The sequence below is a fragment of the Aspergillus sclerotioniger genome (assembly GCF_003184525.1).
Source record: "Aspergillus sclerotioniger CBS 115572 chromosome Unknown BO94scaffold_14, whole genome shotgun sequence".
Taxonomy (NCBI): Eukaryota; Fungi; Ascomycota; class Eurotiomycetes; order Eurotiales; family Aspergillaceae; genus Aspergillus; species Aspergillus sclerotioniger.
In genome coordinates this window covers 1-209,046 of record NW_020291004.1, presented here as the reverse complement: position 1 = coordinate 209,046, position 209,046 = coordinate 1, and the positions used below count along the sequence as shown (strand labels likewise).

The 209,046-nt window shown below is 51.5% G+C and overlaps 78 protein-coding genes and 3 non-coding genes across 81 annotated transcripts; 43 read left to right on the top strand and 38 right to left on the bottom strand.

Moving 5' to 3' along the window:
* Positions 1–2,189: 2,189 nt before the first annotated feature.
* On the top strand, positions 2,190–3,578 carry BO94DRAFT_624305 (uncharacterized protein; the record flags this gene model as incomplete). Its single annotated transcript, XM_025617207.1, has 1 exon — positions 2,190–3,578. One exon carries the CDS (start codon positions 2,190–2,192, stop codon positions 3,474–3,476), a length of 1,287 nt encoding a protein of 428 aa, XP_025467303.1. The 3' UTR covers positions 3,477–3,578.
* A 271-nt stretch (positions 3,579–3,849) lies between these two features.
* Positions 3,850–4,799, bottom strand: BO94DRAFT_546336 (uncharacterized protein; the record flags this gene model as incomplete). The annotated part of the gene is made up of 2 exons (XM_025613287.1): positions 3,850–4,359; positions 4,428–4,799. 2 exons carry the CDS (start codon positions 4,797–4,799, stop codon positions 3,850–3,852), a joined length of 882 nt encoding a protein of 293 aa, XP_025467302.1.
* Positions 4,800–6,616: 1,817 nt separating this feature from the next.
* Positions 6,617–10,085, top strand: BO94DRAFT_596188 (glycoside hydrolase family 55 protein; the record flags this gene model as incomplete). The annotated part of the gene is made up of 10 exons (XM_025616245.1): positions 6,617–6,662; positions 6,718–6,869; positions 6,932–7,105; positions 7,164–7,782; positions 7,836–7,973; positions 8,030–8,578; positions 8,624–8,896; positions 8,946–9,393; positions 9,461–9,752; positions 10,014–10,085. The coding sequence occupies 10 exons, from the start codon at positions 6,617–6,619 to the stop codon at positions 10,083–10,085; spliced, it is 2,763 nt and encodes a 920-aa protein (XP_025467301.1).
* Positions 10,086–12,219: 2,134 nt separating this feature from the next.
* BO94DRAFT_575218 (uncharacterized protein) lies at positions 12,220–14,001 on the top strand (the record flags this gene model as incomplete). The annotated part of the gene is made up of 2 exons (XM_025615066.1): positions 12,220–12,719; positions 12,786–14,001. Exons 1-2 carry the CDS (start codon positions 12,262–12,264, stop codon positions 13,999–14,001), a joined length of 1,674 nt encoding a protein of 557 aa, XP_025467300.1. The 5' UTR covers positions 12,220–12,261.
* An 866-nt stretch (positions 14,002–14,867) lies between these two features.
* On the bottom strand, positions 14,868–16,511 carry BO94DRAFT_492389 (uncharacterized protein). The gene is made up of 3 exons (XM_025609180.1): positions 16,392–16,511; positions 15,960–16,338; positions 14,868–15,897 (listed from the first exon to the last, which is right to left on the bottom strand). Exons 1-3 carry the CDS (start codon positions 16,485–16,487, stop codon positions 14,999–15,001), a joined length of 1,374 nt encoding a protein of 457 aa, XP_025467299.1. The 5' UTR covers positions 16,488–16,511; the 3' UTR covers positions 14,868–14,998.
* A 1,246-nt stretch (positions 16,512–17,757) lies between these two features.
* BO94DRAFT_67044 (lytic polysaccharide monooxygenase auxiliary activity family 9 protein) lies at positions 17,758–19,532 on the top strand. The gene has a single exon (XM_025617595.1). The coding sequence runs from the start codon at positions 17,980–17,982 to the stop codon at positions 19,234–19,236; it is 1,257 nt and encodes a 418-aa protein (XP_025467298.1). The 5' UTR covers positions 17,758–17,979; the 3' UTR covers positions 19,237–19,532.
* On the bottom strand, positions 19,468–20,497 carry BO94DRAFT_422063 (Di-copper centre-containing protein; the record flags this gene model as incomplete). The annotated part of the gene is made up of 4 exons (XM_025607410.1): positions 19,468–19,658; positions 19,753–20,126; positions 20,186–20,282; positions 20,380–20,497. Coding segments are annotated over 4 exons (780 nt in total), but the record flags the coding sequence as incomplete, so codon positions are not given.
* Positions 20,498–21,429: 932 nt separating this feature from the next.
* BO94DRAFT_466059 (uncharacterized protein) lies at positions 21,430–22,122 on the top strand (the record flags this gene model as incomplete). Its single annotated transcript, XM_025608145.1, has 3 exons — positions 21,430–21,693; positions 21,748–21,846; positions 21,907–22,122. 3 exons carry the CDS (start codon positions 21,430–21,432, stop codon positions 22,120–22,122), a joined length of 579 nt encoding a protein of 192 aa, XP_025467296.1.
* A 17-nt stretch (positions 22,123–22,139) lies between these two features.
* BO94DRAFT_624300 (uncharacterized protein) lies at positions 22,140–23,256 on the bottom strand (the record flags this gene model as incomplete). The annotated part of the gene is made up of 3 exons (XM_025617206.1): positions 22,140–22,538; positions 22,842–22,927; positions 22,995–23,256. The coding sequence occupies 3 exons, from the start codon at positions 23,254–23,256 to the stop codon at positions 22,221–22,223; spliced, it is 666 nt and encodes a 221-aa protein (XP_025467295.1). The 3' UTR covers positions 22,140–22,220.
* A 116-nt stretch (positions 23,257–23,372) lies between these two features.
* BO94DRAFT_67034 (uncharacterized protein) lies at positions 23,373–23,820 on the bottom strand. Its single transcript, XM_025617594.1, has one exon. The coding sequence runs from the start codon at positions 23,730–23,732 to the stop codon at positions 23,499–23,501; it is 234 nt and encodes a 77-aa protein (XP_025467294.1). The 5' UTR covers positions 23,733–23,820; the 3' UTR covers positions 23,373–23,498.
* Positions 23,378–24,365, bottom strand: BO94DRAFT_624299 (uncharacterized protein). The gene is made up of 4 exons (XM_025617205.1): positions 24,239–24,365; positions 23,803–24,156; positions 23,630–23,742; positions 23,378–23,566 (listed from the first exon to the last, which is right to left on the bottom strand). The coding sequence occupies exons 1-2, from the start codon at positions 24,336–24,338 to the stop codon at positions 23,807–23,809; spliced, it is 450 nt and encodes a 149-aa protein (XP_025467293.1). The 5' UTR covers positions 24,339–24,365; the 3' UTR covers positions 23,378–23,566; positions 23,630–23,742; positions 23,803–23,806.
* Positions 24,366–24,520: 155 nt separating this feature from the next.
* Positions 24,521–25,336, bottom strand: BO94DRAFT_67024 (uncharacterized protein). Its single transcript, XM_025617593.1, has one exon. It carries the CDS (start codon positions 25,221–25,223, stop codon positions 24,768–24,770), a length of 456 nt encoding a protein of 151 aa, XP_025467292.1. The 5' UTR covers positions 25,224–25,336; the 3' UTR covers positions 24,521–24,767.
* A 413-nt stretch (positions 25,337–25,749) lies between these two features.
* Positions 25,750–27,519, top strand: BO94DRAFT_565987 (O-methyltransferase-like protein; the record flags this gene model as incomplete). Its single annotated transcript, XM_025614528.1, has 6 exons — positions 25,750–26,273; positions 26,340–26,621; positions 26,672–26,719; positions 26,774–27,300; positions 27,358–27,478; positions 27,502–27,519. Exons 1-6 carry the CDS (start codon positions 26,046–26,048, stop codon positions 27,517–27,519), a joined length of 1,224 nt encoding a protein of 407 aa, XP_025467291.1. The 5' UTR covers positions 25,750–26,045.
* Positions 27,520–28,317: 798 nt separating this feature from the next.
* On the top strand, positions 28,318–30,124 carry BO94DRAFT_575212 (uncharacterized protein). The gene is made up of 6 exons (XM_025615065.1): positions 28,318–28,478; positions 28,566–28,666; positions 28,747–29,155; positions 29,216–29,283; positions 29,331–29,506; positions 29,562–30,124. The coding sequence occupies exons 1-6, from the start codon at positions 28,335–28,337 to the stop codon at positions 30,086–30,088; spliced, it is 1,425 nt and encodes a 474-aa protein (XP_025467290.1). The 5' UTR covers positions 28,318–28,334; the 3' UTR covers positions 30,089–30,124.
* Positions 30,125–32,357: 2,233 nt separating this feature from the next.
* Positions 32,358–34,529, bottom strand: BO94DRAFT_535198 (FMN-dependent alpha-hydroxy acid dehydrogenase). Its single transcript, XM_025611726.1, has 4 exons — positions 34,081–34,529; positions 33,523–34,028; positions 32,791–33,460; positions 32,358–32,728 (listed from the first exon to the last, which is right to left on the bottom strand). Exons 1-4 carry the CDS (start codon positions 34,211–34,213, stop codon positions 32,553–32,555), a joined length of 1,485 nt encoding a protein of 494 aa, XP_025467289.1. The 5' UTR covers positions 34,214–34,529; the 3' UTR covers positions 32,358–32,552.
* A 3,290-nt stretch (positions 34,530–37,819) lies between these two features.
* On the top strand, positions 37,820–40,868 carry BO94DRAFT_624296 (uncharacterized protein; the record flags this gene model as incomplete). The annotated part of the gene is made up of 16 exons (XM_025617204.1): positions 37,820–37,934; positions 37,985–38,153; positions 38,200–38,287; positions 38,338–38,352; positions 38,401–38,517; positions 38,570–38,676; positions 38,735–38,862; positions 38,918–38,997; positions 39,057–39,184; positions 39,236–39,353; positions 39,409–39,526; positions 39,587–39,851; positions 39,914–39,968; positions 40,026–40,233; positions 40,296–40,477; positions 40,530–40,868. The coding sequence occupies 16 exons, from the start codon at positions 37,820–37,822 to the stop codon at positions 40,866–40,868; spliced, it is 2,232 nt and encodes a 743-aa protein (XP_025467288.1).
* A 759-nt stretch (positions 40,869–41,627) lies between these two features.
* Positions 41,628–44,666, bottom strand: BO94DRAFT_66598 (putative protein kinase). Its single transcript, XM_025617590.1, has one exon. It carries the CDS (start codon positions 44,197–44,199, stop codon positions 41,866–41,868), a length of 2,334 nt encoding a protein of 777 aa, XP_025467287.1. The 5' UTR covers positions 44,200–44,666; the 3' UTR covers positions 41,628–41,865.
* Positions 44,655–46,394, top strand: BO94DRAFT_535197 (NAD(P)/FAD-dependent oxidoreductase). Its single transcript, XM_025611725.1, has one exon. It carries the CDS (start codon positions 45,134–45,136, stop codon positions 46,316–46,318), a length of 1,185 nt encoding a protein of 394 aa, XP_025467286.1. The 5' UTR covers positions 44,655–45,133; the 3' UTR covers positions 46,319–46,394.
* Positions 46,395–46,818: 424 nt separating this feature from the next.
* Positions 46,819–48,631, top strand: BO94DRAFT_466490 (deoxyribodipyrimidine photo-lyase PHR1; the record flags this gene model as incomplete). Its single annotated transcript, XM_025608163.1, has 2 exons — positions 46,819–48,029; positions 48,088–48,631. 2 exons carry the CDS (start codon positions 46,819–46,821, stop codon positions 48,629–48,631), a joined length of 1,755 nt encoding a protein of 584 aa, XP_025467285.1.
* A 1,272-nt stretch (positions 48,632–49,903) lies between these two features.
* BO94DRAFT_585648 (Zn(II)2Cys6 transcription factor) lies at positions 49,904–52,452 on the top strand (the record flags this gene model as incomplete). Its single annotated transcript, XM_025615704.1, has 2 exons — positions 49,904–51,135; positions 51,186–52,452. The coding sequence occupies 2 exons, from the start codon at positions 49,904–49,906 to the stop codon at positions 52,450–52,452; spliced, it is 2,499 nt and encodes an 832-aa protein (XP_025467284.1).
* Positions 52,453–53,591: 1,139 nt separating this feature from the next.
* Positions 53,592–54,897, top strand: BO94DRAFT_66640 (uncharacterized protein). Its single transcript, XM_025617591.1, has 2 exons — positions 53,592–53,975; positions 54,065–54,897. Exons 1-2 carry the CDS (start codon positions 53,686–53,688, stop codon positions 54,753–54,755), a joined length of 981 nt encoding a protein of 326 aa, XP_025467283.1. The 5' UTR covers positions 53,592–53,685; the 3' UTR covers positions 54,756–54,897.
* An 859-nt stretch (positions 54,898–55,756) lies between these two features.
* Positions 55,757–58,318, bottom strand: BO94DRAFT_66678 (Zn(II)2Cys6 transcription factor domain-containing protein). Its single transcript, XM_025617592.1, has 5 exons — positions 58,079–58,318; positions 57,562–57,952; positions 57,137–57,501; positions 56,955–57,089; positions 55,757–56,902 (listed from the first exon to the last, which is right to left on the bottom strand). The coding sequence occupies exons 1-5, from the start codon at positions 58,199–58,201 to the stop codon at positions 56,153–56,155; spliced, it is 1,764 nt and encodes a 587-aa protein (XP_025467282.1). The 5' UTR covers positions 58,202–58,318; the 3' UTR covers positions 55,757–56,152.
* Positions 58,319–62,220: 3,902 nt separating this feature from the next.
* On the bottom strand, positions 62,221–63,343 carry BO94DRAFT_535189 (aminotransferase class IV). The gene has a single exon (XM_025611724.1). The coding sequence runs from the start codon at positions 63,286–63,288 to the stop codon at positions 62,305–62,307; it is 984 nt and encodes a 327-aa protein (XP_025467281.1). The 5' UTR covers positions 63,289–63,343; the 3' UTR covers positions 62,221–62,304.
* Positions 63,344–63,700: 357 nt separating this feature from the next.
* BO94DRAFT_66561 (uncharacterized protein) lies at positions 63,701–64,449 on the top strand. The gene has a single exon (XM_025617589.1). It carries the CDS (start codon positions 63,713–63,715, stop codon positions 64,175–64,177), a length of 465 nt encoding a protein of 154 aa, XP_025467280.1. The 5' UTR covers positions 63,701–63,712; the 3' UTR covers positions 64,178–64,449.
* Positions 64,450–64,731: 282 nt separating this feature from the next.
* On the top strand, positions 64,732–65,952 carry BO94DRAFT_565980 (carbon-nitrogen hydrolase family protein). Its single transcript, XM_025614527.1, has 4 exons — positions 64,732–64,932; positions 65,005–65,458; positions 65,499–65,588; positions 65,647–65,952. Exons 1-4 carry the CDS (start codon positions 64,778–64,780, stop codon positions 65,863–65,865), a joined length of 918 nt encoding a protein of 305 aa, XP_025467279.1. The 5' UTR covers positions 64,732–64,777; the 3' UTR covers positions 65,866–65,952.
* Positions 65,953–66,406: 454 nt separating this feature from the next.
* On the top strand, positions 66,407–68,566 carry BO94DRAFT_596146 (uncharacterized protein; the record flags this gene model as incomplete). Its single annotated transcript, XM_025616244.1, has 4 exons — positions 66,407–66,695; positions 66,754–67,134; positions 67,191–67,983; positions 68,338–68,566. The coding sequence occupies 4 exons, from the start codon at positions 66,407–66,409 to the stop codon at positions 68,564–68,566; spliced, it is 1,692 nt and encodes a 563-aa protein (XP_025467278.1).
* Positions 68,567–69,278: 712 nt separating this feature from the next.
* BO94DRAFT_565978 (uncharacterized protein) lies at positions 69,279–70,254 on the top strand (the record flags this gene model as incomplete). Its single annotated transcript, XM_025614526.1, has 1 exon — positions 69,279–70,254. Exon 1 carries the CDS (start codon positions 69,328–69,330, stop codon positions 70,252–70,254), a length of 927 nt encoding a protein of 308 aa, XP_025467277.1. The 5' UTR covers positions 69,279–69,327.
* A 433-nt stretch (positions 70,255–70,687) lies between these two features.
* Positions 70,688–71,531, bottom strand: BO94DRAFT_585641 (DUF3716 domain-containing protein; the record flags this gene model as incomplete). The annotated part of the gene is made up of 3 exons (XM_025615703.1): positions 70,688–70,998; positions 71,049–71,381; positions 71,447–71,531. 3 exons carry the CDS (start codon positions 71,529–71,531, stop codon positions 70,688–70,690), a joined length of 729 nt encoding a protein of 242 aa, XP_025467276.1.
* Positions 71,532–72,119: 588 nt separating this feature from the next.
* Positions 72,120–75,400, top strand: BO94DRAFT_535185 (phosphatidylinositol-3,5-bisphosphate 5-phosphatase). Its single transcript, XM_025611723.1, has one exon. It carries the CDS (start codon positions 72,228–72,230, stop codon positions 75,309–75,311), a length of 3,084 nt encoding a protein of 1,027 aa, XP_025467275.1. The 5' UTR covers positions 72,120–72,227; the 3' UTR covers positions 75,312–75,400.
* Positions 75,401–75,548: 148 nt separating this feature from the next.
* BO94DRAFT_466164 (ATP :tRNA-specific tRNA nucleotidyltransferase) lies at positions 75,549–79,429 on the bottom strand (the record flags this gene model as incomplete). Its single annotated transcript, XM_025608150.1, has 7 exons — positions 75,549–76,529; positions 76,588–77,042; positions 77,153–77,258; positions 77,310–77,472; positions 77,758–77,968; positions 78,027–78,581; positions 78,631–79,429. The coding sequence occupies 7 exons, from the start codon at positions 79,427–79,429 to the stop codon at positions 75,549–75,551; spliced, it is 3,270 nt and encodes a 1,089-aa protein (XP_025467274.1).
* A 511-nt stretch (positions 79,430–79,940) lies between these two features.
* BO94DRAFT_624283 (TRAPP III-specific subunit 85 family protein) lies at positions 79,941–82,686 on the top strand. The gene is made up of 2 exons (XM_025617203.1): positions 79,941–81,400; positions 81,452–82,686. The coding sequence occupies exons 1-2, from the start codon at positions 80,329–80,331 to the stop codon at positions 82,597–82,599; spliced, it is 2,220 nt and encodes a 739-aa protein (XP_025467273.1). The 5' UTR covers positions 79,941–80,328; the 3' UTR covers positions 82,600–82,686.
* A 342-nt stretch (positions 82,687–83,028) lies between these two features.
* BO94DRAFT_585636 (putative vacuolar sorting protein SNF7 family protein) lies at positions 83,029–84,662 on the top strand (the record flags this gene model as incomplete). The annotated part of the gene is made up of 5 exons (XM_025615702.1): positions 83,029–83,075; positions 83,141–83,396; positions 83,454–83,672; positions 83,730–83,924; positions 83,976–84,662. 5 exons carry the CDS (start codon positions 83,029–83,031, stop codon positions 84,660–84,662), a joined length of 1,404 nt encoding a protein of 467 aa, XP_025467272.1.
* Positions 84,663–84,742: 80 nt separating this feature from the next.
* rad18 (E3 ubiquitin-protein ligase RAD18) lies at positions 84,743–86,083 on the bottom strand (the record flags this gene model as incomplete). Its single annotated transcript, XM_025613286.1, has 3 exons — positions 84,743–85,355; positions 85,410–85,524; positions 85,573–86,083. The coding sequence occupies 3 exons, from the start codon at positions 86,081–86,083 to the stop codon at positions 84,743–84,745; spliced, it is 1,239 nt and encodes a 412-aa protein (XP_025467271.1).
* Positions 86,084–86,288: 205 nt separating this feature from the next.
* BO94DRAFT_516760 (uncharacterized protein) lies at positions 86,289–88,336 on the top strand. Its single transcript, XM_025609971.1, has 9 exons — positions 86,289–86,408; positions 86,481–86,536; positions 86,599–86,852; positions 86,913–87,091; positions 87,150–87,446; positions 87,499–87,523; positions 87,573–87,710; positions 87,760–87,942; positions 87,997–88,336. The coding sequence occupies exons 1-9, from the start codon at positions 86,349–86,351 to the stop codon at positions 88,143–88,145; spliced, it is 1,341 nt and encodes a 446-aa protein (XP_025467270.1). The 5' UTR covers positions 86,289–86,348; the 3' UTR covers positions 88,146–88,336.
* A 72-nt stretch (positions 88,337–88,408) lies between these two features.
* BO94DRAFT_t165 lies at positions 88,409–88,495 on the top strand. The gene has a single exon. It is a non-coding gene; the product is annotated as a tRNA-Ile (tRNA).
* Positions 88,496–89,101: 606 nt separating this feature from the next.
* On the top strand, positions 89,102–89,187 carry BO94DRAFT_t166. The gene has a single exon. It is a non-coding gene; the product is annotated as a tRNA-OTHER (tRNA).
* A 493-nt stretch (positions 89,188–89,680) lies between these two features.
* On the bottom strand, positions 89,681–91,993 carry BO94DRAFT_535177 (uncharacterized protein; the record flags this gene model as incomplete). The annotated part of the gene is made up of 5 exons (XM_025611722.1): positions 89,681–89,924; positions 89,977–90,543; positions 90,591–90,995; positions 91,050–91,846; positions 91,894–91,993. The coding sequence occupies 5 exons, from the start codon at positions 91,988–91,990 to the stop codon at positions 89,871–89,873; spliced, it is 1,920 nt and encodes a 639-aa protein (XP_025467269.1). The 3' UTR covers positions 89,681–89,870.
* Positions 91,994–92,225: 232 nt separating this feature from the next.
* On the bottom strand, positions 92,226–93,514 carry BO94DRAFT_535176 (uncharacterized protein). Its single transcript, XM_025611721.1, has one exon. The coding sequence runs from the start codon at positions 93,243–93,245 to the stop codon at positions 92,325–92,327; it is 921 nt and encodes a 306-aa protein (XP_025467268.1). The 5' UTR covers positions 93,246–93,514; the 3' UTR covers positions 92,226–92,324.
* Positions 93,515–95,064: 1,550 nt separating this feature from the next.
* On the top strand, positions 95,065–97,605 carry BO94DRAFT_565971 (dipeptidyl peptidase III; the record flags this gene model as incomplete). The annotated part of the gene is made up of 7 exons (XM_025614525.1): positions 95,065–95,379; positions 95,448–95,854; positions 95,972–96,276; positions 96,332–96,381; positions 96,435–96,873; positions 96,925–97,022; positions 97,079–97,605. 7 exons carry the CDS (start codon positions 95,065–95,067, stop codon positions 97,460–97,462), a joined length of 1,998 nt encoding a protein of 665 aa, XP_025467267.1. The 3' UTR covers positions 97,463–97,605.
* A 107-nt stretch (positions 97,606–97,712) lies between these two features.
* Positions 97,713–99,778, top strand: BO94DRAFT_535175 (glycoside hydrolase family 125 protein). The gene is made up of 3 exons (XM_025611720.1): positions 97,713–97,982; positions 98,047–99,257; positions 99,324–99,778. The coding sequence occupies exons 1-3, from the start codon at positions 97,855–97,857 to the stop codon at positions 99,593–99,595; spliced, it is 1,611 nt and encodes a 536-aa protein (XP_025467266.1). The 5' UTR covers positions 97,713–97,854; the 3' UTR covers positions 99,596–99,778.
* pex12 (ubiquitin-protein ligase peroxin 12) lies at positions 99,609–101,456 on the bottom strand. Its single transcript, XM_025609179.1, has 2 exons — positions 101,316–101,456; positions 99,609–101,257 (listed from the first exon to the last, which is right to left on the bottom strand). Exons 1-2 carry the CDS (start codon positions 101,371–101,373, stop codon positions 99,834–99,836), a joined length of 1,482 nt encoding a protein of 493 aa, XP_025467265.1. The 5' UTR covers positions 101,374–101,456; the 3' UTR covers positions 99,609–99,833.
* A 121-nt stretch (positions 101,457–101,577) lies between these two features.
* On the bottom strand, positions 101,578–102,767 carry BO94DRAFT_535173 (uncharacterized protein). Its single transcript, XM_025611719.1, has one exon. The coding sequence runs from the start codon at positions 102,747–102,749 to the stop codon at positions 101,631–101,633; it is 1,119 nt and encodes a 372-aa protein (XP_025467264.1). The 5' UTR covers positions 102,750–102,767; the 3' UTR covers positions 101,578–101,630.
* Positions 102,768–102,915: 148 nt separating this feature from the next.
* On the top strand, positions 102,916–104,879 carry BO94DRAFT_535172 (ribosome-binding protein NMD3). Its single transcript, XM_025611718.1, has 2 exons — positions 102,916–103,072; positions 103,169–104,879. The coding sequence occupies exons 1-2, from the start codon at positions 103,008–103,010 to the stop codon at positions 104,682–104,684; spliced, it is 1,581 nt and encodes a 526-aa protein (XP_025467263.1). The 5' UTR covers positions 102,916–103,007; the 3' UTR covers positions 104,685–104,879.
* Positions 104,880–109,157: 4,278 nt separating this feature from the next.
* BO94DRAFT_535171 (RNA-binding ATPase activator ESF2) lies at positions 109,158–110,463 on the bottom strand. The gene is made up of 3 exons (XM_025611717.1): positions 110,021–110,463; positions 109,719–109,982; positions 109,158–109,645 (listed from the first exon to the last, which is right to left on the bottom strand). Exons 1-3 carry the CDS (start codon positions 110,426–110,428, stop codon positions 109,349–109,351), a joined length of 969 nt encoding a protein of 322 aa, XP_025467262.1. The 5' UTR covers positions 110,429–110,463; the 3' UTR covers positions 109,158–109,348.
* A 211-nt stretch (positions 110,464–110,674) lies between these two features.
* Positions 110,675–112,554, bottom strand: BO94DRAFT_535170 (coenzyme A transporter). The gene is made up of 2 exons (XM_025611716.1): positions 111,998–112,554; positions 110,675–111,923 (listed from the first exon to the last, which is right to left on the bottom strand). Exons 1-2 carry the CDS (start codon positions 112,325–112,327, stop codon positions 110,943–110,945), a joined length of 1,311 nt encoding a protein of 436 aa, XP_025467261.1. The 5' UTR covers positions 112,328–112,554; the 3' UTR covers positions 110,675–110,942.
* A 492-nt stretch (positions 112,555–113,046) lies between these two features.
* Positions 113,047–116,917, bottom strand: BO94DRAFT_66321 (DDT domain protein). The gene is made up of 8 exons (XM_025617585.1): positions 116,899–116,917; positions 116,555–116,630; positions 116,397–116,462; positions 116,197–116,340; positions 116,045–116,147; positions 115,968–115,984; positions 114,317–115,911; positions 113,047–114,254 (listed from the first exon to the last, which is right to left on the bottom strand). The coding sequence occupies exons 2-8, from the start codon at positions 116,555–116,557 to the stop codon at positions 113,186–113,188; spliced, it is 2,997 nt and encodes a 998-aa protein (XP_025467260.1). The 5' UTR covers positions 116,558–116,630; positions 116,899–116,917; the 3' UTR covers positions 113,047–113,185.
* A 2,350-nt stretch (positions 116,918–119,267) lies between these two features.
* Positions 119,268–121,230, bottom strand: BO94DRAFT_492321 (dolichyl-P-Glc:Glc1Man(9)GlcNAc(2)-PP-dolichol alpha-1,3-glucosyltransferase ALG8). Its single transcript, XM_025609178.1, has 6 exons — positions 121,069–121,230; positions 120,916–120,994; positions 120,663–120,856; positions 120,094–120,587; positions 119,902–120,041; positions 119,268–119,845 (listed from the first exon to the last, which is right to left on the bottom strand). The coding sequence occupies exons 1-6, from the start codon at positions 121,143–121,145 to the stop codon at positions 119,321–119,323; spliced, it is 1,509 nt and encodes a 502-aa protein (XP_025467259.1). The 5' UTR covers positions 121,146–121,230; the 3' UTR covers positions 119,268–119,320.
* A 144-nt stretch (positions 121,231–121,374) lies between these two features.
* Positions 121,375–123,845, top strand: BO94DRAFT_535167 (putative lectin family integral membrane protein). The gene is made up of 7 exons (XM_025611715.1): positions 121,375–121,880; positions 121,944–122,010; positions 122,069–122,139; positions 122,198–122,378; positions 122,427–122,621; positions 122,677–123,211; positions 123,272–123,845. The coding sequence occupies exons 1-7, from the start codon at positions 121,789–121,791 to the stop codon at positions 123,397–123,399; spliced, it is 1,269 nt and encodes a 422-aa protein (XP_025467258.1). The 5' UTR covers positions 121,375–121,788; the 3' UTR covers positions 123,400–123,845.
* Positions 123,846–124,814: 969 nt separating this feature from the next.
* Positions 124,815–127,908, bottom strand: BO94DRAFT_66250 (putative PHD finger domain protein). Its single transcript, XM_025617584.1, has 4 exons — positions 127,806–127,908; positions 126,338–127,737; positions 125,495–126,280; positions 124,815–125,434 (listed from the first exon to the last, which is right to left on the bottom strand). Exons 2-4 carry the CDS (start codon positions 127,702–127,704, stop codon positions 124,963–124,965), a joined length of 2,625 nt encoding a protein of 874 aa, XP_025467257.1. The 5' UTR covers positions 127,705–127,737; positions 127,806–127,908; the 3' UTR covers positions 124,815–124,962.
* Positions 127,909–130,107: 2,199 nt separating this feature from the next.
* Positions 130,108–132,168, bottom strand: BO94DRAFT_624268 (curved DNA-binding protein (42 kDa protein); the record flags this gene model as incomplete). The annotated part of the gene is made up of 5 exons (XM_025617202.1): positions 130,108–130,627; positions 130,714–131,526; positions 131,596–131,700; positions 131,766–131,849; positions 132,141–132,168. The coding sequence occupies 5 exons, from the start codon at positions 132,166–132,168 to the stop codon at positions 130,440–130,442; spliced, it is 1,218 nt and encodes a 405-aa protein (XP_025467256.1). The 3' UTR covers positions 130,108–130,439.
* A 2,013-nt stretch (positions 132,169–134,181) lies between these two features.
* On the top strand, positions 134,182–135,789 carry BO94DRAFT_65839 (uncharacterized protein). The gene is made up of 3 exons (XM_025617583.1): positions 134,182–134,849; positions 134,910–135,533; positions 135,640–135,789. The coding sequence occupies exons 1-2, from the start codon at positions 134,461–134,463 to the stop codon at positions 135,397–135,399; spliced, it is 879 nt and encodes a 292-aa protein (XP_025467255.1). The 5' UTR covers positions 134,182–134,460; the 3' UTR covers positions 135,400–135,533; positions 135,640–135,789.
* Positions 135,790–136,013: 224 nt separating this feature from the next.
* Positions 136,014–137,833, top strand: BO94DRAFT_466512 (GMC family oxidoreductase; the record flags this gene model as incomplete). Its single annotated transcript, XM_025608166.1, has 3 exons — positions 136,014–136,302; positions 136,402–137,578; positions 137,632–137,833. The coding sequence occupies 3 exons, from the start codon at positions 136,014–136,016 to the stop codon at positions 137,831–137,833; spliced, it is 1,668 nt and encodes a 555-aa protein (XP_025467254.1).
* Positions 137,834–138,139: 306 nt separating this feature from the next.
* BO94DRAFT_575181 (endonuclease/exonuclease/phosphatase family protein) lies at positions 138,140–139,427 on the top strand. The gene has a single exon (XM_025615064.1). The coding sequence runs from the start codon at positions 138,255–138,257 to the stop codon at positions 139,152–139,154; it is 900 nt and encodes a 299-aa protein (XP_025467253.1). The 5' UTR covers positions 138,140–138,254; the 3' UTR covers positions 139,155–139,427.
* Positions 139,428–140,688: 1,261 nt separating this feature from the next.
* BO94DRAFT_575180 (SWI/SNF chromatin-remodeling complex subunit SNF5) lies at positions 140,689–143,698 on the top strand (the record flags this gene model as incomplete). The annotated part of the gene is made up of 2 exons (XM_025615063.1): positions 140,689–142,761; positions 142,873–143,698. The coding sequence occupies 2 exons, from the start codon at positions 140,689–140,691 to the stop codon at positions 143,206–143,208; spliced, it is 2,409 nt and encodes an 802-aa protein (XP_025467252.1). The 3' UTR covers positions 143,209–143,698.
* A 674-nt stretch (positions 143,699–144,372) lies between these two features.
* BO94DRAFT_466075 (sister chromatid cohesion factor PDS5) lies at positions 144,373–149,031 on the bottom strand (the record flags this gene model as incomplete). Its single annotated transcript, XM_025608146.1, has 3 exons — positions 144,373–146,838; positions 146,892–148,565; positions 148,675–149,031. 3 exons carry the CDS (start codon positions 149,029–149,031, stop codon positions 144,373–144,375), a joined length of 4,497 nt encoding a protein of 1,498 aa, XP_025467251.1.
* A 674-nt stretch (positions 149,032–149,705) lies between these two features.
* On the bottom strand, positions 149,706–151,975 carry BO94DRAFT_535155 (MFS transporter). Its single transcript, XM_025611714.1, has 2 exons — positions 150,910–151,975; positions 149,706–150,839 (listed from the first exon to the last, which is right to left on the bottom strand). Exons 1-2 carry the CDS (start codon positions 151,655–151,657, stop codon positions 149,932–149,934), a joined length of 1,656 nt encoding a protein of 551 aa, XP_025467250.1. The 5' UTR covers positions 151,658–151,975; the 3' UTR covers positions 149,706–149,931.
* Positions 151,976–153,680: 1,705 nt separating this feature from the next.
* BO94DRAFT_t167 lies at positions 153,681–153,789 on the top strand. Its single transcript has one exon. It is a non-coding gene; the product is annotated as a tRNA-Ser (tRNA).
* Positions 153,790–154,344: 555 nt separating this feature from the next.
* On the bottom strand, positions 154,345–156,950 carry BO94DRAFT_65716 (putative PHD and RING finger domain protein). Its single transcript, XM_025617582.1, has 2 exons — positions 156,290–156,950; positions 154,345–156,191 (listed from the first exon to the last, which is right to left on the bottom strand). The coding sequence occupies exons 1-2, from the start codon at positions 156,582–156,584 to the stop codon at positions 154,615–154,617; spliced, it is 1,872 nt and encodes a 623-aa protein (XP_025467249.1). The 5' UTR covers positions 156,585–156,950; the 3' UTR covers positions 154,345–154,614.
* A 664-nt stretch (positions 156,951–157,614) lies between these two features.
* BO94DRAFT_556575 (60S ribosomal protein eL43) lies at positions 157,615–158,233 on the bottom strand (the record flags this gene model as incomplete). The annotated part of the gene is made up of 4 exons (XM_025613873.1): positions 157,615–157,678; positions 157,789–157,953; positions 158,098–158,128; positions 158,215–158,233. 4 exons carry the CDS (start codon positions 158,231–158,233, stop codon positions 157,615–157,617), a joined length of 279 nt encoding a protein of 92 aa, XP_025467248.1.
* Positions 158,234–158,754: 521 nt separating this feature from the next.
* BO94DRAFT_492288 (uncharacterized protein) lies at positions 158,755–160,574 on the top strand. Its single transcript, XM_025609177.1, is given in 5 exon segments — positions 158,755–159,219; positions 159,238–159,424; positions 159,480–159,552; positions 159,608–159,732; positions 159,782–160,574. The coding sequence occupies 5 exon segments, from the start codon at positions 159,033–159,035 to the stop codon at positions 160,488–160,490; spliced, it is 1,281 nt and encodes a 426-aa protein (XP_025467247.1). The 5' UTR covers positions 158,755–159,032; the 3' UTR covers positions 160,491–160,574.
* Positions 160,575–160,635: 61 nt separating this feature from the next.
* On the bottom strand, positions 160,636–162,002 carry BO94DRAFT_565952 (putative serine/threonine protein kinase; the record flags this gene model as incomplete). The annotated part of the gene is made up of 4 exons (XM_025614524.1): positions 160,636–161,223; positions 161,277–161,503; positions 161,567–161,856; positions 161,950–162,002. 4 exons carry the CDS (start codon positions 162,000–162,002, stop codon positions 160,867–160,869), a joined length of 927 nt encoding a protein of 308 aa, XP_025467246.1. The 3' UTR covers positions 160,636–160,866.
* A 270-nt stretch (positions 162,003–162,272) lies between these two features.
* Positions 162,273–164,213, bottom strand: BO94DRAFT_535148 (alpha/beta fold hydrolase). Its single transcript, XM_025611713.1, has 7 exons — positions 164,045–164,213; positions 163,832–163,884; positions 163,620–163,727; positions 163,456–163,565; positions 163,068–163,398; positions 162,953–163,004; positions 162,273–162,900 (listed from the first exon to the last, which is right to left on the bottom strand). Exons 1-7 carry the CDS (start codon positions 164,121–164,123, stop codon positions 162,623–162,625), a joined length of 1,011 nt encoding a protein of 336 aa, XP_025467245.1. The 5' UTR covers positions 164,124–164,213; the 3' UTR covers positions 162,273–162,622.
* Positions 164,214–164,225: 12 nt separating this feature from the next.
* BO94DRAFT_65569 (pinin family protein) lies at positions 164,226–165,930 on the bottom strand. The gene is made up of 4 exons (XM_025617580.1): positions 165,774–165,930; positions 165,255–165,690; positions 165,097–165,165; positions 164,226–165,037 (listed from the first exon to the last, which is right to left on the bottom strand). Exons 1-4 carry the CDS (start codon positions 165,782–165,784, stop codon positions 164,630–164,632), a joined length of 924 nt encoding a protein of 307 aa, XP_025467244.1. The 5' UTR covers positions 165,785–165,930; the 3' UTR covers positions 164,226–164,629.
* A 184-nt stretch (positions 165,931–166,114) lies between these two features.
* BO94DRAFT_65602 (PHF5 family protein) lies at positions 166,115–166,899 on the top strand. Its single transcript, XM_025617581.1, has one exon. It carries the CDS (start codon positions 166,335–166,337, stop codon positions 166,659–166,661), a length of 327 nt encoding a protein of 108 aa, XP_025467243.1. The 5' UTR covers positions 166,115–166,334; the 3' UTR covers positions 166,662–166,899.
* On the bottom strand, positions 166,426–168,222 carry BO94DRAFT_596090 (twinfilin; the record flags this gene model as incomplete). Its single annotated transcript, XM_025616243.1, has 4 exons — positions 166,426–167,035; positions 167,094–167,345; positions 167,431–168,068; positions 168,204–168,222. 4 exons carry the CDS (start codon positions 168,220–168,222, stop codon positions 166,919–166,921), a joined length of 1,026 nt encoding a protein of 341 aa, XP_025467242.1. The 3' UTR covers positions 166,426–166,918.
* A 463-nt stretch (positions 168,223–168,685) lies between these two features.
* BO94DRAFT_466017 (putative succinate:fumarate antiporter (Acr1)) lies at positions 168,686–169,894 on the bottom strand (the record flags this gene model as incomplete). The annotated part of the gene is made up of 5 exons (XM_025608144.1): positions 168,686–169,299; positions 169,367–169,565; positions 169,616–169,665; positions 169,725–169,772; positions 169,828–169,894. 5 exons carry the CDS (start codon positions 169,892–169,894, stop codon positions 168,686–168,688), a joined length of 978 nt encoding a protein of 325 aa, XP_025467241.1.
* A 1,994-nt stretch (positions 169,895–171,888) lies between these two features.
* On the top strand, positions 171,889–173,759 carry BO94DRAFT_556571 (uncharacterized protein; the record flags this gene model as incomplete). The annotated part of the gene is made up of 5 exons (XM_025613872.1): positions 171,889–171,892; positions 172,568–173,123; positions 173,183–173,336; positions 173,382–173,610; positions 173,632–173,759. 5 exons carry the CDS (start codon positions 171,889–171,891, stop codon positions 173,757–173,759), a joined length of 1,071 nt encoding a protein of 356 aa, XP_025467240.1.
* A 1-nt stretch (position 173,760) lies between these two features.
* pex26 lies at positions 173,761–175,503 on the bottom strand. Its single transcript, XM_025609176.1, has 2 exons — positions 174,855–175,503; positions 173,761–174,795 (listed from the first exon to the last, which is right to left on the bottom strand). Exons 1-2 carry the CDS (start codon positions 175,304–175,306, stop codon positions 173,925–173,927), a joined length of 1,323 nt encoding a protein of 440 aa, XP_025467239.1. The 5' UTR covers positions 175,307–175,503; the 3' UTR covers positions 173,761–173,924.
* A 481-nt stretch (positions 175,504–175,984) lies between these two features.
* BO94DRAFT_565949 (mitochondrial 54S ribosomal mL46 domain-containing protein) lies at positions 175,985–179,632 on the top strand. The gene is made up of 8 exons (XM_025614523.1): positions 175,985–176,106; positions 176,158–176,250; positions 176,303–176,529; positions 176,578–177,084; positions 177,278–177,700; positions 178,221–178,266; positions 178,323–178,990; positions 179,056–179,632. The coding sequence occupies exons 3-8, from the start codon at positions 176,335–176,337 to the stop codon at positions 179,353–179,355; spliced, it is 2,139 nt and encodes a 712-aa protein (XP_025467238.1). The 5' UTR covers positions 175,985–176,106; positions 176,158–176,250; positions 176,303–176,334; the 3' UTR covers positions 179,356–179,632.
* BO94DRAFT_535139 (cysteine-rich PDZ-binding protein) lies at positions 179,445–180,285 on the bottom strand. Its single transcript, XM_025611712.1, has 3 exons — positions 180,008–180,285; positions 179,788–179,911; positions 179,445–179,704 (listed from the first exon to the last, which is right to left on the bottom strand). Exons 1-3 carry the CDS (start codon positions 180,149–180,151, stop codon positions 179,619–179,621), a joined length of 354 nt encoding a protein of 117 aa, XP_025467237.1. The 5' UTR covers positions 180,152–180,285; the 3' UTR covers positions 179,445–179,618.
* Positions 180,286–182,984: 2,699 nt separating this feature from the next.
* Positions 182,985–183,767, top strand: BO94DRAFT_546280 (uncharacterized protein; the record flags this gene model as incomplete). Its single annotated transcript, XM_025613285.1, has 1 exon — positions 182,985–183,767. The coding sequence occupies one exon, from the start codon at positions 182,985–182,987 to the stop codon at positions 183,765–183,767; it is 783 nt and encodes a 260-aa protein (XP_025467236.1).
* A 2,854-nt stretch (positions 183,768–186,621) lies between these two features.
* Positions 186,622–192,006, top strand: BO94DRAFT_535137 (PT repeat family protein). Its single transcript, XM_025611711.1, has 3 exons — positions 186,622–187,145; positions 187,225–191,223; positions 191,293–192,006. Exons 1-3 carry the CDS (start codon positions 186,878–186,880, stop codon positions 191,580–191,582), a joined length of 4,557 nt encoding a protein of 1,518 aa, XP_025467235.1. The 5' UTR covers positions 186,622–186,877; the 3' UTR covers positions 191,583–192,006.
* Positions 192,007–193,114: 1,108 nt separating this feature from the next.
* Positions 193,115–196,365, top strand: BO94DRAFT_535136 (uncharacterized protein). The gene is made up of 3 exons (XM_025611710.1): positions 193,115–195,035; positions 195,201–196,118; positions 196,322–196,365. Exons 1-2 carry the CDS (start codon positions 193,533–193,535, stop codon positions 196,083–196,085), a joined length of 2,388 nt encoding a protein of 795 aa, XP_025467234.1. The 5' UTR covers positions 193,115–193,532; the 3' UTR covers positions 196,086–196,118; positions 196,322–196,365.
* Positions 196,366–196,505: 140 nt separating this feature from the next.
* On the bottom strand, positions 196,506–198,566 carry BO94DRAFT_516677 (nuclear export protein Noc3; the record flags this gene model as incomplete). Its single annotated transcript, XM_025609970.1, has 1 exon — positions 196,506–198,566. One exon carries the CDS (start codon positions 198,564–198,566, stop codon positions 196,506–196,508), a length of 2,061 nt encoding a protein of 686 aa, XP_025467233.1.
* Positions 198,567–198,701: 135 nt separating this feature from the next.
* BO94DRAFT_535133 (ribosome biosynthesis protein NIP7) lies at positions 198,702–199,778 on the top strand. The gene is made up of 5 exons (XM_025611709.1): positions 198,702–198,812; positions 198,875–199,043; positions 199,106–199,349; positions 199,412–199,513; positions 199,566–199,778. Exons 2-5 carry the CDS (start codon positions 199,024–199,026, stop codon positions 199,587–199,589), a joined length of 390 nt encoding a protein of 129 aa, XP_025467232.1. The 5' UTR covers positions 198,702–198,812; positions 198,875–199,023; the 3' UTR covers positions 199,590–199,778.
* A 182-nt stretch (positions 199,779–199,960) lies between these two features.
* Positions 199,961–200,729, top strand: BO94DRAFT_65158 (uncharacterized protein). Its single transcript, XM_025617577.1, has 2 exons — positions 199,961–200,354; positions 200,460–200,729. Exons 1-2 carry the CDS (start codon positions 200,025–200,027, stop codon positions 200,505–200,507), a joined length of 378 nt encoding a protein of 125 aa, XP_025467231.1. The 5' UTR covers positions 199,961–200,024; the 3' UTR covers positions 200,508–200,729.
* Positions 200,730–201,277: 548 nt separating this feature from the next.
* On the top strand, positions 201,278–202,497 carry BO94DRAFT_65122 (DCN1-like protein). Its single transcript, XM_025617576.1, has 2 exons — positions 201,278–201,420; positions 201,471–202,497. The coding sequence occupies exon 2, from the start codon at positions 201,515–201,517 to the stop codon at positions 202,133–202,135; it is 621 nt and encodes a 206-aa protein (XP_025467230.1). The 5' UTR covers positions 201,278–201,420; positions 201,471–201,514; the 3' UTR covers positions 202,136–202,497.
* BO94DRAFT_65220 (Mpv17/PMP22 family protein) lies at positions 202,466–203,655 on the bottom strand. The gene is made up of 4 exons (XM_025617578.1): positions 203,390–203,655; positions 203,040–203,315; positions 202,720–202,986; positions 202,466–202,658 (listed from the first exon to the last, which is right to left on the bottom strand). The coding sequence occupies exons 1-4, from the start codon at positions 203,537–203,539 to the stop codon at positions 202,602–202,604; spliced, it is 750 nt and encodes a 249-aa protein (XP_025467229.1). The 5' UTR covers positions 203,540–203,655; the 3' UTR covers positions 202,466–202,601.
* Positions 203,656–204,656: 1,001 nt separating this feature from the next.
* On the top strand, positions 204,657–206,944 carry BO94DRAFT_575160 (uncharacterized protein). The gene has a single exon (XM_025615062.1). The coding sequence runs from the start codon at positions 205,065–205,067 to the stop codon at positions 206,637–206,639; it is 1,575 nt and encodes a 524-aa protein (XP_025467228.1). The 5' UTR covers positions 204,657–205,064; the 3' UTR covers positions 206,640–206,944.
* Positions 206,945–207,154: 210 nt separating this feature from the next.
* BO94DRAFT_535128 (uncharacterized protein) lies at positions 207,155–208,321 on the top strand. Its single transcript, XM_025611708.1, has 2 exons — positions 207,155–207,402; positions 207,499–208,321. The coding sequence occupies exons 1-2, from the start codon at positions 207,215–207,217 to the stop codon at positions 208,247–208,249; spliced, it is 939 nt and encodes a 312-aa protein (XP_025467227.1). The 5' UTR covers positions 207,155–207,214; the 3' UTR covers positions 208,250–208,321.
* Positions 208,322–208,368: 47 nt separating this feature from the next.
* BO94DRAFT_65091 (uncharacterized protein) lies at positions 208,369–209,046 on the bottom strand. The gene has a single exon (XM_025617575.1). The coding sequence runs from the start codon at positions 209,012–209,014 to the stop codon at positions 208,577–208,579; it is 438 nt and encodes a 145-aa protein (XP_025467226.1). The 5' UTR covers positions 209,015–209,046; the 3' UTR covers positions 208,369–208,576.

Here is a 209,046-nt window from a genome sequence, read left to right as displayed (position 1 = left end):
TTAGGGATTGCTAGGGACAGATTATTATAGACTTAGAGATTTCATACCAGTATATCATAGCCCATTAATATTATTTAATTCTCAGAGTCTGATGTTGACAATATCCATGGCGTCATGAACTAAGACAGTAGAAGATCGAAAGACATGGTAGTAGATGTGAAGCTGACTTCAACCATACCTCAGGACATATGGTTACTCACTATTTCTTTATCAGAAGATTGTGAATAGTATACTCAGAAACACGAACTGACTGCTACAATGACCCAAGAAAACATGACCAACAACTATTCAACAAATTATTGAGATTATAATACTAGCGTATAGTGATATTCATACCGATCTAGACATTCTAAATAGCCAGAATAAGAGCGATAACTGTACAAATGATTATTGATTACCATACGAGTTCTACCACATGCTGTAACGTTCAATGATGGTTCAAATACTGCAGTACCATCAATCAAGTATATTATTTCTATACCGATCGTACCTGAAATCCAAATCCGCTTCTTTAATGGGAAGGAGAGACAGTATTGAGAGTAACTACAGATATCCACTAGTTCGTAAAGTCATTTGGTAACCGTAGAACACCGTCAAAGATGGCAGGATAGTCAGAATAATATAGTCTACATCGTATCAAACACTGTGAGGGCAATCATGATGCGGCATGAATCAATGAAAGTTGGCATGACATCAAGCAATTGTTGATATTGATCATAAACCTAGTGCTACATCCCAGTAGAAGCGCAATGACAACGGTGCAATACAATAATGTACTCTTGCCGCTGGTTCCAACATTGGACATGGATCCGAGAGCATATACGTATTGCCTCGCATCTTCTCACATAAAGTATATCATAACAGATTGAGATTTGTGACTTGTCATAAAGCAGCAGCCAACACTTACACTAATAAAGTCTTGACTTAGGGGATAGTAATCCAACAAGTCTACAGCGCTGAGATTTACAACCAGGTATTGTTGACATGATGTGTACGACTTCACAAACGAACATAATTAGCCACAAAGTGACTCGGGGTGTGCATTCACCCTGCATTTACCCCTGAAAATAGCCCACAATTAGGACCAGAGAGTAGTAGTCTCCAATCTACACCTCCCTGCGTTTACCACTAGCTAAGTATGTGCCAGTCCCCACTTGAGAGATGCAGGGTGTTATTCTCTCCAGCGTTCTTTGAATGATTACGAAGTCAGGTGCTTAACAAGCCATGCTTATCAGACATTTGGACCCCGGTCCTGAGACTGACGCATTCGCTAACTCTTGAATCAGAGATTGGCAGTATAATGGGATCCACAAAACCCGTTCCTGTGAACAATCGGACAAGAGTGATGATGGTCAGCCTTGAATATAGCCATTGCACCACGATTTGGATTCAAGGCCCACACATTAGCGAAGCGAAGGGCCGATTTTCAAAACAGTCTAATGTTGCCAGTCCCCTCTCTCATATTCAGGCACTGAGTTCCGTAAGCAAGATAGATCCTGGAACCATACGGAATTTTACTTTCTTATCCAGGCCATTTTCACTATAGATACTATTTTGATCGTGTCAGGTGTTTCAGTTACAAAAGGTAGAATTTAAAACATCAAAGTCATGGCCTAGTACTCTGGAATGGATGGCTTACTCAAGACTGACTAAGCGACTTCAGGATGTCTGTCGAAAGGGGTTCGTAAAGTGCCATCCATTCTGCGGAAGAACCGGCTATTCTCAAGCTGCCCGCGACGTCGGCTATCTTACACTCGTATAGTGGGTATCTCGGATCTGAAAGGCTTAAAGCTCATAAGCGAAGGGATCAGGATGTCCGAACTTCCGACAATTCCCTGGACCCACGGACCCATCAGGCAACAGCGCTAGCACCACGCTTGGATCCTTCGGCCCTGGACCATGCCTTGATCCCGGCCGTCAATCCCTGATTTGGCATCAGGGGTTCGAACCGATCTCGTGTGGGCCTGGCTTAGATCCAGACACTAGCTGGACTGGGTAATCTCGACGCTGCAGACCCCAAGGCTTAAACGTATATCCATGCACCAATTTCCAGCCGACTAATATCTTTCCAAGAGGAAATCAGTCTCTCGGCTGAGATCTGACCCCAATAGCCTCGTCTAGTTTGAATTTCTACTGGGTCAATTCAACCTTTCACCTGGTGCTCGTCTCCCGAGAAAATGGAGCAAACCATGTCGCAATACCATGGTCATCCTGAGATCCTGGCCATCTTACCATCTCCGGTGCTCGTGATGGTCCTGGAGCAACTGGAGGATCTGGCCTCTCTCCACAGTGCGTATCGCGCATCACCGGCGGTGTTTTCCGTGTTGCACGAAGAAGGCACTGCCCGTCGAGTCATCGAGGCAATCATGGACCTCAGCCTGCCAGATATGACTCAGGTCTTGATTCGGAAGTTTGCCCATCTGCGATGGAACTTCCGTCCGCTGGAGGGAGTGGACACCTTCATTAAACAGTATATCACCGACGACACGGAATATACCCAGCTGCCACGTGAAATTCCTCTCCCCGTCCTGTGCGATGTTTTAGCCGCATCATCAACCGTCCGCTATTTGGCCCATGTGGGTATGCATGAAATGATCGATCGGTGCATGGCTTCTGAGATGTATCGTTTGGAAAACCCCAAACTGAAATACATCCGCAACGTACATCGGACGCCGTCGCTGTGGGTCTCCGAATATTTCCCCGTCCCGAAGCCTCCGCGAGAACGATACCAGCAAGCCGATGCCGGACCGCCGTCGGCTATCGAAGAGCAGATGGCGATCCGTGCTCTGTGGCAGCTCATACTTATTTGGGAATTGCGCAGCGCCGTGAGTGGACCGAACCCTCGGTGGAACTGGCCCGCTAGCGAAGTGTCCAAGCTGCAGGGGCTGTATTTGGATGAGATCTGGCAGCATTCGTTGACTAACCAGCTCATCGAGCAAACTCGGACAATGGCTGATTGCAGCTGCATGTTTCCTGGCTTATCGTCTCCGGTCGAAAGATATCGCGCCGCCAAATCCCTCGCACGCCGTGCAGACTGGCAGTTTCCTTGTCACTGCTCTCCTCCTTCGGCCTTTCGGATCAAAAGCATCGATCCCAATGACATGAATTACAACATGCCAGGCTACTCATTCGTCCTCACAACCTTGTCACCATGGTACACCTCACCCTGTCGATATGTGGAGTTTCGCTCCTTCCGCCGTTTTGGCTTCGCAATTTGGGATCGCACACGAATGGCAGCACTAGGTCTCTTGTACCCGGACAAAGGCTCCCCTAAACTGCCTCAGAGTCCGAGATCAGAGTCCGATCAGTACGTTCGGTGGGAGAGCATCTTGAGTGCAGAGGATCTGGAGGATATCGAACGCAAAAGAAAGCACTTCTGGCCGGGAATGGAAATGGTTCATTTGGAATCCGCCCATTCCATCAGTAGCATGACTTCGCCTTTTTCTTCCAGATCGGATCATTTGTATTTGTACTGAGCGTATCTGCATACCTTGGCATTTAATAGGTCCTGGCCGTCCACATGCTAAGGCGTTGCGAAGCGCGTTAGTAAGCATCAAATGAATTATTTTTTTTGACACATAATTGAAAACATCATAGATAGATAAGCAATACCAGCAAGTACTTCTCAAAAGCTCATTCAAGAACTCCCAAAGAGCTTAACCAAGCAATGAACCAAGCATCTAGAAACACAGTATCTGATTAAGGTATACATTCTGGAGAGGTCCAGTCAACTACATCCCTACATCCCCATCCCCTAAGAGGGCACATCGCCCACTCCCTTTTCCCACGACGATCTCGCACCAATCCCGTATCCAGTCTCTCATAGATACGAGTATCTTGTCTCATACCCTAAGACGACGTCGTCGAGGACGTATCCTCCCAATCCACTATCTCAAACGCCATGTTCGTAACCGGATCACCCCCCAAGGGCTCCTTGGACCGGAACAAGGAAATAGACTTGATCGTCTTGATTCCAAGTTGCGCCTTGTGATTGATCAGAAGCCAGGCCACACCCGACCCGTTCGGAGTTCCAAGCAGAGCATTGTAGTTAGCGGACCCAGACTCAAACTTCATAGGGCTCTTATAGCCCCCAATGACTGCACCCCCAGTCACCGTGTTCATGACTGCTTGGGCACCGAGGTTGGAAATGCTGAACCGAATGACAGCCTTCAACTCGGAAACATCGCTTCCTGCCTGGTTTTCCCAGTTCAGGTAGACAACATCGGACCACTGCTGCAACTTGACATAGGGCTGGCCGTCTTCCGCAATCTTCTTGTTGTTCCTCGGACCATAGTTCTCATCTGCAATGATCAGGCCTTCCTCCGGATAATAGACGTTTGCATATCTTCCTCCACTAGGCTGGACGATATCAGTATTTAAGCGCCCACCACGGCCATAAAGTCCAGTCAAGAACAGAGGCATCTTACCGGATAGGTAATACCCTCAACCACGAGAGGTGACTTTGTCTGGGTTTGTTCGATCGGCACCCCACCTTCATTCTCCATATCCAGTTGTGTGGTGAGATAATTGTCCAAGACACCTTCATAATTACCCTCGGGATAATTATCCGAATCTTGCCATCCCCATTTAGTCAGATCACTATAAGCAGTGTAAGGACTTGCCACAGCCGTCCCGGGCTTGTAGGTCTCCATGTAGGCCTCTGCACCCGCCTGCGTGTTCTCCATCAGGCAGGATAGAGCATTACCCTTGTCCTTGGCTTCCTCGTAGGTCAGCTCTGCGCTGACAAATGCGGAGAAAGACCCGAGGTAGAGCAAGGTGAGACTGCCGAGCAATCTCATGTTTGCCCCGGAGGTCTGGGTTCGCATGGAGGCGATCATGATGACGAAAGGGAGGGAAGTTAATTAGGAAATATGCCGAAGCAAGTAAAAGAATGACAATGAGCAAATGAGTGACAGTAGGTAAATGAGCGACAATATTTTTTTGCACGATGGGATTGGTGTCAGTAAGACAATTTATAAATCCCCTGGTTACTGAGCATCCTCCCCTAGGCTGAATACCATGGGAGATAAGCCACTGAAGGTAATTGAGAAAGAACCATTACAGGTGCAAGAGCCTTTAGCCTAGGGCACGGAGTAGCTGCCTGATCAATAATTCTGCTCCTGTCGGCTCACGTGGGGCTCCTCAAGGGTCAGAAATTAGTGTAATTTGCGAAGCGCACTAGTGGTGAGCAATACTAGGTCAGGTTCTGCTCGGGGGTTTCTCAAGTACTAAATTTTTAGATGCTTGACAGAGCCCTTTTTGGGGTGCCTGATAGAGCCATTAGTTGAGCCCCTTGGGAGTGCTTGATCGATGTACTTTGGAAATTGACAAAGCCTCTAAGAACGCTTAGCAGGAGCCCTTAAAACCAGTTGATAGGATTCTTTAGCCATTCAGGATGTCCTTAACTACCTCTTTTTAGGATCGCGTCGTGTGATGCTTACTAAGGCATCTCATGTTGGAAACTATTTACCTTGGAATTGTTCCACTAACCTGAGAGGTATCTCTTTTGGTCTAGTTGGGGAATTCTGTCATTTCAGGCCCTAGGATGGACAAATGACCCCTTTCAGGAGGTCGAACCCACCCTAACCTTCGGCCATAAGATCGGATATTAACGCAGAAATACAAAGTCCGAGATTTTTTGGAGCTCTATGGTTACGATGGTGAGCAAAAAAAAAGGAAAAAAGAATATCCTTTGATCCTTTTTTTTTTTTTTTCAATCAGGAGAGCATACTGGGACAGGAGTATCTAAGGCCTGCTTTTGTTTGGACGAGAGCATAATGATCGGATGGTATAACCCTCGTCTCGAGCCAAGATTCCTATTTTGAGGCTAGCTGTAATCACCGAGGCCGAGTCTAGGAACTAATTTTTGACCCTCCCCGAACTCTATGCCCCACGGGGCTTTGAAGGATGAGTCGGATGGAGTCTTTCGGGAAGAAGTCATAGCCGAAATGATCTCTGCAGAATAGTTCGCAAAGGATCGGATAGTCTATCCGGCGCTGCCAACCACATCGTTCATGCAGAGGCACGGCGCGACTGGTGCATTAGCGGGAGGCTGAAGGGATCCGCAGATAAGCACTAACCCTAAGCTAGTGAATGGACCCTCATCTCTTCGTGTCTTCAACATTTATCCATAGTATGCAGCCGAGTCCGAGATAGTTTGATGAGTGATCCATCCAGTCATGCAGGATCTCTCCGTGACTCCTTGATACGATACTTCAGTCAGCCTTCACATTTCACCGTGGAAATGCTTTATAAGTACCTATGACCAGGCCAGTCCAAATGTCTATCATCATGTCCCCTCAGGTCTAAGGCCTGGATTACACTCTTTTTTCCTACTCCTACTCCCTCGCGGAGGTCATTCTTTTGCCTTTTCTTTTTCCACTATGGCAGCCCCCTCTCGTGGAGGTTGGGGCATCGCCCTCATTCTTTGTTTTCTTTCCTTCTATGTTTCTACAATCGTTGCTTTCCTTACACCTATCGTTGAGCTCGAACTGCCCGAGCTGCCCTCTGGATATGATACCTCTAAGCTTCCTCTGGGGAAGCCTAAGGTATGTCATTACTCATTGTGCTTGTGACTCACATGACTAAGAGAACTTGACAGACTCCCCCGTCGTACATGGTCAACAACCAACCCAATGTTTTTGGCGCTGCTCCCGATAAAGGTACAAACTACTAGACTACTGGACGAAGGAAGAATCCCCATTAACCGTCATGCAGGCAGTATGAATGGACCCATCACTTCGGATGCTCAGCTTCTTCACTATGATGAGTCTGCATATCATACAAATCGCACCGGGACCAACTCTACTGCCCGATCACTTCATCGTAGATCTTCCGACTTTTGGATGGATGACATCACGCATGGAGAGGTAAGTCCCTTTTGAATACCCCCTTTGTTGGAATCAGAGCGTTCCGTTAATGTCGACTCCAGATGCCTTTCGCACCTAGCGGGTATGAGTTTTATCGTAACGTTATGGATTATGGCGCCACCGGTGATGGAACTACCGATGACACTGCAGCTATCAACCGGGCAGTCTCTGACGGCAACCGCTGTGGTGAGAACTGTGGCTCAACCTCGGTGCTGGGGGCCCTGGTTTACTTCCCAGTAAGTGCCTTTTGAAGAGATGAATAAACGCAAGATGAGCCTAATGGATGACTTCTAGCCTGGTACCTACTTGATCAGTACTCCCATCGTCCAGTACTACTACACGCAATTCGTTGGTGACCCCAATGACCGACCAATTATCAAAGGATCCGCCAACTTCACTGGTATCGCGCTCATTGACACAGACCCCTACATCCCCGGTGGTAGCGGCAGTGAGTGGTACATCAACCAAAACCAATTTTATCGACAGATCCGTAACTTTGAGCTTGACATGACTGAGATGAACTTTACCAACTATGACGCGGGCCAGGCCTACGTTCCCACTGGTATTCACTGGCAGGTGGCACAGGCAACGTCCATGCAAAACATCTATTTTAACATGCCTGAGTCAACCTCGGAGGAAACCACCACGGCGGTTGGTATCTTCATGGAGAATGGCTCCGGAGGATTTCTCAGTGACCTTGAATTCTACGGTGGTAATATTGGCTTCCGTGCTGGTACTCAGCAGTATACTGCACGCAACCTCAAATTCACTTCCTGTCTCACCGGTGTTTCCATGATCTGGGACTGGGGCTTTACTTGGAAGAATGTTGAGTTTGACGGTGTTTGGGTTGCGTTTGACTGCACCAGCGTTGGAAGTGAAGATAGTCAGGGCACGGGTTCTATTGCGGTGGTTGGTAAGTGTTTGGCAGAAGCCCAGGCTCTTGCAGTCAGCGCTGACTGCTTGTAGATTCCACCTTTTACTCAGTGCCATACCCGATCACTCTGCGCGATGGTGGTCCGTATCCTGATATTATTCTGGATAACTTGCTAGTTCAGGATTCGGCCAGTATTGTGTTGATCTCGGGTGGTGATACTCTCTTCGAAGGTGAGTTTGCCCTAACTGCATACCCTGTTGTGGTGGTGAAGACTGACGGTTGGCAGGTTCTTCTGGATCCATTTACATCGAGTCCTGGGCGTATGGGAGACGCTACACATCCATTGATGGCACTGGTACTGAGACCTATGGCTTACTGGATGTCTCTCCTGATAAGCCCGAGAGTCTTTTGGATGGGGATGGAGATTACTTCACTAAGTCTCGGCCCCAGTATGACACCTACTCCGCGAGCGACTTTATCGTGGCAACGGCACACAATATCAGTAATGATGCGACTGGAGACCAAACGGATGCTATCAACACCTTGCTTAGTGATAACGTGGGTTCCCCGATCTTCTTCCCTGCCGGTATCTACCTGGTTAAGAGTACCGTTTTTGTTCCTGTCGGCTCTATTATTGTCGGGGAGGGATGGTCTCAAATTATGGGCACAGGCGAGTATTTTGAGGATGAACTCAGCCCTCAGGTCATGGTGCAAGTAGGGTATGAGGGAGACTCAGGTACCCTGGAGATCAGTGATATGCTGTTCACTGTGAAAGGTCCCACTGCCGGTGCCATTCTCATGGAGTGGAATGTCCGTGAATCCACTCAAGGCTCAGGTAAGACTTCATTACTCATCGCATGGCCTGGCTAACCGACTGCAGCCGGAATGTGGGATTCGCACTTCCGAGTGGGTGGTGCCAATGGAACGGACCTCCAGATGAGCGACTGTCCCAAGTCGGATACTGTCAACAAGGACTGTATGGCTGCCAGCATGCTGCTGCACCTGACACCTACTTCTTCAGGATATTTTGAGAACGTATGGGCTTGGGTAGCAGACCATGATCTGGATGTTCAAATCAGTAGCAACGACACCGACACCTCAGCGACGCAGCTTAACATTTACGCTGCCCGAGGAGTGTTGATAGAATCTCAAGGTACGTGGAATGCCTCTAGTTCTGAGATATGCTTACATTCTTTGTACAGGCCCGACATGGTTCTATGGATGTGCCTCGGAGCACAGCATTCTGTATCAATATCAGCTGTATAATGCCAAGGACATCTACCTTGGTCATATCCAAACCGAGAGCCCCTACTTCCAGGACACGCCTGCTGCAGACAAGCCATACACCATTGGTACTTTTGAATCAGATCCGACCTTTGAGGACTGTACATCGGGCTCGAATTGCGAGAAGGCTTGGGCTTTGCAGGTGCTGAGCTCGGAGAACGTCTTCATCTACAGCGCCGGCTTGTACAGCTTCTTTGAATCCTACAGCGAGGATTGCCTCGATGATGAAAGCTGCCAAGAGCGTCTCATGGAGACTAGTTACACCCAGGGTCTGTGGATGTACAATCTTTTCACCATCGGTGCAACCGAAATGGTCTACCCTGATGGAGGCGTCATTCCCCCTACCTATCAGGCCGACAATAAGAAGTGAGGCCCTTTCTCGTGATTTTCCCATCACGAATCAGTATCACTCACTAACATGTGTCTTCTGCAGTGGCTACTCAACTGATATCAGTGCCTGGCTGGTTTTGTCCGAGCAAGGCGCAGATATTGGCAGCTCAGGGAATGAAGAAGAGGATGGATCTGGAGTGGTTTATATCGATCCTATCGTCTTCGGAGAGCCCAGTCCGATCTTCCAATGTTACCCCCCTTGCACGATGGTGATGCCCACGTCGACCTCTAACACCTCCTCCACTGTGACCTATGCTCCCTGGAGCACCCATGTCGTCGTGGGTGGAAGTACTGTTTCGGCCGGTGCCACTTCTGCTCACACCACCACCGTCGTCGTGGGTGGCAGTACGGTCTCAACTACCATCACCACGACGTACACCACGTCCACGGTTGTGGATGGCAGCACCGTCACATCTACCGTGACGACTCCTTACACCACCGCGGTGGCTGTGGGTGGCAGTACTGTCACCACCACCATTACCGCTGCTTCCAGCGCTGTGGTTGAGGGCGGCACTACTATCTCGACCACCATCACCCCCACTCCAGGTATGTCCACTTCCTCCTATTGTATCCCCAACTAATGCAGATGCCTATAGTGGTCACCAATCACTTCAGCTTCTGGCCCCTTTACGTCCCAGACGGTGAAACCAGATTCACCTTCAACATGACCACCAGCTTCCAACCCCCAGCTGCGACTATCAGTGTTGATAATGGCACCTACGTGATCACTCCCCCGGCACAATCCACGCATTACGGATCCTGGGATTCCACTGAGCCTTACAATACGGTGTTGCCCACGACAGTCGTCTCTGCTAACGGGACGGTCCAGACCTTTTCCGAAGATCAGATCACAAGCTTAGCGAAGATGACCACTACAACATACATCACCACCGTCTGGGGTGAAAGCGAGACAAGTTCGACAACCGGAACAGATTCTTCCTCGTCCTCAACCACCGTAGTCCCTGTGGTTATTCCAGTGACCAAAGGAGGATTCTACTGGTCTGCATTGCCCAACGTCAAAGGACCCAAGTTCCCCGACATTGACCCCCCGGGATTCCCATCAATCCCTACACCTTCTTGCTTCAAATTCCTGGACATCTTCTCCATCGACTGTCCCCCAAACGACAACAAGGCAGCCCCAACAAGTACCTACAGCCGCGGACCAAACTCCCCAAGCTGCAGCAGCGACTGTGGAAAACTACCCAAAAAGACAGACGACTCCTCGTCAACATCCACATCCTCTTGCACCACCCAGACCGTGACCTCCTGTCGAACCCTAACCACCGCGACACCTTACTCTACCATCTGTGCCGAGTACGAAGGCTGCGAGTGTTCCACCAAGACAGTCACCGACTACGCCGTATCCTGCGACCTCACCACATGTACCACCACCAGCTCGAGTGTCAAGACCGGCTGCTACGTCACGGAAGAGTCTTCCACCACAGGAGAATACTGTGTCAGTGGGGTCACCGTCCTGCCGTGGGATGATCAAGGTAACAATGGTCTCTCCCAACTACTCACCCTCGACACGGCCACCGCTACCACATCTTACCCCGAGTCGGTCGTCATCTCAGGGACCGCATATACCCCGACCTCGGGTGAAATCGTCGTAGGCGGTAGCACCATCAGCGTCCCGTCCGTGACTTCCCCGACCACCGTGACTGTCAGCGGAACTCCAGTCGTTATCATCCCCGGTGGTATCGGGCCAGCTGTATCCAGCACTCTCACCACGACTGCCACCAGTGGTGCAGAACCAGGGAACTCGGCTTCTGCAACTACTGCTGCACCTACTACGACGTCGGATAGCACTACCTCCAAGTCTACCTCCAAAACCACTTCAACCAAATCCACCTCAACCAAATCTACCTCAACCAAAACAACCTCAACAAAAACAACCTCCACCAAAACCAGCACCACGACATCAAAAACCGCATCCCCAACTGCGGAATTGATCATCGCGCTGGACATCGACCCCAGCTCTCTCAACGCATTCGAATGGGAATTCGTCACCCCTAAAATCGGAGGCTCCTTTACTGCCTGTGACGGAGTGGGCTCCGAACCCGCTCCCAACGACGAGGACAGCGAGGGATATCCGTATCCCGATGGGGACTGGACCCTGCCGTTCAAGATCCACGATATGAAGGACTGCGTGTATAAGGGCACCAGCGACGGTCCGGGGACATTTACTTGTCCCGATATGTCGGAGACAGTGCAGTGCACGAAGTGGGATGGATCCACGAAGCCGATTTATTGTTATGAGTTTAATGTGATTGAGATGAAGCCGATGGTTGTTTGTGAGTGGTGAGAATATATATAGTGGGGATGTGTGTGGCAGATGGGAGTGGTGATAATTTAGACTTTAGCCTGGATCGATTAAACTTATCTTTCTGCTACTTTCTGGTTCTATAAGTTTGTCCATTGTAGTGTATTTGAAGGAACATGTCAAGAAGGATGATTCAACCATTTGTATTTCCTCCATATCACGTGATGTCGTAGTTCACCATCCTCTGGCCGTTGTTATGTAACGATAGACAAGGCTCCATGGTTTCTATATATGTTTGCACATCTGCTAAATTAAACTAGCTCTGTATCCAACCAATCCAATCCATCCAATGGCCTGTGCCCTTGTCAACCACAATGCTATCTGCTGAGCACAGACCACCCTTAAAACAAGTGGCCCGAGCGGTGCTGCCTAGTCGTTGCCTAACAGTTATCCACATTGAGAACATGTCCAGCATTGCAAGATCTATAAAACCACCACTTCCCTGCATTTATTCAACACAATCGAAACACAATCCCAAACCTCCATCCACATCTTCATCAATCCCCGCTTCCCCAGTTAAAATGCCCCTCACCCACCTCCCCAAAGAAACCCTCCTCCAAATCATCTCCCTCCTCCCTTCGCCCAAGGACATCGCATCTCTATCCATCCAAAACCACCACCTATACTCCCTCTGCGACATGAACACCCGTAAACAGTTCCGCCGCATCCGCATCACCAACAACGCCACGGACCTCTCCCGCGCATTCACATTTCTCATCCGCATCCTCAAACAACCATCTCTCGGTCACTACGTCCGGCATATCGAGTTCTACGACCCGTGGATTCACCACGGTATATCAGGCTACGAGCCCAATGTATCAGCAACACTGAACGAAGAATACAAAGACCTAATCCGAGCTGCGATCCAAACCGCGGGATTTCCTGTAGAGGAAATAGATCGGTTGGTGAGGATTGTTGCGCAGGTATCGTTACTTCGCAGAAGAAATCCGGAAGAGAGAGATTGGTTTAGGGTTACAGGGTTAGTACATACCTACCTACCACATACCAGTAGGATATTTTCAAACTAAATAGAAGTATCTATTAGACCCCACGCCCCCCGGGAACTCCTCCTCGCCCAAACCCTCACAGCCCTCATCATCTCCACCGCCCCAAACCTCCACTCCCTATCTCTGACCCAACCCTACGGAACAGAGAACGGGATGTACTGGACCGAAACCCCACTCCAGGACAATCACAACCCAATCCAATACCCGTTGGAATGGCTCCTCTACCAAATCAACAACAATTATCACTTTCCCCCCAAACCACTCTCAAACCTCAAACACATCTACCTAACCACCTCCGCATCCCCTACACTCTGGGACGAGAACCGCTTCTACTTCAATCTAGACCTCTTCGGCCTAATGACCCACTTCCACCACCTCCCCGCCATCGAATTCCTCACCACAGATCTCTACCGCACAGACATATACGGAAAACGCGGATTCCCAATCTCCACATCCAACATCTCCACCATCAAAATCAACCACTCCTCAATCGCTGACCCAGATCTCATCCGAATCATCTGCTCCTGTAAACACCTCCGCGAATTCCAATACTCCATCGGCGGAAGAGCACCGGATCGGGATCCAACCTACACGTTATCCGATTATCGAAGGATCCTACAAGCACTCTTAATTCATAGAAATACACTAGAGATGTTGGATATAGACGCGGGGATTCCGCCGGAATGGTCCCGCGGGGAATTTCTTCATGTTAGCGTTAGCGAGGAAGAAGAACAGAATAGGGCACTCGATGATTGGGAAGATGAACACGAGTACTTGGAGAATGAACCGTCGTGTATTTTGCCAGCCTGGGTGTGGGGAATCAATGGATCGTTGGCGGATTTCTCGGCGTTGAGGAAGGTGGCTCTCGATGTGGATTTTCTGTTGTATATGGCTAGGGGAGTTGGAAGGGATAGAGATGATGGGTTTAGGCTTGGGGAGAGGGTGCCACTGGGATTGGAGACGTTGGTGGTTAGGGGGTATGAGGTGGGGATGGGTGGGGTTTATGATTTTCATGTGCATGGGTTGAAGGGGGGGATGAGGGAGGAGAGGGAGGAGAGGGAGGAGGGAGGTGCTGGGTTGGGATTGGGGTTGAGGGAGGTGAGGGGGATTGAGATGGGGGAGATGATAGTGCCGGCGTGTCATGTGGAGGATCCGGATCGGGATGGGGATTTGATTTGGGAGAGGGAGGTGGAGGTGTGGTCGGAGGAGGAAGAGGAGGAGGGGGATGGAGAAGGGGGGTTGCTGGGTTGGTAGATTGATTAGGGTGTATTGTTTCGGGGGAGGTTCTGGCTTGTCTACGTCTAAGAGTCACATATATTAAAGAACGATAGACGGCAGATATATATACACTACACATAGCTCACTGTTTTCATCTCAGTTGCCCAACTTTGGGTATAAAGATAAATGACGCTGGCCAGAGGTGGAATCTCGAACGGAGTGGCCATTTGGTTAAAATGGAAAGCAAAATGGAGTATAAAATATATCTCATAATGAAACAGCAACTAGAATGATTCAGGTCCCTGATACATCAAAATGGAATCCAAGTAGTAAGTGTATGTCAGTGGGTAAAATTTCGCTTGTAGATACCGTAGATGGAAGGTTGTCTTCATCCAGAATGAAGCAGACTGAGGATTCAAAGATAGCTCTCAGAGATCTATAGTGAATTGGCGCTACTCCGGTCTATACCGGGCTTTTGCCATTGTTGTTCGGACTTAGTATGTCAAGGCCGATGATTTTAGAAGTTCAGTTTTAAGACCAAAGTCAGGTGTATAGAGAGAATAACTGGTAGAGCACAACTGATTCTTGTGGCTCGGGTGGACCTTTCTCTTCAGTCGGGGATGGCGTATTCTACAACATATAAGCATGACATGAACTGATTGCCTCTATTGATTCGGAGTGTTTGTTCTTAACAACGTTTACTCAACATGTACAGGGCCAATGCATTTACTCCGGGTCTACGTAGGTCCGATGTAGGTAAGTTGAGTTAGGCAAGGAAATCATTGTTTCGGGCAGTTGGTCTGAACACTGGGGAATTTATTGGCCTATGTAGATGTAGGCTAAGTTTAGTACGGAGTAGGGTGGATAAAGGTCAGAGTTCCCGAATTATAGAAAGGTAGCATGTAATGTTGGCTTAGTTGTTGTGGTTGTAGTGTCATTTAGGCACGCTAGGTCAGAAAGTTGGTATCCACTTTTTTTTGTCAGAGCAACCCATTTCACCAGTGGCGTCCTTGTGGCGAGTGGTTTGTTGCCTTCAATATGGCCATAAATTTGTGTATAACCTCCTCTCAGCTTCCGTCTTGGCCAGGCCAATGAAGATGTCCTTGAATCTGCGATTGTTTGCACGGGCCGTTTCATAATCATCCGGATTGACCATCCCGTCAACTGGAAGAACCCCTTGGTCACGAAACAAGGCAAGCATGTGTCCAATGCCGTCCATATTTTCTTCCTCCTTGGAGTGAGATTCGAGATCACTCTCCGTGAAATGAATAGGACAAGGTGGCTGGTTTCCAGGAGAAATTTCTTGCCAATGTTGAGCGACAGATATCAGCGATTGACGGAGGAAGAAAAGATCCCGATTCTTCCACACCCCCGTGACCAGCCAGGCCGGCTTCTGGAGGATGGGAACGGTTTGTTGATGGAGGACGGCCCAATGCCGAGGGGCACGTTTACAGACCTGCGCTTCGTAGTACTTGTGAATGGTCTCACTCTCCAAGTCATCGTCGATCATTTGTTTATCGCTGTCGCTGAGGGTATCGTAATTGGCAGGTCGTTCGGGGACGACCCAACCTTGTTGCACAGGCCGACGATGTCGGAACATCCGGGGCACAGTAGACTGATAGAACAGCAGGGCCACACATGCAGATTGCCAGTCCACAATGCAGGTGATTTCCCGGGTATCGGGGTTAACGAACACATTATCGAGATGCAGATCTGGGTGCCAGAGAACCTTGCAATTGGAGGCTTCATCGGTCGATGGGGGAACTAAATAAGGGGCTGCATTCATGTACTGAGTGAGAAGCAAAATGCCATCCTCGGGGCGCTCAGGATCTTCAGCAGACTTGTAGTAGTTCATGCGAGGGTGGGCAGATGATTTGATCCATGCAATTTCATTACGCCCTAATGCTTGTGTATATTCATGTGGATTGAGCCCTGTGTGGAAGTGTTAACAACAGTTTGATACCCAACGATACATCCATGACGAGCTCACTCACAAGGACCACGATCCAAGGTCATTTCACTCCTACCATGGTCCCAAAGCTCTGCAGAGGTAAGAAGCCCGATCGAATAACGAGCGAGGCATTCTGAGTCGCCATCAATGTCTTCAGCTTTCCCTGTTAATGAGCGCAAGTCGTCTTTGAAGTAGATACAACCGTGCCTGGGAAACGACACAGTGGTCAGGGTATTCTCCATGTCGACAATCTGGGTGATTAATTTCAGCTTGGCTTCGCGCGGCCATTGACCCCATACCGAACCGAGCCTGACCCCCGGTGCCTTCTCAGCAATGATATACTCTGCCTCAACAGGGGTATTTTCTGCATCGCAGGACCAGGCTAGCACGCGAGGGGCAGGGATTTTGAAAACATCACGGAGCTGGTCTCCACTATCAGTAGGGGTTCTGAAAGAGGCAACACTGCCGATCTCACCAGCGCGTGCGTCGCCACCTCCGAGGCAGTGGTGTACTGGCGAGGCCCGGCATTCGGATTGGGGAGCTTAACAAAGACCTCGACGCCATTGTTCATGGTTAGGATAAATGCCTTGTTGTGTAGACCCTCAGCGCATTTGACGACCTGGGTGCCTGCTGATGGTTAGCTGTATGCGGTCGAGCATGCACCAGGGTAGAACATACAATACTGAGCCCCTTCACAGGCATAAACAGCAGAATCAAGCAGTCCCTGGAGGTTGAAGCGCACATAGCGTTTGGATAACTCCTCCTGCTCGTTGGATCTGGGCGGATCTGGTGAGCCAAGGGGGTGATGCGAAGGGACTGGTTCGCTTACAACCATCGATGTCTGGTGTACCTGTACAGGTATTCCTCGGGAATTTTCTCATCTTCAGAAGAGTTAGCCTTCGCATATAGTGGGACAGAATAGGACGCGCTGACAGGTTCCCCCTGGCTTTTCCGTGTATAGTTCTGGTGGGTGGGATGCCCCTACTCTCCCGCCCGGACGCGATGAGAGGAACCGCGTGTATTGGGATGGACGATGCGAGTGGACTTTTTGGTGGAGACTGGCCAGGGTGCTCTTCCAGGGGGGTTGTGGGGTTCGGCGCATGGTTAAGAGGATGATAGGAGGCACTGCGTACAGTACCACTGCGGTTGACGGATGAGTGTTACTCGGGGATTACCGTGGTAACCCGCCGCCCGGCCAATCAGAATCCTCTGCTCCGATTGTATAGGTACATCGGAGTGCTCATACATTAAACTAATATGCAAATCCATAAAATCACTTGCCATCGATCCGGACAACACGAAAAATCTGAAAATCATCTCCCTGGATGTATTTCACCCCACAATCTGAGTGGTTGGGACCGAGAGCACAGTTTGGCCGACTGACTCAGGAAGCGAAAGTAAGAACCGCTTCTTTGTCCGATCCGAGAATTAGTGGGGCCGTTCCTGTCATCTCGCTTAGGCGCTGGCGTGTTTCTTCCCTTCGGTTGAACCCCCGATCAACCGACCCTAATTTATCTCCAACACTCGGGTGGAGTCCCCGCATACTGCCACCGATGGACCCGAAGATGAATGGTTGATTCATCCCTCGAAGGTAAACGATGCAATGACTGAATCATAGTTGCAGATAGAGTTCCCACTCCAGCGAGACTTCTGACTATCACGGATATTGACTGGGTGATAAATCTAGGGATGGACGCGTCATTCCCCGGGGTTCCATCAACCTCCACAAGACAGCTGAAACAACCAGCGTAGGGCAGAGCTCAACAGAGAGAAATGCCACTCGGCTTTATCGGATGGATGCGATCGAACTCCCTTCATTAAAGCTACTGGATCTGGAGCCACTGGAGCCTTCGCTTAGATCGAAGCAGGCCCTTGCTTGTTAAGGGCCCATCCACTAACAACATGTTAAATAGCCCAATCATCCCCATTGACAGGGTTCTCTTCAGCAAGTTCATCTTCTGTTCTGACTCTAGTCATTCATTCCTTTCTTTAACTTCAATGACTGAAGTTCTTCCATTCTTTACCCCCTTGTCTTTCTTCCGCTGTGTGTGAAGCCATACAATATGTCTCTTTCCAAACTTGTCAGCGTCCTGCTGGCCTCTGTTTCTCTAGTGACAGGCCATGGCTATGTCTCCAGCATCGAGGTAGATGGTACCACGTACGGTGGTTACCTCGTCGACACCTACTACTACGAGTCCGACCCCCCGGAACTGATTGCCTGGTCTACCAATGCCACGGATGATGGGTACGTCTCGCCCACGAACTACGACAGCTCCAACATCATCTGTCACCGTGGTTCCTCTCCAGCTGCCCTCTCTGCCCCAATTGCGCCCGGTGGAGCCGTCAAAATGACCTGGAACACCTGGCCCGATGACCATCACGGCCCGGTGATCACCTACCTGGCCAACTGCAACGGTTCTTGCTCGGACGTCGATAAGACAGCCCTGCAGTTCTTCAAGATCGACGCTGGTGGCTTGATCGACGACACCGAGATCCCTGGTACATGGGCCACGGACCAACTCATCAATGCCAACTACAGCCGCACCATCACCATTCCCACTGATATCGAGGCTGGGAACTACGTCCTCCGTCACGAAATCATTGCTCTTCACGGCGCCGAGGACTTGGATGGTGCCCAGAACTACCCCCAGTGCATCAACCTCAATGTGACTGGCAGTGGTACCGCGACTCCCAGCGGAACCCTGGGCACGGCACTATACAAGGACACCGACCCGGGCATCTACGTCGACATCTGGCAATCCATCACCAGCTACATAATTCCCGGTCCGACTCTCTACACTGCTGGCAGTACTGCCACTCCCACTGCCACCGCTGCTGCTGAAACCACCCCTGCGGCCATCACCAGCGCCGCGACCACAGATCCTGCTGTCATGACCTCCCCTGCCGTGTCCTCTACCAATCCCCAAACAACAATGATCACTTCATCCCGCCCTCAGCCTACCAGCTCCGCCAATACCGATACCACCGACACCACTGCCACCCAGCCCAGCAGTGGCCTGACCATCGGCAGCCAAACTCAGCCGGGCTCTAGCGATAACACCAGCTCGACCCCCAGCACTACCTCGATCTCCGTAGTTTCAGCAATAACCTCCGGTGTCTTGACCGGCTCCTGCACCCAAGAAAACTACTGGTACTGCAACAACGGCACGGCGTTCCAGCGCTGTGTCAACGGCGCATGGGATGCGTCGCAGAGCATGGCCGCCGGCACCAAATGCACAGCTGGTATTTCAGAGACGCTGACCATCTCTACTGCCTCGAAGCGTCGGAATATTGTCCGGGTGCGTCGTCGCCGTGTGTAGAAATCTTTCTCCAAAGGAACTGGGGATGAAACATGTGACTTGTGTTGTTTCCTTGTCTTCATTCTCACCTGTGTGAGTCCGTGTAATTATATAGTCATTGGCATTGACGATGAAGATGAAAGTGAATTGTGCTGAGGGGAGAAACTATCATTACTAATCGTTGGTGTGGATTGGATTATTGTCCACTGGAAATCAGAGTGAAGATCAAATATTCCCCGTCACTGCATCCACATCATACCGATAACACAGCACTCCACCCTCCGTATCCATCACGTCCTCCACCCGGGGCGATTCCATCACAATCCCCCCGAACTCCAATCGATCCGTCAACCTCGCTTCCTCTGTCGACTCGCTCCGAGCAATGCCATTATACTGCTTTCTCCGGTCCGTTCCCACCAACTGCCAACTCCACCATAGGCGATCTACCTGGGCGTGATGGAGAAAGAATACCGGATCTATTCACCATCAACAATAAGTCTTGAGAACAGAGGAATTGAGGGAGAGGGGGTATCATACCGTTCGGCGCCGTAACCTTTGAGAAATCCCCCTGGACTATGTACGGAATGGTCAAGTGCGACATTTGCTCCACGCTCAGAAGGAAATCGAAGTATGTGGAATTCTGGGTGATGATTTCCTGCAGGATAGAGGGTTTGACAGTGAGATTACCAACCCGTTTGATAGTCTCTTCGTTGAGGAACCCCCGAGAGAGACAATGGGGGTGGTAAGTGCCTTCAAAATACGCCGCTGTGAAACCGGCGAAGGGACCGTCCTGGACACAGTGACCGGCGGCGACGCTGTCAGGACCGGACCCGTTGGATCCGAATCCATCGATGGGGTGCCAGATGGGGGAGCGAATGAGGTTGGCGTGGTCGAGGGTCCAGTCCCAGTATCTGTTACGGTGAGATGAGAATGGGAAGGGAACATGGTGATTTAAGGGGGGGGGGCATACGGGAGTGTGTCGGTGTAGTTGCAGTGGGTGTGTAGGGCCTGCTCATAGGCCTGAATGAAGTAGCGATGCCATGGCAGGAAAGGGGCGGCATTGTGAGCTGGTTTATCTATTAGTCCATTGGTTTTATAGTTATGAGACATATCATGGCCGAGGGGGGGGCTGCCTGGGCCTTGGGTAAAATAGTCACCACCTACAGTAATTTCCCGTACGACTATGAAGCAGCGAGAACTCATCATGAATAGCCACACTCGGGCCCCGGGGAGACAAAGTTCGGGTAAGGCATCGAGCAGCAGCAAGGTACGCTTTCTTCTCGGATGGACCCAGGGTCCTCCATTCTCGTCGCAGACGAGGGTGGACACAGGCCGTCGGCCGGGTGGGAAAGAACAGCAACGACGCTATTACATATAGCACGCCTATCAGTGTCACCACGAGGGCAATGGGAAGCCGACTAGGTCTATGAAGACGTTTCGGCCACTCCTCCGCTTCTTCGTGTACTACTCCCTCGGGGGAATCGACGTGGTGGAGGAGAGAATATTCAGTGGGTTTGCCCTTGGCCGCGAATAAAGGCATGGTTGGAGTGAGAGATGGATTGGGGGGGAGGTAGGAAGACAATGAGAGGCGCTAGATAGACAGGAATGCGCTCGCAGCCAGCCGTAACTGCGCTGGAGGGAATCCATCACCCCCGAGAGAGAGCTTCCAGGGGGTACCTAGTAGTACTTATGGCCCTTTTCTGCGTCACCGGCATTAGCGTGGGCCTGGCTGCATGAGTACCAGGTGGGGAGTCACAGGCTCCAATGTAGCCTTTGAGGGCCCGGCCATTGCCTATCCTCCGAAGCAATCTCGCCGTACTTATGGATTTACACCGCCAGGCGGCGCTGTCCCCTCCGCCGCCATGGATGTGTGCTCGTGATTCCTCCATACTCTTGACTTCATATCCACCCCCCTACGCTTTAATTGTTATGCTTCCCCGTCATCGACCGCATGGCAGCCCATAGTTATCAGCCTGTGGCCGCACAGGAGGGAGGTTCTATGCCCGATGATCCGTCCTTGGAAGAATTCTCCACATCACGCCCACGCAAACAGTTTCTTCCTCAGGGGATCCTCTTCGTCGTGATCTTGCTCCTCTCTACTGCCATTTCTAGTTTCTGTGGATATCACTGGGGATCTTCAAGTCAATCAATCCTAAAACCAACCATACCTCCATCATCTGGTACGTTATTCCCCCCCCGGAGCATGGAGCACAAATGCCAACGATAGTAGATCAAGCCCCCCAACGCTACACTCTCGACACCACCTGGAAGCAATTCTGGTGGAATACTCCCTACAGTATGAATAGCAATCGAACTGAGGAGGACGGGCTATGGGAGGCTATCCAGCCCGCCCACGGGTTCGTGGCCATCGACCGCACCTGGGCGCAAGATCACGGCTGGCCCGACAGCATGTATCTCCCCTCGGATGGGAGTAAAGGGGTGTATTTGCTGGAGGCGTATCATTACCTGCATTGCCTGGTGAGTGATCCCTCTCCCTCTGTGGTGTCCATGGGCTAGAGTTAAACCTCTCAGCGCATCCTCCGCAAGACCTTCTTGGAAGCCATTGAGGGAAATCCCTTTACCCATCCCCCGGGCGCACATATGAAGCATTGCTTTGATGCACTGCGACAGGTGAGCTTCAACCCTTTCCCCCATCTCCTGAATCGCAGATTCCATGCTAAACGTGTTCAGTACATCATCTGCAATGCCGACAGCACGCCCCTCTACAGCTTCGGTGACTTCACCGCAGGCGATGGTCAAGTCCACGAGTGCAAGGACTGGGGACAGCTACGCGACTATGCCACCCGCCACACGGCCTGCTACCGCGACAGTGACGAGCCAATTCCCCTTTGGGAGCATTTTGGGTTTTGCGATGATGGAAATGACGGGGTGAATGAATTGCCCTGATTTGTTTATTTTTTTCACCGTTATGAATATCCATCCCAACTATCCCCACTTGCCCTACCAAAATAAAAAATAAAAAAAAAAACCAATTCTCAATCTGCTTAGAAATGATGATCCTCCACAGAAAACGGCACAAAGCTCCCACTAATATCATACGCCTTCCACTTCCCCGCCCAGTTTTTCACCTCCTCGAAATCCCAACACACTCTCTCAAACCCCCAGGTGGGATTTCCGTTGGCCTTCTGCGTAGCAGGTTCAAGTCGCGAATCGGCGGTACAGATCAAACTCTGTCGGAGGTAATCAAAACAGTGACCAACATGCGGAGGCCGGTCAACCCCCGTGTCGAAGGAGGCTTTCTCTTCACTTGATGGGTTTGAGTGAGGGTTGTGTGGAGCGTAGTAGGCCCGACGGATGAGATACTTTGCATGTTTAATACTCGGTGGAATGAGAGGGAAGAAATGAAAAAAAGGGGGGAGGGAGGGGATAACCAACCAGGCAGTGTAATTGATGAAACACCCCAACGACGGATATGTTAGGGCTGAGGGTTGGGTGGAGGACATAACCCAAACCATCTGTGGATTTGAGAATCCTAGTTATTATTGTGCTCGTGCAATCGCTCATGAAAAAAAATGGAAAAGGAATGCAGCAAGGATAGGGAAAGGTATCGATGAGAACAGTGCGTAGGTATTTATGTATGTACCTGGTATCAAGGAATCCCACACCGGCTCGGCCCCTCCACCCGTGGGCGGAGGGGCTTCAAATGCCGGATTATGTTGGACTTTCTGCGTTGTGTGCGTGGTGATTATCACTGATCCGGACAGTGTGAGGTTTGGTCCTGCTTTGGGTGTGGTGGTATGAATTGGAGGGATGCATACTCTGAGGGATTGTGCTGGTGGGTGCTGTTTCGGCCTGATTGGGGCGGAGAGCATTGGTCTGCGCGAGGAGAATGCCCATGACTATGCCGCTGAGCCAGACGACCATTGCGGCGAGAATGAGGAGGAAGCATGTTCCCGTTCTTTTGCGAGGAGTATAGGTCTGATTGTTGGATGTGATAGCGAAAGAGTCGTCGGTAGTGGTGGTGGTCAATAGTTGGGAGGATTGGGGTTGGGACACGAGGTCCTTGATCCAGTGTTTCATGATAAGAAGAGAAAGGGAAGAGGCAAATGCAGGGGACGGGAGAGGGGGTTCGGTCGGCGGGTTGGAGATACTTTATACTCCTTGTCAAGGTGTGTCTGGGCGGCATTGAATTCTGGGTTGTCACAGGGGACTCAAATTGTTTGTAGACTAGACATCTAACAGAACGAACATCAAGGTTTCCTTCCATACACAAAATTCATCACCTCCTTCTCCACCACTCCAACAATGAACCCGTCCACAATTTACATCTTGTAGACATCACCGATTGCCTTAAGATCGACATCGTCGGCGGACGGCACGCGACGTATTGCTTTTGTAAACCCCGTTAGCTTGTCATCTCGTGAAATTCCAAGTGGCCCTGTTGTGAACTCACCGTTTATTGGCTCAGCACTGGCATCAGCGACTGGGGCAGCCGTGGTCAGGCCGGCGAGGGGAACGATGATGAGGAGCATGCTGACGAGCTTGGGATACTGCATTTCGCGGGGGCTTAGGGGAGATTAGAAGGCGTGGAGGAATTGATGTAAGAAGGTTGGCAATTCGGCTTACCATTCTACGTGCTCTCATAAACAGCGGGCTCAAATACCCGGGCCCGAATTATAGGAAACGGTAGACGAACTGCACCTGGGAAACGCATTCTGTAGGCAAACAGGATCAAACAAGCACATACAGTAGGTGGCGTTTTTGGAGGACTGGGGCAAGTCTTATTATTGGTCCTGGTTTCTCGCCCCGGTAAGAACCCCTGGCGGTGTGACAAAACCTGTGACCAGACGCTGGAAAATCCCTCACGGCCAGAATACGCGCGCGTTCCCTCGATAGTATCATTACCATGCCGACTGGCATCGTGAACCCACGAGGAGCCCGCGTGGCTGGAATGTTCCTGCGGTAGACGGGTCGTTTTGCCTGTTACAGTGGGCATTAGCAATGGGGCTGCAGGGATTGACCCCTGCATTTCTATTGCTCAGTCACAGGGTAATGGACGCACATCGATGTCGATCGCAAACATGGGGGCGGGCCATCCCATCAATTCGACACCGACTGCGCGCAGAGGTTGATTGGAAGAAATTAGTCAACACTGTATCCATCAGGAAAGCTTCCGGACTTACCACAGGAATTTATTGCCCGCAATGTAAGGTTTCACAGGAGGCGGTGCTTGACCCACTGTGTAACTATAGGAATCCTGTCTAGCACCAGGGCGCACTAGAGTCGACCTGACAAGAAGAAAGGCAGTGGGCACTCGGTAGAGCGGGTTGCATGATACCATTGGCCAATGGCTACACAGATGCTGGTTTCCGTCAGCTGCGATTCCAAGTGGTTTGGCATTGCTTAGCCTCCCTGCACGACATTATCCATGGCCCCTGTGGCAGCAAATGAGCGTCGCAAACCGAGCCAGGCATGCTGGCCTGGTGTGGATAATAACGCCACCTTACACAGCACTCCAAGTCGTTTTGTAATTTGGGGGCACAGCCTGTCAGCAAGGAATTCAGGCTGGTCGACGCTTGCTTGCTTGCTTGCTATGGGCGTTGAGTCGAACCATGGAGAGCCCGCCGATCTGCACAGTTCCGCAAAAGCAAACAAGTTAACATGGCACTCTTGTGTGTCGTTCCTGTTGGCTTCCTCCTGCATGTTTGACTTTCAATGTAGAGTATGTATGTGTTGTTAGATACCGGTTTATTTCCTAGTGGTCGTCTGATTGGAAATCGGCCTGTTCTTGCATGATATGGCAGGTCTGCCAATCGGTCAACGGTGCCAAGGTCTGCCGCGCTTGCCGATTCCCATACATATGATGTATGTACAAAGTGTGTGTACCTGGTCGGCCCAGCTCGGTGATTAAGCATTGAATGTATCTCACCTGGCGCTGGGCTGTCGGAAGGCTTTCCCCGGAGCTCTGCATCCAACCACCTACCCCCACCTGAACCCGTTAACTTGGGCAATTCGGCCGGAGTGATCTGCATCTGCACCCCTGTCATTCAAAAATGGCCTTCGTATTTTATTTTCCATGGTGACTTCCTGAGCGCTGTACTGCAGCTTGTGGTAGCAGAGACTCACCATGGCCGAAAAGTCACACGGCAGGTGGCCTACGTCACCATGGAAACTTGCACCGCTGTATGGAGGACGATATGGCTCCACGGTTCCGATTGGAACCAATCAAGAGTTTTGTAACGTGCAAGACGTTGCTCGGTAGATGGCGATCCGATGAATTCTTCAGGACAAAATTCGGGGCGAGGGATCTTGATCCGTGCGAGGTTGCTTTCCTTCCTAGCAGTGCACCTCAAATCGTCATTTGAAGTAGATATAGAAAAGGGTGAGGGCCATCAGGGCTGCCCACAAGTGAGGCCGTATCTCTGGCCAACTGATCCGAGGAGGGGAGGTTTGACCCCGGGATGCATCAAGTAGTGGTCATCCGACTGGTTGGCCTTGGCGCACGTATGAAGAAAAACACGGAGAAGGCGGCGATGCAGGCTATGAGCCTATCTATCCAAACAATTCGTCTGTCTCTTCCAGTTTGGCACGACACCACACCAAGCCCTCCGCAAACCAGTCATGGTGACGCATGAGCTTTCCGTTAGGTCTTTGCCTCCTTCATGTCCTCCCAGTAAAGATGCATTATCTGAATCAATCAAGCCTGGTGAGTCAGTGAAAGTGAGTTGAGTACGACGCAGGTAAATATTTTCAGTGATCCTATAATAGGCTGTCCACCCCGAGGGTCCATTACTCCGTGTTTATTCTTTCCCAATGCTATCGCTTTGTTTCCTCCTGTCCACTGGCATCTTACCCCTCTGCTCAGCATCATGAATGCCACTCGGATCATTCAGCTCGCCTCGCGCATTCAACAGCGCACGGCGGACATAGATGATTATCTACAGCGCAATGGCCTTCCCACCCCGAGCTTTGACGAAGACGGTCCCGTGGACCTAGGTCTGTCAGGAGACCTTGTCACGGCTCGCGAAGAGGCTCTAGCATCCATTCTCGAACTTCAGAATCTTCTCTTGGGGCCGACCCTCTGCCTTCTTCCAGTAGTAGGTCATCATGGGAGCCTCCTCGCCGCAACGCCCGTACGTACTGACAGCCTTTGTCGCAATTAGTACAATGGCGTGGGCCTTCAGGTCATCTACCGATACGACGTTGCGCGGCATGTTCCCATACATGGAGAAATTGCCTTCAGCGAGCTGGCTGCGATCTGTCGGCTCGATGAGGTCAACCTCCGTCGCAGTCTGCGATTTGCGATGGCATATCACCACATATTCCGGGAACCGCGTAAGGGTTATGTTGCTCACACCGCGGCCTCACGCAAACTAGTCGACGATCCGCACGCCAGTGCTGGGCTGGGGTACGTGTTCGAAGAGGTTTGGCAGGCGTTTGCACATGTAGGTTCGCCTAACTTCTGACAGAAGTGGAACATTCTCACCTGTGGCAGACACTCCCTGCGTTGGATCAACACCAGAGTGACGCACCAGGTAGATCGGTAGGTTGGCCATTTCCCTGGCCCTCGAGCCCACTGACCAAATCCGGAATATAGGGCTGGTCTCACTACCACAACACCGACATGCCCCCATGGGAGTACTACGCAGCTCACCCGGAGATGGCTCGCCGCTTTGCCGGGGCAATGTCATTCCTTGCTGCCGGCCATGGAAACTCGCCCTCACACCTGGTGCAAGGATACCCATGGGATACGCTCGGCAGTGGCACCATCGTGGATGTCGGAGGCTCCAAAGGCAACATCAGCACTCTGCTAGCCCAGAAGTACCGTCGTCTCAAGTTCATCGTTCAGGATCTACCCAGCATGATCCAGGGTGTCGCCGAGACTCTGCCCGACGACGTGCGCGACCGCGTGGAGTTTCAAGCTTATGACTTCTTCACCACGCAACCCGTTCAGGCCGACGTGTACTTGTTCCGGAATATATTCCACAATTGGTCCGACTCTCATGCAACCCGGATCCTCCAGGCCCTTGTGCCGGCTTTGCGCCCGGGGGCCCGAATTGTGGTGAATGACTATCTGCTGCCTGAACCTGGGACCATGTCTTTGATCAAAGAACGTGCAGTTCGGTGTGTACCCCTCGGTTGCCGACTATGATGACAAGCGCTGACTGAATGGCTGCCTAGGGAAATGGACATGACCATGTTCAGCTTATTTAATGCCCGGGAAAGGGAGGAGGCCGACTGGATTGAGCTGCTTTCGAAAGCCGATCCTCGCTTCGCTGATGTACGAGTCTGGACCCAGATGGTGCTGCAATGGCTATAATTGAGGCTGTGTGGAAGCCTTGAGTGCAATGGCGATACTTAGAATACCATAATGAAGCTACGTGATTCGTTCAAGACGATGAGCATCTTATTTACCCTGTGCGCGTCGGAACTATAGCCTCCAACCACCAAGTCCTCTCTATCGTGTATCGCGTATTCTATTGTTAGAGGGCTCGACTTCACGGGCATGTTCGATGCCTCATCTGCCGTCTATATTGCACCACGTGTCAGTCAGCTACACAGAGAAGATCCGACAGAACATGTAGAAAGATGATGAAGTTACCCTTGTTTTTGATTGGGAGGAACAGCCACATCTGACCTGAGCCTGTCACCAGTCGATTGGATAACGCAGGTATCGGCGATTGTGTTGGGGGGGGGATCCATGACTTTCAGCGCTGGTCAGCGCTTATCCCCGCCGGAGCAGATCAATAGGGACTCCGGATACGTATCGATGTCCGCTGCTCCGGCTCGTGCATCCCCTGTGTCACATTGCAGTCCAACGATGCGGGGATATACCAAGACGGGACAGACAGGTTACAATCCCTGAAGCTTCTGCAGCGATAGCTTATGGCCCCCGCCGCACACAGCCCCCCTCCCTTGGCAGATATGCAGATGCAAAACGCAAATCAGGTATTCGCAGCCGTTTGTCAAACAATGTCTTCCGTAGTCACCATAAGTTGGGAGTACTGCGGGGCTGAGCATTATTTGCCCCTGGGTGGAGGTGTCGTTGCTTCCTCAACACTGTCACCACCAGAGGCTACTAATACGTGAGGCTTGGGACTACTTCGTGATATTCACACTGGCTCTAATCACAGCCCAAACCCCTATCCTGCGACAGAATGACCTACGTAAATGAAGACAGCGTGCTTGGCGTGGGCATACTATTTACGCTTCTGGGAACCTTGGCCATATCTGGTCGATTTTATGTGCAATATCGGAGGAAGCAGGTGGGAGTAGATGATTGGGTTGCACTCGCAGCATGGGTGTGCTTTCCCCCCTCAAGACATAGCCTTGTGCCCCTCGATGAGAAACTCAATGGACATGTTGGCTGACACTTCGATGTGCAATAGGCTCTGGTGACAGCTGCCGCGGCCCTTATGATCACCGGTACCAAGCCCTTTCACCCTCGGCGGTCTGGCAATGCACCCAAGCTGATGGACGAGGTGGACAGGTGCCGCCACACATACAGTCGGAAGCCATTCACCTGAAGACATCGGATTGGGTATTCTCAGCTACGATGGATGGGATCAGATCTTGCTGGAACGGGTGGGCTCAATCTCCCGTAGTTGGTGTTTTCAAAGCAGCCGTCTATCAAAAAATAGTGCTAATACATTCCGACGCACAGTTAGAGTTCCCGTTTGACATCCTCCAAATCGCAGCTCTCACGGCTCTCAAACTTTCAGTGCTGTTTTTCTATCGAAGAATCTTTGTTGGACGTCTCTTCAACATCGCCAGCTGGACGCTGATTGGTATTGTGATCGCTTGGGGAGCGACGTTTATCATTGCACTGATGTCGTCGTGTGGCACTCATTTCATGGCCAATTTCTCGACACTGGGCGAGGTTGTGGAGCATTGTATCAATACCTTTGGTCTCCTGATCGCATTTGCGGTTTCTGATGTGTTGGTGGATCTAATCATTCTGGCCATTCCGCTACCTTTGGTAGGTGCTGACATTACCACATAGCTCTCATCGATTGGAGATCATTGCTAACTTGAATAGGTGATGTCTCTTCATCTTCCGTTGAGGAAGCGTATCGGAATCCTTGGGATCTTCTTCGTCGGATCCATGTGAGTGTAGTATTCCTGATTGATGGGCATCCACGTTGACCTTTCAGTGCGACGGCTTGTGGTATAGCTCGCATGGCACTCTTCGCCAGCATCCTCGGACCCAAATGTATGCCTCTTATTTTGAATATCCCAAACGCAACACCTGCATTACAGTACACTAACACCATGATCTTAGTATTCTCTCACACTACTGTCGGCGGAGTGTCGTCGAACGATGACATCGGTTCGTTCTCCCATCCAGACATTCCTCCATCTAAAATCCTCAACCATTATCACAGGAATTGTCAGCATCCTGATGTTCTGGGGTATGCTTGAAATCGGCGTCGCGATCGTCGCGATCTGTCTTCCTATCATCTACCGTCTTGCCCGCGACGCATCGCCCGGCACCTTTCTCGGCAGTCTTCTCAGTCTTGGGTCATTGCGAGGATCGAAAACCAGCAAGAATTCCTCCCTCACTCGCTTGGAATCCCAACAGGCGCAAGGTAGTCGCTCTATCCGTCGCCCGGGATACCTTAGAAGGGTTTTTCTCTTTGGCCCTAGAGGATGGTCAGATCGCAGCCTCGTGAATACTGACAACACTGGGCCGGCGAAGAAGGCTGATGATAGCAGTGCCGATCTGAGGGCACCCCTAAGACCTGCAAAGGCTGGAGGTCGATGGCCATCAATGTGGGATGAAGATTCACCCGCTGTGCCTCAGAGTCCGGTACATACTGTGGCTACCGCCGAAGGGAGACGCAGTCTGAAGCCTGCGAGGGGTCAGATCTGGGAGTTGCGAGAGATAAGACAAACTGTTGAGGTGGTATGAATCCGCCCTTTTGGGGCACTCTGGACGATACCTGCCAATGATATGGTTACACGCAGCCTTGGAGAACAATTATAACTTCAGGAGAACTCTACGTCTGCAATCTTTGTACTTGGACTTAGTCAGTTCCTTTGTAGCACACTACCCGATATTTCTGCAATGCACTCTTGGTCTGCCATACCAATCAGGTTACCATAGCCTGTCGCACTGAAATGAGCGATATCTGTCGGTGTCTGTTGTGCGGTGCACAATCCTAATTATACATGTAGTGTTAAATCCCTTTCGCGTCCATCTTCCTTTTCACGTACCACAGGCGAGTCATCTCTCCTCTTTCCACGCCATCTTTTCACTTTCTCGACACTATCTCCAATGCCAAGATAGTTCGACTGACCAGGTCGAGTAAAACCCTCAGCTAGGTGGTGCTTGTAGGTCGTTGTATGTCAACAGAAACAAATCTATGTACTAACTATTAGGTTTCGTCTTTGTGTTCATTATAACAATCATACTAGTCCTAAGGAGTCCATGATGCTCGTGTTATTTACTGGGAACTATCGAATTTGAAGATAGAAGGAAACGTGTGCAGAGGAGAGAGAGCATCCCTGGATATATATAAAAGGGGTTGTGTACTTATCTTGAAAAATTTCTTCCTCATTGATCATAATACCCCCCCTGGCTCATCAGCCTCAATGCTTCAAAGAAGACTCCTTCCCTCCATCAATATATATTCCCCGTGCACCTCTAAACCTCCCCAAGAGATCGTAATCTCTCACTGTGCCGTAACAAATCTAGTCATATGTTCCATAAAAAGACACGACAGACCACGCTCCCCCACACTTCCAGTCCCCAATCCCAGCCATATAGCACAACACCGTACCTTCTCCCATCCTTCCAGTTCCAGTTCTAGTTCCAGTTATATAACACTCCGTATCCCCGACCCATCCCCCATAGTGTTTCCCCAATCGATCACGAACCCCATCAAACCCTCCCTCCACAATATCTTCCTCTATCCTGAGATAAACCACACATATAATCGCACTCATAAAATCCTCCTCTCCGCTTGAGGACCCACCCATCTCGACCTAAGAATCCCAGCGCACCGTCAGAGATTCAAGTACACCCAACAAATCGTAATCCCTACCCCTGAGAACGTCCAAAGGATCATCCCAACGGCAACGACCCATAAATACTGCTGGTTAGATATCAAGCAGGCCGGTGTTACTTACTGAGTTCCCGCCTCAAACTCAGTCCGACATTTCCCCCACCCAGACAACCAACCGCACTATCCACACCACCATGGTCACACTACCGGAGATGTTGCGAATAAACCCTGTCCGCGTTAGCAACATCGCATTCCTTCCAAATAGAAGTATCCCACAAACATACTAAATACGACTCATACCCAACCACTGAAGAGGGGCAGGGACTTGGTAAAGGCACACACACACGACGGGTTGGTGTGCATGTCATTGGTTTGATCTTTTTTTTTTTTTTTGTGTTGATCCTCGAGCCACGCAGCCCAGGGTCTTGTTGAGAGATTTTAGGGTCGTATATATATTTGTCCTTATTGGGATTTATGACTCAGGTGAGTGCAAGAAGGTGAAGATGATGGGTCGGGGTCTAAACTCAATCCCTCGGCTTTTGGTGGTGGATTGATTGAACACATGACTCTGTCCTTTCAATGTCCCGGTCCCCGTTCCCGGCCTCGGCTGCTGAGATGAGTTTGTCTTATGGAGGTATTTACTTGTATATAGATATTAACGGGAGTAGTTTTTGTTCTGCTAGGCATATTCCGGCTTCGTGCAGGTATTCTCTGCGGAGATTCTGCTGACTGGAGGATCTTTTTGGGGCTTTGTGTTGATATACGGGGGAGAAAATAGCGGGGTTCTCTAGGTAGACGCCGGTACTTATTATGGATGTTTGGGCATTGTAATTGACATGTATTATGTAATGTTGAATTATCTTAGGAATAGAGGGTGATATTGTTCTGTGGGTCTGTGGTACGGTCGTATGCATTCAACTAGTCTGTTCAATCTAGCAGATGTGGATTCCGTTGGTGATTTTGATACACAGGACCTACCTAGAGATCCGGTGGAAAAGAAAATGATCTGGAGATTATTGTGATGGGTAACTGGAAACGTGGGTCGAAGATTTATGTAGACTTAGGAGGGGCTTACGTGTTGTATCGTGCTCAAGTGCCTTTACATGCGGGTTGGAGGATCATTAGACAATAGGGGAATCGCGATGTTCTACGGACTGGGCCTGTGCATATTAATCTCGTCTGGATTGGACATACAGAAAGTTAATACGTTATTTAGGTTGGATGTAGTTGGTAGATATGAATCACCACACGTTAATGGCGCCCTTTGATGACAATATGTCGGACACCCTGTGATGACTAGCAGACCGACATGTATCTAATCTCGGCACATGTCGCTGTTCGATACTTTGACCCGAATTTCAGCACCGATCAAAGTTTGGGTCTAGGTAAACCCCGTCCCTTAGCGATCATCCGTGCGTACGGATGTCTAGCAGATTTAGGAACAAGATGGTCGATATCCCCCGTATTGACGAGATGAGGACCCGCTTGGTCAAGGCTGGTGATTCCTGTATTACGCATTGCCGTTTCCAGTTCGTCTCTCATGACTACAAAGCTTTCCGTTAGCAAACAAACTAACTGAAACAAAGGACTGGGATGGACGGCGTACTGTCGATCAAATGCTCCACACCCTCCTGGCCATAGTTCGTTGCAAAAAGCATACTGCGTCCCATCCCCACCGCCGTGGCCCCCAGACAGACAGCTTTCAGGATGTCCGTGCCCCGACGGATACCACTATCGACATAAATTTCCATTCGATCGAAGACCTCTGGGCACCGCTTGTGAAGCTCCAAAAGCGTGACAATGGACGGCGGACTGGTGTCTAGGTTGCGCCCACCGTGATTGCTAAGCATGATACCATCCAGTCCGGCTTCCATTGCGAGGATAGCATCATCCGCGGACATTACGCCTTTTAGGCATACGGGCAAGTGGGTGTGCTGTCGCACCCACACTAGATCCTCCCACGTCAATCCGGGGTCGATGAATCCGGCCATGACGCGACCGAGACCACCGCCCTTCTTGTCATTCTTCGCTTTAGATGGAGCCATCGGGACCGATAAGGTTTCGTCTGCTTTGACACGCTCATCTGCCTCCCGTTTCCCAGGCCAAGCGGCATCAACCGTGACGAAGATGGCTTTGATGTTGGGGTTTGCGGAGCATTGGCGGAGAAGGGCCGCAGATTTCTCGCGATCCCGGTTCACATACAGTTGAAAGAAGAAATTTGCTGCAGGGGCAGCATTACGGAGTTCCTCTAGAGGATAGGATGAATTGTTGGAGACCTGTGGATGTAGTTAGATTGTAATCACAATCAGAGGGTCTCGATTGGAAAGGAGATGCATACCCCCTGGAAGATACCTTTGTTCTCGCACGCCCTGGCAATGGCGAGTTCACCATCCGGATGAATGAGCTTGGCCATTGCCGCCGGGCTGACGAACAGCGGGAGGCACGTGTCGACGCCAAGCAGCTGCGTTGTTGTGTCCACTGACCGCACATTCCGCAACACCCTTGGCCGCAGCCATATGCGGTCAAAGCATGACTTGTTTGCATTCCTCGTAAGCAGATCCGTTGAAGCACTGGAATAGAACGCCCATGTTTTCTTGCTAGCCGTTTTCGATGCCACCACTTCAAAATCATGGGAATTGATGAGGGTGTGAAGCGGCGGCTTCTCGTTTTCCAGAAGTACCTGGGGGTTCTCGGTCGGCGGCAGCTTCACCCAGTCGTCGGCGATCGTCGATTCATCCAAGGTTCCCATATATCTCTCCAGGGGTAGGTGTGTTTGGATGACACTCGGGGCATGGACTTCCGAGTATGCTGTGGTGGCGTCCTTTCCGGCGTACTTTAAGATAACTAGGGTTTACATGTCAGTCCCCATGCTTTCTCGAAGCCGCCTTGGTCTCACTTGTGGACCCTCCCGGGTGCTCCTCCAAGAAGTCTGTCACATCCCACACGTGGTTGTCGACCACAATCCAACAGTCTTCGGGTGACTTGTGTTCGGAAATCTGCCGTGCAGATAGGCGTGCCTTTTTTGTCATCTTGCCAATGGTGAGTGCTGATCCGTTGCACCAGCACCTCAATTGGATAGATGCCGACTGTGACCATCAAGGCAGGAGCAAGGCTGGCGGAAAGCCGGGCCTGCGGAGGATGATATAGGCATTCCCCAGCGGTCGGGAAACAGATCGCCCGCGTGCTTCGGTACATCTCAATGCGGGGTGACGCTAGCCGCATGCGGTGCAAGTGGCGCCAATAGTCTCGGGGATCGGAGTATCCAGGTTGTCTGGTTTCTGCTGGTATTCTTCAGTGCACCAGTTATGCTGAAAGTCTAGTACCCGTCAGAGAATAGAAGTGCTTTGCACAGTTTATCTGCCATATCCTGGGTATATCTACCGGTTGCCAACGGGAAGACAAGAATGAAGATGGGCGGTGGCGGGAATGGACGTGTCGGAGCATCGCCGAGCCTTTGCGGTCGGGCATCTCTCCGCCATGGCTCGTCTCCCCGACAAGCGGTAAACCTCCCCAGATGTTATTCCACAGCGCCTATGTATTCGGGATGCCAAGACGTCATCATCGTTGAATGGTAGAAGATGGAAGGTACTGTTTGTTTGCTCAATTCTAAACAGTGTAAGTTCCCTAAATGGGGAACACACATGTTCCGAGCACCAGGATCACTTGTTTGCAACAAACACAATCCCGACATCGACTTTAAACCGGCATATAGAGACAGCATCTGCATGAATGTAATTGTGCAATGCATTTCCCCGAGGTTTCCATCAACAACAGCGATTTGGATGTGCTAGAAAAAAAGGCCACTCGTGAAGTACTGCGAAGCCACAGTACCGATACTAGGGGCAGTATATGTTTATGCGCCTTGATGTGTTTGTTGTGGGCATAGTACATTCTCTACAAGGCGAGATTGTAGGTACGCGGCGACATCAAGGAATTTCCTGGCAACAAAGGTAAGAGGGTGGGTGTCCGACATGCCTAATTTAATGTACGCGCTGATATTAGCTTGAGTATACCAAGCAAAGAATATCTTAACCGGCGAACTTACCATGGCTTCAGTGGAGAAAGAACGAGGTTCTACAGAGTCTCCGCGACATTCTTTCATGTCCTGTTCATGATTAGAGGACTCCTGCTGCGCCTGGCCATTGAGCGATATTCATAATCACCGGGTTTGGGCCCTCATGGTGGGTGGCCGCATCTCATGCTGCTAACCCACCGTATTTTCTTCGTATCACGCAAACTGAATAGATATTTGTTTCTGCCACGGTGTAGATTGGTCTGGTCTGAGACAACGTATATCTTCGAGTTGAAGTGGACAATGTGGACATCAGTGCCCACTCAAACACGCGATGAATCCATGTAGCTATCAATATGGCGTGAATTGTCTATGTCATAATCGTTGCGCTCGTCGCCTTGATAGTTAGCACAGCTTGTTCTTTCGCCTTGTCGGGCAAAATCATGACATATGGAGGTCGGGGATGTTCAGGTCGATTCCCCAGAAAGAGACCAGTGAGTCGAGATGTTGTCGAGAATCTCCCGGTGGATGCTTGCAAGACATACAATGCAAACCCCCTCCTCATGGAGAGCCTCTCCCTCTCCCTCTCTCTCGCTCCCTCAACATCCCCCTCTGTTCATCATCCCAATGCCGCTTCTTCCCTCTAAAGGATGAACAACCCGACGCCACTTCACAATCCCTCACTTGCCAACCCCCTCCCGTTTCGTCAACTTCCATACCCCGATACTACTCCATCACAGAACCCAGGCAGATAGCTATCCACCGCTGTCGGCCTCACGCTCTGGAGGGGCAAATCCCAGTCTAACCCAAACCTCGCACATGAGTGTGTATTCGATTTCAATTTCAGCCAGCCACCGTGTCCGGGTATACTCGGATGAATAACCAGCGACAAACATGCAGACGTGGTGCGACCAGCTGGAAAGAGGCCCAGGTTCGGGATTTGAAATTGCTGCGGAGATCAACTAAAAGATGCGCTTGTCAGCCCCGCCCCACGTTGGTCTTCACCTAAAACGAGGATCGCCAATCATCGCGATTCACCATCGCCAGATCCTAGCTTAGCGTCCGCAGGCGTGGGCCTGTTATACAAAGCGTCAGGGGACCTTCTTGTTCCACTCCCACCACATTGGTCACCGATCAGACCAAGCCCCATGTCTAGACCCTAGGTGCTCTCGACTTTGATACTAGGTAACTGGGCATCCCGGACGGAGTCATATTTCCGACACTAAGCCCATATGCAGCTGGCAGCTGGACCCCGCAGCCCTGGCCTGTCAAGACTCAAATCGGACCAGAATCAAATTCCCATCCGTACCCGGCCCTAAATGACTCGGGAATCCCCCGACTGTGGCGATGGTGTTGAACGAGGCCCGGACAACGGTTTCGGCCATACAGTCAGCTCAACCCACAAGTATCTACCACAGAAAACCGGCAGAAGGTGCCCCTCACCCGGCCCATAGTGCTCACTGACTGACGGGGTAGGGACAGCCAGCGGCCTCCTATGAAGTGTTCAGGAAAGTATTGTTGCCCTCATCCTTAGTTATCGGTAGAATCCTCGCAGGAATAGTGCTTACTATATGCACAGGGCGCCAATAACTGGGAGATGCAAGGATTCTTCCCCCGCTTGGGAACCTCGTGACGAACTTTCCAAGTAACAGTAAACGAGTTCCAACAGCATTATCATTTCCTTCGATAGGTCAGATTAGACAGTTATGGAGAATATGTCGCAGGTTAGTGGCTAAACCCTGCTAAGATCTAAGAGGTGGAACCCAGAGAACGGAAAGAGGGGCCGGGCCATCGATCGAGAAATTCCTGCAGACTTTCACGGAGCTGATACCTGTCCAGGATCGTCTTGCATCCTGTACTCAGGTCTCATACGGAGCGGGCCGCCCTGGAGTGGATTCTAGGATTTCCAATATCCGCATCGTCGCCACTCGGATAAAACATCCGCAAGGGTTCAAGGGCCTGTGGAATTTTTGATAATCTCGCCAAAGCATTCTCCCAGTACCAACAAGACCTCGGGTCACAGCAAATTTGCTTCGAGCTTGAATGCTAAACCCTGTATAAGGAGAGAATTGCTGATATCGCACACGAGACGATCATCGGAACTAATTGCTGATCCTTCGGGATATGAAAATATCATCTAGCCAGAAAGGTGAGACTAAGAAGTACAACCGGGATTTGAACGAAGCATAGCATGTCACATCCTGCCATCCCTGAAGACACAACGTCCAATAACCACCATGTGTTCCATTTGCCACCGCACACTACTATAGATTGTGTGATCAGGACTAGAAGCATGCAGGTGTTACCTTGTCGATACGTTGAACAGCGCCAATGAAATGTCAAGATAATGTTCGTTACCCCTCAGCTGAGGTGGAGAGAGAGAGCACCCGCCAGCAACGAAGCTGCATTCGGATGCGTAACCAGGATGCGTAACCAGGATGCGATGTCAGGTCACATCGTAGGAAGTTCTCAGTACACGACTACAGACTGCTGATACTGTGCTGTATGCATGCTATAAAGTCTTGTTCTTCCCCCAGCATGCTCAAAGTATTCTATTCAATCCCAGCATTATTGCAACCCTTGATCCTCTTTCACAACTCGCAATTCAAGTTTCTCTGTCAAGATGAGCTCTCTTCTCAAAGGCGCCGCTACGGCTGCAACCACAGCTACTACTGCTGCCGATGCCACTACTACGACGGCTGAGACCTTGAGCGAAGATCTTGCGAAGCTCCTAGCCAGTTTGTGTCCCATCACGGTTTGATGAAATGGCCATCGCTTATCCTTACAGATTTGAAAGGCGAGTCGCAGCAGGTGCTCCACGTCTACTCCTACAACAGTCAGACCAGGGTCATCAAGGAAAAGGCGTGTATCCCCTTTAAGAATGGGGACACCACCAAGATGAGGCTCTCTGATGTTCGCGAGCTGTTGGTTAGTGAGAAAATCTTGGAACCCAGACTGTATGTCACACCGAAGGAAGCATAAGGCATGTACTAAGTGACATAGGCTCTGGAGTACATTCTGCAACCAACGCGGTGCAAAGGTCCTGGACACCACCAGCTTCCAGTCATACCTTGATATCCTGAATGAAAAGGTATGTATCTATTATCTTTCCCATATGAACCTGTTGCTAACCCTGTACAGTCTAGCGAAGCTGGCGTAAGTTGGACTATCCTGTCTGTGACCCAATGTACTTACACACTGTAGGAGATCGAAGTGGATAACGCCGACATCTACCGAGTTTATCTCAAATCCGAAAAGGTTGTGGATCAGGATTTCTTGCGGGATGTCCTCCAACGAGGTGGTGGCAAAGCCACAGTGGACGTAAGCCACGAGACAAGCAGCACCTCCCACATTATGCTCACAACATACATAGAACAAGATTGCAGGTGTTCCTACTGCAGAACAGCCTAAGCCTGCTGAGTTGCCTACCAGTTTCAGCCACAACATTTTTATCAATCCCACCACTACCTTCAGTATTGTGTAAGTAACATTGTGGCAAAGGTGGATCGGACTACATGCTGATATTTCTGCCATCTAGCCACGCCGCAGACATGTCGGAAAAGCACTGGAGCGTTGTCCTGCGTAACAACTCTCTTCTTAACGCTTACCAGGTTGTTGAGGTTGATGAAAAGGTGGGAAAGGTGGTGGAGCGCTCGATGCATACCGGTCAGTCATCATACTCTAAGCCCATCCATGTTCTTCAGCTCATATCTCATCCCAGCCTTTGTGCTTAAACCACGCCTCTTCCTGAATTACCAGATCTCTGTCAGTGCTGCCTCCGACTATGTTGCTAAGCAGAAGGTAACCCAGCCTACTACACTTTGGGTCGCTCATTTTTCGACTGACTACCCCACTACTAGCAAATGCTGAGAGTCCCTCGGTTCCGTATCGAGGACGACTCGTACATCGAGCAGTTCGAAAAGACAAAGGCCGTCTCGCGTGCGATTGCACAGAGCTCTTTGTCCCAGGTTGCAGCAGAGATGGCTGTGTAAGGTCTTCCATTGACGATACAGAATTTTGGCTGACCACAGTACCATAGTGGAGGGGGCGCGTTTGGCTTCAGCGCTAGCGCGTCTGCGAGCTATGCTGAGGATAATTCATCTTCATCGGCTTCAAGCTCAAGCGAGGATACTCGGGTGATGACGATCACGTACAACGTATGTAAGCTTCTTCCAGGCATTATTGAGGACTATATTCACAATTGCTTGCCAGTTTCCCCGGGTAGTTATTGATCTCGACCACCACAGCCTTGACCTTACCGAGGAGTGCAAGGCTGATCTGCTGTCTGTGAAATCTTCCGCCGACATTTCTAGCTTCAAAGACAAATATGGTGCGGGATTCCTATGTTTACAGTCACATAGTATGTCATGGTCTCTAACATAAGACGCAGGTCGTTTCTTCCCTACCCGAGTTCAGTTGGGTGGAAGGCTTCATGCTTCCGAAGACTCTACTGCGACCACTAGCACTGCCAAAGCCGACCAGGCCAAAGCTATGAGATCGGCGGCAGCCCTTTCGTTCTCGTCCCCCTATGTGCAGGCTTCTGCAAAAATGAGCGCCGACAAGTCCTCCACTTCGAGCTCGGACGAGTCAAGCAGCGCAGCGACCAAGTCTATCTGCTGGGAAGCTAAAGGCGGTGATACCCTGCTGTGCAATGAGTACGATTATCCTTCTGCACAATCCTTTCCGGTACCTGTTTGTCTAATGTATTCTGATCTAGCCCAACCGCATGGGCCTACACCGTGGGCTCGTTTTACAACTGGCGTGCTGTCAAGGTAAGCCTCACCTCCCTGGCGCTTTGATCGTCCTTCTTGTCTGACAATCGCGTACAGCAATCGAGGGTCCTTGCGGTGGAAGACGTAATCTCCACTATCCCAGGCTACCAGTATATCAAGCAGAAGTTCGCGGATATCCTCAAAAGCGAGCAGCCGGTCCTGACCACGGTCTCAGTCGGATTCCAGATCGGATACGCAGCGAACAGCAAGCTTCTGACGGTAAATCCCTCCGTTGCGGAGGCCGAGGACTTCAGTCTCAGCTACGGTAAGAGCGAAAAGTCCCCCAAAGCTACTATAGATCGAATGATCCAGCTAATATGACCACAGAAACTAGTATTGTGGCCGGAGCCGGAGCGGTGGCCATGACTGCCGAACGCTACGACTACCTTCAAAAGCTCAACAGTGTCACCTCATATGCCCTACCTACGGGTCTGATCGCGAGCGACAAGTCTGACAGCCAGAAGTTCTACGTCAACGTGGAAACTGTCCAAGGCAACGAAGTCAAGCAGGTATGTCCGCCATATGCTAGAACTTGAAATCAAGCGCTCACTCCATTCTCAGCTTAAATACAACCACCCCTACCACATCTACAACAATTCCGATGATAAGACCACATCCTGGCTTATCTCCACCCCTAGTCTCCAGGGATATATCTCCACGTCCCTCATTTATGTCGGCAAATCGCACCTTGCAACCTCCTTCCAATTCAGAAGCACCACCGTCGGTGACAAATCCGAGTACATCAAGAGCGGATCTACCGTGTATATCACCATGTTGGATCATTACGGCGCTGAAATTGGCAGTGCTTCCTATCAGCCATCCATGGGTGATCGCGTTGGTGTGGACTATAACAACTATGGTCACACCCAGGCCCACATCTTCACTGTGACTTATATCTGAGGCTGCAACTTGATCGACGATGGATTGCCTTCGTAACTGATTAGTTTATATCGTCCTTCTCTTCATCATAGTCAATGCCAGTTCCTCTATTTTCTCTTGAGACACAGACCATTGGTATGCCGTCACCGATCCTTAAAGCATTTTCTCATTTCCTCCATCATGGTCTAACACCATGTCCCATGCCTATACTGCCCCTTTTCCTCCCCTCCCCTTTTCCCCCCTCCCCTTTTCCCCTTTTCTTTCTTCATTCGCTTATTATCTTCCCTCCCCCCACCTATCAGCCCATCCACACTAACCCCTAGCCAAATGTTGACATTCTGTCCCTAACACATTCACTCCATAACTCATTCACTCCATAACACTACCCTCCACTCGATCCGAATGAGTATATGCCAAACAAGCACACTATAAGATACTATCTATATCATCCATGCGATATTGTTTAAATGGATGGTATAAAGTACGCCCTGGAGATCTAGAAGACCCTTCTTGCGTCTATGGATCTTAATAAGAATGCTAGAACTGCGTATAGGAAGGGGGTGAAATATGTGGATTAATTCCTTGATGCTCTTTAGATGAAATTTAGTGCATATAAGGGTTTATGGAGATGATAGTATGAAATATTGAAGAGAGATTGGCCATGGTTGATGTTGGTGAGGATTATTGGTGTTGTATGACTGACTAAGAACAAGTCAAGGAAGATAGCAGTTATGGGGCGGATTCGGTAATGAGAAATAAGCAGTATCTGTTATATGTGGTATTGTGATTAAGTGAGGACGGGATATAATTTATCTATGTGATGGGGTTCTCTTGCTGTGAGCTAATGTGTATTTCTGAATCAATGTTCTGTGTGGGGGATTCCCCAGCTGGTTGGACTATAATCTAGAGGTATAGGTATATGTTTATGTATGTAGGTATGTGGATATGTTTGTGTATGTGTGAGGTGAAAATGACCATGGTGATGAAGAATATTATGTGGGAAAAGAAGAAGGCTATGCTATGTTTTCTGCACACATGCGAGGAGTTCTTCGAGGTATTTCTTAATTTTGCCGGAGCGCCACCGGTGATGAGGATTCGGCTCTAACATGCCCCGGAGGCAGGTCGTAATAGTCTCGGCTATGGATATTCCGGTGGGCAGTTTCGTAGAGCCCATGTCGAGCTTCTTTTGGAAGTCGTCGGGGAAGCACGGACCGGTTAAGGGGTTGCCGTGTGGACCTCGGGTAAGTCCGTTGAGGACTAGCTGGCGCTCCATTTTGGTGTTCAGTGGGTAGAGAAGCTCGAAGAGGATCACTCCGAGGGCATAGACGTCTAGTGTCTCGTCGATGACGTATGGAGATGGTTGCTTGGTGGGGTGGCGGGGGCTTGAGGTCATTGCGGATCTGTCTGTGGGGTGAGGCGGGCGGTAGAATTCCGTCCCAACGACTGGATTGATGTTTGTTTCGGGGTTGGTTGTGGATTGGGTGTCGGGAGAGCAGTCACTGATGTGTGAGATATCTGCAACGAGGCCAAAGTCGCCGATGCGAGGGTGGCAGTAACGATGGATCGCTCCATGCGTGTTCCCGCACGGAGGGCATCCGTCCATGTGCTTTTTGTCGGGAGAAGAGAGGAATATGTTGGCTGGTTTGAGGTCTCGGTGGACAATGCCTTTGGAATGGAGATAATCAACCCCAGATAGTATATCTAACATGAGTCTCAGTGAAGGGACTAGGTGGTAACAGTGGCGCCGACGGAGTGTCGTGTCGGGTTTTGTGCTCGTGCTTGATTGTGGATTCAAGTAGGAGCCCAGTGAGATAGGATGTAGCGACATCTGGATGTGCAAAATAACGGCGGGGAGCTGGGCTCCCCTTCGGTGTCTCCGTTGTACTTGTAATTTGGAAGGATCCTCACTGAAGCCATCCGTAAAGATGTCATCATCTGTCCCACCGAACGTTGACAGTGGATCTTGAGATCGAGGACTGAAATTCCGCGGAATGGACTCTACTTCGTCGTCGTCGTCGTCATCCTCCGCACTAAGTGCAGAGCTTGTCTTGGATATGTGAGAGCCCACTGTGGCATGACTGGGCCTGCGATGGTGTCGGCCAGACATTTCTGAATCCTGTCCCAATGATAAAGATGCTGCTTGAGATATATGTGAGGATTCCGAGTGTTCGAAGACAATTCCAAAGCTCTGATTATCGTCCATTCCATGACTGGAAATATGCGACTCTGTCTGCTCAAATGTCAGATCAACTGACTCTTCTTGTACAGACTCGGCATAACCTGAAGGATGCGCCTGTTCGATCCAAGCCCCATAGTATCGGACGACATTTGTATGCTCGAGTCGAGCAAGTGTTCGAATCTCCTTCATGATGGTTTCGAGCTGATTCTGACTTCCACACTCCAGCTGTTGAAGCCGTCGTTGACTGAGGGGAATCTTTTTGATTGCATAACTTTGGCCGTCGATATGATTCCTCACATGATATACTTCGCCAAACGACCCACGACCAAGCACCTTGACCTCGGAAAACTCCATGGCATACCGAGACATGTGACTGCTTGGAGGGGGTGGGTTAGGCTGAAACAGAGGGAAGCTCACGGGCGAGCTCCCAGTAAGAGGCAATGGACGATTTAGCAGAGCTCCAAAGTCAAGCTGGATGCTTTCCAGCGGATTAGCATTCTCGTTGCCGGTCAATCGTTTTTGAACGTCCGCCATTCCGAACCCATGGCGCCTTGACTGCAGCATATCCATGTTCGCATTACTCGACCGCAGTTGTAGAGCCGTGGATTGCTCTGCACCCGATGCTACATCAGCAGCACCTGCAATTCCTGCCTTTTGTCCATTGCCATCCTTGATGTTAAGATTTTCCAAAACCGACACACCCAACACGTCAAGGTTATCGCGATAATACTGTCTTGTTGACCCCCATTCCTCCCCCTCAATGCCTCCCGCCAACGCGCCAAGCGAAGATAAGAATTCGGACTTGTGCGTGTACAACTTGTTCCCAAGATATCGGACCTCGGGAGAGTCCCGCGTGAAACGTTTGTGGGACCCATGCTGGGCATTGAGGATATCTGCAGCCCGACTCAGACAATAGAATTCAAGGAGAGCTGCGGTCATCATGTTCGCGTGGCCCTTGGTATCACTTCCTAGCAAAGAATTGGATTCCACATCGGCATCCTTATGAGTATCCTCCGGCAAAAGAGCAGGGCTCTTCCCTCCATTTTTATTTTTGTGGTGTTTAGTTGTCACAGGACGGTCCTGTTCCGTAGCAAAAACATGTTGCTCACTCTCATCGGAGCTAGATTGGGAGTCGGAAGACGATTCCTCACCCGGGGACCTGAACAATGACATCTCGGCTATAATAATCTCGACAAAAACCAACGGAAATAACGATCGGAGTTAAGAGCAAGCAGAACGGGAATAGCCCGACCGTCTACGAGCCCATCACTAGCAATGCAATCGGCGCGGGGTATATACTGCTGGTTTGTTTGGGAACATTCGACAGATCTGCCAGACTATACAATCGATATCACTGCCGCCAGTGCTGGAATCGATGGGCAGGACAAAAACAATGGACGCGTGCCCCTGAATTTGAGGGCGCCTTTTCAAAATGCCACGGTTTCTATTTGGTTTTCGATCTGCTTCGGTTCGGGAATAGCTCAGGGACCTTCAGCCTTCCATTAGATTCCACACCTTCATGCCATTGACAGGGCGTGCATCGGCGGTGGGACGGCCGGCGCGGTCGCTGCCTGTGTGAAGAGTTCCGGTGAGAGGATTGCGGCAATTGTAGGAAGGCCTGGAGATATCACGGTTGGTACTTGGGAAACTACAAGTGAATTCCAGCAGTTTTGGTGAGATGCTTTCTGCCGCGTGGGCGGGATACACCGCTTTTCCCGTGAGTCACAACACCTGACTATGCCTCAGGCAGCAAGGGTCCTTGCACCCCTCTCTCCTCTCTCTCTCCTCTCCCTCTCCTCTCCCTCTTCTCTCTCCATCTTCACAACTCCCCTGAGTCGCGAGGTTCTTCAAATATACCTCAACTATGACATCACTCCATTCTTCCTAACATCCCGCCGGATCTCTCCGACGGATGCGGGTGGGTTTTGTCTCAAACTGAGCTTAACTAACGCTATATATAGTTCCAGAGTCATGCTATACGAGGCGACTATCCAGCATGAACCCGCAAAGCATACGCGGCGGTCTTGGCTTCCATGGGTATCGAGTCATCATATATACCACCCATGGCCCCAATACCTAACCGACTCACACTCAGAACATTGATACCATGGAGTCTTCATATACCGCTGACATCGCCATTGTTGGGGCTGGCATCGTTGGATCGGCCCTGGCGTACTTCCTCTCCCTCTCCGGCGATGACAGGAAAATCATCCTCATCGACCGTTCCTTGACCCCACTCAAAGGGTCCACAGGCCATGCACCCGGTTTCGTTGGTCAATACAATGACTCCGAGGTCCTCACCCACCTGGCCAAAGACACCGTCCGCGAGTATACAAAGATCCCTGGTGGCTTCGACACCGTTGGTGGGCTGGAAGTTGCGACAAGCCTCACGGGGGCCGAGCGTCTGAAACGCCGACATGATTCAGCCAGAAAAGCCGGCCTCCCTACTGAACTGATCTCCCCCGAGAAAGCAACGTGTCTGGCGCCTGCCCTTATTAAGGGAGACGTCACGGCTGCGCTACACTTCGCGAGCGATGGCGCTGCCAATGCTACCAGAATCACCACGTTCTATCAGGACGAGGCACGCACCCGAGGAGTCAAACTTCTTGAGGCAGATGTCACGAAGGTCCACCATGCCAATGGTCGCGTGACCGGGGTGACCACTTCGTCGGGTCTCGTTAGCGCCCAAACCGTCATCATCGCCACCGGAATCTGGGCCCCAGACCTCTGCGACTTTGGCATTCCCATCCCAATCGTGCCAGTCGCACACCCATACATGTATGGCGAATACCACGAGCCAAAGTCGCTTAAGGCGCCCTGGGTCAGATGGCCCGAGCATCATGTCTATGCTCGGGACCATGGCACGTTCTATGGACTGGGATCGTACGACCATCAACCGATTGCTCAGCAGCCCCAAGAAATCGCCATTGGAGAATGGATTCAGCACTTTGATGCGACGTTGGATTATGCATTGCGCTTTATCCCAGAGGAGACCAAGTTAATTCCTAGGGAAACGTTCAATGGTATTTTCTCCATGACGCCAGATAATATGCCACTGGTGGGTGCGATCCCAGGTACCGATGGTTTGTATCTCGCTGCTGCGGTCTGGGTTACGCATGCGGCTGGGGCTGCTAAATTCTTGGCTGGGATGATGAAGGGCGAGGATGTTGATGACGGCCTGAGGAAGGCGTTGGATCCGAGCAGATTCCAGGGACGGGATATTGAGGAGCTGACGCGGGAGTCGCTGGACGGATACAACCAGATCTATAAGGCTGCGACGGCTTCTCAATAGGTGTATTGAGATGGTATTAGAAACAAGACAGTTGGCGAAAGTAACCATTACTGTTCAAGAGCTTCTCCACAGTTGTATAGAATCGTCTAGCTGTAATGGGTCAATTATGTCATCTCAAGAACGCACACCAAGGTTCGAACGCACCTGGCAAATGTCATGGAAAACCATTCTTCCCGAGCTCGAAACCCTAATGATAGAGCAAATAACATCTAATCGGCAAAAGGATTGAGATGCCAACACGAGAGGGGAATGCGTTGACTTTTTGTTTTGTCTCCGCCATCATCCCTTCCGGATATTGACGTCACAGTCCCTGACGCGGTCCAGATCCCCGATCGATCTGGACCCCCAAGCTCAATGAATCCCAACCATCGCCAATTTCTTTGAATTCCTCTTGCGGCATGTTTTCCCGGGGTCTGCGCGTCCGGTCACTCTCCAATTTCTGCCAATTCCTCTTCCACAAGCCAAGCTCCCTTCGCGCGTCCACATTAGCAATTCGCATCATGCCTCCCCAAAAGCGCAAGACATCAAGCAGCGCGACCTCGAATGGGACCTCGTCTCACACCAATAAACGCGGGAAGCCCGACCTGACGCGTCCGCATCCTCATGCGAAAGATACCGAGGACTTTGACATTGTCCTGCGCGACTTCTATCCCCCCGAGATGTGCAATGAGCGATGTGGGGCCTATAACGATGGAACGTTAAAACGGCCGATTGAAGCTCTGCAGAAGGCATATGAGGATACGATGGATGAACGGAAGGAAATTCGTCCGAATGCTGCCGTGGTACACTGGTTCAAATCTGATCTGCGATTACATGATAATCGGGGACTACAGATGGCGTACCAGATCGCGCGCGAACACAACATTCCGCTGATCGGCCTGTACATCCTCTCTCCGGAGGACTTGACGGCTCATCTGGCCAGCGCGCCGCGCGTAGACCTGACGCTGCGAACACTGAAGCTGTTGAGACGTGATCTGAGCGAGCTGGATATTCCGTTGTATATGGAGACACAGGACAAACGGAGGGCAATCCCACAACGGATTGTGGACCTGTGTCAGGAATGGGGTGCAAAACATCTCTTCACAAATCTGGAGTACGAAGTTGATGAACTTCGGCGTGAGGCGAAGATGGTGCGTCTGTGTGCAGAGAATGGGATTAGATTCGAAGCAGCGCATGATACCTGTGTTGTTACTCCGGGGAAACTCACTAGTCAACAGGGGAAACAATATGCGGTTTATAGCCCGTGGTTTCGTTCTTGGTGTGCGTTTCTCAAAGAAAATCCGGAGTACTTAGAGGTGGCGGATGAGCCGGGGTCAAACCCGGGGAATGCGCGCAAACATTTCAAGGAGCTTTTCGATTGTGAGGTGCCTGATGCACCGGACAACAAGCGGCTCTCTGAGGCAGAGAAGAAACGGTTCCATCAGATGTACCCTGAGGGGGAGCATGAGGCGCTCCGGAGGCTGGAGACATTCCTTGAGGAAAAAGCGAGAGACTATGATGATCTGCGAAATATGCTGGCAGGGCGGAATACATCCGTGCTCAGTCCCTATTTTGCGTCGGGGGCACTCAGTGCACGGACGGCAGTTGTGCAGGCTCAGAAGGCGAACAGGGGTCAGCTAGATCGAAACCAATCCGGCTACATGTCCTGGATCAGTGAGGTTGCCTGGCGAGATTTCTATAAGCATGTTCTCGTCCATTGGCCATTCATCTGGTTTGTCCGCCCCAAGATCTTCCTCGGTTCAGTAGCCCGACTAACAATGCCCATCCAGCATGAACAAGTGCTTCAAGCCCGAATTCACCGACCTCGAATGGTCATACAATCAAGAGCACTTCGAGGCCTGGAGTGAGGGCAAGACCGGTTTCCCGATCGTCGACGCCGCCATGCGCCAACTTAACCATGCTGCCTGGATGCACAACCGCGCGCGCATGGTCGTCTCATCATTTCTCTCCAAGGATCTTCTAGTTGACTGGCGTCGAGGAGAGCGGTATTTCATGGAACATTTGATCGATGGGGACTTTGCCTCCAACCACGGCGGATGGGGATTCGGTTCCAGCACGGGGGTGGACCCCCAGCCGTACTTTCGGATCTTTAACCCGCTGCGTCAAAGTGAGCGGTTCGACCCCGATGGGGAGTATATTCGGCACTGGGTGCCGGAGCTGCGCGATGTGGAGGGCGCAGCGATCCATGATCCGTACGGCCGAGGAGCTGAGGATGTTGCGGAGAAGAATGGATATCCGAGACCGATTGTCGATCATTCGGAGAGTCGGGAGCGTGCGTTGGAGAGTTATAAGAAGGTCGCACAACGTCACTAAGGTTTGTGTCATGGTGCATCGACTGGAACAAGTCTTCGGACTTGGTAAGTCGTCGCAAATAGTCGAGGAGAAGGGATCTGGGGCTGCATATCAAATAGCTGTAATAGTGTTCCATCATTCATAATGAGAGAACGTGAACACGCCAGTCATGTGATCGAGCCACATTCAGTCTGGTTCTTCCGCTTCTTCGCTATCCTGGTGTGTTTTCCCTGGATGTCATCAAAATTCGATCGTCAGATCATCCCTCTTCTCCACTCTCCGGGAGATCCCTCTGCTAGCAGTCGACCAGTGGTATGCTATTCAAATTCTCCCCAGCAACTTCCCAGCACGTCCACCAGTCAGATGAAGAAGGCTGAATACGAACTGACAGTCGAGATTTGCAAGTAATGTGGCTGTGGAATGGATAGAGTTCGCTGCTGACGACGAGTTTCCATCGCAGGTCCTACAATGTCTCACTTTTCACCTACCGAACCGGGAGTGGGCCAGGATGATCCCGGAGGAAGATTTGGGGCTTCCGGAGCCAGAGTTGGGATGCAGATGTGATGCATATGCCTCGAATCACACCAAGGACATGGGTGTGCTGCAGGAACCTACTAGTCTTTCACGTTACTGCCCAGTCTTGCGAGGTTTGTTCCAGGCCGGAGCGGAGACTCATAATGTTTGTGGGAAATATATATTCATCGGCAAGCCGAGTTTAACCGGGCGACAAAATGCGAATCCTAACAACTTCATACACCTCATACAAATTTTTGGTACAAGCATCAGGGATCAAAGGTCATCTGCGGCACAGGATGTCTCGTGAAAAAGCAGAGTTTGCCACCTGGGGCGTGAACCTTTGCGAGCTCCAATCTGTGGCCCGCTTCAGGATCAGGGCCCTTTTTTAGCGCGTGCGGAGGCGCCTTCCAGCCCCGACGGTTTCCCCGCGATGGATCGCTTCTGCTCTGCCCGGCCGGTTTTTCTCTGTCACTCGGCCCTGCTTCTTCACCCTCACAAACCCCCCTTCTTCTCGACGGGTTTCCGTCTCCTCTGCATCACCCTATCCACTCCAGAAACCGAAATAGGGACGCAGTCATCGTGAATGTGTATCTGGCGTCACCCATCAGCACCCATCGCCGTCCTTCTTCCCCGCTTGTACCCGCCTGGTAAGGGCTTAGTACCGGACCCTTCGCTTCTTTCGTCTTGGCCGATTGCTGACTTTTTATCTCCATTTCTCAGACTGCGACCCCTCAACCTTCTACCTAATACCGCCAAATCCGCCAATGTCGGGCTAAAATGGATTCTGCCCAGTCGGGGGACGCCCAGGCATCCAGCGTTCCAGCAGCCACCGAAGAGGCAAATAACGGAGCGAACCCCAAACGTCGCTGGAGACGGAACCGGATAGCTTGCGACTCCTGTCACTCGCGTCGCGTGCGGTGCGACCGAGCATTCCCATGCTCGCGCTGCCTTCGCAGTGAAATTCGGTGCGAGTTTACTCGTGAACGGCGCAAAAGAGGGCGCATCGCGCGATCCCGACTGGCGGAGGCGAATGCTGTAACCGATAAGCCGACCAAGGCTCCAGAGACCCAAGGCTCAGTGCCGGCACTCGCGGAAGCAGGGTCTGGCCCGATCCCAAATGCCTCCCCTTCTTCAACATTTCACCACCGATCACCGGCGACAAATGATGTTACAGTGTCGGCCCCAAGCATCGATGAGCGACGTTCCCACGCAGAAGTGTCGCTCCCTCCTCGCAGGTCAGGACACCCCGGTAATGCGACAGAGGAATGGCTAGCAGGAACGCATGTTTCTCCGGGCTCCTACGAGCCCTTGCCAGGCATAGGTCCCGGAGAGGGTCCCTTCACGCGAATGTTCGATATTTGGAATGGAGTCGACCTGGCTGGTTACAGCGATCCCACCTCGCAAGGATCAAAGATTACGGGCATTGGTCAGACACCAACACCGTCGGCAACAATGTTGAAATATCCAGTGCTTCAGCCACTCATGCCGTACCTGGAATCGACTTTGCCTCGCAAGCTAGTGTTCGATCTTCTCGACCTGTACTTTACGAGCGCTTTTTCGACGCATATGCATCCCGTGTGTCACCATATTCATTGTTATGTTCTACGAAAGGCGTCGTTCCTGAGTCGGGACGCCCCCCGTCCTAGCAGCCCAGCCCTTCTGGCCAGCATGCTCTGGGTGGCAGCCTTGGATGATCGTGCATTCGCCTTGCCGATATCCCCACCGCAGAGGAAGAAGATCTGTCAGTTTCTCTGTGCGCTAACGCTACGCCTGTTGCGACCGTTGATTCATGTGTCCTTTAAGGAGCAAGAAGGCGCTACGGCGAGCGACTCATTGAACGCTGCAGTTGGCCAGGATTGCCCACCTACGACGGTGCATCATCCATTTGAGGCCGGTGGAGATGATCGAGGTCTGGTTGGTCCGGCAGGGTCATTAGACGATGTAATCACGTACATTCATGTGGCATCTATTATCTCATCAAGCGAGCAGAAGGCCGCTAGCATGCGATGGTTGGTACTCAACGACAGAGCCCAAAGACACCCACGCTAACCACTTTTAGGTGGCATGCCGCCTTTACCCTCGCGCGAGAACTGAAGCTGAATCAGGAGATCGAGGTGATGCCAAGTGAGGAGGGTCACCCGGAGGGCTCGAGCCCGGCATTCGATTATTCGCTTGCGGGATGGAGTGGCGTTGACACGGGCCCCTTTTTCGACTACGCGAACCCTGCACGGCCAAGCCTGAATTGCGTATGCGACCGTGGCCATGAAGTACGCGGTGCTATTACCGAGGAGCATCGTGAAGAGCGCCGCCGGACGTGGTGGCTCCTGTACATAATGGATCGTCACCTCGCGCTCTGTTACAACCGACCCCTGGCTCTGCTGGATGCTGAAAGCGAGGATCTTCTACTGCCGCTGGACGAAGGCTCGTGGCAGACCGGGAACATCCATAGCAATAGCCCGAAAGTGGATGGGCCACAGTGTCTGCTCTCAGGCGACAAGAACAAACGGCGCGTGTTTCCCAATTTTATCTGTCACGACCATTCCATCTTCGGTTTTTTCCTCCCGCTGATGACCATTACGGGGGAGCTGATTGACCTGAACCAAGCACGTAACCACCCAATGCTTGGAGCGCGTCTGAATGGGAAGGACGCATGGGATGTGCACGTCAGTGAAGTGTTGCGCCAGCTTGAAGTCTATAAAACCAGTCTCACTCCGTTTGCGGCCACCGCGTCGGATCCCGATGCGCCCTTGTCCAGCGCCTTCCCTCCCAAAACTGAATCACAGCCCGTCGAAGCTTCCCTTGCCCAGGCTTATTCATGGCATACACAAACAGTCATTTCGTACGCGTCCTACTTGGTGCACGTGTTACATATCCTACTTGTCGGCAAGTGGGACCCCGTATCCCTCATTGAAGACAAGGATTTCTGGACCTCGTCGCCTGCGTTCGCCTCGACCATCTCTCATGCTCTGGACGCGGCCGACTCGGTCGATCATATCCTACGGTATGACCCTGACATTAGTTTCATGCCGTATTTCTTCGGCATTCAGTTGCTGCAGGGGAGTTTCCTTCTCCTGTTGATCGTGGAGCGCTTGCAGAAAGAAGCGGGGGAGGGGATATTGAATGCGTGCGAGGTGATGATCCGAGCAACCGAATCATGCGTGGTGACGTTGAACACAGAATATCAACGTAATTTTCGACAGGTCATGCGGAGCGCCGTTGCTCAGGCGCGGGGGCGCCCTGTCAACTACAGCGAGATCCGGCATCGCCGCAAGGCCGTCCTCGCCCTCTACCGGTGGACGCGGAAGGGAACTGGGTTGGCTCTCTAGCTTTAGAGTCCGTCACAGCGCCCGTGCCATTGGAGAGCACGGTTGCGTCGGCTCCGCACCCGCAGGCCATCGCCTGGAGAGAGCTTAAATCATCTCCCGCCGGGCCATTCTCAGTTCTAGGCCAGTCATCGACAGCGGGATATGCAGGCACACATTCCTCCTCGCTTTCGGCTGAATATCCCGCGTGAGATGGACTTTCTCTAGCCTGCCTTGATGGCTTAGCGTTCTGTGCCCGCATCTCCTGAACCCATCAGGCTTTGGGCCCTTACGGCAACAATCCTCTAGTGTTTTACCCTTATAAGGGGTCTGCAGAACTTCGTAGTATATACTTTCTGTCTGTCTATTTTGGATATACTCTTCATTACGCCCTGTACATATGTCGGCATCTCTGATGCTGGATTTGGTGCCTCTTGACCTGTTGGTTTTGGACAGTAATTTTTAGGCCATCAGACCAAGTCTGATTATTATTAACCGGATCTCTCACAGACATATCCCCCTTTTTTTGGGGAGACATCCAGCAGACTATAAGGCCTTGTTACTGTGGCGGGGGCATCGCATGATTCTGCACACGCTGCAAGGACAGGGGGGGAACGTTACCCCAGATTAACGGGCCGTGCTCAGTCGGACCGAGCGTTTGCCTCTCGGTTAAATTGCAAAAAGGCCGAGGCCGTTGCGGGGAAAAGGGCGAAAAACCATTGGATTGGTGCCTGGAGGTGCCTGACCGGCAGCCCCGGCCAAGTCTGGGGATGGCGCTCGGTTAATTTCTCGCCCGGATTATGGGGTATGCAAGGTTCAGCGTCACCACATGGGCCCGTGAAGATCAGATGCTCCTCATCCTCCTCTGGTTCGTCGAATCACCGAGCTTCTGGATCAACCCAAGAGCTCCATTCATGTCCGAGTGCTCCAAATTGTATTTTACCGACGCCAATGCGGCCGCCGTCGGCCACGTCCTGGAGCTACAGCGACAATGACGAACTTGATCATGTCTCAAATATCCCTCGGCTGCATTGGCTGTGTGAAGTAAGTACTCCGTATGTCTTATAAGGCTCCATCTCCGTCATGCGCGATTTTCATTCACGGCCTTGTCCTCGACATCTGCTACAGCTCACTGACACCTGATTGTGCCGTACCGTGATCTCTGCCATGGTTTTTATATACTAATTGAGCCACAACAACATCCCAATACCGTCGCTCTCGCCTGCTCGAACCAATACGCGAATACTACTCTACACGATGCTCCATATCAACCACCCCCAGGAACTCCCGAATTGGGCATCCATGGGCCCGTCAGATACACAGGGGCTCGGATTGGAGTCTGATCTCATGGAGGAGGAACTGTACGGAAGCCACCTGGGACTCCATGACTTTGACTTGTCTTCGTCGCAATTGCTGAGCCCAGAGCTTTGCCCAGAATTCGACTTGGCCATGGGCGAGGCGGCCTCGGAGCTGTACCACACGTCGCAACCGATGGGCGTCGCTAACGCGTTGAATGCACCACGATTGGCGGATAAAATCACTTCAATGTGCGTGTTTATGGAGTCGATTGCCCCCCACGCCCCCATGGCGTGACTTGAGGGATCAGGAGGGACGGGCTGACAAGTGCGATTCCTAGATTCGGAGAATCCACGTTCAACATCGCGCCTGTATCCAAGCCCATTGCCGCTGACTTCTCCTTGGACGACCTGCTTCGCTCGGCTTCTCAATTAGCCACCGAACGTGCGCTCTACATGAACATTCCGGCGGGCACTCCCTCTCCCCGAGCATCACACGATAGCCCCAGCTCTCGAGTTCGCTTTGTCCAGTCGCCCGTCCTAGACGACCCTTGCAGCTCACCAACGAGTTATCAATCATACAGTGGCAGCGAGGGTGATTGGGATCGGGAATACAACCACGGCGAACCGGTGCAGTTCTACGGACTGCCCGAAATTGGGTTTTCTGAGGCTGTCCCGCTGCATCACGCCCTCGACGAGGCGATGGTCCAACCTCCTTTTGGCGACCCACTGCCCACCCCGAACCCGGGACCGCGCCGCAAAAGCCAGACCATGGAAATTAGCCTCAGTATGGACTCGAATGAGAGTGGACTTACCCCGCTGGAGATGCCCGATGGGAGTACCCGCTTCACGGCCAACTGGCTCCCCGTGGATCCCGAGGGTGGGTTCACCATCCGAGCACCACCACCACCCCCAGCGAGCAGGATTGATCCCAACAGCAGCTGGGCTCAGGATCCCGCGGACTACTACTTCGCCCAAAGCGCATTCATCTCAATCCCGACGGATGCCGGTCTATCATCCACGGCAGTGTGAGCCGATGACACAGACGACTGCGAGCGCGAGAAGCGCACAACACCATGCACCCAGCCACTAGATGGTGGGCCACCGCCCGACCGCCCGATTAGTCCACCCCCGACCAACCATCACGCCGGTCGCAGGGGGTCCGGAGAAATTCACGGACGTCGCGCCAATCAAACCCGACAACCGGGCCAGCAATTCCACAGCCTGCAATTTAGTCTGCAGCTCAGCAATCAATGATCTCCCCCTCTCTTGTCCCTGCTGACAGCCCGCCCGGCCACACCGCGACGATTCGCTGATGCCCCCGCTATTCTCCAGTTCCGAAAGGAATGTCGGTCTCATCCATGGGAATAACATGCCGAAGGTTCACATTGGCTCATTTGTCTTACCCAACGAGGAACAGACAGACTGGTCAACTGCGTCATGCGGGCCCGGAGGGATCCAGACCACGTCAGGGCGCGCGCCCGCCGCGCATGTGATCCGTTTGCCTTATCGGAGGGTTATCATCGCTCAGGCCCCCCCTGCTTGGGCTGCCTACTGCCTGCATGGTGGACAGGTCTACTCCGTACCTGGTATACAGTGTGCAATAATCGGTCATTGTCCGAGAATGGATCCGGTCATCAGTTCGGTTCGGTTCGTCTTGCAGGGCGAGAACTACCGATCCCCCCTTCCCCGATGCTATGCATGGGAAAACAAAATGCATGATGACGCATGACCCATGGAAGGATTATTGATGGTATTGACTTACGTGTGTATGATCAGTTTATTTCTCATAGACTTGGTGTTCCTTTCCGGTTCATTCGATCTCATCAATGTACATATACTATTCAGACATAATGACGGTGACTGAGTTCTTACGCATCTAGAGAATCAGTCATGGATAAATGATATCTGTGCTTATGACTAGCTTCTCTAAGCAGAAAGAATATCTGCATGACGACGCTATTGGCGACTATGTCGGGTTAATGAATGCTAATACTACTGCTACTGCTACTGCTATCAGATTCCACAGATTCAGGATTCTGAGAGGGACATAAACAATCCCATTACTTCCTAAAACTTTTAATCTCAGTCTCATTCTCGTTCGCATGCTTGGTGCCAGAATAGAATAGACAATCCTTGCAGGCACCGAATCCCATCAACGGTTCATACCTAGGTGCTCATCCACCCAATTAAGGAAATATAATATCCAAACAAGGCTCAAGTTCCCATATCCATCCGTCGCAGAACCCAATCAAGTGCAATACTAAAAGCAAGGAAAAAGCAGACACGTAGAAGGCTAGAAGACAAACTGAGGTCATAAGGGTCGTGAAACATCCTCGTCCTGTAAGCAGATCGCCCGCCAATAAAGTAAAAAAAGACCAGAGGGAGGTGATGAGGTTAGGGGAGTAAAAGGAGCGAGGACACTTAAATTAAGCAGATCCTTCGACTTTCACGGAAGACGAGGTGCATTTGTTCGAAAATACGGGGAAATCGAATCTCCGGCCAATGTACGCGAACATATCCGCCATGGATTCCTTCTCGACCATGCCGTCAGCGAAGTTATCGAACGCGGTGCGGAGAATAAACATCACCCGGGATATTAGGCAGCCTGGGATGTTAGTGGTGTAGTATTTCATGCTGCGGCAGATATTGCATGCGTATTGATATCGTTCTTGAAGCCCGAGGACGCTGACTAGTCCCGGGTCGGTGCTGGAAATGATGAGGCCTAGGGCCCAGTAGAAGCTCATGGATGTCGCGAGAAGGAGGTCAGGATACATGATGTTCCGGGCGATTATCACTTCCATCGTGCTTGGGTTGTGGCACCTGAACTTGGGGAAATCGTCGGTGGGGTCCGCTCGATAGTGGGATTCTTCCCAGGGCCCGCCTGCGGGATACGTGTCGGCGTACATACTCTTCCACACCTGAAGCAAGCCTTGAAGCTCGTTGGCTCGTTCCCATATAGCGCTCTGCATGATGACGAGCTCCGATGGAGGCCTGGTGCCTGCCTTTAGTAAGGTTTGAAACTCGTCGATCTGGGAAAGGTATCCGGGGATATGCACGGCGACGTCAAGCAGCCGCTGGAGGATATCTTTGGAGGGTCCATCTCCAGGCCACGGAACTGTTAACCAGTCCTTCTCTGCTAGGAATGTGGGCTTTCGATGGACCAAAGCTGCCGTAACCTGGCCAAGTTGTCAGAGTCATGCAAGAGATGGCGGGGGTAGGTAATCATACCCAGTACATCCGAAGGTCAACAAACAAAGAGCGCTCAACGCCATGCCGATGTCGATACGGTGTCCGTGTTCGTAGAAGTTCCAAGCCGCCTAGTTGGTGCCTAAGAAGTGAATCCTTTGACGTCTGTTTGAAGGCCTATTCAAAAATGAGTTAAGCGCCCTTACGCGATTGGTACAACTCACTTCGATGATGGTGGCCAGGAGGACTACCACGAGGACCTCCGTCGACTTTCCTTCCTGAGGGTCATACAGGGCATTCTGGAGAGAGCGCAACACTCGGAGATAACGCGCATGTCCGGCTACCTCAACTGCTCGATTTCCATCACGCCGGCCAGCAAAGGTAAGAGAAGCTGCCTCAAAAGCACTACATAAGATGGGAGAAAACACTCGCATAGAACGTGCTTCACGTAAGGCTATGGTGCCAGTGACTTCTTCCGGGCTAAAGTTATTGACCAAACGTTCAACATATAACTCTATTAACGCATTGGCTAAATTTGGGTCAGTCAAAACGACTTTCTCTTTCGACATTGGTGGAGAGGAGTAACGACCTGAACCCTTGTGAGTGAGAGGGATACGCAGAGGTCGGAAAGAATAGAAATCGCACGTACTTTCTTTACGTGAGCGTTGCTCCTCCAGCGCTAAGGCATTGGGGGACACCGCGGCCTGGTGGCCTGGGAGCGGGAGTTTGGAGGCCAGATCCAAGTCATCCCCCGACTCGTCGTTGTCACCGTCGTCTTCTGGAGTATTTGAATCCTTTTCCCTGATGGAATAGAGGGCCTGACTGCCCTGGGAGGGGCCATCCTCATCCTTGACGGCAGGAAGGTTGGCGAGTTGGCGAGCCTCGGCAAGCTGGTGTTTGAGACTCTCACAGGATCGCAGAAGGTTTTCGATTAGGGCCGACTGCTGGATGTAGTGGCGGTCCCGCTTGCTGGTGCCGTATTCGCACTCGGACGGCGTGCCGCGGAGGCAGCACGCACCGCACGGCTTTACTCGGTCGCACTGGCAAGTCGCGCGTTAGTCACAGGCACGACGCAACGATGGTGAGACCTGCCCAGCATTTAAGACGGCACCGGCCCCCAAGCAAACCCCGCGAACAATAGACATTGATTCAAAAGACAACCATACCTTGACTTTGCGCTTGTGGCAGTTTAAGCACGAGTATGTGGGTCGGATCTTCTTTCGTGTGCCCGCTTTGGACGTCGCCAATGGCTCAAGCTGGTCGCTTCTGACCCCGTCCCCTGACGACATTGTTTACTGGTGTCGCGCCCGGCAGGATTCAGAATAAGGCTGGCTGACTACTGAAGATGGTCTGGTCTGGTCTGGTGGTAGGAATTCGTTGTCGCTGCTCCCCAGACATCCACCGCGTTGCTGTCGGTCAGATAGAGAGCACTTATGCAAACCGGGAGCAGGTTGCCAGGTTGGTGGTGGGCGAACAAAGTCTATTGTAAGACTGATTAAAAATCGGGGGGCCTCCAAATTTGACTCGTGGCCCCGGACTAGTAAGGATCATTGAGACACACTGAGTGGTGGCTTACACCAGGAAAATGACGATGAGACCATCGCTTTCAACGAGAGTTTTATGCACCTTATTCCGACCTGTCCTGGTTCGGGACGATGCCAGACCGTGGTTCCAGGAACGCTAATTCTATGCTGGCCTGTCAAAATGGATGCTAGGGCCGTGTCTGCCGGCCGCCCTTTTATCGGTGACCGCGCGGATAGGGCAGAGGCGTCCTCCGTCTTCCGTACTTCTGAGCTGATTCTCGCAGGTGTTTGGCTGTCCCCTGGTCCTTATTTGCGCGCGCTCCACCTTTCTTGCAGGGGCTCCGGTGGAGGCCGCACCGACAGGACCGGCAGCAGGCAGACAGACAGATGGGATGGGATAACAGACGTTGCACCAAGGGATCCTTATGACCTGTCACCCCGTCCAAAACAATCACAAAGACAATGATCTACTCTGCGCCGCGCGAATAATCGACCGAGTGCCGCTCGTCTCCTGCAAAACGCTTGTGTCTTCCTCAAGGGAAGCACTTCGGTATCCGCAACTCACCCGCGGGAAGGCTTTCAGACCTGCTCTGGCTGCCTAGGCCTGTGTGACATGGCTGGAGCGAAATGCAAGCTCGTTGAGGCTGGGGCTATTGGGGGACCTAAAGGGGCGAGGAAAGACGCCCCCTCTCAAGCAGTTGGGGGATCTTGCAGCGATCGGCGTTTTTAGCGTGGTGCGACGCGCTCGACAAGCGGTGGTAATGCTTCGCCTTCCGGTTGGTGCGATCGGAGCTGGAGATGGACAGCTGCACGGTCAGTCCCAAATGCAATAGTACGGGGTATCAGGGTATCCCGTAGGGCTACTGGTCAATCCCATGGATCCCTTTTCGATGTTTCTCAGGGCACAGAATCGATGACGAACACGGCTTCCTAGGGGGGACACTAAGAGGGAAGGACTAAGAAGACCCTGGCTGTCAGCCGTCCAGCGTCTTTGGCCACCGGGACTAGCGGTAGTGCCGCGCTTATGTATGTCTTGCGCGAAGGAGGGGAAAGAAAGGAAAAAGAAAGGAAAAAAGGAAAAAACAAAAACCAAAAGAACGAAGAAATGCAGCAGAAAGAAGCAAAGAAAAAGGCGGCTTGAGTAGCCGCGGAGACAGCAAGGGTACGCACAAGACAACGCTCACGAGTAACAGTGCTCCTTGCAGGAAACCTCAATGATCGTATTTGTCCGATCGCGGTGGAAAACGTTTCCTTCCCAATAGCAGCCCTGTTATTACTTCCAATCTCATCGGCTTTTGAGAGAGCAACAAAGAGGCGCGCTAGCATGGCTCGCTTATGGACTCACCCGGTTCTGATTCGTCTTGAGCTTCGGCCGGACCTCGGAGAATGGTCAGCAATAATGTCGGAGTCTCTTCATCCCTGTACCTGTGGGTGAGCGGCAAAGGAATGAATCGATAATACTCCGAACGGGGGAGATGGAATGGACGGGGGAGGGATTGGGGGAAAGAAACAAACGGCCGGGACGAGAGGTGCCGCAACACGAACGGGCAAAGTCACGGGTCCCAGTCACCTGCTCTCCGTTATTTTCTTCTCTATCTCTCTCTTGTGCTCCCTCCAACCACCGCACACGAGACAGCTAATAGCAAAAGCTTCATTGCGGTGTCTCGCAAGTCGCAGAAGCCGAAGTGACACAGACCCGGAACCGTTCCGTGGTTCGTATACAGCGATCCTTCATCCTGCATACTTGCTTCCTAGATTTAAACTCAAAACAACTGATGGATAATGGGCAATGGCGAGCTAGCTACAGGTAGGGGGGTCTTTTCTCACTCCTTTCTGAACCTCTCAAGGGAATAGAACGCCCAATGGCCTCTACACCGTTTCAGCTCTTTCCACGTTTGGAATATTCGTATAGCAGCGCCTTTACCTTGCGTGCGCCATGAAAGCGATGGCTCTCTGATCGAGGTATCAGTTTAAACGAAGGAGGTCGCTATGGCCTTCTACAAACAGTTGTACATCACGTCGATACGAATACTCCTCTAACAATTGAGTTTCGCACTAACCACCTTCCTGGGTATCCAGCGTATGATCGTATCACTTTGTGTCTCAAGAGATCTTAGGCAAACTGCAGTGATCGCCCATCCTCGCTATCATGGCTGAATGTGTCGGTTGCCTTCCAGTTGAAGATAGGTGAACTGCTGGGTCGGTTCGTCCCGGGTGCCCACTGTGACTTGCACCATTCCCGCTTCAACATCTTCGGAGATCTTGTATGTTGCAAACCCATACATATTTCCTTACACGTTCCAACTTGATAATGTATATTATATCGAGAAGTGACATTTTCTGAGTATATCGACCACCTGGTCGATTTCTGACGAAGGCAAAGCCCCAAAGGTGGCACCTTAAACAACATGTATCTTTAGTGATCCACCCAAGATCACCGATATAGGAAGAAGGATCCCAGGGAAGTCGGTCAAGCACATGCCCCTGTACCCACAACACTGATTAGATTGGCTATGTTGTGAAACATACCGGGCCAACCATATGAGGAAGGATCTAGACCGTAGGCCTTCATGGGCCCAAATGCGACGCAATTGCGGCGGTTCCCCGAGTCTCCCCTGCCATGCACGATGCCACCAGTCCTTTAGGGTACCTGTATCCAAATTTCTTCATCCCTTCACCACCCCCCCCCCCCCCCCCCCCGCATTTGACGGCAATCGTTGCCAGACCTGGAAAGCCTTTGTGTAGATGATATTTCCGCGGAGCTCGCCCCGCGATAATCCCAATCTGAGGAGCGGCATCGGAGATGAACTAAGGCCCCTCCTGCCAAGATGATAGCGAGTATAACTCCGGCTTTGGATATGTCAACCTGTGAGTAAAGTAGGAACTTATCGATGTATGGCAATAATGTTCTTTGTGTCCATCACCGCTCCAACACGTAGAGACTCTTGGGCGGCAAGCATCCTTTGAAAGTTGGCATTGGGGAAGGCAGCCTGCTGCAGATCCATGATTCCATGATGCTGTATGCATTAACCGAATAAAAGTCCATCATCAAGGCTAAGCCGACGGCCTCGTACCCGTGTCCGGAAAGTCGATTGACAGTGCGCCTTTGCTCAACCCTGCTGTGACCCGGTACCAATCGATAGATTCCATTGTTTCTCGCGGCAATATTCTAGACGGTCCTTACAATCAAATTAATGGTGTAGGTACGCTCATGCGCGATGAAGTGTAAATGGGAGGTTGTCGGATGCTATATCGGTTGCCGAATCGGGTAATGCAAAGAGGCTGCCTGAGGTGCCAGGTGGGATTTTGCTGCTGTTATCGCTTCGTTTTATCAGCATGTTTCATGGTAAAACCCATATACTTAAAGATCAGTACCCCCGAGATCATTCACAGTGACCAAAAAGCAGTTCTCCATGGGCAAATTGTGTGGAGCTCCGCATGTGCTTGTCATATGGAAGGTTGTACAGAAAGGATGATGGGATCCGTAGTGTTGGATGAGGCGATGTGTGCTCTCCATATTGATGTCCGTGGTGGTGGTCAATGAATGGAAAATAAAGCCGACATGATGATTCATATCTGTGGGGAGAACAAAGATGACCATACAATGCTGAGCTGGGATCGCTCCTCGGAGTCTTGTTTGTTTGTTTGTTTGTCAACAGGCTTCAGTATGCTATTTCCATAGGGAAGGGCCGGTAATAGCCAGCTTCTTTACTGCTAGACTTGCCCCTACACCCCGCCGACCAGTCCAATCGTATATATTGTTGTCTACTATCAATAAGGGCTGAACGGAATCAATTTGTAATTCGGGCTGACTGATTAAATAAAAACGTCCGATGTTTCCATAACTTCCTCAACTAATGCTTCTTCACCTAAGGCTTTGCCTTTACCTCATCGTCATAAGTAACCTCAAAACTATAGGCCGGATCATAGTGCATAGCCCAATACCCATCCCAGATCTTCTTCGTGATCGGACCAATCTGCCCCCCATTGACCGGTTTTCCGTCCAGCGTCGTAATAGGCATAATTCCCCCAGCCGTTGTGCATGTGAAGATCTCATCGCAACGATATGCCAATTCGACTGGCACAACCTCTAGCCGGGCCTCAATGCCACACGCCCGTGCAACATCAATAACACTCATCCTAGTGACACCGTGCAATACTCCACGATCAGGCGTATAGATCACTCCATTCTTAATTAGAACAATATTGAACCCAGGCCCCTCGGTTAGATGAGCATCTCCATCCGTCAAGAAAGAATGCATGGCACCTCGATCCGAAGCCTCGAGCATGCCACGGGTCAAGTCTCCCCACTGCAGATTCTTCACAGTTGGATCAATAGCGCCCGGAGGTACACGGCGAACCGTTCGAGCAATAACAGCACTTCCACCGATCAGCTGAGCCTCAGGCTCCATAGCCCAGACATAAGGTTGAATGAACATGTACAGGCTGTTCACAAGATCCTCCGCCTTGATCCCGCGCACACTTTTCACCCCGCGTGTGACAATCAGCTCGACAAAGGCATCGCGAATGCCGCTTTTAGACACCATGTCGATGAGAATCTGTTTGATTTCGTCGCGAGGTATAGGGAACTTGAGGCGTAATTTCGCACAGCTCAGTTCCAGTCGGGTAAGGTGGTCATCGAGGCGAAAGAAGCGACCATCCCAAACAGAGGGAACATCGTAAGTCAGATCGCTGTGCAGGAATCCTTGGTCGAGGAGGGGGATGCGGGCCTCGCTGAGGGGAACGACTTGTCCTTCGACCCAGGCGATGCCCTTGGCATAGGGATTGGTGCTGGTTTGCAGAATGGCTTGGCGAGCGGCATAGTCGGCAAACACTTTATTCATGTAAGCCATTTTGTGGGGGTGTGTGATAGGGATGGAAGGGGGGCTGTGTCGTTCTTTGTTGTTGGTGACCGGGAAATGAGGGGAACGAGGAGGGGTCATGCCGAGTGGTTTTTAGATAATGGGCTGAACGGGCCGAGATGTCGCACAGGCTATCTTCATTATCGCTTCGGATGCATCTGCCCTCCTGGCACAGACACTTTCTTGCAGGAATCCCTGTTTATACTGATAGGATAAAGCCTGATGCGTGTGTTTCTCGATTGGGAAACCAAGGCGAGTGTTGCCATTTCGGGAAGGTCGGGATTATTGCTTAACATCGCTCACTACTACATACCGCTGTCTCCAATTATGTGGAACAATATAAAATAGCGCCACGGACGCTTGTCCAACAACAGCTAAGTGGTTCGTGGACCTAGTCCCAGATGTTAAAGAGCTCATGTATGACTGCAACTTGAAGAGCCCCTCTGATCAGAACCTAGTTCCACCAGTTTCCCGAAACCTCTCTCCGTTTTCGAGTCAATTCAGCGATCTCCTTCACCTCGGTGTGTATCAAGTTGCCAACACATCATGTCTAGTATGTCTTTCAATTGCCATCTTCAAGCTAACAATATTCGAGCACGTTCTAGGAACGCTCTCCCCATCCATCCATCCCTCCAACCACGTCGATATCCTGGTGAAATGTAGCGGACTCATGGCCTCACGACTAGGCGGGGTGGGAAACAAGACCTTGGACCCTGCGCGAGGACAGATAGTTGTGGTTCGAAACGAGGAGGGCAAGATGTTGAACGTCTTTGGAACAGATGATGGAGACGACGTATGTTACATGGTGACACCAGCGTCATATGGGGATACGATCCTTGGAGTATCTCAAAACTCGACCGAGACCTTGCTGTCCGAATAGTAGTGGGATTGTGTCCCCATCTCAGTGATGGAAAGGGTATTGAGCATTTGGACGTTATCCGGCATGGAGTGGAACTGCGACCCGTACAAGCAAGGATTGAAAAGGAGCGTATTGGACCGGCGTGGGCTGCTAATTATGGGGCTGGGGGCGCGGGGTATCAGTCATCCTATGAATGTTCCCAGGCTGCGATCATCCTTATTGATCTGGGCTCTGGAAACGCGAGTGGGATTATAGCTGTAGTTGTAGCTGTAGCTATTGTGTAGCGTTGTTGCTTGTAGATCTTGTTCGCTTATCAACATCACTATAGAAATATGAATCGACTCCAGTGATACTATTGTCTCTCCATACTAGTATCTACCCTGTAGGGCCCGTCGAGCACATCCGAAGATAGGATGATACGTAAGATAGGCGTTTTGATGACAAGGAGTGGGTTTCCCGAAAGGGAATGTCCATCCGAGGATCTATGCTCAACAGATAAAGGATGTATGGACTTCGAGAGATAAATAGCAATAGGCATCCACTACAATTGCTATTGTTTGGTCCTTGATCGGCATCGAGTTCCCATTCGAGTCCAATCGAAAGCAGAACCCAGCATACAAAATGACACGAGTTCGTGTAGGGGCTGTCCAGGCCGAGCCCGGCTGGGTTGATCTAGCCGCCAGTGTCGCGAAAACAATCGCACTAATCCAGGAAGCCGGGACAAAGGGGATCAATGTCCTGGGCTTTCCCGAGGTATGGATTCCAGGCTATCTGTGGTAAGGATTCCTTTTCCACCTCCCGAGGGGGCAACGGCAGAACATTAACTAACTGGACCGTCCCATCGTTAGGACAATGTGGACAGGCAGCGTCGTGGACAATATGGAGCTTATGCACCAGTACATGGCCAATTCACTGGGGCGTAATTCCCCTGAGATGCGCGCCATTCAACAGGCCGTCAAAGAGGCAGGTCTCTTCATCGTGCTTGGATACAGTGAACGTGATGGCGGGAGATTGTACATGGCACAGTCATTCATCAACCCCGCCGGTGAGATCGTACACCATCGGCGTAAGATCAAGCCCACGCATGTGGAGCGATCGATCTGGGGTGAGGGTCAAGCCGAGTCCCTTCAAACCGTGGTTGATTCCCCCTTTGGTCGCATCGGCGGCCTCAATTGCTGGGAGCACTTGCAGCCCCTCCTGCGATTTTATGAGTACTCGCAAGGGGTTCAGATCCACATCGCCAGCTGGTCGCCGGAGTTCCCAGCACCCAAAGGCGTGAAGTGGCCCTTCCACGAAACAGATGTGGCGAGTCGCAATGCCAGTCAGTTTTTTTGCCATTGAGGGCCAGGCGTTTGTGTTAGTCTGCACGCAGGTCGTCAAGGAAGAGAGCCTGCAAAAGCAGAATCTATCTCAAGGGGGAGTCATTCAAGCGGTATCTTCCCGATTTCTCGATTTGGTTGCTGGTAATGCTAATTCTCTCCCGTGAGCAGCCCGGTGGAGGATTTTCCGCGATATTTGGACCAGACGGAGCCTGTCTCGTCGAGGTATCCTCCGGTAGCGAGGAATGCATACTGCAGGCTGATGTGAATCTTCAAGATATAGATTACGCGAAGGCGATGATCGATACGGTTGGACACTATTCCCGCCCGGATTTATTGTCATTGAAAGTCAACACGGAGACGGCGAAATGTGTTTGGCCAAGTGGGTGAGCCTCTAGACAGCCAGAAATGGAAATAGTCCCTTGATAGATAGTTGATTCATCCGTACACACAAAATACCATGAGATGTTAATGGAGTACTGCGGATAGTTGTGAGCATTGAACACCAGACGCGCACAGAGATCCACGCTTATCGCGTTCTGCTCCCGGACCCACTAGAAGTACTCGCTCGATGGCCGCTATGGCTAGCCGCCTCATCGGCATTTCCATGACCGGGCCCACATTCCACCCAATTACAACCATCACTACTATCTAGATGAACACCTCACGTTCGCGAATTGTTCCTTTTTTTCCTTCCACATTTTTTAGTAAAATATGGCACAACAACCTCTGCTCTCTGTTGCCTCTTTGCGCTGTTCTCTTTCCGTCTTCACTCGCGCAACAGAGCCTTTCGTATCGGCGTTTCGTGCCGCCCATTGCTGCGCAAAATATACTAAACGGCCCCCAATAGAACATACAACGTACGCTAGATCTGCTCCTACCAAACTCAATGTCGTCTATTGATGCTTGCTATTATCCTAGTAATGGATGCATGGTAATTGATCCACATAATTACACCAGCGGGCGCTGGCTTCGCGGAGACAGTGCGGAGCGAAAGGCTCGCTACATCGAGTTCGACTTTGGCGCCCTTTGTCGCAAAGTTCTCGAGGTATCGCCCGAAGCAAGCACCATTGTAAACTATCAAAAGGTCGAAGGAGGCTTCAACCGGGTCTTCATATTTGAGTTGGACAATACCAAACGTGTGGTTGCAAGACTTCCTTTCAAGCTTGCTGGCCCAGCACAGCTAACCACCGGTTCTGAAATTGCCACAATCAAATATCGTGAGTTGAGATCTATATCACATAGTCTAATCTGGCTAACAACCCACTGTGTTCTCAGTACAAGCTAACACTACCATCCCTATACCAAGAATACTCGACTGGAGTTACGATGCAGCGAGTACCGAGAACACTATCGGCAGCGAATACATAATCATGGAGCATGCTCCTGGTATTCAGTTACATAAGCGGTGGGAAACAATGCCTGGTGACCAGCGTGTTACATGCATAGACGCAATATACCGGAAGATGAAAGAAGTGGTTGACCTACAATTCCCGGCTTTCGGGAGTCTGTACTTCAGGAACAGTCGACTGTGTCCAGACAATAACCATGCACTTGATGAAGAATTCTGTATCGGGTCACATTGTGGTACCAGGTACTGGAACTGTGAGGCTGGAGGGAACAGGTCTCCAGGAACTATGAGCCTAAATCGGGGACCCTGTAAGTAATCTAGGCAAAATCATTTACTCGGTGCATCATCACTTACAAGAGATCAGGGCATAATTTGGACGAATACTCTGAAGGCCTTGTTGACGCTGGTCTCTCACAACTCCCTCCTGTGAACTCAGATATAGAGAGCAAGCCGTCCTATTACGGCTCAGTCGAAACACACAATGTCCTTCTAAGAAACACGCGAAGCCTGTTGAAACGCATGTCTGGCGATCCTCGAATAAAGGCTTGTGCAACACCGCTATTATTCCATCCAGACCTCCATAAAAGGAACATCTTTGTTTCGGAAGACGATCCTTCCATAATTACCGGAATCATTGACTGGCAAGCTGCCAGCATTGAGCCAGCCTTCTGGTACGCGGATGATGTACCCGATTTTGCGATGGGCAACGAAATTTGTAATAAAGCATTTGAAGTCTGCACTGAATTTCTTACACCTACGTTTTCAACCCCGAGGCTGAAGGATCAGAATTTATTCCGCCCATATCGCTACAGCTACAGAACATGGAAAGATGGAGCTATAGCTTTGCAGCACGAGTTGATTGAGACATCTCGTCACTGGGAAAAATTGGGGTTTGCAGACCAGTGTCCTTTCCCTTTACCTCCGGCCACAGCACTTGCGACTCACCAGAAGGAATATAGACTTTTTGAAGCCGCACAGAATCTTAGATGTGGCCTGTCAGACTTGCTTAACACGGCCTCTGATGGATGGGTCCCAGTACAGGAATGGGAAACGACGCAAGCTGCGCACAAAGAGCTTTTGGATGGGATGTTGCAAGTCGTCTTAAATAATGAAGACGCCGATCCCGATGAGCCTGTGAAGGACGAAGCAACACTCAGGTCCATCTGGCCTTTCGATATTGGAACCACTGATAGTTGTGACATTCAAAATTCCCAAGCGAGCCAGCCAATCTAGGCCGGGGAGCGATGATAGAGCACTCGCTATTCTATAACGACAATGTGACTCGTTTTCAATATTCTAAGACAGGGTCAACCTGCAACAGGGGTTTTGCGACTGGAATGCCGACCCTTAGTTCCAAGACGGTCTGGCCATGGATATCTGCATTGACAGAGCGCTGTGCAGCACTTGATGTCATGACCGGAGCTATGTGGGTTGCGAATCCGAGTATGCCCCATGCAATGAGGTATCGCTTTCATCTTCTGATGGCCTGCTGTGCAAACTCCGTGTCATAGTCTGTCCAAGCCCCTTGAAGCTCGCCATCACTGTCACAATTTCACAGCCGACCACAAGAGCCTTGACACAGCATACATTCCAAAGAACCAGCCCTTTGGCTTATGTCATGGAATGCCAAGTTACATGGCTGATGAAGTTATTGGAGGCAACTCTTTGCAACACTTGATGTCTGATGACAGATGCGATATAGTGACCGGGAGCGATAGCTCATTGTACTTGGTAGCATGACGCAGAGAGGCACCAATTTGGTGGTACTTATTCTCAGTATCCTCGGAGTTTGTCAGGTTCGCTGTTCGAGGGTTTTCAAAGAGCTTACGAATGGCGCGACACTCATCGTGACGATATTGATCGCCGTTCTCTAGGGCCCCATGTTAATTAAAGAGGACCAATCCTTTGGTCGGGCAAGTGAATTATGATAGTGATCAATGATGGCACTGGTCTTCTTCTTGCCGGTTTTATTGGCCCCCAAAGGCGAGCTTTGTGGTCAGTGCTGAACTGGATCCTGGCGCAGAACAAGGAATTCAGGGCAAGCAGCAGCTTATAAGGATATTGATCTACTATTGAATGAAGATCGCCACGTAACGGGGGAGATGATTGTCCGCCAGAGATCGTCCTTCCGCGTGTCTCCCCGGTTCGTTCCTGTCAGCAAACTTCGATAGTTGATCTATCTATCCGTCGACGACCATTCGCGTAGTCCTCGTATCGTTGAGCTAATAAGGCTTCGCCTCAGGGGTGCTCTGTCGTTCACTTCTCCATCCTGCCCTGGTCTCTCTCCGCATCCTGGACCCTCCCCTGCCTTTGATCCCACCCGCACAAACCTTGTCGTGAGGAGAACAAACGTGAGAGAGGCCTGAGCGACCTCGTTGCTCCATCCTCCCGAACCCTTGGCGTAGCTACTCTAAACGACTCAAATAATTTAATATCTACCCCATCCACCGTCCCCGACCACAACATCCTAGGCCCTTGTCAACAATGAGTCTTTTCTCCCCATGCCGATCAAACGCGACAACCCCACGGGACGACTTCTCCCGGACATATACAAGGACTCCCACCAAGTCCATATTTTCACTGCCTTTGCCGCCATCGCCTGCTACAATGCCGTCGAACTCATGATCCTCTGTTTGTCGGCATTTAAGCGCCGAGGGAGCACTTACTTCTGGTCCCTCCTCATCGCCTCGATAAGCATCCTCCCGCAATGCATCGGCTATGTGCTACCCTTTTCCCGGCCGGAAATCTCCCCCTACGGCTCCGCCACCTTAATCCTGGTCGGCTGGTGCGGGATGATAACCGGGCACTCGCTCGTTCTTTGGTCCCGCCTCCACCTCGTTCTTCAAGACCCCCGGGTCCTTCGCTACCTCCTCCGTTTAATCATCCTGGACGACATTCTGCTTCAAATTCCCATCACGGTCCTGTTGTATGGAACTGTTTCCTCTCAATGGGAATTATTCAACAACGGGTACAACATCATGGAGCGGATCCAGCTTGTCGGCTTCTGTCTCCAGGAGGCTCTGCTGTCCGGAATATACGTGTGGGAGGCGGCAAAACTGTTACAACTCCGTCCTGAAGGTCGGCATCGTCGTATCCTAGCCCAGTTGATGTTGATTAATATCACGATTTTGATGCTTGACTTCGCGGTTGTGGCTATTCAGTATGCGGGGTATTACGCTGTGCAGGTCATGTTCAAGCCTGTGGCTTATAGTATCAAGCTGAAGCTGGAGTATGCTATCTTGGGTCGCTTGGTGAAGGTTGTGAAGGCGGCCAATGCTCAACATCCGTCGACTACGCAGGGCTTTGATATGCACTTTGATATGCTGCCTTCGGCAGATGGAGTGAGGCAAACGGAGGGGGGACCTGTGGATGGTCATAGGGCTGGTGTACACTCACAGAAATGGTATGTGAGGAGTAGTGGTTCATGAGATCAACACCAGATAGTGCAGTATTGCATGAAGTATTGTAGATTATCCTCGTGAAGGAAATGTAGGCCTTCAGCTCTAATGCAAAAGAGCTCTGTGAAAGATAAGTTAGCGGGCCCTGAGCCCCCAAGTATGTCTACCTGAAAGGTAAAGAACCTGCTGTGATGACTTCCCTCATATTGATGTTGCTTAGTTCACATTCCGGTAGATCTCTAGCTTCAAATGATTGATACAAGTGAACATCGACCACATCCGACTGTCAAACTCTCAATCACCCTATTGTAAAAGGAGAAGCATACCATGCCAGACTCTGTCTCAGTTCCTCTTGGCTAATACATATATTCAGAGTCGGCTCACAACGCAGTCACAAGACCTGCTTCACTGAAATTCGAAGTTCCACCAAGTCACACCGCCTGGCCTAGCAGTATCCACTCAGTCACACTAGGTCCCACGGGTTGGTGGTTTCATCTCCATCGTTCTCTCTCTCCTCGAGCTGCCTGATCCTTCTCTTTAGGGTGTCCAGGTGCATTTCCATTTCCTTGTCAGCCTGTTTCAAAAGCGGCAAGTTATCGATGGTCTCTGGGCCCAGAGGAAATGGGATAACATCTCCGTCGAGACGACAGCTGCCGGGCGACGACAGTCTGGCACCAGGTTCTGTTTTGATACCTCGGACTGGGTCCCAGTGGCTCTGGCTCTCAGAGGCATCCCCCGATCGGGTCATCGCACGCTCATCCTCATTACGAGAAACTAGATTCGTTAGTATCCAATCTTGCCATGGGAACGACCATTGTACATACTGAGACTGCAGTAGCGTCTGCTGAAACGACAGCTTGCGCAGGCCCCATGCATGTTGCTTCCCTCTTTCGTGTCAGAGCCAACAACACACCTTGTCCAAACGCTTCTGTTCACATTGCAATGGTGGCATGGCATCTGCACCTCAGAGCCTCTGGTCTGGGCAAATGCTGCAGTCAGCGAGACGGTATCCTTCAGAGGTCTGCGCATTTTCACGCCATTCTCGTCAACCCGCCACTCGAGCTTGCGCAGGACAGGTTGCTCGTAGTATTCTAGCATCGCGTCGCTCGGTCTGGGTCCCAGGAATGGAACGTCGTCATAATCAACCCCAGGAAAACCTGCTAGGACGTGAGCCAAATCCTCTTAGTCTGGTCGGTCATATCAACTGCTCAGTGTCACTTACGCTCCGGTCTGGGAACTGCCACCCTCACTGAGCCGTTCCCATTGTTGTTTGGCTGCTCCCTCGGGGAAAGCACCGGGAGAAACATGGTATCGTCTCCAATCAGAACAAAGTGATGCTGGCTGATGGTTAACGTGATGGGAGGATGGGTTTGAGATTATTGTGAGGTGGGGGGACTTCAGGCAAGTTATATGTGGACGCCGAGAGCTTTAGTTGCCCACGACGGCGGGCCTCATGTTGGTGGTAACACGACATAAACATTCAGTGAATCATACAAGGACATTAGTGTGGGAGGAGCACGTTGATCTGCATTCAAAATCTTTTGTTAAAAGGTGGTCACCGATGTTCACTCTACAGATACTTTGAAGCACATCACTGTGATATATTTACAGCGGATGCCTCTGCGTGCAGATCATGGTAATACGGAATAATAAAGCATACATCAGAAGTCCTGCTTCAAGACCATTGTAGTACTGACTAAAGGCCAATATTTCCTTATCCCCACATTAGTAGTTGCATAGATTGATATTCTCATACACTATATCTACTTCCGTCCTTGCCTGCATCCCGGAATATCATGACGTAATGGGAAGGAGCTGCGGTAATGGCAATACCAAAGTTACGATACGGGGCGGTTGCGACCCCGACTTGCGATTTAGTCTCAACGCCAACAAATCCTCTCGCCAGCAGACCATGGGGATCCTTGACGGACTACCATGGGCTTCGCTGGCAACCGAACCAATTGAGCAGCTGGTGCGGGTTTTCACCGGCCTCGACCATCACCATGGAGAGTCTTGATGAAGTGTCCCTCTCTCGAGAGGGTGCAGATGACAGAAGCCTTGGTGCTCTTGACAACCAGTCTTCCAGAGCAGTGTCCCTGATAGACAGCAGTCCCCCGAACTCAACCACCGATCTGAACTTTCCCTACGCAGACGCCTCGTTTACCTCAGGCTCAAGCACCAAATTCCCCGAAGAGCTGCCCGAGTCGGCCTCTCGAAGTTTCATTGATCATGACGACGACCTTAGATCGCCCCGCGCTGCCTCCCCATTCGGCCCATTACCTTACAATCCTCCGACAGTACCTGCTATGAGTGAAGACGGGGGTGATGCAGGAGATGAAGAGCCTCAGGTCGCAACATCCTTTGAGCGGGATTCTACGCCAACGTCGGCGCAAAAGCAACATTCCGCGTTCTTTGACGCTGGGGAGGAAGAAGGCATAAATCGCATGCATAAATTCTCCTTGTACGAGACAGCAACTCGGTTCTACATGGTTGGCATGGACTTGACGGATACTCGATTCAAGATTTTGAAGATCGATCGGACGTCTGAATCAGGCGATCTGAGTGTCTCGGAGGACGACATCGTGTACAGCAAGAGAGAGATGAGCCAGCTGTTGGATACAATCGATGATGGAAATAAAAGCTCGGGTGGACTGAACCTCAAATGCAGCGCATGGGCTTTGCTTGGATTTATCCGATTCACGGATGCCTATTACATGCTCTTGGTGACCAAGAGAAGCCAGGTGGCCATGCTCGGTGGCCATTATGTTTATCAGATCGATGGGACGGAGCTCATCTCGCTGACAACATCGAGCTCGTCTCGGCTCAGGCCCGAGAAGAACCCCGAAGAGGCGCGATATATTGCTATTCTCAACAACCTTGACCTGACTCGGTCCTTTTACTTCAGTTATTCTTATGATATTACCCACACGTTGCAGCGCAATATCTGTCGGGAACGCAAAGCCAACCAGGACGAGCATCCGAAACAATTCCAGCAAAATTATAATACGATGTTTATTTGGAATCATCATCTTCTTGGACCGGCCTTTGAGACACTGAAGAACCCTTGGGAATGGTGTTTGCCCATCATTCATGGCTATGTTGAGCAGGCCAAGATGTCGGTGTACGGGCGATTGGTTTACATCACGATTATTGCGCGTCGCTCGCGGTTCTTCGCTGGAGCTCGATTCCTGAAGAGAGGCGCCAATGATCTGGGCTATGTGGCAAATGATGTCGAAACTGAACAGATCGTGGCTGAGATGACGGCCACGTCATTCCACTCCCCCGGACCGAATCTCTACGCCAACCCCTTGTATACCTCCTACGTGCAGCATCGTGGAAGTATCCCTTTGTACTGGACGCAGGAAAACTCAGGCGTCTCACCCAAGCCGGATATAGAGCTCAACCTTGTTGATCCGTTTTACTCCGCCGCCGCGCTGCACTTTGACAACCTTTTTGAGCGATACGGCGCGCCAGTATATGTCCTCAACCTTATCAAGTCACGAGAACGCACACCACGAGAGTCCAAGCTGCTCAAAGAATATACCAATGCTATCCAATACCTTAATCAGTTTCTGCCGGAGGATAAGAAGATCATCTATCAGCCCTGGGATATGAGTCGTGCTGCGAAAAGCCGAGACCAAGACGTGATTGGGACCCTGGAACACATCGCGGGCGAGATTATTCCGAAGACTGGCTTCTTCAAGAATGGATACGATGCCGAGTCTGGGTTACAACTGCAGAATGGCATCGCGAGAACAAACTGCATCGACTGCCTTGACCGGACGAATGCCGCTCAATTCGTCATTGGAAAACGCGCTCTGGGATACCAGCTTCACGCGCTGGGAATCATAGACGGAACAACTGTTGAGTACGACACCGATGCTGTCAACCTGTTCACCGACATGTGGCACGACCACGGTGATACGATTGCGATCCAGTATGGAGGTTCGCACCTGGTCAATACTATGGCCACTTACCGCAAAATCAATCAGTGGAGCAGCCATTCCCGAGACATGGTGGAGAGCTTCAAACGATACTACAATAATTCCTTCCTCGATGCCCAGCGCCAGGAAGCGTACAATCTGTTCCTGGGCAATTACATCTTCTCTCAAGGTCAACCCATGCTGTGGGATTTGTCAACCGACTACTACCTACACCATGCCGACCCCCGAGCCTGGTCCAACAAGAAACGACCCAACTACATCTGCTGGTACACTCCTGACAACCTGAAAGAGAAAGAACTCCCACCCCCTCCACGACCTCCCAAGGAGCCTCTCTCCCACTACGATGATTACTGGCTCGAATACTACAGGCCGCTGGCGGTGTCATCGTTCTCCAAGATTTTCTCTTACAGGATGAACTCAACCCTCCGTTATCTTCCCTTCCGGCCTGGCTCCAGTGCACCCTACGACATCAGTCCATTTGTTCCCCGGATCCCTCACGACCAGATCAACCGGGAGCGACACCCCCCGCGCAGTGTCAAAATCCAGGAACCTCTCAAGACCTCCATCGACCCATCAGGCCGCCCCCAGCTCGGCAGCACCGCAACCTCCCAGTCAAGCTACAACTGGATCCACCAACCACCCTCAGCCGACAAACTGCCCCCATCAGCGGGCATAATGAAAGCAACCTCATTCGGACTACCCCAATCCTTCAGTTCCATGCAATCTTCCCAGGAATCCAACACCCCCAGCAAAGCCCAAATCGCCCAATGGACACTCGGCCAGCTCGTCACCGACTCACTCAACCCCTCCGTCACCGCCGCAGAAGCAGAAGAATACGAACGTTACATCAACCACCCACTGAAGGTCCCTCTCGTCGTCACCTCCGAGGACGAGCTAACCGCCACCTCCATTCGCGAACACGAGTCCAGCCTAGACCTACTGGAATACGCCAACAAATGCAACGTCGAAGAGACCACCCTCGAAACAAACGCCGAGGAAAACCTCGCCGACTACTCTGAATTCCTGGAGGTCTCTGAAGGTGGCCTCACAGTAGCCGCGGAGGATTATGAGAAGAAGCGCTATAAGCGGTACCGACAATGGCTCCGGGGGAAGAGTCTTTTTAAGCAGCGTGTGGATATGTAATTGAGCCTAGTTCTATATTGTTATTCTTATTATTCTTATTGTTACGACAGATATGACATGACATGATATGATATGATATGATACCATAGGGAAACTCATTCATTCAGCATAGGATAGTATAGCATAGCACGCACAGTCGATACGTCAATACGTCAATATCTTGATATCTCCAACCAGATCTATAGTCACATCATTTACTATACTACACATATATCTCCATCTCCTCCCACCAAACTCCTAAACCCCAAAGAACTTCCCATCCCTCCCATCGACCACTCCCAAAAGCAACTCCCTCAACCCATCCTCCGCATCAACCAAATCCTTTACCTCGCTCCCAAACCCCTCCTTTGCCTCCATCACCCCCACATCCCCACGCATCTTCTCATCCGGATTCTCTAACGCAAGACGCAATAAATACACCACTCCCTGTAACTCCAGTTTCAACTTCCCTAGTACATCCTCGTCACCAACCTTACTATTTTGCTTCTGCCGTTCACTAATCTCATCCATCACACCTAACCAGCACCTACATACCGCGCTAAGAATCTCGCCTCTCCAGCGCCATATCCTCGGGTGTGCATTCAGAATCACCGCTCTTGTGACGGCCACCCCTGCAAGAAGGAGAGGTGGATGGGCGGTTCCGAATGGATTCGATAATGTGTTTGAGATGAGGGGGATGATCTCTTGAGGATATTTCGTTGTGTGGATGGAGAGGTCGATGATAGTATCGTGGATTTGGGTTAGAAGGAGAGTGGAGAGACGCGGGTGCGGGAATGAGGCGAGAGCGGATTGTTGGTTGTCTGTGGGGGTTAGGGTGCTGATGTGGTGGAAGGAGGGGATGAGGTTTTCGCGGAGGGTTTGGGTGAGGTGTGTCTGGTAGGTGGCTTTGCTGGTGGTGGTGGTGGTGGATGGGGCGAGGTAGCTGGTTTTTAATAGGAGGCGGAGGGCTGGATAGGCGGCGCTTAGGATCCGGATGGAGTCGTCTTCTGGGGTGATGGTAGGGAGGGAGAGAAGACATGGTTTGATGGCGTCGGTGAAGACGGAGGAGAGGTTGGTTCGTTGGAGGATGGTGGATTGGGTTGCTTGGATGGGGTGGAGGAGGTGGGTGAGTAGGGTGCAGCCGAGGGTTTTGTAGGGCATGGTTTCGTCGTCGATTAGGGCGAGGATTGGGGGGACGACGAGGGGGAAATGGGATTCGAGACGTTTGATGTCCGTAGGCTGGGGGGTGTTAGTTGTGGTGTTTGTCTGTGTTGGTGGGTTGAGGGGGTGGGGGTACCTGGTACTGGACTACTATCCAGGAGAGGACAGTGACCGAGTAGATGTCGTGTGCTCGCCATGGCTTCGACTCGGGGTCGAGCACGCTCATGTCAAATCGTGGCAGAGGGATGGGGTGGAAGTCTTTGCGACCTGCTGCTGTGATGGCCGGGTTTCTGGTCTTGGTGAAGAGGGGTCGGATTCGCTCTTTCAGGATGACTTCAAGAATGGACCAGAAAGACGCGTCGGGGGTGGAGCGTGTTGCTTTGTTGAATCTCTCTAGTAGTTCAGTAGAGGTTGCGCGAGACTCTTCTGTTGTCCACGGGTCTGCTTCGGATGTAAAGCTTGCCAGTGCCAGGATGATGTCTGGCACATCTGCTGCTTTATAAACTGGTAGAAGAGAGTCCAATGCTGAGATTAGTGATATTGATAGTGACGATCTTAGCTTGTCCTCACGAACAAGAGACTCCTTCTTTTCTGTGGCCAGTCAGTATATCTGAGCATGAGGGAGAAACTGGCCCAGGGTCTCCTACCGCCGTGCTCTTCGAAGGTTTCTGCGTAAACTGCAGATGGAAGTGCAAGTCGACTTGCCCAAGCATAGATTTGGTTTGCTGCATTTTCATCGGAATCCGATAGTTCTTTGGGGCTGCGGAGTCGCAGGAATTCCCGAACAAGGAACAGGTTTTCAGATGTCTGCATGGACTTGTCAGTCCCCTGAGTCTGATGCAAGAAGCTTTAACTAACCGTCGAGTCTACTATGTTGGTTTGAGGAGAGATGTTGTCCCATAAACTCTCTAGCTCTTCAGGGACGGTGATGTTGGCAAGTAGTGAGTCTGGGATGCGAGCACCACCTCGGTGGATGGCATCACGTGCCGCTGTGCGTAGCTCCTCCATGGATTTTTTGTAGCTACAAGTTACGACTAAGCAGCAGTATTCGTAGCGCACGATTGTGGGAAGAAAACAAAGGAGGGTAATTGATGGTGAGCCTCACGGGCAATTTACGATGAGAGAGTTGCGAGTAGATCCATCGCCGTCGGCAATTTTGTCGAGCGGTAAGTGACGGGAGCCGAACAACGGCCATTACGACTTTTATCTATAGGATCGAACAACACAAAGACTACGACAAATCCACAATGGCACCCGGCATTTCTATTACTTCGCAGCAATGCCTAGTTCTTCTTTTCTAAGAGACAGCTCTTCCAGTGCTTTTTCCTTGTCGGAGATCTCCGGATGCAACAGCTGCCATTTGACCACCATATCCGTGGCTATCGACATCCAGGGCCCAGGCTTGCAACCGAAAGCCTTCACAATATCGCCCCCGTTGACGAGTGGCTTCATCTCATACACATCCTGCAGGTCCCGCTCTTCAATGTAGGATATGAAACGGTCATACGCTTCCACCACTGTTGTCAAATCAGTACTGCGCCTCTTATATATACCCTGTGAAATGGGGTTTCTCACCTTTAATAAAGTCACCTCCATTCATAACTTCCTGGAGCATGGCAAGAAGAATACACAGCCTCCAATCTTTCTTCCATGAACGGATGTGCAGTCCGACCTGCTGTCGCACCTCTGCTGCCGTTCCGTCCATACTTCCCACAAGGAGAGAGTTCTTGACGTCTGTAATGGCCTGCCAGTTAAATGCTGCATCACCAATCACTGCCATTGTCTTGTTATCGGACCGGAGGCTGTCTCGAGCGACTTCTGCTGTCCGAGCAGGCAAAGGTTTCGCCTTAGGTCCCTTCGCAACGCGGGCCGGAACACTAGACCATGGAGCAAATGCTGCAATCATCCAGGCATAGTAGGTTTCGAGCTTGTCGCGTATAAGAAATTCGCGCACATGTTGGATAATAGCCTTGGGGTCGTCATCACGAGGGTTAACAATCCTCTCCAGCGCATTGTACCCCAGAGGCCATGACGAGGTATCCGCCTGCGCGCCATCCTGGTGGTTGGCAAATATGGTCGGGTATAGCCCAAGTCGATCGATAAGTTGCAGTGCACCGCGGGGGTCAGGACCTGAGATCGTCAGCCAGTGCGCACGCATATGAAAACCAACACCACAAACCTTGAAGCATTTTCTCTATCTCCTTGCCCACACGTTCCCTGCTGATCTTGAGCTTGAGTGCCTCACCAATATAGTCATTCCGCATCGCTGCCTGTGTCTCCTCGTCGATATCATAGCCCAGTCGACTGGCAAACCGAATCAAGCGCAACACGCGCAACGGGTCGTCCTGGAAGGTTTGGTACGGCTCCATCGGGGTACGAATGATCTGTTTCTGCATGTCCTCCAATCCTCTTCCAGTCAAGTCCTCAACCTTATCCTCGTTCAGGTTATAGAAAAGCGCATTGATCGTGGCATCTCGGCGCATCGCGTCTTCTTGGGCCGTCCCAAATTCCATCTGCGGGTTTCGGCTATCTTCTGAGTAAGTTTCTTTTCGTAGATTGACCAGATCGATATCGAGGCCGAAGATTCTCGTTGTCACCGTCTCCAGATGCTTGGATTTCTCCGGATTCGCCTCGATTTTGTGTAGACTTGCAATGGAGTGCTTAAACTCGCCGTTCGGGTTCTTTTGCTTGTACTTTTCCAAGTTTTCGGGCATGTCCATGTACTCCTTGAGTAGCAAGCCAAACTGGTAGCCAGTCATGTTATTGATTCCGACATCGACGTCGTTACTGCCAACACCTAGCAACTTGTCCCGCACCCATCCTCCGGTGAATCGTAGCACTGTGAGTTCTGCATCGCTGCGCCCTTCGCCAATCGCCTTTTCGCGTATGTATTCCGCAACATCGAGTAGAAGAGCTTTCAATGTGTTTTCAAGTGGCGTGAGTTGTATGATGGGAAGGGTATACTCTGGTTGAGTCATGGTGTCCACGGTGCCCTGGTGCGGGGCAGGTGTAGCAATGCGCCGTCTTTTGCTTGCTCGCTGAGGGGATGGGCTGGAGGTTCTCCGATGGCTCATGGATGAGCTTTGCGAGGGGGATAGAGACCTTGGGCTATGGATGTAAGCACGGGGTATCAACGGGGGAATTCTGCGAAGAAAAAGAGGCCTCGATGCGGCGGAACCATCAGTTGGCGGAGAGAGAGGGACGGCCAGGCGGAATTGGCGGCGCTTATAAGGCAGGTGGGAGAGGGTTGTTCTGAACATGGGTAACAGCCATACCCGAGTGAGTCACGAAGAATGACACAGTGAGAGGCACAGTCTATTGAGTCATGAGATCCTCAGCATGGTGGCACAAATGCAGGTAGAGAGCACTCTGGGCAGAACGCAGGACAGCAGCGCCAACAACAATTGACCGGCAGATTTCCCCGGCGATCATCACCGCCTTGTCGGAAGTCAACAATCAGCAACAATAGGCACCACGCCGCGAGATGCTGTCCAGTGGTAAGGCTACTAAGCTTTGCTGTGCCTGATTCAGTTCAAGTTCTCTCCGTCGACTATCTATCTACTGGGTAACTTTCGTTGTGATAATTAGTATCCTCCCCACCAACTCCTGCATCATACATAGGCTGCTGCGACGGACGCCGTACTTGCGCCCGACTTGTGCTCTAGGATTCGCCCGCGCTGACTTGGCTTCACTCATCCCTACAACATCGCCGGATCTCCCCCCGAGCTTTCATCTTCTCCTTCCAATTCGTTCTTACTCGCACCCTCACCACTCCCAAATCTATCTATCTTCCTGTGGGATCTCTCCCCACTTAGTCCATGGGCTCTAGGGTCACTTCTACTTTTGTTAACGTCGCATCCCCCGCCACTCGGAGTCCATGACATCGCCCGGAGATGCTGCTCCGGTCAAGCCTCCGCCGTCATTCTCGCCCGGCGTTCCACGTGTCGCATCTAAGTCGAGATATCCAAATCAGCGCCGCGACTCGTCGCCGTCCCTGGATGCAGACCTGGTAGACTCGAGAATCCGGTCTCCGACCCCGCCCCTGACCGCCACGACGTCTGATCTCCCGATCAGGTCCGCATCGCCCCGTGCCCCTTCATTTCGGTCGTCGACGCCCCAATTGGCCCGATCATCCCTAGGATCCCCGGTGGAAGGTCGATTCGATGGTGCAGAGGAAATCCGATCGCTAGTCATACGCTCGTTCTCCCCTGTGGTCGGTGTCTACGCATCAGCTGACACCGATGAGTTGGTACGACAGAAAGGCTTTGCCGGTGGCTTCTGGGAGTTGATACGTCCGTTCGGCGAGAACGTCCCTGGGAAGATCGTCATCCGAGACAGTGTGGGGGCAAGTCGTGGCTGGGAAGACTACGCGGTTCGCTTTGTGGATTTGGCTGGCAATAGCTTGACCCCTAACGAGTCGAGCGCGGGGCGAAGCGCCTCCTTAGCACAGGTGGAGGATGTGTTGGAGAAGCAACTGGGCTCGACTGACGATCCGCTGGGCGGATCGTTGCGCCCAAAAGATTTCTTGAACTTCCCTACAACATCTCCATTATATAAATTATTCCTACGACAACTACTATCGATACCATCGGCCACGCCGCATGAGACATTCCGGCATCCAGTGGCAAGTGTTATCGCCATTAGTTCGCGCAATACCGCACCGCTGGAGACTCTGAGGCAATTGTACGCAGACACAAGCAATGGAGCCAGGAGGCTGCCAGATTGGTGTCATACGGAATACCTCCGGTACTATGTTCTTGTTCATGATGAGGATCGGGATGATATTGCGGAATCGACCAAGTTATATGACCAAATGAAACGCCATTTTGGGTTACATTGTCACCTGTTGAGGCTTCGTAGCAATCAATGCGTGGTTACCGATGACGACAGTGTTCAAGTACCCGACTGCGAATGGCTCTCGCCTTCTGAACGACTTTCTGGCCGAGCCGGTAGGACTGAACCCCTCATGTCACAAGCTCACAAGCGCTAACAATAACCAGAGCCCTTGGTGGACTTGGATACCAGCGGTTTTTGCCTCTTCGATTCAGATATCATGGCGATCAAGGCGTTCATCCGCGAACTGGTAGCCCAGTCCGTCATACCGTTTATGGAAAACCGGGTCGCTGTCTGGAACGACCAGGTGGCCTCCCGTAGGCGTGGTATAAGTGGGCGATTCATGTCAATGTCACGCAGATGGGCTGGCTTTGGATCTAGTTCACGCTCCAGTCTCACGGCTGGGGGAGCTAGCGGAAACTACGATGTCGCGCATGGCTACTACAGACCGGATGTCCCTGAAGCTGTGCTGCGCAAAATGGCTGACTTTGCATTCATGCTCCGGGACTGGAAGTTATCAGCGTCTACATATGAGCTCCTTCGCTCCGACTACGCGAACGACAAAGCATGGAAATATCACGCCGGTGCCTACGAGATGTGCGCCGTAAGCATGCTGTTAAATCCATCAGCAATGGGAACAAAGATGAAGCTCGATGGAATTGACCAGATGTTTGACACTGCCTGCTATTCGTATCTCACGAGGTGTTCGGATACGCCGAATGCTCTCCGGTGTCTTACGTTGGCCATGGAGCTATTGAAGTCCCGCGGAGGTTCGGCAGTGGAAAGCGCCGCTCGATGGGCCATGCGGGCCATGGACCTTGGGTTAGTCGGCTCCATCGGCCAGGGCCTCTTCAGTGAACGGGTATCGGCATGCTATGCCGCAAGGGCGCCAGTGAGCGGATTGAAATGGGGTTCTCGACGCAGAAAAGCAGGAATGTGGAGTGTCTTCGCTGCTGACATGTGGCTTCGCCTTGGGAAGCCGTCGCTAGCATCAGCAGCGCTCGAGGAGGCGGAGCGGCTATATGCAGATGTGCTGGATGCCGATGGAACATTCCCGATGCCCGAGATGCAGACCTTCTTCGACAACCTGCGACATGCTGTCAAGGTCGAATACCTAGAAGCCAGAGGGCTGGACACAAGAGACGAGGCAGCCACTGCCGAGGCACTCGGCACAGAAGAAACCAGCGAAAAGCTGGACAGACGCATGAATCGCAAATCCTTGATCGCCAATCCGTTGGACTCGGGGGGTCTCGGTCCGGCACAAGGCACGAGGGATAATGACAATGCAGCCAATGACGATTTCGAACGAGCTTAGGATGCAATGAGGGTCCCAAGGGCGAATGGGGTTTATACAACATCATAGACATTTGTCAATTTAATGTTTCTTGTACGAATTATCCACCTTTCTATATCGACGATATACCGCAGTAGTATGTATGATAGCGCCAAGGAATAATCTCACACGTGACCCGATCTTATCGATAAGATCCCTGCGGGTGACCTCCCCAACAACCAGCGCTAGAGGACGAGCTGGCCCATTTATTGACATCAGATCTACCCATCTCAGCAGCACGCAGGCATCCGGGGCTACCAGCCTACAGCAGTAGGGAGTACACTTCCTTTTCTGCCCAATCTAATCTATAATATATTATATCTACACCAGATATTTTTGAACAAATTCCACCCAGCACCTTCACCCTTAACTACACCTCATTCACACTCCCACCTCACCACAACAACCACAATGCCTACCCTCCTCCAATACATCCTCTCGCAGGATTCCTTCAGAAAGTCCGTCCCACACCCCCTCCTCCCCACATCTAAAATACAACCCCACTAACCACCTCCCACTATAGAAACCGCCTCCCCTCTCTCTATTCCGACTTCCCCATCCACCGCAAAACCAACCCCGAGGGATACACAACCAACGTCGCAGCCTGGGAACACGCCCTGGCCTCCGCCGCAAGACATGGCTATATCATTTCCTCATCATCACACGGACATCCCTCAGCACAGAAGACGAATCACCTGGTCTTGAGAGCAGATGAATCCTTGTTACGAGATTTGGAGATCCCCGAGTGCGGACGGCCGGTGGCGTTGGGTGCGGTTTTTGTATGTCTCGGATATAAATGCGTGGAGATGTAGGTGCTAATGAGTGATTCCTGTTAGGATGACGCCACGAGGAATCGCACTATGGTGCCGCTGCACCTGTACCGGAGTAATCCGGCCAGTTTGAGGAAACCGCAGTGGGGGATAGATACGTCGGTGTTGAGTCCGTGGGCTGTGATGAGCTGGGGTATGAAGCAGTTGAAAGGTGTGGTTGTGGGGTCTGAGGAGGCGACGCCGAGGTTGCAGGCCCAGGAGTTGGTTTTGGTGAAGAATCTGAAGGTAGGTTCGCTGTTTGTGGTGGGTTAGCTGGGATATACAGGCTGACAGTTGGTGTAGGAAGCTGCCGATCGCGTCGTTAAGAAGGCTACGGGGCACAACCCGTCTAAGACGGATTTGGTCTACTCTAAGGAGAGCTTTGTGAGTGAGTTTTCGGGTGTCTTGGAGGAGGGAAGCCGGCTGTCCGACGCGGATATGGATGTCCTATTGTTGTATCTGTCTCGCGACAGTGGTGCGATTGCGTATGATGGCAAGGTATGTCTACTTCGTACTTTTATCCAATGCAAGACGCTAATCGTGATGCAGACTATCAAGTTCAGAACCAGTGATGCTCCCAAAGATATCACAGAGCAGGATACCGCCGTTGCCTCTATCAAAACGCTTATGTCGACTATGACTAAACAGGTAGAAAATCTGGAAAACAAGATCGTCGAACTCAATTCGACTGCCAAAATGGCGCTGCAGAATAAGAATCGTGTTTCTGCGCTATCGGCCGTGCGCTCCAAGAAGCTGGCAGAGCATAACCTAAAGCAGAGGCTGGATACTCTGATGCAGCTCGAAGAAGTCTATTCCAAGATTGAGCAGGCCACGGACCAGGTTCAATTCGTGAAGGTGATGGAGGCAAGCACCGGGGCCCTTCGTGGCTTGCATACTCAGATTGGCGGTGCCGCGAGGGTCGAGGATGTGGTGGAAGAGTTGCGGGAAGAGATGTCCAAGGTGGACGAGGTAGGAAACATCATGAACGAGGCTGGCCCGCAGATTGATGAGACTGAGATCGACGACGAGCTGGAGGAATTGGAAAACAGGGAGCGGCAGGAGATGGAGGAGAAAGAGGCGGAAGAGACCCGCAAGAAGCTCGCCGAATTGGACAATCTCGAGCAGCGCGCCAAAGAAGCTGCACGCACAGCGGCAGGGGAGCAAGCTGTCAATTCAGAGTTAGAAGAACGGCTATCGCGGATGTCTGTCGAAGAAGGTCCTAGAGCCACTGCTTAATGCGTCACGCCAGAACAACCCTCCACAGACATGGGAGCCTGCGCAAGCCGCATATTCTCGGCGCAGTATTGGGGGCGCCATTAGCTGTGCGCATTGCTCATGTGCATGTCGCTCGGCTCCTGAGATATCTGCACTTCGTTCTCTCCGACGCTTACGGGTTTGTCTTCTACAGGCAACTTCTCCACGGGTTGGGCATCTTCTGTTGCGATGGTGGCTTCGACAATGGGCACAGTGGGAGGCTGGCTCGCGCCTGCAGAGGCCGGCGATATCGTCGTGCGCACGTGAGCCTCGGTTTTCTTTCGCGCATTCGCGATCAGCCGCTTGAAGTCATCTTCATGATTCGTTGACCATGCCGTCGCATCAAAGTCTTTGCGCATCACGGTATCGGTAATGTCCCCTGACGGCTGTGCTTGGCCTCCTTGCGTTCGCTCCCATATATCCAGTTCTCGCAGCAATTCTCGTTTGGACTTGGGCGTTTTGGAGTCGCAGTTCGCATTCCATAAATTCATCCACTCGGTGTGACGCCGTTGCAGGAGGGGGCGCGGGCCCATGTTCGGTATACCCAAATCTCTCAACTTTTTCCGGAGCACAGTGTCTTTCAATAGAGAATAATTTATGATCGGGAGTCTTTCGGGTGGCCTGTTCATGACATCTTTCGATTTCCGCGATGCCGGCGACATAGGCTGTAACGAGCTGTACTTCTAGTCAGATGCCACCCTGTCGACGTACGCTGTAGAACCGCCTCACCCAAAATTTAACTGTTTCGGCGGCGCTGCTTCTCCGGTGCAGCTATCTAGATGTCGGAATACGGCTTCATTCTTCATCCTCCGTTTGCAGATGGGGCACGCGACCAGCCCATCATCTGAATGCCATTAGCACGCGACGGAGGAGGACCAACAATCTCACATACCCGGGATGTATTCCTCATCGTTACTGTCCTCAATCACCTCAATCGCAACCGGGTCCTCTTGAGAGCCCACCCCCCGGGTTTGCGATCGAGTCCTCACGCCCTCCGAGCCCGTAGCCGCAGATTCTTCTGACGACTCAATCTTCCTCTTCTTCGATGCTGGCCCCTCTACCTCGCCGTCACAAAGACCTTTCTCCTGCGCAGCAGCCTTCTTTGCCAAACCCAAAACACTAGGCCTAGCGTTCTGGAACGCCTCCACCAGTTCCTGGACTGCCCAATTTCGCCGCAACTTCAATTCCTGATCCGAGCTCCGACACGCGGGGCATTTCCCTTCTGTGCTCAAACACCGTCGAATGCAAAGCGAGCAGAAGGTATGACTGCATGATGTGATCACCGGATTGTCGAAGAAATCCTTGCAGACCTGGCATCGGAGGGAGGACTCGAGGGGCGCGACGAGAGACAGTGGCGTGTCAAGCCAATCGGTCGAGTCGGGGAGGTCGAAGGTCTGCTCCATAGAGTGGATATATCGGGTGATAGCGCTAGCGAGGGGGCATCGGATGGGCAGCGAATTATTCTGAGAGAGGCGAGGTGAGGGGTCTCCCTGGGGTTGTGATTGCGGGCTGGCAATGATTATTATGATGGATCGGAGAAGAGCTGCGACGCCAAGACCCGCTGACTGATACGCGTAAAGTGGTTGAGCACGCGTCGTCCTGTCTACTCCGCATCGCAGCTGCTCTGATCCCACAATTTCCACCGCACAATTGGAGGCTGCTGTCAGAATGGCCATCGCAGATTATAAGAGGTATTTGGCCGAGAATGTCCTCAATGAGCGACGGACGGTAAGTCAGCCCGCTCGTTTTCTTCAAGCTCATTGTCAGCATCGACTAACAAACAATCTGCGCATGCTACAGGTCACCTACCGATCCTTAGGTCGAGCTCTTCGGGTTCATAGCACATTGGCTAAGCAGTATGTCTCTATTCAGTGGCAACAGCTTTATCTTTGACTCTTCCTAATTGCAACCTGCAAAGGATGCTTTACGATTTCCACCATAACGAGAACAACAAGAAACCGAACAGCGTCAATGCGACCTACATTATCACTGGAGTCCAGAAAGCACCAGAGCTAACATCTGCAACAAATGGGGTCCTCGACAGTTTCGACGATAGCAATGGAATTCCGCAGAGTAGTCCGTACGTGAGCAGCTCGATGCCGAACCAGGACGCTGTCACGGATGAAATTGCGATCTCCTCGGTTTTGCTGGTGCGCGAAGAGGACTTGGAGGGTAAATTAAATTGCTATATTAGAATTGGGCAAAATTTGGACTCTCTAACATAAACCGCAGATGCCAAATCGACGTTCGAGACCATCTCATCGTTATATGTCTACAGTCTTCAACCTACCGTGCTTCAGGATCTCAATGTCTTGACGGATGTGGCTGGGGAAATGGTGGCCAACCATGCTCAGGAGGATCCCTTGGAATACGGCACATCTTGGGGCATGATTCAGGGTAATAATGTCAGGGTAAGAGCTGCGGTGCTATTCCATACAATTGCTATTCTAATACGATCGGTACCAATAGAGAAGAACCGGTGGTCGGCCGCCTGTCCCCGCCGCTCCAGCACCACCCAAGACGACGATACCGGCTAAACGTCCTATCAAAAACGAAGAGCCACCCCATCCAAAGACAGAACCTGAGGAGAAAGCCCCAAAGGTTGAGCCATCGACTAAACGCGAAGAGACCCCAGTATCTACCAAGCCTACTGAGAAGACAGCCCCGCCCAAACAGAAGGGCAGTATCTTTAGTTCCTTCGCAAAGGCGAAGCCGAAACAGAAGAAGGAGGAATCAGCAACACCAGCTCCTTCTGCGGCCGAATCGGTCAGTACAATGAAGCTCGATTATTGGATGTGAAGTAGCTGACAATTACTAGGTCGAACCCAGTGGCGCTGAAGATGGTTAGTGCTCACCCCCTTTCGGGCATACACGGAGGCTAATATGCAACAGTGGTACTAGGGGACGCATCGGACGAGGATGAAGAGCCCGAAGAGCTCTTCCCAGACTCAGGGAAGTCTGCGCCCGCCGGCACTCGCGAATCACGGAAAGAGCGTGAAGAGAAGCTCAGGAAGATGATGGAAGAAGAGGGTACGTTTGGTCCTTCTGGTGATCTGTGACCGTCTCTGACCTATATCAGATGAAGATGAAGATGAAGAAATGCCCGATGCTGCGCCATCGCCGGAAGAGTCAAACCCCATCGACGAGCCTCCGCCGAAGCAGGCTGAACTGAAGGAGGAGGTCACCGTTGGAGGCGGCCGTCGCAGAGGCAAGCGCCAAATCTTGAAGAAGAAGACGGTTAAGGACGAGGAAGGCTACCTTGGTGAGATCATTCTTTCTACCTATACATGACGGCTACTAATTTGATTACTTCTAGTGACCATTGAGGAGCCGAGCTGGGAGTCATTCTCGGAGGATGAGCCGGCACCGCCTCCGAAGAAGAAGCCGGTTGCTAGTGCGCCCAAGGCTAAGTCGGCAGCGAAACCAGGACAGGGCAACATCATGTCCTTTTTTTCAAAGAAATGAACGCCATCAATCTCTTTCAGGTTCTCTCTTGCGTCAGGTTCTGTATGCCTGACGACCATATGTCTTACATGGACATAGCTATCATGATCGCACCCTCATACGCTAGTTAGCATTGCAGCAGTTTATTCAGTGAAATCAGCTATCCAAGTGCCGACCATGATTCTCGGCTCAAACTAATTGCAAACCTTTTTGCCTGCTCAGGCAGTCAATTATTTCACGAACCATCGGTGAACATCTAACCTGTGTTCCTTTCCTAAATACAAGCCTCCTGTAGCTCAGCGGTAGAACGCCCCACTTATTCTTAGGACTATTGTTAGGGGAGGGCCGCGGTTCGAATCCGCGCAGAGGCATCTTTTTCTGCACGCCCCTATACTATACAGTCAACTAGCACAGCAGATAGCACAGTAGAATCATCTAGAAAAATCCTATAGTTCATCGATAAATCATCCTACAGTTATCCCATTCTTACAAAGCCTTCATCAACTCACTTACAAATCAACTCACCTACAAATCAGCCCACTTTACAGCCCCCTAGATAACCATAACCCAGTGCTAGAGCGCTCCCAGTTTGATTCGAATGAGTTGATATACCCTCAATGAGGCTCTGCACCCAAGTCCCACTAAGTGGAGCCCCTCAGCAACAAAAGACCACTAAAAGGTGGGTATAACGGGCGCTGTTACCAATGTGGGTCCCTCTCCACCGGTCGGATCCACCACGCATGGTATCTATATCCCATCGCTGCACCCCATATACATCCATCCTATCTACAATTCCAATTACTCAATCTCCTACCCAAAGCCCCCTATGAGATTCTTATAGAACACTCTACTTCTACCATTCTACTTGGATCAAATCAAACTCTAGACAAAAGCCCTTCCTTCCCCTGTCTGTACGGAGTACCAAGGGTATGGACCCATTTCACCAACACCCAGTCCTTATCCTTCAACATCATCCATCCCCTGTAGCTCAGTGGTAGAGTGCTCCGCCTATTCTTAGGTTTATTCTTAGGAGAGGGCCGCGGTTTGAGTCCGCGCAGGGAAAGTTTTCTTTTTGGGGGGTGTTTGGAAGGGGATAGAGGGTTTTGGGGTGGGTTTTGGTGTCGGTTTGAGGTTTGGGGGTGGTGGTGTTGTGGGGAGGTGTTTGGTTGTGGTTTTGGTCTGGGAGATGGTCGTTCGAGTCCATTTGAGGGGGGGTTAGGGGGTTTTTGGTAGTTGGGGGTGCTGGGGGGTGTAATGGTGATGTTATTATGTGTGGGTTGAGGACTGGGAATGGGTGCCTGAGGCGTAATCACGTGGGAGGGTAACTATATGATGGCTTCGTGGTCTGGGGAAGGGTGGAGGGATGGAGAGGTGGGAGGTTGGAGGGATGGTATGATGTGTGGCGAGGAGGATAGTTGGGGTTGGTCAATAGGGAAGGTCGAGGTTGAGGACTCCAAGTCGGGTTTCTTGGTGGAGATTGAAGGCACATTCTTTTACGGAGTGTTCTCATGCTAAGGGCTATACAAAAACGACCTTCTAGATAATTATTCTTGCTGCTTTCATTCGAGGAGAATCCCTACTGATACTTACATACTCCACATTATTGTCTTTTTCTGTTCTGCCTCCCAAGGATGTCTATTCGGTGAGTATCGTATTGTAATGGAACAAAAATGAGATATCAGGTTCAGGGACTTCCACACTTATGCTAGCGGGATTTCGGACAGGTATAGCAAGGTGTTTATAATTCTACCCACCAAAAATGGTGTCGGTGTATTCTGAGAAAAGCCAAATGATATCATCCTAGTTTGATCAGCTCGGTTGAGGTAGGCTGGTAGGTATCTCATCGACTCACCCCATATTTGAAATCCACAAACAGTTCACTTTCCTCCGGAGAAGAAACCTGTGGCGAGGTTTCAATCCGGTTGAGAATTTGGTTGCCGTTGTTTTGCATAAAATAGAATCTGAGCACATCGTTGCTCTCAAAATAGAGCTCTCGTATATCATCAGGCTGGGAAGATGTACCTTCATACCATTGACCTAAAATGCACCTGGTATCGTCATCGTATATAAGAAGCATGCCTTTACAACGAGGTCCGATATAGCAGGCTTTCAGTGTTTGGATATTGATTAGTGAGGCTTTGGAGGTGAAGCCCTCGAAAATGGACGTGCTTGACAGATTCATCGTGTTTGAATGTTGGGGCGTTTGTGGTATAGAACGGTCTGGTATTTGCTTCACAGAGGAATCGCGTAGACGACGACAAACAGTGCCCAAGCTAGTGAAGCCACTGATGCCTAGAGATTTATCATAGTATAGCCCCATGAGGCCACCATCTCTTGCGTCATATATGTTTTTCGAGCCAACTTCAACAGACGTAAAGCATGGTCCAAGAAAAAGGGTCCTCTTCTTGTTTGTTGTAATCTACATCTCTCATTAGCTCAAATATGACCCATGATTGGTTAACATACTGCAAAGTAAGGTTTCGAAAGTCGATCATATGGATGCCAATACACGGAAATCAAGCTCACAGTCTCGGAAGGTCCAAATTGGGCATGGACGAGGCAGCCCTTCTGGTTCCCATACCAGTATGACGTGGTCGAGTGTGAGCGTGAGCGAAAATGAGTTCCCAAGCCAATGAGACCCTTGCTGGAGCAAAACGCAGTGAGGCCATATAGGTGAAATCCATCTCTGTGTAACGGGATATACGCCATAAATCTTTGAGGATTTATTGTGAAGTCCCAATGTCGCGGCCAATCATAAAATGACCTCTCAGAAGGGGGGTATATCTCAGTCCACGGTAGCTGAGTTTCCCATAGAAAATTATGACCGAACTCCAAGTTGTTGGGGCAACTGATGCGCGCAATCTTAAGAGCCTGTTCTGCTTATCAGTTTCACTTAATAGAATCAGTCGTGAAGGCTTGTCATACATCCCACTCAATGTTCAACTGAAGTGGCGCTCCTGGTTGAGGATAAATAACACCGATAAACTCAGTATCCATTGTTGCTGCACCTCCTATACTCTTGTGATGGGTCCCAGTATCTGAAAGAAATCGTATGCTCCGAAGCCCATAAGGTCCCAAACTAAATGTCAAGCCTTCCATGGATACCGGAGCAGAGACTTCCACAGAGTTTTTGCTCTCATGTCCATATAGTATGTCTCTTTGACGAATGCCGCATATATACGTCCCGTCTAAGACGCGCGTGAAATAGATGAAGATATTTCCAACAAGATATACACTACCACTATTTGGCGCAGAAGAGCTCTTTGTCCAGTAACCATCTGCAGCCCATAGTGCAAGCAAGCACCGGACAGGACTAGGGTCAATGAGTCCCCATATGATAGCAACCAGCTCAGTGGGAAGACTCCCGCATCTCTGTAATAGCCTCCACAGGGTATTATCTTCATCATTGTTTTGGCGTATTTCTGCATCTAACCTATAAATTGATTTTGACAGGACTAGACGATTGTTGTAAAGGCTTTGTGGAAGTCCTGTCCAAGTGAGTGGCGTCATGGCGCGACCCAAATCATAAAGTTTGTGGACGCTGGGTTGACCGACAAGGGCCGCCCAGCAGAGACTGTGCACGGAGAAGGCATTTGCGGATTTCAGACGCGGGTTGCTATGGATCTCAACATTGAGGTCTTGCAGGTGAATTATTCCCCCTTTTCCTCGAAAACTTATCGACCGAGTTAGAACTGGGTGCTGATCTGTTTTTGACAAGACGACTGCACAATATCAGCTGTAGGACGGCACCGGATTTGAAGAATCATACCGGAACGGAAGTGTGTATCTGGTGTAAACCTTTCACCACACAATAGACAATGCGGAGATCTTGTATAGCGACGGGCTGGTTCTGTTGAGACGTCCATCTTTCGGCGATGTATTGAACAGTCCAAATGTTTAGAGTATATAGTATTGAAGCCAGACCCGAGACTCGTCTGCCATCTGATACATCAATCCCAGAATTCAGATGGCCACCAGGATTTGAGCTCATGTCCTCCGTAGTTACCTTGGGTTTGATGGTACTTACCGCCTTGGGGGGATCGGATGCATGCCCCTTGATCCCTTGATCGCCCTCTTGTTTTTTACTAATCACCACTGAACCCCGCATCTAACAGGACATCGTCCTAGATTTTTTTGCCTATATATCACTACAATACAGCCTTTCAGACCCTCGCCGAATGCTCAAGAATAATTTGCTTGTCACAGTGCGATAGGGACATTCTCCGTCGCGCTATCAGCATAAAGGTGTCTTGCTTGGTTTAGGAGGTACCCCCGCTCGACCGCCCACTCGCTAGCTCTACCAGAGCTGGTTGTCCCTAGGGAAGTCATCCATGCATAGCTGTCGGTAGTCATCAGGAACTTGGTTACTCTCACATAGCCAGCTGGAGGCCCTGGGATTCCAGGATCAACTGAGACGCTGGGCAGGAGAGGCGCGGACTGTGGAGAGATGTCCGGCCGATCGATCCTTGGTAATTGAATGGCCCCCACTCTATATGATGGTATCACTCCAGTTTTACTAGATCCAAACCACGGCTGCGGTGCGACACGGATCATCACATGAAAGGCCTCTAGGATTTCCTGTCCATGCGAATCAACGCCCAGATCCCTGTAATCCTCGTTGCTTCCCAGATATGGAGACCCCCACAAGGGCGTAAGGCTCATGTCTTCACGGTGGACAATCCATAACCGTAAATGCACACCAACAAGTGTACCGGCATATACAAAACTGGCACTCGTTGCATTGCCCACAAGAAACTCTTTGCAATAGTCTAGAGCTTCTTCCTCAACCGCCTTCGTGATATAACTCTGACGTCTCGAGGTACGTTTACCCTCGATGAAGCATAAGATCCGGAGTTTTCGCTCTTCCGTCAGATAGTTGATAGCTAGATCGGCCTGCCAGCTGGAGTTCTCGTGCGGGGGGATCTGGGAGTTGACAAAAACAGTGCTGTACTCTTCGCCGACGAAAACTACCTTGTTGAGCACATTCTCCAAAACTTGGATAGCAATGTCCTCCTTTGGCAGTACATAATCTGGAGGTGGGGGAAACGTGATGCAAGCTTTGTTATACAATTCAAGGTTCGCGAACGTGATGAGTCCCTTTGCAATAGCTGCAGGATTCATTTTGGAACAGCTTGTAACAGAGCAGAGGATGGTGAGCGATATGCAGAGTTAGGTAGGATAGATCACCCTTTTATTCCCCACGATTCAGTATTGTCATGTGCGTGGTGGTGATGCAGCTAATCAATGCGCGCTTTTCCTGCCCTCTACTACCCCACACATATCTCCCTCCGGCTCCTCTATTTCTCTCTTCTCTTCTTGTCTCATCTCACTATGGTTTATTCGATCTCATTATATGTCGTCCTAGCAATTTATTCAAATATCTTACTGGCTATCCTAGTTTTGAGAACTAGAGAAATGCTATTGAGCCTGACTTACAAAGCTATTAATGATGGGGTAGAATATCCCTGTTGGGCACCAAAGGCATGCAGAGCTGTACCATGCCCCTAAGATCTCTAGCGTCTTTCAACGCTGCTCGCCATTTACATGGCTAGCCTGAACCTAGAGGTTGGATGACAATCTCTCACATCAAGATTAGATGGTCATAATCTCGTCATTGTAAGTGGATCGAGTAATGTGGCTCGATATCAAGACAAATCATCATGACAGCCCAATTTTGGAGGAATGCTCAGCTTCTCAAATATGCGTCCGGGACTTCTCAAATTCCCCTTCGGCTGCACGATATGGTTGTGTAAAGAAGGACCTAATCAGCCTGAGGCCCAATGGAGCTCGCTTCGGCTGTCAGAGACAAAACAGCGTCACGAAGATAATCTCGCTGACTGACGCTATCTGGCAGATAGCTCTCCTCTATTTCACACTCACTCTTAAGTGAAAAGTCATTCATACCCTTTCTCAGTTGAGCTACTGCGACGTGCAGAAAATAGTGAGGCTCTGGCCCAAATCGGACCGTGTAGCGGATACTGAAATCCCAGAGTTGCCCATATTTCGTCTCGGCTTTGCCTTTGAACCCATACACTGCCATCTAGCAAGATGAATGGGATAATTAGCCACCTATTACATAGGCCCTCGCAGGATCGGTGCTTTGGGGAGTCACTGGATAATTTAAAAAATGCCTGCTTTTCTGTGGTTGCATTGTCGTCTATCATGGAAAGCGAATCCCAGATAAGTTGACGTTCGTCCCACACGACCTTGGCCAGTCCGCCTCAGAGGACTAAGCAGCGCCGGGTAGAAATACGCAACGTCATGTGTACAGGTGATAACCATGCATTCGCCGACGTGGGTAGACGATCTCTCTTAAATTTGTATGTAGAGTGAAAGTCTGTGCCTGTATTCATACCCTCGAGTATTCAGAGGGGTCATTGACATAAGTGGGAAACCTTCCGTGGCCTGACAGGAAGTTCTTGTGGAACCGGACTCTTCCCTCTCAACCAAGACACTCTCCTGTGGACCATTGCTTCGTAGTGTTATTGAGTCTCTTTGGAATGAAGATAACTGGACACTATGAATAATAAAGTCTCCGGTTTATACGCTGATATTCGATGCTTTGAAACACGAAACCCACCATCAGGAATCTACCTTTATTAAGATGCTTATAGCCGATATTTTGATCGATAAGGGGACCAATGGCGGTTGCTATGCATAGAAAGACCCCGATGTAACAGCTTTGATGGGTGTATTGGCCTATAAGGTCTTTCAAGCTTGAGGGAATCAGAACACGGAACTGCTTAACTGCAGAGGGCTGTATAACACTTTGATAGGAACGTGCAGGTGAATTCTGATGTCAGTCTTATCTCGCATTATAATACTCATCCTTTACAATATTTTGGAAATAAATATTAACCCCGTCGTTGGAATTTCCTGAACATCACAGCACTTTATTCCAATCTTCAACATCCACATACACTTCATACACTACTACAAAATGGACTCATCAGCTTTGTCTTGCGGACAGGTGACTACATATCAGTTCTCGATCAAGGACGTGTTTGATGGCCTTACCGATAAGGAGAAGCTATATGCTCATCACCTCTCCCAGGCTGCCTGGGCCGGTAGCAGAATTATCATGCGTCAAACTTCACCTGAGGGCACAGGTATCTTCGACTTTATTATGGAGTTACACAAGGCTTGTCAAGGAGAATGGACCAAGCTTTCTCAGCAATTCGAAGTGTCCGTCGAAGAAGTGAATAGCTTTTTAGACTATGCTGGGACGTTTCCGTCCAAGTTGAACAACTTCTGTGTATGCAATACCCATTCTTCGCAATTTTGATACAGTTATTGACTTCTATGATAACTTCTATGGTACAGGGAGAAAGAGATCGAAAGATTGTACCCAGGGTGTCTGCTGACTCTCTACGCATAATGGCCAGCATCTCGCCGGCTACCACCGAGGCACTGGAGAAAGTGATTGAACCCATGTTGTCCACCACCCCCGCCACACTGGGACTCTCAAACCCAGCCTATTATCCTGGTGCGGCGGAGAGAACCAAGGACGAGATTGCTGCCGTTGCTCGTGTCATGGAAAGGCATGGGCTTAAGCCGGAGAAAACCCGGATCCGAAAGAGTGTAGACGGCGATCATGTTGTTTACAGTATCTTGCAGGCTTCTTTGATAAAAGAGTCTGACCAGGAAAAGCGCTTCGGAGGGTCAGGTCCTTTCTTCGACATTCTCCAGCAAGGTGGTGGCGATCAGCCACTGGGTGATGCCACTGTTCGGTTTGAGCGCGGTGACCACCAAGCAGAGATGATCAAGATAAATGATCATTTGATACAGGCCCTTCCCTTCGCAGCCAATGAAACGCAAAAATAATGTATTCATCATTATCTTGGAAGCTTTGTCAGGGGAACCTTGGAGGGATATCGCCGGGCCATGAAGCATTGGTTGGAGGACTATAGCCCCAGGGTCGAAAGCATTTTTGGTTTTATTGAACCTTACAGAGACCCGTACGGAGTGAGGTGCGAGTGGAGGGGCGTTGTTGGTATTTCTGATTCTCAGCAGACTGCTAAGTTGACAGAATTGGTGGAAAATTCGGCCAAGTTGATGCGGACTCTTCCTTGGGCAGTGGCTGAGGTCAACGATGGCAAAGGCCCGTTTGAGAAAGACGTATTCAAGACCCCGAGTTTCTCGATTGTCCATGGTATGTTGCCCGGCCACTAGATACTATTACGACCATTGCTTATTATGAGTGATAGCACTTGCATTCCTCTGCAGTAATGTCTGGGAAGCTTCCAGTCTTCCCAATGTAAGTATGTCCTCTGACTGACCGTTATACCGCTGACCCTTAACACCGTTCAGTACAACGACATCCGCGAGACCAATGGGTTCAAGAACATTGTGTATGCGAACCGGATGAGCGCTAATGCAGACCCAAATCGCCCATTCCACTGGGTCCATCCCACGGAAGCCCAAAGATTCAAGAGGGTAAACCACATCATCCGATTCATTACTACCTCCATCCACGAGCTCCTTGGTCATAGAACCGGCAAGCTTCTGGCGGAGTCTTCACCAGGCGTTTACAACTTCGACCCGGCGTGCCCGCCTGTCAACACACTTACTGGTCGGCCCGTTGAGTCGTGGTATCGACCGGGACAAACATGGACCAGCGTATTTGAGAAGCTGGCGGGGAGTGTCGAGGAGTGCAGAGCAATGCTCATATCCTACTACCTTGACGTCGAGAAAGACATGCTCTCCATGTTCGGCTATGATGACCACAGCGGTATCAGAGCAGAAGATTGTGAGTGGTTAACATCCCCGGTCTCGAACATACCTGACTAACACTTCCTAGTCATCTACAACTTGTATCTCCATGTTGGAGTGGTGGGTCTGTGTGCCCTTCAGGCATTCGATGTGAAGAAGCAAGCATGGGGTAGCCCACACGCAAATGTACGATTCCCCAAGATTCTCGCAATTGAAAGTACAGAGCACTAACTTTAACTCAGGCGGAGTACGCGATTTTCACACACTTACTGCGCGATGCCGATGGGCTCATGTGGATCGAATGTGATCGAGCTACAGGGACGCTTCATGTGCGCGTTGACCGTAGCAGGATCTCGCATGGTAAGGCTTCCATCGGCCGTATGCTTCATAAAATTCATGTATGGCGTTGCACTGCGGATGTTGCCCCTTGCAAGGCTCTTTATGAGCCCCTCAGCACTGTTGATGGTATGTCCGAGGTCTGGAGGGAGATTGTGGTGTCCAAGCCAGACGCACCGTGGAAATTTGTCCAGGCGAATACTGTGCTATATGATGGGAAGGTCAATCTGAGAACATATGAGGCGAGCAACGAGGGGATCATTCAATCGTTTGCCGATCGGTGCGTCTGAAAGCCGGCTAATATGTATAGCTGAGGTAATGACGAGGTCTTCAGATTAGTTGCAACTGGATAGTGGATAGAATGCAATAAAATAAAGTGCTTTTAGGTGTTCGTATTCAGGACGGATGATGGCATTCAGCAAGGAGGAGAGACTGGCATGATGGGTGGAAAATCATGCAGCAATCCGGGGGATCATCATCGGGTGCTTGCAATCTTCCCCGCATTCCGCCCAACTGCCTTCCTTCCTTCCCCTGCCATCCCGTGAATCCTCCAACCCGCTGGCTTTAAAACATGCCGTCGCGCCCCTTTTTCCCCTTGAACGGTCAATGGACACCGGCTCGTCCATCTGTTCTTACAAAATAACCTTAATTCTAACCACAGAACCGCTACTCAGCCGTCGCGATGCGCTCGTTGTCGCTGGTCGTCACCCTCGCAGCCAGCTTGGGTGCAAGGGGAGTGACAGGTCGTGATGAACCGTCCATTCTGCGGCGAGCTTGTCCAGACTACACCTCTTATTCAGCAACGGGACAGTAAGGGTTAAATCCATTGGCATATTCTGTGCATCAAGTTACTAATATCCTTCCTCTGCTTCAGTGCCCCATACAGCGGCGGTCCTCTGAATCTCCCCTTCCAGCGACCGGCAGTAGAATGCCGGACCTTCGCCTCGTCTGCAGTGGAACAGGTCATCGAAGATGTCACCTCTCGCATGGTTGACAAGGACATGGCCCAGCTATTCCGCAACGCTTTCCCTAACACCCTGGACACTACCATCCGGTGGCACACCAACGGCACATCCACCTCGGCAGTCTCCAGAAAGACCAGGAGAGACAGCGCCCAATGGCAGGGGGCCCAAACCTTCGTTGTGACGGGCGACATCAATGCAGAATGGCTGCGCGACTCGACAAACCAGCTCTCGGGCTACCAAGCTCTCGCAAAGAAAGACAAGGATCTGTACAACCTCATTCTTGGGGCTATCAACACGCAGGCCGAGTTCGTCATCCAATCGCCCTACTGTAACGCTTTCCAGCCCCCTCCGCCCAGTGGAATCCAACCAACAAGCAACGGACAGAAAGATACCGTGCACCCGGCATACGAGCCGTCTGTCGTCTATGAATGCAAATACGAGCTAGACTCTTTGGCCAACTTCCTCGCCCTGGGTAACGAATTCTACGAAAACACTGGATCCACCGAGTTCCTCACCAGCCGGTGGTACCTCGCCCTCAACACACTCCTCAGTGTCCTCGACGCGCAGTCCCAACCCACCTTCAACGACAAGCTTCAGTACGTCCAAAACCAATACACTTTCCAGCGCGAGACAACTCTTGGCACAGAAACCCTCAATCTCGCTGGGATCGGGAACCCCCTTAACCGAGGAACAGGACTCAGCCGCAGCGCATTCCGTCCCAGCGACGATGCTACAATTCTTGGCTTCTTCATTCCACCCAATGCGATGATGTCCGTACAGTTGAAGAAGACCGCGAAACTCCTCCGGGCTGCTGGCGGGCAGGCAGATCTAGCATCTAACCTCCAAACTCGCGGGGAGAACCTCGAGCAGGCAGTCCGCAAGCATGGCATTGTCAATCACGCCACATACGGCGATGTCTACGCGTATGAGGTGGACGGGTACGGTTCGCGCATCTTCATGGACGACGCCAACGTCCCATCGCTCCTCTCCCTTCCCCTCTTAGGCTTCGTCGACAAATCCGACCAAGTCTACCAAAACACACGCAAGATGATCCTCGATCCGAATGGAAACCCATACTACCTCACCGGATCGGATTTCCACGGCATTGGTGGGCCCCACAGTAAGCACTCCCTCTCATCTATCGCTAACCCCCGACAATCAGATATATCTAACATGACGCAACCAGTTGGTCTCCAAAATGCCTGGCCAATGTCCCTCCTCGTCCAAGCCCTGACAACCGACTCCACCACCGAAATCGTCGAATCAATCAATCTGGTCCGCAACTCCAGTCTTCTAGGCTTAGTCCACGAGTCGATCGACGTAAACAACATCAAAGACTACACAAGACCGTGGTTCGCATGGGCGAACTCCGTCTTTGCGCAGACCATCCTCAAGGTCGCGGCTGAGCACCCGTCTCTTATCTTCGGAGACGGCGCGGAGCCATATGTCATCTCGTAGATTGAGCTGTCTTCTCTTGATTCTGCGATAGATAGCGTCGATGATACCTGTGCAGCATGCTATAATATACCCAGCTTTTTCTCTCCCTGACTCTGACATGATAACGAGCTATCATTCCTGAGCTGGACATCATTACTGTAGCCAAGCCTCAACATTAGCCTTAATGCAATGCATATATACACTCCGTACAAATCATAAACCATAACCATATATAAGACCAGATAGCTGGATCGATCATCTACACCAACACCCGTCTCAACCCCTCCGTCCCACCAAGCACCCTCCTCCCCGTGACCGGACACCTCCCTTTCCCACTCTCCCACTTCCCCCGTCTACTCCGCGACTTCTTGCCCTCTTCTTCGCCTTCACCACCATTACCATGTCCGTTGCTTTCTTCGTCATCCAAATCATCGTCCGCCCACGCCGCGCCAGCGCCTTCACCATTCATGAAATCCTGCTGTCGTTGATGCTCCCCGTTCAACCAGTGGAAAATACAAACGTAGCAGAAGACATATCCCGTCTGACATGCTGTAGGGTTCGTGAGCTGGTTCAAACAAACCGGACACGCGGACGCAACGTCCGAGTCAGGCGGGGGAAGCGGCACGGTGAAGATGGGTAGATATGAAGATGCTGAGATGGGAGGTTGGATGCGTTTGCGTGCCGGGGTGGTGGGTTTCAATGCTGATTTGAGGGTTGGGGAGGGGGGTTGTTTCTCCGTGGCAACTGCTGCTGCTGCTTTCCTTCGCTCAGAAGGAGGTGTCATTCCTGTTGTTACGGGGGCCGGAAGGTCCAGGACTTCGGTGGCTTTGCGGGCAAGTTGGCGGGAGAAGTCGCTTGCGTGCCACCATTCGAGGAATTTAAGGGCGAAGATGGAGGCCGGGAGGAAGTAGCGTAGGGAGGTGAGGAGTTGGGGGTAGAGGTTTTGCGGGCTGAGGAGGCCTAGTAGGCCGGAGCCGGGGCGGGAACGGGCGCTTGCTCCGGGGATGGGCTTGGGGTCGAGGATGGAGGCGATGGCGCGGTGGTCGGCGGAGCTGAGACGGCGGATGCGGGTGCCGATGAGCCAGAGGAATGGGGAGGAGTATTTGGTGTTGTCGAAGAGGTAGGCGAGGTTGAAGGCGAGGATGGAGAAGTAGTATGCGCCGTTGATGGAGGGGTAGATGTTTCGGAGGAACCATTTGTAGTAGTGGAAGAGACGTTGGCGAATTGTTGGGTTCGGACGCAGCTCGTCGCCTGGGCTGTATCGAGGGCCGCCGCTCATGATCAGGGATGCTTGCGGGGCGGCGTGGATGTCGTAGCCTTCGTCGAGTTTGCGCTTGAGATAAGGGATTCCGACGAGTACGAGGAGGTTCTTCCACACGTCGGAGGAGCGGAGTTTGAGGGATTCGCGGACGGGGCCGGGGGCGCCCAACTGGGCGCGAGGGATCTCGCCATTCTTCGTTAGGAGGACTCGTTCGCGCTTGAGGGAGTAGAAATTCTCTGTGAAGGAGCCGCCGAAGGTGCGCAGGTAGTATCGTTCGACGACGAGGGAGAGGAGCGCGTAGATCTCATCGTAGGAGTTGAGGATACGGAGGAGGTAGCGCGGATGGCGATGAGTGGCGACAGCGAGGATGTATCGGATTGAGGGAGGCAGAAGGTCGGAGAGCTGTTGTTCGGCGAGCAGCTCTGAAATGTGATGCGGATTAGTTGGGCGTTGTTGGGTGGCTGTGATAAGGGCACGTACCGAACAGCGACGGCTTTAGCTCGTCGAATGCCTGCTGCAGACTGGGCAGGTACTCCATGATGGCAATGCGACGCCAATCATTAGCCTCTGGAGGGAGGAGGCAATTGGGATGGTGGGAATGGATGGATGGCGGAGAGAATGCGGAGGAGAGTTGAGGTGCAGCGGTGGCTGGGTCTCTCCGATGGCCGCCAGTTGAACCGAGGCTCATCGGCATCAGGCTTAGTCCGGTTCCATCGTCACATTCACGTTGCTACACAACAGTGGGCATCATTTGCGATTGCTTATATACCGACTCAGTGTGGAATACAGTGGTTGCTATTTACAAGGCCTCTTGGCTGGCTTAGACCAGTGCGTCTTACTTTGGCATTCGTTCCAGAACCGGACCAGAATGCTCGTCGAGCCCTCCGCAGCCTTCTGGGCGATGTGAGGGTCGGCCAGGACAAGGCAATGCTTAATGTCTACCAAGAGTTCTCCCCTAAGGGGTATCGGTGGCTGCTCTCTACTCATCATTGGCACCCATGTTGATAGACAGTCCCGGGCACGGAGTTTGTCTCCCAAATCAGCATGCAACCGAAACAGCATTTCGTAGTCCGCAACAGTGCGTGGGCTTCCATTGAGGGGAAGCTTGCGCCACAACTTCCAGAAACCATTGTAATCTCCATGCTGAAAGTGCGATACCATAAGTGATCGAGCTTGTAAGGGATCGAAGGGTAAATCAAGGGTATCGATTAGGCGAGACACGCGAGAGAGCGCGCCAGTAGGGGACGGTGAAATCGCAGCTGCTTGATATATCATGTTGAATACTTTCATATTCACGACGTCTGTGCCCCGAAGAGAGAGATGTTCCAACACACGGAGAGCTATATCCTTGTCTGAGTCTGGCACTTGTCCGCCTGATCGTGGAGTCAACAAAGCTGAAACGACCGAGAATCCTAGATCATCAGACACCGAGTATCCCAAGCATGAACATTCCAAAAATGCTGTATATAGCCCCTGTTTTGTATACCCCGGGTGCTGTCTGGAAACAGCACTGCAGAATAGATTGACTTGGGCTATCGCCTTCTCCTCCGCCGAACTTATTGACAGCTGGTTGTGGAATAGGCGCAGAAAAAGCGTGGAATCGCGATCCTCGGGCCCCTCTCCCAGCTCGCTTCTAACTTTCTCATCGGATAGTTGTGATAAGTGTTCGAATAATGCATTAGTTGGGGATGTTTGCTGTGACTTGGGAACGGCAGTTTCTCCCTGTAGATACCATGGGCCGTGAGGCGAACTATCCGACGCGGGCTGTTTGAGAGATACGGTTGATACCTCGGATGAAGGCTGCTCAGTCCGAAGGCAAGACAGTGAAGTAAAGGGTCGAATCACATGGCAATATGTAGGGGCACAAAGTACTCCCCGGTGGCACCACAGCCCTCTGGACAATGCCCTGTTCATCGTGGCAATGGTGGACAGCTTTCCAGTGACGATAACCGCCCGATTGGGAAGCTGCGGCAGGGGCAAACAGGACAAACAGTTGACTAAGAACGAAGTCAGCAGACAAACAGAGCAAACAAAAAGTTCTCGCGGCGGGGCAAATCCGCCGTGACAAATCCAAATTTCCCTTCATCCTTCAGCCAGCAGGAGTCGCCGACTCTGTCATCGCCCCCTCTTTGCCCTTCTCTCTGGTGTCAGGCTTCATCAACTGCTACCAAAATGTCGATGGACCTGGATGCGCCGGTGCCTTTCGAGGCCATCCCGCAGAATCAGATATCTGCTACGTGAGTTACCCCGCAAAAGGAAGGAAAGAAAAAAAAATAAATAAAAAAGGCGCCAGTATGCATCAGGACAAATAGCTGACCAAAACCTCGGTTTAGTATTTTGTGCTGCAACTGTGCCGCTCCTATCGATGGAACAACAGCGGCAGGCGCCCTTTGTCAGGACTGTGTGAAGTTGACGGTCGATATTTCCCAAGGCATTCAGAGAGAGGCGGTGCTTCACTGCTGCAGGGACTGTGAACGGTGGCTTCAACCTCCCACCAGCTGGATTAGTGCAGCGCTGGAATCGAAGGAACTTCTCGCCCATTGCTTGCGCAAACTTCGCGGCCTGACCAAGGTCCGGATTATCGACGCCAGCTTTATCTGGACCGAACCCCACTCGAGACGTATCAAGGTCAAGATCACCATCCAGCAGGAAGCCTTCCAGGGCACTATCGTGCAGCAGACATTCGAGGTGGAATACGTGGTTGCCTCGCTACAGTGTCCCGACTGTAAGAAGTCGTTTACCGTCAATACGTGGAACTCCAGCATTCAACTGCGCCAGAAGGTGCCTCACAAGCGAACCTTCTTGTACCTTGAGCAGGTTATCCTCAAGCACAATGCTCACCGCGATACTATCAACATCAAGGAAGCCAAGGACGGTTTGGATTTCTATTTCGCACAGAGAAACCATGCGGAAAAAATGGTCGAGTTCCTTGCATCGGTTGCCCCATGCAAGATGAAGAAGTCCCAAGAGCTGATTTCCATGGATGTGCACACTTCCATCAAGTCGTACAAGTTCACATTCTCTATTGAAATTATCCCTATCTGCAAGGATGACTTGGTTGCGCTTCCCATCAAGCTTGCTAGATCTCTGGGCAACATCTCACCCCTGTCGCTCTGCTACCGCGTCGGTACCACCGTCAACCTCCTCGATCCCAACACCCTTCAAACATGCGACGTCCCGACAGGCACTTACTGGAGATCGCCCTTCAGGAGTCTTGCTGACGTTACGGAATTGACCGAATTCATCGTCATGGACATCGAACTGGTCGGACGGTCAAACGGACGGTACTATCTCGCCGAGGCGACTGTTGCGCGCGCATCGGATCTTGGCTCAAATGATCAAACCTATTTCACCCGCACCCATCTGGGTGGAGTCCTCCACGTCGGTGACTCCGTTCTTGGCTACCACTTGACTGGGACCAACTTCAACGACCCCAACTTCGAGGCACTCGAGGCTAGCGGCCAGTACAGCTCCACCATCCCCGATGTTGTGCTCGTCAAGAAGTTCTACGCCCGCAAAAAGAAGAACAAGAACCGCAACTGGCGTCTCAAGCGCATGGCCCTGGAGTACGAGGAGGAGGCCCAACAGCAGCCGGCCACCAACCTTAACAAGAAGCAGGAGGCCGAGCGTAACCGTCTCGAGGAGGACTTTGAGATGTTCTTGCGTGATGTTGAAGAGGACCAGGAACTGCGTGGTACGCTTGACCTGTACAAGAAGCGGACCCAGATGGCCGTCGAGAGCGGCGGTATGGACATGGACGAGGATAGCGGAGACGACGAGGTGCCCAAGATCGACATGGACGAGCTGCTTGATGACTTTGATGAGTTGAACATGGACGATGACCATTAAGTTCCACGGGACTTTCTTAATCACGACTGCACATAGGGGTTCCGGCGTTCACATGGCTATTCTGATATCGTTATGGTTAACAATATCCGGGCTGATACACAAAAGTTAAGGTACATAGATCATGACAGTGAATCTGATAGGTGATTCAGACATCTTGAGTAGTGAAGGTTGATTTTCAATCTTTAAGTAGCGTCATCGGACGCTTCAACATACATCTTCATCCAGCACATATCTGCTGTGAATAGTCTAGCCGACAGTCAATAGCTGACAGTAACTTGGGTGATTGAATCTGCTCGGCTATCCTATATAGCTTTTCCCCAAGCCCATCCATCCTCCTACAGCCTCGTCCTCGATCCACCTCTACAAGCCTTAACGCAGGCAGGTTTCATACTCCCGACTATACCAGATACACTCAAGAGACTTTGCCACAATAATGAAGACAGTCCAATATACCCTCCATTGAAAATAAGTCCCTCTTTATCTCGCGTCGGTTGAAGTCGTCTATAGCATCAAGTTCAAATTTCGCTGGTTTCTTCAAGTCAGCTCCTAATACGAGGCACCTCTAAACTTGGATCTCTGATGCCATATTCCCTAGTGTCGACTTTGTCCCCATGGGGTCCGGGCTGTGGTTGTTTAATATACCGTTCGTTTACACAAACCTGATTCCCAACATATGGACTTGTGCATCGGTATATGATTGATTCCACAAGACTAAGATCAAGGAAGTTCACTCCATGATTCGTTCTCATTGCGCTGTTGCAATGAATGCCCAAACAAACGCGGAATATCTCCTAATGCTTGAGGGTATTCTTGCGGTGTCTGGTGGAAGTTAAATAACTTCAACGATTCGATGTGCACGCCTTCCAAACAAGTGGCTCGAATGCAAGAAATTAATTGGGTATTCATTGCCTTCGGCTCATTTAAGGCAGAGTATATCACGATGACAGGTCCTATGGGATGGAATCTCTAGCACCATTTCGAATGGGAATATACTAACTTCAGCTTCTTAAATGACTGGTTATTGATCATTGATAATTCGGGGATCATAAGTATATCAACAGATAGCGGCATGTCATTCTGATCTACATTATCATAATAGCGCTATCAAATGAATTGCACAGCCCATTTTGGTCTTCTGCGCCTTTGGATCAATAGCCAGATGGCTACCAAAGAAGGCTGACTGGCTTATCAACCCTGTGGTTCAGTCAAACATTGGTTGCACCACCTCCAAATGATCATCAGATCCACAATTGCTGGATACAAGAGGAATACATTCCCGGGATGATAGACCTCATGAACCGGGCTAAATCAATACTGATGAGGGAGACCACAGCTGAGGTTCTCAAAAAATCAATCCAGCCTTATTGCTCTGCTGCAGCTCTCGGCCTTGACCACTCTAAGAGAAAGGGTCAGCGACCCTGCCTGGCCGTTGAGGGCTACAGACATACGAACGAAGGGATGGTATGTCAACCCAAGGGAGTCAGTCCATTTATCATCAGCGCATTGCTGAAGTCCCGAAAGACAGCCCCAATATCCCCCATTTTATGAATCAGTAGAAGTTGCACAAATATATCCCTTCTCAATGGCAAATCCAAATGGTTGATGATCTTGAAATCTTAAACATAAAGCAAGTCAGGGCATTGGAGATACTATCTCGCCATGGAGTGCCGAAGTTGCTTGTGTCTAACCTCTCTACGCAATAAAGCCGTCCTATGAGTACCATGCAGCATCATTGTGCTATTATGCGGACCTTGTCAGTGCCTATGGACTTCTGATATCCTCTATGACACAGATGAAATATCTTATACAACATTCGAGCTATCATGACTATAAGAAAGTGAACCGCGGTGGCGGACTGCACAGCCTGCGAAATATGCTGGTAATTATAAGGCCAATCAATGGATCTTTAGGATTAAAGAAGTTAATTTGGACAATGTTCCGGGTTCTAGAAAAGGCCTCTGGGTCAGTCTAACGCATGATCTGCTTATGTTGGGCTGTTCAGAGACAAGATGATGTATCGAAACAAGCAAACAATCGGATACCAAGATATACATGGCCTGATTGTTGCCATGAAGCTGTTCATCCACATATTGGAGAGCTCCTGGCTTCAGGTGAACGTGCTGCCGGCCTATGGCATCTACGAAAGCCTATCGTGAACACATATCGAAGAGCCACTCTTTGCAGTCCTCCTCTCGCTCTTTGCCCTTGCAAGCACAACCTACACAAAAAACATTCCTGCGGGTGGTTTCGGAGTCAGTCCATCCCATCAATCATCGTCTCTTCAATGGACAACGTGGAAAGTACCGAATATACGCGCGAAACAGACTTCACAGAAGGCACGAGAAAACAGCCCAGATGGACAGTTCAGTCCTCGCTCCCTCGCCACTCTGTCTCTTCCTCGTCTAGTCCTTAACTGCTATCGTCTTGCTATATGCAGAAATTAGATTTTACGTCTGTAAAGAACACCATCGGTCCTGTGGTAATACATCATCTTTATTATGAAGAGAAAATGCCAAAGACCCAACAATGATGTCAGATAACTGTATGGCAAGGTAACCGGTGCCACATACCTACTGCCATGGATGCTGCATCAATGTTCTACCAATGGCCTATCCACCCAGACTCATGGAAAAACACGGGCGTTGTCACTCACCAAGGACAGAAATCCTTAAGGTCGTACTCATGGGATTCCTAATTAGACCTGCACATGCTTTACGCGAATCCAACAAGACGCTCCATAGGTGGTCCGACGATTCAGACGCGACTTGAAGCATGGAATCAGGATATGCTCGGTTATCGAAATCCAGACGGGGTCAAACCAACACTGTCACCACCACTGCCCCAGCTTGGTTCTGTTGAGCCAACCCGCATCTGAATCATACAGGGCTCCCGATATAGGCTGACGAAAGGGGAGATGGGCTCCATCAATGCGAAGCTTAACCGAAATGGATTTATTGTTCCGAAAGACTTCACAGAGGAAACAATGTCGGTCAACATGGGAAAGCAGTCGGGGTCCAGGTATAGCGCGCTGCATCGCATCACCTTCACAGGTGCACTGCAAAAACTATAGCGTTGGTCATGAGACGGGTTATAGACGTCTTCGTGTGAAAAGGACGAACGATTGAGCACAAACAGGTATAAAGACTGGTAGCCATCAAACAACTCAAGTCCAAGCCTGCTGCCATCGTCTGCTCTCCTCTGTTAGTCTTCGTCGAACAGTTACGCCAATGATCTGCATTCCTCCTTCTGGTTGTTATACATCAGAATCAGTTTTCTTTTCCTGCAACGCCCAAGGATAAGAAACGCCGGTGAATATCTTAGCCTTTGGAAAATCCATTAATGGGGCACGCAGAACCATATCGGAGACGAGACCGGGTTACAGGGAAGATAGGGCCAGCATATCAACCAGATGATGTTGGCTGTATTCACATCTCGGAAATAGATCTGATGATGGGATATTTTCACAAGGACACAGACGAACCTGAAGACAGCACAATCTGCAGTCGCCCATATCACTTCTGATAACCCCAGAATTGGCCTATTTGTGTTTGTTATTGCTACAATACTTGCTCGATAGGCGAAGAGTACCAGCCGACGTCGTTTGGAAGTGGATGACATTTCATACCCTTGGATTGCGAACTTGCTGCATCTGTATGGAGTCCACTATACTGGTGAGGAACTAAATCACGAAGCTTCAATAACTTGACTTTTGGCTACCTAGACTTGCTGTAATCAGACACCCGGAAGAACTGCCTTTCTTGAACATCCAACACTCAACAGATTTATAATTCTGACATATCGTATCTTAATACAGTGAGCAGATATGTGGCACTATGAAACAATAGCCAGCATATATTGTCCCGATTGCATCAATAACTGCTACAGCTCCAGAATGTGGCAGGCAGACTACTCCGCATAGACCGCCAATTATACAACGGTATCACCATCATCTCTCCGTTCTCCTGCATCTAGCATATGATTATGGCTACATCAGACGTCCATTCTTCCCCATCGAGATACAGAGCATCATACCAGATATGGACTGCACCCTGCGGAAACCATAGCTGGTTAACTACGTGCAGACAAGCACTGGATTAATATAATCAGACTGATCGATCTACTGAAGGCGTAAAATCAAAGGAGCCCGGGTTCTGTCGACCTCTCGTGCTTATGATGTAACTGGGTTGTCTGTGATGAGGGTCATGCAGTTATATCATGAAGAACGTCTTGATTCAATGCGAGGAGTCTTGGCTGTGAAGGGTATTAGTATTCAACTCTATTTTACCGGAAGATTAGAGGAGAAGAGGGCTGGCGAAGTATAGCAGGGAAATTCAATGGATGTGGAGGGTAATATTGGAGTGTTCAGGGTCAGGAATAGAAGAGCAATGTGATTTTTGTCGATATTGATAAAAATCGACTTCTATGGGATAATTATTTTATCGTTCTAAAAGAATAGAGGGCCGTGTACAGAAATAGGCCCAAATGTCGTTGTATCACGTGATATAAAGCTATACAAAACTAGATCTATAGACAGTCTCCAATCCCGACTGAGCAAGATCCAGATAGCCACCTACCAATCTAAAATTACATCTCCAGCAGTAACTCACAAACAATATTGGGATATCTCAACAAGCCAAATATAGTGATCCACACAGTCAGACACATCAAAAGATCTTCCCCAACACCCTCTTCGTCTCATCTCCCATTTGCCCCGGATCCGCAATCTTATCCCTCCCCTGCTTAACCTCACTCTGCTTAAACACCATACGAACCTTCTGCTCCTCCTTCCCACTCTTCTTCCCCTTCTCCGCATTCTTCTTCTGAATCCCCTCAATAACCTTGCCCCTCTCATACCCCTCCAAAAACACCTTATCCTCCTTCCTGGCCTTCGAATCCTCGACTCTCTGTCTGGCCTCTCTCTCCGACCTCTCCCTCTGAATCTGCTCCGTAAGATCCGCCCACTACACATACCAAATCAGCCCCGTACGCCCCAAACACGAAAAGAAAGATAGATAGGGAAAAAGAGCAACATACCTTAAACCCCCTCAAATACTTCATATTCCACACATCATCATGATACCACCCGCCCTTCCTCCCACCAATAATATTCGCATTCAACGTCTCCGCACACACCTTAGCCGTCTTCTTCGACGCAAACTCCACCCACCCATCCGAGTATGTCTTCCGCTTATTCAACCGTTTCCGAGGCGCCGACGCAGACCGCACCTCCGGCGAAAGAAACACCCTCGTAATAGGTCCGAATGACCGTTTCTCCAAAAGAGCCTTCAAGGCAAATGGCTTCAGGTACGGTGGGAGCGACGAGAGATACACAACACCTGTTTTGTTCTTCTTGGGCGGTTTGCTCGTGTTGATTGTTTTGGGGGTGCTGCGGGGGTGGCGTCGAGGTAGTTGTCGTCTTCGTCGGGATGGTTGGTGGCTTCGTCTTCGGAGTCGTTGGTGTCGTCGTCCGCGGCGGTTTTCTTTGCCTTGGCCTTGGCCTTGCCTCTGCCCTTAAATACACGTTCGTCTTCGCTTTCGTCTGAGGCGCCCCCATCGTCAGAGTCAGAGTTGAGCCCGTGCAGATCGGTTTGGGATTGTGGTTCGGGTTGCGTGCGGCGCCGCTTCACGGCCCGGCCTTTGCTCTTCTCTGCTTCTGCGGCTTCGGAGTCGTAGCCGTGGTCGTTGGCGTCGGAGTCGTCGCTGGCGACGATGTCCAGGAATTCGTTCCGTTTGCGGGTCGTCATTTTGTTTGGCTGGGCTGTAGGATTGTGTGGAGCTGATTTGGAGTTGAGATGGTGATGTTGGAGAAGTCGATGGAACGGCAACTTTTTTTGGGTGGTCTGTGCGCGGGGATGGTGACCAATCGGAGTGCCGGATTTCCCGGATATCAGACCGTACTCTGTATGTACTCCGTAGATACTTCGTATTGGTGTTCGTTCGAGGTTGGTTGAGCTGGATGGATAGAAGTTCTACGGTAGAGCTGTTTCCAAGGTGTATATAGATTCAAGGTTACGAGGCTCAGATAAGATGAATCTTGTGGTAGTGGCAAACAAATCTAGCCGGTCAACGATGTATAGAACACTCATCAGGCAGCTCTTTTAGCCACTCTATGTATATACAATACTCCGTAATCCGTACCACGAGAGCCCGGGCCCTCGTTCATGCGAAAGATGGGTATGAACAAATGTAGGTATCGAATCCAACGACGCCAACTCGGTAAATCCAAACAAAAATGAACAAATGCGGACTCCGTAGTCCTTATATCCCCAGTGACCACTTCAGACGCTCGTAAACGAAAAACCCAGTGGCTGTCATCGGAATTATCTTAATGTACCCGATCGTCAGCCCAACAAAGAATCCCCGAAAGCCCCTCTCGAGCATGATAGTGCGGGCAGTCTCGACAATTCCGAGCCGGCGGCCATCGCCAACGACGCCACCCACTTGCATGCGCCGTCGCACCACTTCAAGTGGATACGACGAGGTTTGCGATACGAGGCCTGCAATCGCCCCCGAGAAAAGCTCCGCCGCCGCCGTCAGTTGCGACCGGCGGTATCCCTTGTTCAACTGCGCTGTTGCTTCGGATTCTGGGATGACGGTGTAGGGGGCGATCGACGGCGACCTTAGCCAGTCTCCGACGGTATCGTGGGTCAGGAACGACATTCCGGCGTAGGGGAGCATTCCGAGGAGGGTCGGGGCAAATCCCCGGTAGAAATTCGTCAGTCCGGAACTAGGGACGACCTTGCTGACGGTCGACGCGACACTCTCTGCCGTAGCCGTGACAGGGGCTTTGGTTATCGACGCGCCGGTCGATGTGGGCGGCGGGGTGACCCGCTCGTTGTAGATCTGTCGAAATATATTGCTGAAGGACGAACGAGACGTGCGTTTCGTCTCGAACGCTAATCGAACCCGGATGAGCTCTAGCGGGTAGGTGAAGAAGACGGATGTGATTCCGGCTAAGCTTCCGGAGATAAGCCTGCGGAAGGGCGTTTCCTTGTCGTGCGACGGGATGACGACCGCCCGAACCTGCTCGTAGGCAAGGAACTTGATACCGGCGTAGGGGAAGATGCGAAGCAGCGTGGCAGAATGGCCTTTGAAGAGGCCCCGGAGGCCCTCATGGCGCTTAATATCGCGGACAGCCAATACAAGGCCAGACCAGCTGCCGGTGTACTTGGCGAACTGTGGGTTTGACGCTTGAAACAGGATCTTGACCCGGTCGAGAGGTGCGACAACAGTTTTGGCCTGTGAGGTAGTTTGTCAGTTTATCATGTATGATTGCCTTTTGATCCTAAGTAGCCATGCATGGTCAAACTTACCGCACACCCCGCCAGACCCCCCGCAACTCCGCTCCGTACTATATAATCCACGCTTCGCTTGTTGACTTCGGTCGCGGCTCCGCGACCATTTGGCGACTGGCGCGGGGTAGAAGCATCATCAACGGCGGTCGCCTGGGTCGTGCCCACGGCCAAGCGATCGTTTGCATCGCTCGTGGTTGGGCTCCGGGCCGGTCTCGACTGTGCGACGTGCTCCATCTGAGAGTAGGATGTTGGCGGGTTCAACGGCGGTGATGTAGGACGAGAATGAGCTGGTCCGAATCCGACAGCAGAGGGGTCAGGTTGAGCATGGTCCGAAATGGCAGCAGACATGAGCACAAGCCTGGCACGAGACCCGGCGCTTCTTCGGGGTTATCTGAGGAGACTGCAGAATGCTCTATCACGGGCTAGCGGAGAATTGAGGCCATGAGAGCAGGGCGCTTGGAGTCAGAAATAAGGATGGTCCCCTCACGCCGCAGACGATGACAACAAGGACAGCAAGCAATCGGGCTGGGGTGATGACAAGAGGCCTAGTCCCAGGCAGCGCATCAGAATAGTGGAAGACGGAGCATCGCCATCGGCCTGAAGGCGGAAAGCCAGGATCGACGGGGATGACGTTACGGCCCTGACATGCCGATACCCGCCTGCGCCGCCCAGTCAGCATCGCCATACCGTCACATTACACCTCGGCATCCGAGTGGCGGGCGGCGGTAATTTTCCAGATTCGGATGACCAACCGCAGCCGGGCCGTTACTCATCCCGTCCTCTCACAAATATACTCCTTAGTACAACATCGAGACAGAGATACGCGGTCGAGGATGGAGAACCTTCGCAGTCCCGCAGGGTCTTGGATGGGCAATATCTTGCTTCTTAATGTAGATATATATACTAAGTACTCCGTGATTGCTCGGTAAATCCCTTATCGATCAGGCCCAGCAAGCAACACCACAATCCTGTCTATCACCAAGACCAGTAGCCCACCCCTCGAGGGTACACGTATGAAATGGAATATATATATGCGGGAATCCAAAGTATCATGGTCGCGTCGCTCATGCAAATTCTATAGAATGATCACCTTTTTTGTTGCTGACGACTCCCAAGTACCCTCAACAATGCATGCAGTCAAGGCCCATAAAACACCTGTATATCCTGAAAACCAAAACCAAACGATAAGAAACATGGGTGGTGGCTTTAAAAGTTGTATCGCGTGCCCTGTCGGGTGAGCGGCTTGCCCTGACGGTTGGTCGCCTTGATCTCTTTGGGCTCATCTGTAACTCTCCGGGCCCGCTTGGTTGGTCGCGAAGCATCCACATGAAGATGTCCATTGTCCGACAGCGCCGTGGTATTGCGCCAGCGCATGCAACGATGCTTGTTATCATCCACATACGTCTTGTTTCGCGTCATCACGCGTTTAGAGGGAATTTCTTCCGACTCCGCCCTATCTGACGTTTGCTCCAGATATTCCTTTCGGTAATTCATGTACTTCGCGATGTTATCACGCTGCTGTAGCAGCTCCTTGCGGAGTTTCGACTCGCGGTGACCCCGCGAATCAAGCCAATCCAGTAGCGTCTCGATCGCGTCCGGGGAATCGTAGTAGCCCCATTCGGTTGCAGTAGTGAGTCTGGTATGCCCCTCCTCGGCCTTCTTGCGCTCCGCAGGAGTGGTCTGAAATGCCTTCTGGTATAGTTTCCTCGGCTCATCCGGAACGTCAATGAACCCCACGCGTTCCATCTCGTCGGGTCCTTGAACCCACAATCGACCATTGGCATAATTGGCTTCAGCTGTGGAGCTATTTGGCATTCCACCATATGGCATCGCATTCCGCTCGAACCACCAGTAGCGGTTGCAGAAACGGTCCTTTCCGAGACACCTGGTCCGCGGGCAGTCGGCCTCCCTCAAGTCATTGTCAACAACATCGATCTTGTCTTCGAGTTTTTTGATGTTGGCCTTTTGATCATCAATCTTCTTGAGCACCCGTTGGAACTGCTTTGATCCCTTAGGCTGCTTGGCGAGTTGCTCTTTCCTCTCCCGCTCTTCTTCCTGCTTGCGCTTGCGCTCAAGCGCCCTATCCAAGCCTCCGCGAAGCGTTCGCTGAGGAACCGCTTCATCATCCGAATCCATGGCCTGGTCGGAGTCTCCATCTACTCCTGTCATTTTGGAATCTTCCAGGGCCTCCAGCTCCGGCGCCGGACTGGGTGACTTCTCGGGCTCTGGCTGAAGAGCTTTGCGCTCTTGATGTAACCGACGAAGTTCTTCCAGACTATAAACGAGATCAGATAACGAACAAGATTAGCCAATCGATAGGACATCAAGAATACGTACCCTGCCTTGCGCGCCTTCTGGTATTCGATCTTTTCTTTGCGGAACTCGGTCATCTGGTTGCTGCATTCCTCAAGATAGTTGCGAACGGCCTTGGTTTCCAGGCTGAGCATGCAGATAATCTGAAGGGCCTGTATACGTAGGTTGACATCTAGCGTCGAGTACTGAGCTTGCGCGGTTTCCTGCGTGGGTTCCGCATCCAGGGGAGCGAGATGCTTGAGAATATCGTTGCAGGCCTTTTCCATCCGGGCACGAGCTGATAACTGATGCAGGAGTCCAATCATGACCATTTCCCATCCACCATTTCGGAAATCACGCTTCCGCAGACGATCAATCCAACCATACTCCACAAACATCTCAGCAGCTCGATGGACCTTAACCTCAACCGAGCTTGAGCGTTCACGATCTGCCTGCGCCCGGAGATTCTCTGCTTCGGCCTTTGCCAGGCTACTTCGAGTGGTCATTCTTGTAACCACGGGCTCAGGCGTAGCCTCCTCTTCTTCCTCACCCTCACCCTCGGATTCATCATCTTCCTCATCCGGTAATTCTGGCAGAGATATCTGAATAGCACCGTTCTCATCCTTTTCCGCATTTACCAACTTTTTCAGGACGGCGCAGTGTACTTCCACAAAGAGTTCACAGTCTACATCCTCGGATGAGAATCGCATAGACTGGAAAAAGTCATCGAAGGTGAAGGAATCAAGCTGGAAGACCTCGCAATACACGTTGAGGGTGTTCCACGTCTCCAAGAGACGCCCAACTGATTCGATCTCAATGTCGTCATGCAGCAGATCTACATCCTCAGGGCCATCGGTCTCGTCCACGGTCAAAAACTTCAGAGCCGGGCGCTGCTTCTTCTTTTCAAGATCTGGGGCGATATCCAAATCCTCGATAGGATACTTGATCGGCAGAGGCGTTGGGGCCTTGGGAGGTTCGGCCTTCACAACAACAGTAGGTACAGGTGGTGTCTTCTTGTCCGTCTCCTGGGTCTTGGTCGAACGGATCACCCCGTTCGTGGGCTTGTTGGCGACGACAAAAGTCGGGTTGCCGTTGAGCGAGCGTTGATATTCGAGAAATTGTGCCTCTTTGTTTCGAGCCAGGTCCTGCTGAGAAGGTTTGACCTTTTGACCTTTGACCGCGGGTTTCAGTTCAGGGAGTTGTTGCGATGCGAAGAACCCAAAGAATCCCTCCTGGTCCGCCTTCTTCATTGCCTTCTTCTCCGCTACCTTGGCGCCATACTGCAGATGCTTTGGTACCTCGGTCGGGATCCTATACTCCTCGGCAATTGAAGGCTTTACAAGCCATGGCGCGCCGTTCCAAGATTCCCGCGTGACGTTGTTTTTGATAAAAGCGCGTAGCATTTGTTTGGTGAATGTCTTTCGGTCGCGAGTGATGTGCTCCTGGTCCAATAGCGCCTCTTCGTTCGGACGGTCCGTTACTTTCACAAGATAAGTGGAATAGGCTGGTCTGTTGAGTGATCCATCGGGATTTAACTGGTCTGGGAAATTCACTTTGTCTCTAATTATGCCGTGAAGACGAGTATTATCATCAAGTAGAATCAGAACAGGCTCTCCTGGATAAAAGTCTTGCTTAAACTCCTGAAGCATGTTAGCGGAATAGGGACCGACAAATGGATTCAAAGCTAGGTAGTCACCTCGAAGACCTCATCCACTAAAAGCGCGCATATTAGCCTCAGTATTTAATTAAACACGTTAACCATTGTATACGTACCAAGATTATCGACCCGCGATACTGTGGAGAACTGAATTCTGCGCAAAATTGGCTCTTTGAGAGCATCGGGAAATGCGCTGTTGACTTCGCGCGATTCCTCCATCTTGTCGGGAGTTAGCATTGGAAAAGGCAACAATCATCTTCTTTCATACTTCACTTCTAAGCGCCTCGAAGAAAGTCAGGCCCGAATGGCCTGTTATTTCGCAAATGAATCTTCGTTGCTTATAAAAGTCCATCCTCTGGAGATAGGGCTCATAGTTGATGAAAACTTCGTTGGTCTCTGGGATGACCCAGACCTGCAAATCCAATATTAGGTTTTTTTGATCCCTCAAAATGCAAAGGTTATACATGCCTCGGAGCTGTCATCTTCGATAGCCGGTCGAGGAAGGTACTGGACCGGTTTCCGCTTAAACAAGACCTGAGCAAACAAGTCAGCCTCGTCAAATATTGCTTCCTGCCTCCGCATTCCATCCTGCAACAGGCTATTGCCGATAGATGCTTGCGACATACCATGGTCCTTTAGGAGATAATAGAGATGGGGCGATCGATCATAAATTGCTTGGGGTAGAGGAAATCATGGATAGGACTAAACAGCACAAACCATAGTCAGTTTATAAGTATGAACAACATGAAGACGACAAAGAAAACAGATGGTAAAGAACAATGCACAGTGTGAAGGAACCCGAAACACGCGAAAGATTCATTGTTCCCAAGGGCTGGGATCCGATGCGAAAGCCATGCGCCGGCAGAGATCTCGAAGCCACATGGACGGCATGTGGATGGCGCATTTTCATGCATAGGAAATCTCCAGTGGGCCTCGGAAACCGAAGGGGGAGCGTAGATAAAGAACTTACCCTCACGACGCGTGTTCAATCGCGCTACACACGAGTCCGCGGAACTGGGGCGACCAAGACACAAGATCACGAAGCGTGGAGCCACAAGCTCACTCGAAAGTGGAGTCGAGATCTAGATGCGGGTATTATATCCCAGGGGACGGGCTGCGTGCGGGGAAGATGCGCGAGGAGAGACGGACAGCAGCGGCGAGAGCGAGGCCGGGAAAGAGGGAGACGAGAGAAGAGAAAGAATAAGAGGAGGAGGAGGCAGAAAGGAGAAGCGGTCGCCGCAAAAGAGCGACGGCAGAACCGGGCCCCATGAGGATCATTGCGGCAAGTGGTGGGAGGGCCGCCGAGGCACGGCGGGCGGTGATTGGTCGAGAGGAGGAGAACAGGACGGACAAGACGTCGGGCGGACTCTCGGTAGGGATGCTGCCGCTATACCGCTTCCAGGCCCCCTCCACGCCCGGCTCTTGTCCTTAACCCTCTCTCACTCCACGCCTTTGCCCCCGGCCCTGTTCCTCCCTTTGCCGCACCCCCGATGTCCTCCAACCCCCATGTTTTTGCACTCGTTCGATTCCTCTTGCACCGGAGATTCTTCTTAGCTTCCTCTCTCATTGCTACAGCTCATGACTCTTCCGTTGACCGGCTTTATCGGAACACCGCTGGACCCGTCTGCGGGGACCATCTAGCTGACATCGCGACTAGAGGGCAATACCCGAAATAAACTACAGCCACGTCTTAAATTTAACCTTTTTTTGACCTCCTGCTACTACTTGACTGCACTCTCCTATATCACGGGCGGACATCTGCTGAAACATTACGCGATCTGCTGTAATATGGTGCGCGTTGCCTGGCTGCGCCTGGGCAATCCACACGGATACTCGCCTTGATGTCCTCTTCCGCGCAACTTTCTACCTCTTCACGTTCGCTTATTGGTTCTGCCTTGGGGAACTCTCCGATATCACATTATATATCTCCGGTAACAGCCTGGCTATTTGATAGCTACCTATGTTAACGCCTTGTAATAGTACTTGTATCACTTGGCGTGTGCTTACTCGACTTATTAGATGCGCACGGCCTCACCTCAACACCTTGCAAGGAATACTCCATGCCATCGCATAGGAAATTTAGATATGCAGCACGGAGCTAATCCACCAGGCCTGGCTTTGCCAATATCCATAACACCCAATAGCGATCGCCATTGGTCGGGTTATGTTCTATGAGCCAAGTACCGACAGGGCCCCCATCCTATGTAGTACTCCTGTAGTCATACGGAGTTCATTCAGCAGTGGGCAAGACGAGTGGTTTAGATACAAATCACAAGTCGAACAGTGCTCTTGGTTACTCATCGTGAAGCTATTCCAGATATCATAACCTTATCATGTGTGTGCAGTAGTCGTCCCTTTACGAAATGAACGTCTACTTTTCTCTTCGCCATGCACTTATCAACTTTCTACTTCTATAAGATAGACTCGACTCTTATGTCCTCCGGTGGAAATATTTATCTAGTTGTTTTGGTGTGGGACCAAGTCACCACCACCAACGGCTCTCCGCATACTCCGTAGATGTACTATCAATCGGAAAATCCCTTCATTTTGTAACAACTGATATCTACTTAACTATCACCCTACCATAATATCACCAATCATATTCCGATCGCACTGAACCATTTCTCGTTGTCTATACATCAATACCCGACACCCACAAGTCAAACCAGCTAACCCGCAAATCCACCCCATCTATCTACCAACCCATCCAACACACCACTCTATCATTACACCATAACACCCACCACAAACACCCACAAAACAACCCAAGAATCTAGAACCCAACCAGAACAACCCTAATCCCTCTCCTCCCTCCCCTCCCCAATCACCAACCCCCTCCCCGAATATGACCTATCACCTTCCCACACAAAATAGTATACCTCAGCCCAGGAACTAATAAGTATACAACCCACCCGGAAAATAAACCCACCCACCGCCACGACGCAAGGCATATACCCACCAACCCCCAGCCTCCCCTTCCCCTTGAAACCCACGCATTGAATCAAGGTAGGTAGGTGACTCGATGGTCATCTGCAGTGTGACAATCCATGGGAACGATCCGATGTTTAACCTGCCGCGGCTAAACCGGATTGGGACTGATGGCTGATAAACTTTGCAAAAATGGCTGATCAAGTGGGTCGGGCTCCGGAGCACGTGGATGAGGTCAACGCAAGGCAAACGGTGCAAACAAACTTACCACTGGCCCGGGTTGGGGATGGGATACACAGTAGGTAAGCAGAGTGGCTTGGCGGTGTGGCTTGACATCATTGGGTTTGGGGTTTTTAGAGCTGCTGCAATTCAGTGTATTAGGTATGAGGAGTTTGGGGGTGGAAATTTGGTGGATTAATTAATTTTTATGGAAAGGTGACTTTTCGTCTATCTATATACTAGTTCTATGCAGTGAAATAAACCACCATAAATCCAACCCAACTACCCACGACCCCAAGAGCGGTATAACTGCTCATGAACATCAAAGGCAAGAACTCGTACCGCTCAAGTCCGAAGATAAGCTGATGACCGATCGAGCAGTATACGATCAGTGGGATGGCAACCGTCAGGTAGAGCAAAGAAAAGCGGTCGGCGACAAATATCCGGCGCCGCTCCGAGACAGGCGCCACCTGATCGAATACGTAGAGGAACAACACCAGCCAGAAAATAGTGTAGACCGTCTTGATTGGGAACTCAGCGGCAGTGAAGAGCAACGGAAATAGCGAGACGTGCCCGGCTACGGCCAAAGGCCGAAATGCGCTAAAGTACCGCCGGTCTTTCAGCGCGATGAGACTGAACGGGATGATGATCAGGAGCACGGCTTTCTCGTGGACATGCCAGCCGAACAAGAAGGATGCGTATCCGCACAGGGTAATGGCACCAACAAATGTTTCCCATTCGGGGTTGCGCCAGAGTTTGATCAATGGAAGCTACGCTGCAGTTAGAATCACTGGACAGAACTAGACAAAGCGACCAAGATACATACCAGTTGAAACAGGAAGGTCAACGCAAACGTGTGTTCTTTGGTAACTTCATGGAGCACCGCGAACGATGTGTCTCCGACAAGTCCCCGAGTAACACTGGTCAGTGCGTCGTGGTTGACTGGAAGGCCCAAGCGCGGAGCAACTACACAAATTAGCTCATCCGCACGAACATTAGTCGGGGCCGTGTAACATACATGGAATCAGAGCACGGTCGGCGAACGAGTACATCGCCCATACATTGGGCGCCCAGTACGCGTGGCACAGACCTCTGGAGAAAGGAAACAATCTATCCTTTAATTGAAGCAGCTGGCCCCAGGAGGCGAACGGTCCAAAAGCCACCGCAAACACACCAACGACGCACACGCCGAGCTTGATTATGTTGAAGAAACGAGGCCGGAAGATCGATTTCGGATCCAGACAGTAAACTCTCAGCAAGTAGACGAAGTATGCCAATGAAAGGTATAGATAAATGTGCTTCAGGCACAGCAAAACGGCGAAGCTGATACCGCTGTAAAGAAGGGTCGACTGCTTCCGTGCCAGAACGATTGACAGAATCAAAATGCCGTAAAGAAACCCATTGTACTGAAAGTGAATGTGATCGATGATAAGCAGGCCGGGGGACAAGAAGATGGACAAGCTAGCAATATGCGCAAGGTGTTTATTTGACGGAGAAACCGACTTGACAAATCTATTCGTACTTGTATCAGCAAGCCTGCTGGGGCAGAAAAGGTGCGAGCGCAGGTATAGTGAGAAGGCTAATTACCTGCCCAATGCGAAGAGAAGGACAAGCTCCGTGACGATGACCGTGGCCCTCTGGAAGTAGATTGTCTGCCATGAATCGTAGCCAAGATTATTGACGACCAGCATTGCAGGATCCGCATAGCGTGCGGCTTGAGAGAGTATCCATTCGAATGCCGCGAAGAACGGAGGGTAGTCGAGAGTCCATTCTGATGTTTTCTACCCAGATTGCCCAAGCTTAGCATTCGGTGCAGCGCTATGCGCCGGGGTGGACATACCTCGTAGTACCACTCCTTGACGGGCAATGAGTGTGTGGTTGCAAGCCAGTTCCGGTGTACCTCGAAGTCGGTTGATTTGCTGCACGCAGGCCACACTTCAGCTGGAGTTCTGCAACCTTGCGGTGTTGTTCTAGACCAGTGCGGGCAACGTACTATGCGGGGAAGAGAAGGATTTTGAACGCCGTTGCAACGATGGCGCATTGCGCCAAGGAAGGGTATAAGTCGGTCATTGGTAGTCTTGCGCTTGACGCGCCACCCGGGGAAGGAAAGGGAAAGGAGCGTGGGGCATAGAAAGACCGAAAAGAAGCTTCGGGGATGGCAGGTGAAGATGAAGTGCCAGCCAGCGCAACACATGGAACGGGGCGGGGAGCACGTGACGGGACAGGGACCTGGGCGTGAAAGGCCAATCTGTCCCCAGCGCCGGCAGCCGCTTATGATGATCTGTTATTGTTGCTGCCGCCGCCCGCTGAACCCCCCAATGGACTTGGCTTCGGACGTAGGAGTCCGTCACTCGGTCGTTCTCTCTAGCCTGGAAATTCGTCATCTGGTTGACTTCTCCCCCGCAACCACTTCCATCGCTCGGGAAATCCGCTTCTGTGTGATCGCCATTGTGGTTGGGTGGACCACCTCGCGCGTTGTCTCCGCCTTGTTGAACCGAAGATCCTCATCTGACCAGTAGCAAGATACTCCTACTACTGGCTTGCTCAGAGCTCCGGCCGTCTTCTTCCTTCTCTTTGCATCAGACACTTGATATTCTTCTAACCATTGACGGCTTCTGCTGTACTTTGGATACATTTCCTCTTAGCATTTTCCCCCGTTGTTTGAAAAGTAGTAACGGCATCATTTGCTTTACGAACCTCCAATTGCATAGACATGATGAAGATCTCTGCTTCCTTCTTGTCCTTCGTGGCTGCTGCAACAGCTCAGTCAGTGATTGAAGCCTCCAGCTTTGGCTTTGGCCAGACGTAAGTACCTTTATTCCACCGATTGTTGCGTTTGTCAACCGTTTATATGCTAACGTATTCCAGACTATCCCCAAATGCCGATTCCATTCCTGGGTGGCAGACTGGAGGAGAATCACACTCCCCCGACATTGTATGTTCTTCATATTCATGGAGATGCCCCAGGCTGTAACGTACTGACTATACCGTAGCTTTCTAACAAGATCATCCTGACACCTCCTTACCCCGGCAACACGAGAGGGTTTGCTTGGTCACAAACGCCGTAAGTCCCAATGCTCTAGTTCCTGCTTTCTTGTGAGTGCGCATTGACGCCGTCTCAGTGTCTCCCAGTTGGAATGGACAGCCGAGTTCCAATTCCGAGCAACTGGTCCCGAAAGGGGTGGTGGTAACCTCCAGCTCTGGTATGCCAAAGACGGGAAAGATAGAATTGGCACTTCTAGCATCTATACCGTCAACCAGTTTGATGGATTTGCTCTCGTCATTGACAGCCATGGTGGAAGGGTAAGTTAATCTTTAATGCCTGACATCTCAGAGCTAATCGTCGTCTAGGGTGGTAGTGTCAGAGGTTTCCTCAATGACGGCACAACGGACTACAAAAGCCAGAGAAGCGTTGATAGCTTGGCCTTTGGACACTGTGACTACCCTTACCGTAACCTTGGGCGGCCCTCTACCGTTCGTCTAAAGCACACCAAGTCTGTCTTCGAGGTTACTGTTGATGATAAGCTGTGCTTCTCAACCGACAAGGTGCGTCTATTAATGACGGCCCTCTTCATCCGTACCAATATCCTAACATGACTAGGTGGTCCTCCCGGCCGGAAATGTCTTTGGTCTAACAGCAGCAACCCCTGAGAACCCCGATTCTTTCGAAATCTTCAAGTTCGTTCTTCAGTCCGTCGACTCGGGTGCAGGCAACACCGTGCCCGTGCAGCAGCAAAACACCTACCAGCAGCCCATTGCCACTCAGGAACAGGCACAGGCCGTGCCCCAACAGCAGCAGCAGCAGCAGCAGGCTCCTTCAGTCGATTCTGGCGCGATTTTCCAGCAATTCGTCGACCTGGGTAACCGCATCCAAGGCGTCAACCAAGCTACCGATACCATCATTCGTGAGCTCGGAAACCAGGGCACCAAGAGCGAGAACCGCCAGGTCGAGCTTCTCCAGCAGTTCGCCAACAAGGACCAAGTCGCCAGCCTGGACGCCAGACTGCAGAAAATTGAACAGATACTGGAGGCTATCCAGCGGGACCTGGAAGGCAAAGACTACCACAAGCGCTTCAACCAGCTGCAGGAAACCCTGCGCTCGTCGCACCTCAGCTTGACCGAGAACCTCTTGGGGGGTAAGTCTCTACCCATAATTCATTCACCTCTCACCAACACCCACTAACCCAACCGACCAGTCGTCACCTCCTCCGCTCCTCGCATGGGCTTCTTCATCTGCATGATCATCGCCTTTCAAGCTCTCTTGGCCGTCGCCTACATCGTCTACAAGCGCCGCCGTGCGAACATGCCCAAGAAGTTCCTCTGAGCTTCCTCTCACTCTCACCTGAGATATACCTCCCCAACACACCACCCAGCAACTTTCCCAATTCTGCGGAAACGATATCACGAGACCTGATAGCGCCATTGTACGGTGTTCTGTTCAACCCACATCATGTGTTACTCTGCCAATCTGTTTTATAGTAGCTAACGTTGTCTCGCATTCCTTCTTTTTACCTGTCGTGTATCTTGTACATTTTATATTTGAGCTTGCAAATCAGTTCCGGGCGCAATCTAGATGGGTTAGGAGAACCTTGATTCATGCAATGTGCTTCACCTGCTATATTTACCCATAACCCAGATGCAACTCGCAGGTTTCATCTGCCAGTGTAAATAAAGTAACAACCCCGTGAGAAATAACATAAACAACAACAGCAGCAACAGTGGTTAAAATAACCCCCCATCATGGCCAACAAATACACATCGATGACTTAGAACAAAAAGCCGGGTTCTACAAGTAAGTAAATGTCTGTAAATGCCTATCATACAGGTAATGGGACGACGATGTTCTCCGCTATGAAGAAAGAAAAAAGCACATCGCTTATGCACACGTCTTGATGGTGAGGAAAGACGACAGAGAATGGCGAAACACAAGAACTGTTACAACATGCATGAGAAAAACGATATTTGCCACCTATTCGGTGAGAGAGAAAACAGGTTGGTCGGGCCAGTGATCCGAGACAACAAGGCACAGGGCGTCAACACGTTCAATGGTTAAAAAAGATTCTGGTCTGGGCCGATTTATTTGCGAGAAAAACCCGTGCGGGTGCCCGGCTGGCGGACCCAAAGGTGAAAAAGCCGCACTTGAGCCGAGAATGGATGACGACGGGATGTAAGGTAAGGTACTCCGTAGCTGGGCTGTTGCCTGGGTGTCAATGATCATTGGTCCATCCCGGGGAGGGATGACCGCAAAAGAAAAGAAAGATCAGGTGTGAGATCCTGAGAGCGAGAATGTCTCGCAGCTATAGATAGCTGGAGGTTTTATGCAACAATCCATATGCTAAAATGTGAAATGCTTCTTTGTATGCGCCGAAAATTTTAACAGCCGAAATGAGACCGAGGTTAGGCCATCTAATGTGGAATTGTAGGACACCAACGCCTGACTTCCGTAATACCAACGAGATTTTTCCTGCCAACCAATGCAAACGATTGCGATGCGCCGCGCCAACCGAAAGATGAACGAGAATTAATAGCGTGATGAAAGTACATGAGCAGTACAACTTGTGGTCATAGCATGGCGTGATAAACTGGAACATTGAAGCCTTTGCAAAGCATACACCGTATTTGCCGGGCGATAAATGATATAAACATGTGCGAATCGAGCATATGGCAGTGGATAAACTGTTCCATTGCAAAGGCACCACTAATAGTTTCAAGACTGCAACCAGGGGAACACGAAGACGGGTCGGCTTGCTTTCTGGGGACAGCAAGACATGCCCGACAACAGGTCACCCTGATTGGTGAGATAGTGGAACCGATCATCATGCACACCTTTGCAAAATATGTAGTCAGCGCAAGACAGCAAAAGCCTTGCGAGTCAAGATACCACAGGCTATTGGCTGTGGCTGCGTTTAGCGTTGATAGTCACTGGCGCTGCAGTAGATGGAGCATCAGTAGGCTCAGCGCTGATGGGTTGAGGCCGCTCAACTTGAGCATTCAGGATCTCGATACGTTGCTCGATTAGGTCTTGTAAAGCGCGAAGCGAAGCGATTTCCGTATTGGCTGAGGGAAGACTGTGTGGGGCATTTGCCTTCAGCTGGTCAATAAGAAGGCCGATTTTGCCATCTTCAGCCCCGGGGCTGGCCTGGCTGCCCTGTGCGAAAGTGATAAGGTTTGCTGCAGCTTCCCGTTCAGCAACAGTGCGTGAGTTCAAGATCGCGGCCGTTGTGTCCTCTTCCGAGGAAGCCGGTTTGTGAGATGAATAGAATGCGTTGGCCTTAGCTATAAGGTGATCAAACTCCGAGGTAGCATATTGGTAATATCGGTCGGCGGCGTCCTTCATCATCTTATACTCCTCATTTTCCCTTCTCCTCAAGTCAGACCAGTCAGACACATAGCAAACTGAACGCCTGGGGTTTACTTACCGCTTGACTCTATAGATGAAGTCGAGTTTCAGGCCTCGCTCTGAAACGCGATACATGATGCCCTCTTCCTCCTGATCTTCCATCCTCTCCACATCCTCCTCATCTGGAAGAACTTCGACGTCTACCATCCGTGGTCGCTTCGGACGACGAATGCGTTTTATCATATCATACCCTTCCTCGTCTTGGACCGTATAAACGAGATCATGCCAAACGTGGTTGGGGCACATCCAATTGTGATGCACCCGGTCACTGCCAGGTCTCTGGGTTGGAGGGATGGCCAGAGGTGGATCGACGCAGTCCATATGGAAAGCGCAAGGACAGTAGTCACATTGAATGATGGGCCGACGACCATTGCTTGTACGTCCACAAGCCGAGCAGAAGATTAGATTTCCTTTGGCATCCACTGTTCGTAGTAGATATGGGTCATCATAACGGCCAGTACGGTTTCCTCGCCCACCACGGGGATTCAGTTTTGGAAGAGGCACGATCTCCTCATACTTTCCATCCTCTCCAGTGCGCACACCAGTAAAGTAATCGCGGAGTCTGGCCGGTAATGCGAAGTCTTTCTGTGGAGCGCTGTCAAGTGCACCCAGCAGGGAAGTTATAGGTCTTGACAACGAGCATTTTGGACAGAACCAATCTCCCTCCGGTGGGTTCGCTGGGTCCAAAGGAGGGTTAAGACACGAGAAGTGGAAGGAGTTCGGACAGCCGTCGCAACACAACAGCTGGCCGCTTCCGTTGCAATTGTGGCAAAAGTCGTTATTTTCTAGACGTTCATTTTCGCTACTACCGGCATGTTAGTGGTCAGATAAAGCACTATAATGGGGATAAAGGAAGAGTTACGTCAAGGTAGGTGTCAGTCGGCGGTTGTCACCGGCATCGCTACTGGCTGGACTCTCGGACCGCTCTCTGCTGCTCGTAGCAGCTCCCACTGACGCTGCCTGAGACCTGCTGGTCGTTGCGGGAACTGGGGAAGATGCGTTGGAAAGACGCTCGGAAGCCAACGAGGAACGTAGTTGACTTTCTGAAGCAATAATGTTCGGGAGTGCCTTCTGCAGACGAGCTCGCTTAATCCGTGCCAATTCTTCGGGAGTTGGCTCATCTTCCAGTGCATGCTTTTGCTGGGGCACCGTAGCAGCACTCGGCGGAATGACTGATTGGCGGCTTGGGGGTTCGGTCTCCGCCTGAGGTGCACTCCCCTTGGCATGCTTCCCCTTGGCGCGAGCGCGTGAAGCTGTCGCCCCTGGCGTCATGCCCGGGGCGAACGTCTCGGCGTCAAATGAGACTGCCGAAGAGAGAGAGGAGATGCTGCTGGCCGACCGGGGGCGAGCCAAGACCGGCGCCGTGGAAAACTCCTCACCGGCTTCCGCCTGGACCTCTTTCCATGCAGCGCGCATGACACTCTGGAAAGCCGAGCGTTCCCGCGGGCCGGGATTCTCCTGGCAGATGCCGTCGAGAATGGAGAGAGCAAATGGGTCTTTGTTGCAAGTCTCCCATAAGCGGAGGAGCCCGCGCGAGACAGGGCGGTTATTTGTCTCCAGCGCTAGGCCGAGGGCCTTTTCGACCGCAATTTTTATCCGCTCTACGTCGATATCTGTCGACTTAGGGACAGGAAGCGCGGTGAAGACAGACATGTCCTGCAAGGTCTTGGTCTTTGTTGGGACAGGCTCAGCGACCGGCTCTTCAGCGGGCGTTAAGGGGGTCTGGGGCTTGTCGTCACCTCGTTCACCATTTGGTGTGGCTTGCGACTCTTTCTTCGCAGAAATATTCTGAACACTGGGCTTTATGGGTGCCAGTCCAGCCTTGCGCAAGTCGGTAGCCGACGGCATGGCCCCCAGCGGACGCATCGTGGACAGTATGGGGTTCGCGTCACTGGACACTGCGGACCATGGCGTATCTGCGTAACTCGGGGCCGGTGCTCTTAGAGGGGGCTCCGCCCATTCTATACTGTTATCAAGTAGATGCGATTCACTCAGGGTATCCGAGGTCCCGTTCCTAGATTGTTCCAGTCGCGATTGGGTTCGAGAAGGTGGATCTTGTAAAGGGTCGGTGGCCACGCGACTGTTCCTGCCAGTCCGCCGTTGCTTTCGGGGTCTTGTCGATTCAGTAAATGAGGAAGCGGTACTTGCTGTAGTCGGCGCGCCGAGTGGAGTGGAAGGGCGGGAGTTGTTGGACCAGGCATGGGACGACGAGCGGAGATTCGGAGCCATTGTTGTAGAGACAGGGCTCGCAAGTTGCAACGGCTGGAGACCCAGGGTTAGCTCGCGGGAATAGAGACTGGTACCAATTAAATAGAACATCAATTACTTACTAATAAGTAGATCCCAAGCGAACACCGAGCGTACCCAGCGTGGCTGGTTGGAATCGAGGCCAGCCCGCGCGCTGTCTGCGGGTTGATGGGAGGAAGAAAGGTTGCGGAGTTCAACTGCCGGAAGTTTTCGAGTCCCAATCAGGCCTCCTAGGGGGTGCGCCGCGGAAGCTGGCACAACCACGGAATCACAAGGCACCCTGGAACTGCTAACTGAGAATGTTAGATCTTCGACACGCGGCTCATGCTGCATAACGTAGAGATTTTATTGTCTTTGTTTTCCGGGTGGTGTACACTTACCAGACTGACCTTGTGCACGTCAAGGGGCTGTGAAAGGGGAAGGCAAGCAATGTCAAGATGGCTTGCTTGTTCACTTCACTCTTGTGCAGGTACCCTCTATGGTACAGTTGAGAATAAGCTGAACGAGTCGTAGCAGTTGTGGTTTAGAGTGCTGAAGTGCTTGGAAAGTTGGTATGACCTGTGACTGGGTCAGCCAGCTGAAATCTTGAAGCTTTTCGCGACCAACTCTTCTGCCCAATGCACAAAGACAAAGGGGCAGGAATGAATAAACTAGCAAATCAAATACAAAGCTTGAGATCCATGCATGAGGACCTTAATGATAGGTAGGGGTACGGACATGGACTGACGCCTCCCGTTGAGAAGACGGGGATGCATGGAAAGCAGAAGCAGAAGGGATAGATGGCTTGTTCGAGTCGCATGACAGACTTACCGAACACGATGTAGTCGATCAATTACTGGAATTATATGGTCCAGCAGAAGTGGCGTACTTGATAGGAGAGAGACACGAAGTATGTGACAAATAGAAAGCTAAGAAGGGGGACGTTGGGATACAGAGATCGAGAAACCAGATTGAGAAGCGTCAAGGAATAAGATAACCCACTACTTCTCTTGAAGTCAAGGAGTCGAGAAGACGATAGTCAAGCAGAATACTGGGTAGATAAGTGTTTAGAGAGATATGGAGGAAGAAGTGCGAAGTGTTAAGAGGAAGGGAACAGGATGACGGTGTGCGTGGAACTTGAGAAGCAGTGAAACTGGCAATAGAAAGACATGCAATGTGTTACACTTGGAGCAGCCAAGTTGCACGCAGCAAGTTCACGGCCAACTTCTTAGCGAAGCTTCCGGTATCAGCTTTTCGACCAGGATGGGTTGCTCTATTCAGAACAATGCTGAATAGCAAGGAATTTCAGTTCTTAAGCACGTGGCTCAAACAGCGATATGGGCCACAAGTAGTAACACGTTGGTGGACAAGACGAGAGGATCTCAGAGCTTCAGCTGGGGAAAGACTGTTGTGGCTGGGGTGCTGGGAGAAGTGAAGAAAAGTGATGAATGATTCTCCGATACTCGCCGTGAGCGAATGGGTGGGGGAAGCAACAACCAAGCAAGAAGCCGCAAGCACGTTCTCCAGATACAGAGACACTTAATGCTAGTTCTGCAACTAAGGCCTTCGTCCGTCCTGAAGTGCTGGAGATCAACAGGATGACTGGGGGTGGGAGTGGAGGGTGAGAGTTACAAGAAAGGGAGATGGAGGAAGAAGGATTGGAGGAGGCAGACGGAGTTCAGTTGGCCCACTCCAACCCCCATGGCTTCTCCGGCACCAGGCGGCCCAACACGCCCACAGCCCCAGGTGAATGTGCTGGGATGGACTGAATCTCACTTTCTCGGTCGACAGCACCTCCTTGGACAGATTGACTGTCTTCCTCCTTTTCCACCTGCATCCTCCCGGCCCGTTGTATGGTAGACTCGCTGCAAGTATATCCTCATATACTTAACCCTACAAAGCTGCCAAGAAGGACGCAATAATCTACTCGGGATAGAATACCCAGCTACATAGCTTAGACAACGAACAAAGGAACTTAGCTGTCATCCCTCGAGTCTTTGTTGAAGAGTGTGGGGTGGCAACGGCTGGGTAAGAACCTGGCACAGCACGACAGTCCCCAAGTAGAAGACTGTATCTGATCAAGCACCTCGAATTTGGCCAAGTATCTAGACGATGCGTGGAAAGTTACTCGGAGCTAGTTATTCTCTTAGATGCGATGCGGAGTGAGCGATGATGACATAAAAGCTCTGATGTCCAAGAGCGCCTGACGGAGGGAAAACATATCCCGACCTTATCGTATGCATGAAACAGTAAAGCGGACACCAGAAAACAGGAATTCATTGCTTTGTAAATGGAAGTAGTGGGATTGGAACCGTGAAGAGCACGGTGTGCGTAGGTAGTAGCAACCGGTGGATACGAGCCGAAGAGGTTCTACTAACTGTATACAATAGCAAAAGCAGCGCACATGGTCTCCCTCTTTTTTTTTTTGCTCTTTTTATTGAAGCATTTACATATCTCGTCTTTCGAACTAGTTATGTGACAACATATTTTGCAATAGGGTACTGTGGGAGAACCAGGTCTCCCAGATGGCTCATCTTTCGCACTGATTCCCGACCCCTCGTCAACTGCAAGAGAACTCGCCGGATGCAGTTCCAAAAAGGATTTTTGTAATGGCGGGCATCGCCAATGCTCCGGTATAACGAAGAATGTTCCCCGCAAAGAAATCATAGGCTTTCATTTGAGCCCAAACCAATGTCCCCATAGATACGTCAGATGTGGCCCCCAGTTAGACGATACGTTTACTCGTCAGCCTTCTTGGCGGTCTTCTTCTTGTTGTTCTTGTTCTTCTTGGAGCCGGTGGACTTGGCCAAGGGGCGCTCAAGAATCTTAAGGATCTCCTCATCCTCGATCTTCTTGTCCGTCTGGAACTTGGAAAGATCAGGCGTGGTAGGGGCAGCAAGCCGGGTGATGCCGTTCTTGGTGATGGCTGGAGTGATGTTAGAAGAGAGAACTTTCCTGGAAATTGTGGCGCCCGCCCAACTACGGACGGGGGATCGAGGGAAGGAAACATACCAATGGTAGTCAACACGCGGGAGACGGGAGCATTGTCGGCATCACCGGCAGGCTCGTACTGTCTCAGGACACCGCCACGGACACATTCGACAACACCAACCTTGGCGGCCTTCTCGTCCTCCAACTGGCGCAAGCTGAAGGGGAACTGGCCGAACTTCTTAACGACCTCAGACAGGGTCTGTCTAGAGCTGGGGCGCTTCAGGCCGTAGGTGGTGGTAGTACGGCGGTGCAGAGTGGCACGGTGGGGGAGAGTCTTGACCTTTCCGGATCCAAGGGACAGACCAAGCTCGACACCCCAGACTTCACCAACGTCGGGAACACCTTCTCCCTTCACACCGGTGCCGGGCGAGAGGATGATCTTCTTCTCGGCCTCAATCTCGTTGCGCTCGAACTGCCAGCTGGTGGTGTTCTCGACAACATTGCAGTCATAGATCTTGGCAACCTTCTCGATCAACTGAGAGATCTGAGCCTGGGTAGGAGGCTTCTGGGCGGCGGCCTTCTGCTTCTCCTCCTCAGTACCACTAGCCAGGAGTCCCGGGGGCACCATGAGTCTCAGGAGAAGCTCGTTGGCGTAGTGAGTGGCGTGGATGAGGTCAGCTTCGCGGCCGGTCACCACATCGGAGGACGAGCTGCTGTCGGCGACAACAACCATGTCGCAAACAATGGCACCAAAGCCATCGATCTGGGCACCGAGCTGGATCTTGATGATTTCACCAGCCTTCAAGGTGGTCTCAGCCTCCGCGGCATCAGACACCAGGGGGGTGTAGGGCGTCACATAGGAGCTGGGGGAGACAGTCGTCGGGTGGGAAATACCTTTCCCAAGGATGACACGTTAATTTGCTGGTTTGAGAACGGGTCTGCATGCTCACAGGGGTAACTTACCCTTCTGGATCTTCTTGCCCTTGTAGACCTTGGCGATCTCCTCATCGAGGAGCTGGTCACCCTTCTGGCAAAGCTCCACGATCTTGCTTCCCTCAACACACCATCCTAGCGGATGAGATTAGATCCCGGGTCCTAAACTGATTGCGACAAGATAATCGAGAGTGACGAACCTGCAACGGCTTCAAGAACCTTGTGCGAGATCTGGGCGGCAGTCTTGTACTTGGTCAAGGTGTCGGGGTTGTTGAGGGAGTAGTCTAGAAACGGACCGAGGTCGAGTCAGTCATGGCGGGGTGCGAACACGCATTCTAAAGCCGTGCATTGCGAGAGACGGGTTGGAAGAAGACATTGACAAGCATTTTGACATGAGGAAAAAAGATAAGGTGAGGTTTCGACTGTCCTCCAGAGCTCCTTAGCTGCTAGCAGTTGCCGCCAAACCTAAGCCGAACCATGACAACGAAAGCAAGCGGGAACCCACAAACGCCGGAGCTTTTTTCAATTTGGGGGGGGAACGAAGAGGGGTATTTGAGCATGGCATGAGTACTTACCAACCTCGGGGGCCTGAGTCTCAGCCATTGTGTATTAGAAGGGGGGATCCTCGCGCTGGTGCGAGGAAGCGTTACAAATCAAGGGTCTCTGGGGGTAGTAGTTCTAGTTCTCAGCAGGAAAGAGAAGAGGAAAATGGACTTTGCTGGAGAGAGCTGGAGAACCTTAGTAGTAGATGGAGTCGTGTGCACCGCGCCGTATTACGCATCATTACGCCCTGGGCGGGGGCTTCGGCCTGGGTTTTCCCACACAGACGGTGGGGTTCCCTTCCCGGCCAGAGTAGGGCTTGGTATCTTATCGTTTTGCTGGTACCTTCCGCTTTGTTGGCTGACCGCCTGCCGTCATAGCCCTCGACGCCCAACCGGCGATTCTTCGCGTCACTCTCCGTCGCTTCGCGACTAGAGGAGGAAACCCAATCGTGGTCGGTAGACCTCCTTCATCGCCTCTTCGAACGTTGAAGGAAACGATTCGACTCTGGCGCGCTGGTTGTCATGTGCGACCCGTATTCATTCATTTCCACCATGTCCCCAATTTCTTCCAGGTACTCCGTAACGCAAGTTCATATGGCAGATTCAAGTATGACATCACATCTCTGAGTCTCTGTCGCCACTACTGAGTTGTCTCCATTCTTGCCCGTAAACCGATCGCTTGCTAGGGCTCCTCACGGATTCAACTGCGGTAACTCGTTTGGACTGAGAATCAGGCCCCTTTCTAGACCAGCACGCTTCTAAACCAGGATGCATCTTTGTCACTGACCACAGAAAGCTATGCCATGTGGGATCTCGAAGGGAGTCGTCTGGAGAGGGGGGGAATAGTCTCTGAAATTGCAAGCTTGAATGGCCTTGCTGTTGGTGGTTGCTAACGACTGCTGTGTGTAGATCCAGCAAAGCCGAACCAGCAAAGGGAATGGGCCCAAATGAGTCATCATACCTTCGTTGTGTTTGATCGCGATGGAGATCAATGCAAGATCATCCAACTCAGACTTGTAAAGAATCGCGTGGCTTACCTGTCCATGCTACACGTTTTACTCTTAGGCTGACACATGGCTCGCTCGGGCGTGCAAAAGTACGGGGTCACAGCTCACGCACCCTTTCCAACACGCACTCTCGGTGAGTATCTCGCGAAACTGTATTGATCATTGGGCGAGGCTGTTGGTCCGTAGGGTGTCTCGATCATTCAATTAGGTTGTACTTGACATCTGCGCTCGTGATGGTTACGAAGATGCCAGGCTTGTTGTAACCGTGCGAATCCGAAGTAGAGCCCTCGACAGGATGCTCGGGGCATCCCACCCCTCAATCCCGCCTGTCAATCCCACCTCATACGCTACTATCTAGAAGGTTTTGCTTAGATGAGACCATACGAGTTCAGTAAGCACATACTCTGGAGCCCCCTGCGAGGTAACGGAGATACCCAGGCGTTTCTGCAGCACTAAAGGATGACTAGCGATTAGTCGGACACTGCCCTCATAGCCCGGCAACGTACATCCACCACACCTCATGGCTATCGACCAATGACTTCCTCCACGCTCTTCAAGCCTGCAGGAATCAACCCCCCCCCCGCCCATGTGTGACAGCTACATGGATGTCCTGCAGATTTTCCGGACCAACCGTCTCTCTCATGGCCCCCCCTACCTATACCGCCCCAGTGTTGAGTTTGCTGAATGGTTTGGGGGCGAAGTCCTGCTCAGCGATGATCTCTTGCAGGGTGAGAGGTGCTGCCTTATATACACCGCTCCCCTCGTCAGGTAGACTGACTTCCACTTGAGGGACACTAGCATCGGCCTCTCGATGTTTCATCCCTCCCTCTGCACGGGCGGGATCTCTCATAGCCGTCAGCAGGTATCATGGCTTCCATCAGAGATGCCTTAAAGGAAGGCACAGGGCTGTCTCATGATGGGAGAGATGTGGCCATCACATTGTCTGTGTGTCTCTTTGTGGCGACTCTAGCCACAGGGCTCCGGTTCTGGTTGTCAAGAATGCAGAGACCGATGTTTCCCATGCCACAAATAATGACTCTCACTTCCTTGGTATGTACCATCGACAACCTTGTTGGCAACAACTGTGAAGGTGCCTCTCCAACTCAACTTTCTAACAGAAGCACACCAGCTCTTTTTCTATTCCTATGCAGTGGGAACCTTCCTGAGTATGATATCTCTGTCCTAGTATACAACAATTGGCTATTTCTAACAGAGGCTGCATTGACTTAGTCCTGACAATTGGGCACGGTGGTTATCCAATGTCACAGATCCAGCACTGGCAACTTACTTTCATGCTCAAGGTAAGTGCGGACCCCGTAGTCATAGTTATTCATACTGACTAGTAGATGAAGTGGGCTTATTACCTTCGATTGTCTTATGCCATAGGCCTAGGCTTGGTCAAATGCAGCGTCTTGATGGCCCTATTAAGGTCCCTCTCTGCTTCATCAAAAGCTCCTCGGATTTTGATCTGGGTTGTAATGGCATTCTGTGCGTCTTGGAGTCTTGTGTCCATCCTCCTAGGACTTCTGGAGTGTCGCCCGTTGAGTTACAACTGGAACTTACAGCGTTCAGATAGTCACTGCATCGATAAGAATGCCGCGTTCTTGGCTATCGGCATTATTGACGTGGTGACAAATGCTGCTATCCTGCTCGTTCCATTGCCAAAGCCTGTAAAAGCAAAAATGACACAACCAGAGAAGCTGACGATGGTCAGTGTACTAGTCATGGGCATGCTGTAAGTATCTCTGTAGAGCCTACGGATGATAGTGCAGATACTAACATGTCTTCTGAGAAGTATTGTTGCTGTCGCGGCAGTCCGGACAGTCACCATCGCTAGAGCCGGCTTCCTCGATATCAATGGCAATGGCAAGATGGTGCTCATTTGGACGACAGTGGAGTGGACGCTTGCGATCATGGTGGCCAATGCTTCTCTCTTCCCCTTGCTTGGCTGGCTTCCTCCCTTTCACTCTATTGAAAGCGGTCCGTATGAACGATCGACATACCAAGTTTCATCTCACTTGCTTGGTCGATTGCAACCACCAAATATGCTTGAATACACTCGGACCTTGACAACAAAAACGACCATCGCTGAGACGGGCTCAATCCACTCTTCTTGGTCTATTATCCGAGGGTTTGGAACCAGTTGGTCGGAGGCAATTGGGCAAGCACAGCAGCCCGACCTCTTTCTGTCACTGGAGCCAGGCGAGGTGCGAGTGCAGACGGAATGGTCGGTAGAACGGTCTGTAGCAAAGACGGGGAGGGAAAGGGGGAAAAGCAAAAGATAGCTGGAATGCAAAGGAAGTTGTAGTACCACCGACTAAGCTGAGATATGATTTTGTGCACTCACCTACAGGCAGGGCGGCGTAGTCGGCCGACGACCGGGGGTTTGCTTGGGCAGAAATGACAGGCACTGTATTCGGTGAGCATCTCTTCCTTCCATTGCGCCCGTCCCGCTCCTGGGCCATTCATGCTTTCACCACCAGACTAAAATCTGACGTGCATCACCCTTCTCCCATGGGATCGAGATACACCTGTGGGTTGTCACAGCCTTGCATCACATGCTCGCGATTTATGCTTTTCCTGAGTGTTTTTACCTTCTTTCCGCTACCTATAGCAAGCCGGATGGCCTTAACAAGGATGCACGGGGCTGACCTGTCGACGGGGTCATTATCAACGAATCCGATTTCATCGGAAGCACAAATTAAGCTTAAGCCACCCTGAAACCCCTGGCATTTATATGGCCTACTCTTCCCACCAGAGATATTCTTCACAGGCTCATAAGCGGGGTAAAACGACTCGGATCTCTGCATGCGGAAGTCAACATCATAAGGATTTCGTTGTACACAGTGCATATTTGCCACATTCTCTGTTAGCTCAACCATTCACTTTGGGTATTAACATGGATACTAGTCAGCAGTTCGACTACATCATTGTTGGTGGCGGCACGGCCGGTTGTGTTTTGGCTTCACGACTGAAACAAGACAACCCCTCTTTGTCAATTCTGCTTATCGAGGCAGGCCCCGATGCCAGCAGCCACCCACTTGTGCCAGATGGAAGTAAGGCCACTCAGCTACTTGGGTCTGAGCTTGACTGGAGCTACAAGACGGTGCCGCAGAAGCATCTCGACGATCGCGTACTTTCGAACCATGCGGGGAAGGCACTGGGTGGTAGTACTGCAATAAACAGTGGTAGGTCTTGTCACCCAGCTCAGACACATATATTTTCAGCTTGCTATAGCGGACATGATGGTGGTACAGTACGTGACTAATACTACATGATTTGGATAGGTGGATGGATGCGAGGAGCAAGGGAAGATTATGACCTCTGGGCCAGCCTAGTTGGCGACCGTCAATGGAGCTACCAAGGCCTCTTGCCCTATTTTCGGAAGCTTGAGAGCCATTTCGACTCTCATGCCGACCCCGAAATTCATGGCTTCAAGGGCCCCATCAAAACCGAATCTGTGTCGTATACCGGCCGCAAATATCCTCTTCGCCAACCGGTGCAAGCGGCTTGGAATGCTGTCGGTGTGACTTACAACCCTGATATCAATTCTGGCAATCCATACGGGCTAGTCGAAGTGGTTGAGAATCGCGTTGGTGGGATACGGCAGATGTCGAGCACAGTCTATCCGCTAGATGTGATAATCATGACGGAGACTTTTGTCAAACGAGTGCTGGTGGAAGAAAGACATGGCAGAAAAATTGCAATTGGCGTGGAGTTGGAAGATGACGGCCAGAGCCGGATCATTACACGTCGGGAAGTCATAGTCTCCGCGGGTGCATACCGAACTCCACAGCTCATGATGCTCTCGGGGATAGGTCCATCGGAGGAGTTGCGAACTCGTGGAATCGACGTTGTCCTTGATCTTCCAGATGTGGGCCGTCACTTTCTAGACCATGTAGCAGTTCCGCAGTGGTGGAAGCTGAGGCATCCAGAAAAAGGGCTTGCGATCGGATCACCCACGCTCAGAGACCCGGCCTGCTTCCGAGGAAATCCTATTGACTTTGTAGTCTTGGAGTCAGTTCCGCTTGAAGGACTTCGTCAAGCCTTGGCTAAGGATGCACCCAATCGCAACCCTGATGAGCACCCCCTTATCTCCTCTCAACGCGTTCATACGGAGACTGTCACCGTTTACGTGGCACAAAACCCTCAGAACCCCATGATCGCTGTGGATGGTACACATATCACAACATTTATGTGCTGTATGCTCCCAACCTCCCGAGGCAGCATCAAGTTGGCAGATCGAGACATCCGAAGCGCACCTCACATTGATCCTAACTATTGTGCTACCGAGACTGACCGATACGTACTACGTGATGGACTGCGAAAGCTGCGGGAAGCTTTGCGCGACACCACAGCCGGGCAAGGAATAATTGACTCGGAAACAGTCGAAGAGAACTTTCAGCCATTGGGTCCAAATACGGATGATCAAGCCATCGATAATCTCATCCGCCGTCGAGCCATGTAAGCAAACTCCACTCTAACCATCTATGCGAGATGGCTGCTGACGAGCATAGGACACTATACCACCCTGCAGGCAGTACGTCTATGGGCAAAGTAGTTGACGGTGATTTGCGTGTAAAGGGGATTGATGGGTTGCGAATTGTTGACGCGAGCGTAATCCCAACTCCGCTAAGCACGCATATACAGGCTTGTGTATACGCATTGGCTGAGCAAGCCGCAGACATAATCTCGGGAACTTGCAGTGTTTTACCCTGACTACTTAGTTATGAGGACTGGAAAACATTGTTGTCGTAGTAGGAACGGACCGCAGCTACTATGTATAAGTATATCCGCTTCTAGTCGATTAATAAACCCGCAATTGAATCTTCCTAACCCATAAATACTGGGGGGCACAAGCGTGCTACAAAATAGCAAGCCACCAGATTCACATGTAACCAAATCGTTATGTTTAGTACTCGGCCACTACTACCAATGTTACAATGTTACATGACTCGGGAGACTTCATGCATGTCGGGCCCCGGTCACAAGCCCGGAGCCGAGAGCACCCCCTCTCCTTCGAACCTTCAATTGCCGGTGTTTCAATACTTTCTGACATTTCCATCGCAAATTAGAGGGATCCATTCCTTTTTCTGATCAGTAAGACTGTTCGGTGAAACTAGACGAACCTCAGTCCATCATGAAGGTCGCGACAGAGCTTCCCCTCCGCATCCTGACACACAACATCCGATATGCAACCTCATTTCCTTTCAAAGGCGAGCGGCCCTGGACAGACAGGGTACAGCCCCTCTTGAACGGGCTACAATATAACACACGTCATTTGGAAACCTTGATCTGCCTACAGGAAGTCTTACACAATCAACTCGTGGACATCCTCGCCGGACTCAATCCCAAACAACAGGCTGACAAAGCCTGGGAGTACATAGGTGTTGGACGAGATGATGGCTGCGAAGCCGGAGAATATGCGCCTATTCTCTACCAACCCTCGATCTGGCAGCTACATCATTGGGAGACTGTCTGGTTATCTGAGACACCCGCTGTTCCGTCCAAGAGCTGGGACGCAGCATCGATTCGCATCGTGACCGTGGGTGTCTTCACCCACCGCGCCAGTCGTCAGACGATCCTAGCGATGAACACTCATCTGGACGACCAGGGCTCTCGTTCTCGGTTCGAAGCCGCTCATATCATCTTGCACAAGATGGAGGAGTACCGGACGGGGGCAGCCTTTGGGCACATAATCTCGGGGGTATTCTTAGCAGGGGATTTCAATAGCCAAGAAGAGCAGGAGGCTTATACTGTCCTGACGGCACCGGAGTCACCTTTAGCAGACGCAGCGAAGTTGGTGAATCCCAGGGAGCACTACGGCAATTACATGACGTGGACGGGGTTTGGATACGAAGGGCAGGATCCGTCACGGATTGACTACGTCCTCCTGGAGTCGACCGCAGACAAGGTTCTCAGCTATGGTCGCCAGCCATGGAAAGTGGAGGGGTATGCGGTTCTGGCGAACCGATTCGACGATGGCGTCTTTAACTCGGACCACCGGGCGGTGGTCATCGATGTGATGTTATGCAACTAGATCCCGTCTGCCTCCCTACCTTTGGTCATTCCGGGGTCATTCCAAGGTTCTGAATGCCTTCTAAGCATAGTACTTTGTAGGGATCAAAGAAGCGTCGGGATTGGAAGCCTGCGCATAGAATGGACGGGGGATCAATCCGGGTGTCTGGCCATCTGGTAGGGTACCGCCGCCATACGAGTCCGTACCGATCCGAAGATCCGGATAATCCACTACAAGACGACGCTGTGACGCCAAGGGCCAGCGATGACGCTCTAGCGCCCGACCGAGTTGTCGGGATGGGGAAAGCGCCGTGTCACCTGATGTCCCGATCCGGTAAAGCGAGCGGACACGCGCTGTTTACCGTACGGAACGGCGGACGGTAATACCGCAGGCATACAGTAACCAGCGTAAGGAAGGTTGCGATCGGACCAGAAGGCAGAGCAGCAGGAGAAAGGACCTGGAATAGCTTCAAGAAAGGTCCCCCAGGGACCATGAACCGGATGCTGGCCACTAGGGAGGCAGCCGGCGCCGCTGGCACCGGGCGAGCCTCCCCTTCCCCCCAGGGCATCTGGCCTCGCACACGGAACCCGAGCAGACCAGACTTGTAACGGGCCGGGCAGAAGCAGAGCGCCTCTCGCCTTTTCTCAGCAGGCTTTCCCTCCTCCCGCTCCTCTTTCCTCTCCTTTTCCCTCCCGCCGCCGCAAAGCCACTCTCGACTTAAAGTGAACAAGGACGGGGACTCTCCGACCACCCCACGTTTCTGTGAGATCGAACGATTGGACCGCGTTCACTAGCATCGACTCCGTCCCCGGAACCCGAAAAATAAGAAACTGGAGCTGGAGTGATACGGCCAGGCCAGGTTCCCCCCGGAGCGGCGTCAGCTGATTAGCCGTTTCTCTTCCGTTTTCTCGCTGAAGGCAAAAGACCCAGACCGGCACGCAGACCCATCCATACTGCCTTCGTTCTGCCCTGGAACCAGCCCCCCCGACGCTCGCCCTGCTCGGATCACGGATAATATTATCCTTCTTTCTTGGTTAGTATTGTTTATTTATTCTATTTTATGCTTGCCTGGTCGCGTCCCCATTCGTCCTGCAATCCTTTCCCTTCCTTCCCTTCCTTCCTTGGTTTGGTCGGTTGGTATGTCTCTGGCCCTCCCATTGCCCTCTGCTTTCTTTATGCTCCGCGCGGCTGTTCGGGCCTGGGCATTGGAGCCGCATCGACTCAGGACAAGGCCATGCGACTCGCTTGGGGTAGCTTTGCGACATGCCCGTCCAATGCACCCTCCCCCCCGACGACGTATCGCGCCGCCGCTCCAGTGCGCCGTCGCGTTCCCACTGCAATTGACTTTCGTGCACACGGATGACTCCTACAGCTGGCTGACCTGGATGTGTTCGATCTTACAGTCCTGTCAAGGATGCTGCCGTGACCGAGTCGTACTTATCCAGTTACCTATCTTCGCCGTTCAATTCACCTCTTGATCTGTTGGTGCAAGTGACGTCTGTTTTGCCTCGCCCGACACGCCAAGGACGACCTCGGAACACACCACTTCCCGATGATGCCCTCCCCCAACCTTTCCCAGTCTGGTCAATTTCCAATGGATGCTCCGTCGGACGATTTTCAGAATGGCACAGGGATGTCGAACATAAGCGGGGATTACCATGGCGCTGTCGCGTCCGACCCTTCCTTGGGACAAGGTGTGGGCGGATCCGATGTGATCGCGGAGGGAAAACAGAATGCGAAAGCTGTTCTCGCGGCATCAGGCGTGTCTCTTACTTCTCCTGAATCGAGCCATGACGCGTCAAATGGCGCCTCTTCAAAGCCGAACAATGCCAACGGATCCGCATCGAGCAAGAAACGATCCCGGGACGGTGCTGTTATCCACCAACCATCTGCGGATGGCCTCCCCGTGCGCGTACGTGAGACGCCAGCCGATAAGATCCTTCTCGAGGATTATGTCAATCGTGAATTTCACCATTCTGCGTTAGCGGCATGGCAGAACCCTAGCCAGGAGCTTTTGCAGCAGAAGCGTGCCGAGCGCGATTACTTTTTGGCAGTACGGCGGGAGAACCACCTGAACCCGGCAGCTCTATATGGCGTTGGCTACGAGGGCTTCGGGAACCAACGTACCGACCTGCGAAATCAACACCCCCAGCTGTTGTACCCCGCAAATCGACGCCGTCCAGGCAATAGGCGGACTAGGGAACTCCGAATCTCCCGCAAGGATTTGAAGGCCCAGAATGAACAAGTCGAAGATTTGGTGCCCATTCGTTTAGACATTGATTGGGAAAAGATCAAGATCCGCGATACATTCACATGGAATCTTCATGATCGCGTGGTTTCCCCTGACTTGTTCGCGGAGAAGCTAGTGGAGGATCTTCGCATCCCTCTTGAGACGTGTGGGCCGTTGGTACGATTGGTCTCTCAGAGTATCCAGGAGCAGCTGTGCGATTATTACCCTCAGATATTCATGGAGGAAGAGCCGCTCGATCCCCACCTTCCATACAGCGCCTACAAGAATGATGAAATGCGCATCCTCGTCAAACTCAACATCACGATTGGCCAGCATACTCTGATTGACCAGTTTGAGTGGGACATCAATGACCCCCACAACTCTCCCGAGGAGTTCGCGGCACGAATGACCGACGATCTGTCTCTTTCTGGCGAGTTCACAACGGCAATTGCGCACTCAATTCGCGAACAATCCCAGCTTTTCACCAAATCCCTCTACATCCTCTCTCACCCATTCGATGGGCGCCCAATCGATGATCCTGACCTGAAGACCGCATTCCTCCCCACTCCCCTATCCTCCTCCTTTAGACCCTTCCAGGCGGCGAAGGAGTTCACGCCCTATTTGTACGAGTTGAACGAAACAGAGCTTGAGCGGACCGAGGTGTCGATATCGCGAGACCAACGTCGGCAGAAACGGTCCGTCAACCGCCGCGGTGGGCCCGCACTGCCTGACCTGAAAGATCGTCAACGGACCATTCGGACCCTGGTTGTTTCGACCGTCATTCCCAATTGCGCAGCTTCCTTGGATGAGAGCAACGTCTACAAGCGGTCTGGCTCAAGCCGTCACAGACGTGCTGCCGTCGGACTTCGTGACACCGGAGAGGAGTCGGAGGAGTCGGACAGCGATGAATCGTCAATAACTGGCTCACCTGCTATTGGTCCACACCTGGCTCAAGGCACCGCGCGTACGAGAGGCATGAGGGGAGCTGCTAGCGCAGCACATGCAGCACTACGGGCGAGTCTAGGCCAGTCCGCCACGCCGGAGCCGCATAACGAGGCGAGAGGAGCTAGTCGGAGGCGTGATTACCGCGAGGAGAGCGTTGTGGAAGAGCCGGAGAAGTTGATCGTGAAGGTCAAAATCTCCAAGGAAAAATTCCGGCAATTCCTCACGCATGGCATCCGGTCGATACAAGGTCTTGCGACACCGGCGGCGCAACCGCCATCCCAGCAGAGTACTCCCCAAGTCCAGACTCCAACCCCGAATCCCATGGCTCCTCCCGCCGCTCCTCAGCCTGAGGTCCGGGTCCCGAGCGTGCCTCCTCCCGGACAACGACCAGTCCCAGCTCAACAGATCGGAGCTGTAGATGCTCCTCAACCCCCTCAGCCAGGAGTCCCCGGGGTGAGTAACTAACGACCTATTACTTCCATCTCGTCACCTCCACGCGGGCCGCAATGTCTGGCTACCGAAGATGTGCCGCAGACAACCACGTACTAACATGGTTTTGTTTAGCCCCCGCCTCCAAGTTGGCTTGCAGCGGGACTAGCACGGTTAAAACTCTCCTACCCGAACGACTCTTTCGAAGGTGTTATGCGTTACACTGCTGTTGATACCGAAACAATGCTGCCGGTCGCGAATTCCAATAGTCAGCCCGGCCACAAACTGAAATACCAATACCTACCACGCATTCGCTGCCACGACTGTCCGGGCAAGTTGTACACCCCGGGCCCTGGCACGACAGTCGACAACTTCGAGGTCCATCTCCGAAACAGACAGCACAAGGAGCGCGTGGAAGAGCGAGTTGCGAAGACGAAAGCAGCAGCAGCCGCCGAGGGCAACGCACCATAATAATTAACGAATGAATGATGGAGCCGGGTTTCTTTTTCCCCCCCCACCTTCTTCTGCATCAATGTAAACTTTACTCTCCTTCTTTTTTACTCCCTTGTCGCGTTCACTATTGGTACCGATTGATCTCTGGTCCCAATCATTGATGTATGTACATGACTGAGCGACTGTTCTTGGTCGGCTTGGAGCCCGTCCATATTCAACTGGTTTTCATCCCTCCATACATTTTTCATCTTGGATGTACCATCATGCTCCTGGTCTCTGATTCGTGAGTTGGACATGGATGTTGATGCTTCTCTTCTCTCATTATATCCTCCTTTCCTTCTCTTGCCTCCCATATATCTCATGGTCGGCGTAAATATGGTCTTCTTTTTTTTTGCCTTTCCATCCATTGTTGTCAGCGTTCAAGAGATCATTCCACCACCTACCTACACATCTACACACCTACCTACTACCTATCTACAAATAAAATCAAAGGTACCTAACTGTTGACCGTTCCATCAAACCACTGATATAGAGTGCCTTTAAGAAATAATCATGAATAGATGAGAGAGACAGTAATCAATTCACTCTGCACATTCCAGTCCCGATGAAAGGAAAACTACCTATCGATACACGTCATGCCACATGTACTTATTTGCTTGCTTATCCGTCCTCCATTCGAAGCAAGGAGTAAGGACGTGTGCGATACATAAAGTATCGAGAACAGAAAATCATACATTGATTGAATACTGACATTGGCATAGACATAGACATAGACATAGATACTGGCATATCCTGATACCTTGAAAGGGAAGGAAGGAGGCGAAGTGAACACAACACAAAGAGGAAAGTATTGATTGGCAAAGATAAATAGGAGATGGGTATACACAGCTCGATACAGTTCGGTTCGGTTCAGTCCGGTTCACTTTGATTTGATTGGTCATGGTTGATTGATTTGTTGGTTGGTTGGTAGATAGATATTGAAGGTGATAGTCGTGGTGGTTTATTGGTAGGTAGGTGCTTTTGGAAAGGGGAGAGAGGGTGAACATAATCATGGTGGTATGGTAGAGAGAGACGAGAAGACACGGGTTGTTTGAGAGGCAATCAACCTAACGACAAACCGAAATCAAATATCCACTTGCGCTGGTTTTGATACATACATGCTAGCTACTCGGGGGCACGGATCTATCCTCTTCGAGAGGACCGTCGGTTTGGTAGATTTGTGGTGGTTTGTTTGCCCTTTGACTCTGGCGCGTGATCCGTGGCTTTTTGAGGAGACGTGGGCGGCGGAGATGACAGTGGTGAGTCTTCCCTGTCACTTAGAATCTCGTCGAGTGCTTCTTTGTCCGGAAGGTCGACGCTGTCGTTGTCCTTTTCGAAATCGCTCTCGGCTTCACTCTTTTCTTCTTCCTGCTCGTCTTCCTTGTTGTCGTCGTCCTGCTCCTCCCAGTCGTCCATTTCCATATCATCCTCATCGCTATCCCGGTCTGCGTAGCTAACCCTTCGGGAAGTACCTCTGCTACTGCGTCTCCGTGCTGCAGCCGTGGATCCCTTGGTGGCTCCCTTGGTAGCCCCTTCGTCCGAGGACCATCCATCTTCGTCCTTCGTCTTCTTCTTCTTGGGCGTCCTGGAGGTTCCCGCAGATGCGGACGACTTGCGCGTCCGAGTGGGCTTCTCCTTGTCTTTTCTCGCCTTTTTCATAGTGCCTGCGTCGCCACCGGTTTCGGCAGGTTCGGGCTTTCTCTTCTTTGCGGCGCTCTGGGACCCGCCCTTCGCCCTCATGACGGATCGCACGATGCGATCCAGCAGGTCTTCGCCTTCTTCCGGGAAGAAGTTCTTGTCTGCAACTTCCTGGGCCTCGCGGTGGCTACTCATGGGAGCGAAGATCGAGCTTGGCACTCCCATCTTGCCAGGGTAAGTCTGCAGAATGTTGGTGCTACCAGCTGCGCCGCCAAACTTACGTTGCTGGGAGTAGATATCCGCGAACCGACGGATCGTTGCCTGAGCCAAGTCCGAAAGCGTATGGAGACGGGTGCTGATTTCGTCGGACTTCGTGATACCGTCTCGCGTTTGCTTAACACGCTGAGCGATGTGGAAGATCAACGACAGGTTGTGTTCATTAGCGACCCCTTGCAAATAGAAGAGAATGTAGCGCGAAAAGTCGGCTAGTTCGCCTATCCGAGTTGACTCGTCCACATCAGCTGGCGGATAGTCGGGATGGTAGGCAAGAAGAGACAGTAGACGTGAGAATAGAGACTCCATGACCGTTTGGTCGCTTCTTTTGCCATTGGTCTGCTGGGAGAAGAATGCCGCCCGAGAGCGCAGCCATGTAAGCGTACTATCCCTCAGGCTGCTAATGGGTTCGAAGGCAAGCAGGAACGGAACCGTATACCAGCGGTAGCTCAGGTATGTTTTCTGCACCAGCTTCTTTTTGAGCTGGTCGATGAAGCCGCCTCTCACCTCCAGAACTGGGTCCTGGGCTACCAAGGCAATTGAGTTGAAATCCTGCGGGGTAAGTAACTGGTCGCAAAGACCATGAGATGCGCAGAGCTTGAGTAGCGACCTGGCTGCCAAAACTCGTAGCCGGGACTTCTGAACTGCAGGAGTGTCCTTTTTCTTCGACAGCTCGCCGTCGTTCACGATGAGCTTGTTCAAAGTATCATACACCGGTTCAGCATGAGCACGGAAGTCGTCCTCGTCGTCCGAGCCATCTTTAGCACGTAGGCGATTGACGATGATCTTCAGAGCCCATTCCTTGGCTGCAGTTTCATCGTCCACCGCATCAGACCACGAATATCCAGCGTCTGGCTGGGGAGAGCGGTTAGTCAACAGAATTTGATTGACCGAAATGGAGATGATCGCGTCGCTCTCCTCATCAGCCTCTCGCGGAGCCAGAAGGTTCAGTTGCGACAATGCAGCCAACTTGGTCAGGAACCGAACCGATCCGTACTTCCAACCCGTGACACACTTCTCTATCAGGTCTTTTGCGTACATCTCCCTTTTATCGGCAACAGCCATCAGGATAGAGACCGCATGTTTCGCCGCCCTGGGTGACGGACTGTAAAGCGCGTACTTGACCAAGGCCTGTAGGAATTTCCGGTCCTTAGGGAGCTTGGACGGGAGTTTCTTTGCGAAGCCAGAGCACGCTTTGAGAATCTCTTCAGTCCCAGCTCCATCTTTCGTCGAGGAGTTGGGTGTCTGCGATTCAAGATCCTTGCACATTTCCTGGACCTGTGCTTCCAGCACCTCCGGGTTACGGGAGGAGATCTCCCGCAGCATCTCTTGTGCAGGGTTTGCCAACCCATTCTCATCTGTCCTTGAAAGACTCATGATCGCTGGAATGTGACTTCTGTTGAAAACGAGGGAACTGCAGCGGTACAGGAGAGGCGTGAGAGTCTCGAGCAGAGGCGTATTGTTGGAGCTTTGTAATCTCCTCGCCAGCTCTTTGATGGCTTTGATAACGGTCCGATAATCACTGACCGCAGCCATCGAGAAACGGATTAGCTGGTAGCCCCGCCGGTCGTGTACTTTTGCGAATTTCCACAGATCTGCTGATGTCCGTGATGCGTCAGGGAGAGTTTTGGCCAAGGTATCAATCACTTTGCTCAACTGAGCTTTAATTCGCTCTTGATCTTTCTCCATCACGCCGCCCTATATTTTGGCATTAGTAACTTGAATGTCTCAGGAACCAGGCCATGACTTACATTGTAGTCCTCACAGGCTTGTAGATAGATCGTCAGCGCCGTCCTCATTGAAATCTGACGGGCCTGCATTGCGAAGAACACCTTTTTCGCTTTCTCATCAAGACCCCTGAGAAGGGTAAGTATGCGACGGACTCGGATTCTGTCAACATCAATCTCAGAATCACCTTCCGAGACCTGAGAGTCTTTCTGCTTCTGAGATTGACTGGAGCTACTCCGCGACAGCTTGCCCTTGACTGGAGGATAGTTGAGCGGGAGTAGAATCTCAAAGAGAACGCGATCGATCGAGACGTGGATATCGGGATCATTTGTATAGAAAGCATCAAATATCTTGGAGGGACCATCCTTAAGCATAGTAGCGACCTGATCATTCGCCTGCTCAATTTCACCCGCTGCAACTGCCCAGATTCGGGCTAGAGTCTTCATTGCATGCTCCCGGACCTGTGGCTTCCGATCCTTCACCCGTTCCGCAAGGACGAAGAGTACGGAATCGGGGGTGGAAAAGCCCCCCGTGGCACCGAGCTTGTTCACGACCTGAGTCAGGCCAAAATTGCTGATGACATCGACGGCGGCGACCCGGACCTTCTCGTCCGCATCACGAAGCATAGAAGCGACGTTTTTTATTAGCATCTGCTCCTCGCTGTCGCTCAATCCAGAGCCACCCGCAGACGTCAGCAGAATCCGGCCCACCACAGTAACCCATGCAGCCCTCACTGAGGCGGATCTATCCAGCCGGCGACTCAGAAAGCTTTCATAGGTGGAACTGTGTGTCTGCGAGAAGGGCTTTGGAGAAAATGGCGTGAGAAGAACACTAGGCTGAGGAATTGTCTGGGCATACTCTTCCAGGGTCACTGGGGGATAGGCGCCAGGATCCATCGGTGGAGGCGGGGGTGGTCCAGCAACCCCGATTCCAGCAGTAAGATCACCTATTGTCTGAGTAGCCAGTAGGCGCAAGGACAGAGATTCTGCCGATAATTCGGCCTCCAATTGGGGAACCACGTTCTGCAATACCTCCGGACATGCTCTCCACAGCTCTCGAATCAGGCGATGCGCTTTGCTTAATTCTTTAATGTCTTCCCCTTCCTCGTCCGAGTCGTCCAGGTTCGGCTTGCGATGGCCACCTTTCGAGGAACCATTTGCACCATCCGCGGACGCATCGATGATGACATTGTTGAAGTACTGGCTGATATGGCTCGTCATTCTCTCCGGGCATGCTTGACAGATAGCCTTGGCCATGTTGTAGGCAGGAGGATAGTCCTTCAGGAGAAGCGTTCCCTGCTTGGCATCGACCGGCGCATCCCCTCTCTTCCCTCTCTTAGTAGGGGCCTCCGAGGCACGGGGGTCGATGCGCAGGAATTGCGCCACGATGACATCGACCACATCAGCGGCGAGAACCGGCGTCTCATCGATGACCGTCACTAGCAAGCGTGTCATGTCGAACTCGACATTCTTGGCGACTTCCTCTCCCGTGGAAGTCTTAGAGGACCCCGAAACGATGTCAAAGCAGCTCGTGAACAATGGAATAATCAACGAATCGGGGTGGTCTAGATCTGTCATGAGCACAACACTCTTCACCTCTGCAAGAGAGTTCAAGACGTAGATATGCTGAGCATTGTAGGGGTTGGACGGGTCCCCTAGTGCGGGGACGATGGAGGATACTATACAGTTGAAGATGTCCTGATTTTCGGTAGACGTCAGTCAGCGCTGTAATTGCAGCCAAACAATGATGGGAATCGATGGACAGCTCGAGTGCGACCATGTCAGGGATTGAGGAGAGTCAGCGCACCTTCAGTTGATTGCCCGTGAAGGGCGCGTCAGGCGCACAGAGACGCAAGACATCGACGATACAGCAGGCCGTCCACGCCCTCACTCCCCTATCCTTGTGCGCGAGGAGATGGGCCGTCGCAAGCTCCTGCGAAACCTTCCTCAAAGATTCCTTGTCGATCTCCTCCTGCTCAAGTCTGCGAAGCTCCTGCGCCAGCGTCTGCAGCCGTTGAAGCAGATCCGCAATGGGAATGGCGGCCCGGCCGACGCGCCAGGACAGCGGCTCATTGAATTTGAGGCGGCGAAGACCAGCAGAGGTGTCTTCCGGGTCCACGGCCTCCGAGGCGACAGAGGGGCCTTGACGAGTGCGCGCGGGCATCGTGGACAAAGCGCGGGGAAGCCGAGGGAGAGGGAATGAGCTTCAACGCACCATGCGCTGCACCGGAGGGGGAGTAAAGAGACGAAGAAAAGAGTAAGATGGGGAACGATCTGTACCAGGGAAGTGAAGAGGGGGGGAAGTGGAAATGGGAGCTGCACGTGGAAGAGGAATGGGGGAAAGAGGACCGATGGACGGTGGATTTGGAGGGAGAGCAAAGCAGCAGTAGCAGAGACACAGAGACCGACCGGCGTGACAGACAGACACAGCCAGACAGCCAGACAAGCCGGACGGTTCGACCAGGAATCACCGCCTCCGACCGCCTCCACTTCGGGACGCGTCGCGCGACTGCTTTCTTTTTCTCCCTTGACTCTTCCCCTCGATCTATCTATCAAGGATCCTTCGCTGCCCCATCTCGATTACTTACTTACTCAACTATCTACTTCCGGATGGCCACGGCCCCTCCAAAGATGGCTTCGATGAAAATCTGAAGGGAAGGATCATCATCCCTTGGATGGGGTGGCCCTCGGTCTCCATCGTATCTGCAGCATCCCCAATCCGTCTAAACCGCACATTGGCCAATCAGCAACGAGCCCGACAAGCGTCGCAAGAAGCTGCCGGATGGATCCATCCATACTTCTACAGGCTATGCTTCCAACATGGCAAATATCATTTTTATGTTTTGATGAGCATACATGAAGCTGTAAATGCAACCGCTGTCTATTAACATCCATCTATCTCCCTCCCCCATCCAATAAACATTAGTCATTCGAATATAATGTGACCACCGAAAAACGCCATGCTGATGCGTGAGAATGCTATACAAGCATCATCTAAACGTGAGAACCATGAGACGAGATAAGACGCTTTTCACTCCTGTTTCACTTTTGATCCTGGCTCAAGTTACAGCTTGGGACTGAACTTGCTCATGGCCCGAAGCTTCTTGCCGTAGAAGAAGAAGAGGACCGGAATGGGAATCATGGCGACGGTAATGAAGCCGAGAAGACTGGAGGCCCAGTCCACGCCCAGCCGATCGTACATCTGCGTGGCAAAGAGCGGAAAAGCACCACCAAGGCTACTCCGGACCAAGGTGTTGGCAGCAATGGCGGAGTTGGCGAACATCAGATACACATCGATGATGTAGTTGAGACCTTGCATGAAAATCACCAGGATACCCATGCCAATGGGAATACCGGCAACAACCTGAGCTCCCCAAGGAGTACTGGGATGCGAGGTCCAGCCGAACCAAAAGAGACCGGCAGGCAACATGATGGACGCAATCATCATAGGGACCAGGCGCTCCTCTGGCACCACACGGCCATGTTTAGCTAGCTTTTGGGCAAACCGCGTTTTCGTCTGCCAAACAATCAGGGCAACGCCACAGAAAACCCCGATCAAGATGCCAATGAACGGCAATCCGGCGATACCCTCGTTGGTCCATCCGCGCACTTCCTCGAAGGAGACGGGGTAGGCTTCGAAGAAGAGATAGAGGATTCCGTACACCAGCGCCAAGTAAAGGGTGACCGCGAGCAAGATCGGTTCGAGGAAAAGCATCATAATTGGCCGCAGGAGGTATTTGGTAACGATGTCGTTCATGGTGGGCCGATTCTTGTCCAGGAGTGAGTACAGAGCCGAGTTGCCCGTCTCCTTGCGAAGGCGTGCTGCACGTTTTTGAAGGATGACGGGTGCATAGGTTTCGGGAACGATACAGAAGGCCAACATGCCAAATGACGCCGAGGCGATTAATGTAATCCAAGCCGTCCACCGCCAGCCAAGGTACGAATCGGTCAGGTACCCTCCAACAATGGGACCTGAGATAGACATGTTAGCCCAACAACCACGACATAAAAAGCCATCACACTACTGATGAGATGCACTTACCAAGCACAGGCCCGACAAATGTGGCGCTGGCGAATGCTGCAATAGCTACCGCGCGATCAACAGGGCCCCAAAAGTCCGCCAGGGCGCCACCAACGACAGCAAGGGGCGAACAGCCAAAGATGCCGATCAAGAATCGGCAGACCAAGATAGTCTCCACGTTATGTGCCACTGCAACGGGAATCTGAAAGATGGCGAAGACGGCGTACCCCGAGAACAACGGTATCCTGCGCCCATACAGCTCCGACAAGGGTGACCAGAACAGTGGGCCGACTGCGAATCCAAACACCACCAAGCTGGTTGCTAGAACCATGACCTCCGTCGAGACGTTAAATTCCTTGGCAGTTACGATGGTTGCAGTCGAGAAGACACTGCTGGCGAAAGTGATCCATGTGGTCATAAAGGAGAAAGACATGGTGATGATCCACTTCCTCCAGCGAGGCATGTTCTGGGGGTTCTCTGGGTCATCCGGACCGTCCCAGTCCACCAAGTTCGGGTCCTTTTGTTTCTCGGCAGCCTTTTCTGACTCTGGCTCAGGCACACCAGCCTCGATATCGTACCCATCCTGCTCCAGCTCTTTGTCGGTGAAGTTCTCGGTGACTTTTTCCAGGTCTCCCGATGCAGCAACTGATTCTGACTTCAACGTTGAAGTGGAGGATTGCAAGGGCACCTCATGGGTTGTGTCGATGTGAGAGGTGGCAACGTTCGAATCTGGTGCCGTCGCACCGGAAGTATGGTGTGTGTCGCTCATATTATGTGGCAGCGCTCACTGAGGCGCACCACTAACAGCCTAAGATTATAGTGCTATAGAGAGGATTGGGGAGAACAAGAGCGAGATCCAGTGACTTGGGAAGGGAAACGCTTGGCCTCTATACCCCCGGTGGGATCAAAATGACTAGTTATGGAGAACAGGGGACTGGAAAGCTACGTGCAAGGATCACGGAGTCATTAAAAACATCGAACCTCTTCCAACAAGTGGGCCTTTGCACTTTGCAGACCCAGCTGCACAAACAAGTAATCTAGGGCCGGTCTCGATTAGTGAAAGCCCGACGGGGTTAGGGGTATCTCCAGCGCGTGTCCCCACTATTTACAGCCATGGACCGGCCCTATCGTCTAGTAGATAGGTATAACATTTCAAGGTCCGAGGCCAAATTGCCCCCCACTTCCACAGCCGGACCAGGATCATCAGGATGGGATTGATCAGTAATCAGTACTGCCTAGGTGGTGGATGTCATAGTTTGGAGCCGTTATTCCCGGCGCATGACAAGGGTCCTCAGTGTTTACAGGATTTCCATTGGAGGCATGAAAGTTTTCATGACGGACATTGAGCAAACAACATGGGCTAATGTTCTTCTCCGCTTGCACAACTAGTCTCAGCCACCAGAGATGTAAAATCCTATCTGCCTGCTATAGTGGCTCCTGCTCGCGCTTCGGTGGCTCCGAAGTCCCGACTGAATCATGAAGGTTGTCATGATTGGATTGAGTGCCCACTTCTACCCGATGGCTTGGCGTGTTTATCGCGACATTGCTTGGCTCTTCATTCCCAGGATTGCTTTGTCATGGACGCCGACCTCCACCTCTATCTAGTCAGTTCCTTCTGTCTATGTCAGACCTGCAAGTCAGTGGCACGTGGTACAGCAAGTCGGTACGCTTTATCACGCAATCCTGCGAGTCGGCATTGATTCGTCATCATTGACACAGTCACAGATACGAACCAGAGGCGGGCACACCTGAGGCCGAAACCCGAAGCCATACTCGATCCGGTTAATTCTCCAGATGCTAAAACCCGTGGAGTCGGACTTGAACCTCATCAGCAGACTAACGCCACTAGCAAATAACATTCTGACTCTGCTGGGGGTATGAGTGGTGGATGCATGCTTCTGTGGACCCAAGAAAGGGGTTCTGTACCGGGTAGGCACTTCACAGCTGTCTATATCCATGTCTCTCTTCGCTTCTAGACCTTGGTCTGATGGAGACATGGCTGAATACTGCAAGAATAAGAGAGCAGGGAAACCGAAATCACGTCAATTGTGACAGCTCGGCAGAGTGCAGCAAAATCTGCCGATCACTTACGTCGCTCATGATAAGAGAACGGCGACCTCACTTTGGACCGTATTCCGGCAGGTAATAAAGAAGAGGAAGAAGAAGACCGACCGGTAAGACAGCTAGCTAAACAACCAATCAGACAGCCAGATCGTTTAAGAATACTATAAAGACAAATCTTGAAACAGGTGCTAGTTTCCTCTATAGGAATAGCAGGTATTGAGAAACACTATTCCAATTACAGTTCAAAATGCGGTCCAAATCTGCAGGAATACGGTCCAAAGTGAGGCCGCCTAAGAGAACACCTTCAGCACTTTGTGTATAAATTTATCCGCCCAACGTAAGACGACGAGGACCTTGTTAATAATCATAAGACAACATTGGTAAGCGGAACCAAGCCATCCCAGTCACATCACAATCACAATCAGCAAAGCACCGCTATCTAATTCTACACTGTACAGTGCAAAGAGCACACACTACACACAACACAGTAAACAAAACCCCTCCACTCCATCAAAATTCAAGCTCCAAAACTCGGCACACAAACCTACCCAGTACCCACCACCCACCCATCTACCTAATCCACCTAGACCCAAGTATGCAAAATCGACACTGACCCAAGAACCAAAGAATGAAAGAGGGGCATGTGGATCACCCTCTCTCTACCTATTCCCTAGAACAAAGTGCAGTATATGACCCATTACAAAGGCTCAGTATCCCACAACCAATCAGACACTTTGGCCGAGTGGTTTAAGGCGCAGGCCTGCTACTTGCTGTTATAAGTAACTAGTAGATTAGCCTGTGGGTTCGCCCGCCTGGGTTCGAGTCCCAGAGGTGTCGCTTATATTTTGCATTTCTTTTACCTTTTTCCCTCGCTTTCCTTCCTTCTCTACCAAGTATAATGTTTCTTTTAATGAGTTATACATTGTAGTTGTGGGTTGCTGTGGTTTTCTATGTAAGGTGGTGTGAGGACCTTGTTTCTTTTGGTGGTGGTGGTTGAATTGGTAATCTATGGAGTAGATCGTCTGAGGGGTATGAATTTGGTAGGTAGTTAGGTAGAGCAAAACAGCCATATAAGCGAATCATGTACCGTAGCAAATCTCCGATAGACTTGTAAGTAGGTATCTGGTGGTCGCATAAGGCTGGTTGGGAACCCGTGCATGCAGGCTACCTACCCTATCCGCCGTGATGCGTGTCGACTGCTGGTCCATACTGCGTAAGCGAGGTGGTCAGTCGACAGGTCGTCGGGTGGTCTAGCGGTGACTATCACTACTTAGCACTTTGCACTCATTTTAGGGATTGTGAGGGGTAGGAACCTGAACGACGAAGACTCGTGCTGATCCCTCGGTTATCCGAGTCGGAGATTGAAGCGGTGAGGTTGCGCGGGGATCATACAAGATCAAGCTGACTGGCCCAGTTCCAGCCATCGGGCCCAGCAAAATGGCATTGGTAGTATCACTCAGGTATATAATAAATGCAAGACAATGCTACAGTATGCTGTGCCCAACACCAGCCACCCAACCTGCAGTATATTTCGGAAAGGGTATCCAAGCCTCCCGTCGAGTTCCCGCCGAACGGGAGTTGCTACAAACGCCAGAAACTCTTTCCCTTCACACAAACCGGATGAATTGCTAAACGCCGGGAAATGCAAGACGCTATTATGTATCAAGAGCTCTCATCGACATGGTCATTCAGTTCCTTCCGTTGCTTCAACGCATCAACGGCTTTCTCGACTTCCTCCTTGGCCACCCCTTCTAGGGTGGCCTTGGCAGCGGCCTCGAGAGTTTCCACACCCCCTACTCGCTCGTACAGCATCCGAGATATGGTTCTGTTAATATCAGTGTACTCATCTTTGGATATGATCCTCGACCGATAATAGGGTTTGAGTGCTGTTCCCACCAATCTCTGGACATCAGACTTGACGTCGAGAGACAAGCCGGGGCGAACCGGCGAGCTGTCGTCCGACCGGTTCAATGCCGATCGTGTCAAGGAGCGAGGAATACGGCGATTCAGCCGGATTGTAGTAAAGTGGGATGGTAGATCATCCTGGGTACTTCGAGTAGAGCCAGCCGGGGACACGTCCGGTGAGAAGGGAGGAGAGGATGGGTCTGTTGGCGACCCGAGTTGTAGTGGAGACATGGGCCTGCTTCTAAGGTTTGGTGGCGGTGTGACAGATGATAATCGCGGGGAGGAGTGGTTTGAGGGAGCAGGCGAGATGGAAGGGGAGGAAGGCCCAGGCGTCGGATGATCGGTGGGTGCAATCGAAGATTGACCTGAGGCGCCATGAGACTGGACTCCATTGGGGTTGGACGATTCTTCAACCTCCTTCAGAAGTGATTGGAGAAAACTTGGTTCGCTCGAGTTTTCAGCGTTGATCCGAGCAGTTGCATGCGCGCTAGCAGCTCTTGACGACTCGCCATTCTGCATGGCTCGAGCTGCTAGGTCTTCAGCCCTTCGTGTCCGAGGCCGTTTGAGCTTGCGTTCGGGTTCAGTAGGTTCGGGCGATGGTGACAATGTAGGTTCCTTGCGTTTCCTGGCTGCACTTGGGTCGTTTTCGATTTCCCGAGCTCGCTCGAAAGCGTTCCAAGCCCTCATCTCCTCAAGAGATTCGGGCTCAGGTGTAGGTTCACGCGGTACGCGGGGCCGCGACGGTCGAGGTGCCTCGATATCCAGAAGAGCGGCAGTGTCTCGGAACCGGTTGTTGCCACCCTGTCGTTCCGCAACTTCAAAGCGACGTTGCCAGGCTCGAAACTCCCGCTGATTGGCCTCCTCCCGACGTTGCTGTTGTCGGGCGCGTTCAGCAACCCTGTCATCATCAAAGGGAAAGTCCAAGTCAAGACTGAGATGATCCCAGACAGATTGCCACACACGGGCCCAGTCGAGCGAGTTCATCTGGTTTCGGCTCTGCAGCATGCGCTGCTGGGCCCTCGTACGACGGCCCCGCCTCTCCTGTGTCCGAGAAGACCGATCGGCGGTCTCAGGGGACTGTCCGCGACGACGCTGGGTACACCGTGCGCAGTACCAGGAGCCCGGCGGGATGGAATCAAGACCGACACAGTATGTGTGAGAGGGTGCATCGCACCCATCACAAAGGAGGAGGAGCTCCTCGTTATCTGCATCGCCGCAGATCGGACAGGGTTGGTGATCGGCAAAGTCATCGTCTATATATTCAATAATCATTGAGGGGTCGACATCTGCCACCTGCGTTCGATCCTGTACGGCATAAGAGGATATCACGGGACCTGCGACCGGAGAGGTAGATTAGCAAACCAGTGCATTTGTAACGACTGGAAAGACCGTCCCAATTATATAGGTAGGTTGGGGTGACTCGAGTACTTACCTCCCGGTCGGTCACTTAGCTCGACGACGTTGAAACTCCGACGACATATCGGACAGCTGTTGGCTCGTTCGACCCAGGGTCTGAGGCAGTTGTTGTGCAGGATATGCCCACAAGGGAGAAGTTGAGCGATCTGACCCGAGTCCTCACTGCCATCTACGCCTTCTGCCTTGAGGGAGTCCGTCGACTTTCCCTCTGCCTCAAGGTCAAGTCTTGGCGCGGCCTCGGCGGCGTTGGCAAGAGGATCGCTGGCGCTTTCGCCAAGGTCTCCTAAGCACACAATACAGGTGTCGGACATTAACAGAAGGTGATGTGCCACAATTGTCTGCAGAGACGCTGAGAGAAGGCATGAAGAGCAACCGGCAGAAGGGATAGAAGGCAGAGGTGTGGACGGAGAAGGGGAGAGGGAGCAGGTCGAGTGATGTGGGGAGAAAGCAACCGGCCTTTTGAAGGTGGACCTGAAATCCGGTCTAACGCAAAGCAGTCTGGGCCCCAACGTGACCGGGCCTGTCGAGGCCAATGGCGATTAGGGAATATGATCGGCTGGCCTTAGTCACCCGCTTCGTGGGCGTCGGTCCTGGCAGCGATGAATGAGCGCCTGGGAAAAATGCCATGCCCTTGCAGCAGCTGAGTACCTCTGCATCAGCATCCCCCCCCTCTTTTCGACCTGGAGCCCATGGCCGGTGTGTGACCGTGCCCACTGGGAAAACCTAAACCGTGAGAAGAGTTAGCGCGAAAGCCGGAGGGTCATAGATTTGGCTGACGCAACGGGCCCTTCAGGAAGGGACACATAGTACGTAGATAGGGAGGAGACACATGGATTTAAAAATCTGCGACCGTCTTAGGCAATCTGACCGATCGGGGCTACGGAAAGGACCTTAATGACAAGCAGACCAAAAGCCCACCCCACGAACTGATATGGCTTCTTCCCCTTACGACCTTCGGGAGTGCGATGCTTGGCGGAGCCTCCTAACACTCATCTCAGATTATCGGCCGGACATCCATCATCAACATCCCCCAAGATACTCACATGCTGCTGCAACAGATTCGTCAGATGGTATCATCATCACAAGTATATCCGAACCAACTGCAAACCCCCAGTGGTCATACGAAAAGATTCAATGATTCCCGTACATCGGCTAATTGGTTCGAGGAACTGAGTGAAGGATCTGAAATCACCGGTGGTATTAATCTATTGGTGAATCTTGGACATAGAGGCAGTTGGACAAGCGGCTTCGTAAGAGAAATGCGCCCAAGGAAATTCTCCAGATCTCATCTTCTCATTTTTTAATTTAAACGTAATAGAAAAGGAAATCCCATCATCACATTTAAACCTCCGCAATTTCTCTGAGACGGCGGATGGTGGAGCGGGTGGCAGCGGCGGCGGGGGTACTGTAGCACAATTCCACCGATCAGTATCCATGTCATGTTTGCTTTCCATAGAACAGCCCGACTCGGACGAGTCCAGGCAGCATTCCATCAGGAGCAAAGTCTGAACTTACGAGACGGTGTAGGCACCACCGGCAACGACCTTGTTGCAGCCCTTGCACTCCCAGATACCAACAGCCTTGCGCTTGACGGTGTTCTTTCCGCAGAAGGTGCAGATGTAACGGGCGTGCTGGGACACTTCCATCTTCTTCACCTGCTTACGCAGGGAGGCACCGTATCTGTTATCAAACCATCGTCAATATCGATTCTCTCTATCGCCATATTCGATGTCGGTTCTGTCGTCTTTCGATGTCGGGGAAAAGAACGCGATCGACTTCAAGCTGGTTTCAGGACTCGGGGGTGGAATAAGCGTTGCTGCATACCTGGTACCATATTTACCCGTGATACCGACCTCTGCAATCTCATGTTAGTTTCTCATCCGGCGTTCATAATTTCAAAAATCCATTGTTCTGCATTCGAGGGTTCAGAGGGGCACGTACTCTTGGTGCGCTTCGTCATCTTGTACTCGTGCGGCTGTTGAGGTCGAAGATGGATACAGTGCGGTAAGACGAAATCGAGACTGAGGCTTTCTACTCGGGCGGGAATGGTTGTGGGCGGGCTCGCTTAGGGCTGGAACTCCGGTCACGTGGACCCCTTCGAATGCAGATGATGACGATTATGCCTGCCCAAGGTCAGGCTATACGGCAGCTTCTACGGGATATTAAGTCTAATTTAGTAGGTTTATTGATAACAGTGAACTCTTCTGGTTTACTACGGCGGATTTTTATCTTCGTTTTACTCTAGTTTGTCATGTTGCCGTACTGTGCGAATCTATTTCAAACTAGCAACCATCATATGCACACAAACGTAAGATTATGTAATCGTGCACAGCATAACTAAATGGTGGTAGTACACTGATGTAATCTGCAGGGATGGCAGGATTCTTGAACCGCTGCCGGTGGCTTTGAATAACCTTGCTCTGCTACCTATGTATATCTAGAAGCAGCGAGAACAGGTCTGCTGCAATCTGGAGGAACAAACTGGCCTACCGCACCTCCACCTTGCCCTGGATTAAGCATAACCAGTGAACCACATGCCTCGGTCCCTTGATCGGTGTTTCTGCATCGGGTTAGCTCGTGACCGCGGTTTAAGCAACTCCGTCATGACAGGGTGACATCAAGGCATCCCATTCATTCATGGCTGTTAAAGATTTGGCTCATTCAGAGATATACTAAGATCGTACTCTTGTATTATTATCCAGCTCTTGCTATTGATCCGAATCGCCTAGAGCCAAGACTTCGACATACTCTGCGCACCAATGGAATCCAAGGAATACGATCTGGTTGTCCTCGGGCCCACCGGCTATACTGGCCGGTTCTGTGCAGAACATATCGTCAAGAATCTTCCCACCAACCTGAAGTGGGCGCTGGCCGGTCGTTCCCTCCAGAAACTGGAGACTATTGCCAAAGAACTGAAGAGTTTGAATCCTGATCGCGCCGATCCTGGTACTTGATTCCGTGAAGCTACATATCTGTCGTGCACGGTTGTTAACCTGCTAGAAGATGTCCTAGCTGTACAACTCAATCGCGAGGAGTTGCACGCGCTGGCTCAGAAGACGCGACTCATTATTAATTGCGTGGGGCCGTACTGTTTGTATTCCACGCCCGTGGTTGAAGCTTGCGCCAGCAATGGAACGCACTATGTCGATGCGTTAGTGGTTTGCTACCATGGAACTGGTCGAGCGATGTATAGCTAACCAGCGCAGTACGGGTGAGACACCTTGGGTCAAGAACATTGTCGACGAATACCACGAAACCGCCAAGTCAAATGGTGCTATCGTATGTATTCATCTCTTATAAATGTCACACTGTGTTATGTTCTAACTATCCACAGATCATCCCTTCCGTTGGAATTGAAAGCGCACCTGCGGATATGCTAGCATGGGCGACTGTGAAGAGAGTCCGTGAAGATCTTTCCTGCCACACAAGGGAAGTCATCAGTGCTATCCATGATATCAAGTAAGACCAACCTACATATGCGAGAGACATTTCTGACTGGTTTATGCAGGTCTTCCGGAGCAAGCGGTGGCACTCTCTCCACCGTTCTGACAGTCTTTGACTCCATGTCAGTCTCTGATTTGCTCAAGTCGGCCAGCCCGTTTGCGCTGGCAGCATCTCCGCCACCCAAGAATGTGCCTAGCGAGCCATTGCTGGCGAAGCTGTCCGGTATTCGATCTGTACGCGACATAGGCACTCTGACGACCTCTCCGTCGGGCTTGGCGGATATCACTATTGTTCACCGTAGCAGCACATTGATGCCGGAATTCTACGGACCACAATTTTATTTCAGGCAATTCCTCCGCGCCAGGAACGCTATCACCGGAATTCTGTTCCATTATGCATTCCTGATCGCCATCACCCTTTTGATCCTGCCCCCAGTTCGAACCCTGGTCAGGAAATATGTGTACTCGCCCGGTACCGGGCCACGGCTGGAGGATTCTGTCAATGACCATATTGAGTATCGCGCCGTGGCGACCGCGGACCAGGACACTTCGAAGCCCAAGCGGGTATTGGGCAAGCTGAGGTACCAAGGAACAATGTATGCCTTTACCGGGATGTCCCTTGCGGAGGCAGCGATGGTGATCCTCGAGAACGAGGAGAAGGTCAAGAAGGTGTCCCGTGGCGGTATCGTAACCACAGCCACCCTGGGACAGGAATTTCTCGACCGGTGGGAGAAGGTTGGATGCCATGTCGAGACACAGATTGTCGATAACTGATGATGCTTCTGCTACATTGATGATTTGCAAGCTTTGTTATATACCTGCTTATATAAATCCCAGAGAGCTCTTGGACCTCGAGCCTTCACATTTAACCCAGTCACATGCTTCGCGCCCCCCTGCAAGTGTCTGTGCCGCTGTGCTTTAGTGGCCTTTCTTAGGCAACAAGCTGCCAAAAAGTATTTTGGCAAGGTTACTGTGCTGGGGCCTAAGCGAGAACACCAGGTTTCCTCGATAACCCTCAGCAGAATCCCCAAAGGAGCTAACTAAACGACAACCATGTACGAGATAGATAGCCCAGGACCCTACAGCAGCACTGTCAGAGGATTAAAAACCCCCAGGCCCTGCCCAACTACATTCTTAAACTCCGCGCGATTCACACTTCCACCACACCCCCCTCTCTAAACCAATCATGTTCCAACAACTCCCTAGCAGTGGGCCTATCCCTCCAGTCCATTTTCATAATATCCATAATAAATCGTTTATCTTCCTTACGAACTTCTTTCTCCGATACCAGCGAAAACGGCGTAGTATCCGATTTGGGAATCTCCCTCATAATCCACACAATAGCACGTACGGTCTCAGGACTCGCAATCTCATCATATTTCCCGGGCCAGGGTCCAAAATATCTGAATTGTTGTTTTAATACTTCCAGACTATATTCTTCATGGTCGTATGGTACCGTGGTGGGGTTGAATAAGTTGAAATCGCCCCCGTAGATGAGATATATCAACTACGAGAAGGTTAGTAGTCCTGCTGGTAGTTGATATGGGACGAAGAGCTTACCATGGCACCGAATGACCAGATATCAGCTGGAGTGCCCCAGGGGGTTTCCATGACCATTTCGGGACTACGCCATATAGGTGTCCCTAAGGGAGTCCCCGATGTAGCCCATTTTGAATCAATGTGACATAAACCACCGAGATCTCCCAGCTGGATCTCGGAGAATCGTACTTCACTGTCTAATCCTGCTTTCTTTGTGTAATTAACAAATATATTATCCGGTTTGATATCTATACGTTTATCATCAGCGATACCGCCCCCACATGCGCTTTAGTGACATGATATCGAATTACCTGCATGTACATATCCCCCCTCGTGAAGACACCTCAACGCTTCAAGTATCCGGCGTGAAACAAAATTAATCTCTTTTCGACCTAGAGGTCTTTTTCTCGTTGCTCGGGATAGATCATCCTCAAGATGTCTCAAGACAATAGTAGTGGGCTTAGGGGGATCCTTGATTTCGTCTAGTAAAGGTCGCAAGCAAGACGTGTTGTTTTGGAAACGGTTTAGAATATCTCGTTCATTCTCTACTCGTGGGTGACCCAAGACGCTTTTTATGATGACGGGCTGTTTGGCTTGGTTGCTGGGAGAGATGAGTATTCGCATATTGGCCTGAATCGGGTGCACTCACTTTGCCAGCCAAACGGTATCTCGGATGTGTTTTGCGATGGTTTACCTCCCTGACTTGCCTCGAAGCACCTGTCCAATTCGGAAAAGTGGGGATGTCATTGCTTGTGAAAGACGGAGGGATGCGTAGCTACGATTGTTGGACGACTTGGTCTAGATGTGTCTGTGCTATAAAGGACTATTTGTATTATTGCACTGGTTTCATCATTATACTAGCGGTTGTTGGGGGCGTTGCAGTTGGTCAGCTGAGTAACTGGTTTGTTTGTTTGATCCCCTGTATCATGTGACTCGATGGCCACCCTTCGTGCATCTGAGAGGAACCAGTCAGATTGTTCTACCATAAGAATAGAGATTGTCTTACTGTGCCGCGGAATTATGGTTGAGATTCGAGAGAGCCTGACAGTGCGACGGGGATTTCAAATTGTTTGACTGACAGTCTTCTTGGAGTCCCGGAGTCGAGTTACTCGCTTGCCTAATAGTAAGTGCATGGCTCACCGCTTCGAGTAGAAGCTCGTCCCTGTCTATAGGCAAGATATGGAAAAGAATGGATGCATCGGCCTCACCCGTGTTCGAGGACCACTTTTGTTTCAGATCATATCCAAATAAACCAAAATAGCTCACAATCGCGCCCAACGAAACCGAAAGCCCAGGAACAGAACATGCCATACAGATGCACAAAACCGTACAAGATACCCATACAAAGCTGTCCACATATACAACGCTTACAATCTTGACAATCTCATACTCTTGAACACCACCTCCTTCAACCACCACGCAATGATCTCATTCACCTCTTCTGGCTCCTGCCACAACGCCCAGTGAGAAGTGTTCACCTGCTTGTATGTCAGATGCGGAATCGTTCGCGTCATTCCTTGTCCGAGATGTGGCGGGAGCGCGGTGTCCTTCAGTGCTTGGATGAATAGCAATGGTGCTGTGATGCGTTGGTTGAGGATGGCGAGCTCGTCTTCGTAGTTTATCTCGCGGGTTCGGTACCAGTTTACTGCGTTTATTAGTCGCTTTCTTTCTCGAATAGTACATGGTAAGGGGCATACATGGTCCACGAAGTCCATTTCTCGAAAACTCGTTGGCGTAGTATTCCAGTTCCTGGTCCATTAGCATGCATCGTCCAGATATGTATAGAGCAAAAGAAAAGATAATAGAACTTACTACCTCGCTCAGTAACGGTGACGGCCGCACAAGGTCCATCCTGTCCAACATAACCCCATACTCCGCATCAAACGCCACATCCCTGTCATCCGTCCGACCGCCATACAGCGCAGACAGGAATCTCTCAATATCTTCCTTAGTGTAGACAATATCTTCGAGCTCCCCGCTTCGGAATTGCAGCTGATACGCAAAATGCGGCGCTATGTTGTCGACCATATCTTCTAAAGCGAGATATTTCCTCGTTGGGGCTGCGTACGGGACGCAGACTGTGAAGATGTGCGAGACCAGCTCCGGGTGCCAGAGGGCAACTCTATAGGCAAGGGCCGCACCCCTATTTCAATTTTCAGTAACTGGTTTGTGGGTGCTATATCTTGAGCGAAAGGCTTACCAGTCATGTCCGCCGAGAATGATTGTTGACGCTCGGAGTTGAATGGCTAGTTCTTTGATGTCGTCGGCGCAGTTTTTGTGAGAATATAATTCGATATCTTCAGGTGCATCCTTTTTTTCAATCAGACATTTTTGCATAGAGGTCTTGGAGAGGGTAGTACGTACTGTCCTGCCGTATCCTAGACAATCCGGGGCGACGACTCGGAGGCCCTTGGAAATCAACATCGGGATCTGATAGCGCCATCCCATGGACAGGTCGGGAAAGCCATGCAGCTGTACACGGCAGAGGAAAGTTAGACTGGGGGTTTATTTGCAGTTTATATATCCTCTCGTGACAGGTATTCACTGGGCACTCTGATTGGGATGGCATCACGCACGAGGAAGATCGTCGCTCGATAAACTCCCGATTCAGGCTCGCTGTAGAGATAGCCTGCGAGATATATATCAGCGACATGTTGCATAAGAGTTAAATCCACTCATGCGACTGCGCTGCATGATGGTGACGATAATGCATGATCCAGAAAGGAACCGCGACGCCGGGAATTGGATCAGGCATCCATGAAAGCGCGGTGGATACAGAGCCTACATACCGTATGTCTTGCCATTGAGGTTTGCCGAGCGGCGCTCGACCCTCGGATCACCGGTTACATCGATCTTGTCCACGGTCATGACGGGGAAATCGGTTGGGAGGCAGAACAATTCTGAGTACTGGACAATGGGATTTACAGGAGAGAGGAATTTAAAAGATGGCGGGAAAATAGACTGGCAAGATCCATGCTGCTATACCGACTTTCCCAGGATCTATAAATGGTACCCTATGGAGACCCCCGCCAGCTGTCCGTCACGTGCAACCGAAGCTATTGATTGACTGAAACGTCAAGAATGAGGCTGCGGAGTTATTGGGCACGAGTAGCATGGATTTCCGGGACCATGGCCTGTTTCCCTGGCAGTTAGCCACGACCAGGTTCACGGAATTCCTCCACTGCGAGTGCGCTCATCCAGTGGAATGGTTGCCATTCCTTCCCGCCGAGATGCCTCGGTCCTGCTGGATGCAGACACTAATGTACATCCGCACGGACGGCCTCTGTCCCCAGTGGCCCCGTCCGCATTGCAATTCGCTACTAAACACAACAGACATCATCGTGTGGAATAAAAGAGGATCATCGCTTCTGTTGCTAATAAATCACCGTATCCTCCTGGTCCTCCACCACCTCACCGCCATCATCATCGTGTCGATGGATATCCGAGCGGTCATGATCCATAGATACATTGCTCTCGTGCGCAGGCGTAGTCTCGGGTTTAGCTTCCTCTGAGCCTCCATCGACCGTCGTCTCAGCGCCCATCGTGACCGACGAAGCCTGAGCGACACTCTTGTTCTCCAGAGCATCCGACTCGGACACCGCAGCTTGTTCCTGTATCTCTTCCTGTGTGTCCTGCTTCCCCACCTCAAGATTCATCTCCTCATGGGGTGCATATTCTGTCTCAAATTCCGCGACTTCTCGAGCAACAGTAGCTTCCGCATCTTTGATCTGATCCTGTATTATATCCTCCTCCTCCGCCCTTAGTTGCCACGGCTTGTAGTACTGCAAATCGAGCGTCAGCACAACCCAGACACCACCACCAAAGAACAGCCAAAACATACCAATACCGGCTCTGTCCTCGTCTTGAGAAAATGAGCCATTGCCACAAGATTCGAGTGGCGCGTGCGCATCTGAGACATCAATCAACACCAAGCTCCTGCACGACACAACAAGCAAAACCCCAGCAAATAATCATCACCCCCCATGAATTTAAACTCACCGATTCCTCTTCGTAGAGTCTCTGCTCCTTCTTGCGTATCACTGCCCGTTCCTCCCGCCTCTTCTTCTTCAACTCGCCATACTCCTCATCCTGCAACTTGAGCTTATCCTGTTGTCGTCGTTCGATATCCGCCCGTCGCTTCTGAGCCGCCGAAGTCGAACTCTGCGACAGCGTCCCCAACAAGGCACCGAATAGCCGTTGTCCGCGTTTGCGCTCTTCATCCCGACCCCCGGCTGGTCGTCTCGGTCTTACATCTGGAGAGGATAGTTTGCGTTCTGCACCGGTCTGAGCATCATTGATTTCCGTCTGAGAGCTAAGTCGCCGACGCTTGTACTCCGAATCCGGCTCCGTAATGGACGATTGTCTCCGCTTAAGCCCTGCTTCTGGGGACGGGATCGGGTCCTGGTCGGGGAGTGCGACAGCGGAGGCGAGAGTTCTAAATTATCCAGAGTTTACCCCCGAGTTAGCAAATCACATCTCATACATAAGCACCCAAGCGACAGATAAATAAACACTCACCCTTCAGTCATATCTGGCAGCTAGAAGCTAGAAACCTTGCTCGGGGGAATCAAATCGGCTCAAATCACAAAAGTAGAAAGATGAAAACAGCTCTGAACATTGAAAACTAGATTATGAGAAGAAGAAAAAAAGACTGGGTATCAGCTATCTCGAATCAAAACATCCCACACCAACCAAGGCAGTCGGAAAAGTCCCCGTGATTGATTCGCGACGAATCTCAAACCTCGTTCCGTCGGTATCTCGCGATATGCCCGGCACGGCGGGACTCCAACGTCCCGTGCACGGTCCACAGTTACTGCTACCGCTACCTACCCGCTCCAGGCGGGCAAACCGCAAAAGGGCGTTTCTTCCGCTTCCTCTCTCCCTCACTCTCTCTTCCTCCTCGGCTCCCCGCTTCGAGTACTTTCCATTCCGCTGACATATCTTGCGAAAATTTCTGGCTGGGCGTGTGACTTGCTCTCGATATCTGCAGATTTATCATTCAGCGCGACTTGATATCTGCTTGAATTTCTCACTGTTTTCAACGTCCTCATCGCGTTGCTCGATCTATCTTGAATCACCATGTCTCGCCATCACCCCGATCTCGTCATGTGCCGCAAGCAGCCGGGCATCTCTATCGGCCGCCTGTGCGACAAGTGTGACGGCAAATGTCCCGTGTGCGATTCCTACGTGCGTCCTACGACCTTGGTTCGGATTTGCGACGAGTGCTCCTTCGGAAACTACCAGAATAAGTGCATTGTGTGTGGTGGGGAGGGGATCAGTGACGCCTTTTATTGCTTCGAGTGTACGCGTCTAGAGAAGGATCGGGATGGGTGTCCGAAGATTATAAACTTGGGAAGTTCGAGGACCGATTTATTCTACCAAAAGAAAAGTTTTCGAAATCATTGACACCGTCGTGTACTTTGTTCGCCACGCGTTGGCTCTGTGCGCTCGGGCTCATGGCGAGAACAACTACCCTGCATCTTACGGTACTGGCTCTAAAGAGAGCCCTACGAGTTACGGGGTGGGGCGGGCGAATATGAACGGATGTTGCAGCTACAAGAAAAAGAATGGTACCAGCGGAGTTCGGCCATAGGTGCCCAGGGCTATATACTGTCGATGTCATAGAGCGAGATATACAGAGGTTACGAGTCGTCCCCCAAGATTCACCGTCCCGGCCGTCTCGGTCTTGCGAATCCCCGGCTCGGTCCGTTGTCCTGTGGTGGGTGGACTTCTTCATGCAACCTTTCGCCCGTGATCTCGTCGGGCGAGGATGCCTCGATCTGCGTGCTGTGTTAGGAAGACCGTTTAATCAATCGAGCGTTTGCAACCGGCTCTTACCTTCTTAGAAATCTTCAGGCCTTGCTCGCCAGCCATAGTGAGTGCATGCATCCGGGAACTGGCGTACAGCATACGCTCCCTGATCGACGAACCCGAGGGGCAGGTATAGATGAAGATCACCGCCTCGGAGTCGGGGTAGTGATAGAATGTGTACCGCGGGGAAGACGGAGGTATGTGGGACTCAACCGAGTTCGGCTCGACTCCGGACTCGACAACAGCAACTTTGAACGCCTCGGTTGGAACATCAATTGCCTGTATTTAGCAAACGTTAGCAATAATGAATGAGAAGTATTGGCTGAAGATCCACTGCATTGCATAAGCATGAGAAGACACGCACCAGTTGTACCAGCCCACCCTGCTGCAGCCCTTCGAGGGCCTGCTTCACATCATCAGCCGCATGCATCTTGACGGATGCACCGCCGAATGGGTTTCCCCTGTTGAATGTGCCCCCGATACCAATATCTCTGCTCGGAGTACCGTTCCTAGCCTCCTCTTCGGCTCTGCGCACAGCGTCCAACTCCCGCTCCTTCTCGCCCATCAGATCCTCACGCCGGAAACCGCCCGCGGTACCCTTCTTCTCTGCATCTCGTTCACGCCATGCAGCCTCCCCAATGACCTCATCTTCATCCGTAGCAAAGATAGTGGAGGCAAACTTCTCCGTGCCGAGTTCCCTGGCCAATGTAGCGCGGGTTGCGGCGAAAAGAGTTTTGGCGCGGACACCGGCATTGGAAGGAATATAGGTCAAGGCCACGAGAGAGAATGATCCGGCCTCAGGACGACGAAGCAAAAGGTAGATGGGGGTTTTGGGTTCGAGGACGGACGAAAGTTGGGACAAGGAGGGGTAGAAGGCGTTCGGGGAGGCGAAGGGAACCGTGGGAAGAGGGGACAGGCTTTCCGACTTGATCGTCACAGGAAGACAGAATATAGAGGTATCGGAAACGAATGTTTTGAAGGCATCGTGAAGCTCTTGCGAGACTATTTAATTTTGTTAGTAACCTGGGTTTGAGCATAGATCGTTTCAGGAGTAAGGTGGCATGTCCGAGGGGAGGGGACGGGATGTCGTAATCGTCAGGCACAAGGGGAAGAGGTGTAATATTGGCATATGTGTACCTGAAATTCCTGACTGCATCTTGGATAGAGACAGCTGAAGCCTGGTCGTCTCGAAATATGCAAATTATCGACCGATCTGCTTTCTGCAGTCGAGGGTGTTTATCTGAAGGGGGTGTCGGGGCGACGGAGGGGAAAGCAGAAGCGGTGTGTCTGCTCTAGCGGGGTCCGCCATCGCCCCTTCTACTCCGGAGTACACTGTCTACCCAACCTTCTCTATGCCACTCTTCAACGCAATGGAATTGTTTGAATGATTTGGTTGATTCTATCCACTAACCAAGTAGGTATGCTAACGCAAAAAAGACAAAGAAAAGAGACATGATATATACAATCCACCCGGTGTGGATCGGACTGGCGGCTCTCCAAAGCCCCCGAACATATAAACAGGAGAATACTGATAACCCAGTGATCGAAAACGCCACCATGCTCATGGTATCAAATGCTCTCGAGAACACACAGCGGCCATCCCGGCGACGGAAACAACCTCACTCCTCATATGTCCCTCCAACAAAAGCCCACCCAGAGGTCTCCAGCTTTCCTTTCAGGAATTCGTACACGGTGAAAGTGACGGCCTGGCCAGGAGCCACTCTCATCACACGGGGCGTTATGCCCTTGTAGAAGGCTGATGCACCTTCTTGCTTGAACATGTCCTTCGCGATGACCATGATACGCGACACCGCTGACTGACCGGGCTCAGCACGTGTCTTCTGCAGTCTTGTCTTAATGGTGTCGATAGGGGCATTAGAGAAGGGTCCGACAGCACCGGAAATCAGTCCGATAACAGTCGTTTGGTACGCAGGGAGCTGTGAGTTGCTGTACTCAGGCTGGGTTCTCTGGAGGAAAGCCTTCAATTCTGTATAGGCCGTGAAGTTGGCCGCTTGGTTCGTTCCTTGCCGAAGAGCAGTCAGAGAAACACCGCGGTACAGGGTGCTGAAACCCTCTTCCTTGATGACAGTAAAGAGCGCGTGTGGCGCACTGCGATACTTGGGGGCATCGAGAGGGTCTGCCAAACTGTGGTGTTGTGCTTGCAGGCGAATCTTTACAACCTCCATGGGGTTGACCACCGCCACGGCTTCAGTCACACCAGCAGCAAGACCGGCTTAATGGGAAAATTCCAATTAGTATCCCAGACATCAGTGGATGAGGGCCAGGAATTTGCGACATACCCAAGAAGGTGGCTTTACTGGTCACCGCACCAGTCTCCTTATCGGCGAGCATTTGCTTGTATGATTCGTAGGAGGTGAACCGGATTGCCATCTTCGGGACGATACCACCAAGGACGGCACCCAACCCCTTGTACAGACCCAAGGCAGTCTCCTTCTTTACGATCTCAGCACCGGTAGCGACGAAGCCGCGGGGCTTGACCTATCATTCTGTCAGTTGTGGCCCAATACCATTCCCATATGCCCACTTACACCAGGTGCTCTGGCCCGACGAGAGAGCTGCATCCGAACTTTGATCGTGTCTGGCAAGTGCCGTCAGCAAAATTCTCCCTGAAGGCAACCAATTGACCCATTTTCATACCTAGAGGATGACACACGAGCGCTTCCATCATACCGGCACCACCACCAGCTAGAGCGCAAATTAGTACTGCGAAACGATTGCGCCGGAAGGAGCTATGCTTTACCGATCAGGTTCACAGCAGGGGAGGCTGGCTTTCTGCCATTGTTTCCTTGAACAGTTTTTGCAGACATAGTGAACGATTGTGTGTTTCGCGAAGTTGAATTTCTCCGTTAATTGGCAACTAGCTTCTCCGTTCGAGCTATAGCTGTTGATGCAATAGAACGGTGTCCAGGGCGATCGAGTGCAGCAGGAGTATTTTAGCAAAGAAAGAGGGGAAAAGATCAAGAGAATGAATCGCCAGCGACCCGAATCCAAGGGACCTTTTTTTTATTAAGAGAAAGGACGGAGACGATCTCGGAGGTTCACAGGGAGGCCCAAAAATACGGGGAGATACGGAAGTATAACTACGTCCCTCGGCTCTACCCACCAGGGTATTTAAATCGGCGATTGAGGAGTCACTTGGACTCAGGATTAGCGGCTTAGCATGGGACCCCAAAACATTCGCAAAGCCGTTCTCGGAAACGAGGATCTGAGACGGGCCCGGCTCCAGTGGCGGCTTTTGCTGTCGCTTGGGATTGAACCGGGCGTGGAGGAGCTATGACGGGGAAGCGGAGGAAGCTTCTCTGGACGAGCGGAAGCAATGCCGCCGTGTTCGCACAGTAGAACAACAACCGAAGGCCGTGACAATCTGATTTAAAACGGGGTAAACGGAAGGAAAAATAGTTAGTGATTGGGTCTTGGGTTTCTCCACGACTGCAATCTCCCCTAACGGGGGGGATCTAATCACTTATACCTTCTGGTTGCCATATCCCCGGTGGTTAGCTGCTCGTGTCTATGAACTTATTCTACTGCCCTGCGAGGCCTCGGAGCTGCCAGGCGTTCAGTCCTTCCTGCTACCCGTGCAGCTGCGCTTCAGTCCTTGTGGCCCAAGGGTGGCGTGGCCAAAAGTGAGCTCATGGGCAGTACCAATGGCAGGGCGGAACCAAAGATCATGGACCCCGATTGTCAGGTAGACATGGCTCTTCACATGCTGGAGAGTTCCTCATGGCTTGGATCCCAGTATATCGTCGTCATCTGCCCTCCGCAAGCAGTAGAAACTCCCACGCTTACTCTTAGACTCCAAGCTTGTGACTGCTCGATACCACCGAGCCGGGGCCGTGACGGAGTGTGGGGGATGAAGCTGGCGGCCAGTCCTATCCACGGGTGATTCCGGGCCAAGCCTGGGGTCGTTCAGCCGAGGTCTTCACTTCTCCGTCCTGGTCTGCCTGGTCCGACGAGTATATCAGCCCGAGCAAGAAAACAAACCATCAGAAGTGGGATAATTAGCGTCTGAATGATTTGTCGCAGATGGAGAAAAAAAAAAGGCTCTGGTCTTGTGACTCACCAGGGTTACTCTCTGCAACTCTGCTCTTTGTTGCTCCCTCGACATGGTTAAGTCATCACCTCCGCCCCATGCTCCTGAAGTTTTACCCCACGGTTCATGTTTTACCCACGCCCGGTGGCCATTTCTCCGGGTATTATTATTAAGAAGAATCCTTATGAGACATAATCATCCTGCCCTGCGAGGAGAAACATAACAATAGACCTGAGACATCGATCTGACCAAAAACAATTAAATTGAGAATTGAAAATTGAAAAAAAAAAAAAAAAAAAACCACTGATAAGATAAAAAACACGATCCCCCAGATCTTCACATGCTAAAGTATAACTGGACGATAGAAACCCAGTACTAGTAACATATGATAATGCTAGCATTGATATTCTTTGAGCTGGTGAGGTGCATTAATCCTTCTCCTTGTTGGTTATATGACATACCGACTGGATCGTAATCGTTCTTGATTGTGATGTTGCTATTGCTCGCTCTGTGGATTGGAGGGCAGGGTCAGGTCTCGGTGTAGAGGGGACGTGGTCACAGCATCACATTTGAAAAGGGTATACAGAGTATGTAGGGTAGGATATCCATCTTGCTCCGATTAAGCTGAGACAAGAATGCTCGTGGTGGGGTGGGAGTACTTATAGAAGAAGCCTGATACCGTGGGTACTCCGTATACCCCGGTGGTACCCCGAAATTCTCATTAGATGTTGATTATGTCTGGGAATGAGTAGGTAAGTTTGAAGGGTATCCATGGGTTTGGCTTCTGGTATAGAATGAATAGATAGGGTAGTTTGGGTCATATGTACGTTGTTGAGGGAACAATGTCCATCCTCATAAGAATAGGTGGTCCCCTACATTGATCAAGGGATTATTTCGCTAATTTATATGTTGTGTATCCTCACTATCACTGATTAGGTTTCTCTAATTGGCATTTTGTCGATGATTGCATCGCACTATTGGGTGGTTTAGTTGTTTAGATCGCATCATGGTGACCAGCCAGACCGATAGGCACTAGACTAGATAAATGGAGTATCTTTCAGCCTATCAGTTTATCAGGGTGAGCTCGGACTTAATCCGACCGTCTTTTTTCTTCCACAAACCAGCACGCGATCAATGTATTTGTATTGAAGGATCATTAGTTCTGGAAATTGGGTATCGCTTCCAAGATATGAAAATCGCTGTTCTCCACATCCGATCTGTATGAGTTGAGCAGCAAAACTCAGCACAATACGGGGCAGCATCATGTCCAACGATGACCCCACACCCCGGAGCATACAACGAACAGTCAAATCCATCGCGCTCTTTATTCTGCACCAGTGGCTTCTTATCGGTATCGGAGTCGCCTGCGTCCTGGCATACTACTTTCCCAATGTCGCCAAAAGCGGCGGTATCATCCGCTCCGAATACAGCATTCTCTATGGCGCGATAGCGCTCATCTTCCTCATTTCCGGTCTCAGCGTTCCTAGAGAGAAGCTCGTCCTTCACCTCCTGAACTGGCGTCTGCATGTCCTTGTCCAGGGGTTCTCGTTCTTATTCATCCCGGCCTTCATACTTGCTATCGTTCATATCATCTTGGCTGGCGACCCAGACGAAAATATTGATCGCGCTTTGCTTGCGGGGTACATTTTTCTGGCATGCATCCCTACTACTATCGCCTCGAATGTCGTCATGACTCGCTCCGCCGGGGGAGATGACGCCGCTGCTCTGGTGGAGGTCATTATCGCGAACTTCTTGGGCCCGTTCATCACTGCCGGATGGACTGTCACTTTGCTCCCTAGTTCATCGGAGTTCGATGTCTGGAGGGCCGGCGATGGTAACCTCTCCGATATGTATCGCGATGTGTTCAAGCAATTTGGATTGGCTGTGCTGCTACCGTTAGTGGTGGGTCAATTAATACGGTGGGTTTGGCCAGAGATAGTGGCGAAAGTGATGGCCAAGTATCGGATTGCCAAGATCAGTACGGCATGTTTGATTCTGTTGGTTTGGTAAGTTATCCTGGCCTTATTACCATGTGGGTAGTGGTGCTCATTAGATTCGTGTATAGGTCTACCTTCTCCTCTTGCTTCGCGACAGGAGCTCTCCAAACTCTCTCCGCTTCCAGTATAGTCTTCGTTGTTCTGTTCAACATCGCTCTGTATACGTTTCTCACGGCCGCTTGTTTCTTCTTTTCACGCCCACCGATGATCCTCTCGTCTGGCGTGTCAATCACGGCGAGAGGAAAGGTGTGCCATCCTTTTCGACAGATGAGTCCTCAGGAGACCATTGCGGTGTGTTTCTGTGGTCCAGCGAAGAGTACTGCGCTGGGGATTCCCCTATTGTATGCGATGTGGGGGTCATTGGATCTGTATATCAAGTCGAAGACGTCCGTTCCGGTGCTGCTATATACCACGGAGCAGATCTGCGTGGCGCATTTCTTTGTGCATATGTTTAAATGGTGGCATCGACGGGTTGACAGGAAGAGTGCCAGTGAAAGTGATCTGGAGTGTGACGGAGAGGGAGATGTGGGAGGGGGCGAGAAGTTGGAAGGCTCCGGGTCAGGTGCCGGCGGTCTGGATTTGGAGGAAATGGACAAAGGGGCAGGCGTCAGTTTGCCCCCTGACCATACTCATAACCATGCATAGACATCATTTGAAATATAGAGTTTACAATAGAAATAGATCGTATATAACATGAAGGCAACCTGCGGACCATATTTAGGCAGACAAGTAGAAAAGCAATTGACAAGCCTCTCTTATGAACTCTAGAGACATTCAAGTATGGGAAAGGAATGCAAAGGAGAATACTCGTTAGATGTAGCTCACTTTCACCCCCATCCCAACAGTCCCCTTGACTTTCTGCCATCCTGAGCCTGCTATCCTCCGGACACGCTCCCGCACGTCTTGCCGGCTTAATGCAGCGATAATACCCAGCATGAACAGTAGGGTACGCGCGAATGATAATGGGTTGCCTGCAATGCTCTTGCGGATGTATTGTAGAATGTTGCGCACTGCGTTGACCAGTGCTCGTGATTGCTTGGCTCGGGACTCGGGCTTGTCTGCTTTCTTGATGTTCTTGGAGCCGGGAGGCGAGAAGGCCGTTCGTCCCGCAGAGGTGCCTGGCTTGCTGCTTGGCTGCTTCTCTGCATTCTTCCCCTTGCCCTTGATGCTGCCATTTGGATAGGTCTTCTCGATTCCGTAGTCTACCTCACTGCCGCTGCGTCCATGTCCTTTTTGTGAGCGCTCCGCGGCCTCGGCCTCCTCTGTCCTGCGACGTTCTGCCTCTCGCGCCTGCCTTTCCAGCTCAGCATCCTTCTCCCGCTGCAGGGCAGCGGCGCGCAATTCTCCTTGTTGCTTTTCCTCCTTTAGTCCTTCCAATGTCTGCAAAAATACATCTTTCCGCTCCTCGTCGAGGACCTCGCTCAAGTTTATGAATTCCTGCGCATATTCCCATTCCTCGTTTGCGGGAAGAACATGTAGGGTGAACAGCTCGATTATTCGGACCCTAGCAACCAGGTCTTTCGGAGTATCGGTACCACCGTTGGTCTGCCGTGGCGTAGACGAGCCATTGCGTAGATGCTCGGTTATATCCAGATTCGGTTGCCCGTATGACGATAGATAGGTTTCGAGCCGTTGCTGACTGAGCTTCTGTGAAGGCGAATGTTTCAATAATAGTGTTGCCCTGTTGGAATGGCTCTCATCAGTAATTAACTCAATTGAGACCCAAAATATTCGACTGACAGGTTATATACGACTTCTGCGTCGACTGATCCCTCCAAGCCTCTATACCCTGTCTGCACAATGGTCTCCCAAATCTCCCCCTCGCGTACTGTAGTCGAAATGGCCTTCCATTCTTTCTGCCCAAATAACTTCTTCCCTTCTTCAGGGCCTAGCTCAATGATGGCGCTCAGGAGTGTAATGTAGAGATTCCACACTTTGATCCGCCAGGTTGGCTGGGCCGCAGCAACCGGCGCGACTGAATCGTCTCCATTGGTGAATTGTTCGTCGGGTCTCCTGGCAACCGTAATCGCCGGTTCAAGGGCTGATAAAGTTTCTTGAAGCCGCCGTGTCAGAAAGAGGTTAGACGCTTTCTTATAAGTTTTGGAGCATAGCTTGGATGGTGATAGTGGGGATGTGGATGAGGACAGGAGTTGCGACTGAGATGCCGACAGGTAGGAACCATCGTCGGCCATTGTTCACCGCCAGCGGAAAATGCGACGGATCGGAAAGAGGAATCGAAGAAGGGAAATCGAATGGAACGTGCGCGACTATCAATGATGGTAGGGGATGCACGAATTCACGATAAACGCGATCGGACTGAGCTCTGGGAGGGGGTTGGGTCGGTGGAGGGAACACAGAGTGCAGTGTGACACTAAGCGGCCTGACAACAATACTTGACTGCAAGTCGTTTCAGCATCACCTCGGCTCATCCGTTCGCTGGCCGAGAGTCTGGGGTCTGATGTCACGGGACAGCGCGGCCGGAGCCGCCTATGAAAATAGAACAGAATCAGTGCCTGAGGTTTCAGGATGCCTGCCTGGCAGTCTTCCCTCCCGGTGCCTGGCATCTCGCAACCCATCTCTCGTGATACTCACCTAACAGCATTATCTCAGAGCATACTTCGCTGAACCAAGTAACCTACAAAACTTACTTAGTGGACTAATATCGAAATACTCATTCCATCAATTATTTCCTCGATTTCTACACTGACCCTTATTTCTTTCGTACGGTGCTAACACGCCCCTGAATTATCAGGAACAATGGACGTCACTGCCCAGAGCTTTTTCCACCATCTTCCCAAGGTCCTGGACGACCTGGCATCTTGTTGTTTCGTATCTATAGACTTTGAATTTTCGGGTATTGCAAAAGGCCTCGGTGTCTCTGGCAAGGGAAAAAGTACCTTACAGGAGCGCTATGAAGAGGTGAAAAACTCGGCCGATCAGTACCAAATCCTACAAGTCGGCTTGACTATTTGCCATGAAGACCCGGAGACAGGTTAGAAGCACAAACCCACCACTCCAGGTTGAGGTGTTAATAGCCTCCCAGCGACTTACACGCTGAAACCGTACAATCTCTATTTGAGTCCTATCATCGACCGGAAGCTGGAATTAGAAAGGATCTGGACCTTCCAAAGCGGCGGTATGCTCATTGCAATGCTGTCCTTCCCGCTAATCTGATATGTGTCACTTAGCCGTCGAATTTCTTCTGGAGAACAATTTTAGTATGGACAGTCTGTTCAAACATGGCGTCCCGTACGTGTCAAGGGACGAGGAGGAACGGGCAATCGCCAAAGTCATCGAGAGATGTGACCGCACCACAGTGCGCAGCTCGCTGGATGTCATGGAAACCGAGTATGAGTCGCTCGCATTCCTGAAGGACGTTCGTCGTCTTGTTGATGACTGGCTTTCGCTTGGCGACGTAAGAGCTCGACTTTTGTGATATACTGCCCGTCTGATCCCATGATAGGCCCGAGAAGACTACCTAAACGTCCCCCCACCTACAGGTTCCAAACAACCTAGGTCCATGCAATCTGGGGTCAATAGGTTCCAAAAGAGACTTATCCACCAGCTCATAGAAGTTGAGTACCCGCATTTGGTCACCATTGGCAGGCCTACGTTTGTTCAAATTGTTGACTACGACGAGCAACGTGAAAAGAACGTTCGAGACCAGAGATTGCAGTTGATACAGGAGCGAATCAGGAACCATACTGGGTTCAGATGGGTCGCGGAAGCGCTGGCTGGAGGCGACCTTACGAATCTGGATCCATATTACTTCATCAATCTTAGGTCAGGCTCGGACGAGCCTGGGAGTACTACACTCGAGGAATTTTCAGATGGGGTGAAGCAGCGGCTGCGGGACAACAGGCCTGTCCTGGTTGGTCACAACCTCTTTACTGATCTGATTTATTTCTACCGCTGTTTCTTTGGCCCACTGCCAGACCGTGTTGAAGATTTCGAAGCCCTGGCTCATAAGGTATTTCCATTCCTTATTGATACCAAATACATGGCTACACATGACTGTGGCTCTATCAACCCGAAGTCCTCATTGCAAGAGATTCATGATGGTCTCGTCAAGATCCCAACACCAACCATAAGTTTGTGAAGCCAGCCGAAATGGTCTTGTTACTACTAACTGTCAATCAGAAGTGCACCATCAACATACAAAGTATAATACGCAAGCTATAGATCACGAAGCTGGTTATGATAGCCTGCTCACCGCGCAAGTATTCATTAAACTTTCTGCACAGCTCCGTGGTAAGGGGACTTCGGGAGATCCCCCGGCAATCCCACAGCCGGCAAGCACGAAGCAGATTATAGGCGACTTTGAGGCTACAGTCCTCCTACCCAGGCGCCCCGAGCCTAGCGCTGTTCGTATAATGTTTGGCTCAATCGAAGTCGACACAAAGTCTGACGATGCCGATGCGGATGCCAGCGATGTGGCCGACATGATTAAGAAGATGTGTCTGGGGCCCCGCAACTCTATTGAAATACAACAGAAAATTGACAATGGCTGTTTGATTCCACGATTGGGCGCGCCTTTTTGGAAAGTTTACGGAAATAAACTCCGTGTTTTTGGTACAAACGAGAGGGTATGCCATCTCGGCTGAGGCTGGCTAAGCGCAGTTCGCAACACCAGTTGAATGCTCGCCTAGCGAGAATCGATGACTACATTTGGAGTAGCACCTAGATACCAGAGTACCTAGGTTGTAGAATTGAATAGCAACAGCAAGAGCATTCATTGCCGAAGCATGATGAATTAATGTATGCAGCGTCTATCTAACAGTACGCCTTGATTTTAAAGAAGATACTGCTAGCGAAAAAAGGCCGCGAAGATACTCACTCTGAGCACCGGAAAATGATCGACTGGTCGTGGGGTAACTCAACGCAGTTGACGATAAGGAAAGGTGCTGTAGAGAGAGAAAGAATGGAGAATGGTGCGGACGGCAGAACTTTTAAGGGAAGAGAAATCGGGCGTCACATGACCGGCTAGCCTGGTCGGGTCTAGTTCCGCTCCGACGCTCCCTCGCAGGTGACCGCCAACTTTTCTCGCCATCGTCGGCCTCCGGACCTGTTGACAAGCACCCCAGCATATAACCAGTACATTTGGAGATGTCGTCGGGGTCCAATGGTGCTAGGCGCGTGGCGTTGCTTTTGCGTATGTGGTCTTACCGTGGAATTGGAATCAAATCCTAACCATGCTCACTGCTCCAGGGCCCACGATCTCCGATCCTAGAGTGTGCAGAAGCTGTCAAGAGACACTCGTCCGCCGCAGTTATGCCTCAGCCGCTACACAGGCCTCACCAGAACCTTCCTCCACCGCCACCTCAGCCTTCCCCGTTGTGAAGCCCACCCATACCATCAAGGCCGGCGTGGTCCTCTCCCGCCCCCCTCAAATCACCCGCGACCTTACCGATTTCGAAAAGGCATACTACTTCTATCAGAAGCGATTGAACGAGCGTCTTACCCTGCCTTTCACGAAATACTTCTACTTCAAGCGTGGAACGCCTGCCGACGAAGACTGGAAGCGCAAGATCCGGGAACGCCAGACACCCGCGCGTGACATCGGCAAGTACAATCCGTACTCCAAGGAAGCATGGAACGATGAGCTTCTCGTTGGAGCCGTAGAGTCGGACCCGGCGCACCAGGTGGAAATGCTTGTGCAGGATGCCGAGTCTACGGTCAATGCCACTTCCCAGGACACCAGCAAGAAGGAAGAGATTCCGAGACCGTTTCCCCGGGTGACGGAGGCGGACCAAAAGAACGACCAGAGAAGCCTCAATCGGGCACTGCAGAGGACTCTTTATCTCCTTGTGCAGTCCAAGGAGGGATACTGGAAGTTCCCCAGCTCTCCTGTTGAGGTGGATGAGACCATTCGACAGGTATGTGCTCGCTGCGGTTTCTCGGGTTGCCCCAACAGGCGTGCTAACATTTTTTTTGAATATAGGCTGCCGAACGTACTCTTGAACAAGCCGCAGGCGTCAACATGAACACCTGGATGGTGGGCTACCACCCGGTGGGCCACTACGTCTACAATGTCCGGAACCCGAGCAAGCTGGCAAACGGAGAGGGACCTGCGGGCGAGAAGGTCTTCTTCTTGAAGTCGCGCATCATGGCTGGCCAGGCCGACCTGACCAGCAACACTCAGAACCTGACCGACTTCAAGTGGCTGGCGAAGGAGGAGATTTCGAAGTTCGTGCGGCCCCACTACTACGCCAGCATCAAGAACATGCTGGCCGAGCGGTAAACCGGTAACGATTGTCACTGTCATGGATGGGATGGAGTGTATGGATCGTTGCGGGGACTTATCTTTGGGGATGCCCTTGTGCAGCAGGTCTGAGTCTTGCATATATCATAGTAGGTCATGTATAACTAGCTTTCCGTTTCTTCGCTTCTTATTTGCAATGAAAGCTTTCTCGTCATAAGTATATCCCAAACGCCATCTACCGTACCCAAGCCAACCAAACAATCCCACAAGCATAAGACTAGTACTACCGCGATACCTCTGAATCACTTCAAATTAAACTTCTGCCCCTTAACCACGGGTTGATTCTTCGACACACTCCCCGTCAACCCCTTTCCACACATCGGACAAGCTATACCGGAACGTCAGCCCATCTATCCTCCCATCTCAAACCAACCACACCCTTAACAAAAGAGAAAGAAAAGGAATACGAACCATTCTTCTGATACGCACACCGCTGACAATACTTCCTCCCCTGTTCCGTCTTCGTCTTACAAACCTCACAAGACGAAGAATACGCCGCGTAGGGATTCTTTGCCTTGGAACTGAGTAATTTACTCTAGATATACACATATCACCATTAACTAACCTCTTTTCTTTCTTTCCACTTCAAGATATAGTAGTGAATAGGGATATGGATATGGGGAGAACGTACCTTTCCAACCCCCGTACTTCCCAACGTAGCCTTACCACCACCAGATGTCGAGGGTGAACCGTAATACATCTCCGCTTTACGTTTTACGCCCGGTGTGGCGAGCTCCGTTTGTTTGAGCTTTTTTTGACATTTGGCGCAGACCATGGTTTCTTTTCTTTGGGGGTGGAGGTGAGGGGTGTTTGGTGTGTTTGAAGTGAGGATGGGTCAGGATGTAGTATGTAGGTGGTAGAGGGAATGGAATGTATGATGGATGGATGGATGGATGGATGGTGCTTGAGTGGAGGGTATTGGGGGTGGATGACGCCAATTGGTAATTGCTAAACTGCACCCCGGTTTTGCATGGTGGGAGGGTGTGGGGTGCCGTAGTTGGGTTGGTCTGTTCGGTTGTTGGATTATTCATTGTGTGGTTTCGGAAGAGGGATTTGGGTAAATTTGGTGAGTGATGAGGAGGTATCTGGTATGGTTGGGAATTTTATATTTTGCTACGGACTGGTCTGGTTGGTTATCTGGAAGATTAAGATGGTCGGTTGTATATATCGGTGTGATGGGATTGCGGCTGCGGAATACTACTCTATGGGAGACAAACCATCATTGTATGTATTGCGCATTGGATACTATGGCGATTTCATTGATTGAATTAAGCGGATCCTGCAGTTAGCATGCAAAGGTTTCGACATCCTTTTGACAATTTAGGTTAGTCCTAGCTCTGATTCAGTTGAGGTTTCGATGTCATCCTGCCGATCCATGCATATACTTCTTCCAAGTTGTGATTTCATGCCATCTATTCAGCCGATGCATGGTCTGATTCGTATAGATCGGAAGAATATGCAACAGTCACCGAATGTGCTTGATAAGAGAACCAAGGCCATGCATCTAGAGCCAGGTCTGATCTTCGTACAACGAATCCCTCCCAAGCAATTCCAAAGGTTATTGACTTTTAGTGAAAAGCCACGTGAATGACCAAGCAGTGACACAACGATCCATATTATTTCAATGGGATACGTCTGTATATCTCGGGGGTCTCAGCCAAGTCGTTAAGAACATCATGCTGGAGCATGTCGTGCCGTATGAGACCCCGTCGTGCTTTTAATTCGAGCGACAGAGAAAAATCACGTCAGTCTGGGTACAACACGGTATCCTAATCCTACCGAGATATGCTCAATGTGCCAGAAAAGTTCACCGGAAGAAGATAGACCTGCAGACAAAATAATCAGACCATATTGGGAACGGCTATCAATTCCGGAGACCACAGCGGAGATCTGATGTTCTTATCCCGAGTTAGGCACCCGTTCAAGTTGACCGTGGGCCCAAAGGCATCCGTGGGTGGGTTCATCAAGGTGGCCTCGGAGAGGGTATAGAAAGGCAACTAACAGCCTCGCCTGGAGGATCATGCCTAGTGACAAGTCATAGTTCGACGGAATTTCCAAGTCACCCTGCCTTAGCCTCAACCAAAGCCAATGACGGTGTGCTGACATTGAACACCAAGAGCTCTGCACCTGCAGGTAAGCATATCAACCATTTTATTCCTGGCCGCAGTTCTTCAGGTTCTGAACGAGAGCGACTGCAGCCTTGACGACGGCCAATGCCCCGAGGGGCGGGCGCACACCACCCGGGCTTCAAGAGGAACGCATGCGAAAGCTTCCGGAAGGCAGTCGGAAATAGAATCGAGGGATGACTGGCCATGGGATACGGACGGGAAGTAGATAAGGTGTGTGGGTGCAATGGTGCAGTGGTGCAGTGGTGCAGGGTGGTGCTGGGTGGTGTGGCAACAAAGGCCGTCTTAAATCCTTCTCGCTCGCTCAACTTCAGGCTTCCCTCCACTTCGGCTTCAGCTCTTCCACGACATCGGCCCGCCAGCCAATCCCCGGTCTCCCATCACATTTTAATTTGTGCACAGGAGCTGGACCTTCAGCAGCTCAGCTGCCCTGAATAGGCGAACCCCCCACAACTCAGACTTGCGTGGACTCCAGGCTGTTTGTCTCCCAATGATGCAGGTTGACCCGCCACTCCTGAACTGGTCTGCATCCGACGGCGCGTTCCAGAGCGATGTGAAGACGGCACTTCTTCCATGCACACGGCAGGGGGAATAGGGTAAAACAAAATGGAATACCAAGGGGCTGTCAAAAGAACGGCACAGAAAAGAACCGGGCAAAAATAAAAAAGAAATGCAGCACGGGTCGCGGCCCTCCCAGCTTCCTGGATACCTTCGCGCAATGATCGCCTGTTCCAGCATTGTGGTTCGTCTGGTTGGACATTGGGTTTTCTGCCCAGACCGTCACCCTGGAGCCAGCACGCTGCTACCCTGAGCATTCTATAAAGCGGTGCCGTGGTGGCATCGCCACAGGTTGCTTTCTTTTCCTGGGATGTTGTCGCATCACCGCCAGTCGGGTCGGGCCAATCTATAAGTCTTTGTCCTCGCGCTGTTGTGCGTGTCTCAGCACACAGCTGTACGCCCCCTGGTCCTCTCGCTAGCAACTTCCAGGCATCTCCTCCAGGGGCTCTGCTCAACTGACCCTGTCATACTTTTGGCAGTTTTCGATCATCTCTGTTTTTGCTTTTTCTAAACACACTACTTGCCCGCCCGGACCAGGCTTGGTTTGCTACTAGCTTCCTGACTACCGACTCCTTTTCCTGACTTGGCCGTTTTTTTCAGGGCCCAGAACGGCAGGTTGAAGTCGAACACGCCGTGGAGAGGTCGGGAATCCCTTGCTTCAGGGTGGAAACGGAACTGGATCTTGTCCACACCGCACGCTTCCTTTCTCTTCCATCTTTCCCCCCCTTCTACACAGCGGCATCGCCACGACCCCGGAGAGCAGTTCGCCAAAGTTTCAAAGTGCGAACTCTCAAGTAAGGATAGGAGGGTCCTAGAGTGATTTGTCTGTTCGGTTTAATTACGGAAGGACGAATATTACCGGCCGAGAAACCAAAAGGAGGCCTCTCAGTGGTCATTACAGTGGTGAACAGCTTGAGAGGGAAAATGCCCCCCAGCAGTTCGTCTTTCACGGCGTTGAACTTGCCATCGACATTCTCTCTGCCCCAATGCATGGAATACTTCACCCTCACCGCCGGTCCTAACACGGATCTTTGGCGCAAGCCACCGAACCGGGATACCGCAACGGCTCCTATCGTGTTCACTTCCCTGCGGAGTGCGTTCGTAGTCGCCGAAGTCACCGTCACGGCAGACTGGGAAATGGAATGGGACCAGGGAGGCCTGGTCATCTTTGCTGGAGCGGCACCTCAATCGTTTTCATCCGACAGTGTTCCGCTCACCTCAGGGACACGCCCGGGCCGTCATGGATATCCTCAGACTGCGCGGCCCTGTAAATGGGTCAAGGCAGGCATGGAATTCAGCTCGGGCACCATGAACGCATCGTCAGTAAGCGCAACCGCAGACGGCGCGGACTGGTGCCTTTCGCCACTTTCTATACCCGACCGCGGGCCATCTGCTATGCATTCACTGCGTATTAAGTTAGAGCGGATCGGACATTCGCTTTGGATCTGGTACCAGGTCCCGTCGGCGGTGCCGTATGCAATGACCCCGGGCGCCGTGAGCAGCACGTGGAAGAAGCTGCGGGAAGTGACATGGTTCTTCTATGGGGTGGAGGATAAATTTGTCCACGTGGGAGTTTATGCTAGTCGCCCACACAGCCTGCCTCGCTCCGGAACGATGTGGGAGATGGTCAATGGCCGGGGGATGGGCGGGACGGCGTCATCGGGCGATGGGTTGGTCGTTGAATTCGAAGATCTTGAGATTCTCTAATACGGATTATAATCTGTTTTCGTTTATCTTGTTGGATTTGCTTCGTTCAAGCTGCGACCTTGGACGTTTACGAGTCGACGACTTTCCCTTTGGGGTTTGGGTTAAGGAGCCGGGTGCATTATTGTGGAAATAGCGAGCATGGATCATCTGGTTGGAGCGACTTGCAGAAGACATCAAGTGTTGAGTTTTTGTGTTTGTCTGGTTAGCTAGCATGTGTGATTTCTTGATCGTTGAATTACTTAATCTAAGAACATGGCTTGTTAAGTTATGATGCATACGGAGTAGATGGATCTGCAAGTTGACGTACACTAACTACATCGGTTTTCCCTCTGCAGATAATTGTCTACCCAAATCAATAGAGTACCTCCTAAGACTAGACTTTTTCAGGTCCTCATGACATAGCCAATTAATTCCATGAACATCTCCCTTCCACACCCAACAAAGAACATTAACCGCAGGCCTCCACCACCACTCACCTACTTACACATACCATATCTGATGTAAGCAACCAACCAACCAACCAGTAACCACCTAGGTAGGTACCAAGTGACAGCACGACCAAACCCAGCGATCCAAGCTACTAGCACTGGGCACTGGGCACTGGCAGCCAGTCGAACGAACCCATGTGACGATCCCTGACGCTAAAGCAGCCCGGACAGGGCAAGCAGACTACGAGAACTCGACCAATCAAGGGCCCAAGTGGTGATGACATAGAGTTTTGTGGACGGGGCGACGGTTTTCTTTCTATCTAGATAGATACACTTTGTTTACCTATCTATCTATCTACCTAATGTATCTAGGTAGAGCCCGATGGAATGATAGATTGTTTGGATCACCCTACGTCAGTATGGATCTAACGTGCCGTGTGTGTTGGGCATTTGTTTGGTTTTTTTTTTTTCCCTGGGCAATTGCCGGGCGCGCTCCACTGCGATTGGGTAAGAGGAATTGAGGATTGAATCATGAGATGGTCTAGGCGGGTGAAAGTGGAAAGGGGATGGGTTGCATTTGCTGCTTTGGTTTGGATATGGGGCTGTTGGGGCCTTGGAGGTGAATACTGGATAGGGATAGGGATAGGGATGGGGATTGGGAAAAGGAGTAGTGGTTATGACTCATTACATTTCTGTTCACTGGTTCGTCATGGGGATTTGGTATTCGTGGTTGGTTGATTTTGGTTTATGATGTCTATAGGTACAATCTAGATACGGAGTACGTAGGTAGAGATAGGTACTTGGTAGGTATCTAGTTGGTAGACTGCAGATGGACATGCGACACTGAACCAACCAAGCACCTGGAAGGATTCTCTGCCTTAGTTGCTGCACAACACCGGGGCCATTTTCCGGGATTGCGGAGGCAACGATGAACCTGACTTACATATGCTGTGCAGGGGCGATTGCGATTCGATCGATCGCTGTCCAGTGTACTAAGTATATCTGTAGTAGATAAGTATACTCCGCCGTCAATTATTGGGTTGTTGGTGGCTGAGAACTATCCGTGAAGGGGATGTACTTTGTATGGGGGTTGGTGATGGTCCGTCGGGGTTTTGCCCGGCGGTGCCGAGTTGCCCTGCAATGCGGCGGAGGTCTTTCGGCGAGCTGCGGGTGGAGGCCCCGAAGGTGGATGGCCCATGGTGCCACTACCACTGGCCTTTTCTTCTGGTTGGCTATGACCAGCCTGAGGTCTCCACTCCCGTCTGCTTGTGAATCTTTTTTTTTTTCTCTCTTTTGTTTTTGTTTTTAGAAAAATTTGTTTTGGCCGCTCAACTGCATAAGAAAAAACTTCGAATACATGGAACATATCGTAAATAGTAGGGAGGATGATGGGAGATACACCAGACCCTTCAATTCCGATTATCTACTATCTCCTGTATGCTGTAGCTTTCAGGAAGAAGATGTAACGAGGTGCATGGAGGACGACGGAGCGCGTCTGGAGGGTTCATCGCCTCCCAGGGCTTATCTCGCATACTCGTCCTCCATCGCAAGGTCACTTTGAAAAAAGTCCAGAGCTCCCGCTGATTGGTGCCCTCAAGCCACACCATCTCACCGCATTTTCTTTCCAGGCGCTGTTAGCCTGGAAGGATCTGCGAATGATGCCAATAATTCCTCTCCGGGGGCTTGCGACGCGATGCGCACCCCCTCTCATTGGAGCCGGACCAACGCCTGCGCCTCGGCGTCGAGCAATCATTCCCGGTTGATATGGCTTGATGCTCGGTCTCGTAGGATTAAACTTGGGTCTAATCCTGCCGTTCCCCCTCATTTCATTGTTATCGGTCATCCACCCCCCATTCTAGCCATATCATGGAGGGGAGGGGGGGAGGGGAATAACGTCGTCGTCGGGTTGCGCCCCCCCGGTAGTCCCAGACCCAAGACCAAGACCATCCATCATGGCATCCTCCAAACCAAAACAATCAGGAGGCCGAACTGGACTTTAACCTAAGGAGACGACTGCAGCTGCTGCCCCGCCAACTACCAGCGGGCTAATTAACGGCCATCGTCACTAGCCGACCTGCTTGCTGCGGTAGTCATCCTCGGTCCCCATCGGTCTTCCGTGGGGACCGGAATTTGCCTGGGAGAGGAGGAAAAGAGACTGGATCTATTCTTGTACGGCAGCCCTCCGTACTCCGTAGTACCACCACCACTGACCACCACCCATTTTTTTTTCTTCCCCTCCCTCCTAATTAGGTTCCCTTCCATCCATCATCTTGCCTGGCTGCTTTTCTCTTGCTTGCCTCCTACATCATCTTTGTTTGTTTGCTCTTCTTCCCCCAAGAGTCATTCTTATCAATCCCCCCATCTTCTTTCCTCATTTCCGCTGCCCCTCCAAGACATCTTCCACCTCCCTTACCTCCTCCCCCTCCCTCCCACCCCAAATTTCCTTCAACCTTTCAATTCCACCTTGGGAGGACCCTATCTTGTCCTACCACTCCGCTATCTTCTGCTCGCCTGTACATTATTTCTTTTCAGTCCATTGATAGCCTCGCGGGGGTTCGTCGTCTGTTCTTGCCTTGGTCCTACGAGACTCTTCAATCCACCCGAGTCGTCCGTCTGAGTTTTTCTCCCTCCCTGTTTGCTTTTGCTGCATCTTAACGACTGTTACGACTTTTCATGACCACAATGGCCCACCCCGCTGGTGAGACCGTCACAATCTCCATCCGTCGTCCGGTTGACGATGCTATCTTCGTGGCCGGTACCTTCTCCGAGCCGCAATGGGAGCCCGTTGAGCTCAACTCCAAGACGGTAGAGACTGAGCCCGATGACGAGGGATTGACATCGACGGAGTTCCTCTTCTACCACGACGTGAAGCTATCGCCTGGTCAATATCAATATAGATTCCGCGAGGGCGCTACCGGCCCGTGGTTCCACGACGAGGCTGTCAAACATGGTACGCTTGAACTCTCTTCCTCCCGACATTGCATCATCGCGTAACGGATTTGAAACTGATAAATCTCTTCGAACTACAGCCGCAGGAGAAGGAGGCCTCGTGAACAACTTCCTCACCGTCGAATCGAGTGTTCCCGCCGCTGCAGAGGCCAAGGAAGCCGCGCCGGAGGAGAACGGTGTTAACGGTGTCGCTGAACACGCCGCCCCCGTGCAGGAACCCGCCGTCGAGGAGAAACTGCCCGAATCTGTTCCCGAGTTGGATGACAAGAAGGATGCTAAGATCGAGGAGCCTGCCACCAATGGCGTCGCGACACCTGAGGTCAACGGAACGGAACACGCTGAGCAGACCCCCGAGACGAACCAGGAAGACGTAACGACGAAGGAGACACCTGCTGAAAGCCAGCCTGCAGTGAAGGAAGCCGAAGAGGTCCCGGCTGCTCCCGCTGCCACCGAGGAAGCGAAGGTTGAGGCTGCAGAGAAGGTCGAAACCCTGGAACAGCCGGAAACTTCCGTGGAAAGCCCTGTCGTGGCGGAAACCGAGAAGGTTGCTGAAGAGCCGGTGCAAGAAGTGGTTTCGGAGGAGGTCACATCGAAGCCGGAAGAGACTGTTGTTGAGAGCGCCCCTGTGGAAGCTGTCCCGGAAGCGACTCCTGCGGCAGAGTCAACCGCGCAAGAGCCCGAGGTTTCTGACGAAAAGCCTGCCGTGGAGGAAACGGCCACCGAAGTCGCTCCTAAAGATACTGCCGCCGCGGAACCAGCTGCCGAAGAACCAGCCATCGAAAAGCCCGTCGCCGAGCCGTCGACGGAGGCTGCTGCTGTCGAGGAAACTACCCATGAGGTCGCCAAGGAAGAGCCCATATCGGAGAAGCCGGTCGAGGCGTCCGCCGCTGAGACGACTGCTGAGCCTCTCGCCGAGGAGCCCGTCAAGGAATCGACCGAGGAAAACATTACGGCTACTGAGACCGCCGCTGACGCTGCCCCCGAAGAGCCCGCCAAGGAGTCGGTCAAGGAGGAAGCAGTGGAGGAACCCAAGGAAGCGCCCAGCACTGAGGTGTCGACTGCTGAGCCCACAACTGAGGAGCCCGCGCAGGATGTCGCCAAGGAGGAACCCAAGGCTGAAGAGTCTACCGAGGTGCCTCCTGTTGCCGAGCCCGCCGCTGAAGCCTCGAAGGAAGTGATCCAGGAGCCGACTACAGAGACCTCTACCGCCGCGCCTGTTGTCGAAGAAACAACGGCTGAGCCTAGCAAGGAGGTGGCGGAAGAACCGACTGTTGAAGAGGCCCCCGTGGAGTCTACGCCTGTTGAAGAGTCGGTCAAGGATGCTGTCGCCGACGAAACCGCTACGGAACAGCCCGCTGTCGAGGAGCCGGCTGCCACCCAAGCTTCCGAAACCCCTGTTGAAGAATCCGTCCCTGTGAGCACTGCCTCCGCGGAGGCCGCAGAGTTGGTTACCGCTGAGGCTGTCAGTGTGACTCCGGTTGTTGAAAATTCGACTGAGCTACCCGCTGAAGAAGTTCCCACCGAGACTGTCACAGAGAAGGTGGACGAACCTGCTGAGGAGCACTCTACCGAGGAGACTGCCAAGGAGGTTCCTGCTGAGTCTTCGCCTACGGAAGAGCCCGCCCAGAAGGAGACCACTGTCGAAGAGCCGGTCACGGAGAAGGTGGAGGAACCAACTGAACAGGTCACGGAACCTACGGAGGAAGTCACCAAGGAAGAGCCTGTTGTCGCCGAACCGACCGTCGAGGCCGTAGCAGAGTCTGTGGAGGAGGCGAAGGAGGCTGCTGCGGAGGAGCCTGTGACCGAAACCGCCGAGGCTTCCACCACCGAAGCCGTCGAGGAAGTTGCCAAGGTTGAACCAGCTGTGGAGGAACCAGTGGTTGAGCAGCCTACTACTAAAGAACCAGTTGTTGAGACTGCTGAGGAATCGTCTCCTAAGGAAACCGCTGCGGAGGAGGCCGTGGCTGAGGCCGTCGCGGAAGAACCCGCTACTGAGGCTGTCACTGCAGAGGCCGCGGAGACCACTCAAGAGCCTGCGATTGAGGAACCGGCTGCGGAGACGCCAGTGGAGGGAGTGGTCGCAGAGCCTGTCCAGGAAACCGCTGCTGAGGAGCACGTTCCTGAGGTGCCTGCCGCTGAAGAGCCCGCTGCTGAGCTTGTCGCTACAGAGGTCGCTGAGGAATCTGCTCAGCAGCCTGCTGTCGAAGAGCCTGTCTCTGAGACTCCGGTCGCGGAAGTCGTCCAAGCTGCCGTTGAGGAGCCAGCTGTCGAGGAGCCTGTGGTTGAACACAAGGAGATCGTGGAGGAAGCCGCCCCAGCTCAGGAATCCGAACTTCAGGAGACTGCTGAGGTTCCCGCCGAAGAGGCCAAGGAGGTGGTCGCTGAGGACGTCAAGACGGCTGCTGAAGAGCCGACCCCAGTGCCTGTTGAAGCTCCAGTTGTTGAAGAGCCTGCTAAGGAGGAACCCACCCCTGAGACTAAGCTTGAGGAAGCTCCTAAGGAGCTGACTGCGGAGGAGCCTGCCGAGGAGCTCAATGCCGACGAGTCGGACGAATCGTCGAACCTGGCAGAGTCTACTATCGCTACGACTGCTGGAGATGAGATTATTTTCGAAACTCAGTCGACCAAGGATGCCGACCTTGCCAGCGAGGAGGCTGCCGAGGAGCATGCCGAGGAGCCCGCCATGGAAGAGCCCACCGTCGAGGAGCCCGCCATCGAGGAGCCCGTCGTCCAGGAGCCCGTTGTTGAGGAGCCTACTGTTGAGAAGGCTGCTGCTCAGGAGCCCGTCCAGGAACCTGCTGTCGAGAAGGTTGCCGTCGAGGAGCCCGTCGTCGAAAAGGCCGCTGCCGAGGAGCCTGTTGTCCAGGAGCCCGCAGTTAAGGAGGTAGTCATTGAAGAGCCTGCTGTCCAGGAGCCTGCCGTCGAGAAGGCTGCTGTTGAGGAGCCTGTTGTCGAAGAGCCCGTCGTTGAGGAGCCCGCTGCCAAGGAGGCTGTCGTCGAAGAGCCCGTTGTGCAGGAGGCTGTCGCCGAAGAGCCTGCCATTGAGGAGCCCGCCGCCAAGGGGGCTGTCGTTGAAGAGCCAGCTGTTCAGGAGCCTGTTGTTGAGGAGCCGGCTGTCGAGAAGACTGCCGTTGAAGAGCCAGCTATTGAGGAGCCCGTCGAAAGGGCTATCATCGAAGAGGCTATCACTGCTCCCGCCGCCGAAGAGCCTGTGGCTGAATCCCCGATCGAGAAGGCGACCGTTGAAGAGCCTGAAGTGAAGGAAGCTGTTGAAGAAGCCAAGGAACAGCCGGCTGCTGAAGTTGTTCAGGAAGCTGTTGTGACTGAGTCCCTCCCAGAGTCTGCCGACAAGGAAGCCGTTGTTGAGGCACCTGTTGCGGAGGTTGTCAAGGAGGCCGTTGAGCCAGCTGCTGAAGAACCTGTTGCTGAAGTGGCTGCCGTCGAGACTACTCCCGAGGGAGTCGCGGAGTCGACTGTGGAGGAGGTGCCTGCCCCAGCCGAGCCTACTGTTGAGTCCACCGAAGAGCCACAGGAGCAGAAGGCTGCGGAGGTCATCGCACCCGCTGAGGAGCAAGTCACTGAGACTATGACCAAGGAGGAGCCGGCTGAGGTTGTTGCCGTTGAAGCTGTTGCTGAAGAGAGCGCACCCGCTGAGCCAGCTGCTGCTGAGGAGGCTATCCCTGAAGCTGTTAGTGAAGTGAAGGAGGCTACCAAGGCCGAAGAACCTGCTAGCGAGTCAGCACCGGTTGAGCCCGAGACAGTCAAGGAAGTGCAGTCTGTGCCTGCTGCCGGTGTTGAATCTCCTGCCGAGGAAAGCACCGCTAAGCCAGCGCACGAAGAGGCTATCCCTTCGGAGGCTGCTAAGGAGGTTGCTCCCGAGGAGTCCAAGGATAGCATCTTCACCCCCGAGGTTCTCGGTGCCGGTGTTGCTGCAGTTGCTGCCGGTGCTGCCGTCACCGCTGGCGTGATGGCGGCCTCTCACAAGCAGCCCGAAGTTGCCCCCGAGTCCGAGCACAAGCAGGTCCAGGACCAGCCCGACAACAAGGACAAGGCACCTGTTGAAGCCAAGCCTACCGAGGGTAAGGAACTGCCGTCTACTGGCGTGAAAGCGCTGGGAAATACTGAAGATAAAGCTGACCCTGCTCTAGCGGTTACCGAAGCATCTGAATCTAGCAGACAGCCACAAGTCGAGGACGATACCGAGGCCACGCACACCAAAACCCCCGAGCCCGCCGCCGCGCCGTTCGATGCCTCCAAGGCCGTGGCCACCACGGGCGACGAGGATCCTCGCGCCCAGAGTCAAAACCGGTCAGTTACAGCTGTTTCTCTGAACCGTAAGCATGACAGCTGGTTTAAGACCATCCTCCGGGCTGTGTTCACGAATTTCTTTGGCGCCATTTTCTCGCCGTTCCGCCGCCGCGGAAGAAACAACCAGTAGAGTCACGTCGGGTGTTGATCCGTCGAGACGTTGTTAGTTCATGCTTGTCGTTGCCAAAGCTAATGTGATTCAGGAATCTGTTCTTGATGAGCGTTCTTGCTGCCCCGTTGCTAGCATTTGTTTGGCATGCTTATACCCGATGAGTTGTTCGATTTGCCGAGTTTGCCACGCCCCTATCGTTATCATCGATTCCCCTGTATTTGGTACTTGATGTGCTCTCCTCTCAGATTGTCTGAATTACTGATTTCATTTAATTGTTTCTGTTTCAAATTGCTAGTAGTTGCAGGTTTTTTCTGCCAGTATGTAATGATGTGCATGATGATATGATAATGATGTTTGCAGTTATCCGTTTACAATATAGATACTGCATTTACAATGTTCTGTCCGGTTGTTATACATCCATTGTACGCATTGTATTCCCGAACATCATCATCACTCGAAAGTTCGTACACTGCCGTAGTGACCAAATCAACCCCAGCAGAAATTACTCTATCCCTCTTCAATTGCCATATCAAAATCATTTCCCTATAGGCAGTAAAAGAAACTCCTCATATAGATGGATACTTTTCTCCCATCCAACCTGACACTCTGGGAACATGTCTGATAATTGATATCCACACTACGTCCACGCCCATACGCACCCCTACAAGCACAAGTTCACAGAAGCACAAAACAAACTACAGCATCAGAGACATTAATCCACACCATACACAACCCATAACCCTATTTCAAACCAAAGAAAAGCTTCATAGCATCCACCTGTGAGGTATATCACAATGCGTGAACTGAACTACACATACTCAACTACCTATCTAACCACTTAGCTATACTCCCCTACCTTCACAAAACCAAATAGAATAACCCTCCCTTTCTTCCCCTTCCAATCCAAATGTGTATACAATACACTACACCACCACACTACACAAGTATACACCCCCCCAAATCCAGCATCAGCACCAACCACAATGAACTCCAAATCCCACAACCCCCATAAACACAACCAAATTCAAAGTACAATAACTACCCTAGAACCAGATACTCCCCCTCCCCCTCCCCCCAAGCAAGAAAGCACGCAAGACCAGAACCACGAACCAAAGAAAAAAAGTGGACCCTCATTCACTTCACTTCACCCCCCTTTCCCCCAACTCCAATCCCCCAAGTAGAAAGTAAAGAGTGTAACACCTTTTGTTTTCATAACTGTATTCATCCTATCATGTTGTGTTGCGTTTGATTTCGTTTGCTTTCTGCACCTATTTTTGCTTCTGTTACATACTGGTTGTGATTCTCGGCGTGTTTTGCTCGTTTATGATTCTTGACTTGACGATTCAGATACGATATTACGGTCACGGAGTTCAGTGTTCTGTTCATAGAGTGTGGTTATTGGGTGTGCGTTACGATACGGTTAAGGAGTTGATGATAACGGGCGATTTGAGATTACTTGATTCTGTTTTACTGGGTGTTGAAGGTCTTGAAGTTGAAGTTGGAGGTGGTACGGTACGTATTGTCTGGTCTGCATAGGTGAGTTGTATACCCTCGTTATGGTCTTTTTGTATTTGGTTTTAATGTTGGGAGAGGAGATTGTTATGCTAAGATACATGACATAGTTGTGCTAGATACAGAGTGGTGTTGTTTTTCTCGCAGTGTGGACGTGATAGACCAGGTGAGTTTCATCACGGATATAGATAGATAGGGACATGTAGAAGGAAGTGGAGTCTGCGACTGAGTTTCTTCAAGTGCGTACAGGTAACCTTGTTGTTGTTGCTGGCATCATGTCGTTTGTGGAGGGAAACGCGTGGGCACAGAAGCTCGCGAAAGAGAGAGAACAGTTGAGGTTGAGTGGGGAGACGGAGAAGAGTGGGAGTGGAAGTGGATTGTCGGAGTTGAATATGGGTAAGTTGTTTGAATTCTTTCATTCGTTCGATGGTCGTTGTTCATTGCTGGAACTAACTAATGATGGTAGTGAAAACGGTGTCGCCAGATCTGGGAAAATTGGACTTTGATGCTGAACTGGCTCTCGCTATGCCGAAGCCTCGACATGTGCATCCCGATGAGATTAAAGACTCGTCGTCCGGTTCTACCAAAAGTACCAGTATCTGGAGCAGAAGCATCACGAAGAAACGGTCGTTCACGGATCCGGGTCGTCTGCCGGCCACGGAGAAAAAGACTGAGAAGAGGTCCACGTTCAAGACTCTCAGGTCCAAACTCAGTTTGAAGGATCTCGCAAAGGAATTCCGAAAAGAGATCCCGCCCGTGAACACCATGCCGAAGATCACCATCCTTCGTGGTTCGTCAAAGTCCTCGTCTGATTCGTATGGTCCGGGGAAAGACTTTGAGGTCGGGAGGCTGTATACGCCTAGGCCTTCGGTGACTGAGGTGCCTTTGTCTGCGCCGCCAACACAGGCGTCAAGCTTGATTTGTTTGGACGATAGCCTGAAGGACGCCCAGTCGCCTGCCGCAGTGTGCACGCCAACAAAGAAAAGTAGTGGTGGGGATGTCGGAAAGTTCAAGCACAAGTTGGTCCATAGTAATGATACAGGCGAAGGACGGACTAGCCAGCATCTCGAGGCCGTTCTCCTGAATGGATCCTCCCCTGCTGCTCGCACTGGCGAGTACATGAACAGTGGACAGCCAGAAGTCGTCAATACGCAGCAACGTGCATGCAGTATGAAGGCAGTTCAGGGGTCTTCCACGCCTGGTGCATCGGAGCCGTCACCTGTCCACGAGACTGAGATTGTGCGCTCGTATTCACCATCGGTGTACGAGACGCCCATTCCGGATAGGACGTCGGATCTGCCAAGTCGCAATCAAGGCCATCCTAACGCTATAGTCACTCCGGTCGCGCCACTCAAGTCCGGTGGCAGCTGGGTCGAAGAGCTTTCCGATACTCGTCTGTCGTTGGGGTCCACAATCCAGCCCAACCCCGAAGGATGTACCGGCGAGTTCGTCACCATCCGGGTGCCCATCGATAGCATCACCGGTCGCGGTGGATATGCTCCTGCCCCCCCAGATCCGGTCTATCGAAACACAGTGGCGCTGGGAGAGCAGCTCGCGTCACACGTAGGGCAGCTCCATTTCCACGTGCAATGTGCGGCTCAAAAGCTCGTCAAGAAGTTCGAAGACAAAAACAACTGGCACATGGATAGTGTCCTCCACCATGTCGATACGATGGCCGACTTAGCACGGGTAATCAATAACAAAACGGCCACCCAGACCGAGCTATTGAAAGAGGCCCACCAGACGATGAGGGATGTCAGGGACCAGCTTGGTACGGTCCGTCGAGAAGTGCGCCTTATCCAGTCGAAGCTCAGCACTCTGATCCGCGAGGAGTTCGGGAGATTGAGGTATGATCTCGAGTCGCAGGCTAGAGCGCTCCCCCACAATCCAGCAGCCGAGGACATGGCCTTCGGCGCTGGGCTGCAGGGTCCGCCGCTTCCGTTGAGGGTGAACAGAGACCTAGGCAGGCAGGTTAGGACTGAAGAGAAGCCACTGGCAGGGGAGAAAGAGGTGAAGAGTGAGAGGAAGAAGTTGCAGCGAGAGAAGCCAGAAGAAGGAAAACAGCCAGCGTCGTCGGCCGTGTTACCAGGTGCCAGCCGTGTGAACAGCAAACCTGTCGCTTACCTGAGCGTGCCCCCGGCCATCAAGGACAAGCACCATATCAGCACGGAAAACGGGGTCAAGCATGTCGCCTGGAAGGACCAGAGTCAGGATTCTTCCGGAAGCCTAACCCCCAAGGCGTCCACCTTCACCAATCTCCCTGCTCAGCTGGTTCCTGGACCTGGACCGACCAGAACTCTTCCGCCTGTGCCAACTCAGAGCAAGAACGCCAAAGTCTCCCACAAGCGAAGCTTCTTCAACCTGCGCCGCCAGCGTGACGGTGACAGTCACAATGGCGACAAAGGCCTGCGCACTCCCAACCGCTCTCAGGAGAATCAACCCGTCGAGAGCAAGCTCTCAACTGCACCCCTCAAGCAGGCCGACCCAGCTCAGATCTCCATCATCGGCCAGGGAGAAATCGATCCTAGCATGATTCACCCAGCTCTTCGCAATGCTCAGCAGCGACAGATCATCCTCGACCGCGAGCTTGAAAGAATTCGTCTCGAGCAGGAGCAGCGTCGCCAGCAGCAATCCGGATCCCGCACCACTTTGGTCCAATCCAGCGTGCTCAAGGCCTCGAAATCTCATCAGACGATTGGTGTCGCAGAGGCGTCCCCCACAATCGAGTGGCCACTTCCAAAGGCCTACCAGAAACTGACTCCTTCTTCGTCTTATGCTTCTCTCCGTGCTCCTGCTCAGGGATTCGATAACCCGTACCCGGTGTTCCGGCCTGCCCCTACAACTCCCACTACTTCTAGCTCTTCCCACAATGATACTGTTGCTGGTTTGCAGGCAGCTAATGGCAAGGCACCTCCTCGTCCACCTCGTCCGTCTCCTCTTACCCCTTTCAGGGACGACCACTCTCGGGATGCTTCTGGGAGTGACTCTCAGCAAGGCAATTTCTTCTGAATGATGACTGAAATAGGTAGGCTGTCTGTCTTACTGCTTATCTCGACTATGAGTTAAATGTTTTCACGATTTTATGATATGATAACGACGCATGATGTCCATGACTTGCTATTCTCTTGTTTTCTTTTTTCCTGTAGCAAGACCGGCGGGGCAACGGGGTAAATAAATGGGAAGGTGGATTTAAAGGTGCGAAGTGAGGGAAAATGGGGATAAGGACGACTGGATAGGAAACGAACCTGGATAGAGACAGTTTCGTTGTTGCGGGTATTTTCTTTTACCGGGGATCGGAAGTCTATGCAAGTAATGGAGGATTAAACCTTGCTCGTGATGGAATGGTGGATGATATGGACTTCAGGATTCGGCATGACCGCAGTAAACAAATTAAAAAAAATGGAAAATACCCCGCTAAATAACAATGCTCTATTTCCGTGTCGCAATCATCTTCTCGATATCTAAAGCAGCGTCTCGGACCCGAGGACAGTAATGCTGGCGTAATAACTCGCCTTCCCATATCGTCCCCGCGAAGACGTTGGTGGCCTCAATATCTGGTGCGTACGCATTATACACGCCATCTCCTTTGCGCTCGTCACTGTGCCACAACGAGGAGATACGGCGCGCGTTATGCTTGGCAACCTGGCTCATGAGCGACAGAGTCGCGAGGGCAGACTTCTCGGGCAGCTGGAGAGAAGTCGTCATGAGTCGCTTGGAGAAGCTGCCTAGTCGGACCGGAGGCACTATGCCGTGCGCGCGCGAGAGAAGGGTAGACTGCAGACAGCGGAGGAGAAGCACCGTGGGCGTCTGGAAGTTAACCTTCTTCCTGGGTCGCCACGTCGGGCTGGCTTCTGCGGAGTTCGGGTCGGGAAGTCGGAGAGATTTATCGGGGTTGTATTCGACGTCGGGGTTGATTGAGAGGGTATAAAGAGAGCGGTAGAGGTGTTTGACGAAGAAGCTCAGGTCCAGGTGCAGTGTGCCCGCTGCTTTGCTGGCATCTTGGCCTCCTAGAAGTGCAAAGGCTGTGACGGTACAGAGGAGAGCCTCCCGGTGCGTGTCCCGCATCGTCGCTGGTTCCATGTCGTCGGTATCTTCAGTCTCGTCCTCTTCCTCCGCATCCTCTTCGGCATGACCTATCAAATCTTTGAGAGCCTCAAGCAAGTCTCCGAAGAAATCCTGGTTGATCAAGTGAGCGTACTTGGCCAGACCCTCGAGAACAGGTCCCATGAGGGTTGCGATGCGAAGCTTCAGAATCCGGAAGTAGATGCCGAAGACAAGTTTCAACGTCTCTGCCTGATTCTTGTCCCGTTCCTCGTGGGAGACCAAGGCGTCGGCCACCCTCATGTCCTTCTCGACAGCTTTGCGCTCCTTTTGGACCTTGCGTTCCTTCTTGGTGCGAAACTCCCGCTTCTGCTTCGGCTTTTTGCCGAGTTGCGTCTCCTCCTCCGGTTCATCGCGATCGATCCTGTCTCTTGATGCCTTGCGGGAGAATTCAGAGAGTAGGCGGAGATGGAGGAAGCTATCCAGAACACTCTCGTGAATGCGGAATTCCTTCGCCTTCATCATCTTGGACAGCATGCGGACAGCCTCAAGCGACACAATTCCATCCTGATCCCTTGTGAAAACCTCCTCCAATGTCTCACGGCACTTGATGAAATCGGCATCCACTTGCCTTCGGGCGAGGCGATTGACGAGGATCTTCAGGAGCTCGGTACGAAAGTTGAAATGCGGTACGGAGAGGAGTAGGCTGCAGGCGCAGTTAATCGCGATGCTTTTCAAGCTTGAATCCACTTGGACACCATCCTTCTTGGACGGCTTCGTAAGCTCCGCCAGCTTCTGAACGTAATGCTTGTAGTTCGTGACAAGTGTTTGCTCGAATGACCGAAGCTTGCGCACATCCTTGGAGACCTTCGCTGACATGTCTTCTTCACTGAGAGGGCGAATCCGGTACCCGGGGATCACGTCTTTGTAGACCGCAGCCTGCGAGGCGAGGGCCAGTTTCTGAATCGCAACATGCGCTCCTTTCTCCACCATTTCGGCCATTGTTTTGAACAGGGGGATGTGCTCTTCGGGGTCTTCGTTGATTAGCGTAGCAATTTTTGCGAGATCCTCCTTGGCCTGAAGGATTTGTTGCTTCATGGGAATCTTGGGTGTCTCTTCGGCCTCCTCCTCGTCTTCTTCGTCATCGGGGTTCGCATCCTCCATCTCCTCGTCGTCATCGGTACCCAGAAAGCTGTCGGATTCCTCCGCCTCAGGTTCCGGCTCCTCCACGTTCTGCAGACCTTCTGCTGTTTTGATAGGCAACCGGGTTCTTTCCTTGTCTTTCTTGCCTAGTTTGCGCGGCCGGGTCTCATAATCCTGTTCCAGGTCCCATTCGGCGGCATGGCTGTAGAAATCGCCAACGGACGCACCACCCGAGGATTTGGATCCATTTTCTTCATCCCCAGGAGGGCTAACTCGTCTCCTTTTGGTTGTGCGTCCAGGAGCCATCTTGTCGTGCCTGGGGTATCTTTCTGGGGTCGTGCAAGTTCGTTGCGCGGGTTGACTTTTTTTTTCTGCGGCGCTAAGACCCGGCGGGTAAAAGCTACCGCCCCACCGCCTACTCCGTAGATTTTTTGACTTTGGAGGATACTCAGTTTTTGATATCCAGCAGTTTCAACTCTTGCGCCTTTTCCATATCTGAAATCTGGTATCGCGAATCGCGAAAGTGTTTCAAGATGCGTCAACTTACTGAAGGTTAGTACAGCTATCTTCGTCTATCTCTAGCGCATCAGATACTGAGCCTTTTCACTATCCAGAGGAGACAAAAACGTTGTTCACCAAGCTCGCCAATTACACGGGGAGAAGTCTTTCGGCGCTCGTTTCTGAGACAGGCGATGACAATGACCGTCACGTTTTCCGTATGCACGGCAGCAGAGTGTATTATGTGCGGCTTAGTTTAGCCAATATGGCCACTTCTATCCCTAGGTCGGTTGTCGCGCGTCGCTCCGGGAACATGGGCAAATTTACTAAGATTATTTCATGTTTAGATCGTCTCTGTTGTCGTTAGGCGTGGCCATCGGTAGATTCACTAAGTCCGGGTTATTTCGCCTTAGTCTGACGGCGCTGGATGTGATTGCTCCCCATGCGCGATACAAGGTGTGGATTAAGCAGAACGGTGTTATGCCATTCCTTTATGGCTCCAATGTGGCCAAGGCCCACGTTGGGAGATTCAGCGAGGACTGCCCGGAAAATGCAGGTGTGATTGTTATGGATATGAACGATACTCCTCTGGTAAGCGGGATTTTGGTTCAGCTGAAGATTGAAGACCGGAGATCAAGGCTGATATACGTTAGGGATTCGGTGTGACCGCGCGGTCTAGTGCTGAGACACGGAGGATGGAGCCCACGGCTAATGTCGTGTTCCGTCAGGCGGATATTGGAGAGTACCTGAGAGAGGTAGGTTGATGAGTTTGGCGCAGACACCATCAGATTGCTAACTTTTCTCTAGGAAGATACTCTCTTTACGACCTAAGCCAAAGGCCTTGCATACGCGGGATCGAATATGGGATTTTCATACTAGATACCTGGGGATTCTCGCAGGAGTTCTGGAGTCGTCTGTCTGTATATTTAGAAAAGTGGTTTCCATTCCGTATTCTCAATCAATATATTGTTTGACAAAGAGGATTGCATGTTTCCGAATTCAAAGAGCCAAGAACATCTCACAGCGTTGATTGTGTACGCAAATTCCGCCGTAGCGCGGAGATTGCCGCATTGCCGGAGGAAAGATCCCTTCTTTCCCGATCTGGGCTCGGTGATGATATAAAGAACTGTGTAAAACACCTGAATGGATTTAAGAGGCACCCAAAACTAGATAGAATCCCAGTCCATTGTCTTCTCCGATTACTTATATATCGATGGCCACCATTAATCTGGGCAGAATCATCTCACTCAAATTAAATACTATTCGATGCGGGGCACGTGCACGGGCATCTCAGTCAGCGAGTCTCCATTCGGAGATGCGAAGTTTCCCCATCCAGTCAATCCAGCGGCCGGACAATCCTCCCTCTGGTATATCCTGCCATCTGCAGAAGTTCTCTGGACGAGTATCATCCTCTTGAGCATTTTGCTCTCTCGTTACTACCTGCATAGACCTCCACCGACCACTACAAAAGTAAAATCTCTCCCCGCAGGCCTCTGCCTGCGTCACCCCACCATGCCGCCTTACTCTAGCGCTCAGAAGCAACAAATAATGCAGTTTGTGAACCTCACACAGTCAAAAGATACAGCAGCTGCAAAGGTATGCCGTGTTTATTTGCCCCCTCTTTTGAATGTGCCATATCGCTCAACCCACTCTTATCTCTGTATATCACGTGTCACTATGGTTGACCCCTCATGCATATAGTTCCTGAAAGCAGCTAGATGGAACCTGGAAGAAGCCATCGATGCGTGAGTAACCTTTTTCTTCTGCGCTATGCTGCGCACTTTTGCTTTGTCGTCATGGTCTTGAGTCGTTCGACTGCTTTCGGTCCCGCCTATCCCCGTCCTGAGGACCGGATGGCCTTTATGTTTTGCTTGCTTGATTCGATACGTTAGGCCTGGTGACGTCTCATTTGTCTAAGTGTCATCCTGTCTGTGGGCCCATTCCGAGGGGCTTACAGGATTGATTCAACGAGCAGTTGGCGGTGGCCCGGCGTCAATCTTCGCCGTGAGAAGCCTAGAGCTCTGCAGCCCGACCTGCCCTACGGCCCTTCCTTGGCCTACCTGGAGAATCTGTCGCAAGGCGGGTAGGGTGATGAGATTCTCGTCTGAACTGGACACTAGTTCAGGAGTGGTGGGGTGGCATACAATGCTCCCTCTGCCTTGCGCGACGGGCCGTTGGCCAAGGGTTTCGCCATGTCAGAATGCTATTTTAGTGATGACGGCAAGACAAGAGTCGCCTGTGGATGTCGGAACATACCTAGTGGCCATCCTCGACGTTGGTGTTTTCCTATAATCCATCCCCCACTTGGCCTTACAATCGTGCGTTGGACAAGTCTGTCTTGGGGTCTAATCAATCTGATATCTTCAAGATCAACATAAACGTGCCGCCGTCACTTACGATCTGCTAGTACAATAGCAATACAAGCGGATTTCCGACACTTGAGATCACCTGGCCTGCGTATCGATCTGAGCGCGACATCATGAAGCCATCTAGCATTGACATCTTAGGACCCTTTTCACATACTTCAAGCGGATCTACTCGACTAATATCAATCCATCAAACCCCTGACAGGCGCTAACTACAACATCTAGATACTTCCAAAGCCCTTCAGGTGCCGGTGCCAGCACAACTGCACTCAACAAGATCTTTGACAGCTACCGAGGTTCGTCCCTACATCACTATACCCGCATCGCAACCAACTAACCAAACCAGATTCACCCTCAGATAACCCCGACGGAATCGGCATCGAGGGAGCCATGAAATTCTACGGAGACATCCAAGTGGGCCTAGACGAAGTCGCATGCCTTGGGATCGCCGAGCTTCTCAAATCCCCATCCATGGGCGAGTTCACCCGGGAAGGATTCCTCAACGGCTGGAGAGCCACCGGGTACGCCTCCTCCTTTCCTCCAGCACTCACCACAACTAACCAATCACAAACCAGTTGCGACTCAGTGAGCAAGATGATCTCCCACGCTGCAGACATTCGCGAACGAATCCCCATCAAACCAGACCTCTTCCGTCGCGTGTACCGCTTCACCTTCCCGCTCTGCCGCATGCAAGGCCAGCGCAACCTGCAATTCGATATCGCGGCCGAACAGTGGCGCCTCTTCTTCACGCCGCAGAACGGCGGAGTGCAGTGGAATACCCGTACGACTCCGTGGTTGGACTGGTGGATTGAGTTTCTGGAGGAGCGTGGAAAGCGTCCGGTGAACAAGGATCTGTGGGAGCAGTTGGAGGTGTTCATGCGCAAGACCCAGGATGATGAGAACTTTGAATGGTGGACTGCGGATGGGGCGTGGCCGGGTGCTTTGGATGACTTTGTTGAGTGGGTGCAGAAGAAGAGAGGAAAGAACTCGGAGGCTATGGATGTTGAGTAGAGGGTGCGCATCTTCCTAGGTAGATAATGGGATGCCTTTACGGAGGTTAAATGGATTTTTACTATAGTGGTGGCTTGGTTTAGATGGGGAATCTTAGATTTTGTTGTATTGGCATAGGGTACTATGGCGGTGGTGGTAGATAAGAAGAGGTATGCAGATGGTCGCCAGGATAAGTAAGAGAAAACGAAACACATTCATCGTAACAGGTGCAGCGCAGACACATCTCCATCTCGACGCTTGAGCTAGATGAGAAATATGTGCAGGTCAAATTAGGATGTCATAGGGGATGGACAACAGGTATCATGGTGCTGGATGGTCTCTGGCCGATGTGGCCGCTCTCCCGGCAGGCCCTTCCGGCTTCGGAGGGGTCCATATCCGACCGGGAGTTCCGGCCCAAATCGATCCCTAGAGGCAATCCACACGACCGGTCGGTAGTCGTAAGGTAGGTACAGAATATTTACATTGTCTACCGGTAGTCGCCCTTGTCGTACTCGCTACCGGGACCGCGACGTTGGTCATAGCGCTGTCATATGATGTTAGCGATTGATTGCTTTCGGTCTTCGGAGAGGTGGCGGTCAACTTACCTTGCGGAGGGCCTCAAGACGCTTCTTCTTGGTGTGCGTGTTCACGTAGGTTCCAATGACGAACCCGACAATGTTGAAGAAGGGCACCCAGGTGTGCTCGGGAAGGAACTTCTGGGCAAAGGCCAGCGCGATGGGCGAGGTGACCCAGCTGACCTTCATGACGGGCATGAAACCGGCCCGCACGGTTGCGCGGACCTGGTGGAAGGTGCGCGCGCCCGCGATCACCGCCATGCAGCTCAGGTACACGGCATTCTGGATGGGGGAGACCTGCGTTGCGTCAGAACTTCCGCTGTATATCAGAAGGTATAGATCGAACATACAAGCAGATTGCTGGCGAGGATCTGCAGAATCTTAGCCTTGACGCTAGTCCGTCCAGCAAAGACCCGCTGGAGGATGCCGATGAGGAAATGGCCGAGCGGGGCGCTGATGAACATTCCATAGAGGGCCATCTTGGGAACGCGGGCGCTGAAGTAGTGGCCATGCTTGCTGACATCATGCGCGATCCAAGAGGCCAGGATTTCTTGCAGACTGGACAGGACACCGGATGTCAACATCTTGGTGCGCAGGGGGTTCGACTGCAGTTGGCGGAGGTAGAGCTATAAGGGATCGCATTGCCTCAATCAGTGGACTGCGAACACGCATTGGGGCATTCTTGCAGATGCAAACCTACAGCGAGATAGCCATCGCCAGTCAACCGATTTCCGACCTTGTGCACCAATTCCTTTGTATCTTCCCGTATCGAGGTGACGGCCTCATCTTGGAACTTGGCGGACACGTCCTGGAAAGTGGTGGTGGCCACGTCTTGGAATTTGGCCGACATGATTGTTGATGTGGGTGGTTGGGGCTGAGGTTGAGAGAAGGTTGAGGATTAAGCGCGCGATATGGTCAACTAGACGGACGAGACGCAGGGGATGCGATAAGTCAAGAAGACGACGGCTACGGGGATTACGGGACACGGTCAGCCAAGCAAGACAAGGAGAGAGACAGAGACCACAATGGGGTCTGATGGAATGATGATGGGGAAGTGGAGGTGGAGGTTGTAAAGTGAGATTGAGATTGAGATTGAGATCAGGTAGAAAACATGGGGTTGGTGACGGAAGATGCGCTGTCCCGCGAGGCAAAGGGGAACAGAGGGACCAGGGGGGGGGAGGGTTCGGTTGGTTTGTTTATGGGCAGCAACAGCAACACGGCATGCTAACGAGGAATAATAATAACCAACAGCCGGGAAGGTCAAGAGCGAAGCTTACCGAGGTCGGAACAGATTGGGACCAGTTCCTGGCAGTATGGGGAAGGTCAACGCGGATAAGAACGCTCGGTCAACCACGGAACAATTGAGGATGGACCAAAACCCGCCCTAAGCTGATTGTCGGTAGTCTAGTCCGTAGTCTAGCAACGCAAGTCACAGTCGGGATGAGGTGGAGGACTTCTGGGACTCTCTGGACTGGAGGGGAATAGACGGTCGGCCACGAGGTCGGCAAATGGCGAGCGCGTTGCTTTATACCCGCCGCCCCCAGCCCGCCTTCGGTCACCTCCGACGACTTGTCCACCTCCCGACGAACGCCTCTGTCTGTCCCCTGGCCGTGGTCGGGAATCAAAAATATCTACCATTTTTATTTGTATTGTCTTTCTTTCCCTTTGCCTTCTTTTTTTTTTTTATTTCCCCTTCTCTTCTTTGTAGATGGTGGCTGTATTATACGACTCATTACGTGCAGTTGATCGGGTTCTCCTGCCTGTGAGGGGCAATCCTTGATCAGTCCCCAACCAATTGGACAGGCACAATGTACTTCGTCTGTAGAAACAGCTCAAACCGGGAGCCCTGAGCAGTGCATGCCAAGTGCTGCCCTAAACAAAGAGTATCCGGACTCATCCTCTAAGTATCTATATCTGGCCACCCCTACTATGCATGACCTTGAATAACTGACAATCACACAGGCAGAGCCATCTGTTCATATCATCATATTGCCATGTAGAAATTGAATGCTTCTTGATTCCTCTGAACACTCCATTTGCTATGTCGCCATTACGACTTGATCCGTGTAGGCCATGGGCTTGTCGCCCTGGCGTCCATTCTCCTGCTGCCGTGCTGACAAGAACCCTCATTGTGGACGCCCTCTTGGGGCATGTGGTGTTTTTATTACCCTGGGCGCCGAGACTGTGAGCCAATTCAGTGTTGCGAACAGATCAAACACGCCCAAGTCTGATACGATGTTACGGGCCTGTCGTTGTTTTCACACGATGATCCCCTTCATCATCACGCCTTCATCATCACACCTTTGCTGACCACACTCTCCACCCCCATCCTTGTACCATCCGTGTCTCTCCTATCCTATCCCGTGGCTGTAGCCATGTCTTCCGATTTGCCTGATAATGGGGAGGAAAATGCCGAAAGCCCGCCCTCGAGACCCAGGTCGCCCTCGGAGCCGCCTCTGGAAAGTGAAGCTTCTGCCAGAAGCAGCCGGGTTCGACCATTCTTTGATCTATCGACAGTGGATACCTTCTTCGATCTTATATCTCCTCCTTCAGATGATGGGCGAATTCGTTTGTATCCTCCATTCTTTGACTACGATGATCAAGACGCCTGGAGCCGGGGACAACGTGACTGCAAGCACGACGTGGTAGTCATCGACTATGCCATAGATGAGTATGAAACGTGCGATTCCTGTGGCAATATACCTACTCTCGGATGGTTTTATCGCTGTGGTGTGGATACCACTGGATACTCTCACCAGATGGATCCTGGCCATGGCCCAGTTCTAAGTTCTTGGATCTCAGAAGCCATCAAGGCTGGTTGCTACAACGGTGTACAAAAGGAGATCCTCGAGCAGCAAAAGTTGAGGGTCTTGGAACTGGCCGCCAGGCATAGAGATAGTCAGATGGTTGCGTTTCCAATGACGGAAGTCATACATGGCATTGATCCCGACGACGATGACGACAACCCACACGTCGACTTTATTGAAGATATAGCACAACAGGACCAAGGTCCCCCGGCTATCCAAGGTTCCTCAAACGTCCGCCTTGGGCCCCCTCATTGCAGTTATCGCGCTTGTCATAATTGTGCGCCTCGACTTCAGGAACGCGTTTGGCTTAGCATCAACGAGACATGCAGAGACACGACAGTCAGAGCCCCGTCCGAGTGGGACCTGCGTGATCGCTCTATCTCAGATGCAAATGTTGTGAGAAACTTGGGACTCAGGCGCTTTCCTATCCCTCACCCCAACGTCTCTCGCCACTCACATCCTCTTGCTGAACGAATAACCTCTTCTTCACCTGGTTCGTCTGCCGGCCCCTCTGCTGGATCTTCTGTCGGCCCCTCTGCTGGACCTTCTGCCGGACCTTCTGTCGGACCCTCTACTGGACCCTCTGCTGGACCTGTCACTGAACAATCTACCGTATCATCTGATGGGCGTACTGGGCCATCCCGTAGGGGGCTCAGGCGGCTGATACCTAGATCATTGAGTAACCGATCCTTCAGATCCCCGTCTTTGACTCCGTCTACTTGCGTTCTTGCTCCTATTACCACTCAGATCGCGGGGGTTGTTACTGGCTTCTTCAATAGGTTCAATTCTGTTCCACCACCCACCCCTTCTCATAGAGAGTTACCAGAACGGCGTCCTACCATACCTCCCGAAACCTCTGCAAGCCCCAGTGCCAGTAGTCCGCAGACCGCATCTTCTTCTTCCTCTGAGCAGACGCCTGCTTACTGGCCCCAGCTGTTGAGCTATCATACCGCATGGAACAGCATCAACAAGCACCCCAAGCGCCCTAATCTGCCAGGTCACTTCCTGCGTACGATCGTCTGTATACCGGCGACCATCATCGAGGAGCATGAGGAGCAATTCAGGGAACCGGAACCAGACGACAGTGAAGATGACGACGACGAATCGGGTGGCTGCCCCCTTGACCCCGAATCTTGCGAATGACAAGGGGAAATGGTGTGCCTGAAGGTCCAGGAAATGATGTTTAAAAGATACAACGCGGAGAGGTGGGAAGTGGAGTGGGGAGTGAAAAGTGGTTATGAAAATAGAGACATCTGGTATCCAGCTGACTGTATCGGATCTAGAATCGCTATTTCAAGTGATCCCATTTTCAAGGGCTGAATATGGAACTCTGAGTTGTGTGCTTCATCATCATGTGGGGTGGATATTCCCTGCCGTGTATTTTTTAGCAATAGCGGTTGTTGGAAGGGACACTATGTAACTAGACAGGTTGATAATGAAAATGCGATCCTCGGTATCTCTCCCAGTGTAATGGAAATGTCGAGTTAAGCATGGGGGCGAGTATCTAATCTAACCCATAATCTAACCCACCTTCGGCACTACTGGCACTCTGGCAGGTCCATCCAGACCCATCGTTCCGAGCCAATTCCGAACCTCGGCACCGCGCCAAGCGCAGATGCTGATCAGATGCTGATGATCACACTCTCCTTCTCCGAAGATAAAGGTCCCATCCTTCCTTGTCCAGACTTCGGAAATGCCACTATATACCACCGAACACCATGGCAGACCCCGAACCCTCCCCCGACCCCTCTGCGCCCGCCGCCGTGGCCGAGTTTGAAAACCACGGTGAGGGGAACCCGGTGAGCCCTGCGGGGACATCACCGCCGGTATCGTCGATAAACAGTGCTCGACGCCAGCTGCTGGCAGCTCTTCAAACAACTGATGGCACTGTCGACCGCTTGGACAGGTGAGCGCTTCTCCCTCGCAACATTCTAATGGAGTCATCCCGAGCCCCCGGGGCTCAATTCCCGCGCACACCGTCCCACTAATACCATCCACCCAGGCTCATGGCCACAGCTGCCGGTCAAGAACGAGTCCTCGCAGTAACCGGCTACCTTGCGCATACGCTTCATCACATCCTCTCCTCTGCACCATGGATAGCCTTTCAAACCCGACTAAGCCTTCTCGCTCGGCTTCGAAACCACTCCAAATCCCCCAGCCCTAAGCCTACATCCTCATCAGCGTCGCAAAAACCGCGACTCCTCGCCCTCTCCTCCCTCATGTCTGAGACTCGCTTCACTCTACGACTGCTCGGTCTCGTCCCACTATGGACTTGGGGTTCCCATACAATCAAATCCCCGCCCGCCGACCGCATCCTCTACATCCTCACCCTCCTCCAAGTCTTCGTGAACGTCATCTACCAGGCCCTCGAGAACGTCGGCTATCTTGCGTCGAAGGGCATAGTTTCGAAACGGTTCGTCGACCGATGGGGCGGTATCGATAAGTGGTATATTTGGAGTACACGGGCGTGGTTCGGACACATTTTCTTCCAGTTCTTCGTCCTATGGAGAGGGACGGTGCTGCGGAAAAGGAAAATGGCTACTGCAGATAGCAAGGAGAAACAGGATGCATTGAAGGCGGAGATTCGGTCCTGGAGAAAGAGTCTTATGAACAACGTATGCTGGGCTCCGTTGTGTCTGCATTGGTGTTTCGAGAAAGGCATCGGGTTCCCTGAGCATTTGACCGGGTTTGTCAGTTTCCTGGCTGGTGCTTGGGAATTCTGTGACTCTTGGGCTGCGACGGGATCGTCGTGATATGGTTAGATTGAGGACGGCTTGGTTTTGTATTTCATTTGAGCGTTTATATCCCGGTTTTGTCTGGTGGGGTGGGTGGGTGGGTGGAGGCCATAGAGATTTAGATCAGGAACGGGAGGACCGCTATTTTATTAGCTTGCGATGCTAAACAAGGCAGACGATCATCTAGTATCAACATAACGCCCCAATCCTATTCACCAAAGCATTAACGCCTATGCAAACCCTAGCAAAAGCAAACAATCTGGCCGTAGCACATATCTTGCGTGAGTTTCATAATCAATCCCAACACGCCTGACCCATCCAACCAACCCCATCTCCTTTCCTATCCTATAAAGAATTTTCCAAAAAATCCGCCATAAACATCTCCTTCAACTCCCACTCCATCATCACCGTCCGTCGAGACAAACAAATATTCTCATAAAATTGACTATCCAGAAACCCATCAACCGGCCAAGCACTCTTATCCATAGGTATCAGATAATCCCGACAACCCACCCAAACAAACGCCCCAGCATCAACAACCCTCCGACTGAGAATAACATGTTCAAGCAAAAGACCATCGATTTGAGTGATATCCACCTGCACGTTAACCAACTCCATCAGTCCGCCTTCCTTTTCATAGATTGCGTTGCGCTGGTCAGCGTCCAGTCCAAAAATGAGCATCCCTTCGACTCTATCCAATGGATTGGATGATGGGAGCATGACGGGGGTGCTTCCCGGTCCGATTTCGTAGAGCTTGTGCCCTTGAAGTGTTGCTGGCGTCATTTGCTTGGCTATGGTCTCGGCTTGGGGGAAAT

Excerpts from the sequence above, each read along its gene's own strand:
- BO94DRAFT_492389 (XM_025609180.1), bottom strand. The coding sequence starts at position 16,487 with ATGAACAATGGCGTCGAGGTCTTTGTTAAGCTCCCCAATCCGAATGCC. Across the intron at positions 16,339-16,391 it reads AGGTGGCGACGCACGCGCTG|CTCCGTGATGTTTTCAAAAT; the intron begins GTGAGATCGGCA and ends AGTGGAGACCAG. Across the intron at positions 15,898-15,959 it reads GACCTTGGATCGTGGTCCTT|GGCTCAATCCACATGAATAT; the intron begins GTGAGTGAGCTC and ends ACTTCCACACAG.
- BO94DRAFT_67044 (XM_025617595.1), top strand. The coding sequence starts at position 17,980 with ATGTCTCTTTCCAAACTTGTCAGCGTCCTGCTGGCCTCTGTTTCTCTA.
- BO94DRAFT_67034 (XM_025617594.1), bottom strand. The coding sequence starts at position 23,732 with ATGCAGTATCCCAAGCTCGTCAGCATGCTCCTCATCATCGTTCCCCTC.
- BO94DRAFT_624299 (XM_025617205.1), bottom strand. The coding sequence starts at position 24,338 with ATGGATACAGTGTTGACTAATTTCTTCCAATCAACCTCTGCGCGCAGT. Across the intron at positions 24,157-24,238 it reads TGTTTGCGATCGACATCGAT|GCAAAACGACCCGTCTACCG; the intron begins GTGCGTCCATTA and ends CCACTGTAACAG.
- BO94DRAFT_67024 (XM_025617593.1), bottom strand. The coding sequence starts at position 25,223 with ATGACAGGGGTGCAGATGCAGATCACTCCGGCCGAATTGCCCAAGTTA.
- BO94DRAFT_575212 (XM_025615065.1), top strand. The coding sequence starts at position 28,335 with ATGACCTACGTAAATGAAGACAGCGTGCTTGGCGTGGGCATACTATTT. Across the intron at positions 29,156-29,215 it reads TGGCCATTCCGCTACCTTTG|GTGATGTCTCTTCATCTTCC; the intron begins GTAGGTGCTGAC and ends TAACTTGAATAG. Across the intron at positions 29,284-29,330 it reads ATCTTCTTCGTCGGATCCAT|TGCGACGGCTTGTGGTATAG; the intron begins GTGAGTGTAGTA and ends TTGACCTTTCAG.
- BO94DRAFT_535198 (XM_025611726.1), bottom strand. The coding sequence starts at position 34,213 with ATGACAAAAAAGGCACGCCTATCTGCACGGCAGATTTCCGAACACAAG. Across the intron at positions 33,461-33,522 it reads ACAAAGGTATCTTCCAGGGG|GTCTCCAACAATTCATCCTA; the intron begins GTATGCATCTCC and ends CTACATCCACAG. Across the intron at positions 32,729-32,790 it reads TGTGGAGCATTTGATCGACA|TCATGAGAGACGAACTGGAA; the intron begins GTACGCCGTCCA and ends AAAGCTTTGTAG.
- BO94DRAFT_66598 (XM_025617590.1), bottom strand. The coding sequence starts at position 44,199 with ATGTCATTGTTCAGGTCCCCGGGTGAGGAATCGTCTTCCGACTCCCAA.
- BO94DRAFT_535197 (XM_025611725.1), top strand. The coding sequence starts at position 45,134 with ATGGAGTCTTCATATACCGCTGACATCGCCATTGTTGGGGCTGGCATC.
- BO94DRAFT_66640 (XM_025617591.1), top strand. The coding sequence starts at position 53,686 with ATGCTCCATATCAACCACCCCCAGGAACTCCCGAATTGGGCATCCATG. Across the intron at positions 53,976-54,064 it reads GCGGATAAAATCACTTCAAT|ATTCGGAGAATCCACGTTCA; the intron begins GTGCGTGTTTAT and ends TGCGATTCCTAG.
- BO94DRAFT_66678 (XM_025617592.1), bottom strand. The coding sequence starts at position 58,201 with ATGTCGTCAGGGGACGGGGTCAGAAGCGACCAGCTTGAGCCATTGGCG. Across the intron at positions 57,953-58,078 it reads GCCACAAGCGCAAAGTCAAG|TGCGACCGAGTAAAGCCGTG; the intron begins GTATGGTTGTCT and ends GCGACTTGCCAG. Across the intron at positions 57,502-57,561 it reads GCAACGCTCACGTAAAGAAA|GTCGTTACTCCTCTCCACCA; the intron begins GTACGTGCGATT and ends ACAAGGGTTCAG.
- BO94DRAFT_535189 (XM_025611724.1), bottom strand. The coding sequence starts at position 63,288 with ATGGCTTACATGAATAAAGTGTTTGCCGACTATGCCGCTCGCCAAGCC.
- BO94DRAFT_66561 (XM_025617589.1), top strand. The coding sequence starts at position 63,713 with ATGTATGACTGCAACTTGAAGAGCCCCTCTGATCAGAACCTAGTTCCA.
- BO94DRAFT_565980 (XM_025614527.1), top strand. The coding sequence starts at position 64,778 with ATGACACGAGTTCGTGTAGGGGCTGTCCAGGCCGAGCCCGGCTGGGTT. Across the intron at positions 64,933-65,004 it reads TGGATTCCAGGCTATCTGTG|GACAATGTGGACAGGCAGCG; the intron begins GTAAGGATTCCT and ends TCCCATCGTTAG. Across the intron at positions 65,459-65,498 it reads GGCCCTTCCACGAAACAGAT|GGCCAGGCGTTTGTGTTAGT; the intron begins GTGGCGAGTCGC and ends TTTGCCATTGAG.
- BO94DRAFT_535185 (XM_025611723.1), top strand. The coding sequence starts at position 72,228 with ATGGAGAGTCTTGATGAAGTGTCCCTCTCTCGAGAGGGTGCAGATGAC.
- BO94DRAFT_624283 (XM_025617203.1), top strand. The coding sequence starts at position 80,329 with ATGACATCGCCCGGAGATGCTGCTCCGGTCAAGCCTCCGCCGTCATTC. Across the intron at positions 81,401-81,451 it reads ACGACTTTCTGGCCGAGCCG|AGCCCTTGGTGGACTTGGAT; the intron begins GTAGGACTGAAC and ends AACAATAACCAG.
- BO94DRAFT_516760 (XM_025609971.1), top strand. The coding sequence starts at position 86,349 with ATGGCCATCGCAGATTATAAGAGGTATTTGGCCGAGAATGTCCTCAAT. Across the intron at positions 87,524-87,572 it reads ACCCAGTGGCGCTGAAGATG|TGGTACTAGGGGACGCATCG; the intron begins GTTAGTGCTCAC and ends AATATGCAACAG. Across the intron at positions 87,943-87,996 it reads GGACGAGGAAGGCTACCTTG|TGACCATTGAGGAGCCGAGC; the intron begins GTGAGATCATTC and ends GATTACTTCTAG.
- BO94DRAFT_535176 (XM_025611721.1), bottom strand. The coding sequence starts at position 93,245 with ATGAATCCTGCAGCTATTGCAAAGGGACTCATCACGTTCGCGAACCTT.
- BO94DRAFT_535175 (XM_025611720.1), top strand. The coding sequence starts at position 97,855 with ATGCGCTCGTTGTCGCTGGTCGTCACCCTCGCAGCCAGCTTGGGTGCA. Across the intron at positions 97,983-98,046 it reads TCTTATTCAGCAACGGGACA|TGCCCCATACAGCGGCGGTC; the intron begins GTAAGGGTTAAA and ends CCTCTGCTTCAG. Across the intron at positions 99,258-99,323 it reads CGGCATTGGTGGGCCCCACA|TTGGTCTCCAAAATGCCTGG; the intron begins GTAAGCACTCCC and ends TGACGCAACCAG.
- pex12 (XM_025609179.1), bottom strand. The coding sequence starts at position 101,373 with ATGGAGTACCTGCCCAGTCTGCAGCAGGCATTCGACGAGCTAAAGCCG. Across the intron at positions 101,258-101,315 it reads GCTAAAGCCGTCGCTGTTCG|AGCTGCTCGCCGAACAACAG; the intron begins GTACGTGCCCTT and ends ATCACATTTCAG.
- BO94DRAFT_535173 (XM_025611719.1), bottom strand. The coding sequence starts at position 102,749 with ATGAACAGGGCATTGTCCAGAGGGCTGTGGTGCCACCGGGGAGTACTT.
- BO94DRAFT_535172 (XM_025611718.1), top strand. The coding sequence starts at position 103,008 with ATGTCGATGGACCTGGATGCGCCGGTGCCTTTCGAGGCCATCCCGCAG. Across the intron at positions 103,073-103,168 it reads CAGAATCAGATATCTGCTAC|TATTTTGTGCTGCAACTGTG; the intron begins GTGAGTTACCCC and ends ACCTCGGTTTAG.
- BO94DRAFT_535171 (XM_025611717.1), bottom strand. The coding sequence starts at position 110,428 with ATGACGACCCGCAAACGGAACGAATTCCTGGACATCGTCGCCAGCGAC. Across the intron at positions 109,983-110,020 it reads GCCCAAGAAGAACAAAACAG|CCATTTGCCTTGAAGGCTCT; the intron begins GTGTTGTGTATC and ends CCGTACCTGAAG. Across the intron at positions 109,646-109,718 it reads AGTATTTGAGGGGGTTTAAG|TGGGCGGATCTTACGGAGCA; the intron begins GTATGTTGCTCT and ends TGGTATGTGTAG.
- BO94DRAFT_535170 (XM_025611716.1), bottom strand. The coding sequence starts at position 112,327 with ATGTCTGCTGCCATTTCGGACCATGCTCAACCTGACCCCTCTGCTGTC. Across the intron at positions 111,924-111,997 it reads GGGGTCTGGCGGGGTGTGCG|GCCAAAACTGTTGTCGCACC; the intron begins GTAAGTTTGACC and ends ACTACCTCACAG.
- BO94DRAFT_66321 (XM_025617585.1), bottom strand. Across the intron at positions 116,148-116,196 it reads TCGAGGCGCTTAGAAGTGAA|ATGGAGGAATCGCGCGAAGT; the intron begins GTATGAAAGAAG and ends ACTCCCGACAAG. Across the intron at positions 114,255-114,316 it reads CAGAAGGCGCGCAAGGCAGG|TCTGGAAGAACTTCGTCGGT; the intron begins GTACGTATTCTT and ends TCTCGTTTATAG.
- BO94DRAFT_492321 (XM_025609178.1), bottom strand. The coding sequence starts at position 121,145 with ATGACCGACTTATACCCTTCCTTGGCGCAATGCGCCATCGTTGCAACG. Across the intron at positions 120,857-120,915 it reads TCAAGGAGTGGTACTACGAG|AAAACATCAGAATGGACTCT; the intron begins GTATGTCCACCC and ends CAATCTGGGTAG. Across the intron at positions 119,846-119,901 it reads TGACCTTCCTGTTTCAACTG|CTTCCATTGATCAAACTCTG; the intron begins GTATGTATCTTG and ends ACTGCAGCGTAG.
- BO94DRAFT_535167 (XM_025611715.1), top strand. The coding sequence starts at position 121,789 with ATGATGAAGATCTCTGCTTCCTTCTTGTCCTTCGTGGCTGCTGCAACA. Across the intron at positions 122,140-122,197 it reads TTTGCTTGGTCACAAACGCC|TGTCTCCCAGTTGGAATGGA; the intron begins GTAAGTCCCAAT and ends ACGCCGTCTCAG. Across the intron at positions 122,379-122,426 it reads TTGACAGCCATGGTGGAAGG|GGTGGTAGTGTCAGAGGTTT; the intron begins GTAAGTTAATCT and ends ATCGTCGTCTAG.
- BO94DRAFT_66250 (XM_025617584.1), bottom strand. The coding sequence starts at position 127,704 with ATGGCTCCGAATCTCCGCTCGTCGTCCCATGCCTGGTCCAACAACTCC. Across the intron at positions 126,281-126,337 it reads CGACTGACACCTACCTTGAC|TAGCGAAAATGAACGTCTAG; the intron begins GTAACTCTTCCT and ends ACATGCCGGTAG. Across the intron at positions 125,435-125,494 it reads TTCATCTATAGAGTCAAGCG|GGAAAATGAGGAGTATAAGA; the intron begins GTAAGTAAACCC and ends CTTGAGGAGAAG.
- BO94DRAFT_65839 (XM_025617583.1), top strand. The coding sequence starts at position 134,461 with ATGAAGTGGGCTTATTACCTTCGATTGTCTTATGCCATAGGCCTAGGC. Across the intron at positions 134,850-134,909 it reads GTACTAGTCATGGGCATGCT|TATTGTTGCTGTCGCGGCAG; the intron begins GTAAGTATCTCT and ends TCTTCTGAGAAG.
- BO94DRAFT_575181 (XM_025615064.1), top strand. The coding sequence starts at position 138,255 with ATGAAGGTCGCGACAGAGCTTCCCCTCCGCATCCTGACACACAACATC.
- BO94DRAFT_535155 (XM_025611714.1), bottom strand. The coding sequence starts at position 151,657 with ATGAGCGACACACACCATACTTCCGGTGCGACGGCACCAGATTCGAAC. Across the intron at positions 150,840-150,909 it reads ATTTGTCGGGCCTGTGCTTG|GTCCCATTGTTGGAGGGTAC; the intron begins GTAAGTGCATCT and ends TGTCTATCTCAG.
- BO94DRAFT_65716 (XM_025617582.1), bottom strand. The coding sequence starts at position 156,584 with ATGTCCGACACCTGTATTGTGTGCTTAGGAGACCTTGGCGAAAGCGCC. Across the intron at positions 156,192-156,289 it reads GCTAAGTGACCGACCGGGAG|GTCCCGTGATATCCTCTTAT; the intron begins GTAAGTACTCGA and ends CTCCGGTCGCAG.
- BO94DRAFT_492288 (XM_025609177.1), top strand. The coding sequence starts at position 159,033 with ATGGAATCCAAGGAATACGATCTGGTTGTCCTCGGGCCCACCGGCTAT. Across the intron at positions 159,553-159,607 it reads CCAAGTCAAATGGTGCTATC|ATCATCCCTTCCGTTGGAAT; the intron begins GTATGTATTCAT and ends AACTATCCACAG. Across the intron at positions 159,733-159,781 it reads AGTGCTATCCATGATATCAA|GTCTTCCGGAGCAAGCGGTG; the intron begins GTAAGACCAACC and ends TGGTTTATGCAG.
- BO94DRAFT_535148 (XM_025611713.1), bottom strand. The coding sequence starts at position 164,123 with ATGACCGTGGACAAGATCGATGTAACCGGTGATCCGAGGGTCGAGCGC. Across the intron at positions 163,005-163,067 it reads CACCGTTACTGAGCGAGGTA|GAACTGGAATACTACGCCAA; the intron begins GTAAGTTCTATT and ends CTAATGGACCAG. Across the intron at positions 162,901-162,952 it reads AAATGGACTTCGTGGACCAT|TAAACTGGTACCGAACCCGC; the intron begins GTATGCCCCTTA and ends TAATAAACGCAG.
- BO94DRAFT_65569 (XM_025617580.1), bottom strand. Across the intron at positions 165,166-165,254 it reads GACTCTACGAAGAGGAATCG|ATGCGCACGCGCCACTCGAA; the intron begins GTGAGTTTAAAT and ends TTGATGTCTCAG. Across the intron at positions 165,038-165,096 it reads CGAGGACAGAGCCGGTATTG|TACTACAAGCCGTGGCAACT; the intron begins GTATGTTTTGGC and ends CTCGATTTGCAG.
- BO94DRAFT_65602 (XM_025617581.1), top strand. The coding sequence starts at position 166,335 with ATGTCTCGCCATCACCCCGATCTCGTCATGTGCCGCAAGCAGCCGGGC.
- pex26 (XM_025609176.1), bottom strand. The coding sequence starts at position 175,306 with ATGGCCGACGATGGTTCCTACCTGTCGGCATCTCAGTCGCAACTCCTG. Across the intron at positions 174,796-174,854 it reads GCAGAAGTCGTATATAACCT|GGCAACACTATTATTGAAAC; the intron begins GTCAGTCGAATA and ends CCATTCCAACAG.
- BO94DRAFT_565949 (XM_025614523.1), top strand. The coding sequence starts at position 176,335 with ATGGACAGTCTGTTCAAACATGGCGTCCCGTACGTGTCAAGGGACGAG. Across the intron at positions 178,267-178,322 it reads GCGCGTGGCGTTGCTTTTGC|GGCCCACGATCTCCGATCCT; the intron begins GTATGTGGTCTT and ends TCACTGCTCCAG. Across the intron at positions 178,991-179,055 it reads TGGATGAGACCATTCGACAG|GCTGCCGAACGTACTCTTGA; the intron begins GTATGTGCTCGC and ends TTTTGAATATAG.
- BO94DRAFT_535139 (XM_025611712.1), bottom strand. The coding sequence starts at position 180,151 with ATGGTCTGCGCCAAATGTCAAAAAAAGCTCAAACAAACGGAGCTCGCC. Across the intron at positions 179,912-180,007 it reads GAAGTACGGGGGTTGGAAAG|AGTAAATTACTCAGTTCCAA; the intron begins GTACGTTCTCCC and ends GTGTATATCTAG. Across the intron at positions 179,705-179,787 it reads GTGTGCGTATCAGAAGAATG|CTTGTCCGATGTGTGGAAAG; the intron begins GTTCGTATTCCT and ends GTTCCGGTATAG.
- BO94DRAFT_535137 (XM_025611711.1), top strand. The coding sequence starts at position 186,878 with ATGGCCCACCCCGCTGGTGAGACCGTCACAATCTCCATCCGTCGTCCG. Across the intron at positions 187,146-187,224 it reads CGACGAGGCTGTCAAACATG|CCGCAGGAGAAGGAGGCCTC; the intron begins GTACGCTTGAAC and ends TTCGAACTACAG. Across the intron at positions 191,224-191,292 it reads TGAAGCCAAGCCTACCGAGG|CGGTTACCGAAGCATCTGAA; the intron begins GTAAGGAACTGC and ends ACCCTGCTCTAG.
- BO94DRAFT_535136 (XM_025611710.1), top strand. The coding sequence starts at position 193,533 with ATGATGGTAGTGAAAACGGTGTCGCCAGATCTGGGAAAATTGGACTTT. Across the intron at positions 195,036-195,200 it reads CGTTGAGGGTGAACAGAGAC|CTGAGCGTGCCCCCGGCCAT; the intron begins CTAGGCAGGCAG and ends CCTGTCGCTTAC.
- BO94DRAFT_535133 (XM_025611709.1), top strand. The coding sequence starts at position 199,024 with ATGGCCACTTCTATCCCTAG. Across the intron at positions 199,044-199,105 it reads ATGGCCACTTCTATCCCTAG|ATCGTCTCTGTTGTCGTTAG; the intron begins GTCGGTTGTCGC and ends TTTCATGTTTAG. Across the intron at positions 199,514-199,565 it reads TTGGAGAGTACCTGAGAGAG|GAAGATACTCTCTTTACGAC; the intron begins GTAGGTTGATGA and ends ACTTTTCTCTAG.
- BO94DRAFT_65158 (XM_025617577.1), top strand. The coding sequence starts at position 200,025 with ATGCGGGGCACGTGCACGGGCATCTCAGTCAGCGAGTCTCCATTCGGA. Across the intron at positions 200,355-200,459 it reads AAGATACAGCAGCTGCAAAG|TTCCTGAAAGCAGCTAGATG; the intron begins GTATGCCGTGTT and ends TCATGCATATAG.
- BO94DRAFT_65122 (XM_025617576.1), top strand. The coding sequence starts at position 201,515 with ATGAAATTCTACGGAGACATCCAAGTGGGCCTAGACGAAGTCGCATGC.
- BO94DRAFT_65220 (XM_025617578.1), bottom strand. The coding sequence starts at position 203,539 with ATGTCGGCCAAATTCCAAGACGTGGCCACCACCACTTTCCAGGACGTG. Across the intron at positions 203,316-203,389 it reads CTGGCGATGGCTATCTCGCT|CTCTACCTCCGCCAACTGCA; the intron begins GTAGGTTTGCAT and ends GATCCCTTATAG. Across the intron at positions 202,659-202,719 it reads GTCTTGAGGCCCTCCGCAAG|CGCTATGACCAACGTCGCGG; the intron begins GTAAGTTGACCG and ends ATCATATGACAG.
- BO94DRAFT_575160 (XM_025615062.1), top strand. The coding sequence starts at position 205,065 with ATGTCTTCCGATTTGCCTGATAATGGGGAGGAAAATGCCGAAAGCCCG.
- BO94DRAFT_535128 (XM_025611708.1), top strand. The coding sequence starts at position 207,215 with ATGGCAGACCCCGAACCCTCCCCCGACCCCTCTGCGCCCGCCGCCGTG. Across the intron at positions 207,403-207,498 it reads ACTGTCGACCGCTTGGACAG|GCTCATGGCCACAGCTGCCG; the intron begins GTGAGCGCTTCT and ends CCATCCACCCAG.
- BO94DRAFT_65091 (XM_025617575.1), bottom strand. The coding sequence starts at position 209,014 with ATGACGCCAGCAACACTTCAAGGGCACAAGCTCTACGAAATCGGACCG.